The 288,358-nt window shown below is 45.5% G+C and overlaps 1 protein-coding gene across 3 annotated transcripts; it reads left to right on the top strand.

The window, feature by feature from the left end:
• Positions 1–58,278: 58,278 nt before the first annotated feature.
• RUSF1 (RUS family member 1) lies at positions 58,279–280,826 on the top strand. 3 transcript variants are annotated; one of them, XM_086931666.1, is made up of 15 exons: positions 58,279–58,305; positions 122,789–122,940; positions 149,744–149,821; positions 154,449–154,563; positions 188,644–188,689; positions 190,385–190,417; positions 193,768–193,873; positions 198,971–199,072; positions 218,705–218,775; positions 218,933–219,117; positions 239,950–240,007; positions 240,684–240,754; positions 241,047–241,205; positions 250,040–250,117; positions 272,169–274,392. In XM_086931666.1, exons 2-15 carry the CDS (start codon positions 122,794–122,796, stop codon positions 272,261–272,263), a joined length of 1,344 nt encoding a protein of 447 aa, XP_086787792.1. In that variant the 5' UTR covers positions 58,279–58,305; positions 122,789–122,793; the 3' UTR covers positions 272,264–274,392. The 3 variants fall into 3 exon arrangements, with proteins under 3 accessions (XP_086787792.1, XP_086787791.1, XP_086787790.1); XM_086931665.1 differs by lacking the exon at positions 58,279–58,305 and adding an exon at positions 58,371–58,516 and having other exon boundaries at positions 272,169–276,780; XM_086931664.1 differs by lacking the exon at positions 58,279–58,305 and adding an exon at positions 59,158–59,304 and having other exon boundaries at positions 272,169–280,826.
• Positions 280,827–288,358: the final 7,532 nt, after the last annotated feature.

The following is a 288,358-nucleotide window of genomic DNA, read 5'->3' as shown; positions in this document are numbered from 1 at the left end:
AGAAACAAATAGTCACTGTTTACCCAAAAGAAAACAAACAAACCGTGCCCTAGTGACCTTTACACACAGGCCAAGAGAGAAACGCCGAATCCTTCCCACCAAGGTTTGGTCAATGTTGCTATAATCCTTCGAACGTGAAATACGTGTACCTGCATAGCGCCTTGAATGGCCCACTGAATCCAATAAGAAACAGTGCACAGAATTTACATTGCACGCAAGACAGTCTTAATAACTTGAGTTTTAGAATAGGCTTCCCTTCCCCCACAAAATCCATTGTACCCTGTTTTCCTTCAGAGAATGCTGGTTAAATTGAATACGTGCCAGATGTGGGCACACAGAAAGGCCTCTTTGTTGAGGCCACAGCGTTAGATGGCTGCCATGATACAGTTTCATTGCCTCAGGTGCTGGCCTCGCGCTGACAAAGTGTGACCACGACTAAGGCTCACTGTGCCGTATGCTCGCCTCTCTAATTGGATTACTGGTGATGGTTTTAGCAAAGTACAGTCTGGATTATTCTGACGAAGCTTTTTCGCTCGCAATAGCTGCAGGTCAAGTGATCCACATTAGCCAACCGCGATTAGACATTGTAGGCCATTCAATAAACTACAAGTACCAGAATGCACAATATTTGACAAGAAGTTCAGACCTGTTGAACGTGTCCAACATGTATTGTGCGCTCAGCAGCTTTGACCTCTTCTTTGAGTTGAGAAGGCGAAGCAGTGGCTAGCTAGCAGCGGGGCAACATGTACAGGCATAGCATACCAGGGTAGGAGGGTACCCCAATTGCTGCTTTTTTAAGATCCATACAGGGGTGTGGCTGGGGCGTCTGCTCTGCTTGCGTTAGGGCCCATGGCAGCCGTGCCACTCCACTGAGTAGAATGTGGTGATACCTAGAGCTGAATATGCTATTTCAGAGGGGGGTATTAAAAATTGCCCAATTCAGAACCGATATATAAAGCATTGTTAGAAGGACTATATATAGCACAGAATGCAAAGGAAACACATTCAATTTGTATAGGGATATAATAGGCGAGCCCTATTGGGGTGAAACCAAGAGCTAAACTAAGCTCTCAAAAGCAAAGCGGATTTCCAGAAGTCCACGTCCTCGTGCACGAGCTTGCCCGAGCCTTCCAGCAGCATTTCTCCTCCCCTTACCATTTGCTCCTGCCTCCGAGAGCTTCAAAGGGATCTGCTTCCCCGCCCACTGCTTCACACTTCACGGCTGCCAGGCCGTGACTCGCATTTCTCCTTCCTTCGTGCCCAGCCCCCCTCCCAGCGCTGCCTTGTTCTAAAGTCCATCGGTGGCTCCTCTTAATCTCGTCCATCTTCCCTTTCTTTCCCTTGCCTTCGATCCCTTCATGCCTCTCTTTTCTTCCCGCCACTTTGCCTCCCCTCTTTTCTTCTCTCCTCTCTCCTCCTTTCTCGCCTCCTTTTACACCCCTGCCATTCAGCTTGTTTGAAAAATGTTTCTATCCTGTGTTATTTTGGAGGCGCTGTGAATATGCTGTGGTTTGGTTAATTTGAGGGCAGCGCAGAAACAAATAGTCACTGTTTACCCAAAAGAAAACAAACAAACCGTGCCCTAGTGACCTTTACACGTAGGCCAAGAGAAAAACTCCGACTCCTTCCCACCAAGGTTTGGTCAATGTTGCTATAATCCTTCGAACGTGAAATACGTGTACTTGCATAGCGCCTTGAATGGCCCACTGAATCCAATAAGAAACAGTGCACAGAATTTACATTGCACGCAAGACAGTCTTTATAACTTGAGTTTTAGAATGGGCGTCCCTTCCCCCACAAAATCAATTGTACCTTGGTTTCCTTCACAGAATGCTGGTTAAATTGAATGCGTGCGCAGATGTGGGCACACAGAAAGGCCTCTTTGTTGAGGCCACAGCGTTAGATGGCTGCCATGATACAGTTTCATTGCCTCAGGTGCTGGCCTCGCGCTGACAAAGTGTGACCACGGCTAAGGCTCACTGTGCCGTATGCTCGCCTCTCTAATTGGATTACTGGTGATGGTTTTAGCGAAGTACAGTCTGGATTATTCTGACGAAGCTTTTTCGCTCGCAATAGCTGCAGGTCAGGTGATCCACATTGCCAACCGCGATTAGACATTGTAGGCCATTCAATAAACTACAAGTATCAGAATGCACAATATTTGACAAGAAGTTCAGACCTGTTGAACGTGTCCAACATGTATTGTGCGCTCGGCAGTTTTGACCTCTTCTTTGAGTTGAGAAAGGCGAAGCGGTGGCTAGCTAGCAGCGGGGCAACGTGTACAGGCATAGCATACCAGGGTGGGAGGGTACCCCAATTGCTGGGGTGTGGCTGGGGCATTACCTCTGCTTGCGTTAGGGCCCATGGCAGCCGTGCCACTCCACTGAGTAGAATGTGGTGATTCCTAGAGCTGAATATGCTATTTCAGAGGGGGTATTAAAAATTGCCCAATTCAGAACCGATATATAAAGCATTGTTAGAAGGACTATATATAGCACAGAATGCAAAGGAAACACATTCAATTTGTATGCCAGCAACAGGACAGCCGCGATCTGGCAAACTCAAAAAAATCTGCCAAATAAAATACACAACAGACGCCCCTCCCCCGCCCTCACTGGAAGAATAATAGCACCAAGCTTCCAAATCACCCATGTGGTGTGTGACACCACCAACTGGTCCGGCATTGTCAGTTATTACAGCTCAGCTATTTGTGATTTTTTAGTGCCCCTTTTAGTTTCGTAGTCTCCCGCAGATTCCAGCATGCAGCGTGTTTGCCTGAATATACCAACCTTGCATGGGGCCCACTGGCAATCTTGTTAGACCTTCAAGCCTGCTACAGGCCCTGCTTGAACGTTCCCTCTTCATTGTAAATTTGTATTTGTTCCTGTACATTCCTCACCCCTGCGTGCTGTGTTGGATTTTATATTTGTGTACCCTTCATTTTTAGTCTTTGTAATGTTCTATTGTGTACCACTTTTCTCTTGTAACGTAACTAGCTCTATTGTACAGCGCTCTGACACCTTCAGATAATGTCCGACGTGCAGGTTTGTCTTAGGATGCAAAACATGCCTATCTCTCCTGTGGTACACACACACAACAGATTACACCTACAAGCACACAATAGTTACGAATACAGTATATTCAGACGTCTCTACGATCGCACAACGTGTAGATCTTCTACTGCAGTGTTCTTCAATCTGTGGGGCACGCCCCACTGGGGGGGCGCGACACCTTCCATGGGGGGGGCGCGCACTCCACTTCAATTTGACCTTTGTGCCCTGCAGTCGTCTGTCTGTCCGTGCAAGTCTTCTTGAAGCACTCCGGACTCCGGTATGTGGAAGGGGGAGGGAGGGGAGATCGATAGCGCAGGAGGTTCCCGTTCTTTTGTTATGTTAACTCTCCCAGGAGGGGGTTAATCACAGAGCTGACAGCTTCAGCTGCAGTGGGACACGCTTTTGATTTTTAGCAGAGGAGACCCCTCGCCAACCACTGCACCTGAAGCATGTCAGCTCTGTGAATTAACCCCCTCCTGGGAGAGTTAGCTCTTCCCAGAACAGAGACAAAGTTTCCAGGGACATAATGCTCCGTTTACTTTCTCTTGTATTTGTTTGCTCATGATTGTCACTTTTGCCTCATGTAATTTAGCGTTTGCTTTTGTAATTTGTTCACTTGTAATGTTCTCTCATGTATCAGTTCTGTTCCTATTGTGAAGCACTCTGACCCCTTCGGGTAAAGTCTGCGCTATATAAAAACGCATAAATAAATAAAGGGGTTGGGTGGGGGGACTGAAAGTGCCAGCTCTATTCTACAGTCTTGCCTCATGACCTTGAATCATTTTAAAACACAATGTTGTAAATATCGTTTTTCAACCATTCATTTTTAATGTGTAAAAGTCTATTACATACATTTTACAGACAAAATGTGTTTATGCGTCATGCGACTTCCATATAAAAAGTTTATTTTAGATCAATACATGACCTCACATATGAGAAATAGAAGGTGGTGACATATTATTTACAGTAATATTAGTGAACTGCTGTTGTGTCACATACTGAAAACACACATCACTATCCCTGAATATCCGATGTACACACATTTAGTATTTGACCAAAGAAGGCATGAAAGAGCAGAGACTTGATCATAAAATCAAAGCTGGTCCGAACAGGGGCCCCAAAAATACATTTGGCCCACAGGCCCCAAAATCATTAAAATGTCCCTGAAAGTTTATTTTAAAATTACACAGGCAGGCTTATAAATAAGAATTATGTATTCATTTGAGCTGTGTAATAAGCCTCTGTCATTTCACCACACCCACCTACTCACAAACCTGCAGTTTACTAAGTACTCTTATTGTATTGAATGTTATTCGCTGAATATGCCCGGAATGTGCGCGTGGCGGTCGAGTACAGACATTTCTGTCAGGTGGTGGGGGGGCCCAACATCTAAAAAAAATCAGCTGGGGGGGCTCAACCTACAAAAGTTTGAAGACCTCTGTTCTACGGAGATTACACTATGTGCAGCTGTCCCCTGGGGGTACGCAATGTGCGGGCTTCTCCCAGGTATACACACAAAACTTATGAGGCGAGGGTATCCACAACATGATGCACGGCACACAATACACATTTCTTTACAGGGGCACACAATGAGCAGGTTTCTGAAGATACACAGCATAGGTGCAGAAGTTCGTTCTGCAAGAATTGGTCTCTCCCGGGGGCTCACCCTCACACCCACTCACCCTCACACCCCCTCACCCTCACACCCTCACCATCACCCCCTCACACCCCCTCACCCTCACACCCCCTCACCCTCACACCCCCTCACTCACCCTCACTCACCCTCCCTCACCCTCACCCCCTCACCCCCTCACACCTTCACCCTCACCCCCCTCACCCTCACACCCCCTTACTCTCACACACTCACCCCCCTCACCCTCACACACACCCACACCCCTCACCCTCACACACCCTCACACCCTGTCACCCTCACACACCCTCAATCAGCCTCACACAAATCAAAGCATAGGATAGCAAATCATAGCATAGCATAACAAAACAAAACATAGGATGGCAAAACAAAACATAGCATAGCATACAGCATCACTCAGCACCACCACAACATCACTATGTGCTACTACAGCATCACTGAACGCCACAGCATCACTCGTTCGCCATCACATCACTCAGCGCCACCACAGCATCAATCTGTGCAACCATTCAACAACAACTGGTTCAAATATGTTCTCTCAATGTTTCAAGCTTTATTACAAATGTAACAAAAATATGTTAATATTTCACCTCTGTTCTTGGATTTTCGTCACAATAAAATACACTAAACATAATCTTCACAAAAGTTATTTACCAAAGTTTAAGCTATTGCCATTATAAATTCCAATAACTTTTTTAAGTATTCAATTTAAAAAAAAAATAAAAGCCATTGTTATTTGTAATATCAATACATGTAAGTCAGGTAAATACAACACATCTTGCATTACAAATGCTATAGGTGTCACATTTGCGAAAGTTATAACTCTTGCCATTGTAAATGACAAAGCTATTACTTTTGCTATTTTCAAAAACAAAACATAAATACAAGATTTGTCATTCACAATACCAATAGCTCAAACTTTCCTAATGCGAGACCTATTGCATTGCAAATGCTTGTTTACAGTGTGAAAGTGTAGTGAATTGGTGAGTTTAAAAATTGTCTTTGTAGTACTCCCTAGTATTTATTCTGGAGTCACAAGACAAAGATTAAAAACCAAGTGAGATACTTATGCTGGCTTTACTGGCCAAAACGTATCATTGTATTTGTGAAAAGAATTGTGGTCAACATGTTTCAACCTTAGAATAACATTGTAAGGTTTTCGACAGGACCAAAAGCGTGAAACGGGGGTCTATGCACGCTAAGGTGCACCCTACCCTGATTCAACAAAATCGTGTCAGAAGACCAGATGGTCCCTGCTGAAGTCCACGGCAGTATCGTGGCCGGACAGCCGTGAAAACGGACCTCCTGCCAGCTGGAATACCAAGTAGGCTACACCCTCCTATTTAGCTAGAGACTCGGTCTCCTAACTGTAGCCTTATCGGCAGAATAGTACAACACCATTTTACTCACTCACCTGCTCAAGGGCCACTGGAAACCACATCCTCCTCCCTCCCCCTGGCCTGCAGCACATCTAACATTAGCCCCATAATCATCGGCTTGCTCAGCACATTGATGAGAGAGGGATGCGTTCTGTGCCCCCTCCACTGTGCCCCCTTTCCGGAGGCCTGGGACCTTCACCTAGGCCCAGAGTACCGTGCTGGGCCTGTGGAGACTAGGGAAGGGGGCGAGGAGGGAGGATCCTAGCCAGGGCCGGACTGGCCGTTGCGCCGCATGGGTGTTTGACTTACTACGTCTAAAATGGCAGTCAACAAAGGGAAAAAAGTTTGCTCCGTATAATATCTACTTCTGAAGACACCCGGCTCTGGTAGCGCAATTTTGCAAAACTATCTGAAAAGATCCCAAATTAAGTGCCATAGAAAAAGGGCTCTGAAAACAGGGCAGAGAGCAACAGACAAAAACTTTCATCCATGTATACTGTTTTGCCCAATAAACATTGTACAAAACAAATTGTGATATTTTTAAATACATAACATTCTGTCAGCAATGGATTTAGGAAGTGAGATGTTACACAATAATATAAATATTTGTCTTGCTTTCCGTCTGGACACTGGTATTGTTAAAATACAAATACTAAAATATTCTAAAAGCATTCATTATTATTGTTTTTTTGCACCACAATTAAAATAACAACTTTAAAATATATTGTATAAATTCATCCTTTAGCACATCGTTCTTCCTGCTTGCATCCGCTGGAAGAATCTTTGTATAGTAATGAAAACATGTGCTTCTGCCAACAGACTGCAGTCTTCCCCTTGAGGTGTTATAGCCTATTAACTAAGGAAAACTACAGAGACCAACAATGGCCAGGCCGATGAAAACTATTTAACTATATTTTTCTATTTTACAGGGAAAGAAAGTTTTTCACACATTTATTTGCCATGCATGTTTTCAAGGCCTTTTGTTAGCAACACAAAAATTATGTTGAGTACATTTTTAATTCGTTAATTAGCTTTCTCAACACTGCACCTTTTGCACCATTTATAGTTATATCCCAGGGCAACAGTTTTGTCCAATTGATTATACCAGGAAGGGGGTGATCACTCCCCCCCCCCCCCTTGTTAAAAAGCGTTTCCTACCCTCTCAGTTGCCAAATGGTTTCCTCAAGTGTGTTTGAACGTATTTACATTCTTCTGATCTTGTGTTGTTTACTTCATTCCAAATGTCTTTACCTACAATGGATGATCCACACTGTTTAGACTTTAGAGAATGCCCACATGAAATTTATATAAAATATATCATGTTTAATTTCCTTAATTTATAAACACAAAATCTTAACAGTCTCTGCTTTTGAATGCCAGGATGCTTCTACTGAAGCAGCAGAGCACTTCAAATGGCATTGCTTGATTGATTACAAAAAATCATAAACCTTTTTTTATTGTTTTTTTTGTTAGTCAACATCTCACAAACGTTCCTGCTTGAACATGCCTTATTACCATTTCATATCATCCTATTATTTTTTATCATCACGCTATATTACAAGTTCTTCCGTTGTTCCTATATTGTATAATGTAAAAAGCAGTGATGGTTTTCTAAATGATTGCTGATGCAGCACTTTATTGTCTCTTTTGGTTAACTCTGCCTTCTTCAGGACACAATATACAATCACATTTGTCTTAAAATGGGTAAATAATCTTGTGTTGCCCGTATTATCGTATAGTCACCATAAAGCTGTCTTAGATCAAGCTTGGTGCAATTCCAGATTTTAAATGCCCAAGGTAACTTTTGCAGGTACAGATAAAGATTCTGCCCATTTAAAAACTTGAGGTCAGATATCCTAAGGCTTTTCATGATCACAAAGGGTCTAATTGGCATAATCGGGCTGTTTGTGACCTTGAAAAGGCCATTTGGTATGTAACAAGCAGAAATTCAGATTTCGTAACACATTACCTAATTGAATTTTGTTTTGTGTCTACAAACCGATTTGGTATTTGAAAGGGGCATTTTTAGGGCGTCCATTCCAAAAACTGATTTGGAATCGACAGTCTTAACATTTTGGGACTGAAATCCAGTAACAAAATAATAATATATTACAAACAAGAAACAAAAATAGTGGTAACCATTCACAAATGGGAAGAAGTCCACAAGGGACCCCTTCCCCTTTGTGAATGTTGACAAAATATTTTAAGATTACAACACGGCCGCCCTGGCCGTGGGGAGTTGCACCATTTCAGCAGACTTGAAAGGCTTTGAAGTGGAACGGTTCCACTACGTCTAGCACGGAGTTCTTCAGCAAACAAAAACTTGCCTTCTAAATGCCTACCTTACTCAAAGGACATAATATATGCTTGAAACAACAAACTCGACACTGAACCTACTAAAGGACATAACAAAAATCACTCACCTCCATGAACTCGACTTCCCAGAATGCCGTTTTATGAATGAAGTGAACGCCCATTGGGAAGCGAGTAATAAAAAGAACCATGAAATCGAGGTGAGCCCTCAGTGTGATTTTGTCATAGCCCAGGAAGAAGAGGCGGAGAGCCTCGAAACGCGTCGGCTTGCTGCAACCATGATGGCATTGAAAAGGCAAGCAGCTTGAGGCAAAGAAACCGGATGGTAGGGAGCTCCGTAGTGTGCACTCCTGCTGCTTCAGGGCATTTGAGATGAAAAATATTTTAAGAGTAGGCAGTGGTCCACTCTTAAAAAGTGTTAAACTTTTCTTTTTTTTATGCATCCTGTTTCCCTCTAAGGAAAACAGGCTGCTTAAAAAAATGGTTGTATGACATTACAACGCGGGCTTTTACCCCGTGTGCCATTACGACACTGTTTTTACAACGCAAATCGTTACAACGACTTGCGCTATAAGCGCTGGATAGTGGAATAGTTTAATTTTCTATTCCAACTCCAGCCCATGTTACAGTAGGGAAGGTGCTGGAATAGAAAATTAAACTATTCCTTTTCCAACAGCGCCCTCCAGCGCAAGTCGTCTTGCGTTGTTAAACCAGCGTCCTAATGGCAGCGCGTGGTAATGCCGCGTTGTGATGGCTGCTCACCTTTAAAAACACAATAGCAGACATGGTGGTCTGCTGACAATCCCTGCGATGGCTGCAAGTTGTACTGGGTCACAATTTGTGATCGATCTCATTGATATTCATGAGATAGGTTGAATTGCGACCCACTACGATTCAGTATTTTGGAAGTTGACCTATTTGTACAACGGACAGTTTGCAAAAGGCCACACTGGTCACAAAAATACTGGTCGCAAATTGCGACCAGTTTTTTCCAACCAGTGCTTGAGTAACTTGCCCTTGATTCCATTACTGTGCAGATATATTATGAATCCACATACACACTGATGCACTATTCCTGTGCAAGAAGATTCCACCAATCTCTCAATTTGAAAAGTGTTTAAATTACATGCATCTAATATATGCCTTCAACATCTCCAATTATTCCACATGCCTTTTGTAACGCTGTCACAGATATGTGTTACGTATGTCACTAAACTATATAAAAAGTCACCTGACATATGATTGTATTTTGGTCCTGAAAAGGGTGGGGTTAACCAACACAGCGATAAACATGATATATTTGTATATAAGTTTCACATTAATTGGAATGGGGGAACATCCTTTACAACGCGACTTTTACCACGCAGTGCTGTTACAACGCAGGTTTTACTACGTATACCATTACAACGCATTACACTGGGGGGCGCTCTAGGATAAGGAATACGTTTAAATTACTATCCAACACCTTCCCTAGTGTCCACGGGGACTGGAGTTGGAATAGTAAATTAAACTATTCACTATCCAGCACCCTAAAGTGTAATGCTTTGTAATGGTATGCGTAGCAAAACCTGCGTTGTAACAGCATGCGTGGTAAAAGCATGCGTTGTAACGTCATACATCCATTGGAATGATGTTACACTTCAATACACAGGTTTAATAAAGTATTAGTGTGCTCCCTCAATTTTGACGATATAGCAAATAGTCTAAGAATAAATATATTGTAATGGTTTCGACTATAATCAACAAGAGTTCTTTTTGTTGTTCTTTGTATTGAGTTAGTCCAATAGTGTTCCATTTTTCCTTTTAAAAGTCTCCTTTGACTCTTTCTTTCATCTCCTTTTTTGTTTGTATTGAGTGTTGCAGCTCCCTAGTCAGTCCTACCGGGCTGCCTGCTATCCAACCATTTCATCTGCTATGTGTATATTCTAGGGTATAGAACGGGGGGGTTACCCAAACATAGTCACTGGGACCTGGGTACAATATGTACTGAGAGGGAGGGGTCCCAGTGTCAGTGTAAGTTAATGTAGAACAATCAAAACAAATAATTAACAACACATTAAATGAGTCCACATTGTTTTAATCACAACGAGACTGGGTATATTGAATATACACAAGAACAAATCAATAAGTACAATTGGTTGTACAGTGCCCCAAGGAAGGATAGGGATAGGTGGTGGTAGGTGATCAGGTGAGGATAAGGTAGTGAAGAAGAATAAGTGACAGTAAAATCAATGAATCAAGGACGCTGTATTTGTGAATCATATACAGTATGGTGGACCAGTGGTTCATGACAATTAAGTTGGGGGATCATACTTCACATAGAACAGTAAATGAAACAATTGGTGGCGTGAAGTTGATAGACCAATGGGCAGTTGTCGACGTTTCGACCCTCTAAGTAATGCAGGGGTTAGTTGAGCCCTTGCTGTGGGGTCTTCATCAGGACAGAAAAGAGGAGCAGGCAACCTATTTAAGTATATAAAATACAGAATTATGATTCAAAGTAGTGGGATATACCTCATGATAACTGATTAACGCACACTTATTAAAGCTAATTGGATGGAGTTAATCTCAGGATATCAACAAACTAATATTTAAAGCCCTAAACAAAAACTTAAATAGTTAAAACAGGTTAAGGGAAAAGTGAATCTAATATGAAGGAGTCAAGATCACATTGGTATGAACGAGCTTAAAGAGCCAAAAACCAGCCAGGAGGTTAGCATCGGCTTATTCGTTAGTACGATAATGCAAGGAGGAATACCTTAATATGCAATATAGAATGGCGTGGTCTCAAGCCATCACTCGGTTGGGTCCTATCATGCAGGTAGTATCTACAATAGAACATGTAGATCGAGGCTATATTGGTCACAATGAACCATGAGTTAGCATTAAAACAATCACGGTAGAAATGAATTACAAACTAACTTACCCTGTGGTAATTATCAAAGTCGTAACTGAGTTGCGGCGAGGGGTTAATAGGGTGACTTTGGTTCCTGTGGGCACAAGGGGGGGGAGACAGTCACTCTCTATCCATACAGTAATGAGTGAGAAGAGGTGCCGAACAGAGGGACTGACTGCTTACCCGAGAATGGGAAGACGCTTCAGGGACCGGCCGTGAATCAGGAATCCGGAAGTTCTGAAACGGAGATTGAACGGGTATTACTATCACAGATATCAGATATCAGTGGCGGGATAGTCACCTTGAAAGGCGGAGGTGCCACGAGATCGTAAACTTACTTCAAAAATGCCGACTGAATCGTGCAACGGACGCCGCTCGCTATCGCAATGGCGAACCCGCTGTTCCTGTTTATCATATCACCATGGTAAACGTACCACGTGGTGTATGCACAGCTAAACGAGATAGAAAAAAGACTGCGCATTACCGCGGTAAGACGGGGAAAGTATTAAAATTAAAGATTGGGTGCAAATAGGGTTGACATTTAGGAGATTCAAGGTATCCGGCTACAAACTAAATTGTCATCATTGCAATACGAATAATTATAAAATATTTGGAGACTGTGAGACCTGTCTGGCTTTTTGCGTAGTCCCTCCAATTTATAATTTATTTTGTCCCCTTTTTGCCCCTCATACCTTTATTAATTTTTGTGTCCACTAGCTTTTTCTAGGTGTTGCTCAAGGGGATAGGTGTTCTTTCCCCCCTCATAGTTTTTCACCTCAGGCCTAGAGGCCTTTTCTGACAGGGAATAGCTGGAGTCACAAAATGGTGGCTACCAACTGCCCTAACTGCCAAACCCAGAACCTGTCCCATAGAGTAGAATAGGGCGTTCCAGAACCTTCTGGTCCCTTCTGGACTCCTGAGGGTCAGCCTATAAAAGGCGGAATGCTGGATAGCCATTTTGTCTAACCAGAGAGAGTCAGCTGGAGGACAGGCTGTAGCAAAAGGTGGGGTAGGATAGTCAGAGGGTTGCCTTACTGATTCACCACCCTTCCTCCCTTGGGTTATTTGTCCTGACCCTGCTGTTTTGGATGCCTGGGCGCCTGACCAACCCCTAGCTTAGAAATACCGGGGTGTAAAGAGGAGAAGGAGACTGCAGCACTGCGGAGCGCAGTCCTCTGCCCAGTGGGAGAGACTTTTGAAAGGGTGCTCTTCATCCCCAACCCCTGCCCAGCACCGAGGGTTAAGAAGTCTCTGAAAAGGATAGAGATCAGGAGATGACACGTGAAGAGATTTAGTTCTATTCCCCCTCGCCCTGGGTGTACAGCAGGCTATTGGCCAAGTGACTCTGTGGGTCCTTACCCGTCACGCAGTCGACAGAACTCCACTTCCACTCAAGAACCAGAGGAAGGACAGGGGTGCCGGTTTCTAGGAGGCAGCGCTGTTTTCGCTGTGTGCAGGACCCGGGGGCACCGGCCGCGTTGTGGTGGTGCCATTGACCTAGAGTGCGAGGGCTGGCTGAGGGAAGTTGAGCGCTATCGCTCATGCCCCAGGCAGTCCCACTACTCGTTATTAGGAGGGGCCTTGGAGTGAGCAGGCCCGAGGAGAAGCCACTGATAGCGGTAGTGTGGCTGGGGCAGACTCCGGACTAGAAACACTGATCATCCGCGCATGCGCGGAGACACTACCGCAGGAGACGCGACGTGAAGCGCCTGAGGAGAACTCTTCGAGGGAGTGGGCGGGAAGCGAGCCCCGTCGCTTCTCCTCTCGGGAAGCCTTTTCCTCTGCCAAAGCTCCAACGGGGAGGAGCGGAGCTGAGCTGGGGAGGAGGGGCGAAGGTCTTCAATGAGCGCTGGTTCAGGCTGGTGATTCCCACGCTGGCCGGATAAAACTGCAGGCCTGTGAGAAGGGGCCCAACCAAAGAGAAGTAAGGAGGTGGTGAAGGGGGTCGTTGGAGGCCTTAGATACCTCCAGGGGAATCCAAACTTACAGTTGGCCAAGCCAGGATTGGGTTGGCACTGGGGAGTGCTAACCAGCTTTTCACAAGGGATCCTTAAGACAAGTTTCATAAAGCTGGTTGTTCCCCCTTTTTGATGACTAAAACGACTCCTGGTCAATTCTTCCCCTCTTACTTTTGTCAGCTCTGAGGAGGAGCTTATTCAGAAACCACTAAAGGGTGAAAGGCTCACCAATTCTTCTGGTTCTGTGGTGAAGAGGGTAAAGGAGTCAACTGTTCCTAGTGAAGAATATAAACTTCTTCCTTTGGGGCTACTGTACTGTGATGTGCTCTTTTGAAGCCAAATAGAGTGGTGAAGCTGATAATTTTTGAGGAGGTTACAGATCCTATGTCTGAATGTAAAAATATAGTGAATTGGAAAACTGATTAATGTAAAGAATGGGCAACTGTTAAAGTGTCTCTATTTTTCATGACAAACTGTAATGTGTTGAATTGAAATTTCAAAGGACAAAAGAGCAGAGATATATTTTTATAAAGCAGCTCATATTTTTCCATACTTTGGTGTAGTGTCATTTTTGTGTGTTATTGCGTGGATTTACTGCTGGGTGGTTTGCAACCTTCACACTTGTGCCTCTAGTATTTGTGTCTTACCCTAGGCCAGGCTACCCTAGGTGACCTGACATACCAGGTTCCAACAAATTGGTGTCTAGCGGTGGGATCCTGACTGTGGTTGCAGCTACTCAGTAGTAATTAAACGCAATACACTGGCCTACACCAGGAGTTTTCTCCTTGCGGCCCTCCTAATTTGACTTTTGTTTTTCCAAATTTGTTCCTGGTGGTGGGTGGAGGTTATCCTCAGATCACGCTTCTTAGTTCTCTCCTGAGTGCTCATTTAATCCCATATTTGAAAAATGGAATTAAACCTTGAAGAGCTAGAGTCCTACACTGTGACCCAACTTAAAGAGTGGTGTCAACGAAAGGGGGTATTCTTCAAAAAAGGTGCCAAGAAAAGCGAGTTACTGACAAGCATAAGGGCATGGGTGGAAGCTCATATAGAGGAGGAACAGGACGCAGAAGAGAGTGATAGGGACACTGTCCTTGAGACTGCAATGCTGTACCAAGCTGAAAGGGGGAATCTGCTGACAGGTCCCAGGACACTTTCAAGGGAGGGCAACAGCGTCTCGGTGAGGAGCTTAACTGACGCCGAGTTGGAAGACAGGAGGGAGGAGAGGAGACTGAAATTGGATTTAGCTAGAATGGAAATGGAGAGGGAGGATAGGAGGTTGGCCCACGAACGAACCATAAAGGAGCTAGACCTTCAAGCCTTAACCCTAAGGTCTCCTAATCCAAACAATGGTGGCAGCGAAAACAAAGTAAATACCAGGGAACCCAGACCCTATCTACCCAAGGATGTTATTGCTAGTTACACCACAGGCGATGACATTGCCAAATGGTTAGCCGCATATGAAGTCTCTTTAAGGGCTCACGGGATCTCAGAAACTCACTGGGGGGGTGGGCTGTATAAGTATATGCCACCTGCTGGCAGGGATACCTTGTTGGCTCTGGAGCAGGATGAGCAAACCCACTACCCTACAATGAAAGTGGCACTGGTGAAAAAGTTTGGACTTACCCCTGAAAAATACAGACAAAGATTTAGGGGAAGTCACAAACTGAGTACCCAGAATTGGGTGGATTTCTTAGATTACGCCAAGAAAGCCTTGGAGGGTTGGGTCAAGGGCAGTGAGGTGAAGGATTATGAGGGGCTGTATGATCTATTTTTGAAAGAGCACCTCCTCGAGAAATGTTTTCCCGAGCTGCGCCAACACCTGGTGGACAGCAAGCTGACCAATCCCCGGAAGCTTGCAGAGGAGGCGGACATCTGGGCAAGTACCCGGGTGTCCTCAAAGGGGACTGGAGGGGATTCCCAAAAGGCCGGACAGGGCGCCCCCCAGAAGAAGGAGGGGGGAGATAAAAAGAGGGAGTTCTCTAAAGGTCCCCAAAACAATTTCCAAGGGAAGGGAACAGGTTTCACCCCTAAGGCAAACCCGCCCAGAAACCCTAATCCTGGCCAAAGCCAGCAGCCAAGGGTTCTCCACTGTTTCGATTGTGGTGGTGTTGGACAATATAAGGGAGATGTCAGATGCCCAAAGAGACCACCCCCTCCCACCGGAGGAAAACCACCGGGAGTAGCTAGTGTAGCGCTCGGGGAGGAGTTGCCCTTAGATAAGGGGGGTGAGTGGGCGGGTGTCACCTTAGTGTCCCTGGGAGAGCGGGAGATGGTTCCAAAGATCCAGGTGCCCCCAAATACTACAAAGTATGGGCAATGGGTCACCATCAATGGCCAGAGAGGGGAGGCTCTGAGAGATACAGGAGCCAGTATGACTATGGTGAGAAATCAACTGGTGTCTCCAGAGCAGGTGGTTCCCAATGTACTCCACCCCGCCGCGATGGCTGATGGCAGAATGGGCCAATATCCAGTGGCTGAGGTTCCCTTTGAGTGGGAGGGGGTTGCAGGTTCACTTCGAGTTGCCGTAAACCCTGCCGTGCCAGATGATTGTCTGCTGGGGAATGACATGGAGCACAACACTTGGAGAGAGGTGGAATACCGGACGCACTCTGCGATGCTGGGTACACTTGACTGGGCCTGTGCGAGCACACGGTCTGCGACTGCCCGGAGAGGGAGTTCGCCTGGGTTGGAGCCTGGAACAATGGCCCAACCCGCTGCCAAAAAGGGACAGACCCGGAGACAGGAAGAGCCTGCTTCGGCTTCCACACCCCATGTGACAGATCGGCCACCTGCCGTGGTGGACCAGGAGTCCGTGGAGGGGGAAGTAGACTCTCTGGAGGATTTACGAAGAAATCAAGCGTGACCGCTTGCCCTCTGCGCACTGTTGCGGTTCCACAATAGGAAATTATTTACTGCATTCATCAAATTCTAACACATATTGACACATTATATACGAAAAACACTACAAATTTTATGTGTTATCAACTTCATATCTTTACTAACATGTCATAGTTTATCCACATGACATACACTTTATGTACATAAATACCATTGGTACATAGATTATTTCAAGCAACTTTCTGTCAACATAAAAGTTTGTTTTACAACAAGAAACTGGTAATTTTTCCCTGCCCAATGCATTTCGGGCCGCCTGGCCCTTCGTCAGGGGCGGTACCTAAAAAACAGAAAAATGGTTTCTATCACTCAAATGAATGTGGTTCTTCAAAAATGCATAGTTCATAGCATGTCAATATGTACGTTGGTTGTAATTACTAACTGATGGTTTAGAAAAAAACTCTGAATTGATCAACATCATCTTTGCATCATACTCACTTAAAACCAAGGGAGTAATGTGAAAGAACAGTCGTGTTCAGGTGTGCCAGTGTGGAGGACTTTAATCCGTCGTTCTATAAAAGAAATAGTCTGCCTAAGTCTTGTGTGTAACACTATCTTGACAAAGACAAGAAACAAAACGTTTAACCATCACAATTTACTGGACACGTGTAGACGCCGCTAGAAGGTGCAATCCTAATGTTAACAACTTGGCTGACTGTTAGTGGCTAATCACACGAGAGCTGTTAAATACTTCACCGCGACCGGAGAGTACGCTAGGGGAAAACCATCTAAAAAACAAACAAAACAGACGCAGACTGTAATCACCACTTGTATCCCTATACCAGGCATTATTGATAGACCGCTGATGCTTTCATAACCGAGAAGAAAATAAATAGAGACGGTTCCAAAAGTAAAAAAATGCGGGACACACCTCTTTAAATGCTACTGCAAGCAATGGCGGTTGACAAGATCACTATATGACTGTACCAAACCGGGTGGTGAAGAAAACTGCAACGGACAACAAAACGCAACATCAGTCTATCTGAGCGTCGTAAATCAAAACGATATCTAGTCGGTCATATCTCTGGTGATATTTACCTTTCTCTGCCATAGGCAAAGCTTTGAATTCTTTGGTCGACCCTCTCTCCTTCCTCGCAGACCCAAGCGCTTGGTGTGCAACAAAATCGGAACGCCACATCAAATACAACCGCTCATGATGATGACGTGTAACTGCGCGCAACGGGGATAAAAATCAACAACGGACTATTGGGCAAGACGTGTCATTACGTGTGTACACGGTGGAAACGCCATATTAGTGTGGTGAAATGTGCGAATAAATTATACACAAAAATGGTCATGGGTAAAACACAATACAATGTGATGCTATGAATTCAGAATATTTTCATAAAAATAAAATTGACAAATGGCAATTGGCCTCGAGCGTTCTCATCTGTGCTAATATCAAAGGAAACAAATAAGGTCTACTCGATCGTTGATCCCTTTGGGATCTTGTGTCTGTAACTTCCTAATCCAGTGGATTTCTCTCTGTAATAATGTCTTGGTAAGACACTTTCCGGGTGTTGGGGTAACCATTTCAAGTATCTGGAATTTTAACTGGGCAATAGTATGTCTATTCTTGTCCCAATGTACTGCCAAACTGCTGTTTACATTCTTGTTACGAATAGTGCTCTTGTGTTCTGATATTCGTGGTTTTATTTTTCTCTCTGTTTTCCCCACGTACAACAGTCCGCAAGGACATTTGATGGCATATATCACGTTCATAGAGTTGCAGTCTGCATTGATCTTGATGGGGATGGTTTCCCCAGTATGTGGGTGTTTTACTGTGTCAGTTACCATCACATTGTTGCAATGAATGCAGTTTTGACATTTTTTCATTCCTTTGAAGTTTCCTGGAGTTTTCATGGTATTGAATTTCAGTAATTCTTTGATGTTGCGAGACCTTATATAGGCAAAAATTGGTTTGTGTATGAACAACTCCTTGAAGTCTGTCTCATTACTTAACAGTTCCCAATGAGAATTGATACTCTTCTTAATTTCTTGTGAACAAGTTGAATATTTAGACACAAAAACCTGGCGGTGTGGTTGATCTCTAGTTTTTTTGAGCAACAACGTTTCCCTTGGTAATTTGTCAACCTTTTCCTTAGCTGTCTGCAATACAGTGACCGGGTACTTTTTTGATACATATTTGCTGTAAATGGTGTTTATGTTCGTATGAAGGGTCTCCTCCTGAGAACATATTCTTTTCGCTCTTAACATCAACGAAAATGGCAAGTTATCAATCAAATTCTTGGAGTGGAAACTGTTATATGCAAGAGCAGTGTTTTTATCTGTGGCCTTGTGGTATACCTCAGTTTCCAAAGTGTCATCACTCAATTTCACTAATACATCCAAGTATGGGATGGCCTTGTTGTCAATGTTATGCGTGAATTGGATGTTCTCATCATATGAGTTCAACTCTAATATCTTCTGTTCCAACAATGTTTTGGAGTTCTGCCAAATCAAAAAGATGTCGTCTATGTAACGGCAATAAAGGACTGTGTTGTCAGTCCAGTCTCTGTCAGTCATCAGAAATTGATCTTCAAACCTTGCCATATAAGTGTTCGCATAGGCTGGGGCCCCAGAAAAGCCCATTGAGGTACCTTTGTTTTGCAGATAAAATGCATTGTTCCATTTAAAATAGCTATGGTGGAGGCTGAAATGCAAAAGTTCCAATAGAAAAACTTTGTTCATAGGTAAGTTCTCTTGTTTCAACAAAGCCCATTCAAGTGCCTCTATTCCCTCAGAATGTGGAATAGAGGTGTAGAGGGCTTTGACATCCAAAGTACATAAAAACATCCCTGGTTTGATGACAACTTTCGTTAATTTTTGTAAGAAATGTGTTGTGTCTTTGGTGTAGGAATACCACGCCTGTACAAAAGGTTGCAAACATCGGTCAATAAACTGCCCCAGAGGTTCGAAAATGGTGCCACACCCAGTTACAATTGGACGAAATGGTGGATTGAAAAGATTTTTATGGACTTTAGGCAGCATGTAGAGACCCGGTTGTTTTGGAAAAGGAACTGTAAGAAATTGTCTAGTTTTGGTGTTAATCCATTTCATCTCCTCAGCTACATCCAAAATGTTTTCAAGTGTTTCTCTCAATTCCTTAATGGGATCTTTGTCAAGTTTCAAATAGGTATGAATATCAGATATATGTTCATTGACTTTAGTCTCATAAAATGTCTGATCCATCACAACTATGGCGCCGCCTTTATCGGCTTGTTGAATATGTATCTTGGGATTTTCTGAGAGTTCTTTTAGTGTATCCCTCTCATATTTGGATAGATTCCAGTGACATTTTTTGTTGGTTTTAATGTTTTTCAAGTCTTTCAACACAAGATTCTCAAAAGCATCCAAAATCTTGTGTGATGTCGGTGCCTGGAAGGTGGATTTTGGTCTAAACTCCAAAAACTCTGGTGGATCTGACTCTATTCCTTGGTCTGGAAGATTAGAAAAAAAATATCTTAAATGCAAAATTCTCATGAACTTAAAAAAATCAATTTCGATTTCAAGTGGGTTTGTTTGATAAGTCGGTACAAAGTTCAATCCTTTATTAAGAACTTTGGTCTGTTGCACTGTAAGATCCTGTGTGGAGATATTAATCACTAGGTTGGTCGGGTACTCCTCAGGTTGGGTTTTGTTACCTCCTTTGCCTCTCCTGGTTTTCCTTTGGTTTTTCCCGGTGGTTGGGTGGTCTCCGCATCCTGGGCGGAAAAAGACGTTTTAGAGGAGGCAGCTCCTTCACTGTCTGTGGCGTTTGATACACTTGGTGCTGTTGTTACTATTGTTGGAGGTGCCCTGTTGGTATTGGTGTCTCCTTCTGTGGCTACACTTTCTTGGGAAGACGTATTAGGTGTGCGTTTTATGAAAGTTCTCCTCTGAGCGTACACCTCCGCCCACGTGTACACCTCATTCAACTTGTAATCAAGTGTATCTCGCTTATATTTCCTAAGTTTACCCTCTTAAATCTCTTTGGAATGTTTCTCCATCCTAGCATTCATTTCTTCCAAAAATTTAGACCAATCTTGAGAATCCATTCTGGCTTGTAAGTCTGATTCAATAAGTGTTATTTCATCTGTGATTTCCTTGATTACTACTGCTAGTTCCTCCAATAGTAAAAGGATCAAGTCCAAAGAACATTTATTCAGCACTGCATACCAGCGGTCCATAAAATCTTTTTTCATATGAAAACGAAAAAGCATAGGTTTAATGGGCATTCTGAGACCTCTTGGAATCCTCTTTGCGCGATGATATTGCACAAGGGTGGACGCATGGAGGCGCTGGTTTAATTGTCTCTTTGTCAAAAATTCCAACTGTTTCAGTTGCTGTGACAGGCTACTCCCCTGCACGTTGAAGGACCTTACATCATGGATCAGGGAATATATTTCCGATGCTTGTTCATTAGTATATGCTAAAATATTAGCTCGATTGTCCGTCAAACTGGTTATAGCATCAGACGACATTCTTTTTTAGGGGTGGGTGCTCAATCCCTATGGACAGGGTACAAAACAACAATTAGTGATGGGAAAGGCACTCCTTGGTTTAAATACCAATGCTCAAAATTAATTTTTTAAACACAATCTACTACGCGTGCTGCAGAAGGAGGGAGGTCCTACCAGAGAGGAATTCTGTAAGGGGTAGAGGGAGTGCCCTACCCTTGAGGGACTGAGGCGACAGGCTGAAGCCCAGGCAGCAGGTGATGTTACGGGACACTACCATATTTACTGGGAGGATGGACTCCTCTACAGTGAACCCAAGGTACCCTTACCTGGTTCATCAAGGGCCTTGGTAGTCCCGCAACAATACCGAGCCTTTCTGCTGGAATTGGCTCATGCTATACCCTTGGCAGGACACTTAGGCCAGGACAAGACCTTTGCTCGGCTTGTCCTCCACTTTTACTGGCCTCAGATGAAAGTGGCGTCCAACACTTACTGTCGGACATGTGTATCCTGCCAGGCCAGTGGGAAAACAGGGGTGAAGCTGAAGGCTCCCCTGGAACCACTTCCAGTCGTTAGCACACCCTTTGAGAGGGTGGGCATCGACATTGTAGGGCCTTTAGATCCACCAACAACAGCTGGTCACAGGTTCATCCTGGTTCTGGTGGATCATGCCACACGGTACCCAGAGGCAATTCCTCTGAGGACAGTCACTGCACCTGTGGTGGCTAGAGCCCTAATGGGGATCTTTACCCGAGTGGGATTCCCCAAGGAAGTTGTGTCTGACAGGGGAACCAACTTCATGTCAGCTTACATGCGGGCGATGTGGAAGGAGTGTGGAGTGACCTACCGGTTCACCACTCCTTATCACCCCCAGTCGAATGGACTGGTTGAGAGGTTCAATAAGACCTTGAAGGGCATGATCAGAAGTCTGCCCGAAAGCCTGCGGAGGAAATGGGACGTCCTCCTACCCTGTTTGCTCTTTTCTTACAGGGAAGTGCCACAGAAGGGAGTGGGCTTCAGCCCCTTTGAACTTCTGTATGGGCACCCTGTACGCGGTCCTCTCAGCCTGGTGAAGGATGGTTGGGAGAAGTCTCCCAGGAAACCCCCCCAGGATGTGGTGAGCTACATGCTGGCCTTCAGGAGCCAAATGGCAAAGTTGTGGAAGCAAGCTTCTGACAACTTGGAGGCCAGCCAGGCAGTCATGAAAGAGTGGTATGACCACAATGCTCACCAGGTGGAATTGGAGCCTGGCCAGAAAGTGTGGGTGATGGAGCCTGGAGACCTTAGTGCCCTTCAGGATCGCTGGACAGGCCCATTTGAAGTGTTGGAGAAGAAGGGTAAGGCCACATACCTGGTGGACCTTAAGACCCCTCGACAGCCCCTACGGGTGCTGCATGCCAACAGACTCAAACCCCACCATGAGAGGCCCGAGGTCATGTTGATGATGGTGACTGATGGGGAAGAGGAAGCGGAAAGCGAACCTCTCCCAGACTTATTCTCGTCTCAAGAGAAGGATGGGTCAGTGGAGGTAGTGATTCTCTCTCCCACTCTAACTCCTGAGCAGCGGGAGGACTGCCGCCAGATACTGGAGCAGTACTCTACGTTGTTCTCCCTTGTCCCGGGAAGGACTCACCTGTGTACTCATGATGTGGACACAGGGGACAGCCCACCAATGAAGTCGAAGACCTACCGGCTGTCCGACAAGGTGAAGGCTAGCATCCATGGAGAGGTTGCCAAGATGCTAGTTCTGGGAGTTATCGAACCTTCCAACAGTCCTTGGTCCAGTCCGGTGGTGCTCGTGCCAAAAGCCGCGCCACCAGGCACCACACCAGAACTGAGGTTCTGTGTGGATTACCGGGGACTGAACTCAGTGACAAAGACTGATGCTCATCCGATCCCTAGGGCGGATGAATTAATTGACCGGTTGGGAGCTGCCCAACACCTTGTAGCAGGGTTTCCGTTCTCCCACAGAACTGTGCACAGAGATCTAGAACCTGGGTGAGTTAGGATGACCCAAAACTCACCTTTGTTTCAGAAATCCCCTTACCAAGCTAGCTACAGTGTCTCATCGGTAGTAATTACTTCCCGATGACTTAGACAATCCAGAACATGAACTTAGGGTACCTCAGGTATCGTGGAACACTCTTTCGTTATATAATCATTCGAAACCGAAACTGGGAGGCAAAGAACACACGTGCAAGTTTGAAATGTTTATTTTTCCATGCAGCATTCTCAAACGCAGTATCTTGTATAATATCAACATACATATTATAAAAATCAGAGTTAGCAGCATAGTCACTAATCCATAATAAGCAAAAGGTGATAGCATGTTATGATGCAAAAATCTATAGAATTCTGTATCACCTATATTTCGCGCACCCTAATTAGCATATTGTATTATATCTAAGAAGGTCTCGTTTGGGTTCTAGCAGGGCGGGCCCATACCTCTGATTCTCAGTAGGAGCAGATCACATCAACAGCTACCAGCTCTCTGTATGCGAAGCATCAAGTGTGTTGTTTCATTCCCTGTAACTCTATCTTAAACCCACGTAGAGCCCAATGTTGGCAGCAACATTATTTGTGTTATGTCTAACGTGGTGCGAGGATCAGGCCTTCAGCAACCTTGTGTTAGGTTATTCTTAGAGTGTGCAGTTCTCGGTGTGCAGACAGTTGTACCAAGTGTACCAAGCACGACTGATACCAGAGCAATAACATATTATTCTCAAATAAATCACATCTTTCGTCTAGGTTGAAAGCTACAATAACAATTAGGTGTCGTGTGCAAACTGAAGCAGAAAGAAAATATGGCGTTTAAACATTTAATAAGCTCATGCTAACTTAACACAATATATAGAAACGTAGTAACCATATGACAACCTAAGTACCTTTGACCTCACTTCAGGGTACTGGCAGATCTCCTTGACAGATGGAGCAAAGGAAAGGTCAGCCTTCTCCACGCCTGAGGGACACTTCCAATTTTGTGTGATGCCCTTTGGGCTCAAAAATGCCCCTGCCACATTTCAGCGACTGGTGAACCAGGTCCTCTCTGGAATGGAGAGTTTCTCTGCTGCTTACCTGGATGACATTGCTGTCTTCAGTAGCAGTTGGGAGGACCATTTGCAACATTTGCAAGCCGTTCTCCAGGCCCTGAAACAAGCTGGATTGACAATCAAGGCCAGCAAATGCCAGATTGGGCAGGGGTCGGTTGTGTACCTTGGACACTTGGTGGGTAGGGGGACAGTGCAGCCCCTGCAGGCAAAGATTGAGGCAATCAGGGCCTGGGAACCCCCCAAGACACAGACTGAGGTCCGAGCTTTCCTGAGCCTCACAGGCTACTACCGTCGCTTTGTGAAGGGGTATGGCACTATTGTAGCGCCTCTCACAGAGCTCACCTCTAAGAAACAACCTCGACGGGTAGTTTGGACAAACACTTGTCAGCAAGCTTTTGAGAAACTGAAGCAGGCAATGTGTGCAGCACCGGTCCTGAGGGCCCCAGACTTCTCCAAGGAGTACATTGTCCAGACAGATGCATCAGAACATGGCATTGGGGCAGTGTTATAGCAACTAAATGAAGAGGGCCTGGATCAGCCTGTAGTCTTCTTATCCAGGAGACTGCTTCCCCGGGAACAGAAGTGGAGTGCAATTGAGAGGGAAGCTTTTGCGGTGGTGTGGGCTCTGAAGAAGCTGCGGCCATACCTGTTTGGCTCGCACTTCCTGGTTCAGACTGACCACCGACCCCTTCGTTGGCTGATGGAAATGAAGGGGGAAAATCCCAAGCTGTTGAGGTGGTCCATCTCCCTACAGGGAATGGACTTCCGGGTGGAACATCGGCCTGGAGTGGACCACGCCAATGCAGACGGTCTCTCCAGGTATTTCCGCCTTAGTGATGAGGACTCCCAAGGGGTTGGGTAGTTCTCCCCACTTTCAGCCGGGGGGACGCGTGTTAGACCTGTCTGGCTTTTTGCGTAGTCCCTCCAATTTATCATTTATTTTGTCCCCTTTTTGCCCCTCATACCTTTATTAATTTTTGTGTCCACTAGCTTTTTCTAGGTGTTGGTCAAGGGGATATGTGTTCTTTCCCCCCTCATAGTTTTTCACCTCAGGCCTAGAGGCCTTTTCTGACAGGGAATAGCTGGAGTCACAAAATGGTGGCTACCAACTGCCCTAACTGCCAAACCCAGAACCTGTCCCATAGAGTAGAATAGGGCGTTCCAGAACCTTCTGGTCCCTTCTGGACTCCTGAGGGTCAGCCTATAAAAGGCGGAATGCTGGACAGCCATTTTGTCTAACCAGAGAGAGTCAGCTGGAGGACAGGCTGTAGCAAAAGGTGGGGGTAGGATAGTCAGAGGGTTGCCTTACTGATTCACCACCCTTCCTCCCTTGGGTTATTTGTCCTGACCCTGCTGTTTTGGATGCCTGGGCGCCTGGGCACCTGACCAACCCCTAGCTTAGAAATACCGGGGTGTAAAGAGGAGAAGGAGACTGCAGCGCTGCGGAGCGCAGTCCTCTGCCCAGTGGGAGAGACTTTTGAAAGGGTGCTCTTCATCCCCAACCCCTGCCCAGCACCGAGGGTTAAGAAGTCTCTGAAAAGGATAGCGATCAGGAGCTGACACGTGAAGAGATTTAGTTCTATTCCCCCTCGCCCTGGGTGTACAGCAGGCTATTGGACAAGTGACGCTGTGGGTCCTTACCCGTCATGCAGTCGACAGAACCCCACTTCCACTCAAGAACCAGAGGAAGGACAGGGGTGCCGGTTTCTAGGAGGCAGCGCTGTTTTCGCTGTGTGCAGGACCCCGGGGGCACCGGCCGCGTTGTTGTGGTGGTGCCATTGACCTAGAGTGCGAGGGTTCATAGGCCTAGAACATATGAAAGTCGAATGTTTGTATTGAAAAAGGCACCATTCAGAATTACTAAAAAGTCACGTGCCATAATAATGAAAGTCTTCAAAGTCACTCATGGGTTGAATGAATATGCAAAATAGGTAGCTACAGCTTCCAAAATGAAATCACTGTCATCATCCGAAAACAGTTCAGCCATCCAATTAAGCAATGGGAAAGAACATACGTGCTCCTCCAACACCGATTCCTCTAGCAACATCAGAGGACAACTCAGTGGGTTCTCGAGAACGCTATGTGCCAGAAAGTCATGCGCCGCTGCGAATATGTCCCACTGACCCATTAGTCCATGCATCGCTGCCACAGCCATAACCCTTTCGCCAGAACAAACCAACTCGTGAGCAACTACGGGGCTCATCAGCTGATCAAAATTGACGTCAGGAGAAGTCGGTAAGCATAGACACAAATCAATGGCCCAGTCGAAATCACAGCTCAGGCAATGAAACACAGGCTGGACACATGTGAAATAGGAAAATCTGAACGATAATCCAAAAGCCGTGCTTAAAGTCGCAAGCGGCAAGGAGCCATAGTAATCAAGCATCCGGTTGCGAAACTGCATTAGTAGGGGCTGAGCGTTTCCTTTCGCAGGATGGGCATCCATGTTTTAGAAAGCAAAATATCACCAGAACGCCTGCAGCCAAAGCCAGCAAAACAGGGAATCCGCCAAACAGGCTTGCGAATATAGAATGAAAGAACGCAGGGATAATACCAAATACTTTTTCAAATGTAGTCACAAGACCACTGCTAACCAATTTAAAAAAATGTGCTAGGCCGGTTGTGGAGGAGGCATTGAAGATTTGATGAACCAGCTCGGAGAAATGAAACGGCAAATCAGTATTTAAAAGTGCCTGCACCTCTGTGCGTGTGTTAGCTATGTGAAGGACATAAGTTTCGCGGGCAGAGCTCAGGGCCACTTGCTTCTGAGACAATAGGGCTCTTACACGGCTCAAACCACTGAACTCCATTCTCAAGGTTGGTATTCGTGGCCAAATTGAAACATCTGAATTCCCATGCGTGGGTGGATATAACACATTCTTGCAACAAACCACCCGTTCTGATACAGTAACCACATATGCGATACCGACCATTAACCCACAACACATTTCGTTATTTAAAAGTAAATAACTACCGTTGGATAATAAAGTGAACGTGGGAACTATTGCAGGAACCGGTGTCCCCTTCAAAACACAGGCCAAATTAGGCTTGTCCTGATTACAAGAACCATGTAACTGGATGTGTCTGCATATTAGTGAGCGGTCAGGCGACTGTGTACATTCTTCACCATTCAGATTCACTTCATTCCCCTCCTTTAGGCATCTGTAAGTGTATGGTAAAGACCATGTCTCATGGAGGAAAGCACTGCCTAATGGTTCATATCTCCCTATAGCTATATATTTCATACAATTTGTAAATTTATACAGAGCAAAAGGTAAGGTAATAATACCATGGATAAGCCATGTAGCAGCAGTCACCTCAGCCACAGAAAAGGGCAAGGATTCTAATTTTTCAATGTGTAACATAGAAAATGATGCATCTCTCATTGAAAGCATGCGATGTTTTTCAGTCAAATTAAATGGGGCAAATAGTGATGAGATGTTCATATAACTCCAAGGCACTCGACCAGACTTCAGAGTCTGCAGTGTCCAAGCAAACTGCATTACAGAACGCAATTGATTTTGACCATGATATAACACGGACACTTCATCATGTACAATGTCAACAACAGAAGACACAATATTGTTCAACGTGTAAATTCGGGAAGAAAGCGTGTTAATACTGTTATCGACAACTGCAAGTACTTTTTCTAAATTTGCTTGATCAATAGCTCTCAGGCGCTTAGCCGCCTCAATTTGAGAAACTTTCCAAATTTCATTGTAAATCGCATAAAGCCACCGTTTAGATCTACCTTTAGCTGGGCCTTTTATAAAATCGTTCAAATCCACATTATCATTCAATTGAGACAGATGTAGTTTAACTGCAGCTAATGTGGAATGTTGCAACCAATTCTGACACAGCTTTCCCACAGAATAAGTCGTGACAGTATAATCAGTTTCAAAACGGGGATCAGGTCTGACTTGTGTGAACCCTTCAGCCAAACCCAGAAAACAACGTTGGCAAGAATCAGAACTCTTTTGCCACAATAGCCACCCTTTTGGATCCAAGCTGGATACATTAAAGGACGAATTGTATATTAGAGATTGTATCTCATGAATAGACAATTCGGAAAAATTACCCCAACCTGAATATTCTTCTAATTCGGGGATAGTTGGTGTATTTAACTTTTTAGAAGTAGCCAATCCAAAGCATGTTGTTTGGGAAATAGTAGAATTTAAAAACAACATGTGATTCGGGATGAGACATGCGCGGTGCAAAGCCTCAGAGCCTTGTACCTGCCAATCTTTGGTACCCCAAACCGATTTAAGGTCAATTATTCCCTTCCAGAACTCGTAGCCATCTACAGCCAACTTGTCTAGAAAGGACTTTGAATACAGCAACTTTGTATCGGTAAGTCTAACTTTGGACAAGGATTTTTCTGTCATTCTGAAGTAAAATGACTCAGGATTTGATTGATTAAAATCTGTAAAATAACTGTATTTTTTCAGAAATGTACTGGAGCTTCCTATGAAAGGATCTGGGCAGTGCTCCCACTGCGTGTAATTCACAGCAACCCTCCTGGAGTTCGTCTTATGGAGAAAATGATTACCATAATGTTGAAAACAAAACAAATCACCATAATTAATAGAATCTAAATACAGATCCTCAGCATCGAAGGCTGCATAGTATTTCAAATCAGAGAATAATGCTTCTACGGCCTGAATATCCCAATCATCAGAACGTATATTTTGTTTAATCACATCTCCCATGTTTACTCTAAGCACATTTGGAACATTAATCACTTCAGTGGGCCCATGTATCTGAAACCTAACCGCATCCCACACAATCCCATCAAGGACAGGCCAAGCTGTAATGTTGACTGTATTTAAGTTTCGTTTCAGTCTGTGCGCTGAATGTAAAGAGGAAAGAGGGGCCAATGTTCCATTAAGGTACCGAATTCCTGTTCTTTCTTTAACGTAATGACCATCGATCAGGCGGAAAAAATAAAACACAAAACCAATTGACATAAAAAGGTAAAATGAAAATAAGATCAACCAAATGTATGTCCAAGGGGGAATTAAAAAATGTTTTTTAAACAACGTGGCATATTTTGCAATAGTTGAGGGTTTCTTTGAAAGTTCCGAAACAGAGTCAAAAGAGAATCTGGACTGGTCAGCCAAACGAGTTTGTAAATCAGGCATCGATAAATCAGCAGGATAGGTGTAGTTTAGCTCATCAATGTTAGTATCAGGAATAGTATTTAATAAAGGACTGGATATGGCAGGCATCTCGAGGGACACCTCCTGTTCTGCACCAGATGTAATAGCCAGCACAGAGTGCCTCACCATGGAAGGACAGGATACAGCCGGTGTCATGCTATGAAGAATCGGCCACCCTGTGTGTCTTGACATTGTCAATAGAAATAAATCTGTTTTCCTTACGACCAGAAAGTGGTGGTAAAATGACTGTTCTTGTGCCCTTCACTCCAAGAACTCGAACCGGTGCTCGATATGAGGGACCAAACTCTTTCTTGTTATCGATCTTCTCTCGAACCAGTTCTCCAACTTGGGGTAGCCAGCCAACTACCGGGATCTGCAGCGCATCATCCGATGTGGAGGGCAAATGTTCCTTTGCAAGACTGTCTCTGGTCTTTTGTAGATTCTGTAAAACATTGCAATGTTCATCTACGTCAAAGGCCGTGGCCTGGGCCTTGCAGTCTAGCCCATCGAGGTCAGGGACATACATCTTGATACCAAAGAGCATTTCGTACGGGGTCCGCCCACCCAGAGACCTTCTAGGGAGATTATTAAGCGCACGCTGCACGCCCATGAGGTGGGCTAACCAGTTTCTGCCAGTGCCTATAACTCGAGCTGTCAAAGATTGCTTTAAGTCGCGGTTCATTCATTCAACTACACTATTGCCCTCGGGCCTGTAGGGACTCGAAAACTTGACTTGGACCCCCATCGAAACCATAGCATCCTTATACGCCTTAGAGGCGAAAGCCGGACCCTGATCCGAATGGAAGGTACCACAGGCAAAAATTCCCACAAAGACTCGCAAATCCTTAATGACAGTACGTGAATCAGCGCTCCGATGTGGCCATACCCACACAAAGCGTGTGCATGAATCAACTGCTACTAAGATGTACTTGTATGCAGTATCAGAAGAAAATGGACCGCAGTGATCCAAATAAACGCATCCAAGCGGTTTATTCGAGATGTACAACTGTGTCTGAGGCGGACGCGCAGCAGTTGAAGGCTTAATCTGCTGGCAAATGTCACATTGAAGAACATAATCGCGCGTCTGTTTGTACAGTCCCCGCCACCAGAACCTTTGTTGTAGCTAAGTTACAGTGGCTGAGACGCCCGAATGCGCAGACGCCACACCTTCATGAGCCGCTGTAATCAAAGTAGCCCTGCGATCCGAGTTGGGAACTAGACGTTCGCCAACATCAGGGATTTTCACATAAGGAACCTTATCGGTACTTAAGTGGTATGTGTATTTAGAAGGGAACCCGCAGGATATTTATTTCCCTTCTCTGTTGCAGCAACAGCTGCCAAGATGTCATCATCTATTTTGCTTTTGGACCTCGTGACTGCTGCAACTAAGTATTTTGATACCGCTGACTTCGCTGCTTCATCAGCAAGCGAATTGCCAACAGCGTGGACCCCCACGCGCTGATGACCGAGAGTATGAATCACAAACACGAGTGGCAGCTTCTCTTTAAGTTCCGCCACTCGGACCCAGATCATTTTATGTTTTATTGTGCTACCTTTGGAGTCACGAAATTCATTCTGAATCCAAAAGAACAAGTTCTCATTGTAAGACTGGACACAGTAGTAAGAATCACTTACGATTAAAGTCGTCACACCAGGATCTGCGTACTCCAATGCAAGCATCAGAGCACGAAGCTCTGCTAATTGTGCGGTGCAGTCCCCAAGCGTCTGCATGTGCACGACACTGGACTTGAACTCATCGTTCACCATGGCACCGACCACAATGGCGCAAGCGGAAACGTAGGCATGTTTAGAGCCATGCGCAACCTGCGCCGAACCATCAGTGTAAATGATGCAATGGAAATCCTCCAACGGCCGCATTGCTAATGGAGCAGGATGAACAAATTCATACTGTAAATACTCCTGCGACCGTAAAGTGGCGTCAAAAATAAACGTGACATCCTGGGACGTCAAGGACGCAGCCCATTGAATCCACCGAGGGTGCAAAGCTTTGGAATTAGGTACACTGGCTTTCGTAACCGCCTCTAAGGCAGGACACGGGGTAACAACCAACATGCGTTTTCCTTGTGACAGGGCACGTTCCTTAAGAATCGCCATCTGCACAGCCGTTAAAACTTTTTCCACAGTGGAAAAGCGCAGTTCAGCCGAAGTGTACAAGTGTGACTTGTAAGCAATAGGTACTGTATCTCCTTCATTGAAAGTCAGGTACGTGAAACCTACCGCCCCAGGGATAATTCTTATCACCAGGTTGGTCTGGTTATCACGAGTCTGTAAGTATTCAGAAGCGAGCAAATCAGCCTGCAAAGACTGCAGAATGGCTGAATGCTCAGGCAGCCAGCATGATTTGGAAAAAGATGGTTGTATCAAAGCATACAAAGGCTTGATACGCTGGGCATATTCCGGAATGTAAGTCCTCCCGAAATTCAAAAAGCCCAGTAGAGATTGTAATTTTTTCAGTGTTGTCGGAGAGCGCAACTGTGCGCACTTCTCCAGGAAGTGGGGTGCTAAACCCTTCCCTTCGTTGTTAAGCTCGTAACCTAGAATCAACACTGTGTACTCTGCAATGTGCGACTTTGCAAAGTTAAACTTGTAACCTATGTCAGCAAAGTTACAAATTATGCTATTTACTCGACACAGATGCTCCCAAAGATCGTCGTCTGTGAGATAAATGTCATCCACATACGAACAAGCAACTGGGTCGATGCCCTCCAGAAGAGAGACAATGCGGGCGGAGAATACTCCAGGACTGTTCTTATAGCCCATTGGGAGACGCCGAAACATTTTTTATACACCGCCGCATGTAAAACTGGTCCATTGGGAACTTAGACCATCTAATCTATGGGCATAAAAACCATTGGAAATGTCAAGCGTGGTTTTGAACCGTTTACGCTCAAGACTATTCACTAACGCAGAGCCATGAGTATTCTGTACTGCGCAGTTACGGCAATGCGAGTTCAAATGCCTATAATCCAAAACCAAACGATATGAGCCGTCCGGCTTGTTTACAGTAAAAAGGGGGTTATTCATCGGTGACACACACGTTTCAATTACACCTTGATATTCCAATTGTTCAAGGATAGCCGCGACTGAAGCTTTGGCTTCACGCCGTATGGGATATTGAGGTTGAGGCTGCGGCTGAGACCGTAAAGGAATCTCGTGGCTTGGTGACAATTTATCCTAGCCACACTGATTGCGGTACACAGCCGGCGCAAGCGCCAGAGCCCACTCTTCTGCAAAATGCAGCGCTTCCACTCGGTACAGTGTGCGCGAAACTGGGTAGGATTACCTCCTCCCCTCGCGGAGCTGCGAGAACAAAAGGTGGGGGCCAGTCAGCCTCCGAAAGCAAAATGTCATACGTAGACGAGAGATTTTCCCAAAAATACCCCTTTTACAGTTCGCTGCATGTCACCTTCAATTAACAGGACAATTTCAAAAAGACGTTCAGGGGGAGCAACATGCATATCAGCAGTTTCAATCACAACATAAGTATCAGTCGCTGTCACCTTCAACAGTGGACGGAGGGCCTCTCTCACTATGGTAATCTCTGCCGCGCTGTCCAGCAAGGTCAGAGCCCACGTCAGATTCCGAAGCCGCGTTCTCACTATCTGGGGCATAACGATGCGCTGTCAGGGCGGCGACTTTCTTCGTGGCAAACTGTGGTCTCTTGGGCGTAGAGCCTTCCTGCTGCTCTCCACTGTTACGCGGGCGGGGCTGACCACGTCCTTGCTGGCCACCCCGGCCCCTGCCGCTCCCTCCACCACCGGTTGACGGAGCCGATGAGTCCTGAAAGGAAGGAGGAGAGCGTTGGTCAGAAGCCTGAAACCTCTCAGGCGATTTAATCATCGCGCGGTCGCGCAAATCATAAACACGATCCGACTGCACAGGCAACGGAGACGCAGGAGCAGAAACCTGTGTTTGTTGTTGTTGTTGCTTACCCTGATTCTGCTTTTTAGGCCAATTTTGTTTCTTGGACTTTTGTTGACCACTAGTTTCCGATGTCTGACCCTGGGGCTGCTTTTTCTCTTTATCAGAAAAAGCCTTAAGCCCCTTTGCATTGCGGCCAACCGTTTTATAAGCAGCCACAATTATCCTTGCCAACCGTCGGGGTCTCTCAGCCTCGGGAACTAACGCCAATGCGTTAGCAACCTGAAAGTTCACTGCATCCCCCTTGACATTCGCAAGGATCAGATCGCAAACTACATCAAAGGTGCCACACAGGCGCATACCCAATTCAACGGCCGACTCCGGTCCGTGTTCGTCTTGAACACGTTTAAGGACCGCACCCAGATTGGTCACAGACGGGGTGCCATAGCACCTCGAATAGACCGCTGCAAAAGTCTTACCCCAGGTCTCACAGTCAACAAGTTCAGGTGCCAAATCTTTCGGTAAACTTAGTGTAAGAATCCGGTGTTTATCACCCGGACTCGTGTTGGGAAACACAGCTTCCAGCTGGCCGAATTTCTCAGCAAGCCAGAACGGAAAATCATCCTTGTCCTGGGGCTTTTTACCCATCACGGAATTCACCATGACCGGATTGATTTTCAGACCAGCATGTTCTGCACGAAGCTGTGCACCCCTAGGGGCCGCGTCCTGAACATTACAGCTAGTGTAATGAACAAGCGCTCTAATCACTTCCACCGCGACTTCATGAAGCCGCCGCAGATCTCCCACGTTACAAGTGGCGCGATGAGGGTGAGGAGTGAATCCATCCAAAGCGGGCCAAGGTGTGCCCGGAATGGACAAAGGACCTAACCTCGGAGCGGTTAAAGCGTGCGGTAGGGCGCCACCAAACCAAACTCCATGCTGCCAAGCATCAATACGAACCTCCAGTGCTCTGTATGGAGCATACGCAGCCGGTACAGCTGAAGCAGTGTATGAATGGAACACTCCAGAATTAGCGTCCACTGGCGGAAATGTCACCCACGAATAAAACAGTTCGTACGGGTAAGCATGTTCCGCACTCACCACCAGAACGACAGCCAAGCCTTCCACAGGAACATCATAAGCCCGCAAATGGTCACGCACCGCAATGCGACTATGCTGCGGGATGTCCACAGCTTGTGCCATGTCAGCACAGGAAAGCGAAGAAACAAAGAGTACTTTGTAGCACAACTGGGTAGTAATTCAAAGAAACCGTTTACAGATAGATTCAAGCTTGAAAAAGACCTATTTCGAAAATAGGTAGGTTTTTCCGACACTGCCGTTTTCCGGAAACGGGAATGAAGGCGTTAAGGTTTAAATTATATACTACTCGAGTGTCATGATGTAAGGCCAACAACGTATGGGCGCCATGTAGCAGGGTTTCCGTTCTCCCACAGAACTGTGCACAGAGATCTAGAACCTGGGTGAGTTAGGATGACCCAAAACTCACCTTTGTTTCAGAAATCCCCTTACCAAGCTAGCTACAGTGTCTCATCGGTAGAAATTACTTCCCGATGACTTAGACAATCCAGAACATGAACTTAGGGTACCTCAGGTATCGTGGAACACATGAACACTCTTTCGTTATATAATCATTCCAAACCGAAACTGGGAGGCAAAGAACACACGTGCAAGTTTGAAATGTTTATTTTTCAATGCAGCATTCTCAAACGCAGTATCTTGTATAATATCAACATACATATTATAAAAATCAGAGTTAGCAGCATAGTCACTAATCTATAATAAGCAAAAGGTGATAGCATGTTATGATGCAAAAATCTATAGAATTCTGTATCACCTATATTTCGCGCACCCTAATTAGCATATTGTATTATATCTAAGAAGGTCTCGTTTGGGTTCTAGCAGGGCGGGCCCATACCTCTGATTCTCAGTAGGAGCAGATCACATCAACAGCTACCAGCTCTCTGCATGCGAAGCATCAAGTGTGTTGTTTCATTCCCTGTAACTCTATCTTAAACCCACGTAGAGCCCAATGTTGGCAGCAACATTATTTGTGTTATGTCTAACGTGGTGCGAGGATCAGGCCTTCAGCAACCTTGTCTTAGGTTATTCTTAGAGTGTGCAGTTCTCTGTGTGCAGACAGTTGTACCAAGTGTACCAAGCACGACTGATACCAGAGCAATAACATATTATTCTCAAATAAATCACATCTTTCGTCTAGGTTGAAAGCTACAATAACAATTAGGTGTCGTGTGCAAACTGAAGCAGAAAGAAAATATGGCGTTTAAACATTTAATAAGCTCATGCTAACTTAACACAATATATAGAAACGTAGTAACCATATGACAACCTAAGTACCTTTGACCTCACTTCAGGGTACTGGCAGATCTCCTTGACAGATGGAGCAAAGGAAAGGTCAGCCTTCTCCACGCCTGAGGGACACTTCCAATTTTGTGTGATGCCCTTTGGGCTCAAAAATGCCCCTGCCACATTTCAGCGACTGGTGAACCAGGTCCTCTCTGGAATGGAGAGTTTCTCTGCTGCTTACCTGGATGACATTGCTGTCTTCAGTAGCAGTTGGGAGGACCATTTGCAACATTTGCAAGCCGTTCTCCAGGCCCTGAAACAAGCTGGATTGACAATCAAGGCCAGCAAATGCCAGATTGGGCAGGGGTCGGTTGTGTACCTTGGACACTTGGTGGGTATGGGGACAATGCAGCCCCTGCAGGCAAAGATTGAGGCAATCATGGCCTCGGAACCCCCCAAGACACAGACTGAGGTCCGAGCTTTCCTGGGCCTCACAGGCTACTACCGTCGCTTTGTGAAGGGGTATGGCACTATTGTAGCGCCTCTCACAGAGCTCACCTCTAAGAAACAACCTCGACGGGTAGTTTGGACAAACACTTGTCAGCAAGCTTTTGAGAAACTGAAGCAGGCAATGTGTGCAGCACCGGTCCTGAGGGCCCCAGACTTCTCCAAGGAGTACATTGTCCAGACAGATGCATCAGAACATGGCATTGGGGCAGTGTTATAGCAACTAAATGAAGAGGGCCTGGATCAGCCTGTAGTCTTCTTATCCAGGAGACTGCTTCCCCGGGAACAGAAGTGGAGTGCAATTGAGAGGGAAGCTTTTGCGGTGGTGTGGGCTCTGAAGAAGCTGCGGCCATACCTGTTTGGCTCGCACTTCCTGGTTCAGACTGACCACCGACCCCTTCGTTGGCTGATGCAAATGAAGGGGGAAAATCCCAAGCTGTTGAGGTGGTCCATCTCCCTACAGGGAATGGACTTCCGGGTGGAACATCGGCCTGGAGTGGACCACGCCAATGCAGACGGTCTCTCCAGGTATTTCCGCCTTAGTGATGAGGACTCCCAAGGGGTTGGGTAGTTCTCCCCACTTTCAGCTGGGGGGGACGCGTGTTAGACCTGTCTGGCTTTTTGCGTAGTCCCTCCAATTTATCATTTATTTTGTCCCCTTTTTGCCCCTCATACCTTTATTAATTTTTGTGTCCACTAGCTTTTTCTAGGTGTTGGTCAAGGGGATAGGTGTTCTTTCCCCCCTCATAGTTTTTCACCTCAGGCCTAGAGGCCTTTTCTGACAGGGAATAGCTGGAGTCACAAAATGGTGGCTACCAACTGCCCTAACTGCCAAACCCAGAACCTGTCCCATAGAGTAGAATAGGGCATTCCAGAACCTTCTGGTCCCTTCTGGACTCCTGAGGGTCAGCCTATAAAAGGCGGAATGCTGGACAGCCATTTTGTCTAACCAGAGAGAGTCAGCTGGAGGACAGGCTGTAGCAAAAGGTGGGGGTAGGATAGTCAGAGGGTTGCCTTACTGATTCACCACCCTTCCTCCCTTGGGTTATTTGTCCTGGCCCTGCTGTTTTGGATGCCTGGGCGCCTGACCAACCCCTAGCTTAGAAATACCGGGGTGTAAAGAGGAGAAGGAGACTGCAGCGCTGCGGAGCGCAGTCCTCTGCCCAGTGGGAGAGACTTTTGAAAGGGTGCTCTTCATCCCCAACCCCTGCCCAGCACCGAGGGTTAAGAAGTCTCTGAAAAGGATAGCGATCAGGAGCTGACACGTGAAGAGATTTAGTTCTATTCCCCCTCACCCTGGGTGTACAGCAGGCTATTGGCCAAGTGACTCTGTGGGTCCTTACCCGTCACGCAGTCGACAGAACTCCACTTCCACTCAAGAACCAGAGGAAGGACAGGGGTGCCGGTTTCTAGGAGGCAGCGCTGTTTTCGCTGTGTGCAGGACCCCGGGGGCACCGGCCGCGTTGTTGTGGTGGTGCCATTGACCTAGAGTGCGAGGGCTGGCTGAGGGAAGATGAGCGCTATCGCGCATGCCCCAGGCGGTCCCATTACTCGTTATTAGGAGGGGCCTTGGAGTGAGCAGGCCCGAGGAGAAGCCACTGATAGCGGTAGTGTGGCTGGGGCAGACTACGGACTAGGAACACTGATCATCCGCGCATGCGCGGAGACACTACCGCAGGAGACGCGACGTGAAGCGCCTGAGGAGAACTCTTCGAGGGAGTGGGCGGGAAGCGAGCCCCGTCGCTTCTCCTCTCGGGAAGCCTTTTCCTCTGCCAAAGCTCCAACGAGGAGGAGCGGAGCTGAGCAGGGGAGGAGGGGCGAAGGTCTTCAATGAGCGCTGGTGCAGGCTGGTGATTCCCACGCTGGCCGGATAAAACTGCAGGCCTGTGAGAAGGGGCCCAACCAAAGAGAAGTAAGGAGGTGGTGAAGGGGGTCGTTGGAGGCCTTAGATACCTCCAGGGGAATCCAAACTTACAGTTGGCCAAGCCAGCATTGGGTTGGCACTGGGGAGTGCTAACCAGCTTTTCACAAGGGATCCTTAAGACAAGTTTCATAAAGCTGGTTGTTCCCCCTTTTTGATGACTAAAACGACTCCTGGTCAATTCGTCCCCTCTTACTTTTGTCAGCTCTGAGGAGGAGCTTATTCAGAAACCACTAAAGGGTGAAAGGCTCACCAATTCTTCTGGTTCTGTGGTGAAGAGGGTAAAGGAGTCAACTGTTCCTAGTGAAGAATAGAAACTTCTTCCTTTGGGGCTACTGTACTGTGATGTGCTCTTTTGAAGCCAAATAGAGTGGTGAAGCTGATAATTTTTGAGGAGGTTACAGATCCTATGTCTGAATGTAAAAATATAGTGAATTGGAAAACTGATTAATGTAAAGAATGGGCAACTGTTAAAGTGTCTCTATTTTTCATGACAAACTGTAATGTGTTGAATTGAAATTTCAAAGGACAAAAGAGCAGAGATATATTTTTATAAAGCAGCTCATATTTTTCCATACTTTGGTGTAGTGTCATTTTTGTGTGTTATTGTGTGTATTTACTGCTGGGTGGTTTGCAACCTTCACACTTGTGCCTCTAGTATTTGTGTCTTACCCTAGGCCAGGCTACCCTAGGTGACCTGACATCCCAGGTTCCAACAGAGACCATGAATATTGAACGCACCGCGAGAAAGCCAAGGGTGCTAGTATCCAAATGATGAACATATCGTCATTTACAGGTTGGCACAAGTTAGTAAACAGTTATAAAATGATAACATGCATCATTACTGACCCATACTACTGTCACATGCACGGTCAGAGTGAGGAATTAAAGTGAACAATTAATTAATTAATTACTACTTGTGAGGTTGGTGTACCTCCAACAATGGGGTAAAGACCATACCAGAAAAACAGAGAAACGGACAGTCTTATTTACTATGGCGCACCTCTCACATGAGGGTGTAGGCCAGCACATTTCAAGATGGTATTCGAACATAATGTGATGAAAGTTTGGCATGTGCATATTTACGCGGAGACCTAGATTTAAGTTAGCGTTGCCAGTTGTGAAAAAGAACTGTCATGCTCATTCAGACCTGTATCAATTGAGTCAAAGAAGTATATCCATTTAAGTTCATGTGTATTTAGGATGCCTGTGATATTACCACCCCGTGAACCCAAAGTGGCTTTCTCTATTACCACCCATTTAAGGCTGTCCGGGGAATGTCCTGCACCCTTAAAGTGGTCTACATAGGGAGCCCCCTGTACGTCGCATCTAATCCTGCTCATGTGCTGAAGAATCCTAGCCTTCACTTTCTGCTGTGTTTGCCCAATGTAGATTTTATCGCACGGGCAGATTATTGCGTAGATTACATTAGCCGAATTGCAGTTGCTATGTGTCTTGAGCCTGATTCTATGTTGGGAATATTGAAATTCCTTGGTCTGGATGGTAGTGTCACAGGCTTTACAGTGTCCACATCTGGTGTGTCCAACCACAGGGGGTAAATCCCATAGTGAAGTGATAGTCGGCTCTTCAGGTGTTGGAAGTAGTGACTGTACTACAAAGTTCTTGATACTTTTGGCTTTCTTGAAAGCATGTAGGGTAATTTGAGATTGGTTGATATCATCCGATATAAGTTGCCAGTGCTGATTGATTATGCGCTTGATCTTGTTGCTTTTCGTGTTAAAGGTGGTAACACAGACAATCCTTTTATCTGATTGATCATGTTTGTCTTTGACAACAAGACACTGTAAAGCCTGTGACACTACCATCCAGACCAAGGAATTTCAATATTCCCAACATAGAATCAGGCTCAAGACACATAGCAACTGCAGTTCGGCTAATGTAATCTACGGAATAATCTGCCTGTGCGATAAAATCTACATTGGGCAAACACAGCAGAAAGTGAAGGCTAGGATTCTTCAGCACATGAGCAGGATTAGATGCGACGTACAGGGGGCTCCCTTAGTAGACCACTTTAATGGTGCAGGACATTCCCCGGACAGCCTTAAATGGGTGGTAATAGGGAAAGCCACTTTGGGTTCACGGGGTGGTAATATCACAGGCATCCTAAATACACGTGAACTTAAATGGATATACTTCTTTGACTCAATTGATACAGGTCTGAATGAGCATGACAGTTCTTTTTCACAACGGCAACGCTAACTTAAATCTAGGTCTCCGCGTAAATATGCACATGCCAGACTTTCATCACATTATGTTCGAATACCATCTTGAAATGTGCTGGCCTACACCCTCATGTGAGAGGTGCGCCATAGTAAATAAGACTGTCCGTTTCTCTGTTTTTCTGGTATGGTCTTTACCCTATTGTTAGAGGTACACCAACCTCACAAGTAGTAATTAATTAATTAATTGTTCGCTTTAATTCCTCACTCTGACCGTGCATGTGACAGTAGTATGGGTCAGTAATGATGCATGTTATCATTTTATAACTGTTTACTAACTTGTGCCAACCTGTAAATGACGATATGTTCATCATTTGTATACTAGCACCCTTGGCTTTCTCGCGGTGCGTTCAATATTCATGGTCTCCAAATATTTTATAATTATTCGTATTGCAATGATGACAATTTAGTTTGTAGCCGGATACCTTGAATCTCCTAAATGTCAACCCTATTTGCACCCAATCTTTAATTTTAATACTTTCCCCCGTCTGACCGCGGTAATGCGCAGTCTTTTTTCTATCTCGTTTAGCTGTGCATACACCACGTGGTACGTTTACCATGGTGATATGATAAACAGGAACAGCGGGTTCGCCATTGCGATAACGCGCGGCGTCCGTTGCACGATTCAGTTGGCATTTTTGATGTAAGTTTACGATCTCGTGGCACCTCCGCCTTTCAAGGTGACTATCCCGCCACTGATATCTGATATCTGTGATAGTAATACCCATTCAATCTCCCTTTCAGAACTTCCGGATTCCTGATTCACGGCCGGTCCCTGACGGGTCTTCCCATTCTCGGGTAAGCAGTCAGTCCCTCTGTTCGGCACCTCTTCTCACTCATTACTGTATGGATAGAGAGTGACTGTCCCACCCCCCCCCCCCCCCCCTGTGCCCACAGGAACCAAAGTCACCCTATTAACCCCTCGCCGCAACTCAGTTACGACTTTGATAATTACCACAGGGTAAGTTAGTTTGTCATTCATTTCTACCGTGATTGTTTTAATGCTAACTCATGGTTCATTGTGACCAATATAGCCTCGATCTACATGTTCTATTGTAGATACTACCTGCATGATAGGACCCAACCGAGTGATGGCTTGAGACCACGCCATTCTATATTGCATATTAAGGTATTCCTCCTTGCATTATCGTACTAACGAATAAGCCGATGCTAACCTCCTGGCCGGTTTTCGGCTCTTTAAGCTCGTTCATACCAATGTGATCTTGACTCCTTCATATTAGATTCACTTTTCCCTTAACCTGTTTTAACTATTTAAGTTTTTGTTTAGGGCTTTAAATATTAGTTTGTTGATATCCTGAGATTAACTCCATCCAATTAGCTTTAATAAGTGTGCGTTAATCAGTTATCATGAGGTATATCCCACTACTTTGAATCATAATTCTGTATTTTATATACTTAAATAGGTTGCCTGCCCCTCTTTTCTGTCCTGATGAAGACCCCACAGCAAGGGCTCAACTAACCCCTGCATTACTTAGAGGGTCGAAACGTCGACAACTGCCCATTGGTCTATCAACTTCACGCCACCAATTGTTTCATTTACTGTTCTATGTGAAGTATGATCCCCCAACTTAATTGTCATGAACCACTGGTCCACCATACTGTATATGATTCACAAATACAGTGTCCTTGATTCATTGATTTTACTGTCACTTATTCTTCTTCACTACCTTATCCTCACCTGATCACCTACCACCACCTAACCCTATCCTTCCTTGGGGCACTGTACAACCAATTGTACTTATTGATTTGTTCTTGTGTATATTCAATATACCCAGTCTCGTTGTGATTAAAACAATGTGGACTCATTTAATGTGTTGTTAATTATTTGTTTTGATTGTTCTACATTAACTTACACTGACACTGGGACCCCTCCCTCTCAGTACATGTGTATATTCTATGCAGCCACTATTTCTAAACCGGGCGGCTACCTTGGAATGGTATTATCCATTGAATATTATTGTTTTCCTGTTCCAAGATGGCCATCTTGTTTAGAAGCATTATGTTGGCCACCTTGGAGCCGTACAACAGTGATGCCCTATACACTTGGCATTAGAAGGTGGCCACAATGTTTACTGAGTAGCCATCTAGTAATAGTATAGAGTTTAGTGTACTGTTGTCACCACTCCAAGATGGCTTACACATTGCTGCAAAACGTAGCAGCTAAGATGGAACTTTAAAACAACAATACAGTTAAACGATGGTTGCTCGCTATCATGTTAACTTCATTTTTGTGTGGCAAGCATATGCTCACCAAGTTTAGGTGACATCATGTTTTCTTTTTTTCTACTTTTATTCTTTTTCTTCAATATGTCTGAGTTTGTGTGGCAGTTTTGTTGCAGATGGGAAGATGAATGGATGTATGAGTGCAAGGATGAGTGACAGAGTGCATGTATGATGACTTATTAAGATCTTAAACTCGTCAATGACTGAAAAGGCACTTTCAATTGAAGCCTGACCTATTGGAATTGCCAGGTTTTTTTTCAGGCATGGATAATGGGCCCCAGGGGGACTGGGCATGAGCCGGTGTCCCCCTGAGGTATTTCGCGCGAGGGATGTCCTCACGGGACCTGTTTGGGGGATCGGGAGGGTGGGAGGGGCTGTCCTGGCCCGGGGAGGGAGAGGGAGGGCGACGTCACTGGTTGCGAGTGAAGGAGCGGTGGTGTCGTTTTTTGAGGCAGCTGTGAGGAATTTCTGTCAGCGTCTGAAATTGTGTTTATCGAGTGGCTTTTCGACTGTGTTTTCTCTGTGCAGGCGAGTCATGGCAGCAGAAGAGATTGCCAGAGAAGCAATTAGAGCATTGTTGGCTGTTGGGCGTGGAGATTTATTACGGCCCGGCGCTATAGTTGACACTTCTGTTGAAGTGAAGCGTCCTCATCCCCTAGCAGCGGAAGGAGTGGGTCGTGCTGTTGCCGCCTGCAGGTCTGTAACAGGTACTTCCTCAAAGACTATGTGTGTGGAGAAAGTCCCAGCTGTTCGAGCAAGGAGGGGGAGATCTTCGAGTAGGGGCAGCCGAGGGATGAAGCCCCCACCCCTGCGTTCTGCTTCTGCTCCGTGTGTGGTGAGGGGAGGTCAGCTTGTATTTACACCGCAAGCCAGGAAGCGGGCTGGGAGGCGAGGAGGTAGAGTCAGTGGTACATTTGATACCCGAATGAGCCATATCCAGTTAAATGAAGAAGCTTCTTGGAGTGGGATCGGTGCTGGTTTTGGAGAAACGTCACAGACGCCAGATGTGTCAGTCTTGCATGGTGATAAGGCGTTGTCAGGAGAAATGCCTCAAAGGTCCTATGCAGTATCTAAAGTAAGCAATAGAGTGGACATTGCACCTCAGGTTTGCTTTATTGGGCAGAAGAATAATTTAGTAGACTATTCAATAGACAGTGAGGATGAAGACTATGGGCAATTGGATGTGGTGGAATGTGAAGGCTCCATGGGGGGAGAGCGAGCGTCGGCTGAACTAATGCAGCAGAGTGATTTTGCTGACTGCCAAGAGGTAGTAGCGCCTCAGCCTAGAGGCCCCCCGAAGGCTTTTAATGACACAGACTTTAGTTATGAAGAACCCTATTCTTCTGGTGTTATGTATGACTGACAAGAGGTTGGTGGAGCCTTGAGGGATCAGCAAGTTGGGGCAAATCAAGGTTGGGGGGGGCCGGGGTGGGAGTGGTGTTAGCGGTCAAGACATTGAAAGTTTTGAGGTGTTTCCAGAATCTAGGCCTCGGCATCCGCAAATGGATTTTGAGTCTGGTTTGGGTCCACAGCAAGGTCAATGGGTTTGGGTAAATCATGCTGAGATACGCAAGAAACAATTGTCTGGTACCCCAGCAAAGCAGGTAAAAGGTAGGTATGGAGCGGTTCCTCGCTGGAGCGGCGGGGACTTTATGGCGGACTCTGGGCTTAATTCTGAAGTTCAGAGTTCTTTTCCTAACACAGCAAAGCAAAGTGCTGCTTTGGGGGTGGGGTTAGTTTCTCGCAACGGATCTGGTGCGGATTTTAGGCCAGCGACTAGGCTTTTTACACAGAGGCCTGAGTCTGAGGTAATATATCAGGATGTTGACATTGCGTCTGGCGCTAGACCAGGTATGAGTTTTGAAATTACTGACTTCAGAAATGTGCATGATGATGATTATGAGGATTGTGATAAAGAAAATGACATGTGCCCAAGAGTTGGGGTGTCTTCAGAGGTGGCGACTGGTTTTGGCGGCCAGGTGTCGGGAGGGAGGGGGGAAGGCCAATTCACCTCTGCTAGTGTATTTCAGAGATCTGGAGTGGTTCTCTCAACGGAACGTAGGCAACATGGCGGACATCATCAGCGTGATGGTCTGGAAGAATTTCATCAACGGGCTTCACAGCTACCAGCAGGTAAGACAGACTGGTGGGCTGCGTGGACACTGCCGTTGGCAGGCGGACCAGGTGTTGCGCCTGTGGAGGGTGGAAATGGGGTGTTGGCAAAAGGTCAAGAGTTGGGTGCAGGGGCACTGGAGAGGCCGCAGTCAACTTCGGGGCCTGGGGAGCAGAAAGACAAGGAGGGAGGGGGGGGGGAGCTTAGTGTCATCAGTAGCTAGTTCAGTGCACAGTGAGAATCCAAGGATTAGCCGTACTAAATTGCCATATATGGGGGTGGCTATGCCCTTGGGCACCCATTTGTCTCAGAGAACGAGGCAGAGAATTTGGAGCCACGATTATGTGGATATTTTCCAACTTTTGCATAGAGATTTACAAACCAGGGAAGGGTCTAAGGAGGAGGAGTTGGAATTGTCCTGCTGCCCCAAAGTGCCGAAAACGATTGAGAATTGGACGGCTGCCTTCATTATTTATGCCAGTGTTTATTGTGAACGTTATCCTGAAAGGGCAGTTTCACTTTTTAAATACATAGATATCATCAGAAGGGCACATTTACAGGCAAGGGGCTATGCTTGGTTGAATTATGATGAAGAGTTTCGGGCTAGGGTGAGTCTCTTTAATGATAAACCGTGGGGGGAAGTAGACCAGGAGTTGTGGTTGCAATGGTTGTCGGGGCACTCGGCTTCTAACACGATTCATACGGCCAGTGGTTTACCAATAACTTATCGGCCCTTTCTGCAGCGTCCTGCCACAATGGGGGCGGGGGGATTGGGGAGAGGACAGTTGCCTACCACGGGAGCTTGTTGGAGTTTCAATAGAGGTTCCTGTGTGCGCCAATATTGTAAGTTCAAAAACGAATGCGCACAGTGTGGGGCTAGACATGCCATCTTCCAGTGCTTTCCTAATCAACAACACGGAGACCATGGGAGGGGACAGAGGGGACGTGGTGCACTACCGCCTCTTATACCAAAAGGCTCCAACCCCAATTAAGTTGCAAGCGATGATGCAGTACTTGGAGATGTACACGGATACTGAGGCGGCAGTTAAATTGATTTGGGGTTTCAGGCTGGGCTTTCGAATTGGGTATCAAGGTCCTAGAGTGTTGCGCTGGGCTGATAACCTCAAATCAGCGAAGGAATTGCCTAAGGTGGTACAGTGCAAGTTGCAAAAAGAGCTGGAATTAGGTAGAATAGTTGGACCTTTTTCACACTGACCCTTGCCAAATTTGATGGTGTCGCCTCTTGGAGTTATTCCTAAGAAGGCCCAAGGTGAGTTTCGGCTTATTCATCATCTGTCTTGGCCAGAAGGCCAGTCAGTAAATGACTTTATCTCAACGGATGACTCGGCGGTGTCTTATTCGTCAGTTGACGATGCTTTGCAGATGGCTCGCAAGGCTGGTGCAGGAGCGGAACTAGCAAAATGCGATGTTCAGGCAGCTTTTCGCCTGTTACCCATACATCCCATGGATTTTGAATTGTTGGGTATGTACTTTGAAGAGGCATACTATGTGAACCGTGTGTTACCAATGGGATGTTCTATTTCTAGTTCCTTGTTTGAAACCTTTAGCAAATTTTTGGAATGGTGTGTCATTCGTCGTTCCGGGCATTCAGCAGTCTGCCACTATTTGGACGATTTTTTGTTTGTTGGGGAAGCTGGTACTGAACAATGTTCTAAGGTTTTGGCCTGCTTCCAGGATATGGCAAGCGAATTTGGAGTGCCATTGGCGGAGGACAAGACGGAAGGTCCGACATCAACATTGATATTTTTGGGTATAGAGATTGATACCACAGCAATGGTGGCTTGCTTGCCTTTGGCTAAAGTGCAGGAGATCAGGTCTTTTCTACAAGAATTCATTGGTGCAAAGAAAGTCCAACTGCGTCAGGTCCAAAGGCTTTTGGGTTACCTTACGTTTGCATGCAGAGTAGTTAGAGCAGGGAGGACCTTTTGCAGGCGCTTGGGTTTTGCAATGGGGGGGGCTTTATTGCCTCATCATCATATACGCTTGACAAACAAAATCAAGGAGGACTTGCTTATATGGTTGAGATTTTTGGATGACTTTAATGGAGTATCTGTCAATTTTGTGGATGAAGACACGGTGTGGCAAGTTCAAATTTTCTCAGACGCCTCTGGAGCCTTGGGTTTTGGGTTGTTCTGGGAAGGACGGTGGTTTGCGGAGCTTTGGCCGACACACTGGTTAGAACAAGGTCGTAGCATCGCCTTCTTAGAATTCTTTCCACTCTTGGTTGCACTGCATGTCTGGGGTGAGGAATTTAAGGATCGCTGTGTTTTGTTTCATATAGATAACATGGCAGTGGTGAGTCTGGTCAATGGGCAACGGGCAAAGGATGTGAAGGTTCTGCAATTGTTGAGGGCGATCATGTTGCGAATCCTTCAGTTGAATATTGTTTTTAAGGCAAAGCATATTCCTGGGGTGATCAACTGACGCTTTATCTCGTTGCCAGTGGCAGAGGTTCCGGGAGTTGGCACCCAGAGCAGACAGACACAAGACAGCGATCCCTTCGAGCATTTGGGACCTGGGGGACTGAGGATTACAGAGCTGGTTGAGCAGTCATTAGCGGAATCCACAAGACGAAGTTACCAGCTGGCATGGTCTGGTTTTTTATGCTATGCTTTGCAGCGCGAGAGGGACGGTACAGCAGTTGAAAGCGAACAGTTTATGTTAGAGTTTGTTTTATATTTGATAGACAAAGGTTTGTCCCATATGACGATTTCAGGCAAGCTGGCAGGTATTTCATTTTATAGCCAGCTCTTGTTGGGGAAAGTGGTTCGGATAGGTTTCCTTTTGAGAAAAATGTTGAAAGGCTTTGGGAAAAACAAATTGCATACAAAACAGTTGAGGGATCCCATTACCTTTGAGTTGTTACAACGGATTTTAGGTGTCCTGCCCGTTTGTTGTTATAATGAATGGGAATTGTTTCGTTTTAGGTTATGTATGGTGTGGCTGTTCTTTGGAGCGTTCCGCATCTCGGAATTATTGGGGTTGCGGAACCAAGTTGGGATTCAGACAGCGGATATTCACATTCTGGGGGGTGAGATTTTGCAGATCAAGTTGAGACAGTCAAAGACAGACCAAATGGGGAGTGGGATGTGGGTGAGATTGGGAAGGAGTGGGGTGGGGGGTTGTTGCCCTGTGGAAGAATGGGAATCTTTTCTAAAGTCGTCAGTGTTTCGGGAGGGAACAATATTTTGTCATAAGAAAAAAGATCAGTTGACTTGTTTTCAATTTTTAGCAGTCCTGAGAAAAACTTTGTCATTGGTGGGGGAGAATCCAAAACGTTTTGGTACGCACTCTTTTAGAATAGGCACAGCTACGGAAGCTGCTAGGTTGGGTTGGGGGAAGAAGATTTACAACACATAGGGAGATGGAAATCTAATTGTTGCTACAGATATGTGAGATTGTAATGTCAATTGTCACTGTTTTATCGTAGTAATGTTAGTTTTTGTATCATAGGTCGAGTTCTGGATTTCCCTCGCAAAAAGAGGACTTGGATTGTTGGACATTCCATAGTTAAATGGGCAGCAATTTTTGCTGAACAGCAAATTTGTGGACGAGGTTTAGGTTTGTATAGCAAAGAACATGAGGTGTTATGGAAAGGTGTGGGGGGCATGAAATGGAAGGATTTATTTCCCTCACTATCCAAACTAGCTGCGGCTTGGGGAATTCCAGATTTGTTAATAATACACCTGGGTGAAAACGATCTGGTGGACTTGTCTGGATTAACGCTCATTAAAGAAATGAAGCTGGATTTAGCGGTAATTAAATACAATTGGGTGGGTACTCTGGTGGTTTGGATGGAATTTTTGTACAGAAATCAATGGAGAGGTGCCTGTGTGCATGCGGCTGTTGAGAAAGCTCGCCGCAAGTTGAATAGAGCGCTAAAAAACTTCTGCACAGCTATGGGTATCACGGTACTGGCTCATGAGCATTTTACCAGCGAAATGCTTCATTTATTGCGAAGTGATGGCGTACACCTGTCACAGATGGGCCAAGCATACTATCTCATGGAACTGCGGGATGCATTGGCTAACTTGTGGTGCGTGGATTTATGGTGCTCACAGAAAGAAATATTTTTTTAAAAAATTTTTTTTAAAAGGCTTTGCTTAAAAGATGTGCAATGGAAACACATTGGTGCCAATTGGGTTATGATAAGTGTTTGGGTGGGGCAGGAAAACTCTGAAGGTTTTCCTGGGTGGCGTGTTTTAAGGGATAGGATAATCTAGAGCGGATTCGTCCTTTCTCTAGGGGGAGGGGTTGGGAGGGTAGGTGGGAAACAAAAGGAAAGATGGAAATAATACTGCTGGATATGGAAAACAAGTTATGGATTGTTGCAAAGAATAAAGCATTGGGGAAAGGAAATGTATACAATTGGAAAAAGGTTTTGCGGAAAATAGTTCAAGGTATTGTTGAATAAAGTTAATGTTGCGGGTCTGTCTTTGGCTGTCCTAGTAATAAAAGTGACCTTTTAAGCTCCTAAAGCAGAGTCGTGGGAGAGTCCTTATTTGCGCGATGGGCCCCAGGGGGACTGGGCATGAGCCGGTGTCCCCCTGGGGTATTTCGCGCGAGGGATGTCCTCACGGGACCTGATTGGGGGATCGGGAGGGTGGGAGGGGCTGTCCTGGCGCGGGGAGGGAGAGGGAGGGCGACGTCACTCATTGCGAGTGAAGGAGCGGTGGTGTCGTTTTTTGACCCACCCACCCACCCTGGCTTTGAAAGAAGTCGGAGAAGGTGTTTTTTGCTCTATGTTGGCTGTATTTTGGTCCTGTTTGTAGACAATCAGAGAAAAGATGTCACTTTAGGGCACTATGGGCAGACCTCCTTTTATTATGTGTTGTTGGCGTGTTTTAAGGGATAGGATAATCTAGAGCGGATTCATCCTTTCTCTAGGGGGAGGGGTTGGGAGGGTAGGTGGGAAAGAAAAGGAAAGATGGAAATAATACTGCTGGATATGGAAAACAAGTTATGGATTGTTGCAAAGAATAAAGCATTGGGAAAGGAAATGTATACAATTGGAAAAAGGTTTTGGGGAAAATAGTACAAGGTATTGTTGAATAAAGTTAATGTTGCGGGTCTGTCTTTGGCTGTCCTAGTAATAAAAGTGACCTTTTATGCTACTAAAGCAGAGTCGTGTGAGAGTCCTTATTTGCGCGAGTTACTTAACTTTGTGAAGCCATTTTCATAGTAGTACTCTATTGATCCATTGCCTCTGCTTCTACACTCATTTGTTGGCTGTAAACTATTTGTGAACATGTAGTCTGGCGATAAACATTTCAGAGTTCAGGTGTGGGGCATGGGAGGAAAGGAGGTTGGCGGATTTGTGACCACTATGAAGCATGTTACCACCAAACACCATTGAGTTAAAAGGTATGGTTACTATTATTACTACCACCACCATGCCCAGTCCTGTCAAGTTCCCCAAGTCCGTGTGTGATATGCTGCTCCAATCCAGGTTTTTTCTTTGATTTCTGTGACCTGTAGTCTTGTTTATTCCAGTATCAAACTGCACTACAGTATAAAAAAGCATTACAAGTCCCAGAATTCAGAGAAAAACACATTAACTAGAGCAGCACATCACTTATGGTATACATGCCAACCCTCCCGATTCAGACGGGAGACTACAGATGTCAAGGCTAGTCTCCCGCCTGCCGAGTCCTACATGCAAAAATCTGATTCCTCTGCAGGCTTCTGGTGACAGGGACTTGTCTTGTGTGACTCGGAGTGTTCCCTGTCAGTTACCTGCTCCTTTGTCACACTCTATTTGCCTGCCATAGTGCTTTATCCCTGCTCCTAACAGGCAAGGGAAAAAATGTTTATTTGCATTTCTAATATGCGATCTTGCAGCAGCACACTTGCAAGTCCCATACATGACAATGGGTCCCCAGGGGCACTTGGCAAAGCCAATGTCCCCCTGGGGTATTTCGCGCGAGGGACGACCTCACGCGGCCTGATTGGGTGGTGGGAGGGGCTAGGTCCAAGTGAAGGGAGGGGAGGGAGGGTGTCGTGTTTGACAGGAGCAGCTGTGAGGTAATCCTGTCAGCGCTCTCACACGTTCTGTGAGCTGTTTGTTCGACGATTTTCTGTCAGAAAGTGAAGAATGGCGGCTGAGGATATTGCTTTAGAGGCAGTGCGAGCATTGATGGCTGTAGGACGGAGTGATTTGCTGAGACCTGGAGCTGTGGTAGATACCTCAGTGGCGGTGAAGCGTCCTCGTCGCCTAGCAGCGGAGGGAGTGTCGAGAGCTGTGGCCGCCTGCCAGCCGGTTCACAGTAATGTTTCTGAGGAGGAAAGAGGTGTGAAGATGCCGGCAGCAAGGGCCAGGAGAGCGCGTTCTGTGAGCAGAGGGAGTCGGGGTAAGAAACTTCCACCCCTGCGCTCGTCTTCGGCCCCAAGTGTGTTGCGGGAGGGCCGCAAGTTGGTCACTACACCGACCAGACGAGGGGCCGGCAGGCGCGGAGGCAGTGCCGGTAGCGCTTTTGACGTGCGTGTGTCGCATTTCCAGCTGGCTGAGGGAGGTGCTGACAGGGAGTACGAGGAGCATCTGGCAACTGCGTCACAGAAGTCTAGAGGTGCCAGGTCACGACCCGGCATGAAAGTTGTGTCAGAAGTGCTCACGAGGTCGGACGGACCGTCGGCGAGCGGCAAGAGAATTGAAATAGCACCAGACTTAGATGCTGACAGGCAGAGACAGACTTTGGTGGACTATTCCAGCGATAGCGAGTCTGAAGAATATGCTCTGTCAGGAGTTGATGAAGGCGACGATGACAGGGGTGATTCGCCTGACGCCGAGGACCAGCTCCAACGGGACAAGTTTATGGACTGCCAAGACATTCTTGTCCCCCAGTCTAGAGGCCCCCCTACACAATTTCTTGATGAAAATGTTCATGTCAATGTAACATATGATTCTCATTTTCCACAGGAACAGCAGCTGAGGGGGGGTGTGATGTGGCAGCCTCAAGTTAGGCAATTCAGGAGCGGGAGGTGGGGGGACGTGGGTGGCAGGGGTGGGGGTAGGCAACTGAAGGAGGCCGCGGCATTGTTTCCAGACGCCAGGCCTCCGCCTGGGCGTCCTGAGGTATCTTTTGACGATGGGTCTGCGACACCGCAAGGCCAATGGGTGTGGGTTGAGCACACGGAGCTGCCAGTGCCAAAAAGGGCTGGCACCTCTGCTTCAAGAACAGTGGGTAAGTATGTCACAGGTCCTCGCTCGAGCGGCGAGTACCTCACGGGGGCTGCTGATCTAGTGACGGATGAGCAGTTCTTTATCTCTCAGTCAGAGCCGCAGAGCGCGATACTTGGAGGAGGGGTTAGTTCAAAACACGGATCTGGTACGGATTTCATACCTGCGACTGGGCGCTTTTCACGGAGGCCTGAGTCAGAGGTTCGAAGCCGTTTTCTTAACTTAGCGTCTGGCACTAGGCCAGGTACAAGTTTTGCTATATCGGAAAATGACAAACAGTTTGGTGGTGATGATGGTGAATCGGATAAAGAAAATGAGTATTATTCAAGAGGTGGATTGTCTCATGGAGGCAAGGAGGGGACTGGGAGGGGGGTGAGGTGAATAACTTCTGCCAGTGTGTTTCAGAGTTCTGGAGCGGTTCTCTCACCGGCACGTGGGCAGATTGGACATCATCAGCGTGATGGTCTGGAAGACTTTCGTCAACGGGCTGCGCAGTTACCAGCAGGTAAGACAGACTGGTGGGCTGCTTTGACACGGCCGTTGGCAGGTGGTACAGGTGTGGCGCCTGCTGAGGGTGGGCATGAGTTGGCGGTTGGGGTTGAAGGTTTGGGGTCGAATCATGGGGAATGCCCGCAGGCTACATCAGGGCAAGGGGGGAGGATGGATAAGGAAGGGGGAGGGAGCCCCAGGTCGTCGGTGACTAGTTCAGGTCAGAGTGAGACTCCGAGAGCAAGCGGCGCGAGACTGCCTTATATGGGGGTGTCGATGCCTTTGGGTATACATTTGTCCAATAGAACCAGGCAGCGTATCTGGAATCATGAGTATGTGGATGTGTTCCGGCTACTACATAGGGAGTTACAGGCAAAGGAAGGTTCCAAAGAGGAGGAAGCTGAATTGTCCCGTAGGCCCAAGGTGCCGAAAACAATTGAAAATTGGACAGCGGCGTTCCTTATTTATGCCAGCGTGTATTGCGAACGTTATCCTGAGAGGGCGGTTTCGCTGTTCAAATACATAGATGTAATTAGAAGGGCGCATTTGCAGGCAGGGGGATATGCGTGGCTAAACTACGATGAGGAGTTTCGGGCGAGAATGAGTTTATTTAACGATAAGCCGTGGGGGGAGGTCGACCAGGAGTTGTGGTTACAGTGGTTGTCGGGTCATTCCTCTGCTAACACGATCCATACGGCTAGTGGGTTGCCGATTCCTTACCGGCCCTTTTCTCAGCGTCCCGCCACAACGGGGGCGGGTAGTGTCGGACGGGGTCAGTTGCCCACAACTGGAGCTTGTTGGAGCTTTAACCGGGGTTCCTGTGTGCGCCAGTATTGTAAATTCAAGCACGAATGCGCTCAGTGCGGCGGCAGACATGCCATCTTTCAGTGCTTTCCCAACCAGCATCCCGGAGAGCATGGTAGAGGTCAGAGGGGGGGGGCGAGGATCAGTGCCGCCTCTTATGCCAAAAGGCGCCTACCCCAATTAGATTGCAGGCCATGTTGAGTTCGTTGGAGAAGTACCCGGATGGGGAAGGAGCGGACAAATTATTTTGGGGGTTTCGGCTCGGATTTAGGATCGGCTACCAAGGCCCCAGAGCCTTGCGGTGGGCTGATAATCTCAGGTCTGCAAAAGAGCTGGCCCCAGTGGTGAGGGCGAGGTTGAAGAAGGAATTGGATTTGGGGAGAATCGTTGGCCCTTTCGCGGTTTGCCCTTTGCCCAATTTAATTGTGTCGCCCCTTGGTGTGATCCCAAAGAAAGCGCAAGGCGAGTTCCGCCTGATACATCATTTGTCTTGGCCCGAAGGGCAGTCAGTGAACGACTTCATCTCCACCACTGACTCTGCAGTGTCATATTCGTCAGTGGATGACGCGTTGGAATTGGTACGTAAGGCCGGGGTGGGGGCTGACCTTGCTAAATGTGACATTCAGGCTGCCTTCCGCTTGTTGCCTATTCATCCGGTGGATTTCGAGTTGCTGGGCATGTATTTTGACGGAGAGTACTACGTGGATCGTGTGTTACCCATGGGCTGTGCTATCTCTTGCTCACTTTTTGAAACCTTTAGTACATTTCTGGAGTGGTGTGTAGTCCAGCGCTCAGAGCACGTGGCGGTATGTCACTACTTGGACGATTTTTTGTTTGTGGGCAAAGCGGGTACGGAACAGTGTGCCAGGGTTTTGGCCTGTTTCCAGGCAGGAGTTTGGTGTGCCTTTGGCTGAAGACAAGACGGAGGGTCCAACATCCACGTTGACCTTTTTGGGTATAGAAATAGACACAAACGACATGGTGGCTCGTTTACCTCGAGCGAAAGTGCAGGAGATCAGGCTTTTTCTTCAGGAAGTTTTGGGTGCTAAAAGAGTGCAGTTGCTGCAAGTCCAGAGGCTTCTGGGCTACTTGACTTTTGCATGTAGAGTTGTCAGGGCAGGCAGGACCTTTTGTAGGTGTCTGGGTTTTGCTATGGCGGGGGCGTCCTTGCCCCACCATCACATCCGTTTGACAATGAAAATTAAGGAAGACTTAAGCATCTGGTTGCGCTTTTTGGATGAGTTCAATGGCGTGTCCGTCAATTTTGTGATGGAGGACACTGTCTGGCCGGTGCAAATATTCTCGGATGCGGCCGGAGCCATGGGTTTCGGCTTGTTTTGGGAAGGCAGGTGGTGCGCGGAGCGGTGGCCGGCAGGGTGGTTACAACAAGGTCGCAGCATCGCTTTTTTGGAATTCTTCCCCTTGTTAGTAGCGCTGCAAGTTTGGGGTGAGGAGTTCAAGGACCGCTGCGTGCTGTTTCATATCGATAACATGGCAGTGGTTAGCCTGGTTAATGGGCAGCGGGCCAAAGATGCACGGGTGCTGCAATTGTTGCGGGCTTTCATGTTACGTGTTCTGAAGTTGAATATTGTTTTTAGAGCTCAACACATCCCTGGTGTCAACAATTCAATTGCCGACGCTTTGTCTCGTTGTCAGTGGCAGAGGTTTCGGGACTTGGCACCTGGAGCGGACCGATGCAGGACACCGATTCCGTCGAGCATGTGGGACCTGGGGAACTGAGAATGGCAGAGTTTGCTGAACAGTCCTTAGCTGTCTCCACGCGACGCAGTTATCAGCTGGCATGGTCTGGGTTTTTGGGATATGCGGCACAGCGCGGCAGAAACGGTACAGCGGTGCAAAATGAAAAGTTTATGTGGGAGTTTGTGTTATATCTGATAGACAAAGGTTTGTCGCCATCCACCATTTCAGGCAATTTGGCGGGAATTTCGTTTTATAGTCAATTGTTCTTGGGGTGTGAGGTTCGAATGGGTTTCCATTTACAAAAAATGTTAAAAGGTTTTGGGAGGTCGGTTTTGCAGGAGAAAAAGTTGAGAAATCCCATTACATTTACATTGTTACAAAAACTGTTGGGCGTTCTGCCAGTTTGCTGTTATGATGAATGGGAATGGACTAGATTCAGGTTATGTATGGTATGGTTGTTCTTTGGTGCATTTAGGATATCAGAACTACTGGGGTTGCGTAATCAAGTGGGGATCCAGTCATCGGATATCGAAATCCTGGGTAATGGAGTGTTGCAAATTGCATTGAGGCAGTCAAAGACAGACCAGGCAGGGAAGGGGATGTTGGTGCGTCTGGGTAGGAGCGGGGTTCGGGGTTGTTGTCCGGTGGGGGAGTGGGAGTCATTTGTTGAGTCCGATGTCTTTCAAGAGGGCGGGATATTTTGCCATAAAAATAAAACTCAATTGAATTGTTTCCAATTTTTAGCTGTTGTACGGAAGGCCTTGGTGTTGGTGGGGGAGAATCCACAATGTTTTGGGACACATTCTTTCAGAATCGGTGCAGCTACAGAAGCAGCGAGGTTGGGTTGGGGGAAAGAGGAGTTGCAGCGAATAGGGCGGTGGAAATCCAATTGTTGTTTTAAATATGTCAGGTTGTAACTGCTTTCAAAAAAAAAAAAAGAGAAGGGTTTCGAGTTGGTTACTGTTCCTTTTTCCATCACAGGTCGAGTGGCGGATTTTCCTCGGAAAAAGAGGACCTGGATTGTCGGCCATTCGATAGTGAAATGGGCAGCGAACTTTGCTGAACAGCAGCTGTGTGGGAGAGGTCTGGGCTTGTATGGTAATGATCATGAGGTGATTTGGAAAGGTTTAGGGGGGATGAAATGGGGGGAGTTGTTCCCGGTTCTCAATAAAATGGCTGAGGTTTGGGGCATTCCAGACTTACTGATCCTACATTTAGGCGAAAATGATCTGGTTGACTGTTCGGGATTGGCTTTAATCAAGCAAATGAAGCTTGATTTGGCAGTGATAAAAGACAGGTGGGAAGGGACCCGGGTAGTGTGGACGGAATTTTTGTACAGGAGTCAGTGGAAAGGAGCCAGGGTTCATGCGGCAGTGGAAAGGGCTCGCCGAAAAGTTAACAAGGCTTTGAAATCGTACTGTGTGGCGATGGGCATCACGGTCATTGCACACGAGCATTTTAACCATGAAATGTTGCATTTGTTGAGGAATGATGGGGTTCATCTCTCGCAGATGGGGCAGTCCTATTACTTGATGGAACTTAGAGACACTTTGGCCAATCTATGGTGTGTGGACTTGTGGTGTTCCAAACCAAAAAATTGAGTGGACAAACAATAAAGGCAGTGTTTTCCTTCACTGGGAATTCTTACATGACTTGAGCGGTCCATTTACGACTTGGGAGGAAGGTTTTTTTGGGTGGGGCAGGAAAACTCAGAGGTTTTCCTGGGTGGCGTGTGTTATGGGGATTGGATAATCTAGAGCGGATTCATCCTTTCTCTAAGGGGGAGGGCTTGGGAGGGTAGGTTGGGGAAGAGATGGAAAGAAGAAGGAAAACATATGGATGGTATAAAAACAAGTCATGGTATTGGGAAATAAAGCATTGGAAATGGAAATGGTTTATATGGAAAAGGTTGAAAATAAAGCAAAAGGTTTGTTTGGAAAAGTTTATGTTGCGGGTCTGTCTTTGGCTGTCCTGGTAATAAAGGTGACCTTTTATGCTATATTCAGAGTTGTGTGAGAGTCCTTATTTGCGCGATGGGTCCCCAGGGGCACTTGGCAAAGCCAATGTCCCCCTGGGGTATTTCGCGCGAGGGACGACCTCACGCGGCCTGATTGGGTGGTGGGAGGGGCTAGGTCCAAGTGAAGGGAGGGGAGGGAGGGTTTGACGTCACTCTGAGCGAGTGAGAGGAGCGGTGGTGTCGTGTTTGACCCACCCACCCACCCACCCTGGGTGCACAAATCGTGGGTAGGGTGTTCTTGTTTACTGTTGCGTGTCACTGTTTGTTATGTGTATAAAAAAAAAAAAAAAAGAGAATAAGATAAGAAATAACAGACATGCCAACCCTCCCGATTCAGACGTGAGACTACCGATTTGAAGGCTAGTCTCCCGCCTCCCGATTCGTACAAGCAAAAACCCGATTTGTCTGGGGTTCCAGCTGACAGGGATTGGTAATGTGTAAAGTGCTAATACTTCCAACAAAGAGTGGCGATGCAGGGGCTCTCGAAGGGGTGAAAAACCAACAAAGCGTCATTAACTTGGGAATCGTCTTTCAAAAACCTGCAAAGTACTTGGGGGGGGGGGGGGGAGCTGTTTCAGCCAGAGCTGCCAGAGGGGGGGGGGATGCATGCACTACCAACAACCTGCCAGGCCAGTGCCCAACACTTGCATTACCCTCTCTGCCTGCCATTATGCTCCATGATTCCGAAAGGTAAGACAAAAACGTGCATTTACGTTTCAAATGTCCGATCCTGCAGCAGCCACTTCCAAAACCCATACAGGCCAGTAACCCGATTCAAAGCCCCATTCTCCCGATTTATTTTTTTTAATCTCCCACTTTGCTCTCCTGAAATGTTGGCATGTATGAAATAAATATATAAATAAGTACATGCATAAATATCTCTGATATGACAAATTGTCAGGATGTCACCTCAGGACACTACAGGCAGACTCTTTTTGTTGTGTTGTCGGCGTGTGTTATGGGGATTGGATAATCTAGAGCGGATTCATCCTTTCTCTAAGGGGGAGGGCTTGGGAGGGTAGGTTGGGGAAGAGATGGAAAGAAGAAGGAAAATATACGGATGGTATAAAAACAAGTCATGGTATTAGGAAATAAAGCATTGGAAATGGAAATGGTTTATATGGAAAAGGTTGAAAATAAAGCAAAAGGTTTGTTTGGAAAAGTTTATGTTGCGGGTCTGTCTTTGGCTGTCCTGGTAATAAAGGTGACCTTTTATGCTATATTCAGAGTTGTGTGAGAGTCCTTATTTGCGCGATGTACCCCATTCTGGCCTCAACAGTCAATGGGAGGAATACAGGTTCCAGATTATTTTTTGTTTATCTCTCACTTTCCTCTTCTAAAATGTTGGGACATGGACCTGGGAAATTTAGCAGCTTTGCATGACTGGGGAAGGAAAGGGGGGCTTTTAGACACTGCGAGTGTGCTAGCGGCAAGCTTTGGGAAAGCCAAAATGTCTGCTTTTAATGTGGTAAAACCATGCAAATACCAGTTCTTCGTAGCAGTTTGTATGTATTATCACGTTACATATAGAGATGGTGGCATAGCTTATCATAAAACCTAAGAAAAAGAGAGGCAACAAAAAAGCAGTTAAGTAGTCAAAGAAATGTTCTTGGATCTTCAGTAAAAAGAATTAATATTTTATTGTTTCAACCAAGTGCAAGAAGCATTGGTTTTCATACTTGCATGTATGCTAGCCTTATTTCACGAATCATTCCATTCTGTACTCAGACGTGGGACTGTTATTCTGGTTTGCTATTTATTTCGCTCAGATTTTACAGAATATTATTTATTTTGATGACTAAACATATACTTTGAAGTGTTTTTTCTAATCTATAGGCTGTTTTCACTTCCTATAGCCCTTAGTCTTGTCACCGTGATTCATTGTCCTTCATCTATGTCAGTTGTTCTCGGTACCGCTCTTCTGTTAATCCACACAGAAGCCAATGGTTGCTGGCCGCTACACCTCTGCCCAATTAAAATGTTGTAAAGCAGCAGCAGCCAATCATAGAGCGGAGTAATGGGCGGTGCATAATACCACGGGGCCGCCAGCCATTCCTAAGAGCAACTGGTGAGTGCCACGTAGGCGGGGGTCGATTTGTTGTGCTGTGTTTATCTCTTGAGGTGGGGACCTTCGCAGGTCCCAGCAGGGTCACACCATGGCCTTACATCTAATCGAAGTCGAGAAATGTTGTATGCCTAAATTAGCTAAGTACACCTATTATTTACAGCTCTGAAAAAGGAGAAAGTTTGATGTTGAATCGCTGTTTAACAGCAAACAGGTATTCGGAGTAGTATACATCCTCGAATGTTGTATGCCTAAATTAGCTAAGTACACCTATTATTTACAGCTCTTAAAAAGGAGAAAGTTTGATGTTGAAGCGCTGTTTAACAGCAAACGGGTATTCGGAGCAGTATACATCTTCGAGGCTCGTTCGCACATTGCCGGCCGTGTCTCTGTGCCGAAGTCTCCTAATTCAATGTTTCGCTATGATTTGCTTATAGCCAGGCAGAACGGTAGCGCACTTTTATTCTAAATATCGTAAATACTGTTGTTACAGAGAGCGCCTTTATTTGTAGTATCTACCTCAGACTGGAAATGTTGAAATCTGCTTGTGATGCAGCAGGTGAGTGTAGGCTGATACCAAATGCATAACATCTTACTCTGTCTTTAATATCTCCCACTGCGGAAGTTGCAGTTTGCTCGTACCGCAGTCCGGTCATTTACAGCCTGCTTTTGATTTCCCGGGCAGAGAATGTTAGTTTGCATGCGTTCCCCCTCCTGCAATGCAAGCCGCTCTCTATTCTCAACCCCGGATTCCCCAGACAGCTCAGGTGCCCTCACAACCAGGACACTCCCCTTCCCAGGTGTCCCTAGACCAGGAGCTGCAGCTAACCCCGGCGCCCCTCCCCTCGCTCTGACAGGTGTTCATAGCTCGGCGAGGGCGGATCTAAAAAGCTTACACTATGTGCCTGGTGTGCGAGGAGCAGAGTGTGGCTCCGGCTGGAAACCGGGATTACTGAGGGCTCAGTCTGGCCAGGATCTCAAGCTGGGACGACATCACCACAGGTATGTTTATGGCATTTCGTTCATGCCAACTCGCCAGCATTTGGCGAATGCAATGACGTGACAAAATAATGGGGCTTCCTTTAGAATGTGAGACTGATTAGAGGTCATTGAGCCTTCTATTTCTCACAGATTTTCATTGTTCTTGGTCTGCATTGGTGCCCTCTTAAGGTTGGGACCCCTGAAAGCTCCCCCTTCACCGCAGGGGTCTGCATTTTGTTTAATCCCCTGTTTGTATTCTCACGCTACAGAAGAATAACATTTCTCTCTAGTGGTGTCACGTCACCCGCTAAATTATTTATCCCGCATTCACCTCACTGGGATCACCCTGTTAAACGCTTAACTTCATCTGCATTTTTGGTCTATATGGTCTCATTCCAGCATAGAGACCATATGGGTTTAGCGAGGCCACTTAGTGACTATAAGCGATCACAAACCGTGATCCCTTTAAGATGCTGCTGCGTGGACAGGGCGACTTTCTCCCTGTTTGTGCTTCATGGTGTGGTGGGGCTAGTTGTACGTTCAGGGAGGCTGCCTGCTTGTCCTCGGTGGCTAGCTATCTTTTCAGTATCTTTAGGGTTAAGGCTATGACATGACATCTCTCACCTGCGATCATCATGCTATCAAGTATCCACTCCCTCCCTGCCTTCCTTCATATCCGGCTCACCACAAACCAAGGGTCGAAGATAAAAGGACTACCTTCTAATTAATATTCGCACTTTTCTTGAAATTTGCCTGCCATACTTTTCAAACGGTACGCTGGGAGAGCGTCTGACTTGTCTGTAACATAGCTGGCAAGTTAACCACCTGCTTTTGCTCTCTGCCTACCGCTTAGATTACCGGTTCAAATCCCAGAAGTAGGATACGCTGAGCCATTCGTGTTTTGTCGACCAAGAAATGCAGTCCTTTAACCGTTCTTCGCTGACATCTGCGGTTATCTACAGGTGCTGAGTTCGAATCGCGCAAGACCGTCTCATCCATCTTCATTAGGTCAGGCAATTGGGCACCCTAAATCAGGGAAATACTAACTAATACCTGGTGTGTGTGTTGTATTTACAAGGAATAAAGTGACACTTTCAGAAATACCGTGTGCTTACTTTACAGTACAGTGCTCAGAAGTGGTCTATTAAACGCTATATTCAGAAGATTTTTTGCAGTTGATAACATGGGTGTAAGTAACAGAGATGATTATTACGGCTGTGATGCGCGTCTCCTAAGGGAAGACGGTCCGTTGGGAAGGAAGTATGCCCCGATGCTGAGTTTTACTCTGTATAGCTCTGTTTCCTATATTCCGTTTTACGTTTTCTGCATTCACCTAGCCCAAACCTGTATCTTGCGAGCTTGCCTGCCTGAGCATTCTTTTGTTCTAACCCCATGCACTGTAGATTGGACGGATGCTTGCACACCATGATGGTGCCTACCAATCTACTGCAAATATCCTGGGAGACTTCCAGGTGCGCAACTAGACTTGAACTTTGGGGTGGGGAAGGGGGGCTAAGACTCCCAGTCAGGGCCGGCTGGTGGCGACAGTTCGACAGTCTTTTTTTGGCACTCTCCTCCCCCATATCCTCTTTCTCCATCACTACCCCTCTCCAACAGTGTACCTCATCTATCCGTAGCCTCTCTCTGTCGTCACCTTTCCTTGTGCCGTCCCACATTCTCAGTCCACTCTCCCCTCTTGCACCAGCCCCTTTGTTGCAGATGGAATTAAGTAGGCATCTAGTACTGCAGAAAGAGCAGGTATTCTGTGGGTGCCTTTGTAGAAATGTGTATATTCACGAGAGTTGTGTAATTTCTATATGTGCAGAGTAAGAGGTGTGCTCATGTAACTGCTGGGTGATGGTTAATAGTGCCAGTGAGTGCAGCATGAGTGGTGCGAGTGCAGGGTGAAAAAAGTGCGGATGTGTCGGGTGAGCTGCATCAATACAATGTGAGAGGGCCCATGTGAGTGTTTGGTGAGATAAGTGCGTGCAGAGCGGAATGAGTGGAGGCTGGTGTGAGCAGTGTAAACGAGGGTGAGTGGTGTGCCTGTGTGTGGTGCAGGGTGATCTGTGAGAGTGACTGGTAAGCGCATGGTGAGAGGAGTTAGTGCATAGTGGTGTGTGCTTATGAATTGTGGCAGACTATTGTCCCTGTGTGCAGTTAGATGAACAGAGTGCCTGTATAAATGCAGGCTGGTTTGTCTGTGAGTGCAGGGTGAGAGGAGGAAGTGCAAGGTGAGTGCTGTGACTCCAAGGTGAGTGCTGTGCTTGTTTGCGTGGTGTGGGAGCAGGAGGAGTGCAGTCTGTGTGGATGAAGGGTGAGCAGTGTGAGTTACTGGAGTGCCTATGTGAGTGCACAGTTAGTGATGTGACATGAGTTTGGGTGCAGGGGACAGTGCAGAGTGAGCGGAATGAATGCATGCTGAGTGATGTGCTTGTTGGATTGAGATTGCAGAGTGAGCAGTGAGTGACAGGTGAGTGAAGCGTCACATGAGTGCAGGGTGAGTAGTGTCCTTGTGTAAGTGCAGGGTGAAAATTGCAAGTGCATGGCGAGTGGTATGAGTGCAGTGTGGTCACTGCGAGTGCAGGGTGAGCGGTGTGCTCATGTGACCGAAGAGTAAGTGGAGGGATAAAGGCATGCGTTCATAGCTAGGGGCATGAGTGCAGTGTGTTCGCTGTGAGTGCAAGGTGAATGGTGTGCTTGTGTGAGCGCAGGGTAAGAGTAGGAGGAACGGTGTGAGTGCAGTGTGATCGCTATGAGCGTAGTGTGAAAGTGAGTGGAGTGCATGCAGGGTGAGTGATGTGCCAGTGTGAGTGCAGGGAGGGAGGAGGGTGGATGGTGTTAGTGCATGGTGAGCAGTGTTATCGCTGTGAGTGCAGGGTGAGCGTGAAGGGTGAACAGTGAGAATGAGGAGTGAGCTGTCTGAATGCAAGATGAATTCTCAAGACACCTGGAGTAACTTAGCATTGTATTGACGGCTGGTGCAGAGTTTGAGGTATAAGTTAAACTATTGCTATTATGGCAATAATCAGGAATGGAGGAAATAAATAATTGCTGATCCTGCAACACACTTTCAGTCTCCTGATTAGGGTTGCCAGCTGATCGTGTGTGTGTGTGTATGTATGTATGTGTGTGTATGTATATATATATATATATATATATATATATATATATAATTTTTTGTGAGAGAGAGATTGAGAGGGAGAGAGAGATTGAGTGAGAGAGATTGGGAGGGAGAGAGAGATTGAGAGAGAGAGAGAGATTGAGAGATTGAGAGAGAGAGAGAGATTGAGAGAGAGAGAGAGATTGAGAGAGAGAGAGATTGAAAGAGAGAGAGAGATTGAAAGAGAGAGAGAGAGATTGAGAGAGAGAGAGATTGAGAGAGAGAGAGATTGAGAGAGAGAGAGATTGAGAGAGAGAGAGATTGAGAGAGAGAGAGATTGAGAGAGAGAGATTGAGTGAGAGAGATTGAGTGAGAGAGAGACAGATTGAGTTTTATCAAGGCCTACCCACAGTGAGAGTATATTTGTAATGGCTAGTTTCATTCGGTTAGGCGCCTTGACGCCCATTGGGCTTAGTAGCGCTATATAAATTTGTTTTCATTTCATTTCAGATTGAGAGAGAGAGAGTGAGTGAGAGAGAGATTGAGTGAGTGAGAGAGAGATTGAGTGAGTGAGAGAGAGATTGAGTGAGTGAGAGAGAGATTGAGTGAGTGAGAGAGAGATTGAGTGAGTGAGTGAGAGAGAGATTGAGTGAGTGAGAGAGAGATTGAGTGAGTGAGAGAGAGATTGAGTGAGTGAGAGAGAGATTGAGTGAGTGAGAGAGAGAGAGATTGAGTGAGTGAGAGAGAGATTGAGTGAGTGAGAGAGAGATTGAGTGAGTGAGTGAGAGAGAGATTGAGTGAGAGAGAGATTGAGTGAGAGAGAGATTGAGTGAGTGAGAGATTGAGTGAGAGAGAGAGATTGAGTGAGTGAGAGAGAGAGATTGAGTGAGTGAGAGAGAGAGATTGAGTGAGTGAGAGAGAGAGATTGAGTGAGAGAGAGAGTGAGTGAGAGAGATTGAGTGAGTGAGAGAGAGAGATTGAGTGAGTGAGAGAGAGAGATTGAGTGAGTGAGAGAGAGAGATTGAGTGAGAGAGAGAGATTGAGTGAGAGAGAGAGATTGAGTGAGAGAGAGAGATTGAGTGAGAGAGAGAGATTGAGTGAGAGAGAGAGATTGAGTGAGAGAGAGATTGAGTGAGTGAGTGAGAGAGAGAGATTGAGAGAGAGAGAGATTGATTGATTGAGTGAGAGAGAGAGATTGAGTGAGTGAGTGAGAGAGAGATTGAGTGAGAGAGAGAGATTGAGTGAGTGAGAGAGAGAGATTGAGTGAGTGAGAGAGAGAGATTGAGTGAGAGAGAGAGAGAGATTGAGTGAGAGAGATTGAGTGAGAGAGATAGTGAGCGATTGAGTGAGAGATAGTGAGCGATTGAGTGAGAGATAGTGAGAGATTGAGTGAGAGAGAGATAGTGAGAGATTGAGTGAGAGAGATAGTGAGAGATTGAGTGAGAGAGAGTGAGTGAGTGAGAGAGAGATTGAGTGAGAGAGAGAGATTGAGTGAGTGAGAGAGAGAGATTGAGTGAGAGAGAGAGATTGAGTGAGAGAGAGAGATTGAGTGAGTGAGAGAGAGATTGAGTGAGAGAGAGAGATTGAGTGAGTGAGAGAGAGTGAGTGAGAGAGAGAGATTGAGTGAGTGAGAGCGAGAGATTGAGTGAGAGAGAGAGATTGAATGAGAGAGAGAGATTGAATGAGAGAGAGAGATTGAATGAGAGAGAGTGATTGAGTGAGTGAGAGTGATTGAGTGAGTGAGAGAGAGAGTGAGTGAGAGAGAGAGTGAGTGTGAGAGAGAGAGTGAGTGAAAGAGAGATTGAGTGAGATAGTGAGAGATTGAGTGAGAGAGAGATAGTGAGAGATTGAGTGAGAGAGATAGTGAGGGATTGAGTGAGAGAGATAGTGAGGGATTGAGTGAGAGATAGTGAGAGATTGAGTGAGTGAGAGAGACAGTGAGTGAGAGAGACAGTGAGTGAAAGAGAGATTGAGTGAAAGAGAGATTGATTGAGAGAGAGAGAGATTGATTGAGCGAGAGAGAGACAGATTGAGCGAGATTGATTGAGTGAGAGATTGAGTGAGAGAGAGATTGAGTGAGAGAGAGATTGAGAGAGAGATTGAGTGAGAGATTGAGTGAGAGAGAGATAGTGAGAGATTGAGTGAGAGAGAGAGATTGAGTGAGAGAGAGAGATTGAGTGAGAGAGAGAGATTGAGTGAGAGATTGAGTGAGAGTGAGAGATTGAGTGAGAGATTGAGTGAGAGTGAGATAGTGAGATTGAGTGAGAGAGAGATTGAGTGAGAGAGAGATTGAGAGAGAGAGAGATTGAGTGAGAGATTGAGTGAGAGGGAGAGATTGAGTGAGAGGGATTGATTGATTGAGCGAGAGAGAGATTGATTGATTGAGAGACAGATTGAGAGAGACAGATTGAGAGAGACAGATTGAGAGAGAGACAGATTGAGAGAGAGACAGATTGAGAGAGAGACAGATTGAGAGAGAGACAGATTGAGAGAGAGACAGATTGAGAGAGAGACAGATTGAGAGAGAGACAGATTGAGAGAGAGACAGATTGAGAGAGAGACAGATTGAGAGAGAGACAGATTGAGAGAGAGAGAGATTGAGTGAGAGAGAGATTGAGTGAGAGAGAGATTGAGTGAGAGAGAGATTGAATGAGAGAGAGATTGAGTGAGAGAGAGAGAGAGAGATTGAGTGAGAGAGAGAGAGAGAGATTGAGCGAGAGAGAGAGAGAGAGATTGAGCGAGAGAGAGAGAGAGAGATTGAGCGAGAGAGAGAGAGAGAGATTGAGCGAGAGAGAGAGAGAGAGATTGAGCGAGAAAGAGAGAGATTGAGCGAGAAAGAGAGAGAGAGATTGAGCGAGAGAGAGAGAGAGAGAGATTGAGCGAGAGAGAGAGAGAGATTGAGCGAGAGAGAGAGAGAGAGATTGAGAGAGAGAGAGAGAGATTGAGAGAGAGAGAGAGAGATTGAGAGAGAGAGAGAGAGATTGAGAGAGAGAGAGAGAGATTGAGCGAGAGAGAGAGATTGAGAGAGAGAGATTGATTGATTGAGCGAGAGAGAGAGAGATTGAGCGAGAGAGAGAGAGATTGAGCGAGAGAGAGAGAGATTGAGCGAGAGAGAGAGATTGAGAGAGAGAGAGAGAGATTGAGAGAGAGAGAGAGATTGATTGATTGATAGAGAGATTGATTGATTGATTGAGAGAGAGATTGATTGATTGAGAGAGATTGATTGATTGAGAGAGAGATTGATTGAGTGAGAGAGAGATTGATTGAGTGAGAGAGAGAGAGATTGAGCGAGAGAGAGAGAGAGAGAGAGATTGAGCGAGAGAGAGAGATTGAGAGAGATTGAGCGAGAGAGAGAGATTGAGCGAGAGAGAGAGATTGAGCGAGAGAGAGAGATTGAGCGAGAGAGAGAGATTGATTGATTGATAGAGAGATTGATTGATTGAGAGAGAGATTGATTGATTGAGAGAGAGATTGATTGAGTGAGAGAGAGAGATTGATTGAGTGAGAGAGATTGATTGAGCGAGAGAGATTGATTGAGCGAGCGAGAGAGATTGATTGAGCGAGAGAGAGAGATTGATTGAGCGAGAGAGAGATTGATTGAGCGAGAGATTGATTGAGCGAGAGAGAGATTGATTGAGCGAGAGAGAGACAGATTGAGCGAGAGAGAGACAGATTGAGCGAGATTGATTGAGTGAGAGAGAGAGAGATTTAGCGAGAGAGAGTTATAGAGAGAGAGAGAGAGATTGATTGAGTGAGAGAGAGAGATTGATTGAGTGAGAGATAGTGAGAGATTGAGTGAGAGAGAGATAGTGAGAGATTGAGTGAGAGAGAGATAGTGAGAGATTGAGTGAGATAGTGAGAGATTGAGTGAGAGATTGAGAGAGAGATAGTGAGCGATTGAGTGAGAGAGAGATAGAGAGAGATTGAGTGAGAGAGAGATTGAGCGAGAGAGAGAGAGAGAGAGATTGAGCGAGAGAGAGAGAGAGAGAGATTGAGCGAGAGAGAGAGATTGAGAGAGATTGAGCGAGAGAGAGAGATTGAGCGAGAGAGAGAGAGAGATTGAGCGAGAGAGAGAGATTGAGCGAGAGAGATTGAGCGAGAGAGATTGATTGAGCGAGAGAGAGACAGATTGAGCGAGACTGAGTGAGAGAGAGACTGAGTGAGAGAGAGACTGAGTGAGAGAGAGACTGAGTGAGAGAGAGACTGAGTGAGAGAGATTGAGTGAGATAGTGAGAGATTGAGTGAGAGAGAGATTGAGTGAGAGAGAGATAGTGAGAGATTGAGTGAGAGAGAGAGATTGAGAGATTGAGTGAGAGAGAGAGATTGAGAGATAGATTGAGTGATTCTTGCCTCAAGGGCACTAATAGCATATGAATGAGATGTGTTACATACTGCAGGCCCTGACATGCTTCTTTTAAGACACCATCATTGACTGTGGCAATTCAATCGATTTTAAGAAAAAAGCCAGTACAAAAATAAGGAAAATCACTTAAAGCTCGTATTTTGTAGCACGTATTTCTGCATAATTCCAAAAGCAAATTTAAATTGAAAGCACTTTTAAATGTGTTCTAGGGCTGCATTCATGATCCATGTCTAATAATTTAAAGGAAACAAAGACCGAAAAGTCATGTTTCAGATGAATACATACCATTTTATTTACAGCCCTATTTAGTGTTAAGGTGAGGCCTTTGCACATTCTTTAAACAACAACAAAGGCCGGTATTTTTCTTTTGGAAAGGTGGCATCCCTACTTGAAAGATGCCTTTTCACTAAATGTATTCTCCCACCGTGTCAGTAAAATAAAATACAAATGTAAGGAATAGGGAGAGTGGTGACCAAGGGGATACTGGAAACAGTGGGGAAAAAAAACCCAAGCCTCGTTAACCAGTTCACAAAAGGCATATACATGGTCTTTTAAAGACCTGTAAAAAACTCGGGTGTGGGGGAGATAAGACTCCAGACACTGCCCAGCCGATGCCTCGGCAGCTCAGGCTGAGACGCGCATTGAGGACTGAGGTGGGGCTAAAGCCCTTTAGCCCCATGGGCATTGCGTGCCTAGAGATTTCCTATGTGGTTATTTGAATACACCCGCTTCTAGATGCCTTTTGATCATTGGCGAATAGTGCTCAAGGAATGGTAGATTGAATGAACTGAACATCTTCTTCAAGGCGCGTGCAGGTGAGGGGCCATGGGCAACTTTCCCCTGTTAAGTTGAAGGTGCCTTCCTGATAGTTATTTGTAGGTGCCGAGCAACCGCTAAGGATTTTGTAAAGGTGTGGAGCAATGTTCGAGATTTCATTCGCCAGAAACAATGAATAGCTACAGTGAAACCCATCTCCGATTTTTAGAATTGGGCCCCCTTGACAAAAGAAAGGCGAGCCAAGAATAAGGAAAGGTGGTCTCTAGATTACATTTACACATCCATAATGTTCCAATATAAGCTTGTTGCCTCACCCATCTATCGTTTTGGTGTAAGATCCGGTGGTATAATTATCCACAAAGACTTAAATCATTTGATAGAACACCTTTTATGGCACATTAAAATTTGGGATAACCATAGGATATGTAATATTGGTGTGGTGAATACACAAAACAATACAAAAACATAGACAAAATGAAATACTCATAATACGAGATACAGTGACACGATCAATCTTTGTCCAAAAAACGCAAAAACAATTAGATTCTCGCTAATACCATGTAATGATGTTACACGGACAAACCATACCAACAAAAACGTATTTTTGTGTTGGCCTGCACCATGAAGAAGAAATGGTTACTAAATTTTCTTGAAAAAAAGTTGTTGCTTTTTTCGTTCTTCTAACATAACTCTAAGCATACCTTCCAGGGGACCGAATATGCAGTGCTTAACTGATTAATTTAGAAGTGCAAGCTCTTCCCAGTGTGCACAGGGTCATGCCAAAGTAAAAACGTAGTGCTGTTTTCTCCCTGGATAAAATTGAACGGAACATTGCGATTGGTGGAATAGATAGTGTAGACTGGGGCATGCAGGTCAGATCTCCGGCCCTTGGAGTCAAGTGTGCCAATCCTTGCAGAACATATTTCTGGTTTAGAAAACCTGGTAAAAGCTCTGCATGAATGACCTTGCATCGTCATGATTCATTAGTCTTTGATTTTTGAAATTTCAACAGCTAGGCCTAATCGTGATTTTAATTTGTGTGTGCGGAGGGAGACCCTTATGTGCTGAGCTTGACTGTGGCAGTGGGGATGCTGAGTGCATATACTTTGCCCTTTCAGGAGGGCAACTTGCAACAGGGAGTTTTACGCATAAAGTGCTACCTTTGGTTTACATGCGCAGCCTCGCTCCATGCCTTGTGTGTGCACTGAAACCCCTCCAGCGCCTCTCCTGCTAAGACCGTGGTGAAAGAGACGCACTGCCTACTCCTGCATATGGGCGCAGCAACATTTCTGTGGCCACAGCAGGAGTGTTTATTTATTCATGCATTTTTATATAGTGCGAACTTTACCCAAAGATGTCGGAGCGATTTACAGTACAACCAGTTACTTTACATAAGGACTTCCGAGTGAATAAATGAATAATGTAATTTATAAAGCGCTGGCTATCACTCCAATGGAGCTTCTTGGCGCTGAGAGTGGGTGTCAAGGGGGTGTGGTCTCTAGTGTCGCTGTAATCAGATGAAGGAAAGAGCCAGAATGTCTGGAACTGTGAAGATCCAAGTTTTCAATTTTTTCTTAAAGATGGCCTTCGTCTGAATAAGTCTCAATTGGGTATAATTCCAGGCTTTTGTCCGTATTATAGCCATAGATTTTCCTCCTCTGGACTTCAGACGAAAATAGGCGGGGTGCTAATAGATTTTCCTTAAAGGATCTCAAGTTACAAACCGGTATGTAGGCTTTTAATCTGGCCCTCAGGTATTTGGGACCACTTTGTTTTACAGCTCTGAAGTTATCACAAGGATTTTAAAGAGAATACTCTTGTGTATGGGTAGCCAATGGAGGATTTGAAGAGCCTTGGAGGCAGAGGACCCTTTTGGTAAATTTAATACCATTCGGGCTGCTGCGTTTTGTACAGTCTGCAGCTTTTTTAGAGTACTTCTTTTTAAAATTTTAATTTTTATACCTGCATAGAGACTATTACAGCAATCAAGCCGTGATAAGATCATTGCTACTGCCACAGACTTGCGAGCTATGGCTGGCAGGAGATCAAATAATTTTTTTCACAGTTTTGATCCAATGAAAACAGGTTCCTGCTACCGACAGGGCCTGCTGATGAAAAGAGAAAGAGAGGTATCCAATCGTACTCCTAGATTTTTTTGCAGTGTCAATAGTATTAGGGGGTGGGGCTGGGTCGGTTGGCCACCACATTTTGGGTGAAAAGATATGACATTTTCCCAGGAGCAGAATCTGTCTTTTGGCTGTTACATTTAAGGTGGTGGGTCTTCATCCATTCGAAGACCGCCGAGAGACATTGGTGGAAATTTTCTTCAGCTGCTGTGGTTTCTTTACCCAGGGTAAGGATGAGCTGTGTATCATCAGCGTAAGACACAGTCTCATTATCAAAGGATGATATTAGATCTAGCAGGGGCACCATATAAATGTAAAGAGTGTGTGACTCAAAATTTAGCCCTGAGGCACACCTGAGCGCAACTGCTTCTCAGTTGAAGTAAAGTTGCAGAGTGTTACTGATTGTCTTCTGTTTCCCAGAATCATGTCAACCAAGTCAGTGCCTTCTGTGAAATTCCTTCACTTCTTAACCGCTTACCCAGAGCAACATGGGAAACAGTATCGAATCCGGCTGATAGGTCCAACAGAATCAGCACTGCCATCTTTCCTTGATCCAAAGCAAATGTTAGCGTCTCCGCAGTGTGTAGGAGCACTGATTCTGATGAATACCTAGCCCTGAAACCTGATTGCCTGGGGTGTAACACGTTGTTTAATAGGAGAAAGTCATTTAATTGATTATTTACAAGTTTCTCTGTTATCTTGCTTAAGCAGGGCGGTAAAGAAATAGGTTTGAGATTGGTCAAAGTGGTTGGATCTGAGAGATGTTTCTTTTGAAGAGGTTTAACAGATGTGACTTTCCAGCTATCTGGTACCTCTGCCTGTCTGAGTGAAGAATTGATAATCTGATTAATAATGGGATTAACAGTATCAATCAAAGCATGTAGAATTTTTGAGGGGCAAGAATCACCTGGAGAGCCCGATTTACATGTCAAGATAGCCTTTCTGGACTGTTCAAGGGTGATCTCATTAAAATGATGCAGCAGTGATCTATTTTCTGAATTCTGATTTGGATCTTCAGTAGGTGTTGAATCTATTGAAAAATCCTTTCTGAGGTCACTGACCTTGTCATTGAAATAATCTGCTATCGGATCACAAAGTTGTTGTGATGGGGGGATTTCCTGGTTGAATATCTTAGGGTGGGTAAAAGATTTTACAATTTTGAAAATCATTTTTTGATCCAACGCTGCCTGCTTAATGAGCTTGGTGTAGTGAACTTTCTTTTCGTGTTTAATCAGCCTATGATAATCTTCCAGTGCTGTTCTGAAGATAGTGAGATCATTGTTGTTATATTGCATCCTCCATTTACGCTCAAGTTTCCTGCATTTGCCTTGTAGCTCTTTGAGCTGAGGGGTAAACCAAGGGGCAGAGGTTTCCCCCAGGATCGTCTACTAAGTGTGGCCACCGGGCCATTTTGTTGGCTAACACGATCAGCCAGTCATTGAAGATGCTTGTGTTAATCTCCTGTTAGTGTGGGCTTACTTAATTCTGCCAACATATGCAAGTTAGGATTTGTTAACATTTTGTTCCATTTCCTATTAATAATTTTGCCGAGTTGATCAAGATTTTGTTTGGCTGCATATAGAGTACTGTCTGCAATCCCAAAAGGGATATACTTATGTTCAGACCACGTTAATGTGGTTGGTGTATCCATTGTAAGTTTGGTAAAGTTCGTACAAATTCCATCTAAGGTATGTCCAGCCTCATGTGTAGGGTCAGTTATCAACTGCTTGAGTCCTAGCGTTTCTAAGGTTTCCCCCCAACATTATGAAATTGGGGAGTTATCTGTTTCTAAGTAAAGGTTAAAATCCCCTTATATGGTAAAATTAGAGTGTCTGACAATCGGGGCACTAAGACTATCAGCAACGGTGTCTGCAAAGTCAGAACTTGCCCCTGGGGGCCGGTAGATCAGGGCTCCTGCAAAAACCATTGAGCTAGATAATTGGAGGCAGAACCCCAGACTTTCAGCTCCCTTGATCTCTGGAATATCGAATGTTGAGCATTTTAGGGAGTCTTTTTGTAAATGATTGCTTGCCCTCCCCCCCCCCCCCCCCCCGCCTCCCCCTCCGTACAGGTCTGTCTCTTCTGGACATGGTATAACCTGGGGGGAGAGACTGAACAATATCCGGGTTAGGTATGTAAAGACAGGGGTACCCCTGACACAAATTCCTAAATCAGGGAAAGTATCTGGTTTGTAAATATCACAATTTAGGAACTGTGAAAATACTTGTGGACCTAAACATCAATTATCAACAACGTGTACATGCAACCTTAGTTGAATGGTATCAAAAATATTTTTATTTATATTATTTTTATAGATAAATAAACTAGATACAAAAAGGGTGAATAAAACATTTAAATCCTCTATATTTATACTAGATTCAAATAGTCACATTGCCCAAGACACAGATTCCCAAGAGCCATGCCAGAAATTACTGTCCTCTGTATAAATGATATGATGATTCTGCCTGTATATTTTTGATGTAATTTGAACCTTTGTGAACAGGTCTTCATATATCTATGATTGATACTGTATATACTTGATTTAATATTAGGTCGACAAAAAAATAGCAATTCTGCAATGTGACAATCACTCGGTCATGTTGATGCTCTTCTTGCGGCTGCTTATGATGCTCATCTGCTGGGCTGGCAGCGAATGGCTTAGGTGCGGGAAGGTGCTGCCAGGAAAGAGGTCTGCGCGGGTAGAACAGAGACGTACCAGTCCTTACTAGAGCATGATTAGCGAGTACAGTTGGCATCTTCCTCTCAATATTGCCTACAGCCTGCTCCAGACGCTCAGCATCTGCCAAGTGGATGGTGTCCTAGTGTCAACATAATGAGTGACAGTGACCTGGACAAATAAAGTGCCCACTCCCCGGTGGTCCCTGCTCCTCAGCCAGCTCATCCACTAGTGGGCCATGGCATATAACCATTCAATTCCTCCTTGTGCACCTGGTGGACGGCAACACCAAAACACATGCACCATTTACCGATCTGAGTGACCTGACTGCGCTCCATTCAGAGGGTTGCTGAGCTTATTTTTACGAATTCAAGGCCATGAAGGGGATGATTGAAACAACCCCTGCTACTGCTCTGTGCTGGGGAAGAGCTTTTCAACCTATTCCTCAAGCACAGGTGGTGAACACAATATAAGAATGCGATCGGGCCCTTATTCCACACTTTCATCTCCAGCTGAACCCAGACTTTGAGAGTTTCAAAATAAGACAAACCTGTAAAGGAAGGGTGAGTTTGATGTCTTCTTTGTCCACGGCGGAAGGTTTACAGCTTGACACAAACTCATCTGGCATTTCACTGGACAAGTTACCCAGACAAAGTCCCACAAACTGCCGAACACATGGACGGAGCAGGTGGAATCTGCCATAACGAAGGTGATGGGCAAAAATTAGTGATGATCCCCGACCAATGAAGATGGTGGTGGTGGTGGATGCTGTCAGGAAGTGGTGCACCGGAAAGGGTGAACAAACCCTGTATAGATGGAAAGGATAAATAAACAAGCATTTACAATGCAATGGTCTCGGCATCATTAAAGGTAGAGCTATTGGCATTGCTCATGACATTTCTTTTTTTTTCTTTAAATCATAAATAAATGTCATTGTCATTTACATTGCCAATACACAGCACTCTGCACCTGCACTCACTACTCTGCACATGCACTCACTACTCTGCACATGCACTCACTACTCTGCACCTGCATTCACTACTCTGCACTCACTACTCTGCACCTGCACTCACTACTCTGCACCTGCACTCACTACTCTGCACCTGCACTCACTACTCTGCACTCACTACTCTGCACCTGCACTCACACTTTGCACTCAACAGCACACACCACTCTTCACACACTCGCACTCTGCACTCAACAGCACACACCACTCTGCACACACTACCACACTGCACTCAACAGCACACACCACTCTGCACCTGCACTCGCAGCTCTGCACCTGCACAGCATAATAGGTGATCTCAGGTGCAGCGTTAACTTTACACATACAGTCCTAGGATTAGTGTTAGAGTGCTGGGGTGGGAGACCTGCCAATCTAAGTAATTGCATTCACTTTTACCACGTCTTACCTTATTTTGTTATTATGTAAGCACATATCACCTCAACCTGGCACACATCTAGCCAGCTACAAAGCTCTGATAGTTAATGAATATTTATTGGCTGGATAACTGCCATGAGTCTGTTTAATCTGCCAAAAACACACATTATTTGCAATGCTATACAAAAGCTCAAAGTTCAAACGTAAATAATAATGCAGGAACAAATTAGCATGGAATTTGTCTAAAGAAAAGTGCAGAGGCTCAAAGTTTTCTTAGAGGCGTGTTGTTGCCAAATGCCGGGGTTGCCGATTAAGTTGATTCCACTTCAAGCAAGCCTTTTTTTACACCACCCTACACTCCCTGTCTCTTTATCTTAATCTTGCAGTATTTTCGCCAATGTGTCTCCCTTTGTCACCTTTTGCTTATCTTTCTCTTCATCCTTGTCTTCCACCTTTTCTGCCTTTCCAGCTTAGACCAACCAAAGTCTGACTATAAAAAATGCCCTGGTCTACAAAAATGAGCGTCTCTAGCCACCGGCTAAAATTAAGCACTGGGCGTCATGGTGTACAGTTCACAGAATACAGCAGCCAGCAAAAGAGTTTAAAACGCTGCATGTAACTTTTGAGAGCAGGAGAGCTGCGGGCAGAAGGAAGGGGGGCAGAGGAGAGACGAAGGGGGGCGGGGGTGCGACGAGAGACGGAGAGCTGCGGGCAGAGGGAAAGGGGGGGGGGGGGGGGGGAGACAGAAACTCGGGATCAGGCTGTAATACCGGGCTGCACATGTGGGCCGGGTGCTGTGGACTAAAACGGCAACTTAGGCAGGCAGCGAGTGTATTGGGAAGGAAAATCAAAGCTGCCTGCTAGTTTTCCATCTGTCTGCCTCTGGCCAATAAAGGCACCGCACGCGTGGTCAGCAGGGCGAAGGCCTTTCCGGAAAAAACAGCAGGCAGGGCGCGGATCCACGAGGGGGTGCTGGGCACGCACTGTCTGCTAGGTCGCATTAATTTGTTTGACAACAACAGAACACTGAGACACATATCACGTGGAAGGCTCCTGATCTTTTGGATATCTGAATTCAGCTATCGGGCACCGGAGCAGAGTGTGACAATTAGCAACAGCGCACTAAATGGCAAGCAGGCTGCCTCAGTACTTACTGTGTCTAAGTGTCAGAGTCCAGGCTGGCGAGGTAAAGTTGCGGCCCGCGACAACGCCGCGTGAGGGCATGAGGTGCTGTCCTCTACTCTGCGCAAATTCAAAATGGGGGCTCGGGGGGCTTCTCTGCGTCCTGGGGCTGAGGTGTGTACTCCACGGCGTCGTGACTGCTGGAGTGAACTAAGTAGGCGAGAGAGATGGGAGCTCCGTGGGGGGAGAGTGGGGGGAGGTGAGCAGCGGAAACGGGGGTGCGAGGAGAGACGAAGGGGGGGGCAGTGTGCGACGAGAGACGAAGGAGGGAAGGGGGGGTTGGGGGAGATAGACAGAAACTCGGGATCAGGCTGGATGCACATGATAAGAAACAGCGAGAAGCAGCATGGAAACAGGGACGTCTGGATCAAAAGTCGGGAGCAGCAGCAAGGGAACAGTGTCATGTGGGCCTCGGATAGACCGATCTAGCAGGATGAAGCTGTGGCATATTTTCCGGCATGATCAAAGACCTGCTCCATGACTATGCTTTAGTGGAGGTGTGGAGGCTCCTCAACCCTCGCAATAAATATCGTACTTTTGTCTCTTGTATGACTACTCGTAAAGAATTTCAGTTTTGGTCCCATAAACCGGAGCAGGGCCTGTGCAGTCACGTGCGAGCTGGCCACCGCACACAGCAGCAATTACACTTGCACCAGAGGTTATGAAGCAGCTCAAATACATTTACAATGTCGCATGAGAGCGGGGGACGAAGGAGAGCTGCGGGCGGAGGGAGGGGGTTAATGAGTATGCTTAGCAGGGCTGACCCGGCCTTTCCTTCTTCTCTGGAACAGAAACTGGGAACAGAAGAGGAAGTGCTGGGAAGACGGGCAACGAAATAAAAGGGAAAGTTTGGGTGGTAAAATTGGAGACATTACTGAAGCAAATGAGAAGGTGTGCACTTGTATGTCGTGGATAGTACTGACAGTTGTCTTGCTGCATACTCCAAACCAAGGAAAAGAGGATACATTTACTCAACTGACTCTGAGGAAAGTACACGGATGTGCAGATGGAAACGTTATTATGTGGTTATAAATGCAGAGTTGGCCAGAAACCGGTTAGATAATAACTGAAATACTGGCCCTGTAAGAAACCAATAATGCTATAAGATTGTCGGTGAGCAGAAGATGCTCCCAACTTTCCAAGAAGGTCGGTTGCTTTGAGGGATGTAGTATGGAAAAATGGCTGAAAGCTCCACCTTGTATCTGCAGGTAGGCATTATACTTGGCATTGCTCTTGTGGGTAAAGTACAGGTCATAGCGCTGCTGGGAGGATGGGAATGTCGTTGATGGGGGTACCCTGACTGTGCTACACATGGCTTTCTGTGGTGTCCATTGGCTGGCTGCGTGGAGTACCTTGAGGCTTTCTAGGTGTCAGACCATCTGCATGCGGGGTGGGGTTTGGGGGGGGGGGAGGGGGGCTTGCCACCAGAGTGCCATGTGCGGCTTGATGGGTTCCATTCACAGACGAGGCTGTGACTGCGTTTTTACGTAAAACATGTGTGCTTTCGCCATGCTAGCTTCTGACACGACTTCCAGTTTAGTGTGATCCATAGTTCACTTTGTATACAAGTAAACGAAAGCCACTTAATTCACAGAGTTTTGCAGATGCACTTTCATAGCGTGAAGTTGCATCACATCGGGTTAGTCATTCATTCAGCGCTGGTACAGTGTCAGAGCTTCACGGAGGCGCTACAACGGCGTGTCTGTTTGGGAAAAGAGCCCTTTATTAGGAGTGCGCGGTTGGTCGATCGAGCATTGAGTCACGCTGGCTACCACAGGCGGCTTTCAGCAAGTGGGCGTCTTTAGTGGACGTGCACTGAAGAAACCCCAGGAAGTAGCTCTGTTTCAGTGAGCATGCAAGGGAAATTCCGACCCTGTGGGTGGGGGGGATGTGGTTTGAACAAAACCAAGGGGGGCGGTGAGGAGTGCGCCGAGTAAGAGGTGGCATATGATGCGCACACACAACACATCTGGAAGGAAAGCCGAGGCCTACAAATTAAGGTTAAACTATGGACCCCTGAATGTCCGAACAGTTATAAAAATCTAGAGGTCCGCAAGGGTGGATTGCACACGTGCTGCAAAGGAAGATATTCTTCCTTGTAAGGAGCAGAACCAATGGAACGTGGGTGCTTGAGTTTTAGGGACACAGAACCTCAGATCTCGAATGTCACAGGGTGCAAGGGCCTCAGCATCTGAGTACTCTAGTGCACAGACCCTCAGATCTCGCCTGTCACGGTGCAAAGGCCTCAGCATCTGAGTACTCCAGGGCACAGAACCTCAGATCTGGACTGTCACAGGGTGCACGGATCAACCGTGGGGCAGAGCAGGACGACGGAGCTGCGGGGGGAGGGAAGGGGGAGGGCAGAGCAGGACGACGGAGCTGCGGGCGGAGGGAAGGGGGGGGCAGAGCAGGACGACGGAGCTGCGGAGGGAAGGGGGGCAGAGCAGGACAACGGAGCTGCGGGCGGAGGGAAGGGGGGCAGAGCAGGACAACGGAGCTGCGGGCGGAGGGAAGGGGGGGCAGAGCAGGACGACGGAGCTGCGGGCGGAGGGAAGGGGGGGGGCAGAGCAGGACGAAGGAGCTGCGGGCGGAGGGAGGGGGGGAGCGGGACCGGGACGAAGAAGGGCTGCGGGCGGAGGGATGGGGGAGGGGGACGGAGCTGCGTGCGGATGGAAGGACAGAGCTGGACGAAGGAAAGCGGAGGGAAGGGGGGACGAGCAGAGCAGCTCAGAGCAGCTCTGGAAACAACCACCGTCTTTCTCCGAGGCAAAGCAGAAATGCCTCGGAGAAAGCATGGTCATTTTCGCATTTGGGGGCGTGTTTTGCTGTTCTGAGTGACGGACAACGTCACTGTCTAAAGAACGCAAAAAATCACGCCCCCAAATCCGAAAAGGACGGGGCTACATGGGAGTGACTGATCTCTCCTCCAATGGCTGGCCTCCGTTTAGGAAGCCAGCCAATTGAGGAGAGGTCAAGTACAGAGGCGGATTCAAGCTCCGTACTCAAAATCATTAATTCTCTGACCGGAAGCTGGCAAGCCAGCTTTTCCGGTCCGAGACCTAATGACCGGAAGCTGGCAAGCCAGCTTTTCCGGTCCGAGACCTAAAAAGAATGTGGATACTCTGGGGTGTTTCGAACCCTGAAAATGAGTGCCCCGTCTGTGGGAAGAGGATGTCCAAGCTTTTGCCGTTACATTCATTATGCCCGCTTATTGTAACTTGTCTTCAATAGAAAATGCATGAGCACTGTGAGGTGTATCTAAAAGGCACAACAATGGTACATTTGGCTGTGTGGGTTAGTTTGGTGTCCACTATTTGGTGACATGTCAGTAGCATGAAATGCATGGGTGCAGTCATATGCCTGGATACAATAAGGTTGCCATTGAGGGTATTTTGCGAACAGTCTTGTGGTCTCCCTTACACTATTGCAAGGGTACAGTAGACCTCTCCATAGAGTCTGCATGAGTTCTGTAGGGTGTTCTTGCAGAAGTTGCAAGAGTGTTGCACGGCTTTCCCTATGGAGATTACATGCATGTAATCGGGTATCCATTGTTCCTGATCTGTGATTAGAGTAGGGTGTTTCCCCGTAGAGGCTGCATTGATTTAATAAGGCACTCCTTCAAGTCTACATTGCAGCAGGGAGGCAACACAATTAGCACCTTCATAAGTACAGTAAATGATCATTCAGTGTGCATGGTTACAGCAATGTTTGACCTACGGGAATCGCAGACTGGCAGTATGGCTTCCCCTATAGGAACTCCAAAGATACGGTAGTTACAGGCCACTGGCTTAGCCCAATTGTGCTGTTGCCATGTTTATGGAATTACCATACTTGCCACATGTTTCACTCTCCGCTTCATGACTTGGTGATTTCTGCAAGAATACATTTTATTTCTAGCTCAAACGGGCAAAGAGCTAAAAAAATATGTGATGTGGAAAAATGGTAGGTACTTTCCAAAAGTTAACCAGTTACATTTCTCTTGCTGATTGCTGCTCTCAAGTATTCAATTCGTAGCACACAGGTGATCCTTGTCGAGCAAATGTCCCCAAATTAGTGTACTGGGGAAAGGAATTTGTCTGCAGCATAAACAACTCAGTATATTTAAAGGTAATTCACACAGTGAAATATTGATAATTTCTTAGTCATTAAAATGTTTTGGTTATTATTCATGTAAATTCATGTTTTACCACCAATTCTGTGATCAAAACGGAAGTTATTTCAAGAGGGCACTTTGTACAGAAACATTTCCCTTTTCTTGTTAAAGTCTGATGTGAATATCGTGCCTTCAAATGAGATGCTTACATTATGAATCTGTAACGTATAACCTTGTCCTGCAAGGCTAATTCCTACTAGAAAGCCCTGCTTCAGAAGTTCATGGTGAAGGCAGAGTAAAACTAAAACCGAAGACCTGTTGTAAAGCATACCTGGGATAGGCAGGATAACAAGGTTGCCTTTTATTATACGATATGTGCCCATATAGGGTTGTGCGTGCAAAGCTGTATATTTCATGTAAATGATTATTTTCTGGGAGTTAGAATATCCAGTGTTATATTGGTGTTCGTGGGCTTCCTTGTCAGACAGAATTATTTTCCAATAGTGAATGTTTACTTTTATATCTTAAGAAACCGTTTGGTTTTACATATCATTGGGATCTATTTTGTATCAATGATTATTAAAAGGACCAAACGGCGAGTTAATCCTGGCATATAATGTGATTCAAAATGCTTCTAATTGGCCTCGCCCCAAAATGTAATCGGTGGTGCTGCATCATTTTGTCGTCTACTGCCACGTAATTAATTCCAGTAGCCTCCCTACAGAGGATTACTTGGCATCAATTTAGCACTGTTGTCTATCTAAATACTTCATATGGGTGGATCGTTTATAATATATACTGCTTAATTTAAACAGGTGTAAGTAAAGGCGTCATAACCACTGAACACTTGAGCCATATTCAATTGAAAAAAACATTTGTGAATTAGTTAATCTAAGAATGATATTTTAACAGCAGGTTCTCGTCCAACCTCTGTATACAATGGTATGAAGACTCAAGAGGCTTATAACTGGCATTATTCATTACGTCACCTGCCTGTGGGAAGATATTTAACGATCTGCCCAGGAAGATGAATAATCCCACCAAGTCTGACGAGGGTAAACTTTATAGTTCCTGCAGAAAGTACGCTGGTTCATAATTGCTCTAGAGTTTCATGATTGATCGTAAACACAGAATAGCTTTCTGTTATAGTTGTACAGTGGGTCACTGCATTGTAAAGTTCATCAATCTTTTTGGCTAATTTTGTTTATGGCACCTTCATCAGGGCAGGCATATTTTAAATCACTTGGGATGTCACCATCTTCAATCGTTGTAGGTAAAGTCAATGGAGTCAACTTGGGGACAGAAGTGATAATAGTTCAATACTTTTTCACAGGTCCATGACCTCTTACTTTGACATAGTGTATGACTTAGATGGTAAGAGAAATTGACAACATCAGTAACTTGTCCTTGTGCCATGAGCTTTTTAAGAAGAAGGCTGTATGCAAGGACCCGCAAGGATACCAACCATCACTACAATGGCCAACTATGCTACAGAATAAGTAGGATCTCAAACCATCTATAACTGCAGAGACAGATTTGTGCTCATCAGTCCATAACAAACCTCTATGCTCTCTCGTTTTGATTATGGTATTGACAATTGTATCAATCCTTAGATATGTAGAGCGCTACTTGTCACCTGTGAGGGTGTACAGGTGCTGCCAGGGTCCAGTTGATTAGCCGAATAGCCAGGTCTTTTGGAACTTTGGGAGACGTGGGGCGGTCTGTAGATGAAAAGGTAGCTTATTCCATGTCTTTGCTGCTAGGTAGGAGAAGGAGCGACTGCCGAATCTGCTATTTTGGATGTTGGGGGGGGGGGGGGGGGGGGGAGATGAGGGTTATAGAAAGCGACCCATAGTGGAGGTGTGTGGTGGGCTGATGAAAATTAAGGTTGTGCTTCAAATAGGCGGGTCCGCAGTTGTATCGGGCCTTGTATGCATGGGTCAGGAGCTTGAACTGGCATCTCTTCTGTACAGGGAGCCAGTGAGCTCCCCGAAATAGGGCGTGATGTGGGCTTGTCTAGGGCTGTGGCGTTCTGTATGGTCTGTAGTTGTCAGAGGTGAGCTGTGATCGCTGCGTAGAGAGCATTGCTGTAGTCCAGTCTGCTGGAAATGAGCCTGGGTGATGGTGCATCTTGAACTTTAGGATAGCCATTTGAATATCTTATGAAGCATGCAGAGGATGAATAAGTAGGAGACAGAGTTGACCTGAGTCATCATGGTTAGCTTGTTGCCCAGAATAATGCCTAGGTTTCTAGCGTGGTTATTAGTGGTAGTATTCGGCCTGAGTTCTGGGGGCCACCAGGATGCATTCCATGGGGAGCTTTTGTTTATGAAAATCAGTATCCTGGTCTTGTCCATTTTAAGCCTCAGGCAGTTGGTGACGTCGGTCATGCAGTGGTGATAGTTTGTGTTGGTGGTGTCTTCGAAGAGGATGAGTTGTGTGTTGTCCGATATAATGTTGAGCCTGTGGGGTTTGGCGAGGCTGGACAGAGGTTTCATATGAGTCATGAAGACGTGGGGCTGAGTGAGGATCCTGGGGGTATTCCACAGATGATTTCTTTGGGTCGGAGGTGAAGGGGGGGGGTAGGCGGACCTTTTGCGTTCTTCTGTTGAGGAAAGAGGCGATCCATCTGAGGGCAGCTCTTTGGATCCCTATGTTGTGCAGTCTTATGAGGAGTGTGTGATGGGAGATGGTATCAAAGGCTGCCAAGAGATCTAGAAGAGTCTGAACCGCAGTCACTTCTCAGTAGAGTAGGGCTCAGATGTAATTAGGAGCTGCAATGAGGTCTATCTCAGTGCTCTGGTTGCTGCACAATTTGATTGGGAGGAGTGTTGTAGGAGGTTCTGTTCCAGATGTGAGGAGAGTTGTTGGTTGATGGCTTTTTCTAATATTTTGAACTAGAGCAGTGAGGTCAGTCATTGGTTGTTGAGTCAGCTAAGGGCCCATCATGGGTTTCTTTAGTAGGGCATTGACCTCTGCATGTTTCTAGACACCGGGGAAGGTGACCAAGGCAATAGAGGTGTTGAACAAGGTGGCGAGTATGTGACTGATTCTGGCTTCACCTAGGTTGAAGATGTGGTGATCGCGTGACTCGTTTGGGGCCCCTGAGTGGACCTAGTTCATGATGAAGGTGGTGTCCTGTGGGACGAGCTGGCTTCATTCTGTTATTCAGATGTCTGTGGTGGTAGCTGGGTAATTGCATTGCTTAAAGAAGTCTGTGGCCTTGGCTGGAGTTTGAAGTTGTGGAAGATGTTTCCAAGGTTGTTGCAATTTCTGTGCGGGGGGGGGGGGTTAATGTTGTTTGTTGCAGATGAGGGGTTAGAGAATTCTTTGATGTTGAAGAGTTCTTTGCTGTTTATTGGAGCTTGATTCAGTGCGTGAGGCTGATGCCTTTTTCTTCGATTCTCTCATCTGTTTGTGGTAGAGGTTGAGGGCTGTCTTGAAGGCTATCTTGTTGATCGTGTCCTTACTGATGTGCCGTCTCCTTTTCAGTTGTTTACAGTGTTTAGCAGTTCTGAGGTCTTCAATGTACCAACTAGCCTGCTTGGTGGACCTTCTGTGTTTTTATTTTGCTGATGTGGGCGACGCTGTTGGCGCAGTTGGTGATCCAATTGTTGAAGTGTAGGAAGCTGGATTTTTGTTGCAGTACGCCCCCACACACGCCTGCTAAATAATTGTATTCCTAAGAAGTCGCATCAAAACCTGGTGGACCTGGGGCCAGTCTCTCCCCAAGATTTGGGGAGGAAGTGTGATCATTAGGTAAGAACAAGAATGTTCAAACTTGGCCTGGTCGGTGTGACCAAAAGAAAAAGGCAAAAATACCCCCCAGGAGAAGGTGGATCACTCTGAAGACAAAGATAAAAGTAAGGAGACCTCTGTAAGCCCCAAAAATCTGACCAAGAGAGAAGGAACCAAGACATCTCATAAAACAAAAATGGATACAAGGTTAAGATCTGGGACCCCAAGAAGGCTTGTTTCCTTAACTGTATACAGACAGGGCACCTAGCCAAGGACCCTAACTATCCTAAAAACAAGCATTGGTAAATGCATTAGGTTTCGCCTATAATGTGATTAATAATAATAATTCGATTTTTTGTTGTAAGTTGTACTTCGGTGAATAGTTGTGCAATATACGTTATTGAAAGTCTGTTGAAGTGTTATGAATAGTTTAAGAAAGGCAATATATTGGGTTACTCGTTTTATTATGAAGTCGATAGATTAGGTAAATGGGGTGGTACTATGATAAAAATACATGTACCCAATAAATAGGCTTGAAATTGGTACGGCTATGGAGAGAATAGGTAAAAGGTGGATGAAAAGCCAAGTATTAGTTCACCCATAACTAGGATCATTACCAATATGTTTTTGGCAAGTTAAACAAACACTTCATACCTTTCTAAAAGAAATAGGTCTCTGGAGCCACAAAGCGTTGTTTTAAGAGGCTAAACACACGAAGAGAGAAAGGGCAGGAGGTTGGGAAGAATCAAGAAAGTGAGGGACAATTGGGGTTGGAGAGCAGGAGCATTAGAAAGAATAAAAGTGAAGTAGAGGAAGTATTAAAGAGAGTTGGGGGAAGAAAGAAAGGGTGAAAAAAAAATAGAGAGAAAAGGGAGCAAGAGAATGAGGAGTGAGAGAAAGAATGGGAGAAGGGCACGGTCTTAGTACTGTAGATATCTGTTTTACATCACAGGTTCGAATCCTGGCAAATCCAGTCGGCCGTTTGTCCTTTTGAAGTTGATAAAATTCCTAGAAGGGTTGAGCAAATGTTTGCCCTGGTCCTCACTCAAGCCCTTGACAACAATGCTTGCACTTAATTATAATCACGTGAACAGAGTCGCGTGCCCCCAGCCTTAGCCACTCGCAGTTTGAACCAACCTCAGAAAATGAAGTTATCTCGGTTTCCATATGCCTGGCCCTGGGGTTCAGTTTCAGTTGGAGCAATTCATTGTTATTTCGTTTTTAATGTTGGCAAATTAAAGCTGAAAAGGTCACCCTAAGCAACCATCTGTGTAAGTTAGTAATTGGATATACATTAAATTAACCATAGCACTCTATGGAAAGCTAACCGCCGGGGAGGCTGCAAACACTAATGTCTTCTAAGGATGCAGAGACAGGCAAAAACTGTGCAGGCGAAACCTAAAAACAGAAGTAAACAAGTCAGGTCCCGGGCCGGCCAGCCAATCACAGCGCGGCCCGGGAATGACGTTACGGGGGTGTCCCGGGCCGGCAGCCAATCACATCGCGGCCCAGGACAAAGGGGCGGGGCTTAAAAAAAGTCAGAGAAACGCCCCCGAATCGCGTTTTCAGGGGAAAGCGTGATTCACAGCCTCTGTCTCCCAATGGCTAGCGTCCATTTATGGAGCTAGCCAATGGGAAACAGAGGCGGTCCGAACATCCATACTGTTAACAAAAGTTTTCGATCTGGGCGGGGCACTACGTGCCCTCGCCAGGTCGAAACCTAACAAACCCACTAGTGTACCTCCATGGGTTGCCAGTGTAGCCTACGAGGGTGATTCCTCAAACGAGGAAGTCCTCTTAGCGTTTAACTGGATAGTGGGCCCAAAAGGTGAGTTGGAGATTCCGAAGGAGAGTAGATGCTTCCACCATGTACTAGTGAAAGGAAATCCAGCCACTGTTCTGACCGAGAGCTGTGCAAGTCGCAATGTTTTACATGACAGGTTGGTGCTCTCAAACAGTATTTTCCCAGGTGGGACTAAAAGAGTAAGGGTTGTCGCAGGGGAGGTTACTGTCAGGCCTGTGGCTTTTGTACCCCTAGAATTAGCTAGGTCTCTTAGTTGGAGAAGGTTGGTAGTTTGTACAGAATTCCCCATGGCTGTCACCTTGAAAATGACCACCCAGAGGTTGGTCTGAGCCAAAGTTGAGGTACTGGTTTAGTGCCAGTCCTCACCCAAAGATTTTGGAAGTACTGACCCTGTAGTTAGTGCAAGTCAGTCCCAGCAGAAGAAGGAAAAAGCGGAAGTGTAGGAAAGGTGGGCATCTTTTAGCCAAAGTTCCAGTAAGCCAATGAGATCCTGCTCCTGCTGGGGTGGGCTCCCTAAGTGGTCCTGGTGAAGCCCTACCTAACCCACAAGAAGTCCTGATGAGCCAGTTGTGTCAAGAAGACAAAGAACCTATCTGACAGACATATCTGGGTATTTAACGCATTAATGATGTACTGAGTGGCAAACATTACTCATTGTAAGGTAATATGTAGGTCTATATTAGTATCTAGAGATTATATCGTAAAGCCATTCTGATAAGGCTCTAATGTATAATCCGAAATGTATGGACTTGCAGAAGAAATGTGTAATAAAATCAGTAAAACACAAAAAGTGCTGATGAGCCAGGTAGCTGTTAAGCATGAGATGGTGGCTCCTCAGCTAACCTAAAAGAAGAGAGAGTGGAAGGAGGGTGTTTGCTACAAGATGTCTGCGAACTAATACGCCGCTAGCAGTGGACAACTCCAAGCAATGTGGAGAAAGGTTGCTGGGCTGAAACTACACCTCCAGCAACTGTCCTCTACGCGCAGTCCCATGCGATGTAAGCTGACCAGCGTCCTGTAAAAATGGCGTAGGAACTTAGAGTGTATTAGTCTGAGTTTGTAATTAGGGGATAATTCAGCGAGTTGTCGACAACAGTACAGCCAGTGTTCCTCGGTTAGCGGGGTGGGAGTTCGTCATTCCACACTTGGAGTGCCCGCGGCCTTAACCGGGGAGCCGAGGTTTGCATGTGGGTGTAGAGCTGTCTGATTAGTCTACGAGGCGTTGCCACTTTCAACAGGTTCTCCAATGCTGGCATGGTGGGCGGAGGACTCTGGAACATTTTGTGCAACGAGCGACAAGCTGCCCTCAGTTTGTAATAGAGGAACAAGTCGGAAAAGGGTACAACCTGACCCTCGTCTGCAATCGGAGGGGAATGAAATGTGCCCCTGGGGTAGAGGTCTGCGAAAGAGCGTAGATTCATCCGCTGTGCTGCAGCGTTACTTATCCCCTCACCTATGTTAGGCAGCATAGGGTTGTGCGCCAGCGGAACATTCGGGGCATAACGAATAGGAGCACCAAACCTCTTCCGCAGCTCGTTCCACGCCCATCTCAATGTCTCTACAGTATCAATGCCATCCAGAGGACGCTGATACGGCTGATACAGAGCCACCTGTAGTGGGACAAGGGCTGCCGCATCGGTTTCCACGGCCACATGGGGTTGGAAAGGGGTCGGATGGAGAAATTGAGCCTGAGCGCACCAGGTATATAGTCTCATATCCAGTGCACCCAAGCCGCCCTGGCAGAGTGGAAGTGTTAGTAGATCCCAGGACACCCTGGCCTGCCGGCCCATACCAGTGATACCAACAGGGATCTGAGGGATTTAAAAAAGGTGTTTGTGAGAGATCGGAATGTTTACAAATAAATAAAGACATTTTGGCACGACTACCATTTTTGTAAGTGCAATCTTCCCGGCTAGAGAAAGAGGGAGCGTTGTCCGCGCCGTGACTCCCTCCGTCAGCCAGGTAATGGCACAACCATAGTTCATGTTCCAAATATCTTGCAGATTTCTGCCAACCCAAATGCCCAGGTACTTTACAGGCTCATCTGCTCATTTTAAAGGTTACTCGGAGATTACTGGGGTAGTCCGTCAAAGGAAGTACAACCGATTTAGCGATTTAGATATTCCGGAAAGGCCACCGAATTTCATAAACTTTGTAGAAGGTGATCCAGGTTGCTGGCAGGGTCGGTCACATAAAGTGTGACATCAGCATATAACGATCTAAGGAGGCTTCTGGTACAGAATCCAATACCTCTGGCCATGTGATGCTGCCGATTTCACTCCGCAAGTGGCTCCATCGCGAAGAGCAGCGGGAAAAGGGGCATCCCTGCCTCGTGCCCCGCGAGATAGAAAAGGGCGCCGACATGAGGCCATTTCCTCAGATTCAAACCGTTGGCCTAGTACAGAGGAGACGTATTAAGTTAATAAATAGCGGGCTGAACCCATGCGGCAGAGGATGGCAAACTAATATGGCCATTCTAGTGTATCGAACGCTTTTGTAGCGTCGAGAAATACTGCAGCTGCCTTCACATTTGGGTAAAAATCATGTAAGACCGAGAACAAATACTGAAGGTTATATGAAGTGAACCGCCCTGGGAAAAAACTCGATTGATCCGGGTGGGCGATTTAAGGGAAGTAAAGGCTGTAGCCGGCTGGCAATCAGCTTTGCCAAAAATTTTGCATCTACATTTATTCGTCCAATATGCTAGTTTGGCCTCTGATAACAGCCCGGGTTGTACTGAGCAACTCTGAGATATAAGCCATAGAGCGCTTAGCATTGCTGCTAGAGTTCTCCCTGGCCTGTCGCCCTCCTCGTACCGCAGCACCTCAGCATATTTACTTAGCAACTTAACATCCCGCTGTGCTTCCTCCTCGAATGCCAATAATTTTTCTTTTAAGAGGGCCAATATCTGGGGATCGTCAGGGGAGTAATACTGTATTTACAAATTCCTGGTTTGAACCTCCAGCGAGGCGTATTTTTCCAGTTTCGAGGTCTGCTGACCCCTCGTACCCCTGCCACTCATTGCCGCCGACGTCGTTTGGGGTGTGCAAGAAGTTGTTTGGGGTGCACCGCGGAGTGAATCCCAAATTGGTTCTGGCAGGCTATTGTGCTGTCTGCCTCGTTGTGCGGTCGTCTCGCAGCCTCTGCCTGCTTGTAGTTGCAGTCCCCCAACTCGATCAGCGCTTCGATGGTCGTGAATACCCGGGGCGAGCGAGGGCCGCTGTGGATGTTTTGAAAACCAGACCCCTGCCTCGCCACTGCCAGCGGGGACCCTAGGATCTGCCTGCCGGCGTGGGCCAGCCGAGTTGTATTTGGGGGACACTTTTACCCCTGCTCCTGTCGTTGTGTTCTGCCTCGGATAGTCTGTGCAAGCGGCCCGCGAAAAGCGTGAGTTTTGGCAGGCAATCGGTCGGATAGTCTGTGCAAGCGGCCCGCAAAATGCGTGAGCTTTGGCAGGCAGTCGGGCGCGAGCCGCTTTAGTCCCAGCGAGTCTCCGGAGCAGGAGCTTACCGCGGCTGGACAGTGGGGCCTTCACGCTGCGCTGTGGCGGTGGGGCTCAGTGAGGTTCCTTCACTCCCCAGTCCTTCCTGTCAGCATCAGTCACCGCCTGCAGCCCGGCTGAGCCCTCGAACCAGCGCGGGGGTCAGGTGTCACACGGAGACGTTGGCAGGTCCCGTAGGTGGAGCGGGAGTGCGTCTGGTCCGCCGATGGCGGTGTGGTGTGCACGCAGGGTGCGGCAGGCGGCGCAGGGTGCGGGGCACCCCGTGTCCAGTCTTTACGCCAGACCCCTGCTCTTGGCGCCAGAACAGGCCGCAGTCCTCCTAACGACGTAGCTGCTCCGGGGAACCTCGGATTTGGACGCTGGTAGGATTCGCCTGCACCGAAGGACAAGGGGGCCACAATCCCTTCGTGCAGCAACTGCTTAAGGTACGGATAGGTGAGCGGATTTCAAGAGGAGGGCTCGTCAGTCACAGAGCTCTCTCAGAGTGCGGCCATCTTGGCTCTGGAAATACATTCTTGACCACCACCTAGACATAGTGGGCTTGCAGGAGACTCACCTAGCACGTTCAGAAGAATCACGCCTCAAACACAAGCAATTTCCCCTTGTATACAAGTCATCAGCTATTACAAAACACAAAGGAGTTGCCCTTCTTCTATTCCGATCAACCCTACAATTCCAACCTCTGGCGGTACGGGGGGACAAAGAGGGGCGTTGGCTTCTGGTTAAAGGCAAGCTAAGGGGCAAGGTATGCACCTTCCTGGTGTTATATGCCCCCAATGTGGGTCAAAATAAATTTCTCCAGGACCTGTGGAGGACGGTGTTAGACACTGTTGAAGGGCCACTGATAGCGATGGGAGACTTCAACCTGGTTTGGGATAAGGATATCGATTGTACTCGTCATCAGAGATCCGACACAGGGGTGTTCTCCGCTGATACACGGCAAATAATGTCAGATATGGGGCCAATAGATGGGTGGCGCTCCCTCTACCCACACTCGCGGGACTATACTTTTTTCTCCCACGTGCACCACTCCTATTCGCGCCTAGATCATTTTTTTCTGAATCAAGCTCTTAGAGGAGACCTGCACGAAGCCAAGATCTTCCCCTTATCGGTATTTGACCACAGTTTGCTTGCTATCGGCCTACGATGGGAGATGGCCCCTACAACCCACCGTAAATGGTACTTTCCGCCCCCCTTGGTCCGAGACAAGGCTTCCTGTGTCGGGCTCCGGAAGGCCATTAACGACTTTTTTGACCTAAACCCCACCAGCGATACTTCGGTTCTCAACACATGGGATGCCTTTAAGGCTTTCATACGCGGTAGCTGTATAGTGCTTAATGCAGCTCTTAACGAACTTCGGAGAGAAGACAGGAAAAAATTGGAAGAGGAGCTTTCCTCTCTTGAATTGGTTCATAAACAAACTCCCTCCAGACTGACCTTGCAACAGCTGAAGGCAGTGAGGGGCAAGCTCAAGGCTCATTATAACAATAGAGCGGAATACACACTACTGAAATTATGGCGCCTCCCAAGGGAACAAGGTGGGGAAACACCTGACCCGGCAGCTTCGAGAAAAAAGAGAGAAAGAATACATCAGGGGTATAAAGGACGCACATGGGGCCCTAACGCACAATGACGAAATCAAAGCAGGTCTCTTTGGCGGTTTCTAATAGGCACTGTACGCGGGAGACACCCTAAGTTACGAACTGCAAGGAGACTACTTGTCAACGCTACCACTGCCCCAGGTATCAAAGGAGTGGAACGAGACACTCACTGCCCCCTTCACAAGAGAGGAGATCCTTGCTGCCATCAAGGCCTTGAAACCCCACAAAGCCCCCGGGTCGGATGGCTATACAGCCCTATTTTACAAGACTTTCGCCTCTGAGCTGGTTGGCTTTATGACAAAACTATTTATTAGCATGGCGGAGGAGGGATCGACCTCGGTTTCCATGGCGGAGGCTACCATATCGGTCATTCCCAAACCCGGGAAAGACCCCTCTAAATACTCTTCGTACAGGCCGATTGCCCTCCTCAATCTAGACGCCAAACTCTACTCGTCTATCCTCGCAATTTGGCTCCAGGATTTAATGCAGGCGCTTATACATCCGGACCAATCCGGTTTTATAAAGGGCAGACAGACACACGACAACACCAGAAGAATAGTACACCTGATTGAGAAAGCCAACAAATTCAAAATTCCGGCGGTACTTGTGGGCCTAGATGCCGAGAAGGCATTCGACAGGGTGAACTGGGGGTTCCTGTTCCAAACCCTGACTGCATTCGGCTTCTCCGCCAAATATTTGACGATGCTCAGAGCCAACTACAACTCCCCCCGATCCAGAGTGGCGGTCAATGGTCACTTTTCGGCCGCCTTTCCACATTCCCGGGGTACGCGCCAGGGCTGCCCCCTCTCCCCTTTGTTATTCGCCCTGAGCATCGAGACCCTGGCAGTGGCAATACGAGAGGACCAGGCTATTACGGGGATTCCCTTCACGGGAGAGGAGCACAAAGTCACCTTGTTTGCGGACGACGTCCTACTTTCGCTTGCGGACCCTGCTCACTCTCTTCCTCAAGTACAGACGGTCCTGGACCGCTTCAAGAAGGTGGCGGGCTTTAAGGTCAATTTTGAGAAATCGTTTATCCTGAACCTTACTCTTCCCTTGGCTGAAGTTGCCTGTCTCCAACCGCTCACCCCCCTTCAGTGGTCCACCTCTTCGATAACATACCTGGGAATCCAGTTGACTCCCACGGTGGGTAAGCTTTACTCGGCAAACTTCCCCCCACTCCTCGCCGACATTCAGCGGTCCCTGGCCTGATGGAAGCCTATGCTCATCTCGTGGCTGGGTCGGATCCACGCAATTAAGATGACTCTTCTACCCAAGCTACTGTACCTTTTTCAGGCTTTGCCCATCGCCCTTCAAGGGGATTTTTTCCGGCGAACTAAAACAATGATGCTCCAATTCATTTGGCAAGGGGGTCGAGCGAGATTCTCCTTTGCCACACTGCGACGCCCGAGCAGGGAAGGCGGAGTGGGTTTACCCGACCTGCATCTATATTATAAAGCAGCCCAACTCCGTGTTCTGGTGGAATGCTCCCAGCCCACCTCAGAAAAGCATTGGCTACACATGGAAAGAAGCGTGACAGGGAGAACAATATGGGACTTAATTTGGAAACCCAAGGGAGACAGGCCCAAGAACACCTATATTAGTACCCCCCCTAGCACTACACTGAGAGTCTGGGACTCGGTCTCTGGGGATGACCGATGGACAACATTCCCTTCCCCCGTTAAACCTATACACTTTAACCCTGCTTTCACACTGGCGGCGCTCGAGGGCCCCTTCGATGCCTGGAGGGAGGGAGGTTGCCTAGCGCTTACGCACTTATTCCATGGTTCTGCCATACTCACCTTTGATAATTGTATGAGGGACTTTGGGGTGCAGAAGACGGAACAATACCACCATACCCAGCTCCTACGCTGGGCCTTGTCCCCGTTGGTGAGGGACTTAGCCACTAGCCCCCCCACGCCTTTTGAAACTTTTTTATCAAAGACCTCTGCGATGCGAGGAGTCATCTCCTTTATCTATGGTCTCCTTTTGACTACTACCATATTCCCTAGACCCCGCTACATGTCCCACTGGGAGGAGCTACTGGGCAGGGATATCACTGACTCTGAATGGTCCCACTTATGGTCTGATATAGCAAAACATAACCACTCGGTGGAACTCCGGGAGGCCCATCTGAAAACGATGATGGACTGGTACATGTACCCAGCCAAGCTACGGCGGATCTTCACGGGTTCTACTGACAGGTGCTGGAGGGGATGCGGCCTGCTGGGGGACTTCCGCCATATCTGGTGGGACTGCCCGGTTATCCGTCCATACTGGACTGAGATACTTTCACACATCAAAGAGATCTTGGGCTACCCGATAGCAGATTCAATGGCCCATGTCCTGCTGGACCTTAGAGACTTACTCCTTGAATTCCAGACAAAAGCGGATAAGAAGATATTGTGGCTATGCATAGGAGCGGCCTAGACAACCCTGGCTGTGGCTTGGAAGCGCACGGAGGCCCCGGCGATCTCCCTTTGGTATGTGAGACTCTGGAGCTTGTTAAGTATGGAGAGAATGGCTGACATCTTTCTAGATGATTTTAAAAACTTTGAATTTCGCTGGGGCCCTCTGGTCCGGTTTCTTTCCTCCGGGCTGCCATCTGCGGTGCGTCCATCCAGTGTTCGATCCCTCCATCTGTTTCAAGTGTGATTTAACGCTCTATTCAGACGAATTACTACCCTTCGGAATGCTACCACCACTGGGAGGGGGGAGGAGGGGGGGAGGTAATTTAGGGGTGAGGAGGGAGGAGGGAGGGGGGAGGGTTTTTTCTTCTAACATATGGGTTCTGTTGTTCCTTTACTTTGCTGCGATAATTCTATGGTGACATGGGGGCAGGATAGACTGGGCCTCAAGGGACTTCTGCTCAGAGACGATCCATGTTCTAAGGGGTCTTAAACTCTTCTGAATGCCTGTTCGGAGATGGTCCTAACCATGCTCCGTGAATCCTGCTATGACCCGACTGCCTCTGGCCTTGTTTTGCATTCACCCCCGGAGGCCCCGGACTATACATACTTTGGTTTTCTAAATTGCCCCCTGCGTGGGGAACTTGGCGGGATTGTCGCATGTTTCTATGGTTATAAATTGCCAATAAACACACCTTTGCCCAAAAAATGGCTGCCACTACGTAGGCACGTAGAGTCCTACAACTCTTTTTCTCGTAGAAGGAGATTATCGGTTGTCCTACAACTATATCTACCCCCTTTTTTAAATGTTTGAGAAAGAGAGAGAAAAAAAAATTATATGGGCTTTGCAATGTGAGGGGAAGCGGTCGAAAAAGTTCCTCTCAGACGGAGAAGGAAAAGGGGAGTAGAAGCTGCATGGCGGCGCAGCCCGGCCGGGCAGGAGGCAGGCGATCATACGTCTGCCTTCGGAGCATTATTGTAGCTCCTAGCAACGCGGGAGTGTGGTGCAAGGGGTAACCTATGAGGTTACCATGGTGCGCCAGTCACATTGTTACTCCGGTAAGCAATTTAAAGCGGGTTTAAGAGTCGCGTTGCTACGGGGAGTGAAACAATGAGTGGAGGGGGGGGGGGGGGGGGGGAAAGAGTACAAAATAACATAGAAAGCGAGTTAAGGGGTACTTAAGCAAAAAATAAGGGAAACAGTTTGTGAGTGTCTCCATGGAGACGGTAGTTAACAACAAGGGCGATAGTAAGCAACAAAAAGGATAATAAGGTACAATAAGAGCAAGAGACGCTCACAATTAGAAGGCAATAGTATGCCTCATTGCAGAAAGCGGAAAGATAAAGTTAAGCTTGTGTAAGGCAAGGAAAAGCATTGTAAAACAGAGTTTAATAGGTTACTAATCTCAGCTGCGGCAGCCAAAAAAAGGATGAGTTACTAGTGTGCTGACCTTTTATTGGGTTAGAATTTCTTTGTGTCACAATTCTCTGTTTTTTAAAGTGGCTGTGGTATGCTAATTAAAAGAAGATTGCAATAAGATTAGCCTCAGGTCTTGCCATAAAATTATCAAGTTAGGTAGGCGTACCACCTCCAGGCTAGTATCAACCTTAAGGTGGGCTACTGTGAGGTGGACACAATTTTTCAGAAGTAGTCACCCCATGGGCCATAAGCCCATTGGCTACTACCCTACACTCTGCTAAATTCAGTATTTTGGGGAGTCCCTGGCACCATATAAGCAGATCCTGATGACCTAGGAAGAGAGAGGACACCAAAGAGGTGCAAAAGCCAGAAGAAAGAAGCAGCTGATCTGGTATTAACCCTGCAGGTCTGTCTGCATCCCTCGTAGAAAACAGCACCAAAGTCGACTCATCCTGCAGCTGTGACTCCAGAACCCTGGGAGGACTGCCTGCCTTTGAAAAAGACTCAAGACCTCCAATAAACAGTGGAACTGTTCTAAAGAATCCCCAAAAGAAAAGACTCTGAGACCTCTGGAACTACCAAAACCTGATAACCGAAGCCACCCTGCACCCTTCACCTCCTGCCCGAGTTGAAGTGGGCCACCGGTGCTAACCAGGTTTCTCAGCCCTCCAGAGCATGAATCCATCATGGTTTCACCCCTCCTGAACTCCCCGTCACCTGCAGCCTCTGCACGCAGACACCCTATCAACCGCATCTGCTCTGGTAAGGAAAAACCAAACTTCTAAGGACACCCCTGCACCCGAGATGTCCCCCACCCCGAGCATAGCCAGGCCTGAGCCGACTTGCTGGTTCAGCCTGACTTGCTTACCTTTCAGAGCCTGCAGCCTCTTTTTGCAGCTACTGATCCCCATTGAAACACATTAGATTTCCGACACTGATTTGCACCCTGCACCCAGCCGCCCTCATGCCGATGGTGGTGTACTGCTGGTGCTGCCTTAGACCTTGCCCACCCTTCACCTTAACTCATGTAGATTGCTCCTGTAAGTCGATGTACTGTACCTGTAAGCAGAACTTGTTATTCCTTCCATATAATAACATTGCAAAACTCTGAAATTGCACTGTGCCCACTTTTTAAAGTGCCAAGAATTTATATTTCAAAATGTACTTACCTGAACAATTTTACTCTGATGCCTAAACATGTATGTGAGGAGGATCCCGGGGTAGAACCCCTAAGTAAAGTCCGACCCACTGCAGAAGCCCCCTGGACACCTTACCGACTAGAAGACGAAGACGCTGTGCCTGAAATAAACAGACTTCTCCCTCCTACAGGACGCGTCCAGTAACCCGGAAGAGGAAGCTAGGAGAGGAGGCGGACCGGAACCTCCCCTCAACCAATCCACGGCGGAGCCCAGAGGTCATGAGTAGCAGAAAAGCGGGACAGAACGTCGTTGGTGTGTTAGGTCGGAAAAGGAATCCAGAAGGTGGAGACTTCAGGAGAGACGCCAAGACGCTGCCGAACACCGCGGGAACCAGCAAAGAAGGAACCGTCGACTGGGAAGACTACGAGGCTCCTGAGATGTGGATAGAGGATTGGTGGATCCCAGAGGACGCGAAAGCCACCACAACTCTGGAGAGTTGTGGCTTTTAGCGGTACGTGACGGGGCTAGGGGGAGGGAGGGGGTTGACATGACGGGGAAAATTAAGGCACAAGAGACGTTTTTTTGGTGAAGGATAAGCCTATGTGATTCTGCCCTGCTCTTTCCTCTAACCGTCTTGAGCACAAGACCTGTTACCTCTCTTGGTTAATAACCCTACCTTGTAACGCACTGCTGACAAATTCAAAGACTAAGGAATGGACCATCCTACGGTTGGAGCTCTAATCCCTATACTTGGTTTTTACTTTTCACAAAGTGGTGTGGTGACGGTAAAAGCATCCGTGTACACACTGCTGACCACTCTTTTGTCTCATTTGTTTTCTTTTGAGCATTCCGGGACCCCATTCACGTTCCTTCACCAACCTGGACGCCTGGACCCTCAACCCAGAGAAGATTACCCACGACTTCATATTGGACTGGACATTATCTACTTCATTTGCCCCAATCTTTACCTCCAGAGTTTTTTTTCTCTTCCAATAAAACACATTATTCACCCTATACGGCCTCCTCACTTCTGTTTCCGGCCGTCCCTCCGACATTTGGTGTCAGAAGTGGGATCGGAGGAAATGGAGGCCGTAGTAAAAAAGATGGCGGAAGGACAGGACCGCCTAGAGAAAATAATGGCCAGATTTCTAGAGACAGCAGAATCTGAGCGAGAAGCTCTGCATAAGACTCTCACTGGACAAAGTCAAGAATCTACAATGGGAAAATTAGCGAATGCTTTGGGACAACCTCGGGGATACACTGCCCCTCCTTCTTTGGTGGTACAGAAATATGTACAAGGAGAAGATCCTGACTTCTTTCTCTCTAATTTTGAGATACTGGCAAGAGCAGCCCAATGGCCGGAAGATCGCTGGGGTCAATATCTTGGCCCTCTTCTCAGCGGCGAACTCCAATCTGCATACCAGGCCGCCAATCCCCTAGGGACCACACCTTATCCTGAGGTAAAAAGATATATCCTAGAACGCCTGGGGATTGATGAAGAGTCTTATAGAATGACAATGCGTCTTTGTAGCATGGACCCCAAGAAAATCCCCGGGCTCTCTGTTACCGTATTCGAGACACAGCAGATCGTTGGTTAAAACCTCTTACTGCCTCCAAAGAGACTATCTTGGAAAAAATATATTTGGAACAGTTCTTGTCTTCCTTACACCCCCCATTCACTGGTGGGTCCATCAACACACCAATCTATCATTGGACAAAGCGGTAGAGGTGGGCTCAGCCTATTTCAGAGCCCAAGAGTCACAGAAGGGCAGAGAAGAAAGCCCATGGAAACAACCCAGTAGTCACTCTGTAAGACAACCCCGACCACAACCCAACCCCCGCAAACCTGAGACCATAACCATAGTACCTAGTCCTTTACCTTCCCTCACCTTCCCTCCCCTTCCCTTCCCTTCCCTTCCTAGACCTTCGGCCCCTGTAGGTCCCCAGTGCTACCATTGTGGGACATTTGGTCATATCGCCCGTTCCTGCTCACAGAAAGAGGAACCCATGGAAGTAGGTTACACTCAAGCCCTCATGTGTTCCATAGACGGTGAACCCCATCCTTTCCACCGGCAAATAGCCATTAATGGGGAACATCAAGAAGCTCTTATAGACACAGGGAGCTGGCAAACTCTACTGCGACCCCAGGTCATTCCAGGCGGACCCCCAGCTCCTACGGAAGTAGTGAATATTCAGTGTATTCATGGGGGTAGTAAATTATATCCCATGACTAATGTTGAGATACAACACCAGCCCACTCAACCTATTTGTAAGAAAGGGTTTTTAGTGAAAGGAATGGGCGCTCTGCTAACGTGGACTCAAAAGTTGTAAAAGGATATTGGTAGTGAGTGTTGGTGCACACAGGTGGGGGGATAAGCTCTCTAACCCCTGGAATGCGTGTGTTCAGAGAGCACACATATATATAACAGAGTGCAAAGGCCTAATGCACACAACCAAAGAGTATCAAAATTGAGTAGTAGTCTCTTGCACTATTCTGTGTCGAGTGGACACAATTTATACATAGTAATACATATGTTGCCAACAGAGAAACCACAGTGTCTTTAGAAACAAGTCTTCTTTAATGTTCTTATAGCCAGCCTGGCAACATATGTATTACTATGTATAAATTGTGTCCACTCGACACAGAATAGTGCAAGAGACTACTACTCAATTTTGATACTCTTTGGTTGTGTGCATTAGGCCTTTGCATTCCAGCCCACTCAACCCCCTGTAAATATGAAAGTTGGACTCCTCCCTCTCTTACCTGAACCAGTCATCTTGGGTACCGATTATCCCCATATTCATACCTTACTGAAAGAAGCGAAAACCGAAGGGGCTGACTGGAGAGAAGAAGCACCCTTCTTTAATGAGTTAGATCCTGGGTGTGTCCCCGGGAAGATAGAAAGACCAGACACCAAAAAAGGAGAGAAAGAGGAGTAGAAACCCGGCCCTCCTGACTAATACTGCTTCTCCTCTTTGGGAACACGTTAGGAACTTTTGTGCCGCCCAGAGGGAAGACAACACCCTTCAAGAAGCCTGGAAACAAGCAAAGGAAGAGGGGGGGACCGGAGGGGGGCGACTGAGAAGTCCATACTGGAGAGGTTTTATTGGCCCGGTATTTATCAACCGGTTAGGAAATTCTGTAGAGAGTGTAGCATATGTCAATAAACTAGTCAACACATTCCCCCTCTGGTTCCCCTGAAATCTTTACCTGTGATTGACGTCCCCTTTTCAAGAGTAGGGATGGATATAATCGGACCCCTACTTCCTCCCGTAATGGTTATCGTTATGTTCTTGTCCTTGTGGACTATGCAACAAGATTCCCCGAAGCTGTGGCTCTTCGACAACCTAATACCACACAAGTGGCTAAAGCCATGATTAACAATTTTTCCAGCGTAGGATTTCCCAAATAAATACTTGCAGATCAAGGCACTCCCTTCACTTCCAGGCTGATGAAACAAGTATGCCAGCAACTACATATTAAGCAGATACGTACTGCTGCCTACTACCCACAGACGGACGGCCTGGTCGAACGTTACAATGCCACACTAAAAAACACCTTGCGGAAGTTGTTAAACATAGAAGCCCGAAAGTGGGAAGACATGCTTCCGTTGGCTTTGTTTGCCATAAGATGTGGACATCAAAAAAGGATTCTCCCCATTTGAGTTATTATACGGGAGACCTCCCCGAACTCTTATGGATATGGCCCGAGAAGAGTGGGAAATAGAGAGTAACACCACAAAACCCTTACTGGATAATGTGATAGGGTTGAAAACCCACTTAAATCAGATCAGGGCGATAGTAAGAAACAATCTGAACTCTCCCAGACAGCTCAATAGACAATATGACAAGTCCACTAAAGAACGGACCCTACAAATAGGTGATCGGGTTTTACTGTTATGCCCCACATCTGAACACAAACTTTTACGGCAATGGCAAGGTCCTTTTGAAATAATCGATAAGGTAACCCCTGTCACATACAAATTAGAAATGGACCCTACAACTCATGCCACCCAAATCTTTCATATCAATCTGTTAAGAAATGGGAAGGCCCCACTCCTGTCTTATTCTCAGACTCCCCGAGTCCCCTATACGAGTAAAGTATAGATGGTGAATTAGCGGAGGCCCTTAAACAAGAGTTACGGGAAACACAGACTCCTTTTCAGAAAGTGTTTTTGCCATAAATAACGAAATTCTCCAAATTATACAATTAGATATCATTGAGGCCTCAAAAAGTGAATGGTGTTCTCCTATTGTACTCGTGCCTAAACCCGATGGGTCCATACATTTTCGTATCGACTTTAGGGAGGTAAAGAAGATATCACAATTCGATGCTTATCCCCTCCCTAGAGTCAATTAGATGGGAGAAAGGCTCGGGAAGGCCCAGTACATTAGCACTTTAGATCTGTGTAAATGTTATTGGCAGGTACCATTAAGGCCCCAAGATATAGAAGACCGCTTTTTATACAACCCAGGGATTGTTCCATTTTAAAGTATTGCCCTTCGGGCTACATGGAGCCCTTGCAATGTTTTAAAGGATCATGAACATCATTTTACAATCTCACTATGATTATTCTGCAGCCTAGTTAAACTATATATTTATCCACAGCAATTCATGGGAAGAACATCTCCATCACCTAACCCAGGTAATCCAAGCACTTCAAAGTGCTGGATTAACCATCAATGCTGCCAAAAGTCGTTTAGCTGCCCGGTCAGTGAAATATTTAGTATTTTTGTTAGGAAATGGGTGTATCCGACCCCAAGAAGAGAAAGTTGCAGCAATTGTCCAGTTTCCCTTTCCTGAAACCAAGAAAGACCTCAGAGCCTTCTTGGGGTTGTTGGGTTATTACAGATACTTCATTCCTTGTTTTTCACAAATAGCGACCCCCCTCACAGATCTCTTGAAAAAACCTGTCCACACAGAGAAGTGTTTAAGAAATCTATCCCCTTCTGCTCTGTGAGCATTCCAACAGTTAAAGCTGATTCTTACCTCTAAACCTCTTCTCGCTAATCCTGATTATGGAAAACCTTTCATACTTCAAACTGATGCGTCCGTCCAAGGTCTCGGAGCCGTGTTGTCCCAGCATGATGAAAACCAAGAAGAACGACCTATGCTCTATATAAGCCATAAACTGTTCCCCAGGGAAACCAGATACGCCGTAATTGAAAAGGTGGCATTGGCCATCAAGTGGGCTGTGGAAGCCCTACGTTATTATCTTGAAGGGAGGGTATTCCTGCTCTACACTGACCATGCCCCACTTGAATAGCTTTCCAGGAACAAAGGACACAACCCTAGGATATTACGTTGGTTCTTGGCCCTTCAACCCTTTAGATATACGGTACATCACAGAAAAGGGAAAGAACAGGCCAATGTTGACTTTTTGTCTAGATATCCCATAACCCCTTTTCTTGTAAACAAGCAAGTTAGAGAAGGGGGATGTGAGGAGGATCCCGGGGTAGAACCCCTAAGTAAAACCCGACCCACTGAAGAAGCCCCCTGGACCCCTTACCGGCTAGAAGACGACGCTGTGCCGGAAATAAACAGACTTCTTCCTCCTACAGGACTCGTCCAGTTACCCCGAAAGAGGAAGCTCGGAGAGGAGGCGGATCGGAACCTCCCCTCAACCAATTCACGGTAGAGCCCAGAGGTCATGAGGAGCAGAAAAGCGGGACACAGAACGTTGTTGGTGTGTTAGGCCGGAAAAGGAATCCAGAAGGTGGAGACTTCATGAGAGACGCTGCCGAGCACCGGGGGAACCAGTGAAGAAGGAACCGTCGACGAGGAAGACTACGAGGCTCCTGAGACGTGGACAGAGGATTGGTGGATCCCGGAGGACGCGAAAGCCGGCACAACTCTGGAGAGTTGTGGCTTTTAGCAGTACGTGATGGGGGAGGGAGGGGGTTGACCTGACGGGGAAAATTAAGGCACGAGAGCCATTTCTTTGGTGAAGGGTAAGCCTATGTGATTCCGCTCTGCTCTTTCCTCTAACCCTCGTGAGCACAAGAACTGTTACCTCTCTTGGTTAATAACCCTACCTTGTAACGCATTGCTGACACATTCAAAGACCAAAGAAGGGACCGTCCTACGGTTGGCGCTCTAATCCCTATACTTGGTTTTTACTTTTCACGAAGTGGTGGGGTGACTTTAAAAGCATCCATGAACACCCTGCTGACCGCTCTTTTGTCTCATTTGTTTTCTTTTGAGCATTCCTGGACCCCATTCACATTCCATCACCAACCTGGACGCCTGGACCCAAAACCCGGAGAAGATTACCCACGAACGTCATATTGGACTGAACATTATCTACTTAATTTGCCCCAATCTTTACCTCCTGAGTTTTTTTTCTCCTCGAATAAAACACACTATTCACCCTATACGGCCTCCTCGCTTCTGTTTCTGACTGTCCCCCTGACAATGTATAAAGGTACTTGGTGTTTTCATAATTTGGTGTTAATCTCCTTCTTGAGTGATGTGTGCCATTTATTAATCATTGTGTGTATTTGCAAATGTCTTGCACAACTCTGTGTTAGACCTGAGGCTGCTCGACTACACTATCCCCTAATAGAGCACCCTGGAATTGCATAGCAAGCCCCTGTCCACTAATAAGGGAACCTCTGGACTCTTTACATGGTATATCATCTTATTGATGTATCACATAAAGAGCCAGCTTCTACATGAAGTTTCTGATGTTCTAGTATAGGATCTTGGAGGAGATGTGGTGGGTGGTGTTGAGGGCGTTGATCCATGTGTCTTTTGAGACTTTGCTCCAACTTCTGTGGGGGCATTGGGCAGACTGGGGGTGGAAGTCCATGAGCTAGTGAAATTTAAGTGGAGGATGGAATGGTCGTTCCAAGTGTGTTTTGTGGTGTAGCTGTACCTGATGCAGTCCCTTGAGGTGAAGATGGGGTCTAGCATATGGTCAGCTGTGTGCGTGGTGTCATGGATGAGTTGGGTGAGCCCAATGTTGTTGGTGTTGATATCCTTGTGTTTGTCTGTCCTAGGTTGCATGGTTCCCTGTTGCTCTGCCAGAGTGTACAGTTATCTATTGACCTGCCTCCAGACTGTCCTGTGGTTCACGTTTGTCTTTGTCCTGCCTCCAGAGACTGTCCCATTAAACAGCATTGTTAACCAATGTTATACCTTCAACCTGATGTTGTGTGCATGCGAGTACTGAACTGTAGTAGAATTTATGTATCACATCGTCCTCATTAGGCTTCAAAGTACTCCAATTTAAGCTCTTTTGTCAACAAAGAAGATGTGTGGTGGTACTGTTTGGGTCCTGCTGCAATGCTTTTCCACCTGTATGAATTTAATTTCCTGTTTTGTGCTTGATAGCGTCAGGATGTCTGTCGAACATGGTTCAGATAAGTAACTTGGAATGCTGGTGCATGATGCACAGTTTCAAAGTAAATGCTGTTAGGTATTCACTGATATCCACCTGTGTGACCTAGCGGAACCGTGTTGGATGTGTGCTGGAAGATCTGTGTAATGTGTACCGCTAGATGATTGTGCGCATTTTCTTTGGTTAGGGGAATTGTTGGAAGCATTCTGGTATCCCTTTATAGGCAAACCAGTGCCATGTTATATGTTCTCTTTAAAGTTATATTTGGAGTTGGAATAACCTGTTGGAAACCAGGCAAGAAGATTAAACTAAGCAAGTATTACTTATATCATGTGGATATATAGATTTCATTGTAATCAGATTAGTGAAGACAGTTCATTAGACGGGCATAGATTATTCAATGTTATCAGCGCAAGACCTATATCTAACCTAGTAATTCAATGTATTGCTGCATTCAGAGGCATTTATTGAAACATTTATTTAAATTATTTTAATGAACTAGAAACGTTCATGCCTTCCACCTCCAGCAACAATGTTATTAGTGAGCTAAAAGGCTAGTCATTTGCTATGTTTCCCTAATTGTGGCACATATATGTGTGTATGTATGTATGTATGTGTATATATAATATGTATTTTTTTGTCTTACGTGGAGGAACATTGTAATCTATTAACTCAATGTAGCGTGGGTTGGGGGTCAGGAATAGACCGGAGACCTTTTCTGGGTAAACTGGGTTTTATTTTTAACAATGCTCTTCTGCTGCGTGAGGTTAGTCTTTCCCGGGCGAATCCAGATTGGTCTGTGGCCGCAGTGGATGAAGCCTGTTCCGCCTTGCGGAACCCTTGCTGGCCGTAGGCGGTCTTCGGGAGTCTTCTCCTCACCTCCCCTCGTCAGCCAGCCGAAAGAGAACCAACAAGAGGGACCGCCGTTAGTGCAGTTGTTTAATACTGAATTCCCTGGGGTGGGGGGTGGAACCGGAGTGACAGAGACACCTCTGATATGTGCTTTACAAGCTGTCTACAGTGACGTGGCAGCGTGAGGGAGGAGTGAAGGTAAAGTCAAGGGAAGGATGGCAGGTATGGTAGGGTAGGAACGCGGGAAGGAAGGAACACCGGAATGGGATGCGGGAAGAATATCTACACTATTTACACAGGAGGGCCGCCTCTCTTCCCCACCCAGGCTGACAAACGCCTCCGTACCTGCTGAAGCCACACTCCTCCCTCAGGAGTGTGGCATGGCGATTCGAGGGGATATTGGCCTCCTGGCTGTCTCTCGCCGTCTTCGCCTTCCCTTCTCTGCTCACGGGTCTCCTCTTCTCTCCACACGATTTCCGGACTCCGAACTCCTCTCTCCCCTTTCCGACCGTCTTCTTCCTGCGGGGTGACGTTGCACACCGCGTAGAGGACTTCCTCGCTCTTGTCCACTCCGGACTCCGGGACGTCATCAGTGGGCGTGTTCTCGTCTTCGTCGGTGAACGCTCAATTAAAGGCTCCTTCCTCCTTTTCGGTGTCGGTGTCTCTCTGCCAGGGCTCCCAGTCTCTCTGGAGGGAAGGAGGGGATTCATCATCAGCGACCCAGTCCTCAGGGATAGGCTCCCTCCTCCCTTGCTACACTCAAACACCAGGTTTTTGGACAACGCACATCCTCACATGTTTAAAGTTGCTCTCCTATCTGATAACCAATGAAAAGGTCGCTTGGTGAAATAAAATATTGCCTAAGAGAAATAAAATATTTGCCTAGGATTTCAGTTTGGATCAGCAGGAAAGCCAGGATTGATCCCAGGTTTTCTAGTTTCACATTGTGCAATTCAGCAACCAGATGGTATCTCTTGCTCTCAACTTTTTTTACATCAAAGTTTTTATATTACAGTTTACACATTTTGCTTCTGGTCCACACAGGAAACCCCCTAACCAAGAACCATATAAATCTCTGTGCACCGCTGATCCCTTCCCACCCATATTGCGTACAGTCCCCACTCAGTCCATAGTAGGACCTCAATTTCCCCACACCTTGGTGTGGTTTTTGGGGACCCTCTTTACAGCAAAGCTAAAGACATGAACTTTAATTCTTGATGCGTGAGGATAGAGCATTGGTGGCACGCGGAAGCCACAAGAAAGCTTGACTCATTTTGGGGGTCCAAGAGTTCCTTCTAGCTAAGCCAAAACCAGCTATCTGGCTCAAACTGGAAGTAGCTTGCCCACCTCGAACTTCAAGGTACATCTTTCCACATTGCCTATGCTGATTAGTGTATGATGGCCCCATTCTTATGTAACCTATATATAAATGATTTGGACAAAGTCTTAAGTAACCTTGAGGCAGATTTCCCATACGTAGGGCGTCGTGGACTACCTGTTCTACTTTATGCGGACGATGCAGTCCTCATAGCGGGACGGCATTAGGCCTCCAAACTTCATTGGAGTCTTTTTCTAGCTTTATGTCCGATCGGGATCTGGCTATCAACCACTCGAAATCATATGTTATGCAAGTGGGACGGCGCCCGAAAAAAAGCTTTCAATTTAGGGTTGGCTCATCCCCCATCCCCTGTACGAATGTTTTCTCATACCTATGGGCTCTCCTGGATGATCAGTTACAATGGGGGCCCCAAATTACTAAGAACAGGGAGGCTCTGATCAGGGCTAATGTTGCAATTTTTAATTTTTCCACAAAGATAGGGAGGAAACCAATAGGCGCTATGTTAAATGCATATCAGGCTAAAAGCCTGGCTATAGCCAGTTATGGGAGTGAAATCTGGGGTCCCACTATGGTGAGCACCTTACAGCCGGCAGAGAAAACATTTTTAAAGAGCCTGATGTACGCCCGACAAAGTCTTTCTAATTTGTCAGCCCACGAAGAACTTGGGGTTCCGTTCCTGTGTGATACTCTAGCCTCGCGCTCTATTGTATTTTGGTTAAAATGCTGGCTGAATCCAGAGTTAAATCTTACTCATACTATAATGAGGGAGTGTTTGACCTTGGATAAAGCACTCCAAATTCCATGGCTTAATTACATTAAAAGTAGCCTGGAAGAGTTAGGACGGGTAGAGCTATTTTATAAGCCTGAAACAATCACCAAGAGTTATGTGGAGTCAGTAAAGTTAGCCTATTTGTCTTTAAAGAAACTGGATAGGGACGAGCAGGAACTAAAGAAAGTAAGGGTCCGCAGGTTTATAATGCTCAAAACAACCCCACTTACGAGCCCTACCTCCTGGGGTCCCTGTCGAACCAGAAGTTTCTTCTAACCAGGTTCAGGATGAATCTGTTCCATTTTTTGCTGGCTAGAGCCAAGGGCTGTTACAGAGGTCCAGTGTTAGCGTCCTTTAGCTACGACTTTGTTCTTCTGCAAATTTTACTCTGTCCCACGGAAACGTTTCCTGGTCCCTCTCTTGAAAAAGTTGAATTTTAGACAAGTTCGCCAAGCCTTCTTGTACTTAAAACTGTTGAACAATGATTGTTTGTTCTGTGTTGTGGGGTTTCTAAAATCTACAATGAAATCAAGGGCTTGTATGAATGTATAATGCGGGGCTGTTGGTCCACGGGCATTTCACCGTATGTTGACCTAGCTTTTTTTTAAGGTGTAAAGGGAAAGCTGGCCCATTTTTTACTTTTTTAACTTTAATGATGTTTTATGGGGCGTTTGCTCTTTATGAATTAGTAGCTGTGTACACTTCGATATTTTTTTGGCACCTCGCACTTTATATCTAGTAGTATCTTGGATTGGGTTTGTTTTTTTTATGCAGTTTTTTTTAATATGTCTGATTTTTTTCTATGTATTGTTAATTCTTAACTTTTATGGTTGCCTTTGTGTAACCGAATAAAGTTTATTTGATTGATTGAGTCCTCATCCCACAATATTTCTAGGCTTGTGCCGTGCTTAAAAGGCACAAGAACAACTAGCTGCAACAAGGGGGAACCATGGCGCCCGCTAGCTGAGCGAAGGCACGTGCTCTAGCTCTGTGCTCACCCTTCCCTGCTAACATTCTTTCGAGGGTGCTACGAGTGTGCTAAATGGAGCACTGAGTGAGTTCATACCTCTGTGGACCTCCGTAGACTTTTGGGGATTGCCGAAGGTTGTCAGATGTGCCTGGAGGTCGCGCAGACTTCTCCGCCCCCTCCAAGCCTTCCAGGCTCCTCACTTCTGCCGCGTTGGGCCACCGCCGCCCTGGAGTTGAGACGCGGTCGCAGAGCGGCGGCGCACGGTCTCCTCCGGGGCATTTCGGGCAGGGGCAGAACAAGCGACATCAGTGAATTCTTCTTGCAGAAAGCAGCTGTAAACAGAAGCTTGGACACAACTGCTGAATGTTCCCCAAGTAAACTAGGAGAGAGAGCGGCTAAAGACAGGAGAGGAGTCAGAAGTGGAGAAGCAGAGGCTGAAGTAGAAAGCGAAGGTGGTAAGAGCGAGCTCTCTCCATTAAGGAGGAGTCCTCGCGTTTCTATTTTTGTTTCTGAGTCTGAGAGCGACCTTGAGATTAAGCCTGCCACACGAAAGAGAGGTGGTAAAGGAGGTAGAAGCAAAGGGAAATCCGATAGGAAATCGGGGGGGGAAAGTGCTTGACGGCCTGGTAGGTGCTTTGGAGCAGAGTAAGGGAGCACAAGGTGATCTAGCTGTTACAGAACTCACAGCAGTAAAAGGAGTACTGCATCAGGAAAAGCTCCGGGTGGTACATGATACTGAATTTCAAAGCTATCAATTAAAGGGAAGGTTAGTTAAGGGGGTCAGAAGTAAAGGTGCTGTTAAAGCCCCCTTGAAGGACCCCTCGAAGGTTAAGGTTACCCCTTCCTTACGCTCCTTTTTTAGAGTGCAACCCCAGATTTTCACAGTTACAAGCCAAAAGCCACCTTTGGAACAGCACCGTCTTCCATCTCTTGTGACAAGTCCTGTATCCTCTTCATCCTCTTCCTGTCCGATGCCTAATTTGGTAAACTCTAACATGCCTGAGCCTATTATATCACACCCTCCTGCAACCGCTATGGCACTACCTGTGCCCCCCTCCTTAGTCCCTTTAAGTGAGGCAAATACCTCAAAAATTTCAGCAATATCTGACCCACTTACTGCTTGTTCTTCGGAAGAGGATATATTAACGGCACATGGAAGGGGGGATGGCCAAAGCACAATTGGAAACTCGATAGAGGCCCTCTTTCTGTCATTAAAAAATGATATAAAACAGGGGTTCGCAGTCTCCGAGGAGAATCAGTCTGAGATTAGGGCAGTGTGTGACTCACTGGAAAAGAAAGTGGACCTACTGAATGTAAGGACTGAGACTCTGGAGGGCTCAGTTGAGCACCTTAAAGCTAATCTTGGGTCAGCAGAGGCAAAAATACAAGCACTACGCAGAGACTGGGACGTCTTGCAGGAGAGAGTGGAGTCACTAGAGAACAACTCACGCAGAAATAATCTTCGCCTCTTGAAGATTCCGGAGGGGAAAGAAGGAAGTGATATAAAGTTGTTCATAGTGACTTTGCTTAAGGACTCTCTGAACCTTGAGGAGTCAGTGGACTTCTTAGAACAGGATATCAAGAGGATCCATAGAGATCCATTTCGACTGAACCCCGGTAGGGCTAAACCAAGAAAGATTCTAATCAACTTTCTCACCTACACTGTCAAAGAAAAGATCTTGAACTTGGCACTCAAAGCTAAAACATTAAAGGGTTCAGATTTCCTGTTTGAGGTGCGGTCAGATTTGTCTAAAGTAACCCTAGAACGCCAGTGCGAATTGGCCCAGAAGATGGATAAGTTTAGATCTTTGGGGGCCACAGTGCAGTTGAGATTCCCGGCTTTTCTTAAAATCATGCACAACAACAAGATTTATAACGTCAGATCCCAGTATGAGGCGGATGAGCTGCTGGAATCTTTAAGGGATATTTCCCGTGGTAAAGATTGATTCCATCGATTGATAATAGGAGTACATTAGCTCATCCTATTCTGCCTCTTAGTTCCCTCACAAGTATGAGCCTAAATCTAAAACTTTAAAACAAACAGGGAAAAAAAAGCATATAAAAACATAATCGCAATTTAAAAGGAAGAGGATGGTGGGATTGAAATATACAGCCAGATCTGGTATACACTTAATATTCAGTGTTTTGTTAGCACTTAGTACAAATTAACCTCACGTTTTAGCACTCCATAATATAGTTTAATGGGTGGGGGGTAGGGGAGTAGTAGCAGAGTAGGGCGCAAATTTGACCATACATCAGGTCAAAGAGATAAGGGATGGGTTTCCCAAGGGGTGGGGCGGGGGCACGGGGGGTACTAGAGCAAAAATTCCTCATTTGTTGATATCCCACTATGTTTTAATATGCATATTATGCATGAAGCTTAAGCTCTACGGGGATATAATCCTAGGATTTCATGGGTTTGGGCAGATGTTAGTTAAGGCTAAATGGAGCCTAGAAGCAGAGTGCGCCTGTCGGATGACAGTGAAAGTGGCGAGTGTGGTTCCTCCATGACCCAGTTACAGTTTTTGTCCAGGATTGTTAATAGTCTGCGCACGAAGAGCAGAAGAGTTAGAATCTTGCAATATTTAAGGGACTCTCCGGCGCAGATCATAGCTATCCAGGAATCACACCTTCTAAAGACAGAGACAGTAGAACTATTAAAAAAACAGAAATGGGTAGATCTCTTTTTCTGTACAGACCAATCTGCAAACATTAGAGGAGTCCTATTTTTTTTTTTTTTTTTAAATGCAAAGGTGCAATTATTGGAAAGTAGGTAGGATTCTAGTGGTAGATGGATCATACTAAAGATGCTATTAGGGGAGATGCGAATTACTTTAGTGGCCTATTATGGCCCTAATCAGGATGACCCATCATGCCTAGAAATCTTTCATAGCCACTTGATAGATTTCCCTGATCCTATTATTTGGGTAGGGGATTTTAAAATCCTTCTAGATCCTGTGGTAGACAAATCTCCAAAATCAAAAGCTACTGTCTCTTCAAAATCACGACAGACCCTCATAAATATAATGAAGCAGATTGGGCTCTCAGATTTATGGAGGGAACGTGCAGGGGACCAACCAGGGGTCTCGTTTATCAATCTAAAATATAACCGTAAATCAAGAATCGACTAAGCACTCCTCAGCTATAGCATTAAGGATTTGGTTAAACATATTGAATATCTGCCATCACATCTATCGGATCACTCTGCTATAGCTTTCAGTTTATTACCTATTCAGCAACAACAGTCCAGATCATGGTCATTTGACCGTACTATTTTATTAGTGGAGGATGTGATTGAGTTCCTTATAACTGAGACCAAACAGTTTCTTGAGCTGAACTTATGTACAGCACATATCTCAGTGGTCTGGGATACACTGAAGGCTTTTTGGAGAGGCTGTATCACAAACAGGGCCTCTTACAGAAAAAAGAAATTTAATGAGATTAAGAGGCTAGAAGATGAAATGAATAAAATACAACTTAACTTAAGCTTCCAAACCGGTATAGACCCGACGGCTGACTTGGAAAAGTTGGGTTCCCTCAAAAAACAATTGTAGGATATTCTCCTGGAGAGAATTGCATGTAAATGGGAAGTTAGTAAAATCTCCCATTTTGAATTCGGGTAAAATGCCGGTAAGCTGCTTGCTTGGAAAGCGAAATCAGATCAAGCACGTAACCACATAAAACAGATCATGGTGGAAGGCGAATCATCACCCCGGCTATCTAAACAAGAAATAGGGAAGGCTTTTTGTAACTTTTTCCAGTCTATTTATAGCAACGACACAAGGGAAGACTCGGTATAAAGGAAAGAATGGCTTGATAAGGTTTACCTCCCCTACCTTACGATCGATCAACAATCTGGTCTGGATAGAGAAATCAGTGAAGAAGAAGTCAGGCAGATAATTGACCTCTCTAAAAGAGGTAAGGCAGCCGGGCCAGATGGCCTCCCAGGAGAGTTATATTGTTCACTTAAAGATCTAGTTATTCCTGTCTTGGTGAAACTCTTCAACTCTATATTCTTGAAGGGAGAAAATCCTCCAGGATCGTGGAGTGATTCCACAATCGTGCTAATTTTAAAACCTGGCAAATCTCCCACTGATTGCGGCTCTTATCGCCCCATTTCTCTCCTAAATAATGATTAGAAACTCTTCACCGCCATTCTTTCCAAAAGGTTGGGGGGAGTCATGGATAACATCATTCATACAGATCAAAAAGGTTTTATTAAGGGGCGACAACTAGCAGATCTTACTTATGATCCGTAGGAGCAATTGACATTGCATCCACATTTACCCTCCCACTGGCGGTTTTAACATAAGACGCAACCAAAGCCTTTGATAAGGTTAACTGGACCTATCTGTCTGATGTAATGAAGAAGTTTAATCTAGGAAGAGGATTTTGTCGGGTGATTGAACTGCTGTATAAATCCCGACGGCTAGACTACTTGTTAACGGGTCACTGACAGATTCTTTTATCATTACCAGGGGTACCTGGCAGGGCTGCCCCCTCTCCCCACTCCAGTTTAACATATACATAGAGCCGTTTGCATAGGTTCTTAGAGAAGACCATACCATTCTTTCTTTTAAATTTGGAAAGTGGGAGAGGAGACTGGCCCTGTATGCGGACGATATCCTACTATTTATAGCTGACTTAGACTCCGCTTTCTCTGCGGTCATTTCACGTGCGGATGAATTTGGCAACATTTCGGGATACAAAATAAATGCCAATAAGACTGAGGTAATGGCATGGAATATGAATACCACACATCACCATATCACTTCCACTATGAGATATTTAGGAATCACAATAACTCAGGACGTTGGGAAGATCCCTGAACTTAATCTTGATCGTATTTTCAGAATCTGCCAAAAACAAATGAAATCCTGGGCTCACCTGCCTTTATCCATCTTGGGCAGGATAAACCTAATTAAAATGTCAATTTTGCCCAAGATAACATTCTTTTTAATTCCATCCCACTTATGTTTGATATGAAACAACTAGCGAAATGTCAAGGGGAATTAAATTCATTTGTATGGAAATATAGAACTTCCAGGTTAGCTTGGAAAAAGCTTAGGCGGAAGAGGGAGAAAGGAGGATTGGCATTGCCTGACCTGCAATATCATGCTTGGGCATTCCAATTGTCCCACTCCAGAATGCTGCTCAAAATGCCCAACACTACATCTGTGGGGAAAAATGTTTAGGGCCATGCTAAGAGGAGTGGGATTGTCAGAAGCGGGCTATAAGTTTAAGTTTGGGGACCAGAAATTCTTTTAAAAAGTTAAACTGAAGGTCCTCCAGTCGATAGCCGAAGTTGGTCAGCAATAAGAAGAGTAGGGTTGGGATACTTCTCAAAGGGTGCACCTTTATGGGATTCTCCGGGCACTCCTGCATGTCTCCAGGATAGTTTGAGTACCCCTCTGAAGGATGCTGGGATCCTAACATGGGGGACCTGTTGGAGGGGGCCACTTTGCCCTCATGGGAAGTTCTCCGAGATAAAGTGGGGCCCAGTGTCTCCAAGTTCAAGTACTATCAAATGAACAGCTGGCTACAATCACAGGCCAAGCGAGATACATCATTAGGGAAGGTGAGCCACTTAGAAGAACAACTAGTGGCAAAACCGGCAGGCAAAAAGGAGATCTCAAATTGGTATTGGGAGATTGAGGAGAAAGCAGATGGAGAATTCAGTCTTGCCGATGAACTGTGGGGAGAGCAGATGAATAAGCAATGCGAGTCAATCTGGATGGACTCTTTCAACACACTCTACAGAATAGTTAAACCTGCCTGGCTTAGGCGTAACCACATCTTTACAGCTCATAGAGCATATCTCTCCCCGCTTAAGTTATCGAAATATCAGATGGGTAGAGTATGTAATAAATGTGGTGTTCCAGAAGCATCGGACATACATATGTTCAAAGACTGCCCCCCCCCATTAGTCACTTTTGGGACTCTGTTTTTACAACCTTGGAATCTATTCTGAAGGTCTCACTGTCTATCAGTTTGTCATTAATTATCTTCGGACTTGATGATAACATCATGGGCTCCTCAAGATCTTTACTCTTTTATGCAATATTGCTTGCAAGAAGGCAAATTTGTATACACTGGGTTGATTCAATCGCACAGACCCACTCAGAATGGCTGACCTCTTTGTATGAAGTATCTAAGGTCGATCTGGCTAGATCCTGTAATAATAACAAACTTGCATTTTGGAATCTATTGAGGCAGTGGAGATAGGTGTCCGGGTTTAAAAAAAAAAATGTATTCCCCCGGGTCCTATGATTATGCCTTCGATGCTCCACGGACTATCGAATTAGGTCTCCCACTATATTGTATTGGTCCGGCAGGTTGGCAAAAAACTTCTCCCCCACTTTTTGTTTTTTCTTTCTCTTCAGTGGGGTTAAGGCAAATGAGGACAAAAAAAAAGAACTAGCAAATTCAGACCTTTACTGAGAACAGAGTTTTTATCACACTCTTTAAAAATATGAAAGAACAGGTTGATTTATTTTTAGCGTAGGTGTGTTGCAAATTTCTAATTCTGTACAGAAGCAACATCGTTGTGTTTGGTGTCATCTGTAGGTTTGAAAAAGGTTCTACATTAGGGGTATGCCGAATCAAATTAGTTTTTTTGACATTCTGTAACATTTTATGAAAGCTACTCAAAATTATGCGTTTCCTTCAAACTTTGCGTTGCTGTTGTCTCGGTGGTGAAATTGACCTGCGTAGGCTTACCTCATATTAAAAAGTCACCTCACTTACCGAGAGGAGAATTGTTCGAGCAGCAACTCTTGGCAGGATCGAATCGGTCTCCATGGGTAAAATATTTCACAGGATTGCATAATGCAAATTTCATCAAGTTCTCAAGTGTCTTTAAAATGTCACCCGGGCCAAGTTTGTATTATGTGCATTAATTAAGGGTTGTGCCACCCTTTTTAGAAAAATGTATTTCTAATTTGAGCCCCCCGGTCTCCATTGGTTGCTGTCACTCGAGCCTAGTGGCTCAGACAAGGTAACACATTTTTAACGATATTGACAGATGCATTTTTTTTTTTACTACGTTTAGTCTTTTTTGTTTCATAAACATTGTCTTAAAATCTGGCTAGACGGATTCCTTAGTATAATTGAAATATATTACTTTTGTGACTTGTTTGTTGATTGACATCTTTGAATAGTGCAGTTGACTCATTAATTTCCTCTGATTTCAGTTTGGCTTAAATGTACGAGTAATTACCCGAGATACTCTTTTCTTAGTGTGCAAACAGCTGGTTGATATTTCTGTTTTCAGTTAGTGCTGTTTGGATCATTAAGTTCATGCAGTCCCGAGAGCATTGTTGCCAACACAGCAAAAACTCGCTTTGAAGGTTGTGCTGTCAACAAATTACCCAGCGTTGTTTTTAACCTGCAACCCCCCCCATGGGGCGATCTTTGCCTTAAATATAAAAAACATTATTGCCCGAGAGACTCCGTGCCGAGCGGTTTATTTTTATTCTTCTTGTCAGATCACTTTGTCTTAGCAGAAATCCGCACCCCGATGGGGAAAGTGCACCCTAATACAGGGGCCCTGATCAGGTTTTTAAAATGATCCAATCTGTAGAAAATGAGCCCATGTTGCTTTTTCCTGGCCATCTTTGATTTATAGTGCAAGGTGAATACGTGCAGGCTTACAACCGCTCTCTCATCCTTCATGCAGACGTGGACACGAACAGTCAAGAGTGGCTTTCATCAGTCCGGGTAAAATCTACATGTCAATGATAAATATGCGTTTTCAAGTAAAAGGTTTTGTAGGCACGCACGTATTTTCTCATGCTCTTAATTCATTAATTTATTTTTACAATGGATAATGAGCAGAGGTGACCACGCGCTGAACTTGATATATACCAAAGGCTTTCCGTTTTATTGGATTTGTGGGCTGACCTATTATAGTCCACATGGGTGTCGACAGTGCTTTAAATGGGCCGGTACGGAATAACGGCACTTTTTTATTTTTATTTTGAGAGGGAGAGTACTGACACTTCTCAAAAGAGACGTAGCGCTTTTAATTGGAGAGTACCAGCACTTCTTAGAAACAACCAGGTATACGGCACTTCTTAGAAACAATCAGGTACTCTGGTACAGAGCACCTGAACATCTATTTTTCCATTTCAAGCACTGGGTGTTGATACATCGCTTTCAATGGGGAGGATGTGGCCCAACGCCAGATCTGATGACTGTGGAGCTGGGGATTCAGGTTTGAGTCTCTGCGTTAGCTCAACATCAGCTGATTCTGGGCAAATCGCTTCATCTCCCGTGCCTTGCTAAATAAATGTGTCCTTGTGTAATGTAACTGGTGCTCATGTAAAGTGTTCTAAGACTGGGTCCAGTTCGCACCATATAAAACTGCAAAAAAAAAAAAAGTTTGATAGAAGGGCAATTGTATACCTGTAATGCTTCCCCATACGGTAATACACCGACAGGCGCTCTTGCACATCGACAAACCGGCATTCAGTAATCTAAGCTTGCAAACATAGATATAGCCATTGAACAAGTATCACCGGTCATGCAGTCATCTATGCACTTAGACCACCAGAAACACAAGTACCAAAGCACACAGACTAGCTCATGTCAAGCATACACAAAGAACAACGGGACTGACTGATCGATCAAAGAGTATGCAAAATAATACTTGCCTAGTACATTTTTACATAATTGTTATGCAATGATATCATATATATTTAGTTCAAATACAAAGGACTGTTTCTTATTTGGACATATACTAATAAGGAGTTGGACGTCTCTGGCTGTTTCACAAAGTCTTGTAAGAGTGCTCTTGTAGCACTATTTCCCATACTCATAAATGCTTTTGTGAATTCACCCCATACTGCCCAGTAGCACACGACCTTACATACAAAGATGTATGGATGGACAGACGGAGTGAAGGCCCGGTGGAGCCAGTGGCAATAGTTCCTGGACAGATGGATGTAGGCTCCATGTCAACTTCATCTTTAGCTCCTCTTCAGAGGAGATCACATATGAGGTGGAAAACAGAGTAGTGTTAGTTACCCATTCAGTCATTTCTATCTCTACCAGATGATTGAACAATCACAATCACAAATGACTTCGCAGCCGAGTTTGGGTAGGTCGTCCGGTGGAGTGTTCACTCCAACCTTTACACCGAATTAGCGTACTCTCTGCTCCCACTCAAGGAGTCAGAATTGCTACCCTAATTGGGTCCGCTTTTCCTTTCAAAAGGAAACAATACCAAGGTATCAAAACATACCACATCTAGGTCATTTGTGATTGGATAGTCTTTCATATAACCCCAGATTTCAACCACAGTGTAGATTATGGTTAAATTGGTCCTGACGAATTGCCAACTGATCATTATTTACTCACCAATGGCAAGAAACATGTTGACCTTTTTAAAGCTAACGTAGATTATTGTTTGGTGATAGCCACCACGTTTTTAACCAGACAAGTAGACTCTCCTATTAAAATCTTATTTAAAGGACTACCTAGTCTATTTTAATATGCACTTTTTAATACACATATTTACTCCCACACTTCAATCTACACAACAGGCCCTACATCCACACTTCACATACAGCATTGGGACAAAAGATCTCCAATAAAGAGCCCCTTGTGGGTGGCCATCAGGCATTGCAGCCCGGCCAGATGAGAAGCACGCCCTATGATGAAGCACGACACCCATCTGGGTGTGTGAAGACTCTTATTCCTAAGGGAGCTTACCCCCCGTCTGTTCCCTTAAATTCTGCCCAACCTCCCATTCTCTCCTCTTTTTTGGAAGGAACTTCATACCCTAGGTGTAAATAGTTGACCTATAAGCTCTCCCGGTCCCCCCTTCTTTTGTGAAATGCTGGCATGTATCATTTAGTATTAATGATCTTGACAGTTTAACATATCTTTTTTTTCCTGCTTTTAAAAGAAATGCGCGCTTTAAAATGGAACCTGAGGCAGTAATACGCTGTGTCTCTTTAAAATTCATGACTTGTTAGCATCAGGCAACGGAGTGATATCTATGCACACAGGCTTCTAGATCAAATGTATGGCTTCAAAGTAGTTTCTGGAGAGACCGAATGTTATTTTGAACAGGTCCAGGTCTGAAAACAGCTCATGTCACATTATTGTGATGCCTGAACGTCGTTTCTGTATCATGATGCTCTTAATCCTATCTTACTCACCTAATTACGAAGCTGACAAATTCCAGACATTAGCCCCATAGTCCTGTATCATGAAAAAAAACGATATGATATGAATGCCACATGCGGCATTAAGTCGAACTTGAAAATAAACAACTATAAAGTTAGTGGAAATTCATTGTTAGTTCCTATGGAATGAACTTAGACTGACTGTATATCGGCATATATAATTATTTTGACCCCATAAAAAAATAATATTAGTTACACCCTGCCCCTGCAGGCTTTTGAACATAATTAATACTTTTCCAGTAACTGACTTCTGTACCAAATCCCTGAATGAAAAAAGAAAGGTTTGGTGATCCCTCTCCTGTTATTTAAAACAAAAAAACTACTGCTGTCCCCACCGTACATACAGTCTTTTCCCATCTCTCCTTATCTTCTTTCTTTTGCTAAGTGCCATGAGTGATTCTGCATGCTCTCTCTCTGTCCCTCGACGAGATCTACTTATTCATCGTTTTTCACAGCGCTTTTATGGAGTTGGAGTGAGAGACCAGGTGCTTGCTTAGCTGCTTCCTTTTGTTGTGACCCAATATAGGCGATATATCTCCTTTTTCTTAAAATCTTTGTTTGAGACCCTTGGCCTTCAGACCCTCCCTCTCTCTCGCTCTCTCTCCCAGTCTCACTGTTAAGTCCTTATGGCTTCCCATTGTTTTCTTGTATGGCTGACAAACTTGTCAACCTCCATGATGAAGGAAGGGATGACGTGTTGTGTTCTATCTAGGACCCCGATCAATATTGTGACCTTATGCCCCTATACAGCTATAATCAATACATATCCCTATGATGGCATAAACGATCAGAGCCATATTTCAGTAACTCGTCTCTGAAGCTCATTACAGTACATGACACAGCAGAAGCCACTTCCTTAGATTCCTAGATAACACTCGGAGTTCTTTCAACAGATAAAACCCCCAGCAACCTGGGAAAGCCCCGCTTGCTTTGTTTTGATTAGTAATAGAACTCTTGCAAGCACTGTAAGAACGACCAGTTCTTAGTGACATCTTTATTGACGTCTTATGTCCAAAAACTTACGTCAAACAAGGCACCTTTCAGGTATAAATAATACCAACGTTGCCTTAAGCAAACGCGATGGTGGTGGTGAATACAGGAGCAGAACAGCTGTCCCTTGCAGAGCCCAGCAGATGCCAGAAGCCCACGGACGCTGCCCCTCCTCCTCCTTGACGTGCTGAGAAAGACGCTGTCTTTTCTCCTGCCGAGAAAATCCATCTCCGGCGTTTCCAGCCTACCCTTGCGGGTAACTGGAATATTGAGTCCTGAGAGGAGATACCAGACCTCCAACATTCTATTCCAGAGGTACGGTGTTGACTAAACCCTTAGAGAGAATTCTTGAAGCAAACCCTTGGCAAAACCAACTTAACTTAAACTGCTACTCACTTACTCCCTCCCAGGTATTAGGCTTAGGTCAGGTACACCGGGGTAGTTAGAAGCACCAGTTGAGGACGTTAGCCAAATGTATATATGAATGTATATATTTTATTCATTTTAACTATCGTATGGCTAAGAAACCATATCCATGCTTTTACAGTATGATTTCGCAATACTCCTTTTACTGTACGCACTTTTTATAATAACAAGTCTTGCAATTGTGGCAATTCATTTCTCCTGCATGAGAAGAAAGACTGTTCAATAAATAATACCTTTTATTGAAAACGCTATTTCTCTCTATTCTCTGCATACTGGTGAAAGTAAATCTGCACAACTGACTGATGAAATAGCTGTCTATTGTTTCACACGACTCTAGAGATTGACTCTTGTTCTGAGGAGCAAAGTTGTCATGTTAATGCGGTTGTTGGAAAACTGAATCCCTTCTTGTCTGAGCCAGGGAAACTGATCACTTCCTATTCAGTCAAGAAAGTTTCCAGTGACTTCTGAGCTAGCTGGTACAAACCCAATTAGGTCTAACATAGTCAGTAGAGACCTAGAAGACCGCACTCCTACGTCTACACTGCTGTTTATGTTATTCCAATGCGCAGGGCCTATAGGGAAAATAGGAACTGCACTACAGACGGTCATCCAGAAGAACTTTAAGGATTGTCTCTGTCATTGCCAGGTGGATGCGCTAAAAACCACCTAAGGTTGAGCTCCATCTAACAAGATGGAGGCCATTGTCCTTTGTGTCCCTTAGATTTTCTAAAAAGACTATTAGTGGCCCCGTGGCTTGGACTCTCTCAAATCAGTTTGGTCTGCCTAGAATTTCTGCATTTTGTTTCACTTTTGGATGTCCTCCTAAAGTATATCAACAAGATTCTGTCCATCTACTTCTACTTTCTCAGGGTCCTATAAAAACCCTTGTTTGACTTCCTGCCTCCTTTTATAGAGCCTGTGTCGACGCAGCACTAGGGCACCTGTATAGGTAGCAACGATCTTAATAAAACTGATAACATTTCTTCCTTGCTGGTCTATTGCATCCTCTGTCCCTAAGCCTTCCACAGTATTTCTTTTGCAGATTTTGCTGGGTACAGAGTGCAGCATTCTATTCTCTGAAGATACTCTTGACATTACTTCTCATCTTCCCTTTTTGTATTTGCTACATAGAAACAATATCTCTTTAAATTCCCCTCTGTCTATTAATACTCAGTCTGCCTTCATCTGCCTTGTGTTTACCAGGCAAAAGACCTGACATGTTGTGCTGTCTTTCATGGCGAACCTCCTTGTATTACCCCATGTGCAATGTGCTTGCATTGTAGAGCATGCTTTTTCTTTCCTGACTACCAAAGCGTGGATTTTTCTTCCGTCTTCTTTAAGATCAATTGCCAACTAGTATTGCTTTGGTAAGACACTCAAAATGTGTGTAATCCAGTTTTTCTAATTCCCCTATCTCTTGTTCTCATTTGCCCTCATCCCTTAATTTGTCTAGGAGCCAGTTCGAGGACCCTTGTACCAGTTGGACTCTATAAATAGTATTCATTCAATCTTCATTCACTCACCTTGGGCTTGTGTTGAACGACAAATGGAATGATGAATGCCTTCTCAGACTTCTTGTCCTCTGACTATTTTATCCTGTATTGCCTCTGCCCCACTTCCCAGTCCTGGACATTGGCCTTGCTTCCTTGATATATTCTGGAGCCTTTCACAACGTCAACAGTGATTGAGCTTCTCACATGAGCCTGGAGCTTTGTGACAAATCTCACCAGCAGTACCCACTCTCTATACGTTTACTCTTGACTACTACTTGGTAGTTGGACTTTTTTTAGCTCCCAATATCACACATGGGCTTGGAATTTTGGCTTGTACTTGGTCCACTGCTCCAACATTCTCTCGTTTGAATGTGCCACTAAATGTTTCCATGTTGGGTGCTCTTGTATTTGCAGATTCATGCACCATCAAACTGTCCAGTTTGGTGGTCAAAGTTATAGGAGGTTTCCAAATCCTTTGCCTTTGGAGTTTGGTGGACTTGATGCATCACTACACTACTCGTTTCATTGCCTTGTCTTTGGCCTTTACCAATGTGGACATGCGTGTGTTGGCTTGCTTTCTAATACCGTCATGAAATGCGCCAATGTACTTGCTTGGATTTTGTTTCTGTCTTAGTAGAAATCTCTTGCAGTCCTCGTTCTCTTATGGGCTTCAACCAGCAGGAAAGGTGATGCATGCAACATTGCATCTGCTCCATCGCCTAGATAGAGCAGCATACGGATATTTTGTGTGCACCCTGTGTTTAGGGTGCTTACAAAGCTGCTGAAGCTTGCCCACATGTGGCTGTCTACTGTCTTGTAATGCTTACTCTTTAAACTTCTTCATTTTTACCTTTCGGGTTAGTAAACTCTCTTTTACCAAAGCCTGTTTCATAGAGATGAGCAGCATTTGCTGACATCACCTAGGATCTTTCCAAAGCCCTGTTCAGGGATGTGAAGCTATCCAAGGGGAGATTAGGTCTTTGTCAATCCTAGGTCTCAAGTTGACTTTCATTGCTGAGAGAAGAGAGCCCAAGTGGCACCATGGCTTTGCATAGATATAATAGAGGGCAAGCAAAGGTTTTAATGTGCTTAATTGTGTCGCAGTCCTGGAAATTCTGCAGTTGGTCATATCTAAATCTGAAATGCGACCTGAAAATGATTCTAAAATCCAGGGAAAAGAATATACATGGTTGTGACAAGCTGATTTTAAATACTGATTTGAGCAATTAGGTGGCATTGATCTTGGGAGTAAACCTTGCCAAAACGCTGGCTTTGTACGTCTTTTTTCTCCCCCGTTTGGATGCAATGAAAAGGGCCATTATCTAGGCCAAGCTGGGGGTGGGTAGAAATTCCATCTATATAGACGTCCGTCTACAGCTTTTCTTAAGGGTTCTTTCTTCACCAAACCAGGACACACAGGATGTACATTCCAAGACGCAGAAAATATACTGGTAAGAAGGTGACATCCCAGCAACCTATAGTGAAGTCAATATTTACACTTCCATGAGACCTCAGGATGACCTCAAAGTATTCAGCAGTTTTTCTTTTATCCAATCATCACACTGTATAGGTGTCAAAAGAATGATATTAGAAGAGCTATAATCAAGTCTCCTCAAAAAATCTTCTGCTTTAAACATATATTAACAGCAACAAAGTACAACAATTGTGGCTACATATGCCCATCATGCCTAAATCTATGGGCAAGGTCGACGAAAGTCCATAGCTTTGTATGAGATTTCTGCAGACCACGCATTCCATAAAATCTTCGGGCTATTCTACATAGATGATATTCTTCTGACCTGTAAGATCCAAAAACGTTCTCCAGGTTTTTATACATGCATTTGTATAACCCCTGCAATATTTCACATTTCTGCTACACATGTGTAATTGCTTGACTTGGAAATATAAGCACAAGCAAACAGACTTCAGTCCTACCAGACTATTCAGAAAACCCATAACTATTCACTCTGCCTTGCATTCAATAAGCTGTCATCCAAAACATCAATTACAAATGTATTAAAAGAATGGCCGTGAATTGAAATAAATTGCAGCAATAAGAGTTTTAAAATCAAGACCTGAAAATGTACCAACAAATTTCTTCAATTGGGTTTTTCTCAGTCATTGATGCTGCATTTACGTCTGTTTGACAGGAAGATGGAACAAAATTGTGTGTGCTTCAAAGAAGACCCAAGGCGATAAATAGTTTTTCTGACTGATTTGCAGAATGGACAACATTACATACGCCAGGCCCTTGTAAAATCTGGCACCTGAGAAATAATCCGAATTTTTTAGATATTGTGTTGGACAATCGGTAGCTTTCAAGAGGTTAGCTAACTTAAGGTGCAAACGTTTCTCATCTGAGTTAAAGACAAACTCATTAATCCTATCCAATAGTTGTGAAACAAAAAGGTTTTTAAATATGCTGTAATTTTTCTTCTTGTATGGGTAGCACCATATAAAAATAAACAAATGTAATTACCACAGTAGCACCTTTTTGATTGCTAACTTGTATAAAAAAAATCATCTTTAGGATCCGTCATTAAGCCAAGCAAAATCTAGGTTCAGGAGCACTACTGCATTATTTAGAAGACGGACAGTCAAACACTATATGGTCAAAAATATGACCTTTGTCACCGTAGATAAAATTCCATAGATTTCTTGGAGAGGAAATACAGATTTTTACTACGCCAACCAGAAAATAAGTGGATCACCGGACTTGACACATGATTTAAAAATGACCATGTACTACTCGATTGGCTCGTGTAGAGTATCTTGAAATACAGGTTTCTACAGTTTTATTTTGTTTATTGCAGTAAGCTCTGTCGGACCCGATGAAGAATGTCTATTTGAACCTACCAAAGAATGTGTCTGGTCTTTCTTATCAGTTTCTAATTGTTTGAACGTATTACTAAATATCTGTAATCTGATTTCTGTCTGCTTGCTGCTTTAAATGTGTATAAATATACTTTCTAGTGCCAGAATGCGCATCTTTTCAAATGATAACATGTACATATGCTGTGAATTACTCCTGCCCTCTGTGATTTGTCTGCAAAGTATTTTTATGCATTATTATTATTAATCTTACTATACATTCTACCACTCCTGGTCAGAATTGCTGGACTTGCGAGCAGCACCTTCGATTTTGTGGACTTCGCTGTTAAAATCCCATTAAATTATACTGTGCACATTCATTACTAAAAACACTTAAGATGGCTGATTTAGTGGCCCCTGTCACTTTCCCTTCACTAGTCTTTTGATGTTACTTGGATCATCCTCTCTTCAAAGGCACTTATTAGAATTTCCAAGACATCTGGTGGTGGGGAGGTAAGGCACAATACTTAGATTATAATCCTAACTAGAAACCTAATCTTCTGGTTGCATCTGTATCCCTTCTGTTACATTTATTTATTAATTTAAATTAATCTTTGTGACTGGTATTTCAGAGTTTGTCTGTCTGTTCTCTCCCTACCTGTTTCTTCCATCCTAACTTTTATTGGACTGGAAAAGAAAGTAATAAATTGTGGTGAGGCAGTTTCAATGTTTAGATATAAAAATAGGTGACTGCAAAGTGGGTCCTGAATTTGAGAGAGCACCGCATATAGTGATACATTAAAAGTTGAATAAAAAGCTAGATAAAAATAGAGGCCATCATTCACAGAGTGGTGGCATGATTCCTATTGGTATCTATTACTCCCTATGAACTTCTGTACTTTGCTGTCACTGATGAACTCATAGATTACTGCCTCTGCATTAATCCTCTTCACTGATGATTCCTTCCTTTTTTGGTCATTGGCGCCTCTTTACTGCCCTATGTAGGAGCAATGATGGAGTTTGGAGAGGATCTCATCTGCACTGAGCGGTATGGCACCCGTTTTATGCAAGGATACATTGAGGATCCGAATGGGCAGCTGCGGTGTGTTAAAGAGCGGACGGATGACCGCTACCGGTCTCTTCGAGATTTCTTCACAGTGAGTAATATTAAGAAGTAATGTATTCATGTTTAACAATGTATTGTAGCCGGGTATTATATAACCAGTGTTATTACTCCTGAATTATTAGTAGTCATTTTACCTTTCATAGATGAAAAGGGTTGGGGAAGACACCACCTTATTTAAACATCTGACTGCAGATTAAACCGAGATCTCTACAACATATGCTAAATGATGAGATTTTCAAACAGCTTAGTTAATGTCTAACATGTGGTAGAGGCTGGCCTTGCATCTCTTAATGACTATGTGGGATCACAAAGGAATTCCATTGCTGTAATGATCTGAACTGGTGTGCTCGAGCCACAAAACACTCCAAGTCTCCTTTCATCATTCCCTCATCACTGGATTTGACATACTAAGGTTTTCTCTCGAAGAGACCTGTCTGGGCAAATCAAATGTATTATTTTAGTTCTTAAATATGTGGATAGGAATTAACTGAAGGGGGTGTAAATAGGTCGGGGAATGTTGCGAGAAATTGTGATTTGTTTTTCCAAAAACAAGGGGGACCCACTAGGTGGCTATGGACCATGGGTATCAGTTACTTTATGAAAACAAAGGTCCTAAGCCTAGGACAATATTTCATACCAATGTTATATAGACCACAATAGGCTGCTATATACTTTCCCTGAGGAACCAGTGGACCCGCATCGCGGCCAACTGCATTGGATACTAATCCTCTAATCGGTAAGAAGCCCATTTATAGTTTAGACGAGGCCCGCCTGCCCCCCAGAGAGCCTTCAACTTAAAACTACTCTCCCTCTTTACAGCGGATTGTGTACCTTACCGACCGCGGCAATAACCTAATTAGACGGGGCCGCCACACGGACCTGCCTCGATACCCTACACCGATCCCTAATCGGTAAGTTACCGGCCCATAGACGTCTGGCCCCCCCCCTCTTTTATCGCTCCTCTAATACCATCCTCTCTTTTTTAGCGGATCACAACCGATACGCCGCCCACCCTGCTTCCTCAACTAACCATACCAGCGTGCCATTCAGGACAACTCCTGCACATAGGGTACGCTCCTGATCGAAACTCACGTCTGGTTTCCACAAAACCAAACAACCTTTTAATCCTTGGTTTATTTTCCATATCTAGCACGACGTTCATCTATGCCCAGCGCCGGCTCCAACCTTCCTCTGCTCGTAAACTTATTTTCCCGTATCATTGCAGAGGTAAGCGGCAACCCACTCGCCCCAGAGGCGATCATGTGTCCACCCCAGGCCACCTTAGTTCGCCTGATTCTAACATCTGATAAGCGCACACGCTGCTGCCTTCTCAGTCCCACGGAGGTGGCAGCCTCTCACAATCGCCCTCACCTTGGCACAATGCTCCCCCATATCAGGCACCAGCACCTCTGGCAACTCGTATAATCTGAAACTGAGTGCCCATACAACCGACGGCACCGAGCATGAGTACTGCACTCTAGTACAACCTTTTAAATAACACACCTGCTGGCACCATCTGAAAGAGACACGTTAGTGATAGATTCCTTACCTTAGAATATCCCCAGGCGTCAGACTGGATTCGGAAACTTTTGCGTAGCAATACCCCTGCGTGTCGGTAGGCGTCGTCTGCGGCTCCGCGTCCGTCATCGGTGTCGTTGGCGCCGGAATGACATCGTCGGAGTACTTAGACGCCGCCCATGCTCGCTGACGTCAGTTCTTCTTTTTTCCGCGCCAGCTAGCGCAGATCCGGAGAAGCTCTACCCCCAGTCACTTTTTGACTGAACTTTTGATCTTTTTGATCTCTCTTTTCTGTCGAGTCTTCGACTCTATCGGTGCCGGTAGGGATGCCCGGGTTCAAGCCCTGTTCGAAGTGCGACCGACTGTCGGTCACGGACCCCCATCGCCGGTGCCTGAAGTGCTTAGGCCTCGACCATGACGATCGAACCTGCCCCGACTGCCGGGCCCTGACGTCGAAGGCTAGGCGGGAGCGGTCCCGCAAGTGACTCGAGCTGAGGCAGTCAGCCCCGCGCCGCTCCAGGTCGAGGTCCCACGGGAGGTCGAGGGACAGGTCGCGAGTTCGGAGTCATCGAAGCTCCGGGAGTGGACACCGGTCGTCAGGCTCCAAGTCCTCAGGTAAGAGGCATGAGAGGTCGGAGCGACGTCATCGTTCCTCCGACCCGCCCGACGCTCGCACGATGCGGCCGGGGGTTCGGGCGACACCGCCCACTCGGCTCCGCGAGAGTCGCAAGCATCGCCGCCTGCCCCACACCTTCGGGTCCCTGGGCACGGCACGGCGCTACGCCGGAGGAGATCGAGCGGTACCTCATGGCCATGAGGTCCCTCCCTCCTCAGTCGGGTTCCGTGGCGCCTTCGGGCCAAACGGCCCCGACCGGAGGTTCTAGCGGGTCGGTACTTTGGCTCCGACGCCGCCGGGTGCTTCGGGCCTGACGCCCTCGGCGACTTCGGTCTCGGCTCCGCCGGACCTCACCGGATCCGCTTCCGCATCCGGGTCGTCGCCGGTCGACCTTACGACCTCACCGGCGCCGGCCCCACGGGTATCGCCCCCGGCGCCCATTGTGGACACCGTCCCCAACGTCTCCTTCGGTCCAACTCAGGCGCCGGATCGGCGCCGCTGGGCGCCGCATCCGACGGCCTTTGGAGATTTTTATTTCCACGAGGAGGCCCCGTCTACTGATCCTGTTTTGCAGGGTACGGGTGACGAGGAGGAGGATTGGGAGGGGTCTGAGGAACCTCTGGCACTAGATTGCCAGTCTCAACAGGACTGGACATATGAGCTTGGGGAGGCCAGTGGTCTTGACACTTCGCCAGACACTGGATTTAGCTCCCCTCCGACTGTGGCTTCGGAGACAGGCTCTACATATAGTGTAGTGTTGACGAAGGCAGCTAAGGCCTTAAACCTTAAGCTCCCCGTCGCGGCCGTGAGGACTAACCTCCTCACTGAGGTCCTCAAACCGCAGTCAAGCTCCAGTGAGCCTCTGCTGCCGTTCAATGAGGCCTTGTGTGACGTTCTTGTGGGCACTTGGTCCAAGCCCGCCACAGGTCCGCCTGTGGATAGGAACGTGGCCAGACGCTACCGCCCGGCCCCAGGCGACCCATGCTTTTTGTCCACCCACCCCACCCCCGAGAGTCTGGTTATCCAGGCCTCCAACTCCCAGACCGCGTTCCCGTCGGCCCCGACCGACAGGGAATCCAAGAGGTATGAACAGTTCGGGAAGAAGGTGTTCTCATCTGTTAGCCTAGGGCTGCGGTCTGTGAATACCGCCTGCCTCCTGGGCCGCTACACCTACACTCTGTGGGACACGGTTGCGAAGGTGCTGCCACAATGCCCGGAGGAGGTCCAGGCTAAACTCGCCCAAACCCTTGCGGAGGGCTGAGACGCAGCACGCTTTTCTATCTGGTGTGGACTGGATACAACGGACTCACTGGGCAGGGCGATGGCAACGACGGTGGCGGTTCGACGCCACGCATGGTTGCGGTCCGCCAACTTCTCGGCCGATGTCCAGGCCACACTCCTGGACATGCTGTTTGATGGCCGTCGCCTCTTCGGCGACAAGGCAGACCATGCGCTGGAACGTTTTAAGGACTCCAGGGCTACGGCCAAGTCCTTGAGTCTCACGGCCCCACGCCAGCAATCGGGTGCCTTTCGCTCCTTTCATGGCCACGGAAGGGGCGCCCCCCCACGTACTACCAGCCACGCGCCGCAAAATGTTAAACAGCGCGGTGGCGGACGTGGAAACCGCCGTGGTGGCGGTCGGGGACAACGGCGACGCCAGTCCACACCTCCCGCAGCAGCACCCGCCTCCAAACCTTCCTAGTCCGAGTTTTCAGGCCCATGTGACTCCTGTGGGAGGCAGGGTTCACCATCACCTCTCCCACTGGCGCACAGTCACTTCGGACAGGTGGGTGCTGCAGATCGTCCGAAGGGGCTACTCCCTCCCCTTCGAGGCGACCCCTCCATCCATGCCACCGCAATGCCACCGCGTGTCGGGGGATCACTTGCAACTTCTGCAAGAGGAAGTCACGGCCCTCTTGGCCAAGGGGGCCATCGAGCGCGTTCCTGGGCCAGAAGTAGGGTGTGGATGTTACTCCCGCTACTTCCTGGTACCCAAGAAGGACAAAGGGGGCCTACGCCCTATCTTGGACCTGCAGAACGTCAACGGCTTCCTCCGGAAGGAGAAGTTCAAGATGCTGACTTTAGCTCAGGTCCTAGCTGCCCTGGACCCAGGAGACTGGATGGTAGCGTTGGACTTGCAGGACGCTTATTTTCACATCCCCGTCCTGCCGGCCCACCGGCGTTACCTGCGGTTCACGGTAGGCCAAGAGCACTTTCAGTTTACCGTGCTCCCCTTCGGCCTTACCAGCACCCCGCGGGTGTTCACGAAGGTGATGGCGGTGGTCGCAGCTCATCTGCGCAGGTTAGGGGTTTCAGTCTTCCCCTACCTCGACGAACGGTTGTTGAAGGCAGGCTCGCCCCAGAAAGTCGTCAGCCACCTCCAGACTACGGCCGACCTCCTGCATTTGCTGGGGTTCTCCATCAATGTGCCGAAGTCGCATCTGTGTCCCTCTCAGAAGCTCCTCTTCATCGGAGCAGTTCTCGGCAAAGTTTCGGGCTTACCCTCCCGAACAGCGGGTTCGGGATATACATGCTATGATTCCAATCTTCCAGCCGTTATCCCGAGTCTCGGTCAGGTTGACGCTGCGGCTTCTGGGGCTGATGGCCTCCTGCATCCTTCTGGTGCATCACGCCCGGTGGCGGATGCGGGCTCTGCAGTGGGACCTGAAGTTTCAGTGGGCTCAGCATCAGGGCAACCTGTCCGATCATGTCTTGATCTTGGAGGGCACTGCGAGACAACTGCAGTGGTGGCTCACGGACCGCGATTGGGTCAGTGGCAGATCCCTCTCCCTACCCCACCCGGAGCACGTAGTTGTGACGGATGCGTCCCTCCAGGGCTGGGGAGGCCACATGGGAGAGGCCGAGATCAGAGGCCTCTGGCCTCCGGCGGAGTCCCGGCTCCATATCAACCTTTTGGAGCTGCGGGTGATTCGTCTAGCACTGAAAGCATTCCTCCCTTCGGTCCGAGGGAGTGTAGTGCAAGTGTTCAACGACAACACCACCGCCATGTGGTACTGCAACAAACAGGGTGGGGTGGGGTCATGGACCCTATGCCAGGAGGCTCTGCGCCTCTGGCAGTGGCTGGAACATCAGGGCGTCACCCTGGTGGTTCAACACCTGGCAGGCTCACTGAATGCCAGGGCGGACGAACTCAGCCATCGGTGCATGATGGATCACGAATGGCGTCTGAACTCGGACGTGGCGCAAGGTCTCTTTCAGCAATGGGGAGAGCCTTGGTTAGATCTATTCGCCACAGAAGAGAACGCGCAATGTCATCAATTCTGCGCGTTGGAATTTCCAAGGCGGCACTCGCTCGGAGACGCTTTTCGTCGCGAGTGGAGTTGCGGTCTATTGTACGCCTTTCCGCCTATACCACTTCTGCCCAGAGTGCTGAAGAAGATCAGGCGCGACCGGGCCCAGGTCATCCTTGTGGCTCTGGACTGGGCACGAAGATACTGGTATCCCGAGCTACTCAGCATGTCAGTCCATCTCCCGATTCGTCTGCCTCTTTGGGAGGACCTTCTGTCGCAGCAGCAGGGGACGGTCCTGCACCCGAACCTGTCCAGTCTCCACCTACAAGCTTGGAGATTGAGCGGCGGCAGTTGAGGCCATTTGACTTGCCTCCTGAAGTCTGTTATATCATTCTGGCAGCCAGGCGTCCCTCCACAAAGTCGGTATACGCCTGCAGATGGAACAGATTTGTGGCATGGTGCACAGCAAAGGCTGTGGATCCTCTCTCTGCACCCCTTTCTGAAGTTCTGCTCTTCCTTCTTTCCCTTGCCCAGCAGGGCTCTGCTCTAGGCACTCTTAAGGGGTACCTTTCTGCTCTTTCCGCCTTCTTACGGCTTCCTGATCAGCCCTCCTTATTCAAGTCCCCCATTGTAAATAGATTTCTGAAGGGCATCACACACATGTTCCCTCCTGTTCCCTTCGTGATGCCCCAGTGGGACTTGAATCTTGTACTCACTTATCTAATGTGTGCTCCCTTTGAGCCGCTCCACAACTGTCCTCTCCGTCTTCTTACACTGAAGACTGCTTTCCTGGTTGCCATCACCTCTGCCAGGAGAGTGAGTGAGCTCCAGGCTCTTTCTTCTACTCCACCTTTCTTATCTGTTCATCCAGACAAGGTGGTGCTGCGTACACGACCTTCCTTCCTGCCCAAGGTTGTCACAGCCTTCCACAACGGGCAGTCCATTACTTTGCCCACCTTCTTTCTGCCTCCGCATCCCTCGAAAGAGGAAGAGAGGCTTCACCGTCTGGATCCAAAACGTGCGCTCTCCTATTATCTAGATCGCGCATGCCAATTCCGGGTGGATGACCAACTCTTTGTTGGTTACGTGGGCGTGAAGACGGGAAAGACAGTACACAAGAGGACCATTTCGCGGTGGATCATCTTGTGTATTCAGGCATGTTACTACATGGCAAAAAAGGAGCCCCCTGCTGGTTTGCGGGCTCATTCCACTCTGGCCACGGCAACAACAACTGCCCTGGGCCGAAGAGTCCCCTTACAGGACATTTGCCAGGCAGCCACGTGGGCCTCGCTGCGCACGTTTGCTAGACACTACTCCCTGGACAGTCCAGTCTGGAGGGATGGCTTCTTTGGCCGTTCCGTCCTCCAGGACTTTCTGGTGTGATTATTGGTTCGCAGACCCACCACCGGGGTTGGTATTGCGGGGGTATCTATTCTAAGGTAAGGAGTCTATCACTAACGTGTCTCTTTCAGATGCACAAGTTACTACTTGTGTAACGATATATCTGTAAGAGACATTAGTTAGTGATAGATTCCTTACCGCCCCACCCATCCTCCCCGTTCTGCGAACCGATATCTAGGGTTAAGGTCATCCCCTTTTAGGGCCCTAGTTTCATGGCACCAGTGTTGGTTCTATCTTGGCTCTGCATATCTGGCGCGGAAAAGCTGTGTATCAGAATTGACGTCAGCGCGCATGGGCGGCGTCTAAGTACTCCGACGTCATTCCGGCGCTAACGACGCCGACGACTGACGCGGAGCCGCAGACGAGTCCTACCGACGCGCAGGGGTATTGCTACACAAAAGTTTCCGGATCCAGTCTGACACCTGGGGATATTCTAAGGTAAGGAATCTATCACTAACTAATGTCTCTTACAGATATATCGTTACACAAGTAGTAACTTGTGCTTCACTGCACTGCGATTCCGAATTATGTAAGTATTGAATGTGACTCAGTTGACCTCTAATCTCTGCAGCAGAATAGCAATCTAAATTTCTATTGCTTCTCTGTTTTTCCCTGTTTTCTTCCCCAACAGGCGTACATTTTTGTTTTACCAGGCAATATAATTACTAAGTCCTGAAGATGATCCCTTTATAATTTGAGCCCGGGATCGAAACGCCGTCTACTTTCTTTAGTAGACATATAGTTAATTTGTGTATATCATTGTGTGTATGTACTACTCTGGGAATCTCTGTCAATTTTGATGTAAAACAGTACCCAGTTTGCTCACCTCTCCTTGCCTGAAGTAAACTTTTCTTTCTACTATACCTTTCCTTTAATCTTTTCTCACTTTCAAGTACGGCACAGGATTGTGCTTTGCTGCAGACAAAAATGTTTGTTGTGAAAATGCATTTCAAGTTCTAAACACTTGTTATATTTTATAAATAAACTCTGTGCCCGACTGGGCAAAGGAAAAGTATATAGCAGCCTATTGTGGTCTATGTAACATTGGTATGAAATATTGTTCTAGGCTTAGGACCTTTGTTTTCATAAAGCGAGAAATTGTGATGCATCGGAGGAAATTTACATTTCAGGGCACCAAAAGATGCCAGTGCATGGGTGCTATTCAGGTCTTTGTCCAGAGCAGTCAATGTTGTGTCCTGCCATGTCTTACATATTTTAGATCAGTGACCCAGAAGAAAGCAGCTGTGTCAAAAATCCTGAACCAAGTTGGTTATTCCAAAGTGATCTAAATAATTAATTGAGCAGTGGTCTGCTAGAAGAATTCTATTTCTTTGCTATTAAACACCTTTGATTTGACATTGTTCCATTTTCACCAACAATAACATACGTATACATTCCACTGAGAAGTCCACATTCTTTGACAACATCACAAAACGGCTTTATGGAGTCCCGAGGAAGCACAAAAAAGCTACTCAGAACAGATCACAACTGTCCCATTGAGAAAACCTCATACCGACATGGAGACTGATTTTAAATGTCCGGATTTCAGTTGCTGTCTAAAATTTATTTGCTCTCTAGGGTTAATACATCTGATTAGTCCATCCACTGAGTCTCTGTTGCGTAGGTGACTTATGCCTGGTTCTGTGCAGGGCATGCAGGCTCTGACTGTGTTTTTTTTCTGTTGTACAACACGTCTGTCTCATTTATTGCATTGTTGATAAGCTCAACTCATACGCAGTCCGACTCACTGCATCCAAGGGACCTTCACCTCATTCTTTATAGTATAATTGACCATGGCTCCCAGAGGGCCTTTAGGTTCTAGAAGCACAGATGTAGGAATCGGATGTCGATCATATTTGTGGGTGACTTGCTGCATAGATACCTTGGCCATTGTCTAGGCCATTGCCTAGGCCTTAATTTAGGCACTGGTGACTGGTTAACAAGTACCCAAATTTTAGACTGATTTTGTACACTAATGCACACCCCAGTATGGACAGCTACCTGTATCTTTAGTAAGTTACTTTGGATTATTGGCACATCATGCATAAATCTGGTCTGTACAGTACACGAGTCTGTGATGTTGGCAAAAGCCAAAAAGTATGTCTCCTCCAGTAATTCACACAGAGGAGCAACGTGTCAATATCTTAAGGAATGATTCACCTGGAGTAGAAGCAGTCCTGTGTGTTAAACCCATCCTGCTACCTAATTAATACTCACAACAAACCATCCTCTTGTTAAGTCAGCTTCTGAGAGTTAAGGGGAAGGATGAGGAATCAGTGGATCAGGTAGTGGGGTTAGCCCAGGAGTTTTTGAATTTTGGAAATGCTCACCTTACAAGGAAGGTTTTAATCTGCATTTAAATTTTGAATGGGATGTGTAACTGAGGCATGTTCTCTTGTTAAACATTCCATTGTGTAGGCACAGACGTAGAGGGGGAATGGCCACCAAGTAACTGTTTTATTGGGTGTTGTAAGGCCAAGGAGTTGCCATGCCAAAATGTATGCGTTCTTGCTGATTGAAATGTAAGTACACTAGGTATGCTTACTATGCCACCCCATTGACTTACAGGCAGCAAGCTTCTTATGGTTCTTGTAGTTAATCTGATCACTTTTTTATGCACCCCCATTACTGTTTAGTAATGTGCGGGGCAGGCGAGGGTAACAGATATTACAGTGATCAGTTTGTAATAATTCAGGGCTCTGACAAGAGAGCTGCCATGAACTTGTCACTCCTGAGCTGAAGTCTGTCTTCACCATATGAGTGATCATGAGTTTAACTGAGAGACTTTGATTTAAAATAATATCCAGGTTGCATATTTCAGTATCTGGTTAAGTAACTCACCCACTTGGATTGGCCTGGAGAATGCCATAGCTGTGATGCCTGAGGTTTCCACTGCTGAAAGTTGTAAGACCGCTTCAAGGGTTTGGTCAATAAGAATATGGCTTGCATTTAATGTGATTCACCACTGTCTGTTCTAAATGGTGTCAAGAGGCCTTCAATGTACAGTTCTTTGCACTGTTTGAACAGACAGTTGTGAATCGCATTAAATGCAGGCCAGATTCTCACTGACCGTAACCCTTGAAGCAGTTTTCCTCTTCCACCGGGCGTTTCCCAAGATGCGTGTCTTCAGCCTACTTCTGAAAATGAAGAATATGTGTGTGTCTCTGTAGGCAAATTAACAAAGAGGAGAGGAAAAATCCTTCTTGGACACCAGTTGTTAATAGTCCACAAGGGAGCAATTATCTCCGAGTTTCACCTGTTGCATTTGGTCTGTTGCAACAATTGCCTGGTCAAAGACACCGAACCAAGACAATAATTTATCCAACCAGATCCGTGCTTTACCTGGCCTGATGCAGCCAACAAGTCCATCTGCGCCTGCCCATTGTCTTTTTACTGCGTCTTATGCTCCTGGATGGCCCGATATGCTAATTCGGTGCCACAAAAAGGTCAGAGTTTCAAATAACTGGAGTTCAGTGATGCACATCACTCTGTATATAACCTGACGGCAACTTTTTAATCTCTCCACCAAGGAACTATAGATAGAATAACAACCAATAGTTCCCCATTCCTTTGAGTCCAATTTAGTTTTCTTTCAAACAAGGGTTACTACTACATATTCTATATCACTTTGAACTACTCTTTGTGCTGGCAATTGACCTGTTGTGTGAATGATGAAGGGAATTAAGAGATGGGGCAGTTCTGGATGATGGACATTGGGGGCGTATCTACTGGACCTGAGTCCATAGCGCGAACTATCTTCAAAACTACTGAAACCGATCGGAAAGCGATGACTGAGCATGAAACAATAGGCTGTACAGTGTACAATATAGTGCTGGGATTTGAGAGGATTGCTATGGCAAGTATGATGCCACACTGAGTGAACGTCTAAACATCTCTGCTTCCGTTTACAAAGTAATCACTTCTAGGCGACTCACATCTAGGCTCACAGACCGATCTTCTGGGACTGGCAACGTAAATAAGGAGGTTGTGAGTAACTTTCATCTCCTACATAGAAGATTCCATGTCTCATTGTATAGGTGTAGGATATTGAACCTGTGTGCCATCTTAGTCATTATGTCCACTAGCTTTGTGTGGAGTAGCTCAGTGATGGAAGCCATCAGATTCCTATTCTGAAGGATGAAAGTTGTAGTATTCTAGCACATTGCGATGAGCCCTCTGGATGAGCACTTTTAGCTACACCAGTAGCTCCAATTTATGTAGCCGGTCTCTTGGGTAATTTACTAAAGTACCTCCTGGGCTGTCACCCGAGTACCTTGCTTCCAAGCCACAAAATTGGGCGACTGTCAGGTTCTTAGAAATGTTGCAAACACAATCATTCTGTGTCTACAAACTTGTGGAGCAGTCTCAGCCCCCTACTGGTGCCACCCCTGTGTACCTCTGCAACTATCTACCCTATGTTACCATATATCCTGGCAACTGGAAGGGTAATTGGTTCATGTCCGCACCATCTATGGTCACTAGCCACACATGAAGACTATTCGCATGGGGTGGCATATGAGTTGTTTAAACTGGAGCTCTAAAGGAGAAATGTGAAGTTTTGCTGGGCAGGAACATGGTTTTCCAGCGTTGTCCTTGACATGTCATGGGCTATATGTGGTCATTTCTGGAAATGCTGCATTTCACTCCAGAAACTTTTATAATCACATGTTTACTTATTAGAACTTCCCCAGAATCCAGATAGCACCTCGCCCTTCACCTTCAATCTAGATAAATTTACTAGTTAGGGAACTGAAGATTGCATTCACGATTTTGAGCACTGTAGAATTAGAGTTAGAATGAATTAAAACAAAACTAAATGTATTTTAAATCCACACAATATAAATTGGTAGATTAAAATATACTCGTACAACGATTAAGTAGGATGGCTTGACTTCCAAGATAATTGTAAAATTTCTTTTTTAGTTTTCTTAGCACGTGCTGAAAATGGTAAATGTAGGTGAAAACTGGTAAAGTAATCCCTAAGTAGCCTGAATTAGCTTTGGTAATCAACTGAAATTCCCTCATTTGTATAAGAAGTGTATTCTGCTGTGGTGTAGATTCCACTGGCGGAATGATCTCCAGATTAGAATCCGATGATAGAATTACTTCAATTCATATAGCTGAGATGATTTTATCGGAAGACAGGAGGCCAGCATTATGCATTAAAACTTTTATTCACTCCTTCTGAGCAGCAACCATAAAAGCTTCCAAAACAGAACGTTCGAGCATTACAATATAATTTAGACCTTTCAGTCCCATAAGTACTCTATGACCGCCATGTTTTTCCTCTCGTGTTTGCTGCTTCTGAGCAGATAAGTATATAGAGCTTTGCTTATAGATTTTTTATAAGATTGTTATATGTTTGTGGCTTTACCCAATTTATGGGTAGCTGTTAGGGAGATTGTGTATGTGGTATTTTTCTATTTCAAATGTTTTATCTGTGTTTCTAGTGAAGCCAATATTGGTATGGAATAGGTATATTTATGCCTATTTTTTTTTTTTAAACAGCTATTCGTTAGAGTAGTTTCACAATGTTTAGTGAGAAACAGGTTTTCAAAGTACTTACTCGTACTTTATTTAAAAAATGCGCTAAGTAGGCTACAATCAGCTCGAGTGTGGAAGCCTGTTTGTCTTGGGAGCTTGAGGCGAGTTGTCTGATCTCTATGCGAATGTAGGAGTGCATGAGGGATGAAGCGCAGGAGGCCGTAAAGAGAAAAACCTCTGAGCGGTGTGTGCATTATTTTGTACTCTCTCAACAACGTTTATAAAGCATAGGCCATTTTCCGAAGGAATTGGGGTCCAAAGAAACATTGAGGCCTATTTCTGAGGAAAGTAGACATGCAAGTCTGTAACTAAGGCAATGTATCGCTTGGCAGGTGCGTTGTTGTCAGAAACGGCCAACTGCGCTTCGTTGCAATTGAAGAGTGGATATTCAGCTAGCAATATATAAAAGAACATTAATTCTAACAAACTAATGGAAATAGGTAGCAAAAAGTTGAGGTCATTTAAATAGTTGTGACACGGGAAAAATGACATGACGGAAAATCAAAATAAAAACTTCAGTCAGGAGGAAGTAATAAGGAGAATGTTGACAAGGAAGTACAGACAGTTGCACAGGAGATGGTAAAAAAGGTTTTGGGCAAAAGAGAAAGGCATAAAATGGATGAGGAGGTATAGTTTTCGATATCAGGATGAAGACCAAAAAAGAACGGCCTGGGGGAAAGTGCCTCAGAGAAAAGAGACCTACCGATGGTTGGTTATCTACTTATAGGGGAGCCAAAAGAGGCTTGCAGGGAAAGGGTGTCCGAGGCGGCACACATGTGGGTCCGTGTTATAACTGCAACTCAGCCAATGTGACTGTGGTGGTGGAATGCTGGTGTGTGAGGTGGCTGTGGAATGTTGGTGATTTTAAAACATTTTGGCGACGATTTTGAAGAAGAACTACATGTGCAAGTGGACTGAGAGCGGGAACAATCAAAACTGAACCTACATGAAACTAAGCTGAGAAATCTACTGAAAGAAGAAACTATGGAAACAAAATCTACTGTGGAAACAAACCCGATGAAATTACAACCTGAAAGTAAGAAGAAACCAATATTATTCTGTCCAAAGGAATGGAGAAAAGAAATAATGAAACAAATGACTTCTTGAAAACTGGTTTCTAACGAACAAACAATTGAAAGAACATTTCATGAAACAAAGAGTACGGAGTATTACATTATAGTTCTTCAGCCCTGTGCCTCACCAGTGACCCCTAGAACGGTTGGCCCCGACCAGGGCGTTCCTAAACTATGTGCACCATTAACAAGACTCTAGGAGACCGATTTTGGCTCTTGTGTAAAATTGCTGATGTGGACCTGGCTGCTTCAACAGAGCCATCTCGCTTATGCAAATTTGACTGGACAGAATTGCCTCATCGTGTGTGCTTCTATGGTGTGACAGTTTTCTTGGGTTTAACTCTATTTTGGGCAGTCAGAGGCATTTGGAGGGGGACTCGAAGGAACTGGTGAGAAATCTGTTGCTGCTGTTGTATGCGGCATTTGCAGGGGCACCCGCAGGAAATTGTGAATAAATTTAAGCCGTTACTTGTGGCAGTATTTGAAAGGGGCCCGAGACCGTTTTTACTTGTCTAAGCACACCTTACCTTGTCACCATTGTCGCGTGGAACTGCAGCGGAGATCTCTGCAGTATCTACAGTGCTTTCTTGTACGTGAGCTGCGCAAGGACCTTTGCACCTTTGTAACTGGAGCCACCCTGCATTCCTTACGTCGGAGTGCTGCCATTTTGAGGTTGGTCTGTACTCCCCGAGCAAGGTAGAGTTGGCGCCAGTGATAACAAGGAACTCCGATTTGTGTGGAGCAAGTCGGTTGTGCACGTTTGCGCCTGGAGCCATTCTGTGCAGCGTTAGAAGATGATGTAGAAAACTACAAGGCGGTAATGTGACTTTGTGTTGCCATGGATAAAATGCATGGAAAGCAAACAAGTTTTAGTTCGAGGTTTTTCGGAAAGGCAGTGATTTGACTTGGGGGGTGGTGGGGGGGGCATGGAAGCGGTGTTCTAGTTCACTTTTAGATGAATCGATGGTGACTTCTGGAGGAATATCCACTTCTGCAATATTGGTGGTGTAAGAGCTCTTCCTTTGAACCTGGGAGTAATGTAGTCTATTCACACATCTGAAGACTTTGTTAGCAAGTCGAGGAATGGATCATCTAAGATTTTCTACTTCAGCAGATTTTGGACATTATAGACAGTGTGTTCTAATTGATCTCCCTATAGTGTGGTACTAACTATCGATTGTAATGTACATGTGCAATACACATTTGTTTTACTCTATCACTACAGTATTTGTGTTGGTAGAGTGCAACTGGATAGAGTATACGTTTTTGGGTATGCAGCCATGGGGTTTGGGTTGTTTATTTTGAAGAGGGAATTTCTAGCACTATGTTTTATGATGTGGTGCACTGTGTTGTCTGTTGAATCCCTTGTTGTATCCCAGTGTGTTTGTATTTTTGTGCAGTGGGATGAGTTGCAGTTGTGGGATGGTGCAGTTATATCGCCCACTGTTGCGGTTGTGTTGTTGTCTACCACTTTCTTGTGGTTGCGGGATGTTGCAGTAAAACCACCCACTGTGGGGTTTGTGGGATGATGCTGTAATGTCACCCACTTTTTGTTTTTATGGTACGTTTGTGATGATTTGGGTTGAAGGAGTTATTTGCAGCCCTACTATGGGGTGAAGGGCAGAGAAGAAGCCAAATTATGAAGTGTAGTGAAGCCTCATTACTGGTGTTTGCAGTATACACCCTTACTTTGGGTTTGGGTGGAGGGGCAGTTTAGATGCCACATGGTTGGTGTGGAGTGGTGCTCCACACTTTCCACCCTTACTACGGGTTTGGGTGAAGGACAGTGTAGATACCATATGGTTGGTGTGGAGTGGTGTTACACACTTACTAAGTTTATTTTTGCAGTTGTTTGGATGGTTCCCTACCACACCGTGTAGTCATTGCCCTATGTACCATTTTTATGTTAGCCTGGCCAGCTGGCATGTTTGTAATATCAGGGTTTGGATTGCGGTTTTGTGGTGTGGTAGAGTAGGTGTTCTGTTTGTTTAGTAAGGGAGATGATGTATTTGAGTGTATTCTTTTTACTTTTTATCTGTTTTTCTTTGCATGTATTATTTTATGTACTATCAAGAATTAGACTAGGACACTTGTAACTACGTTACATGGAGTGGTATAGAAAACCCTCATAAACGCTATGATTTTTCGTGAGTGCGGTATGTTCTGGTTCTCCGCCCCTCATAGACGTTTGGCATTCGTCATTGGGTAATCTATTCGTGCAGCATGCCAGCCTCAAACCATGAGGACCACTCTAGAGCAGCGTAGCAGTGTCCAGAAATGAAATTGGCCGTTACCACTTTTGGTGAATGTAGAGGGTTGAGTTATATTAAAAAACAAACCTTCACCCAAGTGACCATTTTATTCAAAAAAGAGGGGTGTGATTTGTAATAAAAAAGGTTAGATGTATACTTTCAGATCGAGTTACTGGATCTAGGTATATCTTTTAGAACATACAGTCGACATGTTTCAGCTCCGTGTTACCCAGCCGGGTCTGTGGAGCTTTTGTCAGGACAAAACAACAGTAAGAATACTTACACTAGTTGTGTAGTATATGGTTGTGGATTTTGTTATATCCACTGATTTAGTTGAGCAAGAAATAGTTTCCCTGCAACAGAAATTACAATGTATCATAATCTATGACATTCGTGTTAGGCATGCTTATTTACCACAATAGAGTAACATTTTTACTTCTGTTCAAGAAACATTGTTCTTGATATATCAAACACATTGAGGAGGACATTTTTGGCGAATTACACAAGGAGGGGGTTCGAACAATGAGAAATGGCGTTGATTGAATCGTTATTAAACATATTTTATAGATGTTTTTCAGTTCTAAGGAGTTAAATTTATCTCTTGAACAATGGGCATATTTAAACACGAAATAACGGTGCTATCGCATTTAAGTGGATTACCTTGCTGTTCTCTAGGTCGAGTTTCCTCGGGGTTTAAAGCAGGCTAAAGTAAAAGAGAAGGCGAGTTCTATTTAGCTGGCAAGTATTAGATTTAGTTAGAAGGAAATCTCTCGAGCTCTGCCTCGGCGTTCTCTTACCCGCAGTTCGGAGATTCTCCGTCGTCTTGTGCTGGTGCTGCCCCCGGACAAGGAAGTGTGTCTGGTTTCCGGTATTTCTATGTTAAACGGGGGCATAAAAATAAACAAAGGACTACAAACTTCTCATGGAGTGTTGCGGAATTTACAATACGTCCCTAGACACTAAAGAGGGACTGCTTTAACTTTTGTTCATTTTAGTCTTGGAAAAGAGGGTTTTATTTAGTAATTAACCAAAATATTTTCTCTTTTAGTGGACGTTTCGGGATTCCTGGTGGATATTGCGCCCGTTTTCGTGATTCTCATTGTCTATTTTATTGGAAGCCTATTTGCGAAGGGCTTGTCTGAATGTTGTAACAATTACTCTGTAGGAGCCTTATTCTTCGATATGGCTTCCTGGATGGTGGTGTTCAGGTGAGATGCAGGAATACTCATTTCATGCAAAATGGTGCCAAGGAACAGTATCATTAAGCCTTGTAAGGTGGGTTTGAAGGCGGTTGACCCATCGTTGTTCTCTTTCATATAGGATCTTCTCCGCATTCCCTGTTTTATCCTTCAACATTTCGAGGATGGTCCATTTTATATCTTCAACTGTGTGGCCCGTTTCAACAAAGTGCGTGCAAAGTTTGGTGGTATTTTTCTTTAGTCTGATGTTGCTTTTATGCTCACCTATTCTTAATTTTATTTTTCTGCAGGTCATTCCTATCTATTTTTTGTTACAAGGGCACATGATCATATAGATCACATGTGACGAGTTGCAGTTGGTATGTTGTTTTTGGGTCCAGAGTAGTCTTTCTGTTAGTTGTAATGTTTTGGTGGCGGTTGTCGAGTTGCACACTTGGCAGGATCCATATGGGTAGTGTCCAGTAACCGCAATCATGTCTGTGTTTCTCTGATTTCCACTTAAGATTGATTTTCGTGGACGGGTATGGACCAATAGGTTTTTCAGGTTTCTGGTGCGCCGGTTTGCAAACCTCGGCTTAGGCCAGTTGAAGTTGCCTGTAGATAAGATTCGCCAATTTTTGTTTATTATTTTCTGAACCTTGTATGTGGCTGGGCAGTATGTTGTTACACAAGTGATCAGATCAGGAGTTGGTTCTTTTTCTCTGGTTTCTAGTAGAGAAGACCTCGGTTGGTTATTGGCTCTTTTTCGGCATTTGGAGATTATTTGTGGTTGGTAGTTTCGATGTAGAAGTTTTTGACTCAGTTCTTGGGCCTGTTCTTTGTAATCATTTTTTTGACTGCAATTTCTTTTCAATCTTAAAAACTGGCTGTAGGGAAGATTATCACGAAGGGGCTTGGGGTGGAAACTGTTATATGACAGCAGACTGTTTTTGGCTGTCGGTTTGGTAAAGGTTTTTGTTTCTATCTGCCCGTTCTTTATGAAAATAGTAAGATCTAAAAAATCGATGCTATTCTCATCTGCAGTAAATGTAAATTTGAGGCATTCTTCCCTTGTATTGAGCCAGTCTATGAACTGATTCAGATCTTTGTCTTTCTTCCAGATCATTAGGACGTCATCAATATAGCGCTTCCAGTAGATGATACTGGAAGCGAAGGGATTGTCAACAGTGAAAAGGTTGATTGTTTCAAAATTGCTTACATATAAACCTGCCACTGAGGGAGCAAAAGCACTTCCCATGGAAGTTCCATGCTTCTGTAAATACAATTGTCCCTCAAATTCAAAATAGTTTTCTGTTAATGCCATCCGACAACATTCCAAGACAAAGTGGCGTGGTGTGTGGTAGGACCATTCTGCCATGAAGAGTATGTCTTCTAGTACTTGTAGTGTTTTTTTCTTTGAGGTAGGCTTGTATATATGGATTCAATATCTAAGCCCACCAGAAGCATAGTAGTTGAGTCGAATGGCATTTCTTGTATTTGGTTCAAAAGGTCTCTTGTAGCCTTTAAGTAAGTAGATGTGTTTTGTACCAGAGGTTTTAAGAATTGGTCTGCAAATTGAGATAGGGGCTCCAATACTGAGCCTATCCCCGACACAATCGGGCGTCCTGGTGGAGGCGATTTATTTTTGTGTGTTTTTAGCAGGGAGTAAAAATAGGGTGTTTTTGGTTCCCTGTTGATGAGATAATCTGCCTCTTTTTTAGATATCCAGGCATTGCATTCTGCTTCATACACCATTGCTGCGATTGAGTTTTGTAGTCTTGTTGTAGGGTCTGAGATGATTTTCGTGTAATATCTTTCATCAGCTAATATCAGGCATTGTTGTTTGTATCCTTCCTTTTTCAAAATGACGATTCCTCCGCCCTTATCCACAGGTTTTATGACTATTTCGTCATTCCTGCGTAAACTTTCAAGGGCTTGGCGTTCATTTTTCGTTAGGTTTTGGAAGATCTGGGTTTTATTGATCTGTATTTCATCTACTTCTTTCATGATAGCCTGCTCAAAGGTTTGAATCTCTATAGGTACCAGTGCATTGGGAGGGTTGAAGGTGGGTTTCCTTTTTAAGTCTGTGTCACCTTCTTTCGGTCTTTGTTCCGTTCCTGAGAAATAGGCTTTCAGTTTTAGTAGTCTGCAAAATTCCGCTAACTCGCATTTCACTTTAAAGGTGTCGAGGTTTAGGAGTAGGCACAAATCCTAGTCCTTTGTTTAGGATTTTCTGTTGTTCTTCTGTCAGGGTTAGGTCTGTAAGATTCACAATTAGTGACTTGGTTTGCTTGTCCCCGGTTTTTCTGTTGTCATACTGCGGGTCATGATGTTTCTCTGTTGGTCTTGCCAAGTGATGGTTTTGCGGCGCCCTCTTTGTTGTTGGCCCCTTCCTAAAAAAGGCTGCTGGTTTGGTGTGTCTGGGCCTGGCATTCGTAGATTCATCATGTGGGACATAACATGGTTAAAAGGATTCATCCAAGCTCCATAGGGTGGCATGTATGGCTGGAAGAAGGGAAACTGGTTCCCACCATAACCTCTGCCCGCATAATTGCGTCTAGGCCATCTGTTCCCTCTTTTGTTGTTAAATTGTCGGAAGCTGTTTCTGCCTCTCCTAGTGGTTGAGTATTCTGAACCATCCTCGGATCCATCTGTGGAATTTCTTCCCTCTGAGTCATTATCGGAATTATGGTCCGATGGCGTGTATTCTTCTTTCGTGTAGGGGTGCATTTTTTCTCGACTAAATTTCTGCAATTTATTCTGCATTAGATATTCTTGTGTATCATTCATTTCTTGATTTATTTCATCCAATCTTTTTTTGAATGCTGCTGGTGATACACCTTTTTTTAGTTCATTTTCACAAGTCTGTATTTGGGCAAGCAGTGCTTCTGAGAGTCTTTTGGCTGTTTTGACTATAAGTACTAGATAGTCCAAAGTTACACGAAAATCATCTCAGACCCTACACCAAGACTACAAAACTCAATCGCAGCAATGGTGTATGAAGCAGAATGCAATGGCTGGATATCTAAAAAAGAGGCAGATTATCTCATCAACAGGGAACCAAAAACACCCTATTTTTACTCCCTGCCAAAAACACACAAAAATAAATCGCCTCCACCAGGACGCCCGATTGTTTCGGGGATAGGCTCAGTATTGGAGCCCCTATCTCAATTTGCGGACCAATTCTTAAAACCTCTGGTACAAAACACATCTACTTACTTAAAGGATACAAGAGACCTTTTGAACCAAATACAAGAAATGCCATTCGACTCAACTACTATGCTTCTGGTGGGCTTAGATATTGAATCCCTATATACAAGCCTACCTCAAAGAAAAACACTACAAGTACTAGAAGACATACTCTTCATGGCAGAATGGTCCTACCACACACCACGCCACTTTGTCTTGGAATGTTGTCGGATGGCATTAACAGAAAACTATTTTGAATTTGAGGGACAATTGTATTTACAGAAGCATGGAACTTCCATGGGAAGTGCTTTTGCTCCCTCAGTGGCAGGTTTATATGTAAGCAATTTTGAAACAATCAACCTTTTCACTGTTGACAATCCCTTCGCTTCCAGTATCATCTACTGGAAGCGCTATATTGATGACGTCCTAATGATCTGGAAGAAAGACAAAGATCTGAATCAGTTCATAGACTGGCTCAATACAAGGGAAGAATGCCTCAAATTTACATTTACTGCAGATGAGAATAGCATCGATTTTTTTTAGATCTTACTATTTTCATAAAGAACGGGCAGATAGAAACAAAAACATTTACCAAACCGACAGCCAAAAACAGTCTGCTGTCATATAACAGTTTCCACCCCAAACCCCTTTGTGATAATCTTCCCTACAGCCAGTTTTTAAGATTGAAAAGAAATTGCAGTCAAAAAAATGATTACAAAGAACAGGCCCAAGAACTGAGTCAAAAACTTCTACATCGAAACTACCAACCACAAATAATCTCCAAATGCCGAAAAAGAGCCAATAACCAACCAAGGTCTTCTCTACTAGAAACCAGAGAAAAAGAACCAACTCCTGATCTGATCACTTGTGTAACAACATACTGCCCAGCCACATACAAGGTTCAGAAAATAATAAACAAAAATTGGCGAATCTTATCTACAGGCAACTTCAACTGGCCTAAGCCGAGGTTTGCAAACCGGGGCACCAGAAACCTGAAAGACCTACTGGTCCATACCTGTCCACGAAAATCAATCTTAAGTGGAAATCAGAGAAACACAGACATGATTGCGGTTACTGGACACTACCCATGTGGATCCTGCCAAGTGTGCAACTCGACAACCGCCACCAAAACATTACAACTAACAGAAAGACTACTCTGGACCCAAAAACAACATACCAACTGCAACTCGTCACATGTGATCTATATGATCATGTGCCCTTGTAACAAAAAATACATAGGAATGACCTGCAGAAAAATAAAATTAAGAATAGGTGAGCATAAAAGCAACATCAGACTAAAGAAAAATACTACCAAACTTTGCACGCACTTTGTTGAAACGGGCCACACAGTTGAAGATATAAAATGGACCATCCTCGAAATGTTGAAGGATAAAACGGGGAATGCGGAGAAGATCCTAGAAGAAAGAGAACAACGATGGGTCAACCGCCTTCAAACCCACCTTACAGGGCTTAATGATACTGTTCCTTGGCACCATTTTGCATGAAATGAGTATTCCTGCATCTCAGCTGAACACCACCATCCAGGAAGCCATATCGAAGAATAAGGCTTCTACAGAGTAATTGTTACAACATTCAGACAAGCCCTTCGCAAATAGGCTTCCAATAAAATAGACAATGGGAATCACGAAAACGGGCGCAATATCCATCAGGAATCCCGAAACGTCCACTAAAAGAGAAAATATTTTGGTTAATTACTAAATAAAACCCTCTTTTCCAAGACTAAAATGAACAAAAGTTAAAGCAGTCCCTCTTTAGTCTCTAGGGACGTATTGTAAATTCCGCAACACTCCATGAGAAGTTTGTAGTCCTTTGTTTATTTTTATGCCCCCGTTTAACATAGAAATACCGGAAACCAGACACACTTCCTTGTCCGGGGGCAGCGCCAGCACAAGACGTCGGAGAATCTCCGAACTGCGGGTAAGAGAACGCCGAGGCAGAGCTCTTGAGAGATTTCCTTCTAACTAAATCTAATACTTGCCAGCTAAATAGAACTCGCCTTCTCTTTTACTTTAGCCTGCTTTAAACCCCGAGGAAACTCGACCTAGAGAACAGCAAGGTGATCCACTTAAATGCGATAGCACCGTTATTTCGTGTTTAAATATGCCCATTGGTCAAGAGATAAATTTAACTCCTTAGAACTGAAAAACATCTATAAAATATGTTTAATAACGATTCAATCAACGCCATTTCTCATTGTTCGAACCCCCTCCTTGTGTAATTCGCCAAAAATGTCCTCCTCAATGTGTTTGATATATCAAGAACAATGTTTCTTGAACAGAAGTAAAAATGTTACTCTATTGTGGTAAATAAGCATGCCTAACACGAATGTCATAGATTATGATACATTGTAATTTCTGTTGCAGGGAAACTATTTCTTGCTCAACTAAATCAGTGGATATAACAAAATCCACAACCATATACTACACAACTAGTGTAAGTATTCTTACTGTTGTTTTGTCCTGACGAAAGCTCCACAGACCCGGCTGGGTAACACGGAGCTGAAACATGTCGACTGTATGTTCTAAAAGATATACCTAGATCCAGTAACTCGATCTGAAAGTATACATCTAACCTTTTTTATTACAAATCACACCCCTCTTTTTTGAATAAAATGGTCACTTGGGTGAAGGTTTGTTTTTTAATATAACTCAACCCTCTACATTCACCAAAAGTGGTAACAGCCAATTTCATTTCTGGACACTGCTACGCTGCTCCAGAGTGGTCCTCATGGTTTGAGGCTGGCATGCTGCACGAATAGATTACCCAATGACGAATGCCAAACGTCTATGAGGGGAGGAGAACCAGAACATACCGCACTCACGAAAAATCATAGCGTTTATGAGGGTTTTCTATACCACTCCATGTAACGTAGTTACAAGTGTCCTAGTCTTATTCTTGATAGTACATGTCAAAATTGGGGAAACGACTGGACACATATTCCTCCTCCCTAACCTTGATAGAGATGTATTATTTTATGACCTGTTGTGCAATTTGCATTCTATGTTTTTCAATCTGCCTTCGTATGCATATTTGCAATTATTGTCTTACGACATATTGTGTGTGAAATGTTTCCACCTATTATGTTTATGCATTCACATTAATTCTTTGCTACATTGTTTATATGCGTGCAGTGGTTCTATTGTCATTCTTTCAAGAGTTCCAATTGTATTTTGTGTAAAGAAAGGAGATGTATTATACCTGCTGCTCAGCCAGTTTGACTGTGGTGGTGGAATGTTGGTGAGTGAGAGAGTCAGTTGGAGAATGGACTGAGCAGCAGGGAGGCTGCTCCTGATGGGGCTCTAGATGATAACATCCATCTTAAATAATCAAACCTAAAATCTACATGGACTAGGCGTCTTATATTCACAGCAGTTTTACACTGAGAGAGACATGAGTCTCAAAGAGGAGTTACAGATGAAAGGAGAGATATTGAATGAAGATCTGGGTGAATATACGCTAGACTTAGAAATAAGGATGACTTAGATGAGGAAAGTGAGATATGCAGTGGACCGAAGGTAAAAGGTATGTCAACAGTGGTTGACCCTTTCATTAGTCATCCAAGTGGCAAAGACTGTTGGCCTCTGGTCGTCATTTCAGAGTATATGAAGACTAGATTGAGAGAGTCCTTAGAAAAAGAGCAAAGTAATATCCTGCAGGCCCATGATTTATGAAAAGGTTACTCGTACACCAAATGTGGATCCCCGTATTATTCACCTATATGTTCAAAATGGGAAGGGATCCCAGAAAGGGGCTTGAGAAATCATGTAAATTTGCAGGGTAAAGTGCTAGACATCCTGGGCCAGTTATGAGGGTAGTGTCAGCGTGCGGTTTGCTTTTTAGGCAACGCAAATGGAGGACTATTGGCAAAGAGGCGTAAGGCACTTCTTATGCATATCAATCCAAAGTTAAGTGATCTGGCTAAGGAGTGAAGCGAGGATGCAAAAGGTCTTCTGTTTTTGGGGATGGAATGGTTAAGCCCCTAACCAAATATGTGAAAACATTCACCAGTTTAGACAAAGCGCAGTACACATATGCGCAGAGTATTCTCAATCAGTAGTTTTTATGGTAGGGCTGGTGGGAGAGGGCACTCTTCCAGCTGTTCAAATTACAGAGCCCAGTACCAACATACAGCAAACTAAGGATATGGATCCTAAAGAGGAAACCAAGGAGAAAGTCAGTTTTACCCCCAGAGGGGCAGAGGACAAGATCGCAGTAATAAAGTAAGGTGATAAATCCCAGACAAGGACAGGGTGAGTATGAGGGATGTTTCTGGTTTTATCCCATCAAACTTGGGAGGAAGGTTATGGTATTTAAAGGACCAATGGGAGTCAATAACTCCAAATACATGGGTTTTCCAAAGAAGAGGCTGTTGAATAGAGTTTGATTCTGAGTTAACCAAACTAGTTATTGTTTCAGAGGGATCTAGAGAATGTAGTTTAAGAGGAGGTGTTGCAAATGTTAGAGAAGAATTCGATAGTAAAGGTAGGGGAGTAAGTACAGTTTGTAAGTACCATATTAATAGTGGGAAACAAGGGATATGGGATGTTATGGTTACATTGGTGCATGGAAAGGGATGTGGATCCCGTGGAGGCAGATAATCTAGTCTTAGCAAATTTCTTGGAAGAATTATTTGAGAAAGGGATGTCATACAGGTCTGTGAATTGTTCTAGATCAGCTGTAGCAGCAGGTCATTGTTGTGGCAAGGATTGTCTGTGAGTAGAAGTCTTTTGGTCTGTAGAGTGATGAAGTCAATTCGATTGAAGAGACCTCCTAATACAAAGTTTCAGATACTGTGGGATGTAGATCTGATATTTCAGTTATTTGAAAACTGTATGAGCAACATATTTGGAGGTAATGGTATTAACTTGGAAGACAGCAACATTGTTATGTCTCATTTCATTCAGAAGAATTTCAGAAGCAAGAGCATTGGAAGTATCTCGTAGATTTTTCCAACCGGATGGAGTTGTTTTTGAATTATGTAAGAGGACAAAAACTATGTTGGCGTCTATTATTATCCTAGATTTGACGATTCGCAAAATTTGTGTGTGCTACAATGCTTAAAGGAATATGAGTCTAGAATGTAGGAGAAGGCATATCAAGGAGTAGATCTGATGTTAATATCTTATGTTAAACTGTTTAAAGCTGTTTCGAGTGCAATAATAGCCAGATGGATAAAGGCTGTAATGAAGGAGGCAGATGTGGATATGTCAAATATTACAGCTCCTTCTGCCAGGGGTGCTATGGCAAGTAAAGCTTGTATGATGGGAGGACGATTGGAGGATATTCTGAAGGTGTTAGATTGGTCTACTGCAGAAACATTTAGGAGGTTCGAACATGTTTCAAAATGTGTTCTGAAAAACTTTTACCATTCATAAAGTTACCCACCTGTCTTGCTATAAAATGACTATTTTTAAAGTTTTCTAAATAAAGAATAGCAATTGTATTAAAGACAAGGAGGCTAGCATTATCCTACCCACCCTTCCCTTGTGTAGAAGTTGTGGGTGTGGGAAATCTTCTAAGATTTACTGCCATTTTATTTGTTAAATATTTAAGGGAATGAAAATTGTTTTAGGAAATTCTTGAATGTTATAGGTTGGGATTTGGATATATGTGTGTGATTTATTTGCAGATATTTAGGAGTAGTTGAATGGTTGAAGATGGTGATGAAGGTTTAATGCATAAAGCTAGCCTCCTTGTTTTTAATAAAATCATGATTCTTTATTCAGTAAACCTTTAAGAATTGTCATTCCATTGAGAAGTTCTTCACCACTGGAAAATCCTTCAATGAAGAATTAATACTTCGGCCACCAAATAAACAATTTTTATGTTACACGTCAATTCTAAATCAAACACTTCTGGGGAACATTTATATCTGCGTGTAAATGTATTTGGCGCAAGTAAAAATTATTTGTGCTCCAGTTACACTTAGGAATTAAGTAATGAAAAATAATAACTTGCAAACAGTGCAGCCCATTTAGCACATTGTATTACTCCTAGCATCGGGAGTTGCATGAGCCATTACCACCAGACACGACCTGTTTGTATTTACCCACCCGAACACAGAAGTAAGCACTGCACTGACAGATGAAAAACTGGCATATTTTACATTTGAGCACATTTTCTACCATGGTCCTGTTAGAGGTGTTAACCTGGCTGCAAAGCCAAGCTAATTACTGCTATTAAGTTATGTTTCTGCTATTAAGGTCTGTCAAATACCCTAGTCCAAACTCTGTCGCTGGGCAGCAGGAACTCTGCTGGAAGTATCGTCGGACCAGGCACTCCGTTTTGTCTCGCTAGCCTGTCACTTGTTTCATTGGTGCCACCACCATTCTGCAGTGCAATAGCCTGCAAATGTGCATGAACTGATGAGAGAAAACTGTTTGTCTGGGACACTTTTAACGTGGCAAGTGGCAATGAGCCCTTGCTTTGGGTTAAACTTCCAGTAAGTACTTTATCTAATGGCAGTTCATTGTGGTGCCAGGTCTTGGTTGATTTGACATCGGAGTTTTTCTCCATGAGGCAGCTGATCCTTGGGTAACCGCCTCTTGAAGTACAAGCTTCATTGCAACGGCCATCTTTTAAAATGTTTGGACTCTTTGTGAGAGTGTTTCAAAGGTATTTCCTCTGCTACAACTGGATGGTACATCCACCATTCTCACTATAAGGCTCCTAGGGTCTCTGAAATACAGTTCTCTTGAACATACATATACAGCTTCCAGATTACAGGTGTTACCTTTAAATCATCTCCCCAATCGCACTTAAACTAAACCTATTGCCTTTTCTTTTCACAGTCTGTTTTTTTGCCTCAGGGTTACCCTGAGAGTGTGAGTGAAGATTACCTTTCCTACCAGATCTGGGACACCGTGCAGGTGAGTGGAAAGTATATCCCTGATTGGATGCAGTCACTGACTTGGGCGGGAACTTTGATGCTGTTGAGGGTCACTGAGGAGTGGGGGCCACTGTGGGCCAAGGATGTGGTTAATGGAAAAGACAAGCCTACTATTGGGGTGAGGGCACTGTGGTAGATGTATGGTCATGGGGGGGGGGGGGTGCACTCGCTGAGTATGCATGTATACTGAGGGTGGCAAGGCAATAAGGAGGTTAAGGGCTCTGAGAAGGGTTCGAATTTAGACGTGACATTTAGGGAGGTGCGGACACCAAGGGGGCCTTAAACACTAGCGATGTGGTCCCAGAAGATGAGGGGAGATGTGTTCACAGGGATGCAGTCACTGAGTGGATACTTAACATGGGCTGCAACAACTGTACTGGGTACTGTGTGAGTTTGAGGACTAGAATACTGAGGAAAGGGAGGGGGCACTGTGGTGGGAAAGGCACTAAGCAGAGTAATGGGAAACTAATCATGAGGAAAACGAAGGTCCTAAAGAGGGAGACCATGAGAAGGGAGCACTGGCTTAAGGTGGAAGTGAAGGGTAGGAGGAACTGTAAATGCCTTTGTACTGGTCAGGATGTGATTGGGAAGAAATGTGAAATATGGCAGCCCTATACGATAAAGGTTTTTAATCCTTCCTACAAGGGCAAATCTGTGTCTCTTCCCCCGGAGTGTTAATACAGGGAGCATGTTGTTGATTCCAGGCCCTATATTACAAGTCTCTATTACAATAGTGGCCCGCTCCTCATTGGCTCAAAGGCTAAACAAGTGGAAAAAAGGTTAGTTTATGCGATAGAGAAATTATTTAGCTTCTATCCATAGTTTTACACTCCGTTGTAATGTTCAATCTGGCAATGTTGCCAGCATGTGTGTGTGTATGTCAGTGTCACCACTATGCTACATGTGTATCCTCCCTTCCAAATGTGAAAAAAGGGGAGGGGAGATTGACAGTGTCTCACGGAAGCAACACCAAGGGGAGGATTGTATCAGACTGGTACTCGCCTGATTCCTCACTTCTCATCATCGACTACTGTCAACCTTTTAAAGAAAAATGGGAGAAAAACCAACATAAAGAAAGTGCATATAGGTCCAACAACCCTGTGGTGTTGTAAGTGCTAGAAACCCAATGTGATATTTTTGTGCCCAATTGCGTGAAAAAACAACAAAATACCACGCTAAAAAGAGTGCAACTAACTGGCAACTCACAATTTTATTCTGTGCTGTTAGTTCACTCTGATTAAAAGTCAACCGACATGTTTAGCATGCACCTTTCACAAGTCTTCCCTTATTGTACCAGGTGGCTCACCCCTCGTGACACGAGGGGTGAGCCAGAGACGAGATCAGCACACCTATGCGATACCGACCACCTGGCGGTTCAAAGCATCCCAGTACGTAGACAGGGACCACACTCGTGACGCAGTCTTTCACGGGGGCCGGGTAGGCTCATCACGGCAGGCCACCTGGTACAATAAGGGAAGACTTGTGAAAGGTGCATGCTAAACGCTGACCCATCAACTAAACCCTGAAGAAATCACTAAAAACAAAGTGATGAAACATGTCGGTTGACTTTTAATCAGAGTGAACTAACAGCACAGAATAAAATTGTGAGTTGCCAGTTAGTTGCACTCTTTTTAGCGTGGTATTTTGTTGTTTTTTCACGCAATTGGGCACAAAAATATCACATTGGGTTTCTAGCACTTACAACACCACAGGGTTGTTGGACCTATATGCACTTTCTTTATGTTGGTTTTTCTCCCATTTTTCTTTAAAAGGTTGACAGTAGTCGATGATGAGAAGTGAGGAATCAGGCGAGTACCAGTCTGATACAATCCTCCCCTTGGTGTTGCTTCCGTGAGACACTGTCAATCTCCCCTCCCCTTTTTTCACATTTGGAAGGGAGGATACACATGTAGCATAGTGGTGACACTGACATACATACACACATGCTGGCAACATTGCCAGATTGAACATTACAACGGAGTGTAAAACTATGGATAGAAGCTAAATAATTTCTCTATCGCATAAACTAACCTTTTTTCCACTTGTTTAGCCTTTGAGCCAATGAGGAGCGGGCCACTATTGTAATAGAGACTTTTGAGTGGGGGGCGGCCTGTCTCTGTTTCCCCCTTGGCTCCTGTTTTTGTGAGACCTATATTACAAGTCCCAAATCAAGGGGCTGGTTTCTCTGGGTACAGACGCGAAACTATTGAAACTGCTGCAGTGATAGGGGTAAGGCTGCAGTTATGGGCACATCTTGGCACTGTCTGACCCCTGCAGTGACCCATGCATGCGCCACTTGCCTACGGTTACATTGCTCCGAACCCCAAACTCGCCCAACTCTACTCTCTCAAGCTGTTTCCCTGAAAATGTCTGCCTGCTCTGAGCAGGGAGGACATTTTAGCAGATGTGTTCTACGAATTAGAGAAAACAACAGTAAAAGAGGACGTGGTTTTTCCTGGCTTGTATGGTTATCCTTTGTTCCATGGAAAATTCTTGCAATTACTCAATATTTCTGTGGGGTTACAGACTAAAACTAAAGACTTCTGTCCCCCAACTTGCCTGCACCAAAATACGACACACTCATAAAGGGGCATTCTTGTGGGTGGGACACAAGTGACCACTGGGATCTGTCGTGTGGGAAAGCTGGGGACCATTGAGACTGCTTAGCAGTGGGGGGTTGGGGGGAGGGGGGGAGAGAGAGAGATTATATATATATATATATATATATATATATATATATATATATATATGATATGATATATATTTGCTTTTAAGTTGGAAGAAGGCTTTGTGGTTTATTTTTATGAGCGGCTTAATCCCACAGAGTGCTGGGACCTCTCTGCAAACAGAATGGAGAAGACACATTAAAGAAGCAGGATCAATGATTTAAGTTTTGAAATGTAAGATTTAAGTTTAAGGAACCATTGAGTCACCTGTGCATGGTAAATGGTGCAAACTCTTCAATCTTCCTAAGCGGTATGAGAGACACATTTAGGGGCTTTCTTGGGCCGACATGGGAGAAGTTGTTAGGGGGATTGCTGTAAGGGAAGGGAATGTCCATTGTTGTACCCTTAATAGAAGAAGTGTATGAAGAACCATGAGGTCATGGGATTGGAGTAGCCATTGAGGCTCTTCTAGAAGTTAGGGGAAAGGCGAAATAAAGTATTGTGCCTCTTCGAATGTGGATGTAGGAAACCTCTTGCTTCTCTCAATATTGTGATGGGCCCAATTATTGCATATCTATATTGGAGAAGAATTGTTGCATCCTGGAGTAGTTGTGGGGGTACTGTTGAGGTGGATCTAGAAGGGTTATATAGGAAATCGTTGAACAGTTTTGAATGTTTGGTGGCTGAAAGCTATGGGATCGTTTTCGGGAGGGCATATGAGAATCTATAGTGGCTTTCTGTGAAAGTGAGATGAGAAAACATTTAGGTCTTTCCTAGGGGTATGGGAAAAACCAGTGAGGGATTTCTGGAGGGAAGCTGAAAAACTATGTAGAGCTCCATTATGGAATGGAAGAACCTATTGATACATTGGAGCATGCTTAAATGTACGTGTTTACTCATTTATGGGGGACATTGAAGGAACTAGTAAGGCCACTGTACATGGGCAAAGGAATCATCAAGGCCTACTGGGTGGGGTAACTTAGAAACCATTGCAGCCTGCCTCAGAGGAACCTTGAAATCCTCTTTATTTAAGGGTATGTGAAACCATTAAAACTTAGTCACACAACAAGGAACCATTGAGCCTACTTTGGAGGGTTGGAAGATAACTTTGAGGCCTCTATGTATGAGTGAGAGGAGCAACTATTCCGCTTTTGGTAGGAAGTGCTGAGGGATATTGGTAAAGCACATGGGAGAAACCATTAAGAGCGATCAGGAAGGGCATAGTTGAAGCCATCCAGGCTAGCCCAAATATGCAATCTGTTCTTCTGAGGTCAATAGATTGAGCACCATTAAATTGGGTAACAGTCTTACCTGCTATTTACAGCACCTAGAAACATCTGAAGTTCATAAGAAGACTACATAATAAACAAATTAGCATTGTGAATAATGATGTTGATGTTATTATTGTCAAAGACCTCACTCTCGGGGTCAGATAGTTGAAATGATAGAGACATCTATGTATTGGTTCTGGGGAAAAACACAGATCCTTCTCAATAGGGCATATGAAAAAAACTATTGAGGTATCCTTGGAGGGCATATTGGAGAACTAGAATAAGTATCAATTGTGTGTCTAAAGGAATTGCAAAAACCATTGGCACTTATGTAGTGCAGAATAATGGAACTATTAAGCCTCTCCAGAAGGTAAAAGAAGACATTAAAGACTGGGATAAACAATGGAAGTATCTTTATAAGGAGATGTGGAGCACAATAGGGACTCAATTTGGAGTAGGGGTTGTAGAGGAATCCATTCAAGCCTCTCTGAAGGGGCAGATGAGAAATCATTGAGATCTTACTTAGGGTGGGGACATAGAGGGTTTGTGGGAGGCCTCTCAGGAGTTCAGGAAAGAAACCATTAAGGCCTTTCTCTTACTTTCTTACGCTTGAATCGTTCAGAGACAGTCTGATTTTCTGCTGATCCATCTTATTTTTCCCCTCCTGCAGGCCTTTGCGAGCAGCGTCACAGGGACTTTGGCAACTCAGGCAATGCTCCGTGGGGTTGGTGTTGGTAATGAGTCAGCCACAGTGGCAGCAGCCACAATTACCTGGATCCTTAAAGGTGATGTCCCATCCTAGCACTGCAAATAACACCAAGTGTTCATACATTCCTACACGTCATCCTTCATAAGTGAAATATGCCTTCCGTCACTTGTCAATGCACAATATGTTTCATGTATTTCTCAATGCTTATAACCTCCTTCACACATTCTTGAATGTTCTGGGCTCTTTCTCTATTATCTCTGTTGTCCAGTACTTGCGCCTATATAGTGATTCTCTGTGCCCCTTCGCCTCTTTACCCGTTGGTCTGGTGTTCCTGCATTAGATGCCTTACCCTTTCTTTCATGCCCTCTTTTACTATCTCTTGTATGGTCCAGTTCACATGTTTTGTTTGAATTCTACACATGTTTATGTATGTTCTTCATTTATTCCAGTTTGGTCGGGATATTTTTTATTATGTATGGCTTCTAATGGAAGCCAGTAACATGAATAACCTGCTTGAAATTCACTGTAATGATGTAACCGTGGGAAGGCTGGCAGGTCTACAGCTTTCAACACAGCGACGTCTGCACCGGTATAGTGCCTATTGGACACCCTGCATCTGTTTCAACACTGCAAATGAGCGCAAAAACGTGTTCCCTTACTTCTGAGAGTGGCATACCACTGCTATCGCAGATCTCTCCACCTAATGCGTACAGTGACTCCTGCAGTAGCCTTACTTGGCAAGTCCAGGCGGCACATCATTACACTGTCGGCGGAACTAACTGCCTGCCTCGCAGCGGGCCTTCACACTATAGGAGACCTCTACCGCAACTGTTTTAAGAGTCTTTGATGGAGGAGGATGTTCTACCACTGGGCCCTTTCCTCCTATACAACTCTCTGGTGGCAGCGTTTGGGAATAGATGGGGTGATATGGCACAGGTGCACCTGACTCACCTCACCCTGCAGTACCTCCACATGATGGGGCCGGGCAGACACCTGATCCATTGGTATGTTGATACGCTATCCTGCAATGCTGCTCTAAAGCTCACACCCCTCCATCGCAGATGGGAAGAGGATCAGACTCGTCCCTGTACGGACAAGGAATGGACAAACCTGTTGAAAGTCCGGTCTACATCCCCCAAAATGCCCATTTCCTTCTTATTCAACTTTATATTGTGCACAGAGTGTATCTCACCCCTGCCAAGATAAACACTATTTCTAGAAGGCAAATGCTGCCTGTCACCGTTGTCGTCTGGTGGACGCAGACATCCTCCATATTCTATGGGTGTGCCCATCCCTACAGTGTTACTGGCAGGGTGTCACGTGTTGCCTGTACGGGACGCCCATCACCGCATACATGGGAGGTATGCCTTCTAGGCCTATACCGTAAGAACAAAAAAAACAAGGTCACATGTCTCCTCCTTAACCTAGGGCTTTTAACAGCCATAGATTTAATTACTCAATGCTGGAAATCGCAAGAAGCCCCTGTGCACGCAGTCTGAGCGCAATCCCTCACAGCTTAGGCGGAAAAGTGTCACCTTACACTTGGAAGTCCGTTTAGGGCTACACAAATACGCTATAGGAACCAGCTGGGACACCATCATGGTTGCTTTGCAAACTGCTGTTCAACAAGCCTCAGATACCCTCACCGGCTCGCTAACGGACTGGGAAGAGGAAGTAGTAAACTGAAGTGTTGACTGATCATTAGACCTACTTAGGGAGTGCATTGCTTTCCGCACACCATGATCCAGGACTCTACATGGCTATTTCACCCTGTTGTGTGACGTCTTCTGCTTAATTCAAGGAGTGTGGCTGTGTGAGAGGAGGGCAAGGTTGGGCTGAGGTTACTTTGATTGGTTATTGTTTCTGTTAGATTAATCTATTTATCACTAGATGCACAAGCGGCCTCCTCATTGAGCTGCAATGGCTGCATTACATCCTTTTTCCTAAATAGGGCAATGTACTTAGGTGTACTTTTGCAGACTGCTGTATGCTGATGGATGTGGAAAGCATTTCTTGTGCATACCTCGCTGTACGCCATGAACCTGAGCTCTCTGAGTATCTTACTAACAGTTTACATGTAATGTAAGTTACTATTTGTAAACATTGCTCATAAACTACTAACAAGTAAAACTAATTGTGAGAAGTTGGCCTGGTATATGACATCCGTTAATTAAAGTGGGCACCCTGCACCAGTCCAAACAACCCTTATGGTGATTTAAGAGGTCAAAGATAACCTTAGAAAGCTATCCTAGTGGTAGCTGTGGAGAGCAGCCTTCATGCTTAGTCTTGAAGGAATGTTAACCCCTTCTGTGCTGCGCGAATTTTGCCCCGGTGCTGAACGTTCCATTGGGCCTATGGAACCATGACGGAACGGTTCCGTCATAAGCACAGGCCACCTTACGCTCGTGACGGAACCGTTCCGTCATGAGCATGGAAGGGGTTAAGCAGCTTGTTTTACCAGAATACAATCTTGTATTGGTTAAATGAAAGAACCACACAATAGTTATAAAAATATGTAGTTATTATTGTAACACACCTTAAGTACCACACACCTTAAGTAACTCACAGTATCTGCTACACATAGATAAACACAAAGCACACAATACTATAGCACAGAAACAATCGTAAGTAGCACTAATACATTTTGGGCTCCAGGGGTAGATCTACTAAAATAATGGTATAAGAACCACGACTCGAGTCAAGACGTGTCTAGAGGATGTAGAATCGCTGGGACACCAAGGAACCACCCAAGGTGAGTAAGTAGAGACCCCACGGAGGACTGGTGCAGTGTGAGAACACTACCACGTACTAAGTACAATTTAATGGGAGAGTCGCAGTTGTAGTTTTAAAGATTAAGGACCCTTCCCAGTGGATTGCGAAGAAACCCATTGGAACCTAGAAGGTTGGAGAGCCACCCCACCCGTGGATACCGAAGTGCCAGAGTTACCTATCCCAGGTAAGCCGGGTATGTAGGGTAGAAGTGGTGTCAAAAACGCTGTTGTTCTCAATGGGAGTCTTCAAAGAAATGCTACTGCTGTAAAGAAGAAAAGTGTCAGGTGGAACCCACAGGTGGATTCTTGACGGAAGGAACCTGAAAGCAGAGGGGACAGAGTCTGGGTCACTCGGGAGTGACCAGGGTTTCGGTAGACTAATGCCCACAGATGTCGGGTGCTTCAGGTGTGATGACTCTACAGCTGCAGGGACCAGGAGACGTCGAGGATGACCAGGAGCTGGATGTGAGCTGTCCCACATAGGATGTCGAGTGCTGACGGGTCGTGTCCGGTGGGGGCCCCAACAAGCCTTAGCAGCGGCAACCCACTAAGAAGGTCAAAGTTGGTTACTGTCTGGCCCAGCAAGGACCAGGGGACTCCCCACAGCAAGGGAAGCCAGGGTAGGCCTGGAGCAACCAGGGTAGCCCAAGAAAAGCAGCGTTGTCCGACAAGTGGACCCACAGGCTGAAGGCACCGGAGTTACGAGGGGACCTCGAGCAGTTTCACAAAGTAACAGCTTGCAGGGCACAGAGTGCGAGGAGGCTGAAGTCCTTTGTAAAAAATGTGCACAGAGGTTGGGTCTATCGATAGCCGAATGCACTTAGTTGGGGAACGTCAACAAGCACATACACTTGCAAAAGTACGCGGTGCACAGGGATTCTGGTTTGCGGTCCTCACTAGGGATACTGGACTCCAACTTGGCGAGAGGGCAGCTCAACCTCAACCTCAAGGAACGTATGAACCCACCTCCTGTGTTGCTGGAACCTCCTGAGTCCGCAAGAGCTCAGGATCAGCAGACCAGTCAGTTGCGTTACCTTGCCTGCGCATGAAGGGGCGTGACTCCTTCACCCCAAGGGAGATAACTTCAGTTGTCCTTGATGCTCCACAGGTCCTGCACGGAGCCTGTATGGTGCACAGACGATGCTTTGGACTGAGAGAGAGACAAAGTCTGGCCCAGTCGAAGTCCAGAGTGTCCAGACGGTCAGAGGTCAGTGGTTTCTTGATCAGAATCTTGTCCACGTCGAATCTAGGGTCCTACAGCTAGGTAAGCCCTTTTGTATCCACGAGGAGAGGGGTGGACAGATTCAGGGGACCCTCCCAGGGGAGGGTCAGGACAGGGGGGAGGTTACTCCCATGTCATTTCTCCAGTTTCGTGCCAGAGCTGCAGCCAGCGTTTCCCAGGACTGCTTTGAACTGGACTTTGCACAGGGACAGCAAATGTGCCCCTCCTGCAGACTTTCCTACACTTTGGTAGGGCACCCACCCAGCCCCAATACACTAAATCCTGTCTGGGAGGTGGTCAACCCTCCCTGTGACAGGATCCCTATTGTGCTCCCTTCCTCTGCTAGAGCATGGCTCGGCAGCAGGAGGGCTGAAATGTCTCTCTGGTCGGCAGCAACGATTTTGTGCTGTCTGGGTTGAGAAGGCTGGTACCAGGAAGACCAGGGACCCCCACGAAGCTCACTTCAGAAGGGCAGAATCATACCTCCCACACTGGTTACCAGTGTGGAGGTATGATTCCAAGGTGTTTGTACCAAACACAACTTGATTTTTGCAACCGTTTTCGAGATCGCATTTTACGCTAGCATATAATGCACCTCTACCTATATGTCTGGCTCCGTCACCCACAACCCGGGTTCAATGGTCTCCGAAGGCTGCAGGGGTGCTCTTCTTATGCAGGGGCCCCCTCTCATGTAAAACTCAGCACCCTGCCTTCAGGATTGTCAAGACCTGCTAGAGGGGTGACTGATAGGTTTCTAGTATAGTGCCCTAGAGATATAGTAAACCTATATCTAAAATACGTGGTGGAAGCACCAGCTTACACAAGCTGCAATGGCAGACCTCTTGATCCATTTTGCATGGTCTCTCATGGGTGGCATCACATGCTTCGCCTGATGGAAGGCCTCTTTGGTACCTATGCCCTGGTTACATGTGTACCATATTCTAGGGACTAACAAGGGTACATAACATTTTAGGGAGAAAGCAGATAGACGGGGATCCTGATTAGGAGGATCCCAGTTAGACTAGTCAAAAACAGTGTAACATCCAGCAAAAAGTTGGGTAACCATAAGAAGCAGATCCTACTTTCCTACACTAATAGATTGAAATAAGACAAGCATTTGTAATGCAATAGGTCTAGCATTTGCCAGAGTTTAAACTATTGGCATTGTAAATGACAATGGCTTTTATTTATGTTTTAAAAACCAACACGTAAATAAAACGCATTGCCGTTTACAATGCCAATAGCTCAAACTCTCACAACTGCGAAACCTATTGCATTGCAAATGCTTGTTATATTTGCGCCCTCCTTTCTTTCTTTTGATCTTCTTTCTGTTTTCGAGCTTTCTTGCTTCCTGTAGTTGCACGCTTTCCCCGGATCCTCCAGGAAAGAGGTCAACCATGGGCCAAGATGTTCTTGCACTACAGCCCTTGCCAGATCCACACTTGATTTTATCATCCATTATTTCTGCCCAGAAAATTTGGGGCAGGGTACCCACACAGGGATGCCACTGTGCAGGACCTGCACTGGGGCCCAAGATTGTTCTGCACAAGCAGTATCGATAGCTTGCTGCTGGACTCTGCACACTTGCGGGATCCAGTCCGTTAAACAGTTCCAGAGTTGGACATCAGACTGATAGTCGAGCAATGCTGTGGGGGTAACCAGGGCTTTAAGTGGGCCGGATCTTGCCGGTGCTCAGCACCCGTAGTTCTTAAAAGCAGGTGCTGCGACGAGTACCTATTGGGCTCTTTTTTCACTCACCCTCAGGGTGGAAAAAACACCTTTAACTCCGCAATTGTACCGACCGCCACTGCTTTTGATGTAACTTTAAAGAGGCTCCTTTTTTTAAATTGTATATAGCGCAAACTCGGCCGAAGGTATCGAACGGAGCGCTTTACACGAGCACCAGTCACATTAAACAAGTACATATTACTTTTTTGAATCTCAGGATGGTGAGCTGATGGCAGGCTCGAACCTGCTTTTTTAGCTAGGAAGTTTGTAGCTCTAGCCTTACGCCACAACCTCACTCACAAGAATTTAAGCATTTTCAATATTATATAGCGAATTCATAGTTGCTCCTTATTTTTCTTACGCAACTTACAACCATTAACCAAGCCAAAAGTCCTGGCTTGTTGTAGGTGTAATTTCACTTGTTGTTGTGTTACACATCTGAAAGTATGGACAGAAGCAGAAAAATACCAGTGGGGAGACACACTATGCAAAGTACAGATGTTTTAAGCCACACTCTTAGTTACATCGGCCACACCCCTATGAAAAACCTCCCTTTCTCCCCAGTTTTGTCATCCCACTTAAAGCCCTGCGGAGTCAACCAGCTCTAAGGATTCCCCTCATCAGGCTATGAACGATAGTAGCGGGTGAGTGGTAGTTTTCTCGCACACACACATACACAGCTGTCCCTCGGTGTGTTTGGGATTCCACAGAAACCCTTGGTGTGTCGTTGGAATGTGCCCCAAGAAAATAGCCAGGAAAATGAAGCAGACCACCAGCAGCCCGTCCATGCTCACTGGATTCTAGCGTCTGGAGCGTGCAGTGCTCTGCCACCGCAGGCTGCAATCAGTGAATAGGTGTTAAGTGGCAAGAAGTGAATCTGCGGTGTCAGGTTCAGTTTATGGACTCGGATGAGTGCTTAGACGCTACCTGCATGGTTAGCGCCTCCTCCTCTTCAGGTTCCTTGGCCGCAGCAGCAGATCTTCCTTGTCCTATACCCTTGATTTTAGCGTGTTCAGATCTGCCTCCTTTTCTACCCTCGCTCTCTGTTCGTGTGCTCACCCTAAGAAGCAGACCCACCCCTTACTTTGCTTTTTCCAATCCAATCCAAAATAGCTTTATTCAAGATATACTCATAAAAGCACAAAACAAACAACATTTAGATATACACATTTAAAACATTTCTTGGCTGGATTATACATATTTAAAAGACTTGATTAAGAACTAGAATCTAAACAAATGGAAGAGATAAAAATTTCATTTCAACACTCTACATTACATTAAAAAGTACAGAAACAATAAACAGTTTTTAATTAATCAGTCACACTCTATGGCCAGAGTAGGGTGGTTAAAGTTGTTATTCACAGAGAATTACCCAGAGTTTGAGCTTAGCCTTATCACCCACACCCACCCTAGGTATTTGGCTACCGCTGTTGAAATAAATGGCAAAGTACTGGTGCACATAAGCCTTTCAGCTTCAGCACTCCTGTTTGTGCCCAGTAGTTTGCACATTGGGGTCAGCCAAACTCGCCTAGGGGTTTCATAGGCAGGAAAGGCGAAAAGCAAGTGGGCAACTGTTTCGTTATGACTCCCACAAGCCGGGCAGATGTTGTCACTTGTGTCAGTCCACCTAGAGGTAAGAGACTTCAAAGGTAATGATCCTGCCCTAAGTTGAAAATACAGCTTCCTATCCCCTGGCCTGGTGATAATATCCCAGTAGGATTCAAGTCTGGGGGTAAGTTTTGTTTCTAAAAAAATCCCCGCCATAGTAGATGAATCGGTGCTACTCCAAGCATTATAAGCAGCCTGTTCCCAGTACTACTACTTCTAAATGTTTTTAGAGGGAAAAGAGGTTTCTGTTGGGTTCTCCCATAACATTTTCATACCCAAGTCTACCCGGCTATTTCTAACACCCCTTAGCCAGCCGTATTTGTGAAAGCCATCAGATATTATTACATCAAGAAATCCTGCGGCATATGATGAGAGTTCATGTGTCGTCCACAACCTGCGCCAATATAATATCGGATGCAGCTTGGCGACATCTGTAATGGCTTTTCTGCCCAAGTCATATGTAAGCGGCTTTAGGGGAGTGCTTTGTGGGAGATTAGTAATACTACGGAGGAACTTATTTTTGGAAAGAGTTAAAGAAGCTGCTTTCTCGAACCCCCATAATTCAGCGGAGCTAACAGCTTTTGACTCATAAACTTGGAGGACAGGCCGATTCGGTTTTGTTAACGGCCTTTTGTGCTCCAGACTTAAAGCTCCCGTAGATTGTCGTTTTTTTAGAGCAGCTATATCTATATGACAGTCCCACTTGAGGTCCTTCTCTAGGTGAATGCCTAAATAAGTAAAAACCTTGACTAGTTCAAGTGGTTGACTATTCATTTGCTTTTACCATCAGGATGTTCACCAGCAGAAATTCCTCCTGTCCCTGATGTCAGCCTTAATTTGCCTTTAGTGTGCTCAAGCGTGCAAGCTAGATTCTCTCCTACCCTGATATTTTCTGTATGTACCCGGGACAGCATTCTCTTTCCCCTCTCGTCTGTCCGACGCTCCTTACGCGTTTGTCTGTGTGATCAGGACTGCAGTATCCCCCCTGCGCTTTCCTGGCTGCCCAGTCACTATTCTCGAGGATGCCGGACCCCTCCCTGGGCTGTCAAAGAGCTCACAGCTGTAGCGCCTGCCTTTCTCTGGCTGTCAGTGAGCTCGGGATTGCCCTCCCTGGTGCCGGCCTCTCTACTTTGGAGACTCCGACCTGTGTGCTCTCGGATCGCGAGTCTGACTCATGAGGTACTCAAGCCCTGCTGCTGCTCCTCGCAAAGATTCCCTTTTCCTTCCATGTTGCACTTCATGCCCCTAGCGACAGATACAGCCCAACTAGCGCAGCTTCCTCTGAAGACGTGCATAGGAAGAAGAACAAGCACTCTGCATATGTTTTCACTCAGCCGCTTGTTTATATTTGCATTGCGCTTTTACTTTCACTTTAAATGAAAGCGCCATGCAAAAATAAACACAGGGCTGATTGAAAACAGATGGCCCCCATAAAGATAAGAAATTGCTTTGCGACAGCAGCAAAGCAGGCGAACCAGTCCGGATCAGAGGCGAAAGGGCTTCAACAAAAAACCCTCATTTCCAATGGCAGGCCACTGTTTAGCATAAACGGTGACGCCAGCCAATGAAAATGAGGGGTGGGGCTTTAATTCCCCTTCTCAAATCTACTCTCCTCCAAAATCTCTCGCCCAGCGAGCAGTGATTTGTACTGCAAAGCCAGGCGAAACCTAAAAATGATGTAACAGTGGGAAATAATAGTTGTTTCCCATTGTTGTTATGTTCCCAAGATAACTGCTTGCTTCCTCTGTTTCTTCACCTCACATGTTCTGTTGCGATCTAAGCGTAGCAGCGGAATGGCGGTTTCATCTGGCTTCTATCACTTCTCCCAGTCTTCACAAACCCAAGGGAAGCAGGAGAACGTGGAACGCGCTGTTCTGTGCTAACTGCCTCATTCCCTGTACAAGTGGGTCTATGTGGCAAGGGTCAAGCTGGCTGACCAGCGACAATTAAAGAGCTGCCGTCAGCTCTTATGTGGCGCAGAGCACAGCTTTGAATGGGCACAATTGGCGCACAGCTGGCAGCGTCCTAGTGCTTTTTTTTTTACCTTCTCCCCAACTGACTCCACCCCCTCCCGTGTTGTGCTGCTTTCCCCCGTGTTATGTTGCGTGTTCGCTCTTCGTGCCAGACACAAAAGTGCTATGACACAGCCAGAGATAGCTGCGTCATAGCTCTTTTTTCCATGATATTTAGCTGTTCTGAAAAGCAACCGTGCTTCTATTCAATATGGATAAAAAACATTGACAAAACCAATAGCTCTCGCATTGCACAGAGATATTGACTTTACCAATGCTTGTTTCTTTGTTTGCTTCTTAGTCGGGTTGCCCCTCTCCTTCCTTGCCCCTCTCCTTTTTTTTTGTTATCTCCTCTTTTTTAGGTCTCGCCTCGGCAGTGCAAATGCGCTGCTACAGGAGGGCCTTTAGCCCTCGGTCTTCACTTTTCAAGCACTGCACTCGTGCTTGTGGTGGCATCCACCTTGCGGGAGCGAGCAGCGTTGCGCCACAAGAATGAGTGCAGTGCTTGAAAAGTGAAGACTGCTCTCCCAAGTGCGTGCGCGTGCACCACTCGCAGGCTCACCTCCTGCTCCCCTCGCTCCCAGAACCTCTTCCCAAATCACTCGCTCCTCCTGGCACCCGACTTATTTTGCGGTGTTCAGAGGGCAGTCTGCCTTCCCCTTTGCAAACACGTTGGATTCTGGGAGATCTGGAGTAAAGCCTGCATAATTATGGCGTTATTGTGCTGAAGTCAGGCAGGATTATACTGATCCGAGTAAACAATTGTTTAAAAAGGGGCATTTCCTGGCAATTCGATATGAGTTGCATAAACAGACCTTCAAAAGCAGAGAGACCGCTTTGTATACAAAATGAAGGGCATTTATCCTGGTGCATCTTAGGTGGATGTCTTTGGAGTCTTTCAAAATTGTTTTTAAATGACATTAGCAATATTTTACGTAGCTGGTGACTGTAGTCTGCTGAGAGGACCACGCTCTCTCTGCTTTAGTGCACCTGTAATGATGAAATCACGAGGCCAGGCGCATGCTTCTCATTAAACGTGGCCTAGCCTGCATGGTCATTCAAGCCTTCCCATGCATGAGGCAGTAATATAGCATTGAGGTCAAGTCCTAAGGTGATTCCAGATCCTCAAGAGGTGCATTGCTTATCCCACTGGAGGTAACTTGTAGTCTGCCATTGGGCTGGTGGACGCTGCCATGGCTGCACTTGTGAGTTTCTGTTAAAATTGCCATGCCTATAATTGGGAGCTTCCTCCACGAAAGTAATGGGCCCTTGTGCCATTATCTGGTCCACGCATGAGTCATTTAGTGGAGGATGAAGTTTTGTCACGATCAACCTGTTACCCAGAATGGCACACATATGTCCTGTATAGGAGGCAGTCCTCTGAGAGTTACACCTTCTGAAGGAGCTCTGAGGCCTTATTCAGTCACCTCACAGTCACAGAACGGAGGAGGTGATACCTTTTTTCATTCTCTGACCCTGCTTCTGACATCATGTGTTTGTCCCCCCACCCCCAAAGGGCTGGAGGGCACCAAAGTTCTTAAACACTGTACTTGTACACATTGTATGAATTCTGATTTCAGTTCAAGTAAGCCCTAATATATAGGAGTTCTGCACTTCAGTTGTTAAATGTGTTTACAATCTCAAAAACACAAGGTCATAAAAGCATTTGAGGCATCCAAATGATTCCATTGGCTGTAAATGCCTTTCTTTCGAATCTGTTCCGAGTGCTCTTTTTGAAAAAAGAAATGTTTGAATGGGGATGTGAGTGAAGTAGGGGTGAGTTGACTAAGCACCGCTTGTAATTTAATTGACTTCATTTTACAAATGCTCTCTTTGGCTTATCCAGACAGATTACGGTTGGTTTGTAATGGCACACATGCGACAGTGCCAACTTGTAAAATAAGTCCAAATTGTATTGGGTGGGGCTGGGTGAGCGGATGCAAGCTACTGCTCACTTGGGCTCCTAGGGATGACTGTTGACATGGTACTGTCTCGATGTGGAAATTGATAAGGTGATCATCCTTGTTTTAGTTCCCTGTCTAATTACAAGCAGACCTACCAGGCAGCGTTTTAAGAGTGTTACCTGTCACAACCTGGGTTAATGAAACTCAGTTATGCATCTTTACTGTGAAATCATGCAGACCAAATAACTGTGGATTTGTAAATGCCCACCAGAGAGTGATTGGATTTTAACTTCATATATGGTACACAAAGTCCCAGAATGCCACCATCTGGCGTAAACCCAGAGACAAAACAAATCTTTGTGAAAAACAAACCGAACGTCCATACTCACCCCCCCCCGCTTCTCCCCCCCCTCCTTTGCATTTGCCTCTTAACTGTAACGTGGTTGGCTTGATCTGCCACCGTCTCGTCCACACAGGCCTCCCTGTAATGATGGTGAGCTGTGCAGACCCGTTCACTTTGAACGTTGAATGTTCGCAGTCACTAGGGGCTGCAGCAGCATCCGGCGCAAGCTGGAAACAAGCTGCAAGAAAGCAGGATTGGGCACCATATGCTAATCAAATCAAGTTCTCCTGTTCCAACAGGTGACAGCTGCACCACAAGACCCCGTATTCTCAGTACATGCCGCGCAGGTAATTGCATGGCACCCATTACTTAAATGCCACGACGCAGTCAGTTTGTGAAACTGCGCATCATAATTCATAAATTACCAATGTTACTTAGTAAGCAGCCGTCTATTACATCTCATAACCTGTGTTTTTAGGTCGAGGACCGCTGGCTGCGCTTGCGCAGTTCGGTCCGGAGATTTAATGTTTCTTAGAATGGGGGCTTGAACCCGCCCCTCTTCTCCATTGGCTGGCTTCCTAAATGGAGGCCAGCCATTGGAGGAGAGGGGGGTCACTCCGTTCAAGCCCCGTCTTTTTCCGATTCGGGGGTGCCTTTTTTTCCGCTTCTTTCTTGTTTTCTTTCTTTCCTCTTCCCATTGGCTGGAATTTTACCTTCCAGCCAATGGGAAGAGGAGAGAAAGAAAACCACGCCCCCGAATCAGAAAATTACGCTCCTTTCTCCGAGGCATTTCTGCATCGCCTCGGAGAAAGATGGTGATGTCATGGCGTTGTGCAGGTAAGTGTTTGCCGTCTGTTCCCTTGTTGTGCGTCTGTTCCCTCGTGCTTCCCCCCCCCCCCCTCGTTGTGCGTCTGTTCCCTTGTGCCGACCCCTCGTTGCTTGTTTTTTTTTTGGGGGGGAAAGTGATTTGAGTGTCCTGGAAGAGGAGGGGAGCGTGGAGTGCACTTGTCCGGGAAAGTGTGACGTTTCTGCCTGAAAACAATCCTTTTCTTTCTGACCGTGGTGGGGAGGGCTGGGAACAGGCTGAACACAAAATAGCAAAATGTCCTGTCCTTGCGATTCTGGAGAGGAAAGAGGCACTGGTCCTGGTAATCGTGAAAGTTTTAAATCCGGGGGAGGGAGATGGGGAAATTGTCCGTCCGCTGCGCCTCGCTCTCACCCGTACCGGGCCCCTCACCGAGTGTTTTTATTGATTCCAATCACCGAGGGCCAGCTGGCTCTCAGCAGAAACACTGTGTAATGTGTTCGGTGCTGGCTTTCATTATATGTGCTGAATGCGGCGCGGTCATGCTGCCGAGCACGCCTGGCAACCGGCCGGGGCTCTGTGGTGCGGCTCCCCCCCTTCTCTGCTCTTAGCTCTTGTTTTCCCCTTTACCAAGGACTTGAAAACATCTTATCCTCATCCCTTTCTATCTGGAAAGGCTCAGCCTGTTCCACATTCTGTGTGTTTTTGGCAAACTCTTGAAAACAGAGCACTTCAGAAAGTAAAGGCCCCCCGGGATGCTGCCCTTCTGCACACGATGCAGGGGCAATTAAGACACAAAGCAATGTTAAGTTTGTTTTCGTCACCTAAATCAACAAACAACTCTTGTTATCTCCTGCATTCCGACAAACTCGCTCAGATTTATATCTTTGCAGCGCTGCAGCAGCCCCTGGAGAAAACCACAGAGTTGTGTTTGGCAGCCGTGCCTATGGCAGGCCAACACGGGTGGACGGAGCCCGTTCCCACCCGCTCCCTTTACAGAGGGGCCTCCGCGCTCTCCGCCCGAGCCAGAATGAGGCTGAGGGGTCACCCCCGGCCCTGCACGGCAGATGCCTGCATTGCGTTTACAAACATTGTAAAGCGTGGCCTCGGGACGTTTAAAGCCCACTCCCACCTGTAGCATTCCCTTTCTGTGCGAGAGCGGCCCAGGGGCTGGTGTTGGGGCACACTGCGGACCCCTTAGAGCGCCTTGTTTACTCTCCTCGCGCAGTTTGAGGATCTATTTCAAAGTTCCTCAGGTCTCTCCACAGCAGGGCCTCTTTACGCTCTTTCCGAGCTGCATCACAAACTGATACAGTCAACCTACCTGTGAGTTACAACAAAGTAAAGCAAACCAAATGTGTCCTTTCCTCATTTCTTTGTGAGTTTGCACAATGGTTGTTTTCGGAAAATAGTCTGGTTCAATTTTAAATGGGGACAATTATAAAGGCTTACCATTACTTATTGTGACGTCACGGGCTGTGCTGTCAATGTGAATTAAAAACACTAATCACCCCACGACAATGGAAAGCATATGTTAAAGCCAGTAGGGCTTTTCGAATGTATTGTCCTTATATTGAGTTTGAGCATGTAGTCAGGAATTTTCTAGCACTGATTTCCACAGATTATTTTAGTAGACAAGGCCCTGACAGACTATGTTTTTTTAATTTCCTTTATTGATAGAGCTGCTCTGTGCGAGAGTGTATATAATCACTAGACATTGCGCTGTAAGCGGAGGGTAATAAGAGAGAGGCTGTGGCTCAGCCCACATGTTGATCTTCAGTGCAGGCATTTTATTGAAACGTAGACATGTTAGTCTGCAGAAGAAGTAGTTCTATTGCTCATAACTGATAGGGACAATGTTATTTCAGACTTCAAGTGCAAGACTATAGGAAAGGGCTTTGTATAGTGTAACCCTGTCACAAATACAGCAGAAAGAGGTATCACATTGTGAAAATTATGACAAGTATTATAGGGAGGGCCACCGAAATTATGCCTCCGGGGGGGGGGGCAAATTATTCTCTAGGTTGAATAAATTATGCAGCACGAAAAGGCATATTATGTGGTGTGATGCGGCACATTTTGCGATAGCATTACTTCATTATTTTGTCACCTTTCACACTTGTTTATCCTGTCTGGGCATACGTTGTACATCATTGGTAGCAGTTTTATCACTCCAGCTTAGCAATAAGCAACAGAAAAGTGAGTAGTCCATCTTTGCGCAGGGTCCTCCACTGGGCAGCAGCATGTGTCACTGCATTATTAGTAACCTTTGAACTGTTTAAGCTAAAAACAAACGTTTTTTTGTTTAAATCTGCAGAATATGCAGTAGATGATAGGTTACATGGCCAAGCAATAAATATGCACAAAAAAAAATATGCAACCTCCCAATGCCATAATTTCAGTATCTGTGGTTATAGGGAAGGTTTTACATGAACCATATGAAGTGACTTTACATAGTAAACCTGGTAAACTCTCAGACATATGCAATAGATACGGGTAATGTGACCCCCATGAGAACTGCAATAGGATGGGGTTTTACATTGTGAACTCCATGACAAACACCCCCAGGAAAAGGTTTTACATTTTGCACTGTTTGCAATTAGAATTGGTTTTACATTATGAACTCTCTAACAAATGCAGTAGAAAGGGGTTTATTACACAAATCCCTTTTTAAGGTCTGGCCTAAAAATATGTTTGGTGTTTTCAAGGATAACTTAATGTTCATTTTAACATATAATGTGGATCTGCTAAATTATTTAATGATTTCCTCTTAGCATAGAATAGATAGCATAGTACATTTTATGTTCAAGTGAAAGTCAACAGGCTTGCTTTATTGATAATTAAATGTGGTGTCAAGCAAAATAGGCCTCTCATTTTACATAGTGAATGCCTTGACAAAATCTGTAGATTTCACATTTTGGATTGTGAAAAGCCTCATTTTCCAGCAGGCCAAATACATCTGCATTGCTGGTTTATGATTAGAGCCTGCTAATGCACACATTGTAACATGGCAACACACAGATATGGTAGCAGACTATATTTACAGGGTTAGTTACCTCCTGCAATATTTGGCATGTATGTGAATTTTGCACCATGGTTAGCTTGCAATGTGTCAGTAGCAGTGGTTCCAATTTGTATTTTCACCTGAAATCTTGAAATATTTGTAATGTTTAGGTCTGGGCCTAGCGTACACTGCGCAGCAGTGTCGCGCAGCCGAGAATTTTTGTTTACCAGTATGGAGGCTTGACCCGCTCCTCTTCTCCATTGGCTGGCTTCCTAAACGGAGGCCAGTCATTGGAGAACTGGGTTGTCCGTCAATTTAGGACCGGATTGAGTGGTGTGTTTTTTAGTTTCGTTCTGTTTTCTTTCTCTCCTCTTCCCATTGGCTGGAATTTTACATTCCAGCCAATGGGAAGAGGAGAGAACGAAAACACGCCCTCCAATCCCGAAAATGGCGGTGGTTTCTCCGAGGCATGTCTGCTTTGCCTCAGAGAAACGTGGTGGTGTGGAGCGCTCCTCGGGGAGACCAGCGTGCTGGACCTGCTTCTATAATGCAGGTGAGAGGCCCTTTTCTGTCCCCCCTTCACTCGTTGTGTGCCCCCTCGTTGTGTGCCCGCTTTCCTGCCCCCTCGTTGTGTGCCCGCTTTCCTGCCCCCTCGTTGTGTCCCCGCTTTCCTGCCCCCTCGTTGTGTCCCCGCTTTCCTGCCCCCTCATTGTGCTTGCTTTCCGGCCCCCTCGTTGCCGCGCCGAGGAAAGCGCCAGCCCACCCTGAACAACAGACAAGAAGCACATGCACAATGGGAGGTGCAGCGGGGGAGTGTGGGGGCTGCGCCAACAACACAGCACATCATGAAGCTTTTTATTTTAATTTTTTCGCGTCCCACTCCGGAACAGACCGCGGCCGACCCCCGCCCTCCGAGCGCCCGCTGAACTGCACCCCAACCCAAATGGCCCCAGAAGGACGAAAGGCCCCTGCACGTGACCACCCCCCAAGGTCTCTCCTGCAAGCACCCCCCCCCCCCCCCAGAGCACCGCCGCCCCCCGCCCATGGAAGCGCAAGTGCCCTCCCACGACCATCGAAGTGCCTTCCCAGTGTGTTCCTGTCGTTGGAGTGTCTGCCATTCACCGCGTCATTATCCTTCTACCTGTATTTGGTACTTGTTTGTAACATGCATACATCACTTTTCTCTTGTAACACATTGCCTTCTACCTCCTACACTCCGTTTGCTTAAGATACCTGCACAAGTGCCACCACTGCCCACGCAACATTTGTTCCTGTGCTCGAGTGTCTGCCATCCATTGCAGCACTATACCTCTACTTGTACTCTGTTCGCCCCTGTAACCTGCACACATGTCACACCCACCTCCTGCAATGCACCGTTTGCTAACTCCCGTATCTTTCCAGTTGCTCACCATTGTCACTTCTGCGCATGCAAATCAACTTTTGCTTTTGCAATCTGCCAACACACAAGAAGCACATGCACAACGGGAGGTGCAGCGGGGGAGGGGGGCTGCGCCAACAACACAGCACATCATGAAGCTTTTTATTTTATTTTTTTTGCGTCCCACTCCTTAACAGACCGTGCCCGACCCCCGCCCTCCGAGCGCCCACTGAACTGCACCCCAACCCAAACGGCCCCAAAAGGACGAAAGGCCCCTGCACAACGACCCCCCCCCCCCCATTGCAAGGTCTCTACTGCAATCACCCCCCCCCCAGCGCACTGCCGACCCCCCCCCCCCCGCCCATGGAAGCGCAAGTGCCCTCCCACGACCATGGAAGTGCCTTCCCAGTGTGTTCCTGTCGTTGGAGTGTCTGCCGTTCACCGCAGCATTATCCTTCTACCTCTGTTTGGTACTTGTTTGTAACATGCACACATCACTTTTCTCTTGTGACACACTGCCTGCTACCTCCTTCACTCTGTTTGCTTCAGATATCTGCACGAGTGCCACCACTGCCCATGCAACGTTTGTTCCTGTGCTCGAGTGTCTGCCATCCATAGCAGCACTATACCTCTACTTGTACTCTGTTCGCCCCTGTAACCTGCACACATGTCACTCCCTCCTCCTGCAATGCATCATTTGCTACCTCCTACATCTTTCCAGTTGCTCACCATGGTCACTTCTGCGTCATGCAAATCAACTTTTGCTTTTGCAATCTGCTCACTGGCAACCCTCTCCTCATGCATCAGTTCTGCTCCCACTGTGAAGCGCTCCGACACCCTCGCGCAAAGTCAGCACCACATAAAACGCACAAATAAACAATGTACCCGGCGCCGCACGCATCCGCGCCACCCCTCTCCTGCTCCAACATCCCCCACCCACAGGGGTGCATCAGCCTCCCAGTGCGTCCCCCACAACACCCGCGGGCCCCCGGCACAACCCGAAGGCGGCTATCCCTGCACAGCGCCCCCTCTTCCCCCCCCCCCCCCCCCCCCCCTGACAGCGCCCTAGGCCCAGCCACCTGGGGCCCATCCGTGGGTGCAGCTCCCACCAGTGCCCGGCACTGCAACCCCCCACACTCCTCCACCTCCAGATGTGGCAAGAACACCGAGGCACTCCTCGGAAGCCCACCTCGCCCCCTCAACCCGAGGCTATCCTTGCTCCCCTGCCCCCTCGTTGGTTGTGCTTGCTCTCCTGACCCCCCTCGTTGGTTGTGCTTGCTCTCCTTGCCCCCCCCTCGTTGGTTGTGCTTGCTCTCCTTGCCCCCCCTCGTTGGTTGTGCTTGCTCTCCTGCCCCCCCCTCGTTGGTTGTGCTTGCTCTCCTGCCACCCCTCTCGTTGGTTGTGCTTGCTCTCCTGCCCCCCCCTCGTTGGTTGTGCTTGCTCTCCTGCCCCCCCTCGTTGGTTGTGCTTGCTCTCCTGACCCCCCTAGTTGGTTGTGCTTGCTGTCCTGCCCCCTCGTTGGTTGTGCTTGCTTTCCTGCCCCCACCCCTTTGTTGGTTGTGCTTGCTTTCCTGCCCCCCCTTCGTTGGCTGTGCTTTCTCTCTTGCCCCCCCCTCGTTGGTTGTGCTTGCTTGTGATCCGGTTTTTTGAGGCTCTGTGCCCTGCTTGTGATCTGGTTTTCGTGCCTCTGTGCCCTGTTCGTGCCTCTGTGTCCTGCTTGTGATTCGGTTTTCGTGCCTCTGTGCCCTGTTCGTGCCTATGTGCCCTGCTTATGATCTGGTTTTTGTGTGCCTCTGTGCCCTGCTTGTGATCCGGTTTTTGTGTTGCTCTCCTGCTTGCTTTCCTGCCCCCCCTTCGTTGGCTGTGCTTGCTCTCTTGGCCCCCCTCGTTGGTTGTGCTTGCTTGTGATCCGTTTTTTTGTGCCTCTGTGCCCTGCTTGTGATCCGGTTTTCGTGCCTATGTGCCCTGTTTGGCCTCTGTGCCCTGGTTGTGATCTGGTTTTTTTGTGCCTCTGTGCCCTGCTTGTGATCCGGTTTTCGTGCCTATGTGCCCTGTTTGGCCTCTGTGCCCTGGTTGTGATCTGGTTTTTTCGTGCCTCTGTGCCCTGCTTGTGCCTCTGTGCCCTGCTTGTGATCGGGTTTTCGTGCCTCTGTGCCCTGTTTGTGCCTCTGTACCCTGCTTGTGATCTGGTTTTTATGCCTCTGTGCCCTGTTCGTGCCTCTGTGCCCTGCTTGTGCCTCTGTGTCCTGCTTGTGATCGGGTTTTTGTGCCTCTGTGCCCTGCCTGTGCCTCTGTGCCCTGCTTGTGCCTCTGTGCCCTGCTTGTGATCGGGTTTTTGTGCCTCTGTGCCCTGTTTGTGCCTCTGTGCTCTGCTTGTGCCTCTGTGCCCTGCTTGTGCCTCTGTGCCCTGCTTGTGATCCGGTTTTTCGTGCCTCTGTTCCCTAGGGCGTGTGTGGCTCTCTGTGTGTGTGGCTCTCTGTGTGTGTGGCTCTCTGTGTGTGTGGCTCTCTGTGTGTGTGGCTCTCTGTGTGTGTGGCTCTCTGTGTGTGTGGCTCTCTGTGTGTGTGGCTCTCTGTGTGTGTGTGTGTGGCTCTCTGTGTGTGTGTGTGGCTCTCTGTGTGTGTGTGTGGCTCTCTGTGTGTGTGTGTGTGTGTGTGTGGCTCTGTGTGTGTGTGTGTGTGTGTGTGGCTCTCTGTGTGTGTGTGTGTGTGGCTCTCTGTGTGTGTGTGTGTGTGTGTGGCTCTCTGTGTGTGTGTGTGTGTGGCCCTGTGTGTGTGTGTGGCTCTGTGTGTGTGTGTGTGGCTCTGTGTGTGTGTGTGGCTGTGTGTGTGTGTGTGTGGCTCTGTGTGTGTGTGTGGCTCTGTGTGTGTGTGTGGCTCTGTGTGTGTGTGTGGCTCTGTGTGTGTGTGTGGCTCTGTGTGTGTGTGTGTGTGTGTGGCTCTGTGTGTGTGTGTGTGGCTCTGTGTGTGTGTGTGTGGCTCTGTGTGTGTGTGGCTCTGTGTGTGTGTGTGGCTGTGTGTGTGGCATTGTGTGTGTGGCTCTCTGTGTGTGTGGCTCTCTGTGTGTGTGGCTCTCTGTGTGTGTGTGGCTCTCTGTGTGTGTGTGGCTCTCTGTGTGTGTGTGTGGCTCTCTGTGTGTGTGGCTCTGTGTGTGTGTGTGTGTGTGGCTCTGTGTGTGTGTGTGTGTGTGGCTCTCTGTGTGTGTGCGTTGGTCTCTATGTGTGTGTGTGTGTGGGTCTGTGTGTGTGTGTGTGTGTGGGTCTGTGTGGGTCTCTGTATGTGTGTGTGTGGGTCTCTGGGTGTGTGTGTGTGGGTCTCTCTGTGTGTGTGTGTGGGTCTCTGTGTGTGTGGGGGTCTCTGTGTGTGTGTGTGGGTCTCTGTGTGTGTGTGGCTCTGTGTGTGTGTGTGGCTCTGTGTGTGTGTGTGTGGCTCTGTGTGTGTGTGTGTGGCTCTCTGTGTGTGTGTGTGGCTCTCTGTGTGTGTGTGTGGCTCTCTGTGTGTGTGGGTGGCTCTGTGTGTGTTTGTGGCTCTCTGTGTGTGTTTGTGGCTCTCTGTGTGTGTTTGTGGCTCTCTGTGTGTGTTTGTGGCTCTGTGTGTGTGTTTGTGGCTCTCTGTGTGTGTTTGTGGCTCTCTGTGTGTGTTTGTGGCTCTCTGTGTGTGTTTGTGGCTCTCTGTGTGTGTGTGTGTGTGTGTGGCTCTGTGTGTGTGTGTGTGGCTCGCTGTGTGTGTGTGTGGCTCTGTGTGTGTGTGTGGCTCTCTGTGTGTGTGTGTGTGTGTGTGTGTGTCTGTGTGTGTGTGTGTGTGTGTGTGTGGCTCTCTGTGTGTGTGTGTGTGTGTGGCTCTGTGTGTGTGTGGCTCTCTGTGTGTGTGTGTGTGTGTGTGTGTGTGGCTCTGTGTGTGTTTGGCTCTGTGTGTGTGTGGCTCTCTGTGTGTGTGTGTGGCTCTGTGTGTGTGTGGCTCTCTGTGTGTGTGTGGCTCTGTGTGTGTGTGGCTCTGTGTGTGTGTGGCTCTGTGTGTGTGTGGCTCTGTGTGTGTGTGGCTCTGTGTGTGTGTGGCTCTGTGTGTGTGTGGGTGGCTCTGTGTGTGTTTGTGGGTGTGTGTGGCTGTGTGTGGGTGGGTGGCTCTATGTGAATGACTGTGTGGGTGGCTCTGTGTGTGTGTGGGTGGCTTTGTGTGTTTGGCTCTGTGTGGGTGCAAATGCAATAGGTCTCGCATTTGCGAGCGATTAAGCTATTGGCATTGTAAACGACAATGACATTTATTTATGTTTTAAAAACATAAATAAAAATAATTTCATGAGCAATGCCAATAGCTCTAACTTTAACAATGCCGAGACCATTGCATTGTAAATGCTTGTTAAATCCATGTTGTGCTTTTGGTAGCAGTGCTTTTTCTGCGAGCGTAGTTTGCTGCAATGTATAATCTTTTGCGCGCTCCTTTGGCACACACCTGCAGGCACCCTTCTGTATTTGAAGCGATTAAACGCCAATTAATGCAACCACAGCGCTTCTGAGGGGTTGGGCTCTTCCAGAGTGCTCACAATTTTTGACTAAGAAGTTATTTTGGAAAACGCATTGCAGTTCATTGCCCACGGTCGCACGATAGAATTGAGTGAGGAAACACAAGATTAAAACTCAAGTCTTTATTTTGAGCAGGCAAGAACTGTGAAGTCCAATCACACAATTGATTTTATCATCTATGCAAAGGCAACAGAAGCGTACTGCAGCATTATACCTGCCCCAACCTCCATTGTTAACAAGCATTGGCGTAGCCAATAGGTCGCGCCTTTGGGACCTATAAGTGTTTAGCCATGCAACAGTTGATGTTGTCGCACCAGGGATATTGTGCTGGATAACTAAACACTTATAAGGTCCCAAAGGCAAAACCTATTGGCTATGCCAATGCTTGTTTTCCTTTACCAATCTTCTTTTTTTCTTTCACCTCATACTCTTCACGCATTTAACACAGTGCAGGAGTGGAACATGCAATATCGACTGGCTGGCGTATGGAAAAATATCCAGCCTCCTCACCAACAATGAAAACTGATTCAGTACTTGTTTTGTAAAAACAACCAAAAAAATCATGCTGAAGAAGTTCAGGGGGCTGAAATGTTTCTTAGGAGCCAGCCACTGATGCTGCCTAGCCGTGGTTGTCGAATACCAGGCTGCCTAGTCTTGATTCCACCTCATCGCTCCTTCTCTCATCTCCATACATTTTCTTTCTGTTTATCTCACTCTTACATGTTGTCCATCCCTGCTTTCTCCCTTTGTCACCGTCTTCCTATGTTTTTTCTTGCTTATTCTCTGACCTTTTTCGGCCTTATCTCTTGCTTTCGGTCAAAATCTGATGATGAAAATTAAGTCAGCGTTAGCATAAGATATCACATGGTAAACATATCGTGACAATACCAAACAAGCATTTGCAATGCAATAGGTCTCGCATTTGCGAGAGTTTGAGCTATTGGGATTGTAAATACCAGTGCCTTTTATTTATGTGTTTTGAGAAGCTGCAAGCAGTGCATAAAACACACTTTTTTACTTGCAGTCCTTGCTTACGAAAAGCAAGGCTGGCAGTAAAAGAGATGTAGTTACTGCCAGCGTTGCTTACCGTAAGCAGCAACTGTAAGTACAAAGTGCATGTTTACGCACTTCTTGCAGCTTTTTAAAATACGTAAATAAAAGGCATTGGTCTTTACAATGCCAATAGCTCAAATGTGAGACCTATTGCATTGCAAATGCTCGTTTGTGGAGTCATTGAGGCTTCCTCACACATCTAACTTCTCCACACAAAACATTATGGCCAAGGCATGCTTCAGACTTGCAAATCTATCCATGGGGCCATTTGCACCATATCTGTGAACTCTGCCTGCCAGATCCTGGTCCTACAGTCCACGCAGTTACATGTACTTGTTGGTAGGAATACCCAGTTATCACACCTACCTAAGGGCGACAATAGTAGCATGCATACGTGCCATTTACCCTCTAAATAAGGGCATTCCTCATATGCCTAGTCGCTGTGCTAGCTAGTCCTTTCAGTCTGTAAGAGTATAACAATCATTTATGAATGCATGGATCTGACCCTGTATAGTATTTAATTTAATATGGTTCTGAAATATTTGGTAACAGTTTGTTAAAGTCAGTTGCTATTTACCTCGATTATAGAAGGCTGGGAGGTAAGCTAAAATGATAATGTAGCATTTGGTAATGGAAGATGGTGTGCCTTAGTAAAGCAGACCTTGAGTCGAGGTTATGTCTGTAATGGAAGACATCTGTTGAGAAAGATGAAGAAAGGTCTGTGAACCTAACTGAGTGATGTGGGCTTCTTATCCCCTTTCCTGCGGCCTGAATTCCGCTGTGGTGCTGGGATTTAATTAGGGGGCTTAATGAAACAGCCTGCTGATCGGATGATTCCCGTAGTGTACTCTCACAGGTCCACTAAAACAGCAATTACTTACCTGCTCCTCCATATTAGGAAGCCTTTCTCTCTGTACAGGTTTCTTTGGTCGATGAGGGAGTGCCCTGCTAAGGTGTTCTCTTCAAGAGTGATTTTCTTATTGCACTTCCTTTAGAGTGCCTTTCTGTGCTTAAGCCTCACCAGGGGGGCGAGGGGCTGTAAACTATTGCAAGATACTGATAAACTAATGTTCAAACGTTACTATAACATATCAGTTCCCCTAAAACTATATATTACAACAGAGCTTGATTTCTGAAACAGCACATAAATCCACTGCACCACAGTGATGCGAAAACAGATGCACGCTCTCTATATACAAGTGCATTCTCAAGGAAAATGTGGGTTCATTTAACGAACAGCTATAGGATAGCTGAGTGTTCACAATGATATAAATCACATGGGTAATTCTGTAACTCAATGCCTGAAAAAGAAAAGAATCGTGATACTGGAATCGCAGTTTTATGGGGAGGAGTGGGCCAGAACTACTCCCAGACAATGTGAGCGACTTATAAACTATTGCAGGGAATTCTTTCTTCAAGTTATTGCTACTAAACTGGGCCCCATACGAGGTGCATTTTTTTCACACAAAGCTAATGAATGTTGGCAGATTTTTCAGTTTAGTAAATGACAAAGTAGCATTTATGTGTTTTATCCCCAGACGTGAGATTTACTTACTGATTTTGGTATGGACCGATAGAAGGACATATATGTTTTAATATGAAAAAACATAGAATCTTAAGAGGACGTACTGTCTTTTTCACATATGTACATTATCTACATGCTGTTTGTTTACATCCTTGTTTATCCAGCAACAAACCTACATGTATAATGCATTGCCTTATTATATGCAATAAGAATGACTCCTCTTTATTTATTTGTCTATTTCCGAGTGCTACAAATGAGAGCTGGCACTATTATGCATTTTAGTAGGACTCAGTTTACCGACCTCAATCAATTTCAAGACTTAGTTGACCTGGCTAAGATTGTCACTGTTAGCCTGCAAGGTACCACATGTTATATGGAGTGAGTTTTTGAAGAGAGGCCTGGCTATGCATGTACATATTGTGTAAAATCAGTAGCACCTATCCGTTTCGTCTGTAAATCTCTGAGCCTTTCTCACAAATGGAAGCGATGGAGGCAGAGCCTGATGAGTGTGCTTAATGTGTATGACTGAGTACATACTTTTCTAGTCTTCTTTCCGAAACACAAGACGCACAGAAAGAGGAATGGGTAAGCATGTCCATTATTGTACACATGCTACATGCACTGGCCCCTGTCTCCATTGGGTCCTCTGAGCCCTACCCTACTGAAAGACTGGGGTGCTTGCCTACACAGCATCTGTACAAAAGTATGCATCCTCATACGACCCCAGCTCTAAAGATTTGGAGGAACATCTGTCCAGTCTTCATAAGAGAGACAGGAGAGCATGCACACTTTCATGCAATTCTCGGCATGCCCTGGCCTGTGCGCCTTAGATAGAGCATGTGAGGCATTGGCTTAGGAGGGAGGTGCGAGTGCATAGACAGCATGTGTAACAGCTCCTCTTTCCTTTATGGTATGCATTCTCTGTATGCACTGGCCCGTCCATTTTTAAAAACTATTTTTTGTCTGGTTTTTATATAGCATAAACTCGACCCCGAAGGTATTGGAGTGCTTTATGTAAGCACTGGTTACGTTCCACACGGACACATACATTATTTGGTAGGCACGTAGAGATTGTGATTTCTCCAGATTCACAGGATGTTGAGCCTGATTCAAGTTAAAGCAGCAGGTGTACTAACACCGGGGTCAAGTTAATGCAGCAGGTGCAGTAAAACCGGGGTCAGGAGCGTAAGGAGCAGTTAAAGAAATATATTGAGGTGAGCTAAACAGGTATATGGATAGACAGGGCACTGGGCAATCTCCATGAGTAAACTCACTTTTGCCCACCACTGCCTTCAGCCCGGATGGCGCAATCTTCTTTAAGCCATAGAATACACAAAAATGCCTAAACCACACTTACTTCAAACGAAAGCCTTTCAAGGGATGGAAAAATATTTATTCAATCCAAACCTGGCAACTTTAATTATTGCCAATTATTTTGTACTTCATCAAAAACTACTTATGCTTTAAACAACAGAAAAAAACACTGCACATTGAAATATTCACTGGAATTATCTTGATTGGAATTCCAAGTAATCCAGTGCAGAGAAAGTGCCTGTAGAGAAGGTGCGGGTGTGCGGAGGAATCACCGAGTTTACGGGCAAACGAAGCATTAAAAAGGAAACTGGTTGATGGTCACTCTTTCCCCGATATTTAGCCGCTAGACGGCAAACTGAAGATTGCCCAAAATATTACGATTGAATCCCTCGGTGCCCCAGAACCGACCAGCATACCCCCTCCTCCTTACAAAAAGAGCCTGATGCAAAGATTAAAAGCCCTGATGAGAGACCAGGGACATTCGTCCTGGCCTTGAAACGCATCAGCATTTTTTTGGGTGGAATACATTTTTATTAGTAAAGACAACTAGGACTCATGAGTCCAGTGAATATTGAATTACTGTCATTTATTTGACAATATTCCCCATGCACTAGATTTTTCTTAGTCACTGATTGTTTATGTATTTATTTGTGTTTTTGGTGTAATGTATTTATTTCTTTGTATGATGTTTGATGTTGGTACATTTGTTCAAATATTGGTTAGCTCTCTATGTACAAAAGTGTAAAATATTTCAATGTACAGTGTTTTTTTCTGTTGTTTAAAGCATAAGTAGTTTTTGATGAAGTACAAAATAATTGGCAATAAATAAAGTTGCCAGGTTTGGATTGAATAAATATTTTTCCATCCCTTGAAAGGCTTTCTTTTGAAGTAAGTGTGGTTTAGGCATTTTTGTGTATTCGATATTTAAATAAGGTCTAGCTTCAACCACGTATATAGACCTATCTCCTTAGGGACACAATCTTCTTCAAGCCAGCTTTTCACTTCCTGGTTTTTGGGCATGGCCAAGGCTAATCGTCGCAGAGTTATCAAAGGTTGTTTCAAAGAAAGCCCAGGCACGGCCCCCTCTTTAAGTTTGAGTGAATACAAAATATATATATATTTTTTTAAACTGTACAAGATAATGCTGTAGTTTATTATTTAATTTTATATCACGCGAATTGGGAAGAATAACCCTCCTGTGTGGTCGTGGACTTGTCCCGGAGGCATCGTCGCTCGTAACAAAGGGAATACTGCCATAGTTGGAGTGAGCATCATGAAGATAGAATTGGAGGAAAGTGGCAGGCGGAAAAGCGATGGGCAGACAACAACTTACTGCGCAGACCGTCTCCTCCTGTTATCTAACAGGACCTACAGACTTCTGCAGCCTGTTCTCCCTGCCGCTGTGCCACACGTAGAAGCACACAGAACAGTACTCGTCATTGTCCAGACAGCCTTAGATTTCACAGAAAAAAAAACACATTTGCACGATTTGTCACGCCTGCCTTTCGGGAATTGTCGGATTGCCCTGCGGGCCAGTGCAGGGCAAGCGCCACAGTGCGAAGAATCCAGGGAAAGCACGTTGGATGACGCAGATACGGATCACCGGTAGGGTACTGGCATACGGGGGCGCACCCAAAATCGGGATCTCGTTTTGTCACCTTCGATATTATTACAATTCTCAGCCTCCAGGATAAAGTCTCTTTTCTCCTCATTCCCATCGCATCGGCTTAATCTTCCTTCACATCTCTTGAAGGTACTTACGGTGAGAGGGAGGAGACGGAGCTTTGAAATTGAAAGAGCTGCGCGGAATAGTTGAAAGTTATTTAAACAAGGGGCCGCGCGGAACGAGGGAGAAGAGGGGGCCACGCCCCCAACCAGATGGCTGCAGGCAATTAAGTGCGAGTGGAGCGAAACTGTAGTTAGGCGCCGCAGCCTCGGGACTACACGGAAGTTACCATAGGTCCAAGAGCAATCAAGTAAACAACAGCAATGTCAAACTTAAACCAATCACAAACTGTATAACAAATTACACAGAGTTTCACCCAACAAATGAATTACTTTAGGTCTGGCTGAGACAGCGCATGCGCTGCCAAACACGAGACCTAAATAGGCGGACATTTCCAAAAATAATTGCAGGCTTGCAGCTTTATTCACCTACGGTTAACTGCTCTGTTTTTTTAAACAGTCCGGTTCTCCTGGGCGCCAACCGAAAAGCACTTTCTCAGCTGTCCTTTTTTTCTCAATATTTTTCCTAGTTGTCTGCAAACGGCTAACCACACATCAACAACCAGCCGACATTCTTGCTGCTTCAACCACAGAGCGCTTAATGCACCGCCAAACTTTGTTGGATTCGAGTATTTGTGTTTATGCTGGTTACCAGGGAGACCGTTCTCATCTGTTTTCTCATATATCAACGGCTCGAGCCACATTTAACGCATGCGCAGTTATTGGTATTGTGATGTTAGCTGTACTGTTCGCATATGGTCCAATTCATCTATCTTTCTACCCAGAACATTGCTAAAGGAATGGCGAGCCATTTTTTCAGCGGGGCAGGGCTGGTTTTGCAAAGCTGAGTCTGTGGTTTTATTTGGTATTTTTTGAAGGTAGTCCGTGTTTTATATAAATTTTTTTTTATTCTGTGGATGTATTGCCGTAGGTCTCACAGGGCTACAATACCGCTGCACTCCAATACCCATTGATGCCCTTTAGGCATTGACACTCTATATAGAGAGGGTGAGTGGTCAAGCATTTCTTCAAGAGGTGGACTGGGTTTGAAACTGAGATTCCGTGTGACACGGTAAATAACAATCAGTAACATCAATGTCTATTCTGATCTCAACTTGGGAAAAAACACTTTATTTAATAGGCCAGTACAATTGGAATATAAGCAAAAAACGGAAGGTGCCAGCGATTTCAGGGACTGCGATACCACTAAACCATTATTACAGCATCTGAGAGCAAGGTGTGAGATTGCCGATAACTGTTGTACGAGAGCACACAGTTCCTTTGTCTTTAACAAGAGAAGTTAAAAAGTTCTGAAAGCTGAGAGAGGGATGCAGATACTTGGACCGAGCTCTAGTTCTGGACCATCATGGGTACCACACTGGTACCAAAGCTAGAATAAAAGGTATCGCCCCTTAAAGTAAGAATCCTGACAAAAGCCACCACCTAAACAAATAGGGATCTATCCAGCAACATCTCTTGTGTGCCTGCAATACCTTGGTGGTAAAATCCTGATTGCTCCAGAATCTGGTTAGGGGCACAGTGTCAGTGGAGCTAAGCAACTGCTTGGAGACTTCACTGGTTGTCCTATTTTATGTAAAGCCTAGATGTACGAGCTAGCCAGTACTCGCTAACAGGTTGACAAGGTTCATCATTGCTTACGTGGCCTGTGTCGTACAATTCAATGGTTCTGTTCACGTTTTTCTGATGGCAGAGGCAACCAACCATGGGAGTCCCTAGTCCATCAGGACATTAAGGGTTGCGTCTTAAACATGACTATACATGTCAATAGGTGCAAAAGATAATTTGATTGGTGGTGTGAAGTCCATCTAATTTTGGGTCTTTTGGAGCTGAAGTTGGGGAGTGCAGGGTACTCTATTGGTCAAAGATGGTTCAGGGCACCCTTCGTGTCAATGACTAGGAATGTCACAGCTCCTTTGCTCAGATAATATTCTGGCCTGGTTCTTGGCAGCTCAAAGAGCAGTTGAGTTGTGCCAACCTTGTGGTTCAAGTTAAGCCAAACAGATGTCCTCATGAAGGTTCAGTTGGTCGGTGACTTGTACAAATCTTCTCATTAATCAGTCGGCTCCACATGGTAGGTGCTGTCCAATCTCTCATGCAGGCAGGCAGGAAAGCTTCTTCTATCACAGGTTACCACAGCAAGGCTCATCTGTAGACACAGGCCATTTGGATGGACAGCCGAACCCAAACACAGACTGTACAACTGGTCTGTTGTTTACTGTAACACTGTGTACAGGCCTACTCTGTATTCAGGTGATGAAGAGGAATAGCCCCATATATTGGTTGATGAGTCCAGTACTTGCATTATTTTGATGCCCAAAGCAGGATGCTAGAGTGAAGCAGGGGCTTCCATCATTCAAAAGCTATCTAGGGCTTCCATTTCTGGAGGACAATTTTCGGTTCTTACTTTCCACATTCAGTGGCCTTGTGAGCTTAGCGTCCTCAGTGAGACTAGTTTTGATTGGTCCTACCTGTGATGCGATTTGGGCTTAAACACAGCCTGGCATCTTCTCCCTTTGCTAAGTGTAATGGCTGCAACGACAGGAATGAGGAACAAATGAGTTTCACACAGGGCAGGGGAAACCCACTCAGCGTAGGACGGGTTGGAGATCTACCCTTCCAATAAAGTGCAACACGAAACAATTAACTAGGAATTGGAATAGTGTTTGCCTACCAGAGTTCTTCAACTCCTTGAATTCTACTATCCCACCAATAACGGACTATGTTAATGCGCTGGAAAGAGCTATCTCCAACTGGCAACTACGTGCATGCGAGATGCATGCCCCGCTAGAATGGAAAGAGCGGGGCGCCAGGCGGCATGAAAACTTTATCTGGTTCATCGCAGAGTTAAAACTAGTAAATCTTAAAACCCACCAGGCAGAAAGAAAATGGAGGAGAAGTTATTCCCCAACGGAAAGGAAAGGTTACGATAAAGCACTCACTGAGTACAAGGCAGCCATTGTGGAGGCAACAAAGGCCTTCTATACTAACAGGGTACTAAGCTTGGAAAATAAATCTAAGGACACTTTACAAAATAGTTAGAGAACTATCCAGTGCAGACTGTGTCACCCTGACCATTTCCCTCACAGGTCCTGTGTGACAACTTGAGCACCTACTTTGTCGATAAAATTAAGAACATCCAAAATTCCTGGTTCCTTGCCCATTGGCTAGTGAGCCCCATGAAGAGTATTCTTTACAACAAACTTGCTTTCCTGGTTGCTCCAGGCTTGCTCCAGCTTCCCTGCAAAGGAGAAGCGCCACAGACCTTGCTGGTCTGCAACAGCGCCAATCTCGTGGGTTGCGGTTGCCAAGGCTTGTTGGGTCCAATCCGGATACCGACACCGCAGTCAACTAGATCCTTCGTGGGACAGCTCGAATCCAGCGCCTGGTCATCGTCGATGCCTCGTGGACCTAGTCGCTGAAGAGACAAGCTAGACTTTTTCACCTGAAATCACCCGACATTGCCTGGTACCTTTCTGGTCACTGGCTAGTGACCCAGACTCTGTCCTTTCTGATTTCAGGTTCTTCAGATCTTCGATCTACCCTTGCATCCACCCGGACACTTTTCCTCTGGTCGCCTGCAGCACTTCTTTGCAGCTCTCCATTGAAAACGACGACGAAACCCGACCTGAAAAGATACCTAAGCACCCGGCTTCCCTGGGTGAGGTAACACGAGTACTCCGGTGCTCCTGTGGGTCTTGACTCTCGAAGTGTCCTAGTTTAAAAGGGTTCCATCGTAGTCCATCCAGAAGTGTCCTTAACTTGTATATTTGTAACTTTTACGATCTCCATAGAAAGTCAATGGTAACCCGCGTCTGTTTAGACACTGCACGCGTCTCCTGTGGGCCTCCTACTTCCTAACCTTTGGTTGTTTAGAGTAGCCCCAGCGATTCCACAGGTCCCAGGCCTGCTTTCTAATTCTCTCGTGGTTCTTATACCACTATTTTAGTATATGGTTTGTGAGGCCCCTAGGGCATAACGTATAGTGTGCAACTTATCGTATATTAACTCAGTGACTTGTATTGTATTTTTACCTCTGACCTCGTAAAGAGTGCAGAGGGGTTGTGTTTAGAATAAATACATATATATTTGATATATACCTTGTGTGGTGTCCTGTCATTTGGTACTCCAGGGATTATAATTGGTAAAACAACTTGCTTAATACGCTCTATGAAGTCTTAGCCTGATGACTGCTGGTCCATGCTACCACTAGGATAGCTTTCTATAAGGTTGACTTTACAATCACCATCAATAAGGGTCGATTAAACTGGTGCAAGGTGCCCACTAGAGCTAGTGGACATCATATGCCAGGCTAAGTTCTCACAACATGTTGCTAAACTTCTTTGTACCTTCAATGGAGACACCAATTTCCTACACCCCGATCAGGCAGGCTTCAGACCAGCACACTCCATAGAAGCAGTCATTGTGAGTGTAGTGGATGATCTGAAAGAGGGTGCAGATAGGGGGTGCACACAAGCCCTGGTCATATTAGACCTATCCACTGCATTCGATACCGTTGATCACACCATACTAGCAGATAGAATGGAAGCAGAATGCTTGAGGGATAAGACACTGGAATGGATGCTCTCATTTTTAGGGGGACGTACCCGTTAGGTTGCCCCCTTTCGCCTTGGCTTGGGTCAACACCACATGTGGTGTCCCACAAGGCTCATCTCCTTCACCACACCTGTTTAACATCTATATCAGCCCCCTGATTCATGCCCTACCATCCAGGAGAGTGAAGGTATATAATTACACTGACGACATGTAGCTGATTTTTCCAATTGACGAGACAGAGGAATCTAAGGTATTCTTCCAACGTACCATGCTCTTTATTAAAGACTGGATGAGCCGTAACTATCTCAAACTAAACTTGGATAACATCGAGATAGTTGTCTCTAACAATAGACTTGATAAGTGGTCGCCAGCTCAATGGCCAGCTGCACTGGGCCTACCTACCTATCCCTAAAAATTTGGTTAAAAGTTTAGGGATTAAAATCGATGCCAAGCTATCCATGCACGAACAGATGAACCTGATCACCTCCTCTTGCATGTACTATTTAAGGACATTCAAGAAAATCAGGAAATATTTCAGCAGGGAAGCAAGCACGATGGTCATGCTTGCCATGATCATGTCCAGGCTGGATTACGCTAACGCCATCTACTTAGGGCTTCCTGCAATTCAGACCCATAGACTGCAGCTAATACAAAATCAAGCAGCCAGGCTGGTCCTTTAGGAACCTAGACATTGTCATATTAAACCACGTCTGAAGCAATTGCATTGGCTCCTGGTGACTCAGCGGTACACGTTCAAGACAGGTTTCTTGGTCCTCAGTGCCCTCTGTGAGAAAGGCTCTTAATTCATCTCTGCTAAGATTTCAAGTATGTACCCAAATGTAATCTCAGATCTGCAACAATGGCTATGCTAATGATTCCAAGATTCAAGCGCAAGAGAATGGGTGGTTCCAGTTTCGCTGTCCTTGGCCCCACTCTTTGGAATTCCCTGCCAATAGATATTAGACTTATACCCGAGTACACCAATTTCAGAAAAAAACTGAAAACCAGGTTATTCCCTCTAGCTTATTGCTAGTAGCCCTCAGTAAACCTCTCCCTCCCCCTCAGCGCCAAGAGACCTTTTGGTATACGTGCGCTTAACAAATTCCCCAAACATAAATAAAGTAGTACAGGTTTCAAAGAGAAGTAAAATAATCATGTATGGATCTTTCTATGTTCCGAAATGGGCATAGCCAACTTGTACAGCTTGTTTGATGTACAGTACTAGGTTCAAATGAGCTCTAGAATTCACCAGTCCAAGCATGAACCACACATCCCATGCACACATGCATCCTTCATACGTATTCCAGACTTTAGGAAGTCCAAGGACTCCATTTAGGTGGGAAAGAAGGACTTTTGTTGCTGTGAAGAGCTCATTGACAGTCTCTCAATAGAAGTATATTTGAAAAGAAATACCCCTGGGTTATAATCATGCAGGCACTGCTATCAGTCACTGCACAGACCGGGTTCAGATGAATAAACTCTCCTATAGAAAGGAGGTGCACTTGGAGTGTTCCCTTGACAAAGCCTGCATGGAGCATTTCCAATGAGTTTATACAATTGTCAAGCTCACCAGAGGAAAACCGAAGGTAAATGATAAAAATGCTGCAGAGCAGGACAGCACAGCCTTACAAAGCTAGGTGACTGTAGTACCAATAGTACTTAGCAAATACAAAAGGATGATGGGCAGAGTGCTGAAGACTTGGCTTGGCCGTTCGGACTAGACTGTTTCCATGAGGAACAGGATCATGACTGATTTGCATATGGCTGGGTCTGAAATAGGTTGGTGAAGTGAGCTAAAGAACGATGATGGATTCAACCCAGATCTGTGACTGGGGGAGAGTGTATGAAAAGTTTCAGCGCTCCGTCCATCATCTCCTTGGGTTTGCTTTGTTCTCCCTAAGTTCGCCGGGTAAGACGTGGGTCCCTTGCTCACTTTACCACTGGATTCAAGCTAGCCTGGCTGATGAAGGGTGTTACCCCGAAACCGGTCCCAGGATGACCTGCCAGTTTGGGCTGGACTGTTCCCATGGGGAGCACGACAAAGACTGGTTTGCATATGGCTGGGACCAAACTGAGGTGAATTAGTAAGCAAAAACCGATGGATTAAACCCATATCCGTGACTGGGGATGAATGTTTGATTTGTTAAACATTCCGTCCATCATCTGTTCTTTTTGCGCCTGTTTCAATAAAGACAGAAATTCTGCCTTGCGCAAATCCCAGATCCAGAAGACACGGTTATTTTCATGCAGAAAATCATTGCCACACACTGGGACAACTCCTGCTATCATCAGTTCACATGTCGTTCCACTTTCATTTCCCCTGTCCCATTTTCAACTGTCTGCTTAACCTCTGCATGTCCTCTATTCCTCTTCACAGAAACACTCGGACGTGTCCCCATTATGGCACTGTCTCACATCAACTGTTCCCCATAACCTGTCTCACTCATCTGTCCTCCTCTTTTAGGCTTTTCTCGCTGTTTGCCTTCTCTTGCTCCCCTCTGTACTGTTCTGCTCACAACTCTTCCCATCATTGTTCTCCCTTCACTGATCTCCTTTGTTATTACCCCTGCATTCAAACACCCCTCGCCTATTTGTCCTGCTTCCATCCTTTACATGTCGCCAGCATTGTGTTGTGTGGTTGCTCTGACTCGTGTCTTTCTTTTTCTGCAGATGGTACTGGCATGCTGGGCCGCATCTTCTTTGCATGGATGAAGGGGTAGGTAATATTCTCACTGTCAGGGAGGAGTGACGGCTCCTTACTAGGTGACTTCTACTTTACTTTTCTTCCCTGATCCACTGTACAGTATAGTATTTTTCAAAGAGTTTTGTGGACGCCAAAATGCCACCTTCTGGGCACCTCTAAGCACTAGTACAGAAGGCGGTGCATTGTATTTGGAAGTGGAGGCTGAGGGTAGAGATGAGGAAGACACCTCGCAGTACACTGACCTGTCTGGGAAAGTTGTATTGTATGAATTCATGGTCAACACTTGGAGTGAGAAGCATACGATTGGGTTGGAACACTCTGCTTCCCAAAACAATATTATAATCACTTGAGCGGGTCACCCTTGCTTTGTAAATCCCATTTTAATCCGCTAGGTGAGCGAGGTGTGGGTCCGATGATGAGGCAAGCCACAGGTGGTACCTGTGAGAGAGGACCCAACAATATATCCTATAAGATGTATCGATCTACAGATTCACCTGGGTGATGATCTCACACTTTGATGCGATATACATTGGGCTACGCAACAATCTCGCGGATGAAAAAAGGAATTTAGAAAGCAAGGGAGACCCTCTCTAGTGATTGTAATGTTGTATGAATACACTGCATATCCTCAAGACCTGGTGATGAAAGTGTTGACATGAGTGTGGTTTGTAAAATTCCCTGCACAGGATCAGGCACTGTTGTGCAGTGTGAGAATCCCGCTTAGTCTGCACGAGTTGTTGTACATAAAATCACTTGGGAGAATTAGCTTTATTGCACTTTGCACATATTCTCCACCAGCTTTTTTACTCCCCCCCCCCCCCCCCCTACCATCGCGAGTTTTCTGGGCCAGAATATGGAGTTGTACATGACTGTGGTTTTACAGTTCTTGCATTAATGAGGATTGTAACTAAACCACTCGCCGCCTTTTGTTTGGTCCTGCTGCCTCTGTAGTGAAGGAGAGGAACTTATCTTTTTGGACTTTTCGGTAAAATATCATTTGGCAGTGGTTTGGTAAAGGTTCTTAAAATGTTCCAATACAATGTTCTAAAAGTGAAGTGCCCGGTCTCGTCCTGGCAGCACCTTTCAACTGAAAATTAGAGAACATTTTGGGGGAAGGTGCTGGAGGGATACATCGTGAAGTCTACCTCTAAAAACACTATTGGTTAAAATGTGAATAGAGTTGGGAAACCCAAGACTGAAGATGTATTTGGATAAAAACTATGCAGTGGCAGCCAACCCGAGAACAGGCAGTATTCTTAGCCTTTGGCACTGAGGAGTGCAAACATGTTGTGGCCACACCGCACTGCATGATGGCGACAGACACCTTCTAGTATTTGGGTGCATAGCATAGGTCCAAGGGGCCCAAACCCATGCCGGATTGTCAGCACAAACACTGATCATTCAAAAGAGTTAATATAAGCTTCATTTTTTTTTAATTTCTGTAATTTTTTATTGTATATAAAAAAATATATATTTACATGGAGCATACATGAGTAGCGGAAAGAAAGAGGAGGAAAAGAAAAAAGGAAAAGAAGGCGCCGGGTGGGGGGGGGGGGGGGGTGGAGCAATATTGTCCTGCAATAGTTCGTTCCTTGCCATGGTGCGTGGAATTTGAGCATATTTATATAATGGACATTTGTATTGGCTCTGTAAGATGATACAGCCCGATTCCTCATAGCTATTACTAACCTATTTCTTCTCTTGCAGGAGCAAGCTGGACTGTGATGCCAAGAAGTGGAGGTGAGCGGCATGGGGTAAATGGGGTAGGGTGAATTCGGGTAGGTTGGTTGGTAGTTGCAGACCTACTGAACTCGGAATTGTACCAGGTAAACATAAGTCATTACAAATGCGTGGTGTTCTGGCTCACTGTGGTTCCTGCAGGGGGTGGAGTGAGAGAGTAGTTTCCCTGGGATAAGTACTTGTCAGTCGGAGAGGCGCTGTAAGAGGTCTGTGCAGATTAATAGCTTGTTGGGGCTCATTATGCAATTTGGAAACAGACGGTTCGAGGCATATGAACAGCAGATCACAAACTAGCATTAGATCGCCACCTGGTGTTGGGTTCGGATCCTTGCACCTTGTTGTTGTCATGGAAGAAAACCACGGAATGGAACTACGATACAGTAGGGTCTCCATGAGATCAGTTCATGCTAAGCTCACAAACACGTCCTCTCCAGAGATTTGTTGTTGTGCCTACATTTATCCAAAGAGCAGCTCTAAAAATGTAAATCGAGTGACAAAATATCATCCTGCAATAATGTATCCAGGACAGTGACTAGATTTGATATTTTAAATACATCCAGGTCACTTGAAGCTGGGTGTTTGAAGTTGTGGGTTAAGAATGATAAATCTATACTTACCTATTTATACATACTTCAGGATATTGTGACAGTCGATATTCTGCATATGATGTTTAAAATGAGATGATGTGGTAGTACAGTAAATTTTGTATCAGATTGTTTTTCCACGTAGTCAGTCTGTGGCATGTGTGACAGTGTTTGGCGTGATTCATTTCGATCGTGCAGCTGATTAATACACAGAATATAAGGGTTCGTTTCCATGAGATGTTATTCAGGCTGTAATGCAGCATCCTAGCAGCTTCGGGTCTGAAGGTAAGACCTTGGATACCTCTGTACAAGCCTGACTTTATTTTTGTAAGTTTCTAACTCCTTTTTAGCTTGCGTTCCCTTCAAGGGTGTTGGTATGGATTTGATTCACTGCTCCCCTTTGACCTCAGTCCCAGGAATATTGTGTTACAACATGGAAGATCTTGCCAAGCCTTTGGGTTGCATCCATTCGTGAGAGAGGGTGACTTCTCTGGCACCTGTAGAGCTGCCTTACACCTGTACCATGACAACTGGAGAAAACAAAATAAAAATATCGTAGAGGGCTGCACATGGTGCTGCCTGATTCAAACAGTTAATGGGCTACTAGGGAGGCGCTCAAAGGGGTGTAGCTATCATTACTGCAGCAGGTGCAGTGGTGCAGGGACCTGGGGCTGTGAGGGGCCTACTGTACCTCCGTTCTGGGTGTCTTTTGCTATCCAGCTGGTGGTTGGAGGGGCCGCTGTACTTGCTAGCATTAGGACTCATGGCATCCTTGCCATGCCACTTCATAATTAAAGTGTTGCGAAAACACAAATGAAACAAAAGCCATAGTACAGTTGCTGTGCAGTACTATCCCTGAAGCAATCAATGGGGCTGCAGGTAATAGAGTGCACGTTTAATAGTGTTGCAAGGATCTGCAGCAAAACGGTGTACATCTGGGAAGCAAGTCAGTAGGACACTGAGATTTACACAACTTGAAAGGAGTTGTAGTCCACAACATGGACACGAGGAAGACTCTAAACCCGGACTATAATGGCAGAATTCTGGATAATGCAACAGAGAATGTCTTCAATAAGCAGAAACCAAACCCCCTCACAGGCATGGTGAAGTAAGGCGTTATCTAGCAGAGAAAAAGAAGGGAAGCTGAAACTGGATGGCGTTGGCAAAGACTAAAGTCACCATGGTGCTACATGGAACAAATTAACAATGTGGCTTCAGGCAAAACCTTTGAACCAGAGTTTATCAGGATGCCAAAGATAAAATACCCTGCCCAGGAACACGCACCAAATGAAGACCATTCCTCGTCCTGTTTACAAGTGATGCACGTTGCCAAACTTGTGTTCTGCAAGCATGCTGCGGCTGTCTGGTAGGAACACACATCTAGTATTGTTCAGAAATTTGTCAGAATTAAACTGTAGGAGGGATTTATTTTCTGGAGCAAATCTTTGTGTGTTTTGTGAATAGTTTGGCATTTCTTAACTCAGACCAAGATTCTGTTACCACAAGAAGTTACATTTAACATGTAACGCACTCTGAAAGACAGTACATGAATAGTGATCACTTTGGACAGGCAGCGGAAACTGCCAGGTAGTGACACTTAGTCACCAAAAAGCCACATCAGTTCAGTTTATTTAATATTGATTGCTTATATGTTAACACCTGATACAACAATAGGTAACAACATTTTAAAACCAGAATCAAATGCGTACATCTTAGTAAGAGAATAGTTGAAATTCAATTACCAAAACCAATAAAAATTAAATGGCATATTTATTCCCACATCCTGTAGCATTCATTAAACTCATTTAGTAAGTATCGTACCATACTGATGGATTCCATAGGGGCCCTATAAACACATCTGAACTGCACTCCAGCATAGCAACAGCTTTTAAGGATGTTTGGCAGTGTTTGTCCTGTTAATAGCCAATTGTAGAAGACAACCACGCATGCTTGCTGCCGATTGGTCATTGTATTGTCAAAATGTGATTGTTGGGTTTTGCTTATTTTTTACGTTCCTCAATAAAGAACTTGATGTTTTAACTTCCAAACTCCAAACTGGCAGTTACCCACACATGGGCGCCAGCCCTTGTAAGCGACTGAGAATCTTGTAGTTCCAACATTTACACCAATGAGCTACCGACTCCAAAATGTCAAAAGTGTCTTAATCTGAACTGTTGAAAGCTCCGACACACCTTGGGTGCCATAGCTAGAATAAAGATCATGGCCAACCTGCTTAGTGCAATGGATGCAAATATCATCTGAAAAATTACACTCTCTTTTTGAAGCCTTCATGATAGATTTTCTAGTCCACAACTAAGCAGATTAACCCCCAAGATTCTTTTTGCTCTTATTTCCATGGATTAGTTACCAGGTAGGTTGCAAGATCAAGGCTACTCTTAATAGTTATGGATTCTGTATTCAAACGTTCTGAAACCTGGGCTATAACCGTATTATGCAATGACATTGCTAATTTAGGACCATGTTGTCAACCATCTTATTTATTTTGCTAATCATTTCTTGCAATTTCAATCTCATGACCTGTCTCAACCTCTAAAATCTTTCCAAAGGTGTCCTGTCTTAACCTTTTAACTCTTCTGCCCACAAGATCTCCCGCCTTCCTCCAATCCCTCCTGTACCGACCTTTTTGATCACTGCTGTTCCTTAACCATTTATTTCCTTTAATCTGTCCTGTCCTCCTGATCATTCCTGACTGCTTCTGTGTAGTGACCTTTCCACCCTCTCACCTGTCTCATTCTGTAACCGTAGGCTTTTCGCTGATATCCTCAACGACCTTGCTATCTTCATGGAGATTGTGGCTCCAGCTTTTCCAGAATTCTTCACTCTTATAGTCTGCGTCGCTGGGCTGTGCAAGGTAAGAGCTAACACCACTGGGTTCGGGCTCCCAACAGTAAAGCCAAGCCTCCGACCTATATTTAAACTGAACAAGTGCCAATACTGTTTCTTATGTTTTATGATCCAATCTATACAATTATATTGCAAACCAAGACCATATGTGCACCAGCCTGCTAGTTCTGTCTGAATTAATTCAGACATTAATTCAATCATAAAACATAAGAAACAGTATTGGCACTTGTTGAGTTTAAATATAGTGCTAGGTAAGAGGCATTGGGAACTGATCCAAGGGTACAAAAAAACCAAACCCACTGCATTTGTTGTAACGTTTCACGATAAACAAATCGGATCTATGGCATCTGAAATATCTTTTTTTTCCTAGTGATCCAATAAAGCTATCAGTCAAGCAATCAATGTTATCATTGGCTTTCCACCATAAATAACTTGGGCCTGCTGATTGAACATAAGCTTTCTTGCTAGAAAGCCATTGGGCATACAGTCCTAAAATTACAAAAGTATACAAACCTATCGTTGGAAAAGCAAATACTATCTCTCTTAAGAGAGTCTAACATGGATTGTCAGTGTGCAAATCTTCTATGTCCATGGCTTGTCAGAGGGGATAATCAACACGAGATCCCTTGCCTCCAACGATAATTGGTGAGATTCCATATAACGAAATACTTTTCTGTAGACTTTAATTGAGAGTATTAAAAATCTACCCTTAATCCCTATTGACTTTAACATAGACGTTTTGCAATCAATATGTCAGACCTGCTGCCTTTATTGTAACTTTTCATTTTAACACCTTCGATGCTCATGACGAGCTCAGCTCGTCATGAGGTACACCTCTCGTACACTCATGACGAGCTGAGCTCGTCATGAACAATGGGAATACATCAAATGTCAGCACAGGAGGGGAATACCATCAGCATTGATGGTGATAAACAACCTGGCCTATAACATTTACCATTGGTTTGCTACCATACCCAAATAAGACCAAATGTGTTAGCCATGTGTTTTCCCACTAGGAAATAATCCGGTATACCATAATAAAATTACAAATATGTACTAGGTTAAACTTTCCAAAACAATTTAAAATCTCACCCACCAGAGCTTAGTAAGGGTTACCATAGTGGGTCACCAACACCGTTGCCCACCACTGTACTCTGAGACTCAAGGTAACAAAATGCCTGCCTACAGGGTTTGCCACAGAGTAATAACACTCTAAATATATCAGGCCTTCTGCCTTTATCATAAATTTCATACCAAACCATCAGGCCTTTAACCTTAATCAACTGCTTGTCACTACAACTTGCTCAGTCTGTCTGTATTCAGCATAAGATGTCCTTCAAAGCACCCATCGGTATGCCACAATAAAATTGTAATTAGTACAAAATTAGAACTGGCAAAACTATATCAGAACCCCTCCAAGAGGGCACACATCTATCGATTGCCTACTACAGTAATCTGCAAAACTCTGTGTAACAAAATACCTGCCAACAGGCTTTAACTTGGTGTAATAACTATCCTTAAAAGCCTATTGCTTTTAACACTTTTAACATGGAGTAAGTAAATCAGGCCTACCTGCTTTGTTTGAACCTTTCATTGTAAACCGATCACACCTAAGGAATCTGACATAACTTTTCGCAGTTAACCTTTAAGGTCTATAGCCTTTATCATTGGCAACACCATAACCAACACGGGCCTATTCAAGGGCACATAAACTGGCAACCACCAGGGTGCTGGGACTGGAAAATGGCAATGCATTCCTTACCCCATCTATGTTGCTGCAAGAGAAAAAGAAACACTGTAAATTATCCACTTATCTAACAGTGTTACAGTGCAGCGTGTTCCCCTGAAAGGAGGTCAAGCTAAATCGATTCCATTTAAACTCAGTACTTTGTGCATATTAATGCGAATTCTCTACGCAGCCACAATGCTACTGGCTCCGGCAGCGTGATAAACAAAGTAATCACAGCTGTGTGGAGGGGAAACAGTTTTTCTGTGGAAGCATGCAATTACTGCCTAGTAAAAAACTGTACTCCTGTTCTCCAACATGTGGGTTGAGCCATAGCTCCTATCTGTAGTACTCTGAAAGCTCTTTTTTAGGTTGAACACACAAGGTCTACCAACAGCAGTGCTGTCAAGGCAGATCCAAAAAGGAAAAACGCTTAGGTGTGGTACACCTGACTGTCTTGGAAATGGGACCTGAAATTAAAATTTTGCAATGATGGGGAAAATAGTTTTATTAGTACTTTTTTCTCACAAGATTAAAAACAGGATCCACGTTGATTATGACCTTATCTGTGTCTAGAAGTCAACACATTTCTTCTCTCAATATGGTCCCAACAGTAGGGCCTGGGTCATTCATCAAGATGAAAGGCCCCTTCAATCTGGCACCGTCTTTTGTTGATTAATATTATGACCCTATTTGCGTGAATGTAAAAGGGTACAAATAACCCACCCCTGTGATTGTTTTTTTTTTTTTTTTAATTTTTTATTACCCTTTAGTTGGACAGGCTCCTGATAAATTTTGGTAAAATAAAGAAAGTCAAACCATGCAGTTGGTGAAAAACAACCACTTCCTGTTAACATTCGAGGCGGGCAGTTATGTTAGCAAAAAAACCCGTTTAAAGGGCATTCTGACCAACAAATGATGGGGTGAAGTTGCACATTGACATTACACAGTCTATCCCTACATCACTAACACATACACACACAGTTTAATCAACATGCCTTGAATAAAAACTTGTCAAAACTATGTTAGTCATTCTTAAATTCTCCGGATTGGCTTGTCTATTATGAATTCATTGGTAGCGGTGACGGAGACGGGAATGTTATAACGCAGGTGAAGTGCTGGTCAAGTTGAAAGATTTATAGAAAATAAAGTTTTGACCTGGTGGAGCACCATAACATTCAAGTACATTTTAAGAAACTCGTAGTTCTTTCACTAATTCATATTCATACCTCAAACAGATCCAACTACTTAGGGCCTGGCTCCCTACACACTGTCTTGTGTGCGAGTCTTAATGAGTGCAAGCTTTTAAGCTTTTCTAGTCTTATACAGTGATGGTCCAATAACAGTGCTATTGGCATTAGCAAAACAAAGCAGAGCGCCACTGTGTATAATAACGTTAGCATGTGGAAGTGCATGTTGATCCTTCCAGGCAAGTGATCCTGGTTTACGAAGCCCAATTATATGTAACCTAATGTGGCGAGATGTGCAATAGTGCACTGCAGCGCACAAGGACCTCCAACTCAAAGTGGTGTATAACTTCTTCATTGTAAATTGCCATTGTGTGATATATTGGTGGGAGGCAATGTACCTAATATTATATACCTTATTACAATAGAATTTTTTTGATATTGAGTTAGAGTAAATGATAATAGACGATACTGCCATACTGGGTATTATAAATGTAACAGGAGGCGGGACTTTGCACATATTATGAGTTTGGGGTTCCATTTGATCTCATTTGCTCTTGGGTTCTAGACTGGGTCTTCTTCCTTCACTTTGGAGCTGCCCACTTTATGAACCCCGCTATATACATAGCAAAACAATGTGTGCTAATCAGGAGCCCTCAAAGTTGCAAGTCAGGAAAAGCCCTGATGGCAAAAAGCCTCCAAAGATAGATGGAAGAAGGTGTTTGGATAAAAAGATCAAAAAGCTTAGGTCGTGTGTGCGCAGTACATAATCCCTTAAATACTCTATGTTTATTCACTATTCATTTCACCCGGTCTAAAAAGGGTCTAAATGTAGGTACACTTGTGAGTCTAGGAGTGTTATACTTAGCGTGAGATTTGAGATACACATCTTGATTATTATTTCTGGCTCTGCAGATAATAATTATTGTTTTTTCTCCCTTTATTTGGTTTCTTAGGCATCTGCTTTTCTCTCAAAACTTCTGAATAGTACTTCAGTTTTTCAGAAATTGGTAGAAAGGTAGATTTCTTGTAGGGCTCCAAAATGATGTCTACCAAACATTAGTAAACTGTCTCGATCTGTAAGTTTGTGGAAAACTGCAATCTGGAACTAGCTGTCCTTTGCTATGAATAAGAGATCCAGGACTTGAATACTGTGCTTGTCCACGGTTGGTGGAAACAGAAAGTTGACCTGCACATCCTGTTTGTTATTATAATGATCCTCCCTTCGTCACTGCATCTAATTAATTTACAGCAGATGGCTGTCAGATGACTTTAAGAATGACTAAATTGGCATCCCACGCATGATGTGTGGAGGTCACTAAACATAGTATGTGTTAGTAAGGTACTAATAGATTGTATAGTGTTGATATCTGGTAGTCCACCACATCATTTTGTTTACCTGACCAAAAAGTTGGGTCAGGATTTTCTAATAATGAAAAAAAAAATGTTTCAGGTAGTACAACTTGCCTCCCTTGAAAGCTTAAAGGACACGGTCTATTTAACCAACTGCATGACTTTATTTCCCAGCAGGTATTAAGAACCTGCCCAATTAAGAGCAACAAAACACAAATTGCATGTGTCAGTAATTTACCCCCATTTATAGTCGCACAAATACAGATATAACGGCCCTGTGATGAAGCATGACCCATTTGGTAGGTGAGGGCACCCCATCCTTTTAAACAAAAGCCAGCCTAATGAACCACACCTGGGTGTTTGATTTTTTTTTTCCCTTGGTTGTGATAGTCACTTTATTTTAGCACTTTGTAGTGAGGTGATAGATCCCAGCCTCTATTCATTATAGGTTAGTTTCCTCTTACCCCTTTGTGATGAATATTTTTTACCTTCTGGAATACAATAAATGTCATGCTGCGACTGCACACTTGTTTCTGTGCAGCAATGGAGGCTGCTTCCTTAACTATTGCTGCTAATGCCCTAGTGTACTGGTGACTATGTGCTCCTCCAAGGTAACTGTCCTAAGCTATTTTCTGACTGACCAATAGTTGTAGCTGCTGCACTCTCTTTTAATTTAAGGAAGTCATACTTTAACAACTCTAATTTGCTGCTTAATTAATGTCTGCCTTCACTGTCCCAGACTTCAGCCAATGCAGTGTACTCCCTCCAGGCAGGAAAAACCCTCCTCATCCAGTACCTGTTAGTATTTTACATATTATTTACATCTCTTTTACTCCAGTGCATCGTGGGAGTGGCTGGTGGTGCCACACGAGCAGCGCTCACCATGCACCAGGCACGGCGGGACAACATGGCAGATGTATCAGCTAAAGATGGCAGCCAGGTGAGCTTTTCAAACTGCAACGTGATATAACATAACTAAGCAAGTTAGTCCGCTTGCATTAGAGGTCTGTGAATAATCAGCACATAACAGGTTTAGATCCTTTCTTCGTCAATTTAGGTGTCATTTAGAGGATGGCAAATGTCATGTCTGTCAACATCACAGTTCCTCAGCCCTATTTAGTGCTGGGGAATGGCTGGGTTTCTGTGGGTGGGTCTTCAGCCCGCTCTGCTGGTGGAAACCCTTGAACTCACAGCCCATCCGTAACTGGACAGGCAGGTCAAGGAACAGATGCCTTGCCCTATTTAAGGCAATTTAGCACTCACTGGCTTTCCTTGCCTGTGTCCACCAAGTGAGGCATGGCCGAACCAGGTAAAGAAGACCATTGGTTGCCCCAATGGAGAACATTCCTTGCACATTAGGCCACTGCCTTTTTTCTTTTTCAGATCCTATTCCCTGAATTGGGGGGAGATTGTTTCTGAAAAAGTATAAAGAAAGCTGGACCAGCTGAAAAAAACATGGAGGGCTGTTCACCATAAATAGTGTGGGGATCTCTATATATGATGGGTTTTAATTCATTAGGGGAGTGGACACAGAGCCCCTGCTGACCTGGCGGCCACCTACCAAACTATACATGAACGCCTTAGTCTTTTACCCTTTAGAAGTCAGTAAAGGAGGACTATGAAGTTGTGTGATATTGGCACCGTTTATTGAAGGAGAAAGAAGATATTCAGTTTGAAGTTTTGAGTTGCACATTTTTAAAACCCCGAGCAATTCAACACAAGTGTTTAGAAAGACGCAAAACCTCTAGGGAAAATACAGCAAGAGTGGAAGAAATTAAATTAGTCCATTGTGAACAGCCTCCGTAGGACAAATCTAATACTAGATATACTATGCATGTACACAAAAGATTTATAACAAAATACACTATATAGAGGAAAAATGTTTGCTCTATTTTACAAACACACTGGGATATCCTGAAATTGTATAAGTATTTGGAAAAACATTTAGCTACAAATGTTCTGTTACATACTGTAGATCAACTGTACTTAAGAATGTACTTAGCAAAAGTGATACACTTTTGTGTGAAATGAAGTGCAATGAAGAGATTTTACTCTTCCTCAGAAAAAACTTTTATCCCCTCTTTGAAATTTATTGTGGTAAGATCTCCACCCCCCTATTCTAACCTATGCGTTAGAATATATTTCTATAAAAAGTGGTATTTTCAAAATCGTCAAAAAACAAGGTTGGTGGAGGGTCTAAGGGGGAAATTATTTAAAGACCAAAGGACAGACACACCCCTTATTCACAGTATAACAATACAAAAGGACTGTCAATGGTCTGTACAACTAATGGGGGCAAAGAAAAATGTGACGGACTCTGTGTCTACCTATAAAGTGTGTACAACAAAAAGGAAATGAATCCCATCAGCCCACCCATATGGTAGAGCTTCATCATCTGGGATAGAACCAACGATGGTCCGGTTAAGGAGCCACACACCTGTTGGAATTATGTGCTTCTCCAAACCCAAGTAACCACCAGTGATGGATCGTACCAAAAGTCAAATCAGTTTGGAATGGTGTGGGATGTTAAATTGCAGTGAGAAAAAAGTGTGCAAAAAGAATCAAAAAGTGAGATGTAAAATTGGCTACCATGATTTAAGGAAAACTTTATTAGGGAAAATCATGGTGTCAAGATTAAAATGTGTGAGACAGTTTGACACAATAACTGTCTATTAACCCCTTCTGTGCTGCGCAAATTTTGCTGCAGTGCTGAACGTTCCATTGGGCCTATGGAACCATGACGGAACGGTTCCGTTATAAGCACAGGCCAACCGACGCTCATGACGGAACCGTTCCGTCATGAGCACGGAAGGGGTTAAGGATGGTATTTGGTCAACATGTTTCAGCCATTGTAGGAAAGTGTACCCGGCTTTCGTCAGGACCTCTTGAACACTACTGCAATTAAGCTTGACCTAAGCTTAGTGAAAAAAGCAAAAATTAACACAAATTAATGATACAAAACATCCTACCGTACATAGCATTTTCCAGACGGGGGATGTTTGTTTCATAAGGTATTTAGGATTCTTTCCTAAAAAGGAAGATACACAACAAGAGACAACAAATAGGTAGAACACAGACACACATTTCTATTATTTTTGCGCCATATGTTTCTTTGTGCCAATAGGTCATTCTCCAAAACGATAGACATGTTTTTTTATTTATTTTTACTCACCCAAAAATGCTTTGGAGAAAGCCTCACCTCTTCCTGGCCACTGCTCAGGGTTGGAGGCCCACTCTAATTTGTTAAATAGAATAGTGGGTGTCTGGTTAGATCACATCCATACTAATGATTCACTGGCACAAAGTGCTAAAAACCTAGGCATTGTTTCTGAGTACATGACAGACCGCAACTGCAAGGGCTGCCGTGAGAGTGAGACACAGTTAGTAACAAATCTCTGATTCTAACAATATATCCATGTAAGAGCAGTGAAAAAAGCTCTTCAAGGCTGGCTGATAGCGAACCTAGTTCATTTAGTAACAATAATGCATAAGGAGCTCATCAAACTCCGCTTTGTAATTGTAATCCAACAGCCTATATGCTGATATCCAGAGCGCTCTCCTGAGAATGAAAATAGAGAAACGCTTCGCTGTGTAAATCTGGAAAATGAGCGCTCTCCTAAGTATGAAGTAGGAAACCGCTTCGCTTTAGAGAGCTGCATGAGCTTGGCTGGCATCGCTTCCTCACCTGTCAGTCGGTGCCCCTGGACTGATCCTGAGCCGAGGGGGGGGTACCAACTGGAACAGGGAGGAAGTTAATAAGTGTTACATGGGCCAATGAGGATGCTCCATAGCTGTAGGACCAGAGTGGAAACTGCAGTATCAGCCAATGGAATCGTTTTTACTAAAACAGGAAATGGAAACTGCATTATCAGCCAACGGAAACGTTTTTACTTGCCTGGAACAGGGAGGAAGTCGATATGTGTTACATGGGCCAATAGGGATGCTCCATAGCTGTAGGACCAGAGTGAAAACTGTATTATCAGGCAATGGAATCGTTTTTACTTGACTGGAACAGGGAGGAAGTTAATAAGTGTTACATGGGCCAATGAGGGTGCTCCATAGCTGTAGGACAAGAGTGGAAACTGCAGTATCAGCCAATGGAATCGTTTTTACTAGAACAGGAAGTGGCTGCTTCTCAAAGGAAGTGTGCCACGGTGCTTGGACCAGCCCGCACACAGGGTAGCTGTAGGACCGTAGTGGAAACTGCAGTATTAGCCAATTGTAAAATATTTATAAGTAGTTTCGTAGGAAGACCTGCACACACTAAAAGGGATGACCCATGTTAGTGGGTACAAACCCAAGTCCTCTATTAAGAACTTGTTCCTTAAGGTAACTGAGGGTACAAGAGCTAATATTCACTATGAGACTCTCCCCTCTGTGCTGCGTCCTGCTTGTTGTTGTTGTTGTTGCTGCAGATGGCCCTTCCTGCTTCGGGTGTAGGGAAAGGATAGTTCGTCTTCCCAATGAACCTGGGGCTGGCCTCTCCTTCTGCCTCTGCTCCGTCCACGGCCCTGTCCTGAAACCGCCTGGTCATTAAACCATTGTGGTGGAGGCTGTAAATTGGGCACTGGTTGTGGGAATTGTGGCTGATGATATCCTTATGTATTATTGTTACTAAATGAACTAGGTTGGCTATCAGCCAGCCTTGAAGAGCTTTTTTCACTGCTCTTACATTGATATATTGTTAGAATCAGAGATTTGTTACTAACTGTGTCTCACTCTCACGGCAGCCCTTGCAGTTGCTGTCTGTCATGTACTCAGAAACAATGCCTAGGTTTTTAGCACTTTGTGCCAGTGAATCATTAGTATGGATGTGATCTAACCAGACACCCACTATTCTATTTCACAAATTAGAGCGGGCCTCCAACCCTGAGCAATGGCCAGGAAGAGGTGAGGCTTTCTCCCAAGCATTTTTGGGTGAGTAAAAATAAATAAAAAAACATATCTCTATCGTTTTGGAGAATGACCTATTGGCATAAAGAAACATATGGCGCAAAAATAATAGAAATGTGTGTCTGTGTTCTACCTATTTGTTGTCCCTTGTTGTGTATCTTCCTTTTTAGGAAAGAATCCTAAATACCTTATGAAACAGACCTCCCCCGTCTGGAAAATCCAATGTACGGTAGGATGTTTTGTATCATTAATTTGTGTTAATTTTTGCTTTTTTCACTAAGCTTGGGTCAAGCTTAATTGCAGTAGTGTTCAAGAGGTCCTGACGAAAGCCGGGTACACTTTCCTACAATGGCTAAAACATGTTGACCAAATACCATCCTTAATAGACAGTTATTGTGTCAAACTGTCTCACACTCATTTTAATCTTGACACCATGATTTTCCCTAATAAAGTTTTCCTTAAATCATGGTAGCCAATTTTACATCTCACTTTTTTTTTTTTAAACCTTTATTTCAAAGCAGTTCACACAGCTATTTAGCCTTACATCCCTGAGGTGAGGCAGCAGAACGGAGCAAAATAAATCAAAGTGCAACAATCATTACAGCAGAACAAATGAAGGTTAATTTTTAAAAACTTTTTTTGAAGCAAATGAGAAAAAGGGAAGGAAGAAGCGCCGAAACTGGCGCAAAGAAGAAGGCAATGGAATTCAAAGTACAGTGAGGCGTAGTGGAGGGGCCGGGAAGCACAGTGAACACAGCAGGAATCAGTACAGTAAAAACACTAGGAATGTAGGGGGAGAGAGACACAGGATAGCAGAGTAGTAAATCTCCAGTTGGAGTCACAGGCTACAGTGATAAGTGTTCTTCCCGTGGGGCGGAATCCGGAGGCACGCAAATGTCCCCTCTGTACTCGTTCCAAGCCCCCCATATTTTCTGCCACTTTTTAGGTTTACCCCTGGCAACATACACAGTCTTTTCCCGGAACATACACCAATCCGTGTTGGCCTTCCACTGTACAACCTTCGGAGCCGTTGTAGCCCCCCACATCTGTGCAATGTCCCGTTTCGCGACCATATTACCCAGGGTCACCCATTGGGTCTGGGCCACGGTATGGTCCGTCGGACCCCATATGTTCAGAAGGTATCTCCTGGCTTCGGCATGTACCTCCACTCCAGTTACCTCTCTCATAATCGAGTGTACACGCCGCCAGTAGGAAGCTATTGCAGGACACTCCCAAATAATGTGCATAAATGTGGTGAGGGCACCACAGCCGCGCCTACAGAAGCCATCAACAGAGTGTCCCATACGCACGAGTCTGGGGCCAGTGACATAGACTCTGTGCAAAATTTTAAGCTGCACTAGTCGAAGACGGGAAGAAATAGCGACCTCCTTTGGAGAAGATACCGCACTCTGCCAATCTTCGTCGTCAATCTCTATCCCGTCTCGCAGCCACTGGTCCCTCACTCCTAGGAGGAGGTCTGTACGGACGTTGATGAGCTTCTTATATACCAAGGAAATGGCACTGTCTGGCATATGGCCATCTAGCACCCTATCTTCTAAGGGAGAACTTTCAGGAACCGCCCCATCCTCCGGCATGGCAGAAAGTAGTGCATGCTTCAGCTGAGCGTACCGGAAAAATTCCGTTCCACCCAGCTGATACTCTGACTGTAACTGGGAAAAAGATTTTACCTCGCCACGCAACATGTCCTCCACCCTGGAGATGCCAATCAGATCCCACTTATCAAAGCCCTTGGTGTGCCACAGTCTACCCAATATGTCCGAGTCGTAAAGTGGGGTCATCTTCGTTAGCCTATCTTTCCATCCCTGTGCCTTTGTAACCGCCCTCCAAATATGAACGGCGGTTTTCGTTGGACCAGACATCTGCTTGTCGAGCGACCTTGAGTAGGGTGCCCTATGGTACTTCCCCCCACCCAGCAACCACCGATCCATGGCATATCCCGGATTGTCCACTGGACCATATAAACCATGATTAATGGCCGCCAGCTGGGAGGCCCAATAGTACCTACGCACGTCAGGCAAAGCTATCCCCCCATCGTACCACGGTAGCGTGAGCTTCGTGATAGCGATGCGAGGGCGACCATCCCAAAGCGGAGCGCGTTGTAGGCTCTCGATCTCACCGAAGTAGCGCGCTGGGACCGGATCCTGAGTGTTTTGGAGGGCGTAAAGAAACCTGGGCAAGGACATCATTTTAAACAACGCCGCGCGCCCAAGCGGAGAAAGCGGGAGTTTACGCCACCCCTCCACATCTCGCCGAAGGCGGAGAAGAGGGGGAAGCAAGTTATACTCATAGCGCGCTTTGGGGTTAGTGGAAATGTAGATCCCTAGATATTTAAAGCCCTGGCTCGCCACCTGTATGCCGCAGCCTCTCGGGAGGCGAGGCGTTCCCCCTTTCAGGACGTACAAATGTGACTTAGACCAGTTGATAACTAAACCGGAGTACTGACCAAAAAGTCGCAGGACGTCACAGGCCACAATAAGGGACTTGCAGGGGGAAGTGAGGTAGAGAAGAATATCATCTGCATACAGTGATACTCGGTCCTCGAAGTCCGGAGACCACCGAATGCCATGCAGGTCGGGGTGGCTGTGTAACCAGGCCGCCAACGGCTCTAGTGCAAGAGCGAACAGGAGGGGTGACAGGGGGCAGCCCTGCCTGGTGCCCCTCTGAAGGAGAAAGGATGCTGATACGCGACCGTTGACCGCTACATTAGCCAACGGATCAGCATATAGGAGTTTGACCCACCCTACAAATTCCGGGCCAAAGCCGAGCTTCGCCAACACTGCCCACAGGTAATTCCACTCAAGGGAGTTGAAAGCCATCGTGGCATCCAACAATGCCAGGACCGCCGGCTCCTCAAGCTTATGGGCCCTGGCCAGGACACCGTGAAGTCTACGTAGGTTAAGAGCAGTGTTGTGGTGTGGAATAAAGCCCGACTGGTCCGGGTGCACTAAGTCACCGATGACGCCAATCAAACGGTTGGCGAGCATTTTGGCTAGAATCTTAGGCTCCGCGTTCAACAGAGAAATGGGGCGATATGATCGGCAAAAATCTCTTGGCTTCCCTTCCTTATGGATAACCACAATGGTGGCCAAGCTCTGGTCATGGGGAAGTAAGCCAGTCTCCCGCGCCTCCAGGAACATGTTCCGCAAGTGTGGGGAAACCACATCCGGCTTGATTTTATAAAGCTCCACCGGAATACCGTTAGGGCCAGGCGCCTTGCCAGATCTCAGGGAGCGAATTGCAAGTGCAACCTCGTCTGCGGTTATGTCCCTGTCTAGATCGTCGCGATCCGCTTCCGACAAGCATGGGAGGTCGATGTCCGATAGGAGAGCGCCCGAGTCGGCCTCAGATCGGTCCGAAACCGAAGAGTAAACGCCCCGAAAGTAGTCCGAGAAGGACTCAGCGATTGCGCTCGGGTCAGTAACCGACAAACCGTCGTCACCCATTATCTCCGGGACGACGCGGTTGGCCCTCTTTCTTATCGAGCCAAGCTAGTAGCTTGCCCGCCTTGTCACCAACGTCGTAAATCCGACCCTGTTGTTCCCTGCCCATAACAAGAGCAGCGTCGGTGGCCAGGTCTCGATACTCCGATTGCTTAAGGGAGAGGCTACGGAGCAGCCCGGGCTCAGGGCCCTCCTCCAATCGGGAGTCTAACTCCATTATCTCCGCCTCAATGTGCACCATGTCGGCGTCCCTGTTCCTACGAGCTTCAGCTATGAGGGCAAATGCCTCACTCCGCAACACCGTTTTAAACGCCTCCCATAAGATGGCAACCGATGCAACCGATCCCACATTCTCGGTAAAGTAACGTTCAATAGCCTTGGCCAAAAGACCACGCGTCTTTGGGTTACGGAAGTACCACGGATTGACCACCACTGGTCGCTTCGTTACAACAATATTGAAATCAAATGAGACCCACAACGGGGAGTGGTCTGATATACCCCTCGCCAAATATCGGGCCTCAGAAATCGCCGTTGCGTGAGCGGCCAAGGCGAGAACGCATTCTATCCTTGAGAGGCTACCATGCGCGCCAGAATGAAAGGAGTATTGGGTCTGGGTGGGATGGGGAAGTCTCTAGCAGTCGACCAACCCCATAGTATCTAGGAAAGTGGGCAACCACAGTTGCGAGCTACGGAGGTCTCGAGGCGGATGTCTGTCCAAGGAGCCAGAACAAACAGAATTAAAATCACCCCCCACAACAAGCAACCCAGCTGGCAGATTCAAAATGGCGCTTCCAAGGTCCTGAAAGGTGTTATTTTGCAAACCCGGAGGAACATAAACCAAAACCAGAGTCAAGACATGCCCTTCCCACCGTCCTGCGACGGCAGCGTACCGCCCCCTCTCGTCCACAATAGGGGAATCAATCTCAAAAGGAAGGGACGTGCGCACCATAACTCCCGCCCCCCGGGACCCCGAAGAGAACCCCGAATGAGCCACCATCTTGTAACCCTTTCTGTTGAGAGCACGGCACGTATTCCCCACCAAGTGTGTCTCCTGCAAAAGAACAATATCAGGCATATGTCTCCTTAAACAGTTGCATTACCACCCCTCTCTTAATACGAACACCCAAGCCATTGACATTCCAACAAAGAACTTTCAATGTCCTACCCCCCATCATCGTGTCCCAAGCCTTCACCAGCCCTCAGAGGCCCCACCGATACATGAAACAAAGCATAGCCTACGAACCATTGCCTAAGAGAAAGAAAAAAGAAACAAAGAAAGCACACAACACCAACCCCAACACCACCCCCCACCCTGCACCCCTGCAGCAGACTAAAAAGCCCCCCCAACCAGCAGTGTGCCTGTCCCCCCATAAACTAAGCTACAGAAAGACCCTAGAGGAGTAAGGAATCTCCGCAGTCCCCCCTGCCACCCTCCATGTGAGAGAAGGATAGTCCCACTAAAGTGCAACAGCATTGACTTAATCGGTCATAGTCAACGGGCACACCAACCGACAAAGGTAGTGCTAGAAGTATTATTCCTGACGATCGGGCCACCAGATGCACCTTCAGAATGTTCCACCTGCTCCTCCCGCCGGTTCCGCAAAGTGTCCAGCCAGTCGCTCGCAGACTCAGGCATATCAAAAAACATGGCTCGGCCATCGCGTTCAATGCGAAGTTTAGCGGGGAACAACATAGAGTATTTCAGTCCCATGTCTCTGAGGCGCCGCTTTACCCCCGCAAAACTTTGACGCTGTCTCTGAACAGCCCTGGTGAAGTCCGGGTAAAAGTTCACATCAGCATTTTGGAAATTAAGAGGCCCATGTCGCCTATAGCCTGGAGGATTGCATCTCGATCTCTGAAGTTAAATAATCTGGCGATGATGGGTCTCGGTGCAACACCCGTCTTCGGAGGGCCGCCCGGTATTCTGTGGGCTCGCTCAACCGAGAAGAAGTGACTAAGGCCCGCTGGAGCGAGATGGGTCTTCACCAAGTCCTCGACAAAGAGGTCAACAGCCGCTTCCTCCGCTCTCTCCTGCACCCCAATAATGCGAACATTCTGCCGCCTGGCACGTCCTTCGAAATCCTCCAGCCGCCTCGAAAACTGGTCATTAACCGACCGCAAGGTACGGACCTCCGCTTGTAGGTCCGAGACATCGGTAGTGAGGCTGGAGGTTTTAATATCGAGAGACTTCACTCGATCATTCGTTTTGCCCAGGTCGGCCCTGATCAAATTGAGATCGATAGCCAGGGTGTCCACCTTGTGTGTCAGGACCTCGTGTTGTTTATGCATCTCAGTCCTGATGCCTGCGATCGCCCCCAAGATGTCGTGGAGAGTGGGTTCCGGCTCCTCGTGCGAGCCTGCTCGTAAGGAGTCCTTGGATTGAGCGACCACAGTGGGCGAGGTCCTTTGCTGGGCGTACCGGTCGATTTTGTTGGTCTGAGGCTAGATCGTCTTCCTACTGACCCGGTTCGCCGTCCTGTCTGGATCACCTCTGCCAGTCATGTTTGGTCCGGGCAGAACAAAGGGCGTCGGGGCGATGTCGCTGTGAGCCCGGAGTTAGACGCGGAGTGCAGCCTCACTGAATGCAAGTCGACAGTAGGCAACTCCGCGGCTACGTTCACTCCGCCAACAGAAGCGAGAGGAGCTCACCCAGCATTTCAGTCATGCTATGCGTCGTCGCGATCGTCGGCCATCTCCGGGACAATGGCGCAGCCCTGGCATAAAGTTCAACACGGCATAACTTCGCCAAGAAATGTCGGATTTGAAAACGGAAAGCGGGTCCCGTGTCCACAACCACTCGCCAAATGAAATCCACCACCGTGGATCAGGATTTCTTACAGGATATTTGCGGAGGGTCGGAGGGTCTGCGGAGCTCCGAGCTTACGCGGCCATCTTGCTTGCCCGCGAAGCTCCTCCCCCTACATCTCACTTTTTGATTCTTTTTGCACACTTTTTTCTCACTGCAATTTAGCATCCCACACCATTCCAAACTGATTTGACTTTTGGTATGATCCATCACTGGTGGTTCCTCGGGTTTGGAGAAGCACATAATTCCAACAGGTGTGTGGCTCCTTAACCGGACCATCTTTGGTTCTATCCCAGATGATGAAGCTCTGCCATATGGGTGGGCTGATGGGATTTATTTCCTTTTTGTTGTACACACTTTATAGGTAGACACAGAGTCCGTCACATTTTTCTTTGCCCCCATTAGTTGTACAGACCATTGACAGTCCTTTTGTATTGTTGTATTTTTAAAATCACCAGGAAGGGAAGTTTATTTGTAGGATCACCACCATGAGCCAAACCACGCCTGTTGAAGTGCTACGCCTCGAACTATCAGTAGCTAGCTCCTATTCTAGAGCCTTGGCAAATGTAATTAGATGGGCATAAAGCCTGCTACATGCTTCCGACGGCTCCTTAAGAGCTCTGTTCTACCAGGAAACATTTAAGGATATCACAAGTCAGTTCACTTTTAAAAGAAATCTTAAGACAGCTCTGGGGCTCTTTCAATGCTCCAATCTCTTGCAGTCATGGTCACCAGCCCTTTTGAAGTTCTTTAAAAAAGAAATCAACACAGAGAATAGTCTTTGGACTTGATAAGGAACACTGCTCATTACAGGCTATATACGCAGCCAAAATAGAATATAAAGTCAGTCAGAAATATCTCCGATTTACACTAAACCATTGAGTTTTATGGTGCATACTTATATTACGACTTGGAAATCTCCCACTTAATGCTTTTACTAAACACTGAGCTAAACACCTGACAAACTAGGCTCCTGTGACCTTTGTTATGGAGGTGTACAAGATTTAGCACGTTTCATTTATTTGTCTAAGTCTATGATTGATGGAGGCTCAACATCATTTTATAAAACCAATATGTTTTAGCTCTAATGTCTCGAGAATTAAGGATCTGTTTGACCTAATACAATACCATCTAATTAACTTTTGATATAACCTGTTTACATTTTTAAAAGTGTTTTTATTACTGTTTTAACCCCTTCCCTGCTGGGTACATTCCCCCGCTGTGCTGGGCGGAGGGGGGGCGCGCGCAGCACTCCCATGCTCATGACAAGCTCAGCTCGTCATGAGCTACAGTGCTCATGACGAGCTGAGCTCGTCACGGCCGCACCCGTTTCTTTAGAACGCTCAGCACAGCAGGGGAATTAGCCCAGCGTGCGAGCGTTCTAAAGGCCATGACGTGCTCAGCTCATCATGAGCACCGGAGCACTGTAGCTCATGACGAGCTGAGCTCATCATGAGCATGCAAGGGGTTAAGGACTCCTTTTGACAATGATACTTGTTGTTTATGCTGATACTGTTGATCTCAGATGAGGTCTTCAACAATAAAAAAAAGGTATATGTGTGAAATGAGAAACGCTGCTCAAAAATCGATGCCTATTGTACATTTGCGATGTGGACTTTTAAAGTGTTGAAAACATGTTTTTACAAAGTGGTTGAATTTGAAAATTGCAATGTTTCTGAAAGATTAAACATCTAATAATTCATACATTGTAGAACAACTTATTGTGTTTACATAATGAGATGTTTATATATAATAAAGAAAATGAAGGTACTGCTAAGCAAGACCCTTGGGAAATTGTGATCAGGAATATCAATGTATTGGGTATGACACACGTTCTATTAAGATGAAGAGGAGGAGACCGAGAATGTCATTAGGGAGAAAGAAGCATTCTAGATTCAGGTCCTTCACTGTGGTTCACATGGTTTGAATTACGACAAAAACGTTACATACCTTCTTATAAACAAATGGTGTTGAGGATAGTTGATATGATTCTTTGTTACATTGGCTTATTTTAGTATTCTTTGTGCATCACTTCATATCATCTTTAATTGTGATATTTGATATTAATTTCATATCACAGCATGTGAGTTTATTGGAAGGATGATACATATGAGATGGCATCACATACTGAGCTGAAAGTTCAAGGTTCAATTCCTGGCTAACTGTGTTTTTCTGTTTGGTGGGGGGTGGGGTGTTGGGGGGCTGGTTTAGAATAAGCAAAGGAAGGCTTTAACCAAACAGTAATGAAGTTGGTTTCAGAAATGGATAGCTTTCTTAGTACAATAATAATTATTGGCGAACATACAGCTTGATCATAAGTGTGAAGGGTTTTACTCACTTTGCACTCAAGCCTGATACAATGTATATAAACTATTATATTTAGTAAAAAGCTAAAAAAAAAGGGAAGGATCAATGATGTGGATCCTGCACCAGTCAAGATACCCTATCTAGGCAATATTTGTTGTTTTATAAATTGGTGCAAAGGGCATGGGACATGACCTTCATATGTCCCAAAGAAATGGCACACATTCCACGTGGACAAATTGAACAAGGGTTGGCCCTGCACTCAAGCAAGTACATTACATATAAGTGGAGCTTACCTATTATCCACAATCACAATATGAAAGGAAAACGCAATAAGTCAAGATCTTCCCAATTGAAGAAAACACTGATACATTTTGATTGTAGGTAAATAAATTCTTTTTACATTGACAAACTCTTAAAATTCGAGATAGCCGACGCATTTCGTCCTCATGCGGACTTCTTCAGGACTAAAATATATACAAAGAAACAGAACACTATTTACAACAGATAGACATGTGCTAGACATAAATACATATGAGGCAGACAAAACAGTGAGCTAGGGCACATTTGATAAAATAAGTGTTTAAAACATAAATAGTCTTATAATATCATTGGGCAGAGCACATTATAACAGATACATATCATGACAGCAGAAATGGACACAAATATATGTATACATAGACAACTCCAAAATGGAGATGTTAATAAAGTCAATATTAATACATTTGATATTGTATTCAAGGCGATTAAATCCAGTGTTCTCAATATTTATATCCACAGTTCTGTTCACTGTTGTCTCAATAAAGTTTCATTCAAACTTTAGTACAATCATGGAGTTTTTTATTCTTGCAATTTCATTGAAGATATTCCCTAAATGTTGTAAATAACATATACAATGATTATTCCACTTATATAGTTCCTTTCTCTGGAACTATTCACAATATATCATGATCCCAATGCATTTCGTTCCTTGTGGGCACTTCATCAGGGGAATCTATAAAGGAGAATACGATTTGTAAGCGAGGACCCACATTCATAGTGCATTTCATCAGATAAACATTTCAAGCTAGCACGTTGTTACATTAATCAAAAACATAATCCTATCATTTAGAGGTTAACTGTCTTTGTAAGTACATTTGGAAACATTCAAATAAAGATTTAGTACCAGTAGCAAACTCTGTTATCTTGTCACCGGCGTGCAGTTCATGTTATCAACGGGTGAAAGTATTCGGCGTTGTCTGCCAAGATAAACCCATTAAACTAAAGTGACTCTGTGTATATCCTGTGTGTCCAATGTCGTATTAAATAGTATCGATGAGCCTAGAAACAAAAAATAAAGCACTGTGCTTACCGATTCTCTCGTGATGCAATATTTAATACGTCATTGGACACACGGGATATACAGAGAGTCACTTTAGTTTAATGGGTTTATCTTGGCGGACAACTCCGAATACTTTATTGAGACAACAGTAAACAGAACTGTGGATATAAAAATTGAGAACACTGGATTTAATCACCTAGACGATTCCCCCAAACACTGCGCCTAGAGGACTGTATTCTAAGTCTAGAATACACATTGATCCGATACAAATTTGGAACACCTATAGTACGACTAGGTGATCCCTTCGTGGCACGCAACAAACGAATATCATTAGAAAAGAAGCCTGTGTGCTATCATCCTTTTTTTCATTTCTCATATTGTATTCAAGAACATGTCGAGCAAATTTAATCCCAAAATGTGAGAAAAACATAGCAAATAGTTTTGAATACATCAACTAATTGCCATGGCTTCACATACAAACCTTTTAAGAACACAACAAAAATATTTATATGACAAATGATCAGAGAAAGGAGACCACACAAAACCCCAAAAGTAATACAATCTCTATATCTCCGATTAGGTTATACTAGCGTACCTTTGCTGTAGACAAAAATGTATTGTATTGGCGAAACGCGTCCACAATCATGAATTTGACAATGGAAAAAGAAAAAACAATTTAATTTACCTACAATTGTTTTCCTTTCATATTGTAATTGTGGATAATAAGTAAGCTCCACTTGTATATAATTTACTTGCTTGAGTGCAGTGCCACCCCTTGTTCTATTATATTTAGTAATATATACTTAGTCTATTCAGTAAGGAAAGAAAAAACATAGGACATGGCATGAAGACCTGAATTTTAAGGGACATAAGAACTTTGTGGGATATTGCATTTTTTATATGGAATGGTATTAATCAATATTGAAGGTGGTCTAAGGAAAGGATTGTTCTTTTTGTTGAGTATCCACGGATGTAATATATATTTGAATACTAATGTGATCCTTTTGAATCTCTCTACAACAAAATAGATATTGCTATCATTGGTTGTAGTGCATTAATGAGCCTAATCAGAAGTTAAATTTTTTCAATAAAACTTAGATTTTCATTAGTGTGAAATTAAACACACCAAAAACGGCTACTAATGTGTTGAAAAAAGGTATCAGTTTTAATGTAAATCATATTAAAAACACAGTAACTCAGAATCAGTAGAATGATTCTGTCTTTCTTTTAATGACATATAGTGCAGAACATAAACATGTTATAATAATCTTGTTGAACACTTCATTTTATGAAAAGTCAGCTATTTTTTTCTTTGTTAACTAAAACAGCAGTTGTGCTCTGCGACTCATTTTTCACCTTGGCTACTAGTTTAGCAGGATGCATTATGACTCCACAACAGAAATCTTTAATACCTTAGTACAATTGAGTAGCTATGTCATATCGTTATTACAGATGACTAGAAGCTTCTCAACTTGTCTGTAATAAGGAAATCAGAGGGTGGCTTCTATACAGAGATGGCAGGTTTCCATATATTATAATGCTTTAGTGCAGCTTTTAAAACCATTAAAATTCTGATTACACCCTCTGATGTCACCATTATGAAGGGCTATTACAGTTTAATGAATTTTTAAGAAATTCAAATACAAGCTTTCTTTGCACCTTTCCGAGGTGCATGGCTTCCTAGCTCGCATAACGCGACCAGCGCATAGGGCAATATTCTCTGTACTCCTTTCCAGGGCCTGAATGTTGTCGATGTCCATGCACACATCATACATCAGCATCCACACACCTTTTTTTTTGTAATATGTTTTCTTTCTCTCAACTGAGCCTATGTAGTCTTTTATCTGTTTTCAGCAATGAGGTTCTATTTCAAACCTCCACATCTCCTCCCTTACACCTGTCCACTACCTCACCGTATAGCATCCTATGTTGCATCATTAAATAATCCCCTCTGTACATTTTGTTGCATTTTTGGCTCTTCCTGTTTAGTATTGTTCTAGTACTTTCCGCAAGGGACATCATCCCACAGCTTACTAATCTACTTCCTCCTGTAGTTTGTCTTCCGTCTATGGTCAAGTAGTGTTGGCTAGTTGCATAGATCTCCTGTCTTCATAAATGTTCAACCACCTTTTACATTTTGACAACTCCAACTTCTCCTTGCCCATTTCTATTGTTTTAATTTCCAGAGCTTGTGCTCTCCTTTATTCTACAGCGCTCAGTTACTTTGCATCTAGCTTTGTGCTAAACATACTTTTAATTACTCCAAACACATTGTTTGTTATTGCAGTTTCTCTTTTCATCTCTCCCACTCTTTCTTTTACACTCTCTCTCTCTCTGAACGTCCCTTCAACTGCTGCAGTTCATTTCTCCTCTTTCTCTGTTTCACTGCTTCTCTCTTCCTTGATCTCTCTATCTCTCTTGATCTTAGTCCTTCCCATCACTTTTCCCCATATCTTGCACTTTCTCTTTCTCTACTGTGAGCCATTTTTAGGTCTCGCACCTGGCGATACAGCGCGAAGCGCTGTCTCCAGCGAGACCTATAGCCATTGACTATGCTGTCGAAGGCTTGCAAGGGAGACAGGAAATGGGAACGCGCAGGCTGCAGGTGGGACTGTATATGTGAACGGGCACGGTCACCACGTACAGTTACGCGCTGTGCCCTTCTCCTGTACGAACGGCTCTCAGGGCGTCACAGTGCCGCGGGCCTCCTCTGCCTTGATAGATAGGTGACCGAGGATCGGGCGATGGGGCTTCCATGATGGCTGAGACTCTTTCCCGCACATCCCCTGGGGCGCGTCCTTTAATTGTACTTATATGCTTGCCCAGGATCAACTAGTACTGCCTCGATCCCGCTGGCCTGTGGAGGGTGATTGCTCGACTGGCACTTGCCCGGGAACCGCTAACTGGTGCGACCGCCGTACTGGAGGCCCATACTGCCCCCTTGTCTGTCTGTCCGGGGCCCACTCCAGCTTACCAATTTGGGCTTTGCTCAGAAGGCGTATGCCCCCCTTCATATCCTAAGAGGCGACTAATACCTTAATGTGCATTTCTTATCCCGGACTACAGCCTCTGTCACACCCATACACCCCCTGCATTTGGACCTGCCTGCCAGGCCTTACTAATCTGATAATGCTCCGAGCTCAGCGGCTGTCACAGACTGTAACTTAAGACCGCACGTGTCGGCTGCCCTCCACTCTGGCCTTCCCCTACTCTCTCCTAGAATAAGTCCTTTGTACCATACACTTCTCTTTGAGCACATATACTCCTGCACATGCTTGCCATCATGGGGAAAGGGGATCCCAAGCAGTGGAAGCTCCGATTCGAATGTGCCAAGGTGATGAGAAGACCATAATCTCTGTCGGATGTGGACGATGTAGCATTTAACACCAATACCACTGAACAACTTGGCGACTCTGCTGCCACCATAGCTGAGCTCCATGCCGGTTATGCAGCATATTTACACTACACTCAATGCAACCTACACTCCAAATACCACTCAGGGCCACATAATTACACGCCACATAATTACACTGCACTCCATGCAACATACCCTCCAAATACCACTCAGTGCCACATAATTACATGCCACATAATTACTCTACTGAATGCAACACACTCCACACATTACCTCTGTGTTACATAAATATATGCTACATAATTACAATGCACTCAATGCAGCATACACTCCAAACAATACCACTCAGTGCCACATAATTACACGCCACACAATTACACTCTACTGAATACAACATACACTCCACACAATACCACTCAGTGCCATATAATTATATGCTACGTAATTACACTGCTCTCAACGCAACATACACTCCAAATACCACTCAGTGCCACATCATTACACGCCACATAATTACACTGCACTCAATGCAACATACACTCCAAACACCACTCAGTGCCATATAATTATATGCTACGTAATTACACTGCACTCAATGCAACATACACTCCAAATACCACTCAGTGCCACATAAGTATATGCTACATATTTACACTGCGCTCAACGCAACATACACTCCAAACACCACTCAGTGCCACATAATTGCACGCCACATAATTACACGGCATTCAATGGAACTGTTAGATTCGGGGGCCTCTGGTTGGCACAGGTATGCACTTGTGACAAACAGGGACCCCTCCTCTAGTCAGGGTAAGAGAACTACTCCTTAGAAATAACCCTTGCTCACCCTCTAGGTAGTGTGGCGCGAGCAGAGGGCGATAGTTAGTTAAGCATTTATGATCACACACTGTAAATATAATGACCCACCACAAATGGACACCAGTCGTAAGGTTGTATCAAAAATACGTAGACTTTATATAAAAATACTCAGTTGCAGATTTATCACAAGACTATATAACATTTAGCAAATGGGACCACCAGATTTAAATAGGCAAAACGTTCTTAAGTGTTCTTTGTCAGCAAGGTGCGCTGTGGGTCGATGTGCGCTTCGCGCTGGTGAAGAGACCCGTTAATAAATGATGGATGACAGGGAAAACAAACGTTGCGGACCCTGGATCCAATGTGAACTCTGGATCGAGTTCAAGTGACACGCACATCAGGGCTTGTCCTACCTTATGCTTACAATGCACCCTGCCCGTGGGCCTACCAAAGGGGTGACTGATATGAAGTAAAGGGAAGGGTTAGAGGCTGGTAAGTGTGTGCACTTACCCAGCCAGCATGACAGTACGAGTCTGCACGCAGGTTCTGCAATGGCAGACCTTAGACACATTTTACAAGGCAGCTTCTGTGGGTGGCGCAACCCGCGCTGCAGGCCCACGAGCCTTATCGGTATTTACACTCCCTGACATCCCTGGTGCACTTTATTGGGGAATGACAGTAAATCCAATAAGCCAATCATGGAAATCAATTACACATATACACTTTACATTGGGAGCACTTGCACTGCAGCACGGATTGGCCGTGGCGTAGTGCCGTGAGCAGCGAATACCAGCAAAACATCTGAGGCACATCAGCAAAAAGTGGAAGGGAGACTCACGCCAAGGTGCCAGGTCTAACAGGAACATATACTCCAAATACCACTCAGGGCCACATAGTTACACACCACATAATAACATTCTATCTATTACATCACCACAGCATCACTCAGCACCACTACAGCATCACTCTGGGGCATTACAACATCACTATGCGCTACCACAGCATCCCTGAACACCACAGCATCATTCGTCCCCACCACAACATCACTCAGCGCCACCACAGCATCAATCTGTGCAACCATTCAACAACAACTGGTTCAAATATGTTCTCTCAATGTTTCAAGCTTTATTACAAATGTCACAAAAAGATGTTGATATTTCACTTCTTGGATTTTCGTCACAATAAAATACACTGAACATAATCTTCACAAAAGTTATTTACAAAAGTTTAAGCTATTTCCATTATAAATTACAATAACTTTTATTTAAGTATTAATTATTTAAAAAAAATTAAAAGCAATTGTTATTTGTAATATCAATACATCTAAGTCACGTAAATACAACACATATTGCATTACAAATGCTATAGGTGTCACATTTGCAAAAGTTAAAAGTAATGGCATTGTAAATGACAAAGCTATTAATTTTGCTATTTTCAAAACCAACACAAATAAAAAATTTGTCATTTACAATACCAATAGCTCAAACTTTCCTAATGCGAGACCTATTGCATTGCCAATGCTTGTTCTTCTGTGTCGTCTTATCTTTCTGCCTTCATCTTGTACTGTCTTGTGCTTTCTCCGTTCTCACACTCTCTATTACTTGTCTTTGTAGGAGACCCTTGTCAATCTCGCCGGTCTGCTTGTGAGCCTCCTCCTGATCCCTTTGGTCACAGATAATCTCTTGTGAGTGAAGGGAATAATGTGTGCCGGTTTCTGTGGGGGATGGTGAGCCACTGATTGTGGGACTGATCTGTGTTGGCATTGGTTGTTTGTTGATGTATGCTTGGCTTTGGCTTGATTAGCTGTTTATTCATTATCCTCTTTTCTCTCGCCCCTTCAGTCTTGTTTACGTCCTCTTCTTCTTCTTCACTGGCCTTCATCTCTACGCCAATTACCGAGCAGTCCGGGGCATTGTCATGGATACATTGAACCAAGCGCGCCTTACCATTCTGGTGCATCACTTCCTGGAGGATGGATGTGTCTTAACACCGTCCGCTGCCAATCCTGAGGAGCCACTGTTTCCAGGTGAGGCAGCTGGTGTCTGCGGGAGCTAGTGATCTTCTGGGGACTCCAAGGTTTTGGACAGAAAGTTACTTTTTATTACAGGCAAGATAGGTATTTACCTTGTTGTACATGCAGGACACTAAGTTACTTCTTAGTGGAGGCAGAGCACCACTTGCATTCGGATTGAAGCAGAACTAGATTTCTTGAAGAGCCTGGGTGTTGTCTCTTCATTACAATGTTTACCTTTACCTCCCAGGTTGCTGTTATTCTCTGAAGGACATTATTTATTTTACAGATGTCACAGCTACCATTGATTGTAAGTTTGAAAGAGATGTTACTGAGATGAACTGAAGATCTGGATCTTGCATTATACATACAAGAAGGTCACTCATGAGCTATTCAACATATATAATATTCAATAATAGCCCATGCTAATTTCAGCAAATTGGAGGATTGACAGAACACTGGAAAACATTGAGGAAGTAAAGCTTTCACCTCGGTGGGAGTTGAGTTGAGTTGAGTTGTTGATGCAGTTATTAGGATGAATAGTTGGTAGGTTAGTTGCAAACCTCAAAACGTATCTGCCAACTTTCCTCTATAAAGTGCTTATTGGTCTGTCGCTAGCCAAGACCTTTTGATTTGACAAAAATTATATGTATAATATACTTATGAGGGCTTTCAGCTAATCTTCTTCATCCTTTGGTATCGTATTGTTATTGACATTTTTCTTCTGCCCACTATAGCTTAGGTGAGTGGAACATTGATCTTCAACCACTGGCTGACTTCACTGTGAATAACGGCATTCTGCTGTTTCATGAGGAGCACGTATACACAAAATAGTTTTGTCAGGGTTACCTATGGCAATATGTGCTTCTAGAGAACAAAAAGTATATTTTTGCATTTACATATTTTTTTAATTGATGAAGGCACAGCAAATTCCCGAACAATAAAATAAATATAAAAAAAAAAGGACACAAAAAACAAGCATTGACAAAGCCAAAAAGCTGGTGGCTAACACCAGACCTTTGGCTTCGCCAGTGCTTTAAAGAAAAAAAAATATATATATGCTACATGTTAAAGTTGAACATAGTTGGCAAGAATCAGCTCATATGCATGCCGAAAGCAAATATTTGATTCATTTAAAATCCAAAGGACTTGGTTAAATAGGTAAGAGTGGCAATGGAGTGTACAAGTTGCTCAGAGTTAATCCTAAAAGTGTCTCCATTTGTAAAAGATTCTGCTGTAAGAGGGTTCAGCTTCAGTTAGATTTCTGACCTCTGGGAGTGTGTTTTATCAAGGCAGAACCTCAGGCAATGGATGACAAATGCTGATCAGACAATAAGATTCCGTTGAGTATCAACCGAGTACTGACACACTACAATGTCATGGTCTGGTTCTAGAACCCCAGGGAGTCACATTTAGAGATTAAATAGCATTGGTTAAGGGACGGGAACGTGGTGGCTCCATCTGTAATTGGGAGAGGAGGGGATGTGTAATAGTCTGTTTGTGACCGCTAAGGATTTTCTTTAGGCCCCATCGAATAATGTGCTTTTGTTATTTGCTTCAGATATTGTTTTGGTGTAAAACTCGGATTTCTTTTTGAAGATGAGTTTTTGTTGGATGAGCAAGCTTTCTTAAAGGGCTTGTAAGTCAACAGAGGGCTTTCAAGAGTTCCATGCGTTGCCAAGTTTCCTAATAGTGTGTTTGGGGGGCATTAAGATTTTCCTAATACTGGGTGCCCTTGGCTTTATTTTGATTTCCTTGGCATGGAGGGGAACGCAAGTATCCACAAGAGGTGTATGTGGATACTGAGAGGAGAACTTAGTGTAGGTATCTTCTGAGGGATGGAGGTTGTTAGTTTTGGGGGTCTGTAGTTGGCACAGGTAGGTACTTGTGACAAATAGAGACCCATGCCACTAGTCAGGATGAGGAGATTACACTCCTAAATAACCCCTGCTCACCCCCTTGGTAGCTTGGCACAAGCAGACAGGCTTATCTCAGAGGCAGTGTGTAAAGCATTTGTGACCACATACAGTAACCCAGTGACAACATTACAGATGGACACCACACAAGGTTTTTATATCAAAAATAAGTATAGTTTATATAGATTTACCACAAGACCATAAACGACAAAAATACACAATACTGTTACTTTAAGATGGTAGTTTTAGCTTAGTTCAGTTCAGGTCTTAAGATGCAAGACTTAGCGTCAATGTACCTTACGATGCGTTGTGCTTCCACGACAAGCAATGTCTCCGCAAGGGAAATGCAGCAAAATTCCGGTGCAAAGAAATAACGACGTGAAGATCTTCCATATGCAGCACGCTTCTCCGGGGATGCGAGAAGTTCTCGGTTCGATGCGTGGGCTGCAGCGGCGACACCCTTGTTTAGAAGTGCGATGACAACAGCTTCAGCTGCGACACTCTTCTCACACGTTTGCGTGAAGCTTCGCACAATGCGACAACTACAGAGGCGACATCCTTGTTCAGAAATGCGACGGCAGCAGCTCCGACGGCGGCGCGATTCTCGGGGGATGCAAGGCGCTTTCCTCGATGCGGTGCAATGCGACAGTTCCAGCGGCGACACCCTTGTTCAGAAGTGCAACGGCAGCAACAGCGACAAGCTTCTTCCTCGTTGCGAGACTCTTCTCACGATGCAGTGCAGTGCGACAACTCCAGCGCCAACATCCTTATTCAGAAGTGCGACGGCAGGCAGCAGCGACGGCGACATGCTTCCTCTTTGTTGTGAGACGCTTGGCTCAATGCGGTGCAGTCGACAACTCCAACGGTGACACCCTTGTTCAGAATTGCGACGGCAGCAGCAGCGACACGCTTCCTCTTTGTTGTGAGACGATGCGGTGCAGTGCGACAACTCCAATGGCGACACCCTTGTTCAGAAGTGCGACGGCAGCGAGGGCGACAAACTTCCTCTTCGTTGAGTCGCGCTTCCAGGTCCTAGCGACACGCAGTCCCTCAGAAGGCTCAAAACAGCAGCAGGCACTTCCAAAGAACTCTGGTGAACTGGGGGTTGAAGTCTGTTGTCCATGAGACTTCAGCAGGAGGCAAGCTCTTTTCCAAGCCCTCGGAGATCCTTCACAAGTTGAAAGCAAAGTACACAAAGTTCCTTTCTCCTCTCTTTGGCAGTAAGGCAACCACTGCAGGCCAATCCCGTAAGCAGCACTTCAGCTTAGGAATAGTCTCTCCTCAGTTTTTTTCACGTTCCTCTCCTCGGCAGAGGTTTCTTCTGGTTTGTCCAAAAGTGATCTAATTTCATGGGATCTGGGTCCCAATATTTATACCCCAAAATATTTTGTTCTCTGAGGGGAGAGGAGCCTTTGCCCAGTCCAAACCAGTTCTGAAGCACTCTGTTACCAGACTTCTCCTTTCATTTCACAGTGCAAGGCAGAAACATCAGATGCCCCACAGGAGGTGGAGCCAGCATTGTGGAAGGGAGGCAAAGCCCTATTCAATGTGCAGGTGCAACTCCTCCCTCCCATCTAGATGCAGATCTCTCTATTCACCACTGGGCTGACCCATCCTGTCTCTTTGAATCCCCAGCCCTGTCACTCACAAACTCCAGACAAGGAATACACAACCTAACAGAGGCAGGCTTGTAAGGTTTAGGCAAGAAAATACCTACTTTCTAAAGTGGTATTTTCAAACACAGAATTTTAAAACCAACTTTACTAAAAGATGCATTTTATCGTTCTGAGTCCAGGCATACTAAACTCTAATTTCTCCCATGTTCTCTGAATCAGTTAGGATTATAAAATGTAATAATTCTAACAGCCCATTTTGGCCTTTGGAAAACAGGTAGCCTTGCAATAGTGAAAAACGAAAATGGCTGTAATTCACTATTAGGACATGCCACACACATCAGGGCTTGTCCTACCTTATACTTACAATGCACCCTGCCCTTGGGCCTACCATAGGGGTGTCTGATATAAAGAAAAGTGAAGGTTTAGAGACTGGCAAGTGGGTGCACTTGCCCAGTCAGCGTGACAGTACCAGACTGCACACAGGCTCTGCAATGGCAGACCTTAGACACATTTTACAAGGCTGCTTCTGTGGGTGGTACAACCAGTGCTGCTAGCCCACCAGCAGCATTTGGATTTACAAGCCCTGGGCACACTCAGTTCACTGTACTAGGGTCTGACAAGTAAACCAAATAGCCAAACATGGAACTACTGATTAATACATCAAATTACAACAAGGAGCACTTGCACTGTGGCACTGGACAGCAGTGGCACAGTGCCCAAAGCATCTAACACCAGCAAAAATACAAGAGGCAACAGAAAAAATGGAAGGGAGACCCACGCCAATGGTGGCAGGTCTAACAGAGGTGAATGGAGGATAGAGTGTGAAGGCCAGTCCTATTGAAGAGGTTCTGAAGGACTGAGAATGCAACGGATATCTGCATGCATTAGCTTCAGGCATTTGTCTGAAAGTTCTAAGTGCATCCCATTTCCGGAGCTGTCACTCAGTGTTGTCCAGAAATTGCATGCTCTCGAAGGGGGACTTGAGTTCAAAAGAGAGTGTACCCAAACAGTCACATGGTCAGTGGTATACAATGATCAGTGTTTCTAATTCCTAATGAAAAGCTTATCTCGAGGTGAGCAATCTCGCCCTAAAAGCCCGATAATGGTGCAGAATTTAGCCAATTATGACTATTCACCGGAAACAACACCAACCTACCGTGGAGATACAAAGTTAAAAGTGAAATGTTTCCCGCACCTGTAGGTTCCAACAATCTGGGTAATCGAAAGCACACTGAAGATTCTGCCCAAACATGAACCAGTAGATTCCTTTATCATATGAACATGGCATAAAATCAAACTGCACTCCAGTCTGACCTGATACTGCGTAGATCCAAGACACTTCAACATGGTAACCTTTATTTTAAGTTCCACATCCAACATTCTCACTCACATATGTAGGCTCACAAACACTTGGCAAAAAGAGCAGGAATCTCCCTCTTTGTTGGACTTTGTTCAAATGTCACCATACAGGGGCCCCATTGAGCTTTTGGTTTTTTGAGTTCTCTGCAGCGTGAATGATTTCTAGCCTAAGATTGTTTCAGTAGTCTGCAGCCCAAGATTTTCAGCTCATTCTTCGGGCAGCAAATGGGTGCTAGTAACTCACCATATACATACCTGCTGCTTCCAAAACCCTGAAAGATAGATTCTGTGCTTTTGACCAATGGGTAAATGTGTAAATGTGCTGGACTTGTAAAGCGCACAGCTGCCCGTAAGCGTCCCGGCGCTTGCTTAGGGAACCCGTCCTGGTATTCCCCTGTGAGAAACCACGGCAGGGTGTCCACAAGGTGAAAGCCAGGCATCCCGCCGCGAGGGGCCGTAGTGGAGATTAAGCAAGCTATTGCCCAGAGTCGCAGAGTGTGACCCCGTGAGTTGAGTAGGCACCAGAGCGAGAATTGTCGAGTCCGTGGAATTTTGAGCCCGAGACCCGCCGAGGCGGGGAATTGAACCCTGGTCCACAGTCGATCTCAGCTTCCGGGTCTGCCGCTCTAACCACTGAGCCACGCTTTTCCACTAACTGTTCTGATGCTGCTCACCCTCCTCTTTCATCAGGCTTAAATTCATGAGAACCTTTCAGCAGAGGCGATGAAGGTTGCATGGTACATATAGATGTATACCGTGAGTCTGTTATTTGTAGAAGCATTAGCCAGGAAGAAAACCTATTAAAAATCGTTATTAGTGACCAAAATGTGTCATGCTTCCACAGGTTGGGAGTCATACCAAGAGCCATCATGAGTAGCTCGCCTATAGGTGTAAAGTAAGCATTAATGGTTCACAATGTGCTACATATTACTTATTGTTGAATATATCACCAGTGGTTTTCAAAATACTAATATATCCTTGATTTCCCAAATGGTGCACTATGAATCCCGGCTCCTCGGGTAACACTCTGCATGTGTGAATCTTGATGGTGCTAACCTCTACAGTCAAGTCAGAATAAAGTTTATTTAGACCATTGATCTTTAAACCACAAAGAATACACATTTTTTAAATTCTTAACCCCTTCCATGCTCATGACAAGGTCAGCTCGTCATGGGTGTTACCTTCGCTGTGCATTTGACGAGTTGACCTTGTCATGAACAATGGGGATCATGCATATCCAGCGCAGGAGGGGAAAACCCCCTAGCAGCCAAGGTGTTAACCCTTTCCATGCTCATGACGAGCTCAGCTCGTCATGAGGCACAGTGGAGCTGTGCTGATGACGAGCTCAGCTCGTCATGAAGTGATGTAAATCTGAATTCTTCAGCACTGGAGGGGAAAATGTGCAGCAGCGATGTGGTTAAAATAGTTACAAAAGCAGTATCTCATTCCATAAAAACTATGAATTTTCATAGCCTCTACCATAGTTAAATTAAGACAATTTCTTACAACAGCTAAAAGACATTCAAAAATTCCCATAAGAAAATAAACTGCACTAAAACCTGTTTTAAAACGTTGAAAGGGATAAAACTTAAATCTCTGTTCCTCATTGCTCAATCTAACTCTCCATTCCCTATTCCATGAAGAACCCTTTAACAGCTTGGATAAACTTTGCCACAGCTATGACAATATCAAGGTGATGCATATCCGGAAGGAGCTCGATTGCTTGCAGACGGGACCTAGTACTGTATTTCATGAAAATAGGTCGTAAAAACAGTTTTCGCTGGATTACTAATTTATGACAATCCATTAATACATGCAAATAATTACATTTCATACCGATCCTGCATGTGCATTTACCATTTGGACCCATCAATTCCTTTTTTATTTTGTCGTTTGACCGAGCTGGATTGATCCCAATTCCCACCCCTAAAAGTTCCATTCTAAGCCCCTGATTTGGTAGGGTGTGTAAGTAGGGATACCAATTTTATTTCCTCCAGCTATTTATCATGGGTTGCACAGACTCTGTTTTTTAATAGATATTCCATATCATTCAGTCTAGCACAGTTCCTTCCCTAGGATTTTAAGCTCACTTTTTGATTCAGCAATAAGCAGGGACTGGGGGGTCCATTTCCACTTTTAACTTATCACAAATGGAATACAGTTTCTTTCTTATTTCTTTTGCCCACCTAAGTTCACTCTGCTGAATCTCCTCCATACACCATTGTGACATTTTCATCTCTTCTCCTGTTCCTAATCGTTTCCAGAATCTTAGCAAACCCACTTGTACCTGGACATCCCACAATGTCACATCTAGCTCTAATCTAATTGACTGTAACATTAATGAGCTAGGTAATGACAGGAGTGCTTTTAAACATTTCCCTTCCTCGCTGTTCCAAGTACTTTTCCCTCCTAAGCACTGTACTGCATTGGTGGGGGGATCATTGCATTGAAGGCCTTCAGCAGTGGTCTATGGGACATGTCACCATAGCTACGATTGAAGTTTTTTTTTAATTTTTATTTTATAAAAACCTTTATTGAAAAACATGAAAATACAATAGCAGTCATACAGCCACTTTGGGTCGGCTGGCAACGATTCCAAAATCATATCAGGATGAAAGAATACACAGCCCTTCAGCCGACAACCCTAGGGCCCGGCGGCGTTTAGCCAATCATGCTATGCCATGCTTCAGTGTACAGGAGGAATAAGGTTTTGATTTTATCTTTTAAAAACACCCCCCCCACCAACAAGTATGAGAAAACTTCTGCAAGGGCTAAACAAAAAAGGAACAACCATGAGTAAACCTTCTGGAGCGAGGGTACCACATCTACGGCTATACATAGGTAACACAAAGCATATCCGGGAGGGGGAGAAAGAGGGAACAAGAGGTAGCCAGCAGCACATAGACAAAATCTGGACAAGAAGGAACGCCATGCTAAGGGGACTGTAACAGTTCCGGTGGGGGCTCAAAAGGAGGGGTACAAATCTCACCACGGTATTGATTCCACAGACTCCATATCTTCCCCCATTTCTTGGGTCTGCCCGAGCAATGTACACTGTTTTTTCACGGAACATGCACCAGTCCATGTTCCTGGACCAGGCCGACAGACTCGGTGGCCTAGCCGACCCCCACAATTGCGCAATGTCACGCTTGGCAATCATGTTACCCAAGGTGGCCCACTGCGTTTGGGCCACATTATAGTCGTTGGGCTCCCATACATTTAAGAGACATCTTCGGGCCTCAGGCAGAAGAGACACCCGTTACCTCAGACATAACACCATGCACACGAGTCCAGAAGGACGCTTCCAGCATGATATGAAGGAACGTACCCACCATACCACAGCCACGTTTACACAAATCCTCCGAAACAAACCCCATCCGCAACAATCGAGGACCCGTCATGTACACTCGGTGTAGGATTTTTAGCTGCACCAATCTCAGACGGGCCGAGATTGCCACCTCCTTCGGGGAGGATATCGCCGCCTGCCAGTCTTCATCGTCAAGTTCCAGTCCATCACCGGTCCAGGACATGCGAAGCTGTAAAAGAAGGTCTGCTCTGTGGTTTATCAATTTTTTGTTTATGAGAGAAATCGTACTGTCCGGGACTTGCCCATCAAGTACTCTGTCCTCCAGGGGCGAGGAATCTGGGACGGGCGTACCAGCCGGCAACGCAGAGGAAAGGGCGTGTCGAACTTGCAGGTATCGAAAGTATTTACGAGGGCCGAGCTTAAATTCTAGCTGCAACTCCTCAAAGGATTTAATCTTGTCCTTCCGCAAAAGATCACCCACCGCACTAATTCCAATAAGGTCCCATTTGTCGAACCCCTTGGTCGTCCACGGATTACCCAACTTTTCAGAAGCATAAAGTGGAGTTGCCCGAGTAAGGGTATCCGACCAACCCATGGCAGCGTTAGCATTGTACCAGACCCGAACCGCGACTCTGGTAGGCCCGGTCAGTACCACGTCGGACCGTTTTGAATAAAGTGCCCTATTATAATCTCCGCCCGGAAGCAGCCATTTATCCATCGCAAAGGCCGGGTTAGAAGCCGAATCGTACATCGCATGGTTAACCGAGCTCAGTTGAGAGGCCCAGTAGTACCGTCGGATATCTGGTAACGCAATTCCGCCATCATACCATGGCAGCGTAAGCTTGGCCAAGGCAATCCGGGGACGACCGGCCCACACCAGTTTCCTTTGTAGGCATTCTATATCGTGAAAATTGCTGGAGGGCACTAGATCTAAAGTGTTCTGGAGGGCATACAAGAATCTGGGAAGGGACATCATTTTGAATAAGGTCGCCCTACCCACCAGGGACAGAGGCAGCCTGCTCCATGCCTTCACGTCCGCTTTTAAATGAGTGAGCGGGGGGAGTAAGTTGAGTCAATATCTGACAGCCGAATCACGTGAAATATGAATTCCTAAATATTTGAATCCGGTGGACGAGATTTGTATAGGAGAGATGCGTGGTACAAGTGGTACATCGTCCGTAAGCGAGTACACACAAGACATGGCCCAATTGATGACCAGTCCCGAGTTCCTGCCGAAGGAATTAAGGACGTCCCACAGTACTCCCAAGGATTTCTGGGGGGAGGTGAGGTAAAGGAGAATGTCGTCCGCATAGAGCGAAATGCGATCTTCAAAACCGGGGGCCCACCTAATGCCCTTGAGGGATGGCTCCCATCGCAACCAGGCCGCCAAGGGCTCGAGAGCCAAGGCAAAGAGCAGCGGAGAAAGGGGGCATCCCTACCGTGTACCTCTCCACAGAGCAAAGGGAGCCGACACTCGACCGTTGACGACCACCTGGGCAAGGGGCTCCTCATACAACAGTCGGACCCAGCCAATGAACACCGGTCCAAAGCCAAACTTCGCCAGAGCCGCCCATAAGTATGGCCATTCCACTGTATCAAACGCCATGGTGACATCTAACGAAACCAAAATGGCCGGCTCACGCAACGTATCCGCCCTCGCCATCACGCCATGAAGACGACGTAGATTCAGCGCGGTGTTCAGGGCAGGAATAAAGCCGGATTGGTCCGGGTGCACCAAATCTCCTATTACTGTTATCAGTCGGTTGGCTAATACTTTCGCCAAAACCTTAGGTTCAACATTCAGAAGCGAAATAGGTCTATATGAGGTACAGAATTCACTGGGTTTACCCTCCTTAGGAATCACCACAATAGATGCTAGTCTCTGATCACGAGGAAGCAAGCCTCTCTCTCTAGATTCCAGAAACATCGAGCGGAGATACGACGGCATTTTGTCCGGACACAACTTGTACAGCTCGATGGGTAGACCATTCGGACCCGTAGCTTTACCCGAGCGAATGGAGCAAATAGCGAGCGCTACTTCATCAGCGGAAAAATACGCCTCCATTAGCTCTCTATCAGAATCAGACAGGCAAGGCAAGGCGATATCCCTAAGCAAAAGACGGGCGTCTTCCTCTGGCCGGTCTGAGACCGGCGCATACACCGTTTGAAAGTGAGAAGCAAACTCCTCCACAATCTCCAGCGGATCCGTCACACGTACACCATCCACTCGCTCGATCACAGGCACCACACGATTCAGTCTCTCCCTTTTGTCCAACCACGCTATCAACTTCCCCGTCTTGTCGCCCACATCATACAGACGGCCCATTTGCTCCCGACTCATAGCTTTCGCTGCATTCGTGACCAAGGCCTTATAATCAGACTGCTTTAATTGCAGAACATGCAATTTTTCACGCGTGACCCCATTCTCAAGATCTCTCTCTAAAGCTACCACATCGGCCTCCAACCGCTCAACCTCCTCATTGTGGCGCTTCTTAGAGCTAGCGATAAGCGATAGCGCCTGGCCCGTATCACCGTTTTAAAAGCTTCCCAGAGGGACACAGATGACGACACGGATCCCACATTCTCAGCAAAGTAGTGATCTACAGCTTTAATCATCCCCGCCCTAGTCTCTGGGACCCGGAGATGCCAGGGATTAACTGGGGCGACCCGGCCCCCTGCATTCAAATGGAGATCTATATGGACCCACAGCGGGAGTGGTCCGAAATCCCTCTGGGCAAATGTCGGGCCTCTCGCACCGTCGTGGCCTGGGCTGCGGGCACAAGAAGATAGTCAAGCCTAGCCAAGCTCCCGTGGGCCCCGGAATGGAAGGTATACTGGGCCTGTCCCGGGTGAAGCATCCACCAGCTGTCTACCATACCAAACGTATCCAAGAACTCAATAAGACAGGACTGTGATAGTGTGAGAGCCCTGGGAGGATGTCGATCCACCAGGCCATCAATCACCGAGTTGAAGTCCCCTCCCACCACTAGAAGCCCCTCGGGAACCCCCAGTATCCATTTACCCAGGTCGACAAATGTGGTGGCCTGCAAACCGGGGGAGACATACACCGAAAGGACGACTACCGTTCTTCCTTCCCACCTCCCAACAATCGCTGCATATCTACCCCTGTCATCCAAGATCGTGTCATCAATCTCCAAGGGAAGGGAACTACGGAGCATAATACCAGCCCCTCTGGAGCCCGAAGTTAACCCCGAATGTGCCACCAACCTGTAGCCCCTCCGATTCATTGCATGGAACGTATTCCCCACCAGGTGTGTTTCTTGCAGGAGTACAATGTCAGGAGAGTGGCGTTTCACATATTGGAGTACAATCCCCCGCTTTATTTTGTCCCCCAAGCCGTTGACATTCCAACTTAAGACCCTTAACCCCCTACCCCCCATCCGGAAGTGAGTAGTCGGGTCCCCCGAACCCCACAAAGGAAATGTAGAATAAGCAGCAATACGTAGCCCCAAATGCAGTACAAACAGAAAAAGGAAAACCCAACCCCCCTCCCCCAACACCAAAACAACCACCCCCCACCCTGCACCCCTGCAATAACTCAGAAAACCACCCCATTCAGCAGTGTGCCTGTCGCCCTACCCCAGAAACTAAACTACAGCTAGAAAAGGAAAATACCCCTGGAGGAGGAAAAGCCCCCGAACTCCCCGCCGCCCCAAGGCCCATTTTGAAAAGTCATCGACCCAAACAAGGAGAACAACCCATCGTAACACAGTACAATGGAAGCACACACCGGCGCCTCTACTCCTCGTGGTCCCGTTGGCCGCCTGCAGCACCTCTAGATTGGTCCGCATTGTCCCGTGGCATGGATAGTGTGTCCAACCAGTCACTGACCACCTCAGGCATATCAAAGAAGAGCACCCGCTCATTATGTTCGATGAGCAATCGGGCGGGGAAAAGCATAGCATACTTCATGCCCAGATCTCGTAGTCTTCGTTTCACCCCAGAGAACGCCAGTCTCTGTTTTTGCACCAAGGGGGTAAAGTCAGGGTAAAAGTTGATAGAGGCATTCTCAAACCTTGTGGGACTGCTGGTCCTCGAAGCCTGCAAAATGGCGTCTCTGTCTCTGTAATTGAAGATCCGTGCAATTATGGGCCGCGGGCCGCCCGGAATTCTATGGGCGCGTTCCACCGCAAATAGCTTACTCAAGCCTTTAGGGGCAAGGTGGTTAATGATCAAGTCTTCAACGAGAAGGTCTGTCGATTGATCGGCTGATGTCTCCGGAACTCCGACTATGCGTATATTATTACGCCTAGCGCGACTTTCGAAATCCTCAAGCCGGCGGGCAAACTGGTCGCTAGAGGATCGAAGAGTACGAATCTCAGTTTGGAGCTCGGAGACATCCGTGGTGAGACTGGCCGTCTTGATATCCAACGACTTCACCCTCTCGTTGGTTTTAGCCAGATCCGCCCTGATCAGGCCCACGTCCACCGCCACTGTGTCGATCTTGGCTGCCAAGGTTTCATACTGTTGGCCCATCGACGATTGTATGCTGGCGTTGGCGCCCATTACATCTCGAAGAGTCGGCTCCTCCGATTCCGGGGGGCCACCACCAAGGTCCTCCGGGGTTTTACCAGTCCCACTTGGCGAGCCCTTATTGCGTGCAAATCTGTCCATAATGGTGGTTTGGGTCCCACCGACACGAGTTGCAGTTTTGAGAGACCGCTTATCACGCTCAGGCTTGGCCGCCATGGTGGGTTGCGCGCCCCTCCGGGGCTTTTGGGACCTGGTGTAAATGGCTCCCCCGAAGGAAAAACCACAAGATGTCGAAACACAGGGCGTCAATGAAGATCAATCAGGGGACTGCAGTAACCAGCCGGCTCGAGCACCAAACAGCCACCTCCAGTCCTCGCGGCCAGGGAAAAACGAACCCGAAAGTAGACCCCGGGTAGCTGTCCCCTACCACAGGCCGTTGTTGTTCAACTACTTTCGGGGTGCTCCTGATGCCCAAGACCCGGGACGAGCCACGGTGTAGGCCTCTAGGCTCCGGGAAGGAGCAAGTCTGGCATCCGGCGTCCGAGTCAAATCCTGAAAAGGGCCTTTCAGATCAGGAGAGTCGTAGCTAGAAGAACCCGTCGTCAAAAACAGGATTAATGCCAGGATAGTCGGTGGAGGCGGCGAGGGTCTCAGGAGCTCACAGCTCACGCGACCATCTTGGATGGGCGCTAGGCTCCTCCCGATTGTAGTTTTTCAACCCGCTGAAGCTAGGGCTGTAACTTTCTGGGCCTCCAGATGCGTAGTCCATTTTAGAGACTTGGCAAACCATATTCCAAGGTATGTACACTTGTTAACAATCTCTAACTTTGTTTGCCCCAAAGACCAACTATACTTTTGATTTCTCTTCCCGAAGCACAGAATTTTTGTTTTATCCATATTCACTGTAAGGAGTTTAGATACACAATATGTGTCGAACGCATTTAGCTTTCTTTGCAGTCCCAACTCAGTTTGGTCAAGTATTACTAAGTCATCCGTGTACAATAAACAGGATAAATGCTTCCCATTTACTTTTGGACTTGCGCTTCTATCGGTCATCAGGGAAGATGGTAGGTCTGCGAGAAATTTTGAAAAAAGAAGTGGGGCTAATACGCAACTCTGTCTGAGGCCATTGTTTATGGCTACTTCTGTAGTCAAACCCCCTATTGTATCTTTAATGACCTGTGCCCAGTTCGGTCTATGCAACTCTTGAATTATTGCCATGAGATCCTCTGGAATATTATAACTTCTCAGCGTCTTCCAAAGGCACTCCCTATCCACAAGGTCGAATGCTGCATGGAAATGAACAAAACCGCACTATAGTCTGCCCTGCTGTTCCATGGATTTACGTGCTAATGCCCATAAAGCAAAACAAAGATCCATTGTTGAGTGCCCCTCTTTGAAGCCTCCTTGTTCGACCGGTATGATCGAATGTGTATCCACCCATTCTTTTAATCTGCCCAGTATTATTTTCGAGAATACTTTCACTACAATATCTAGCAGATTAATTAATGTATAACTCTTAGGATAATTCCTATCGCCTTTCTGGTGCAGAGGCCTAATAACGGCCCCCCCTCCAGGATTTTGGGATAATTCCTAAATCTAAAACAGTAAAAAACCTCTGAGAGAGAAATTGTGCCCACCAGTCTAGCTGAGCTTTAATTATTACAGCAGGTAGATTATCTGGCCCGGCGGCTCAAGTTAAATTTAACTTCCTGATAGTTTCCTTCACTTTTTCTACCGAGAAGGATGGAATTAGCTCTTTTGACTCCCTTCCTTTAAGGGCACTTCCCTTACTTATTTCTGACACATGACCAGCCATATATAATTGGCCTAGATACTCCTCCCAGGCTGCCTCATCAACCACACAGCTCAGGGTTCCGCGCTTAGGCGTCCTGGATCAGCTTCCTCAACCCTTTCACATTTTTTGTTTCTATTGTTTCCAGTAAATTCTCCCAACATTTTTCTTTTAAAATTCTCTTTTTAGTCCTTACAAATATTTTATATTCTTTCTTTAATTTATTTAGTTTAGTTTGACCCTCCTGGTCATACCTAAGTCATAGGGACCTTTCTACTCTCCTTATTATTATTATTATAATTTTTTTTTTTCTACACAAGATCGAACCAACTTACTTGTTTTCTGAGAGGTGATCTTATCTTTTTAGCAACCATTTCCTTCCTTTTCAGGTCAACTGTAAGGCATTGTACAATCTGGTTGATTTTATCCTCAAACCATGAAACCTTACGATCAATAACTTCCTCCAAAGTTACATTCTGTTGGAAGCTCGCTAATGTCGCTAGACATTCATCTGTTAATTTTGTAGTCAGATTTTTTGTATATGATATAGTCTCCGGAAGGACTCTTTCACAAGATTTTAAGGGCCCCCTCGTTAGTTCATAATATAGGGCATTATGGTCACTTTCCTCTCGCTGCATTACCCAGAATTTTTTTTACCCTATCAAAGTTCCGTGCGTTCACAAACACATAATCTATAGGGCAGTGTTGATTACCTTTTCTAAATGTCTGCTTTTCTGGACGATCAGATTCTACCCTACTATTTAAACTAATTAACCCCTATGAACTCAAGAATTTCCCTAAGGCTTCATCTTGTTTAGTCATAGTACAAGTAGGGAACAGTGCTGGCATTAAATCAAATGCTTTTTTACGATTTCTTTTAGCCTGGGATCTGGTTTTTTTAGGGTTTAATTTATGGTTAAAATTCCCGGTAATAATTTACAGAGCATTTCCATATTTATCACACACAGAGTTAATTTCCTCCTTAAACAGACCCATTTCCCTTTCATACTCCTCTTGAGAGCCCCATTGTATGTAAATATTCACTAAAATCCAACGTTCATTTGGCCTTTCAGAGACTAGAAGGGTTATCTCACTAATCAACACCCATTTGCAAGCTGTAGTTATACACTTCCTTTTTTTTTGCCTTTCTTGTCGAAATAAGCGTCATAATCCCCCCTGAAGGACGACCAAATCTTTTTTTACTAGCTGGTTTATGTTGTACAAATCCTTTGATTGGCGGGGTGTTGTCGCATAGCCAGGTTTCCTGCAGACAGATAATATCTGCCTACTCAGAGGCGTATTTTATGCACTCAATCTTTGTTTGTCCTATCAGTCCATTTATATTTCATGAAATTATTTTTGTGCTATGCGACAACCCACTTCCCTAATCAATCTCACTACGACTGCCAGACTCATTCATGCCCCATACGGGTGGAATGGAATGGAATGGAAGTGAATTTATAGAGCGCAAATTGCTGCCCAGGGGCGTCCAAGCGCTGGAAATAACAGAGGAGACCTCGTAGAGTGGCTAGCAGAGGATCAGTGGGGAAGGTTGAAAAGAAATGTTTTTAACTGCTTGCGGAATGAGGAAAGGTTGGGGTTGCTTCTAAGCTGGAGGGGAAGAGTGTTCCAAGTCTTGGAGGCATTGTAGGAGAGCGTCCTGCTGCCAGACCTAGACTTTTTATTCTTGGGACCGTGGCCATAAAGGTCTGGCTTGAGCGGAGGTTCCTGCTAGGTTGGTAGTGGGTGACTAAGTCACGGGTAATGATAGGACCTGTGTCCCAGAAGGCCTGATGGGCAAAGCACATGGCTTTGAAGAGAATTCTCTGGCGCACTGGTAGCCAGTGGATGCTAGCCAGGCCGGCTCTCACTGATTGCCTGCGAGGAAGCTCGGGCAGTGTGCGGGCTGCACAGTTCTGAACTGTCTGGAGTCTGCGTAAAGTGTAGTCAGGGGCGCTGAGATATAGAACGTTGTTAAAATCAAGGCGGGACTGTATTAAGCCCTGGATGGCTACCTGCTTAGCCTCCACGGGTAAAAGGGGGAGGATTTTCTTTAACATCTTGAGGAGGCCAAAACAGGTAGCCGAGAGTTTTTTGGCCTGGGTGTTGAAGGAGAGAGATCTATCCAGCCACACTCCCAGACTCTTGATGTTGTCCTTGGGTGCTGGGGGGGGTGCCTAGACAGGGGGGCCACAAAGAATTGAAAAAGCTGGGGTCATAGGGGCCCAGGAGCATCAGCTCCGTTTTGTTGCCGTTTAGTTTGAGGGATGAGGACGACATCCAGCTCTTTACTTCCTGTAAGCACTCTCTAAGTCCGCCAGACTTTGGCGTGCTGGCCTCCTGTGCCAGTGAGACCACCAGCTGCGTGTCGTCCGCGTAAGAGATGATCTTAACCCCAAACGGACGGACGACCTCAGGCAGTGGCCTCATATAGATGTTGAAAAGGGCAGGGCTTAGAGAGGAGCCTTGAGGGTCTCCGCACCTTAGTGGTCTACTGGTGAACACGGACTCGCCATCGAATACTCGAAAGGATCTGTCCTCCAAAAAAGATTTGAACCAGAGCCAGGCTTTGTCCTTGATTCCGACATTTACCAGACGGTGCAGCAGGGTGTCGAGGCTGACCGTGTCAAATGCCGCGCTGAGGTCGAGGAGGATCACTGCCACTGATCCAGGATTTTTCTGGATTCCTCAGTGACCATAAGGAGGGCGGACTCGGTTCCGAATTTAGGTCTGAAGCCCGTCTGAGTGGGGTCAAGCAGTTGGTAGTTTTCTAGGAAATTCACCAGATGTAAGTTGATGTATCTTTCCAAGATTTTGCTTACCCACGGGAGCAGGGAAATAGGCCGGTAGTTACTAAAGTCAGAGGGGCCCAGATTAGGTTTCTTTAGTAATGCTCGAACCTGTTTCCAGACAGGAGGGACAGTACCGGAGGTAATGGATGCGTTTAGAACATCCTTGATGGTTGGCAGGAGTACGGGGAGAGGTGTGGCGCCGCGGCCAGGGCGACTGACACTGGACGCTGGGGATCACGGTTCGATCCCCCGCTCTGGCGGCAGGGGTCTGCCCAGCACCATGCGACTCTGGGCAATAGCTTGCTTAATCTTCCCAACGGCCCCCAGCGCCGAGATACCCCTTCGGGGGTGATTCGTGCGCTATACTAGTACTGAATTTACATTTACTTGTGGGGCTTTCTACAGAGCTCCAATTACCCCAGCTATTTCTTAGCCCGGGTTTCTCTGCAACTATATTAATATTAGCTCTTTCCCCACATGCCCCTACTATCATTCTTGCCTGCCTTTTCCCCAGCCCCGCGTGTCTGGTTGGCTTTCTCTATTGAATTCGGTTTCTGTTATTAGTCTTATTTCTTCCTTCAATATTTCTTTTTCGGCTTTTAAAATTGCCGTTTTAATCAGCCCTGAGTAAACTTCAACTTTTGTAATTTCCATGCCTTTATTATTCAAGTAGAATCCTACCTGTCTCAAGTCTTTTGTCTCAATTTCTTTCAGACTAGGACATTTTGAAAAAGCTAAGATAAGTTTTGAATGATTAAGTGGTACAATCTTTCCGAGCTTTTTCCTCCCCTTCTCTACTTCTGAGGGCTCAAAATAAATCAATTTTTCCACTTGATTCTATTCCTGTTGCACCCAAATTTTTCTTTTCTCTTAAATCTTTCTTTACAGTTAGATTTAAAGGGCTTTTTGGGGTTTTCCTCCCCCTCCCTGATCTCTTAAGGGAAACCTTCTCCTTCTGCGTGTGTTCCCACTTTCCCATCTTTTTCACTTCACTTTCCACTTCAGAAGAGAATGTTTGATGGACCCATTTCCCCCTAGTTGCCACCTGACTCTTACTTTGGGGACTCTCTATCACCCTTTTTAACCTACTGTTGAGTAGGGGAGTCCCTTTTTCAGGAGATTTTTCATAGGGATTCACTCCCTTTTTCCCACCTTTTGTTTTCCCTTTGGTAAACTTGGCTTTTTAAATGAAACTTTGTGCTAGATCCCCTATACCAGGGGTGTTCCCCCCCGTCTCCTGATTAACATTGGGCATCTGGAGATATACACATCATGACAATTGTTCATTTGCCCTGTTTCCCCATCACTTTCTTGAGTAGGAATGTCAGGTACTCGTCTAACCACAGATGGCATTAAACCACTAATGCCTTGTAGTTCTCTTACAATTTGTTTTAAGTAAGCTTCCTGGGAGTTTAATGTTTTATTATTAGATAATGTAACTTCTGCCAGGCCTTGCAGGGTTTTTTGCATCAATACCATTATATCCAGGATTGAAGCTGAAGATGATGGTGAGATGTCCAGGCCCAACATACTATTACGCTCAAATTCGTTTGTGCCTTTGGGACCTTGGACTAACGATTGTCCCATGCTTTCCTCTAGTCTAGACCTTAATTCCAAGTCCATAATATCTTTCTGGGCTTGCAGGGCTCTTGAGGTATTGACTTTGTATTCTTCTTTAGCGGCACCAGACGTAGAGAATATCCTTGGGGACGAGGACAGTCTTGGCTCTAGATTCATGTGAATTTGGCTAACACAACTTTGTTCCACCAGAGATTCCTCTATACTTGAAACACAATGTACGCCAAATTCTTGAGTCATAGACCGAACCATATCCTGAGCTTGTATTTTTTCGGGTGTTGGAATCTTCTTAAAATGCTTACCTACAAAGTCTTTGACCGATTTTGACACAAAACTACCCCCTTTTCCACTACCTTGCAATTTATCAAGTGTAAATTTCTTCTTAGAAGTCTCACTTTGCACATTCTCATCCCGGCCGACCATACTTTCTACAGGTGACATGATTTGTTCCCTCACTTCATTGTTCAAAATAGGGAGGTGTTTTCTCACTTTACTTGTTTTTGCCTTCTTTGGAGCCATTTGGCGTTCACTTCTACTGTATCAAGAACATACACCGTAGAGGTAAAACAGGTGTAAATGCGTGGATCAAAAGATGATTATGAACAGGGTAAGTATATTAGTCAAATTAAGTCCAGCCTATTAATACTCTGCCACTTTATTCACATTAATTCCTTAGTTCCTGCAGTGATTATGGGCAGAGATTACCCCCTCCGCTATGTCACAGTCCGAAACAATTCACCAGTGATTAATTCAGTGTTGATAAATTCACATCAGTGAGGCATTTATCTCTCCAAAGTCTGCTCTGTGTGGTCAGTCAGTTTTTCCGTGCTAGCAATTTTCAGGGGTTATTCCTTGCTATCCGTACTTTGAAGTATCCAGCCTCCTTAATGCTGGCTCATTCCTTTCCCCCCTCTGGAGGTACCAGTGACCAGGCGCTCCCCCATCCCTCCCCCCAACCCCCCCCCCGGGCTTCACCCGGCCAAGTACTCACTCCACCGCTTCTCAAGGGAGCACTCCTCCGTTATTTTCACTATCCTCCCCCTAAAGCAATAGATTCCGACGCTGCAGCCTCCCAGCGTTTTCCTCTTTGCGACTTCCGCGTCCAGGCCCGGAAGTTAATGCGTGTGACCTTGAGCGTTGAACGTTGTACGGCAGCCGACGGCACAACACCAGTAGAGTACTCGCACTTAATTGTCTAACACAACAAGGTTGTTTTTGGCTCATTCGCTCGTACTAGTGACTACCTGGGCATTTGTTAGCCCTATGACTTTAATTGGAATGGAGTAGCAGTTTGAATCCATTTTGCATATTTCTGGATTTTGCGCTTGAGCCTTGAAAGTCGTTTAACAACGAAACACGTGTCTGCTGTTCATTTTGCTCCATCTACGTGTCCACAATTTGTAAAATGATCCACCTATGATCAAGTTTGTGCTATACCTACTGCTCTCCATTTGGAAATAAACGGTTTACTGACTGTTTGCCAGTCAGTTTGAACTTTTAATAAACTGTGCTCTGCTGTTTGTATTTCTACTATACAAATGCCATCTACATACATACAAATCCTCTGCTATCCTCTTGGAGTGCAGGCAAGCACTGTGATCTTTGAGTACAAGGCAAAGCATAGGTTGGCTTCCTGGGCTTCGTCCTTACTTTGTATTACATACCACTCTTCCCTCTACTGCAACCAAAGGAGAATACCACAGTTCTCCATGTTCTCCCTCACATAATCCCTAACACACATCAATTTCTGTTACACTGTATGTCATGTTTGCCATTGCTTTGAAATAGCATTAACATTTTAGAACACATTCATTGCCCATTGCTTCAGACTTGTCCACTCAGAATAGAAGAACTCAATTGAATCCCCTGACAAAAGGCGGGTTAATGTTTTGGAAATGTTTACTCCATTGTGGGGTCCAATCTGCTGCAGTATTTGTATCCAGTGATTGGTTGCTGCTAAACTACACTCCTTTTCTTTGTTCTCATTTAGTGTTGTACCGAAGGCTCAGTGTAAAACTGGGGGCTCCGCTACACATGCTTGTGACAAGGTGAGTGAGCTGTGTGTTGCTGTATTCTAGAAGAGTAGACCTAGTTGTAGATCCTTTGGCATAGGGCACTGGATGGAGTGAGTGCTGTGACAATGTGTTCTGCATTATTTGGTAAACTTCCCAGTTTGGCTTATGAAGAGTAGTGAGAGATTTCTTCTGCAACCCTTCAATTAAGGTTTTTAAGCACTCTTTAGTCTAGTGTCTATCATCAAACGGTTAGAATAGATCTATGATAAGTTATTTTATTGTTTGTAATTCGCTTTTGGATATTTGTAAATCACCTTCCATTGCTGCAATTTTAAGGTCTGCAGTCTTTGGTTATCACTGATTAGCATTCTGCTTGGTGAACCCTTTTAGTCTCTGTGAGTTCAGTAGGACGGGACCATAAGTGTGGATTGGCAATTCCAAAATGCCCTTCATTGTCACAGCTCAGAAGTGTAAACCATTGAGAGGGTCTTTCTAAGATTTTGGTATGGGGCGGTTGATGGTGATTTCGGATTTGGTTGCTCACACCTCTCCACGATGCACTTAATTATGAAAAAGGATTCTGTAACACTTGTAAACGTTTTTCGGGGGCTTGTCTAAAATGTCATTGAAATACTGTAGAGCGGAGTGGGTTTATCCTTGTGACTCCGTAACATCTGTCCACCCACATCCCTCTTTCTCTTTGTACTAGAACATCAGACTTGGAAAGGGCTCAAGATAGGAACAAGAAAAATTATCTTCTGACCTGGAATCGAGATGCAGGTAAGATTCTAAGTTAAAACTTCAAAAGAGTGCGGTGAGACCGTGTGGATGCAATTCTGGGGTTACATTTGATTGTGTATGTGAATTTCTGGGTGTTTGGTGTGAAATTGGGGTCTGGCTGCAGTTGGCCATGTGGTCCGTGCCAGTAGTAGTTAGATGTGGGAGGCTTGCCTGGGGGGAATGGATGAGATCATTACTAGAGCATGCATCAAGCTGGAAGAGACGAGCATGCTGTAAGAATGACAGGCTGCCCACTCTTTGCACTGGCTTTTTTCTCCTTTTATCTTTCCAGAGACTGCCGCTGTTGCCCTCCATGAAGTGGCAGGGACTCTGGATATGATCCAGGCGTGTGTGCATGTGGAGCTTCTGAACACAGTTCTCCACAGTGAACTTGGGCAGTACAGAGTGCAAGTCAGCACACTCAAAGCAATACAAAATAAAGCCTTTGAAGGTAAGTCAGGGCATTATATGTGTAAGAAAAGAGGGCGACAGAGGAAGGTTCTAGTATGTGGGACAAGACATTCGGCTAGACAGAAGAAATACAATTAAGATGTAATCTAGTTGTGTCACTGAGAGACAAATACGTACATGCACCATAACACCCTCAACAAATACACCCATTAAGCACCACACAATTCACTCATAACCCTCAACCACAATGCACACTACATTTAATGTACACTCTGCACGCATTTCCCTGCTCAAGCCTGTGATAGGTAAGCGTCTTGCTGCACTTTTGCTTCTTCAGAACATAGGTCTATTATAATTATAATTGGAAGTGGTCTTAATAGTATTACTATTTTTAGTTTTTCACTTAGCTGTTTAGGACTTGCATACCGAAGAAACTCGCAGTTGCTGTTTGTCTATTGCAGGCTGTCTGATGCTCAGGCGTGCGCTCATGCCTCTGCGGCTCTCTGTACATTCTTGTCAGCAACAATTGGCCTATGGTTGATACACTCTTTCTCATGTAACCTCGAACCTAAGGCCTATAAGGCAGGTCTTCTAAACTGATTGGCCAAAGCTTATGGTACAAGCTCTGAACCATCCAGTGTCATTTTTTAAATACAAATGTGGTTTCAAGCACATGTAACCAAGATCATATAGTTGTATTAATTATATTTATAAATTGAGTGCCTTGATAAATGTAGTCCAGTTGTCTTTAGTTTAACTAATAGGCAAATAATTTGTGTAATGCCCAGGTTTGAATGGTTTTTTTTTTAGTCGGAGTTGACGAAGGTAGTCAAGCACCCATAATATTTTTGAAGCTGCCTGCAAACCAACCTTTTTGTAACCATTAAGGTCTAGAGTACAACGATTGGTGTCGCACAGACACTACAATACAGCTTTTTTATTTGTGCTGTGCTGATAAGATAATATATTACGGCGTTGTAGGATTGTTGCATTTTTGTTTTGAACAAAGTAGTGACAATTTACACTTGTTAGAAGAATGATTTTTTTGCATAATAGCCTTCATGAAATCCACATGATAACTGGAACCGCTCCATCCATTTATTACTTGTATTATTCAGCTCTCGAAAGTGTGCTCTCATATCCTTAAGGAACCACAAGAGTAATTGACCACAATGCATCATCATTTCTGTTATATCAGCTTGTCTTTAGCTTTATCTGTTGCAGGAAACTCTTGAGCGTCTGTCGTGCCTCTAAAGTATACAGAGAGCCTTAGTGCCAGGAACCACCCGAGCTATCAATTGTGACTCTCACCTCTATGCTGCTGCACTGTGGTGATCTAACGTTATCCCTCCCTAAATGTAACCCCTGCACCCCCCAACCCCCTCGATCTAACACAGTCTACTTTTTGCTATGTATAATGTGTCACTTACCTGCCTTCCTTTAACATAAATTGTGTCCCATAGCGTGACTTGTTAATGGACATCGAAATGTACTGTGTGTCTATGGGACTTTGCTCATGGCACAATGATTTGAAAACTTCTATCCACTTCTTCTCAGAAAATAGTTTTGGTTACTCAGTTACTCTATTTCTGTCGACAACCATGATTTACACCACACAGTCCGAGGTCTTTGTTCCAGTATTTCATTTCTTTTGATATGCAATACAAGGTTACACCCTTTGCTATTCTTTCCTACACTCCATACTTCCATGTATTATTTCATTTTTTATGCATACATGCAAAAAGGTCCATGATCTGGTAATTACTCCATTAACAGCAGTGTCTTACAGAATGCTTCTTTACCTTTCCTCTTTTACACACACTTCTTATTTTTCAATAACTAGTGGTTTCATTCCAATCGTTTTTCTCACTCGATGGGCAACATCAGAACAAACCAGATTCCCTCACTTTTCTCCCTTACTGCTGACATGTATTCCATTTAATTCTGGGTTCATTGCAAAAGCTGGGGCTCCTGTAATTTGCACCATGTTTAGCCGACAGCCCTTTTTTTACTGCCTCGATCTGTGTGCATCATCATCTATTCTCTGGTTCACTCTTTCTGAAAATCTTTAGCCAGTTCCTTCACCCTTTCTCAGGAATACGTGTCCGTGTAATATGTACTATGACACTACACCCTTCTCAAAACCATTTACTTCATTTGCTCCTTCAAATTACATTCTATCTCAGTGTGTCATGAATTATCAGGATTCAAGGAATACGGCTTTTTGTATGCATCACATATTCATCCTTAGCAATAGATATCATGTATTAAGTAATCATTAGTTTGACTCCATTTCAACACTGGCTCTCATAGCCTGGAAAGAAATAGTTGAGCAGGTTTTAGCGATAATCCTGGAATGTCCCTTGACAGAGAAGTTTGGAAATACACAAAGTTTTTTTTTGCTTCACCCTTATAGGAAGTTGTTCAGTGTTCTTGTCTCATTCAAATCAGAAGTGGTGGGAGGAAGAAGCAGAGGTTCATTCAGCTTCTTACTTTCGGTAATCAATAATTGGATAAATGAACCACATTAGTACGTGTACCAATATCTCATGGATGATATTACTGGAGACCCTCAACCACAATTTCACTGGTCGCGATGCATATTATCGCCACTCGTGTGATTTGGTAGATAGCATCATCGTCCGGTCTCTCATATTCTCCAATTGATTTACCTCCCTCCACCAGAAGGGAGACTGTCTGGGTATTGACAGTGGTATATCACTTAAAATTATCTCATATCCAGTGAGGGAAGTTTTAATATGAAGAAACTGGATAGGGATAAGGTTAAAAACGTCTCGGTGTATATGTGGGTTAGTTACTGGTCCACTACACCTTTGGATCAGGTCGGTATGTTTCAGCCAGTTTGTGCCCTATTGGATCTAATGGCCTTCACCAAGATTGGATTGTGGAAGACCTAGATTTATAGGATACTTCACTGGTAATGTGGATGAGTATATTTAGCCACCAGTCTTCGTATCGGAGCTCACTTTGCTCGCGACGAGATGGTGTTTTAGGCGCTCCTTTTGGCCCTTAACTTAAAGGAAATCAAAAAGGAAAAGAACACATTAATGTAATACAATGCGTCTTCTCATAGTATAAATCATCCCCCGATGTAACTCTCTTGAATGTCCCCTCAGACAATTTCTAGTGGCATTTATTTAGCAGTGAGTTATAGTGACACGGTGGGGAGCAATACACGCAGCAAAGCACAACTAGCGGGCACAAGTGCAAAGGGAGTCTAATTACAAACCTCTCTGACAAAGTTCTATCCCCTGCTGAAACTAAAGTACTCAAAGGGTCTTGGTTTTCATCCCACAGCCCGACCAGACAAATTCAAGCTGCACTGTGAGCTATCAGAGTTCTTCAGAAAGTTGAAACTGAAAGCCTTTTTTACCCCCCCCCCCCCCCTCCCCTTACTCAGTGCCAGCGGAGATCACAGCCCTTGAACAGGCAGTTTTTCACAAAATTGAGTCCTACCAAGAACCCCTCATCTTTAAAAACTTGAGTGCACTCGAATACCAAGCCCTCCAGGGCCTCCAAACCAACAAGGAGATAACCATAAAGCCAGCAGATAAAGGTGGGGGCATAGTCATTCAAAACACTGTGGACTATGAAAAAGTATGCCAAGATCTCCTAGATGACAAGAAGAACTACACCTTACTCAGGAAGGACCCATCTCCAAAGCTTAAAACGCGAAATTGTCAACTTGGTAAAAGAAGCAGAAGAGAATGGCCACATAACCAAACACGAAGCAGACTTTCTGACCACAGGGGACACTGTGATACTATACTTCTATACACTACCAAAGACCCATAAAACAAAAGCTCTCCGCCTGGACGACCCATCGTGTCAGGGATTGGTTCATTATTGGAACCACTGGCACGCTTTTGTGACCCCTTTCCAAAAACGATAATTCAAAACACATCTACATATCTGAAAGATACTAAGAGCTTGTTACAGCTTCTACAGGCAGGAATTAACCTATGAGAAAGGGTCCATCATACTAGTGACCCTTGACATTGATAGTCTGTATACGATCATCCCTCAGAATGACACCATCGGGGTCCTGGGGACTGCTCTAGACTCCACCAATTGGGAGTATCAGACACCAAAGGAATTTATTCTGGATTGCCCCACCTTGGCCCTCAAAGAAAATTTCTTTTAATACAAGGAAAATCGATTTGTCCAACGCACGGGCACTTCAATGGGCAGCACTTTTGCCCTAGTGTGGCCGGACTGTACGTCCATGACTTTGAAGTGAAATGTATTCTACCCACGGACAGCCAGTATGCCTCTTCCATAGGCTTATGGAGGAGGTATATTGACAATGTCCTTATCTGAAGGGGCAGCAAAGAACTTTTGATTGAATTCCTTAACTGGATCAACATCCTAGAGGTGAATTTGATATTCACACACACCAGTAGCAAACAGGAAATGGTTTTCTTAGATGTGGTAATCACAATAACCAATACCAGCTTTACCACCAGAACACACTATAAACCCACTGCCAAAAACAATCTACTTAATTTCTAAAGTTTCCACCTGCGGCAACTCAGGGAAAATCTACCATATGGCCAATACCTCAGGGCAGGAGAAACTGCAGCAAGCTGATAGACTTCCGTGACCAAGCTACAGACCGCACCTCTAGATTAAAAGCACGAGGTTACCCAGATAAAGTTTTGAATAAAAGTTACAAAAGAACCTGAAACCAACCAGAGTAGGCTCTTTTAGAAGATAGCACTAGAGAGCCCCAAGAGACTCTACTCACCTGTGTCACGACCTATAGAAGCATGTCCAATGTACTAAAGAAGTCTATCAATAAAAACTGGAAGATAATCACCAGTAACAAGAGGACCTGGACGAAACCATTGTTCTCCTTCAAAAAAGGACGGAGCCTGAAAGACTCACTAGTACACACGTCCGAAAAACAAGCCAATAAGGGACGAGAGATCAGTCACTGACACTTGGGGCCTCCCAAAAGTGGTGGGCCATTTTCCATGTTCCAATTGCAGCGTTTGCCACCTAACATCACACACAAAGGTCTTGAACCTTGAGCCTGGGAAAACATGGACACAACGTGTTCACACAAATTGTAACTCTACAAACGTAGTTTACCTTATTACATGCCCGTGCCAGTTGCAGTACGTGGGAATGACCACACGCAAAATCAAGCAAAGAGTATGTGAACATAGAAGTAATATCAGGTGCCGTAAAGTTACCACAAAGATGAGCGAACACTTCCTACAGAAAAACCACACCACTAACGACCTTAAATGGACTATCATCGAGCAGGTCTGTACTGGAAAAAATATACCTCTGATATTGTTCGAAAAGGACCAAAGGTGGGTTTACCACTTAGGGACTCACAAGGCTTAAATGATGATATACCCTGGGGCACAGTATTAAGACACTAGTATTGCCTAGGTGAAGGAACAAGAGCATGAACCTAATTAATATACTGGATTTGCTCCTTCTGCTGGTGCACTTACGCTAACAAGCTCAAAACAGAGGCAGGCTTAAAGCTGGCTTTTAATAGGAATGATTTTGACAGTCTATATTAAAAATAGAAATAAAAATGTTCTCAACCCCAAAAAAAATTTCTCACCCTTCTTTGAACACTACAAACATCCTTGTCAGCACGATTTACTACCAACAATAGGTCGTGACATTCCTGAAAGCACAGCAGACGCCCATGTGATTTAGGTTTTCATAGGTTTTTTGATCGGAAACCTCAATGCTCTAATGGCCCTAATGTCCTACATCATCTGACATTCCGCTCCATCTAACCGGAACCTTTAGCCTCCACACATTCGAGGCATTACATCGTGTACCTTACGAAAGTACTCTTATTTATTTACCAGCACATAGCATGATACTCTGTTTTTCTACAAACGTTGTGCTTTTTATCCTAATCTGATTAAAGTTTTCCTTGTTCCTTGTGGCACACAAGTCAGCGGTCTAGTCTAGAGCGCCACGAGTGCTCACTTCACTATGGACACTTCCTGTGATAGGCGGGACCGGCACGCCCCAATGCTGTGACATATGCGGCCGCGCCCCCTGCCTCCACGAGGACGTGCCAGACTGCCCGGTTTCCCTACCTTCCTTAAATACCGTGGCTGCAACCGGACCTCGCATCGAGAGGGTCTGGTTTAGAGGGACAAACGCAGGTACCAAGCGGGTGCCTGGCGACGCGGGCGTGAGTTTCCGTTGGAATTTTGAGATAAGTAACAACACGCTCGTAACGAGTCCTAAACTCACTGTTAGTTCTTTCCTTTTTTCTCTCGTAGGGTGTGCCATTCTCGCCACCACCCCGCTCCTGAGACCCATGGTGTGAAGATTTCTCACACCAAACGTGAGACCCTTTTTTGTAAATTTGTAGATGACTTTTGAATATTTGCATGTGTTTGTGTGGGTTTTCTCTTGTCCTGCCGTCGAGGCTCACTGGCCATTTTGGCATCTTGATTTCCCACCAAACACGATTTATCGCTAAACGCCCTAGCTGGCGTGAAGGTGTAATAGTACTATTTGTAAAAGGACCGGTCAAGTCATTGTTGCTGGCTATGTTGGCTAATGAGGCTGGTTGTATCGTCACTCAGATTTAATGAGTAGAGGTCGATTAATCTCAGGTGACTGATTCACCTTGAGTACAAGTGTACTTTTGAGAGAGCATGGTATACCTGTAACAAACTGCGCAAGATGGAAATTAATTGTTTGTCTTGTCTTTTCTCGTTATATGTTTGTTACTGTCGTTTTTATCAACCGGTGCAATCTGGTTTCTCTAAATCAAAGGGCGACCACCCATTTTTCATTGATTGCACATTTTTACACTTAATTTTCACTTACACGTCCTCAGGTCAGGGTGGGCCTTAGCATTCCCATACTGCCAAGGTACAGTTCGTAGGTCCTGATGAATGCCAGGTAATTTACACTACAATGGCAGAAACATGTTGACCCCACTGAATGGGAAATAGCTGAACAATTTATTTAGCTCCTTTCCAACACTTTGTTTTTAATGTGTCTGATTGGCCACTTAATAAAGTTATTTTTGACACAATCTAGACATTTTCAAACCACTCTACCACACCTTCACCTATCACTACCCAAAACACTAGCCCTGCAGTAGTTCTGGCATTCGGCCTCTCCCGGTGGGGCCCGATGATGAAGCATGTCACCAACTGGGTTGGTGAGTGAGGGCTTTCTGTAAGAATCTAGTAAGATTCTCCATGCTCCCTCCATTTCTTCTTAAAAAGAAGTTACTCTTTTGTTATTTATACTACCATGCCTGGGGGACCAAGAGTGTTTCCATCATACATTCCCTCACTCTCTTGTTGATAACCAGTATTTCTACCAACTCCATTACTCTTGTGTGATAGTAAGTAATTTGATTTATCACATTATTTACACAAAATTGAACACTCATAACAAATCAGTTTTCAATAGCTATAACATTGGATTTTAACAATGAAGTATCCTATAAGTCTAGTTCTTCCACAATACAGTCTTGATGAAGGCTATTTGACCAATTTATGGCACAAAGTGGACGAAACATGTCTACCTGATCCAAAGGTGTAGTGGACCAGTAACTTACCCACATATACATCAACCCATGTTTAACCTGATCCCTATCCAGTTTCATTCATATTATAACTTCCCTCACTGGATATGAGATTATTTTAAGCAATATACCACTATCAATACAGTCTCCCTCCTGGTGGAGGTTGGTGAGTCACCTTGAGAACAGGACACTCAAGTGATAGACCTGATGATGATAATATCCACCAAACCACATGAGCTGAGATAATCTACACTGTGACGCATGAAAGTGTGGTTGAGGGTCTGCAGAACTATCGTCCTTTAAACTCTGGTACACAGACTAATGTAGTTAATCCACCCCCCCCCCCTATTGATTTATAATCGGTGTTCTTGTCTCACCAGACTGTACTCCACTGCATGGGAGACTTTGGACTGATGCACATCTTTTTCATTACATGGTTCCCTTCTTCAGGCTAATCTGCATTTTCTTTAGACCTTGCGTGTTACAGTACATGTGCTCGAGACCGTGTGAGCCATCATTGCCAATTTTCATGCTGATTGCCATAAAGGCTCTTGGTTCTTTGCCAAGGGAGCAAATATTAGGACCACAATGATTCCTGTAAAAATTACATGTGCTCATGAACATAATGTCAATTGCAGGTCCAGTCCTTAAGGAGTACCCTTTCAGGGAAGCAACACTTCACCCTCTTAACTCCTATTACAATCTAGATCAGTCACCCACCATATTTTATGCAAGGTATGAAGCTTCTCTTTGTTGCCAATCTGAAGTATGCTCTTGAGGCACAAAATGTAAGTACAGAACATTTATTGAGAACAAACCCTTGTGCCTTCAGCATCAGTTTAACACCGCTGGTGCAGCAATAATGCAGTGGTTTCCTTTATATTTCGGCACTCCAAAGCCTAAGACTTTTCAAAGGGGGTTTTCAGAACACGCTGCACTTCCACATTGCCCTGACCATTAAGATCCTTCACATCCTGAAAACAGGTTTGTTTCTGTGTCAACAGAGGCTTTGTACCTTAGTGGATAGAATTCGTTAGAGTTTGAAAGCTTTCAGTTATTCTTTGCATCTTATTTCCGGTCAGTTGTTCAAAGTCATAATTGCAACGTTATGTCCTGGTGGTGCAATATCTGAAAGAGAAGACTGAAGACCTAGGTGTGCACTACCTGGGATGTGCATGTTTCTCTGTTAGCTAAGTTTCTTGAGGATGTGGATTATGGAGTGAATGCTGCATGACCAATGGTGATGCCAAGATGCTGGTCATTCCCTTCTCTGATGTGCTTTACCTACTTTCAAAGACCTTTTTTCCTTTGCTCCTCAGTTCCAATTGATCGGGTGTGGGAGACGGTGAAACAGACACACCTCCTTATGGATCTGATATTCCCAGAGTTTCTGAAAGGTAAGAATATTTCACTCCAGTCCCAAGCTGCCACATGATTGAATGTCTTATTAGCTGCTTCTCAGCCAGTTGCAGCCACTGTCATCTGGGGACATACAGATTCAGCTCACAGATGGTTATTCAAGTGCCCCCAGGGACAACCTAAGGAGCACTGATATTAGGAGTGCGAAAATTAGAGGTAGCACCAGTTCCACTGAAGTAAGCTCTGGGGACATTGTGTCATGCTGGGAACTCTGCAGGCTGCCATCTGAAAACAGGATATGTTTGTGAAAACCTGAGCAGTCCCAGGAATGTTGGGGCTTGTGGTTATTATTTAAAGCACAATTAAACTCAGTGTTTATTACTTGGTACACTGGTATTATTTTCAGGTTTGCCAAGAGCATCACTAAGCACAGTACATTTGTTATTGGAAATCCTTGGGACTGTACTGTCCACCGTGGTTCAGTGTCATGAGAGGTCTCCCTGTCTGACCAGAAGTCCCCATTTCCCCCATTTCTAGAGACACTGTCCTCAATACCTCTCCAACACATCAGAAAGTCATACAGTTGCAATATATTGATTTCCCACAGCCAGGATATTGTATTCTTCCACCCTCCTGGACCACCACTCCTTGCAAAAATGTTAATGTAAAAAAATCTTTGATATCCTCTCCTATCTTTTCTCTCTGCCTCATAGCAGGGAAAGACCGAATTAGCGGAGTGATTGGCAAGAAAGAAAAACAAGCATACCCTCCTGTTCTCTGACTAAATTGCCCCTGTGGTTAAATACTCCCTCAACCATGGCGATCTTGATTGTGACGTGAAAAATGTCCCTGCACATGATCTGCTCAAGCATGACATACCTGCTGCCCTGTATCCTAGTTTTAACTCTGTATTTCTGGTGTCTTTAAATGACGCTGTGAACAAGGTGCACAGAAAAATGCAAGAAGTCGTATAGTTTACAACAGCACTCAAAAAAAGACATATTATAACGCAAGGTTAGAAATAATATCCTATTGTGATTTAGTAATCTGCAACTCAGTTGTCTACCTTGCACTTTGTTCACTGTCTCTTCTGCATTTTTTATATCTGCCACATAGTAAGTTATTTTGATCAGCAATACATATTCCATTTTTGATTTCAAGTACTTTACTACTCTGTGAACAATTTATACATTAATTGACTTGTGTCCATGCCATTACTTGTAGAAGTGTTATCAGTAAATGAGTCTGGAGGGGACATTGTTATTAATATTTAGTAACACCAAATTCCCATCTGGCATACTTGGCTACCCTCTTCATTTGTTCCTCCACCTCTCCATGCCGTGCACACTAGAATCCCCCTCAGGCACACTGAGTCTAGTAGAGGGCATATTGCTATCAGTGCTGAGTGCACTTGGTTTAGTACTGAAGAAACTGGGTTCAGCGGGTGGGCACTCTAGTATCAGTAGTGGACACAAAGCAATAGGTATTTTAAGATCTGCATTGACCATGTACAGATCAGCACTATGTGGTTTAGGAGCACAAAAAGTACTTGTCACATTTTTTAAACCAGTAGTGTGTGAGAAGCTTCTTTTCTTTAAGTTAGTCTCATGTTCAGGTGAGATACCCACCCCAAAGGTGAATCTCCTTACTCATGCTCCTGCATTTAGAAACTCTTGCTGCTTTACTATGATGTTTTTTCTGGTACAGGCTCACTTGCCTCTTCTAGTACGTCATCCCTTTCAGTTTCCCCTTCCCCTGTACATTGGCTAGTAAATATACAAAGAGAGAACAGTGGAGAATGTATACCAGCGGTGGCCCATCTTCTAAGGTGGAGGGGCGTCGCACCACTGCCCCACTTCGCATGTTCTCCACCTGGCTGTATTGCACTGCCAGTGTGGAGAATATGACAGACTCCCACTTGCTGTATGAGCGCCGAACCAGAAAACTCGGATCATTTAAGATGCTGCTGTCATGCCAGTGACAGCTGTGTGGTGATTGGCTAGGGGATTCTGGTAGCCTGGGGGCTGCCGGGAGCCAGGAAAACCGGGAGGACGGAAGAGAGGCGGTGGCTAGCGATTGACGACCAGCAGGCTAGTTTTCTTTTTTTTCTTCTTTTTTCTAAACCCCCCTCACAACCAGCCCCCACCATCTTTCCCTACCAGCTGCCACTGATGTATACTCACCTACCTTATCTTCGACCACAAGTAAAACAACATAATGTTCTTGTTACAACCCTAGAATGCCTGCTAGCTGATCAGTACGATGGCACTAGAGATTGATCTATCAAAACTGACATCCCTCTTTTGCCTCCAACACTCATTTTGAAACTTTTTGTATAAAGAATGACTTACTCTGCCATTCTATTGGGAAAGAAACGAATAACCAACATATTTGACAGCCAAACATGTGATCTGCACTTCAATATCTTTAACAAAAGGAAGATCCTTCTCAAGTCCAATAGTACAAATTTCCATATTCCTCCTCTTCAGCTGTCTGTATGACATTGAGTAATATGCTTCATATTAACACACCGTTGGCATAAGGAGCTCCAGTAGGAGATTCCAGCCCTGTGGGGCAGTAGTTTTGTTAGCCACACTTGCCTATGGCTCCTCCTACACCCTGCTTCTAGAATCACCAATGACGTGAATGATTATCTTGAAGAACATATAGTGAGCCTCCATCTCCCTTCTTTCATTTTTTCCAATTACATTTTATTTATTTTCAAAAAGAAAACAAGAACCTATCTGTGGTTCCACCAAGTGATTATTCACAGTTACACACCATCATTAGTATAAAATGTAGAGGCTGTTTGTATCCAACTTCCTCCCCTCCAACTCCCTCAGGTTACAGCACAAATGTAACCTATTCACTACGTGTACCTCCCTTGATGGAACAATCTACACAACATCTTACACTTGAATGGCCAGTAAAATGCCAATAACCAGCCCTGTGATCTAGTCCGCAAGTTAGGGGGACTTTAGGATTTTGGGACAGACATATACAAAGTTCTTGTCTTTCAAATAGCCCTTCAAAGGATGCCACATGCTGTCATATTAAATGCCCATTTAATTGAGTTTCCATGGTTGGCAACACCCAAAGTTTGCTAGCTCACTCTTGCATTGTAGGGATGATTGGTGATTTCCATTTGAGTGCTTTCAGTTGTTTCACTGTCAAAGTCATATTAGTCGACTGTCTCCAGTCTGCCTTGTGCAGATGCATGATCTCCATTGGTCTGAGGTTGAGTATGATAGTTGCTGGGTTTGGTTCCAGCGAGTACCCCAGCACTCCCTTGATCCAAAAGTGGGTTAACTTTGGGCATGTCCACAAGACATTCAACATGTCTCTCGATTGACCACATCCCCTCCAGCATAGATCATTGTTTTTACTGTACATCTGTTTAAGCATTAAGAGTATTAAATACCATCCCATCATAATTGTATACACCCATTTCCTATTCTGCCCACTTTTACAGCTGGAGGTAGATGTCAGCCACAAGTATTTGCCATTGATCTATGGAGATGTGTCACTCCAAATAGCCCTGCTATTTTCTCATAAATGACCACTCTGGGGTAGTACCCAGGTCAACATTAATATTGGACAAGAGCCCCTTAGGGCCAGAGTAGGTTGTAAAACATTTTCCCAATGCTGTCAAAGATCTAGTTGCATTAAGAGGAACAATGGTCCTTAGCAGACTGAAGAATGAAAAACGAAAATACAGGATAGGCCACAATAGGTTACTATATGAATCCACACGAGGAGTTTTATTCAACAATAGTTAAGAATATAGTCAATAATTCTGAAACAACGGTTTCTATGATAGGGCACAAGCCATTACCCTATATAGGAAAAGAAGTGTGTAGAACATTACAGATTAATTAAACAAAACATATAAACATAAATACAGGCAAAAACTTTGAGCTGTAGTCACTCGCATGTATTATATTCTGCAGCGAGTTTAACCAGAAATAGAAACCACACAAGTTAGGCACAATGGAAAACTGTGGTGCTATTTACAAGTGTCGACGTTTCGATCCCATCGCACATTAATTCTCTGGATCATCATCAGGACCAAATAAATTACATTTACCTGGTAAAAGTAATAATAGCCCGAAACAATTTTGGGCGCTTGTTGCAGCCAAGGAAAACGGCGCCGTAGCCGCCAGATGGTTGCCGCTTTTAAGAACCAGCCCAAGTGCAGCAGGCAGGTAGAAAACCTCGCGGTCGAGGGGATTTAATCTCCCGTATTATCCAGATAGTTATGAGCTCCCGGGGATCAGGATTGCTGGTCTCTAAGGCGAGTCCTGTAGCATCCTTCACCCTCCATCTGCCCAGTTCTCAAGATCACCCCTCACAGATTCTGGTGAAAAATATACGTCAATTATAAGTTATGAAATAACTCCAGACTCCAGGGTCTCAGGAGCAACGCATCACTTGTTTTCCACCGCACCAGCTTCTGCTGTTGGAACTTTGTTGCCCGCCGCTACGAAGGTCGAGATAGTCGCAGCGCCTGATGCCGCCACCAGAGCCTTCTCATCCTTCGTTTGCGGGACGCACCCGAACGGTGCGGGAAGCCGAACATCGCTGGGAGTGTCGTTGCAGAGCCTGTCATCGCTGGGTGAGATCGCTGCACCGCTTGCTTGTGGACCGCATCACGTCGCTGCGAGCATCGTCGCAGAACCATTGCATCGAGGAGCTGCGAGAGAGAGGATCCCCGCTGGACCGTGCATCGTCGCCCCGGAGATCGTCGCAGCCCCTACGAGATCATCGCATCGTGCCTTTGCGAGAACAAACTTCCTACGCACCGGAATCCATACAAGTGGCCTTCCTCCCCATACAGACCGGATTTGTCGCAACATGCCCGCTGCTGCAGCGGGGCTGTCGCATCGCCTCCCCAGGGTCTCAGGAGCAACGCATCGCTTGTTTTGCACCGCACCAGCTTCTGCTTTTGGAACTTTGTTGCAACTAAAAGGTACTGTGAGTAAACGTGACGCAACTGTGAACTTTTCACGCATCTGTGGATTATTTTATCGCAACTTAAAGAACTTTGATTACAACCTTAAGAACTCTTTTGAAACCATATTCTTGAACTGTGTATGTTGGATTTGTGTCGTTTTGGTCTTGTGTAGTTTATAATAAATATCTTTATTTTCCTAAACTGTTGTGGAATCAGTTTGTGGTGTTTTCACTGTGTTACTGTGAGTGTTGGTACAAATACTTTACGCATTGCCTCTGGTTAGCCTAGACTGCTCGTGCCAAGCTACCCAGAGGGTGAGCAGGGGTTATCTCAGAGGGTTATCTCCTTGCCCTGACTAGAAGCAAGGGTCCCTATTTGGACAGTGGTACCTACCTCTGCCAACTAGAGACCCCCAGTTCTAACGTTGGTGGTCAGGCGGTGGGATTTGAACTTGTATTTGTACTTGACCCACAGTAATTGGTGTACATCACTAGTGAGTGCAGACCACTACGCCACCGCATACTACGGGTTTTTGAGTTTTGATTCTATTTTTGAGTAATTCTTCAGAGCATCATGTCTGCGAAAGGAAAGGCACTCAGTGAGGGGGCACAAGTAGAATTGGAGTTTGTATGAATACAAATCTCCAATGGCAAAGTTGAGCATCTGAGGAAATTCTGCCTTGAGTTTGAGTGCCCCATAAAGAACAACTACAGAAAGGAGGAGCTGCAGAGAATCTTGAAGGCCCATTGGGAGGAACAAGAGGGAAATGATGATGTGAATGGAGAGAATGGTTTTCAAGTCACAGATCTGCAAGTGGGCAGAGTAGGCTCAGGAGCTGGCAGTAACCATTCCAGCAGGGGCCTCACCCCAGAAGAGTTACAAGAAAATCAGAGAGTAAGAGGATATGAGTTGAAAGTTCTGAAAATGAAAATGAAGCAATTGGAAATGGATAAAGAGAGAGAGAAGGCGGCGGAGGAGAGCAAAAGTGCCCGCGCCTTGGAAGAAAAGAAATTGCTTTTGGCTCATGAGTTGAGCATGAGAGAACTGGATCTTAAAGCCAAGGAGGTGGATGCCAGTTCAAATGGTGGCAGCGCGCAGCCAGTGCATGGGGGTAAAGTATATATACCGAAAGACCTGGTGCAGAATTACCATAGGAGTGAGGATATTTATGCCTGGTTCACTTCGTATGAGATTGCATTGAGAATGAATGGTGTGCCTGAACAGCATTGGGGGGCGGGCCTGTGGAAACATTTTGAGGCTTCTGGGAGGAGTGCTCTAGAGCCCTTAGAGATGGCAGGTGCCATGACCTACCCCAATATGAAGGAGGCCTTATGCCTCCGGTATGGCTTTACTCCAGAGCAGTATAGACTGCAGTTTAGAAACTCCAAGAAGAGAGAGTCTGAGACTTGGATGGAGTGTGTGAATCAGTATTCACGTGCACTGGAAGGTTGGATGAAGGGCAGTAAAGTAACTGATTTTAAGGGGTTGTTGCATTTAATCAGTTGGGAGCACTTGAGTAGTCTTTGTGTTCCAGAGCTGCGCCAGCATCTTTTAGACAGCAAGCTGACAGACCCCATTGAGCTTGCTAAGGAGGCGGACCGCTGGACCAGTACCAGGGTCCACAGAGGAATTGTGGGTACCAGAGCCAAAGGTGGGCAGGGTACCCAGCAGAAGAGTGGGGGGGGGGACAAGGGTAACCAAAAGGAGTTCTCAGAAGGGCCCCAAAATAGTTCCATGGGAAAGGAATCCCAACCCCCAAAAATAGACAGCCATGGCCCCCTAAGGGCAGGCGGGACAATAGAGACAGAAGAAATAACCAGGGTCCCCCTACCTGCGATCACTGCAATGAGGTGGGCCACATTGCTCCACAATGTCCCAAGAAGAAGCCTGCACCCACTGGTGCTCCCACCCCAGCGTTAGCTAGTGTAGCTTTGGGTGGGGATTTGGTTTCTAGTGACTGGGGGGAGCTAGCAGTTATGACCCTTGTCTCGCTAGGAGACCGAGAGATGGTCTCGGAAACCTTACTGCCCTCTAACACTAAGAAATATGGGCAGAAGGTGACCATCAATGGGAGGGAGGTTGAGGCTCTGAGAGACACAGGAGCCAGCGTGACATCCGTGAGGTGTCGGTGGGTGTCTGAAGAGCAAATCATCCCTGATGTACTCCGCCCTGTAGTGGCAGCTGACAGCTCAGTGCGCCTCTGCAAGCTGGCGCGTGTTCCCTTTGAATGGGGGGGGGGGGGGGAGTCTCTGGTCTGTTGGAAGTAGTTGTCAGTGATGCCTTGCCTGTAGACTGATTGTTAGGTAACGACCTGGAGAGTTCTCCATGGAAGCATGTGGAGCACAGAACTCATTTGGAAATGTTGGGTCTGCCTGCGTGGATCTGTGTGACCACGCATGCTATGGCAGCCAGTAGGGGTGATTCAGCAGACCTGGATCCTGAAACAGTGGCCCAGAGACCTGCCAGGAGAGGAAGAGGCAAGGGGCGCGGGAAACCCGCTCCAGTAGTTTCCACGGTCCAGGAAGGAGCAGAACCTGAGGGGGATGCCCTGGAACCTACAGGGGAACAGGTGGCCGAACTGGGAGACCTACCTGAGCTGACCCATTGGCAGCAGGAAGGTGGTCCCTCCAGGGAGAAGTTCTGCCCGGCGCAGAAGGAATGCCCTTCCCTCAATGGTCTGCGGCAACAGGCTGTGGATCAGGCAGCAGGTGGAGCAGTCAGAGACCACTTTATCTACTGGGAAGATGACCTACTATATAGTGAGCCTAAGTTTTCTGAGCCCGGTGCAGCCCATGTGCTGGTGGTACCCGAGCGCTTCAGAAACTTCCTAATGGGTCTGGCTCATGCCGTGCCTCTTGCAGGACATCTGGGGCAAGACAAGACCCTGAACTGGCTTGTCACCCACTTCAACTGGCCCCAGATGAGAAAGCACATTGGTTCCTTTTGCAGATCTTGCCAAACCTGTCAAGCTAGTGGCAAGACTGGAATGAAGTTGAAGGCACCCCTTCAACCCTTCCCAGTGATGAGCACCCCTTTCGAGCGGGTGGGCATAGACCTAGTAGGGCCCCTGGACCCCAAGACAGCCTTAGGCAACAGGTTCATCCTGGTCTTGGTGGACCATGCCACCTGCTACCCGGAAGCAGTCCCTCTCAGGACAATCACAGCACCCGTGGCGGGCCGTGCATTGATGAAGATCTTTTTCCGTGTGGGGTTCCCCAGAGAGGTGGTCTCCGACCGGGGTACCAACTTCATCTCTAGGTACATGAAGTCTCTGTGGGAGGAGTGTGGGATAACTTATAAGTTCACCACTCCTTACCACCCTCAAGGGAATGGGCTGGTTGAAATGTTCAACCGGACCCTGAAAGGTATGATTATGGGCCTAGCGGAGCCCATGAGACGGAAGTGGGACGTCTTCTTACCATGCTTGTTGTTTGCCTACAGGGAGGTGGCTCAGAAGTCCTTAGGGTTCAGTCCCTTTGAACTCCTGTATGGCCACCCTGTTAGAGGACCTCTCTCACTGGTGAAGGAGGGTTGGGAAAAGTCCTGTGGGAAAACCCCCCTGGATGTGTTCAGCTATGTGCTGGCCATCCGCAACCAGACACAACGCTTCAGGAAGCTCGCTCAAGCGAACCTGGAAGCAAGCCTGGAAGAAATGAAAAGATGGTACAACCAGAATACCACTCTGGTTGAATTTCAACCTGGGCAGAAAGTGTGGGTGATGGCGCCAGTGGAGCCCTGCGCGCTCCAAGACAAGTGGACTGGGCCATATGAGGTGGTGGAAAGAAAGAGTGAGGTAACCTACCTGGTTAACCTGAGGACTCCCCGGCAGCCCCTGAGAGTCTTGCATGTGAACCGCCTCAAACCACACTTTGAAGATCTGAAGTAACCATGCTCATGGCTACAGATGCAGGAATGGAAGAGGATAGTGATCCTCTCCCTGACCTCCTGGCAGTTAAGGAGCAAGATGAGTCAGTCGATGCTGTGGTCCTCTCGCCCACCCTGACAGCAGAGGGACTGTCGCCAAGTGTTGGGTCAGTTCTCCTCCCTGTTCTCCCTGACCCCAGGAGTCACCAACTGGTGCGTCCATGATGTGGACGCTGGAGACAGTCTGCCTGTGAAACAAAAATTTTACAGGGTAGCTGACAAGGTCAGGGCCAGCATCAAGGAAGAGGTTTCCAAGATGTTGGCGCTAGGGGTGATTGAGCCTTCCAGCAGCCCCTGGGCTAGCCCAGTGGTCTTGGTGCCCAAGAATGCTGCTACGCCCGGTGGCCCTCCAGAACTCAGGTTTTGCGTGGGCTCAATGCGGTCACGAAAACTGACGCACACCCCATCCCCAGAGCTGATGAGCTCGTGGATCGGTTGGGAGCTGACCAGTACCTCAGTAAATTCGATTTGACTTCTGGGTACTGGCAGATTGCCTTAACTGATGGGGCCAAAGAGAGGTCAGCATTTTCAACGCCAGAGGGGCACTTCCGGTTCCGAGTCATGCCCTTTGGGTTAAAGAATGCCCCTGCCACGTTCCAGAGACTGGTTAACCAGGTACTGTCCGGGCTGGAGGAATTCAGCGCCGCATACCTGGATGCTCCACGTGGGAGGAACACTTGCAACACCTCTGCGAAGTGTTGAAGGCTCTGCAAAGGGCAGGCTTCACTATCCAGGCCAGCAAGTGCCAGATAGGGCAGGCATCTGTGGTGTATTTGGGACATCAGGTGGGGAGCGGCCAGGTGGCACCCCTACAGGCGAAGATTGATACCATTCTGGCTTGGGAGCCCCCCCAAGACCCAGACGGAGGTGAGAGCCTTTTTAGGACTCACCGGGTATTACAGACGGTTTGTCAAGGGATATGGCACCATTGTCACCCTCTTGACAGAACTCACTTCTAAGAAGTTGCCCAAAAGAGTGGACTGGACTGAAGCCTGCCAAACTGCTTTTTATGCCCTAAAAACGGCCATGTGCACAGCACCGGTGCTCAAAGCACCCGACTTTTCTAGTGAGTTCATAGTACAGGGTGTGTCAGGGCGGGTGATGACAAATGCTACTAGTGGGCCTGCGAGTAGCTCTAAAATGGTGTCTCAGGCCTGCCACTGCATTGCCTATGGGCAGTTTTGAAACTGCCATGTCCTCCTGGTCAGTGTCCCCACTGACCAGGCCTAACCCTTCCCTTTTCATGCACATCAGTCACCCCTATGGAAGGCCCAAGGTACCCCCTGGGCAGGGTGCAGTGTATGTGAAAGGTTATGTTATGTTATGTTATTTATACTTTTGTATAGCGCAACGGTTACTCAAAAAGAGTGTCCCGGCGCTTTGGGTAAGGAGAACTGATTCAGAGCAAGTACTAGTGCAGGTGATATGCTCTGGTAGTGAATTACAGCCATTTTCGTTTTTCACTATTGTAAGGCTATCTTGCTCCATTGGTTAACATGAGGGATGCTGGCTACAGTGGCTTCCAGCATTTCTTCTCATAGGAACAAGATAGGACATTAGTATCTAGTATGCCTGAACTCAGAATTTAATAACACATCCTTTAGCAAAGGTTGTTTTTAAATCCTGTGTTTGAGAACAGCACTTTTAGAAAGTTGCTGTTCTCTTGTCTGACCCTTCTGTGTGCCTTGGCCTGTTTGTGTATTGACTGTCTGGTTTGAGAGTGACAGGGGCTGGGGATTCCCCAGGAGGCTGGCTGAGTCAGCCCTAGGCTGAATGACTGCAGTTTTAACCTGAGTGGTGGGAGGAGTTAGCACCTGGGCCTGAATAGGGCTGTGCCTGCCTGCCACAATGCTGGCTTCTACCTCCTGCTGGGCGGCTGACGACCCTGCCCCTCACTCTGAAAGGAAAGAAGAAGCCAGCAAAACAAAGTACTCAGGATCCACCCATAACTGGTTCAGACCGGGCTCAGGGCCCACATGCACTAAGAGAACAAAGACTTTAGGGGTATAAGTACAGGACCCCTGACAGCAGAAGATTAGATCATCCTGGAATCAAGAAGGAACCACTGCCAAGGAGAAAGCTGACTCTGAAGAAGGAAGACTGTCCTGCTGTTGCTCTGCTGGACTGACCTGCTGTTGCTTTGCTGCCAAGGAGAGGGGAAGGACTTTGCTGTGTGCTGTGCCCCCTGTCCTGAAGGAATCTCCAAGGGCCTGAGAAGAGCTGGCTCCCTGTTCTGAAGTCCCAGGAACAAAAGGTCTTCACCCCCAGCTTCCCTGAAATCTGCTGAGAGAGTTCTGTCCTTCCTAGAGTGCTTGATCCAGTTGTGGGGCCTCTGGAAGTTGTACCTGTGCTGGGAAGCTTGAAACTAAACTTGAGAGGTTTTTGCATTTGAAAAGTATTGCGTCGCTCGCTTGCGGAGCGCATCCCCGACAGTGCGAGAAGTTTCCCGTCGCTACGAAGGTCGAGATCGTCGCAGTGCCTGATGCCGCTGCCAGAACCTTCGCATCCTTCGTTTGCGGGACGCACCCGATCGGTGCGGGAAGCCGAACATCGCTGCGAGTGTCGTCGCAGAGCCTGTCATCGCTGGGTGAGATCGCCGCACCGCTTGCTTGCGGACCGCATCACGTCGCTGCGAGCATCGTCGCAGAACCATCACATCGAGGAGCTGCGAGAGAGAGGATCCCCCCTGGACCGCGCATCGTCGCCCCGGAAATCGTCGCAGCCCCTACGAGATCATTGCATCGTGCCTTTGCGAGAACAAACTTCCTACGGAACCTACGCACCGGAATCCATACAAGTGGCCTTCCTCCCCATACAGACCGGATTCGTCGCAACACGCCCGCTGCTGCAGCGGGGCTGTCTCATCGCCTCCCCAGGGTCTCAGGAGCAATGCATCGCTTGTTTTCCACCGCACCAGCTTCTGCTTTTGGAACTTTGTTGCAACTAAAAGGTACTGTGAGTAAACGTGACACAACTGGGAACTTTTCATGCATCTGTGGATTATTTTATCGCAACTTAAAGAACTTTGATTACAACCGTAAGAACTCTTTTGAAACCATATTCTTGAACTGTGTATGTTGGATTTTTGTCGTTTTGGTCTTGTGTAGTTTAGAATAAATATTTTTAATTTCCTAAACAGTTGTGGAATTAGTTTGTGGTGTTTTCACTGTGTTACTGTGAGTGTTGGTACAAATACTTTACGCATTGCCTCTGGTTAGCCTAGACTGCTCGTGCCAAGCTACCTAGAGGATGAGCAGAGGTTATCTCAGAGGGTTATCTCCTTGCCCTGACTAGAAGCAAGGGTCCCTATTTGGACAGTGGTACCTACCTCTGCCAACTAGAGACCCCCAGTTCTAACAGCGTCTACATGGCTCTGCTCGTCCCCATCGTCAGAACCTACGGACTCAACATTGTGTCATACGCAGACAACACCCAACTCATCCTCTCCCTGTCCAATGAACCCAACACCGCCAGACACAACTTTCGAGAAGGCATGGAAGCCGTCGCCAAATGAATGAAAAACAGCTGCCTACAACTAAACACCAACAAAACGGTAATACTCATCAGGGGCCCAAACCCAGACGTCTGGAACGACACCTGGTGGCACCCGCTTCGGAAGCCCGCCCACCCCCACGGACCATGAACACAACTGGGAATCATCCTGGACTCAGAGCTCAAAATGGACTGCCAGATCAACCTGCCAAGACATTGCCACAACTCCCAGCACCTGTGCACACTCCACTGGCTCCCCATCGAAGCTAGAGTCACCTTCAAGATGCTAACCCACGCTCACAAGGCCCTCCACGACACTGGAACAGCATACCTGGTCAGCCGACTCAAATTCCACGCACCCCAAAGGACCCTGCGATCAGCCCAGCTCTCCTACGCCGTGGTCCCCGCACCAGAAAGACCAGATCAGGAGGCCACTCCTTCTCCTTCTGCGCGGCCATGGCCTGGAACAACCTTCCGCTCCACCTCAGACAGATACCATTGCTCCCCATCTACGTAAGAAACCTCAAAACCTGGCTCTTCGACAGACCCCCAACTTGGACAGTAATCTGCGACCCCTGCCCCCACCCCCTAGCGCCTTGAGTAGTCATGCTTAACAAACACCTGATTTGATTTGATTTAGAATAACCAACTATTACCTGATGCCTCATACCTTTTGAAGGGCAATACTGATGCCCTCATGCCTATATTACCGAAAAGCAAAAATGTCTCTCTTGCACAGGCCCCAGTTTCTGATGTACTAAAAACGAGCCCTTATGTCCTCCGTTAACAGTTGACCTCAATTCATTTGACAACTACAGTCCCATTTTATGGCTACACTTTATGACAACAATTCTAGAATTTGTTTTTGCTACCCACCTGGAAAAGCTTACTTCTTAAAATTAGTTACTGGTTCTGCACCAGTCTAGTCCTAACACAGAAACGACCATGCTAAAGTTCATACAAGGGCCCCTAAGAACATATGAGAAGAGAACCTTACATGGTGATACTCTTGGTCCTATCCACAGTCTTTAATACCAATGAACACAACATCCTTGAACACAACATCCTTGAACACACCTTATGCCCAATAAAGGGCATCAAGGAATCGTCAACTTGTTCAAAGAATATCTACCCAATAGAGGACATTGAACAATTGTATCAAATGTGTGCACACATATCCTGTATTGCTGTAGGGTTCTGTCCTTACCCCTTTTCTTTTCACTGTGTTCATGGAACCTTCAAATGGGTTGGTCTCCAACCCTGGTATCAACATTTGCCAGTACACATATGCTACACAGCAGAACCTTAGGCGTGAATGTATAGACAACATTGACCCTCAAGCCAGTGGATATCTGACATGAGCTTATGGCTATACAGGATGAAACCTAAACTTAACACACAAAGCACTAAGCTCCTCCTACTATCATAACAAATCTTTCCCAAGATTGTATTACTAAACTATAGGCTTTCAACATTGGTGATATTGTGCTTAGAGTAATGGAGTGCTCTGCTAACCAGGTTGCCCAAGGCCTGCCTAACTCCACTCCAATATATCCCCTACTCTCCAGCCAGGTTGATCATTCATACCAGAGCAGTTCACATAATCAGTTTTAACCTGTTAACAGTGGGAGTGTGTTCCATTTATAATACAACCACTTTCACATTCAAAGACATCAGGTAAACTCCACCTCTAACTTGCATGCAGCCTGTAACTATCAGTTAAAGCAGGACAAAAAAAAGAAAGTTCATAGTCCTTCTATAAACCGTGTCTGGTGGCTCAGTGGACTAATGCGTCCATTGCAGGGGCCTGTGTTTGACCTCATTGTCACAGGTTTAATTCCTGACGAGTCCACTCAGCCTTTCATACATCTGAGGTCGATAAAATGAGTACCATTGAGTTGGGTAACAATAAACATCTGCTATTCAGCGCCAAGAAACCTACGGCTAAACGTGCGCTTTACAAATACACCTGTTATGTTATAAACACTTCACCCGCAAACGTTTCTTCTCAGGGAATGCCTCCTGATATTGGATGCCTTTCCCATACACATAATATCTGCCCATTCAGTTCATATCTTCAAACACAAGTGAAAGTATCCTCTTACGAACTACCCCAGAAGCTCTGGTGCCAAAGTTACTCTACAGATGCCCTTCGTCTCATTGCGGTCTGCATCTTTTTACTGAAATATCATTAATGCATTTTGTCACGTGTAACCAGTCTTAAGAGACTGCTACCAGCCTTTGGTATCCTCCATATGTGCTTAACTCCTACCTCTGTCCTCTTTATTATTGATACAGTAGCTGCTAACCATTGCTTTGTTTATTCTTAACGAGTCCTAATATTGGACAACTGATGACCAAATACATAGTTCTCTTCCAGGGGATCCTCATCAAAGTCATAAGCATTAGAATATTCCCGCCCATGTGCGGGACCCCGGAAACACTATATTATATGTGCCCCACATATAAATACACATATATATATAAATAATATATATATAAAAAAACAAGCAATAGCAGCCAAATCACATTAGAGCTGAAATATGCTGTGAAGAATTTCCACCATACATGAATAATAAGCATTAGAAACAGGAGAAAACAACACCAAAGTTTGTTTAGGAATTGTTTTAATGCTCAGAAAGCAGTAGAAATTCTCAGAGATCACTGGAAGCATAGGAAGCTCCCAGGCTGCATTGCAAACACACAGTCTAACAAGACTGAAAAGCTAACCTGTAGCTAAATAACAAAAAACTGACACTGTGCCTTTAAGGCACTCATGACCCCCTGTATCCCATCATGCCTCAGGAGTGGCAGTTAGGTCAGTTGTTCTTTCCGGCTCCTTCAGTGAAGGACCCTGGTTACACAGCTCCACTATTTTTTCTGGTTTTTTACAGAAAAATTGCTTCTTTTTGACAATTTTTGCTCTTATTTCGCCGTCTTAGATCTAGTCAAGTAAGATACTGCTTGTTTTGAGCAGTTTGGAGTGCATTTTCCTCTAAAAATGCCTTCACTCTTTGATAAATGTCCCTCTTGTAACAGCAAGAAGGCAAAGACAGACAGCCACGAGGTCTGTATCGTTTGCCTGCCTGAAGACCATGATCCAGACACCTGTCCTCATTGTGAGAACCTGTCAGGAAGGACTCTCAAGGACAGGGAGAGAATTCGAATTTATGGCCTTGCTCACAGAGCTTCGAGAGGGAGATCTCCAGTGAAGAAGGGCTCCAAGAAGACCCATTCCTCTTCAAAGAAGAAGTCTTCACACCCTTCAACTTCAGCGTCGAGCTCGGCGCTGAGAAAAGATCCACAGGTGGAATTTTCCTCTTCGAAGCTGCCGTCGATGGCGGGCTCGCCGTCAGGAGGAAGACTTGGTACGTCGACGACATCGAAGGCACAGGCACCGTCGTCGAAATCCCCTCCGCCATAGTCAACCGGGCAGCGATCGGCGTCTAGGAAGGCTACTCCGCCGCCGTCAACCGGGCGACGGTCGGCGTCGAGATCCATTACTCCTCCGCCGTCGTCAACCAGGCGACGACCTGCGTCGAGGGACGTCACCTCGCCGTCGTCAACCAGGCGACGACCGGCGTCGAGAAGGGTGACTCCTCCGCCGTCGACAGTGGCTCGTCGATCGGCGTCGAGGACGCGGTCTCCGTCGGTGCGGCAGCAGCGCTCGGCGTCGAGGGTGCCCAATACCCCTCCGCCGTCGTCGCACAGGCATTCGACGTCGAGACATGGCTCTACGTCGGCGACTGACCATCGTCGTTCGACGTCGAGGCAGAAAGCTCCGTCGACGGCAGGGCGAGGCCGTTCGACGTCGAGAGAGGAGCCTCCGTCGGCGACAGGTCATCGTCGTTCGACTTCAAGGCTGAGGTCCCCGTCGACGACCGGACACCACCGCTCGACCACTCTCATGGACATTCGAGGTCGAGATTGTTTGATCCTCCGACTCCTCGGAAGCGGTCGGCTGCGAGAAGTGAGCGCTCGACGTCGAGGCACTCGGATACGATCATGGTGACAGAATCTGCTTCTCACCATTCATCTTATCGGTCCTCGGGCTCCTCTACTGCGCATTCAAGATCCAGAAGCCCTATACACAGGACTCCTGAACGTCGTCCAGATCCTTCAGCGGGGCGCATCAGACTGTCACCTAGATGGTACAGGTCCTTGGACCATTGGAGGGACAATGGGCCTACCAAGCGTATGCAGGAGTATGCCAACCCACACCACAGGTCACCTCTCCAAAACCTGGTGGAGGAGATGGACAAGCGGAGCCCTCCCAGGCGCTCGACGCCTGTGACGCTGCCCACCAAAGCGCCAAGGAGGTCCCGTTCGCCTACAAGGGAAGCTAGACGGGATGGTCGGGGAAGATCTAGATCGCCTGCAAAGGATCCTAGACTGGAAGGTCGGAAGAAATCTGTCCCTCCCCGGGGCAGATCTCCTGTGCGGTCGCCGACCAAATCCCCCAGGGCGTCCCGATCCCCTAGAAGAGAACATCGGACAAGAGATCGGGTCAGGTCTCGCTCTCCTAGACGGGAGGAGCGCTCCAGGAGGTCGCGGGAGCGGAGACGCAGTTCTCACCATCGACATAGACGTACTCCGTCTACCTCCTCCACTTCATCTACCAGATCGTCCAAGAGGGACTACTCACCGACTTTGACGGACAGTCCAACGTCCAGGTCCTCCCCAGTGGATGATATTGGCACGTACCTGGACGTTCTGCAGAGAGGTGCGCTTAAACTGAACATCGAAATGTCTGTCCCTCAAGTGACGACGACAGTCATTTTCGAAACCTTGCACAAAAAGGCCATCTCCAGACCTCTGCTGCCTTTGGTTCCGGGGATTATGGACCCTGTCAAGGAAGTTTTCCTAACCCCAGCAGCAATCAGAGCAGTGCCAGCACGCATTACCAAGAAGTACAAACCGGCGGCTTCCGACCCGGTGTTTGTGAAGTCTGACCCTCCGGCGGACTCTGTCATCGTGGCAGCGGCGAGGAAGACACATGCGGTTGCTGGTTCATCTTCAGTCCCACCAGATAAAGACAGCAAGACCCAAGACTCCTGGGGTCGGAAGGTTTGCAACTCTGCTGCTTCCACTCTTAAGGTCGCCAGTGCAGCTGCGCTCCTGGGTCGGTATGACAGAGCCTTATGGGACTCGATGGAAAGATTCAAAGCCAAGCTGCCGAAAGAGGACCAGCAGGACTTTGAGGAAACTGTTACGGAGGGGTGTCTGGTGGCTAACCAGATGATCAGCACGGCCGCGGATGGGGCGGTGCTTTCCGCTCATTCCTATTCCCATGGAGTTTGTGCCAGAAGATCAGCCTGGTTGCGCCTTACAGGTCTAAAGCCGGATGCTCAGCATCGGATTCTAAATCTCCCCTTTTCGGGTTCCGCTCTCTTCGAGGAACACGCGGACGAAGAGATGACCCGAATGAAGACTGAGCTGGACACGGTGAAGGCGGTGGGCTTGGAGAAGAAAAAGGAATTCAAGCGCCGCTTCAAGTCCAACAGGGGGAGAGGGGCCCAACAGAGGGTTCAAACCCCTCAGTGGTCCCAGAACAAAGCTCAGGGAAAACCCCAGTTTCGTGGTAAGCCCAGCAGGGGCAGAGGGGGCCACCAGCAGTCCTCCAACACCACGAGAGGAGGAAAGGCCTAAACAGTGGCTTCCTCTGACGCCGTTGCCCACTCCAGTGGGAGGAAGTGCTTCACAACACCTGGCAGAGTGGGTCAGCATCACAAGAGATCAGTGGGTGCTGAATATACTGCGAAATGGATACAGGATACGTTTCCGTGCTCTTCCAAAGAGCATCCCTCCGAAGAGCTCTTGCCCTCACCAACTGAGCTTGCTCCGACGAGAGGTAACAATCCTGATGCAGAAAAGAGCGATAGAAGAAGTTCCTCGCGCTCTAAGAGGCAAAGGAGTTTACTCCAGATATTTCCTTGTCCCCAAAAAAGATCAGGAGGACAAGTTCAGACCCATACTCGACCTACGACTCCTAAACAAGGTTATCGTCAAGGAAAAGTTCTGCATGTTGGCGCTTCACCAAATATGTCCTCATCTACAAGCCGGAGATTGGATGTGTTCGGTGGATCTACAAGATGCGTACTTTCACATCCCGATTGCGCAGCAACATCGAAAGTACCTGAGGTTTGTCGTGGGACACAAACACTACCAGTACAAGGTGTTACCCTTCGGTCTCAAGTCCGCGCCACGAGTCTTCACCAAATGCATGGCAGTGGTGGCGGCTTTTCTTCACAAGAAGGGTCTCTTCGTTTATCCATATCTGGACGACTGGCTCCTGAAGGGTCCATCTCCGGTACGGGTAACGCAAGATCTGCATCTGTGCCTGCAATATCTTCACAGGCTCGGCCTTCATGTGAACCTGGAGAAGTCAGTCCTGCGGCCTACGCTATCCATCCACTACCTAGGCTCCGTTCTGGACACAAGCGTGGGAAGAGCGTTTCCTTCGGAGGAGAGACTTTCTTCCATGAACCTGAAATGCGAGATTCTGCTAGAGTCTCGACATCCAACGGCGTGACAGGTGGCGTCTCTGCTGGGTTCCATGGCGTCCTGCATTTTTCTCATCCCACACGCCAGGCTGAGAATGCGTCCTCAGCAACAGACCCTGGAGGATCAGTGGGACCAGGCAACAGGTCGTTGGGAGGACTGTATTCATCTTTCCCAGGCGACAAAAGAGTCCATCAGATGGTGGACTCGGAGACACAATGTGATGGTAGGAGTGCCGTTTCATCAGCCCATTCCGTCCCAATCTATAGTGACAGATGCCTCCCTGCACGGCTGGGGAGCACACATGGGTCCGCTTCAGATTCAAGGCCGGTGGTCTGCACAGGAGCAGACATACCACATCAACATGCTGGAACTCAGAGCGGTATTCCAGGCTCTCAAAGCCTTCCTGCCAGCGATCACCTCCAACTCAGTCCTGGTTCAGACGGACAATACAACAACCATGTTCTATCTGAACAAACAAGGAGGCACAAAATCTCGCCCACTGTCTCGGGAGGCTCAGACAAAATGGCATTGGCTCCTCGCTCGAGGTCTCACAGTGGTGGCGGTGCATCTTCCGGGCGAGTTGAACGTCAAAGCAGACGCACTCAGCAGGCACTTCGAAGATCAGCCAGACTGGGTGCTAAATGACGAAGTGGTGGAAGAGCTTTTTCGTTGCTGGGGACGTCCGTCCATAGACTTGTTTGCAGATGACAAACTCCAAGTGCCACGCCTTCGCGACCAGGTTCCACAGGCCGGGGACGCAGGGGAACGCTTTTCTGTTGGATTGGGCGGGGATGTTCGCGTACGTGTTTACTCTCCTAGCTCTGATACCGAGGGTGGTTTCCAAGCTCCTCAAGACGAACATGGAGATGATCCTGATTGCTCCAGACTGGCCTCGGCAGTGGTGGTATCCGGACCTTCTACATCTGTCTGTGTGTCCACACAAACGACTCCCTTGCAGACCAGACCTGTTGAGCAAAATGAACGGGAGGATAATGCATCCCAACCTCCCATCATTGAACCTAACAGCATGGCTCCTGAGGTCCTTCAATACGGACATTTGAACCTGCCTCCAGACTGCATGAGCATTTTGAGGGAGGCTAAGAGGCCGTCCACAAGAGCATCCTATGCCTTCAAGTGGAAAAGGTTTTACTTGTGGTGTAGGGATCATCATTTGGATCCTATTAAAGGGCAGGAGGACGTCATCTTACCATACCTCCTTTCACTCGCAACAGCTGGTTTGAAGTACGCTTCCATTAGAGTACATTTGTCAGCTATTGTGGCCTATAGGAAGTCCCCTGACCAGGTGTCTTTCTTTCAGGTTCCAGTGGTCAAGGATTTCCTTCAGGGTTTGAAGAAAGTGTATCCCCCTGTGCGAAATCCTTCTCCTCCATGGGAATTAAACCTGGTTCTATCTCTGTTAATGTCTCCACCTTTCGAGCCCATTCACAAGGCTTCCTTGCAACATCTCTCTTGGAAGGCAGCTTTTTCGGTGGCAATTACCTCTGCACGCAGAGTCAGTGAGATACAGGCGCTCTGTGCAAAGGAACCTTATACGGTATTCCACCATAACAGGGTAGTTCTAAGGGCTCACCCATCTTTCTTGCCTGAGGTCATCTCTGATTTTCATATAAATCAGTCTATTTCCCTCCCTTCTTTTTTTCCAAATCCGACGACCCCGGCCGAGCGGTCACTTCACTCCTTAGATCTTAAAAGAGTGCTGAAGTTTTATTTGGAAAAGACTAAAGGGATTAGGAAAACGGACCAACTGTTTGTGAACTATGGTGCAATGAGAACTGGCTTTCCAGCGGCAAAGAGGTCCATTTCCAGGTGGATTGTCTCTTGCATTAAGTTGGCCTATCAACTAGCAGGAAAACCTTTGTTGATGTCTCCAAAAGCGCATTCCACTAGAGGGAAGGCGGCTACAGTGGCTTTCTTGCATGACGTTCCCATGTCAGAAATATGCAAGGCCGCGACCTGGAAATCAGTGCATACCTTTACGAGGCATTACTGCCTCGACTCTGATTCCAGGACTGACACTCAAGTGGGGCAAGCCTCCTTGAGGAATCTGTTTGGGTAGTCTGTTTTTTGTCTACTCAAGCTTATTGATGAGATTTCTGTCTTATCTTTCCTTTGCCCGCAGGGATGGGGAGAGGCTCGCTATTCTATTCTAATGCTTATGACTATTGATGAGGATCCCCTGGAAGAGAAGGATTAGTTACTTACCTGTAATCCTAGTTCTCTTCCAGGGGTATCCTCATCAAAGTTATAAGCAACCCTCCGCCTCCCCGGGCAAAGGATACTCTTTACTAAGGAGATATTGTTAACCTATGTGTTATTGGGTTTGGTTTTCAGTCTCCGAAAAGAACAACTGACCTAACTGCCACTCCTGAGGCATGATGGGATACAGGGGGTCATGAGTGCCTTAAAGGCACAGTGTCAGTTTTTTGCTATTTAGCTACAGGTTAGCTTTTCAGTCTTGTTAGACTGTGTGTTTGCAATGCAGCCTGGGAGCTTCCTAAGCTTCCAGTGATTTCTGAAAATTTCTACTGCTTTCTGAGCATTAAAACAATTCCTAAACAAACTTTGGTGTTGTTTTCTCCTGTTTCTAATGCTTATTATTCATGTATGGTGGAAATTCTTCACAGCATATTTCAGCTCTAATGTGATTTGGCTGCTATTGCTTGTTTTTTTTATATATATATTATTTATATATATATGTGTATTTATATGTGGGGCACATATAATATAGTGTTTCCGGGGTCCCGCACATGGGCGGGAATATTCTAATGCTTATGACTTTGATGAGGATACCCCTGGAAGAGAACTAGGATTACAGGTAAGTAACTAATCCATCTTTCGTGTACCTTACTGATATACTGATGTTGACTTCAAATATCTCTAATTACTGTTTTTTTTCTATTGCTATGTATTAATTATATATAGGCTGCATGCTGTTTTATTGTGTTGCTGCTCACTTCAATTTGATTTATCATTGTATCCATCCTACATATCCATATGTACTGCATATGTTGTGCAGATGTTCCATTCATCTGAAAGAACTTTTGTTGCACAGCACTCTGCCACCCTACAGGGTTTAGCAGCATGATATTAGGCCTGGTGGTGTGTTATAACTTTAGCTCACACTTTCTCCGTTCTTTTCTCCTCTTCTTCTTCTATATCTCATTCCTTTCGTCCCTCCCTCTCCTCTGTCACAGGACTGACCGCAGCGGGGTGGGTGACGGATCGACACCTTCTGGACTTTGATGAATGGAGAACAGATTGGCATCTACTAGCCAAGAAATCGGATTAACACCTGAACACTCAACTAATAGTGGGACCAACCAACTAATACAAGGACCAGTAGCAGACCGGAGACTCATTGTTACAAGAACAAAGCATCTGAAAACAGTATAGAAAACAAATTCACTAATAGCAGAACTTTTTAAGCCGACCAGTACCGGAATCGGAAATCGGAGTGTGGTGGCTTGTCTCTGCCCATCCACGCTCTTGTTTCTGAATCCAAGGATCATACTTTCTTTCTAAGCCAAGAGTCCCTCTGGCGAGATGAGTAGCTCTGCCAGTCTAGTGCCCCTTTTCAGGTTGAACTTAAACCTATGTAACAACAGCATGAATAATATATTGTTGGTCACCAGGTATATTATTTATTTACATTGGCGCAGTAAGAAAAGTCTGAGATCTGTTGGGATACTAGTGTGAGAGCCAGTCCCCAGCTCCTGGCGTGCTGTTACTCCAGAATTCTAAAAGATGACCTCCTGCTTGAAGCAAGTAGCCCACGTCCCTCACCAAGCCTTGGATTTGTCCACAATAATGCAGCCTTGTTTCCCAGATGAATATTAATTGGGTAACGCGAGTGGACTCCAAGAACAATATCAAGAGATACTGACCTTGTATTGTAAAAAAGGTGATAATTATATTCACACAGACCAAATAGGAAAATGCTAAGATTGTCAAGATTACAAAAAGCGGTCATAAACACCATATATGGTAAATAACACCTAAAATATATTGGATGAAAGGGCAGCTGCAATTGTAGCTTTAGTTTCAAGTGATTGTAGTGTGCAAAGTTTTGTAAGTGTTTCTTCAACAAGGTGTGTCATGAACATAGATGCTCATGTGCATCCTGCTGTGATGTGCTAGTCCTCCACAGTTTTTGCAAGGGAGCTCGTGTAGCCATCCCTGTGATCCGTAGGATGCATGCCTGTCCTTAGACACTGGAACAGACACCCCAAACTATCTATTCACCTCCTCCTTCTTCATCTGGGTGCTGAATAGCTCTGTATTATGGAGAAGGCTTCCCTGCAGACCTCAGCTTGATGTATGGATAATCACATCACATGCATTCCTGGATTGGGGATGGAGGACATATTCCATTTCATACAAATTATCTCTGTATCCCCCTAATCAGCTAGTGGTTCAGGACCACTGCACACCCACTACAGACAAAAGTCTTGAAGGGAATGTTTGGCTAGAGCACCCACCTGAATTCCACTGGGTTCGTAGGTGCACTTTAGGCCTCATCAAGATGAAGACCTCAAATATTCAGCATGAACACACATAGCAGCAACGTTTTCAAATTTTAACAACGGTTTTAAAGTTAAAAGGTTCAATATGGCTGTCTCATTTGTTCTTTCTCTAGTCGTTTGCCCTGGCAGGGAGTCAGACCTTGGATTTCCTATGTATGTGTAGTGAGGGTACCTCTCCAGCTCCTGGTGCTTAGATGTGAATAATAAGGTTGTGTGATATGCCATCCTTCAGTCAGAAGGAAGCCTGATCTGGGCTTATCAAGCACAAAGTTGCGTCTCTTAAAGAGGCTTGCCTAACTGTGCTCAAAAATGGAGGGAAAATATTGAAAGCAAAAGGGCTAATTGCCTGCTTTATTGGGGCAGCTGGAGGGGGGGTGGTCAAAGGATTTCCTCTGTAAGCCAGTAGGAGGCTCTGCTAAATAGGCCGCACAATGAAGAAACAATAAGCAAGCTTCCTTCTACCCAATGCAATAGTAAAGTCTAGTCTAGAAAAATTAACACTCTAAAATGTTTAAGAATCAAGCTCTAATAAACAGGGAATAAAAACATATCTAGTTGTTGGATCAATAATTTTCAGTTCTATTAAGGACATAAAGGCAAGGATTATGGTTCTGTTACTTTAGTAAAGTTTTACAGCTGCCAATCAAAACGTATTAAACTCAAAACTTCATTTCCCATGATCCACATTACATTATTACAGACCACAAATCACCACCTACATATTCCCTCAAATAGGATCTGAACTATTCTAACTGCCTCTTCCTTCCTCTCTGAATGGTAACATTTTCAGCTGTCAAATCAACTGTACTTGGCCTTAAGCACATCCAGCAGGACAGCCACTCTGGTCTTATGGATAGGCCTCAATCCTCAGAAAACCTTGAGGAGGTCTAACTCACTCCCATTTCTGATCTCCTCCTGAAGAAAAGAAACATTGCTTAAACCATGCCTCTAGAACAGTGAAGAATTCACAATGTTAGCACAACATAAAATCGAAACAGAACAATTATAATGTCACAGGCAGAAAACCACGCAATACAAAAGCAAACAGGCCCATACCACAATAAACCTTCTCCATGATAATCCGTTCTGTCAACCAAGGGATAATCCTTGTCTTCATGTCCTTAATACAATTGAAGATGCTTGATCCAATAGCTAGAATATATTTTGTAGTCTGTGTTCAGATCCGAGGCTCAGATTATGTTTGTATGAAACCATTTCACAACTACATAAGCCACATCAACCATCTGTTTTAAATACATAGTCTGAGACCAGTCTGTGGCCATCATAATATCCTCCAGTCAAAACCTCAGAGCATGGCTCTTGGATGCCAACACACTCCAAACTGAGTGTGCCCTGAATACAGAAACATCAACTCGTGCCTCAGCTAACAGCCAACTGTCTGGTTAATTTAGCTGCTGCCTCGAGTTCAAAAGGCTTTTGAAGGCAAACAGTAACTGCACTGTGGAATCTTATCAGAACTCTCTTGTAACAGCTTGATATTGGTTTAGGCAACCCACCACACACAATTTGATTATTTGGGAGCGCAGGATACTGGACACAGTAATATAATTTTCATACGTTTAGAATATGAAACCAAACTCCATCAGGAAAATATACCCTACCTGTAAGATCGAGGGCTTGCACATCCAACACTCTTTTACAAGTGATCAAACATAATAACATAGTCAATTTATCAGACAGTTGATTCTAGAAATAGTAAAATATTGTTCACATCCCACAATTGGAAATAGCTCAGTCGTAGAGGATTTGAAAACCATATCTCCCCCATGACTTACTGACCGGAGAATGTTCGCCGAAGGGCTTACCATCCACAGGAATGTGTCCTGATGAAATTGTGGAACGAAAATTGACTGACCTGTATGCTGAATCCCTGTTGGTGGTCACATGCTCTACCTTTGAACAGGTATACAGAGTAAGATGGTCTTTGAAAGGAGAGAGGGATGAAACTAGGCCCCCAGATATGCAGAGTGAATAGGGCTCTCTCTAGAGCTTTCAGGAGGTGGGGTGGCATGACCATAATCCTTCATGGTGTAGGTCACCAAAGTGTGGAACCAACTCTCTGTGCATCTCTGATTTACACATACAGGAGCCTCTGACACTCTCTGTCATGCCCTTATTTAAATTGTTCCTTTCAGGCCTTGAACAAGGTTTACGCTGCTGCTTAGCAAGGCGCCGGGATGCTTATTTCTGAGTGACCGTGCACTTTAGAAATACACCATTCATTTATTCATGGCTGATGGTCCCTGAAGCCGATGGTTCACTCAAGTGCATGTTTGGGAACCTCAACATTGATCTATTTAACACACAGTTGTGAATCTCAACATAGATTGCTTTTGCAAGCTTCCCCCTGTGGTTGTGGTCTGGATTCTCATAGGAACACTATGTAAAGAAAAGAACAAAATGTACTCCTTTTACCTTACCTAATCTATATAGAGTAACTTAAAGGGAATTATTGAAACATTGCCTATAACGTTTTCAGGGAATTGCATTACTTTGATTTCTCTGTGAAGTTCAATTGGCATTGACTGGCAGTTGACTTTTAAATATACTTCCCTTGTGGAATTCAAAAGTTGCATTTAAGATGAGTTCCTGAAGACGTTTGTTGTCTGGGGAGACTCCAGAGCATCTAAACCAACAGCCCAGCTCCATAGGGAGCACAAACCGGGCTAGCAATCATCAGCTCAACAATCATGTGAAATACACCATATAAGGTCAAACATAGGAAGCCAGGCCATCCCCTTTCATAGTCCATACCCTGAAAGTATATTTTCCCAGATCAACCATCATTCACTAGGAGTTATGAAACCTTTACTTTCCAGGGTGAATGCTTATTAACACAGTACTTGTCTAGTACACACACCAAGTGTGGGCATCTTTTAGCCTAGAAACTTTTACAAGGCTTCTTACGTTTCATTAGCGGCATCACCTTGCATGTGCAGTGTTGTAAATATGTTAGGTAGGCAGCAGGACAGGTCTTCAGGTTACAAGATAGATTTATTAAGATAGCACAGTAGAGCAGTACACCTCGCCAGCTGACCAGACCATCAACGGACTAGACTGGAACTTTCACATACAAGTTAGAACACTCAGAGGTACTATGGGAGGCTGGGAAGGTGGTAACACATAGGAAGGCATACTGACACCAAGTAGCCACATTGAAGGAAGCACAAATATACAACATATCTTCTTCCTTTACAGAGAAAACAAAATGAAAGACTCAAATACACAATAAAAACTTAAAGCATGGAAAACAACAAAAAAAGGAAACCTAAAACACGTAGGAGGTCATCGACCTCTTGGACTTCCAGATCACGAAGGCAAAGGAACAGGATCATGATGAGGATCGATCATGATGACCACCTTCTCCCCTTCAATTGACCAAAAAAAACCAGGAAGAGACAGTCTACTCTCTACAATCCGTCGTTGTGGCCAGCAAAAACAGGAAGAGACAGTTTACTTTCTCCGATCAGTCTTTGTCCGTCGCAGCTTCCTGCTCATAGTTGAAGATAGAACAGTTCAACAACTACCTCCAATGTTCAAAACGTTCTGGAAGGATGTTCCCGAAGAAAAATTTAGAGCCAGTTCTCTTACAGTCCAAGATGAAGTTCTGGACCAGGTGTCTCAGTTCTGGTTCTTTTTCTCGGGTTATGGGCCTCTAGTTGTGGTTCGGGCCTCTAAGTTACCTTTAAATTGTACTTTTGTGGACAAACTGTCTTGATTTTCTGTCGTGGTACTGGAACTCTTGTCCGTTACGAATCTTGGTCGTGAACTCTCCCAGTCCTGGGACACCCTTTGTCCACTCCTGGTACTGATTCTGGGACATCCGTTGTCCCCTTCTAGTTCTGCCGGTCCTGGGACATCCTTTGTCCACTCCTGGTTCCTGGTTCTGCCGGTCCTGGGACAAGCTTTGTCCTCTCTCGGTCCTGGTCCAATGCTCCCTCTCTCAGTCCTTAGTTTTCCCTGAAAGGGTTTGAGTTGCAATAGTTCACACCAAGTCAATAATGAAATAGGAATTGCCAATTTCAAATTTTTCCATTTGAATTACATCTCTTTAAATCTACAGTCTTTCAATACTTTTGAACGGTAGCATCTCTTCATATAACTTTGTCATATATACTTTTTTTTATCTGCCTTATTGCTTTAGAGCTGCTCTCTGTCATGGTTCTAGACTCTGTCGTTGTATTTGTATATTTTTGCACAGTATTGTACTCTGCTATTTCTGAGCTTATAGTCACTGTCTCTGGGAGTAATTCTATTGAGTAATTCTAATAATAACTATTGGTATACTCCATTTGATGCTTCATTTTCATGTGCACTTCAACCTCTTAAGGTATATACTCGTAAAGATTTTAGTTATGAGTGTCATGACTGTTTTACCACTGCACAATTACTCCACAATTATTTTAATTAAGTGACAGTATATTTTCAGATTGAACAAGCTTTTAGACGTGTTATTGTTTTTACATGGAATAATTAACAGCTCCACTAGATGGCAGTATTGTAAAATACTTAACGCTGTAACAGACTTTCAATACAATTATGGTTGAAATGTATCTTAAATTCAATAAGGATCGGTTCTGGCATTACGTTAAGTGTGTTGCGATCTCCTAGGCAACACAACCTTGACAGAAAGCACTCTGTTTACTCTCTCTTTCCGTACGACACAAACGCATGGAATTCCTTTGGAGCACAGCATTAATGCAGAAAGCAAAGACACGACAGTCACACAGCAATTACTCACAGATTACGTTCCTCTCATTTAACTGCTTGTGGCAGCCGCTGGTTTTATCTTCTTGTCATCCTTAAATTGCGCACCATGGCGTTGTGTTCCTGTGACCTTGGGAACCAAGTAACAAAATGGGTGCTCGACGTTGCGCTCTATTGCGCAGTGACGCTCTCAATGTCCTTCTCGGGTCTGAGGTTGTAAGCTAGGATAATACAAAGGCGCTGGATGCTGCTGTCATAGCATTGTGAAAGCTCTTGTTCTCCGCTAAGACATATGGAGATTCCACAACGTCATCAGTGTAAAGATGACAGCGTCGAAGAAGGATCTCTCAGCTAGCAAACGGTAAGTGAAGACACGCGCACACAAGTACAGGCACACTAGCAGTTGACTCACGATTAATAAGGATGACATCAAGAGTACCAGAAATAAGTTTGTTCTTATTGCCGATTTTCTTCAAAACAGGAAATCTGAACCACTGGATGGCAACAGCTGGGCTAATTGTGATGGGTTACTTGTCTCTGGCAGCAGTGCCCTTCAATTTTCTGCGATGGTTTCTTAGAGTTTCACTCATTCGTGGCATCTGCTTGCTTAGTGACATGCATCTCCTCATCATGGTATTGGCTAGCAGGTTTCTTCTGTCATAAGTTGATGGCCATTTTACCTTGGATGCAGCTTCCTTTACCCTGTAGTATCACGGCAAATCCTCGGTTTTCTTACGTGGATGAAAATACTTAAGTCATGATGTAGAGCTGTTTCTTGTTGATTAATATTTAGTTTTTTCCATGAGAAGCATTTGAGGCTGATAGGATTTGATCTTCTTGATCTTAAGGATTAAGTTTCCTTACATCGAGTTTGGCTTCTCGTAATTCTTCTTAGTTTGGTATATGTATTATTCATTTTTACTTGCGGCTAATTTCTTCTGGATTGCTTGCGTTTCAAAGGTTAATAGTTGTTTTCTTCTTGTTTCAGTCCACAGTTAGGTGGGTTCTTCGTGCGAGGTGCTGCTCGTGCTGGGTAGTTCTTCTAGAGGTGCCTCTACTTGTCTGGTCAGCCAAGATAGTCGCCAAAAAATTTGTAAATAAGTTAAGTAGGCAGCAGGACATGTCTTCAGGTTACAAGATAGATTTATTAAGATAGCACAGCAGAGCAGTACACCTCACTAGCTGACCAGACCATCAACTGACCAGACTGAAACTTTCACATACAGGTTAGAACACTCAGGCTAGCAGGCTGGGAAGGTGGGAAACAAAAGAAGGCCTACTGACACCAAGTAGTTATATTGAAGGAAGCACAAATATACATCATGCAGCAGTATACATTCAGAACTGCCTCATTATGACAGCCTTTTGCTCCCTACTTTCAAATAAACTTACATGTCTCTGAAAATAGAAGTGGGATACTTCACAAAAGCAAACCTTCATGAATGTATGTAAGGGTACAAAACAAATGACATACTTCACCACCCACACTCCCAAAAATCCTTTGAATCCTTACCTCAGAGAAAAGGGGAGGGTTCTGTCGCTTGAGCTTTCTTCCAGTCAGTGTCCTGATTGTAGGCTTTCCCACCTTCTAAAAACATGCTTCCCCAATATAGTTTTACAAGTTTTGTATTGGAAGCATACATACAATAGTTCAATCTTTTAATTTTATAAGTTTCATAATTTTGTCCTCTTGTGGCTTCAGAGCGTGCTTTTCAGCATTGCATCCTTAACAATTTATCATAATGTACTTACCCATTATTGACCAGAGGCTTCTTACTCTCACATTCCAGAATATAATCTTGTTCTAGGTGCATTGTGGGTAGAAAGAATGACAGCTGTCAGACCTACCGGGCTTCAGCATTGAAATATGAAACATTTTATGAATGTCTTTGGTGAAGTAGCTTGTGCCGAATTAAGATACGATTAAATACGTTTACACTAAGAAATGGACCTGCACTTAGGGACTGCAATGTATATGCAGCAATAGATTGTCAGTTCTCAGTCACAATCTTCCACTTGATAAGCCTTAGCAGCCATCTTTTTAACAAATGCACAATTTTTATATAATTAGCATTGGCAATCTAAAAATGTTCCCTTTATACAATATATGTTGACTAGTTCAATACATGTCTTCCCACCAGTCCTGGGCAAGTATCAAGAATGAGAAGCTTGTAACCAGAAATTTACAAAACAGTTCTGTGGGTGCTTTTGATGTGTGGCACTAACTGGACTTCACAAGAGCTATCCTGAGAAGCAGTGGTAGAACGATGAAGACCATATTCTAAAGTCCTGTTAGTTTGTTCTGGTTACCTATCTGACTGTAGATGAAGAGTTGGTTAAATATGAAATTCTGTTTACCAGAAGTGCTGTTCAAACTGAATGTAAACTGTGTTTCCTGATTACTCACTAGACTATTTGGGATCAGAGTAATGCAAAGTAGTTCATTGAAAAATACCTCTGCATATATTAAAACAAATTATTATAAAATAGCCTTAGTAGTAAACCAGTGAGTAATCCCAGAAAATACATCCATTAGCACCAAAATGGAAATCTGATTATGAGGTACTGGGAGTTCGGTAATAAATGTTATAGAATACAGTGTGCCATGGCTCCTTTGTTGTTGCTAACAGCAATTGTAACATATTGTGTTTCTGCAGATAGATTTTTGTTTGTATTCACATGATTTCACCTGATCTTTAATTTCTTGATGCACAATGGAAGGTAACCATAACCAGCATTTTATTTGATTAGTAGTTCTGCTGTCTATGGGGACTACCTGGAAGGAAACTATCCTGGTCCACTGTAGTTCTTCTCCTTTCTGCAGGGTAGCAGCTGCATTTATCTGCATATATGTATGCTGCACATGTGCCCATGAACTGAAGAAAACAATGGAATGGCTGCTTCACTTCTTTAAGGTTTCAGGATGGTTAACCATGCTTTGGTGCCAAGAAGGGTGTAGCACCGATCTTCCTATGTGCCGAAGAGGGTATTGGGAGGGGGAAGAACATCATTTTCTGGGCTTGATATCGGCAGTGTGAACTTGGGGATCTAAGTTGAAAAACTTAAGCAAGGACTTCATGACTTGTAGACAATAATGTCAACCAACTTCAATCTAAATACCATATATTTTAAATGAGGAATCTAAAAAGAGTATTCATTCTGCAGAGGCATGTTTGTTGTCTTTTGAAGGGGTTGACCTTTGAAGGAGTTGAGTAGGCAGAGAATTTACCTGGGCAATGGAATGGTTGCTTTGAAACCTCATACCTCCAATCTGTGAAGCTAAGGTCTAAATTGCTGTTTAACCTGGCTGCATCCTGGAACATCATGCTACTAAGGGGTATCATCATTCTATACTGGATGATGACAACTTAGGAATGAATGTGGGTGAGGCTATAAGGATGTGAATGATGAAGGGGCAACTGAGTGATGAATAGAGCTGTTCATTAAGATACTAGAGAATTGGAGATGCTACAGGAACTTGCGCCATTGGAGCTACACGTTGATGAAGTAAGTCCTGGCTTCAGCGTGTGTTTGCAGATGTGTTAACGCATGATGTGTGGTAGATATATCTGTAAGTGTTGAAGAAGCAATAGTGTGATCAATTACTCAAACCGTTGAGAGACGGATAGCAGGGACTATAGCTGGACAATAGACTTGTCTAGTAAATACTGTGGCATCCTTTTAACTTCATAGGATGGGTCTGTAGAACATGGGATGGATCTGGAAAGTGTAGAGTGGGTCTGTAGAACATGGGATGGAACTGGAAAGCATAGGATGGGTCTGTAGAACATGGGATGGAACTGGAAGCATAGGATGGGTCTGTAGAACATGGGATGGAACTGGAAAGCTTAGGCTGGGTCTGTAGAACATGGGATGGACATGGAAAGCATAGGCTGAGTCTGTAGAACATGGGATTAAACTGGAAAGCATAGGCTTGGTCTGTAGAGCATGGGATGGACATGGAAAGTATAGGATAGGCCTGTTGAACATGGGATGGAACTGGAAGGCATAGGATGGGTCTGTAGAACATGGGATGGATCTGTTCAGCAAAACTTGGAATTTTTGCAGCACCTTGCTTTTGGGACCATGTTTGTGGAGAATGAAACAAGATAACAGGCTTAGCATGAATGATAGCAGCTCAGTTAAAAAATATATAAAACAACAGATAGCACAATACCATCAGAAGCTCCTGTATACAGTCTGTGGAGATCTTACATGGTGTCAGGTCACAGAGCTTGTATGCAGTGCTCAGAATTCCATGTGGAAAGGATGTACTTGACGAGCCTGCCTGCCTGCTTATATGGCAAAAAGAGTTGCTCCGACCCAGCTCCCCTTTATATGGTCTGGTTCTGTGATGAGGCTGCACATGGTGGCCCACACATCTCTAATATTCTTACATACTGCTGGGTGGGTGGGGTCTGACTGCAGTATTCATGGCATTGATACAGTATGTTCTAGCTCCATGAAGACGACTTAAGAGAAACAGTGTAAACAAACAGCCAAATAACCCCACCACAAACATGTTGAATGAAGTTCCTGGATATCCCCACCTGGACAAAAGCAGGTTCTCTGCAAAGCTGAGGTCACACAACAGAAAAGGCAGCTACCTAATTTGGGTACAATTAGGTGTCCCAATGGCACCCTGGTCAGGGTTTAAAGCCCCTGGGAATGTGCTATAAATGAGTTGTCTGGTTCTTCTGAAAGGATTTGTTCCTTGACCATGTTATTTGTACCTCCTGAGGAGCTTGGGTTTATGTGCTGTCACTCCTCTTTGTCATTCTTCTTGATATCGAACAGTTGAATTCCCACACATGGCATTAAACCCTAACCCTGTGTATGGGAAATTCCTTTATACAAGACCGCCTAACAGAACATCCACAGAACAAGTGTGCATACCTGCGAAAAAGGTAATGCACAGGTAAACTGCAAGGAGGCAGATAGGAAAATTAATGCGATGCACACAATCGCCTCACTACCCTGAAGCCACATCAAGGGTAAATACCAGACAGACACAGCTTAAAAAAGAGTCTCCATGACTCAAACCTGGCAAAAAACACTGGTCAGGAACTTGACATTCGAGGAACTAGGAATACATACAACTTGAGCAAGGAATGAGCCATTCTGGACAAAGGACAGTAAAGTAGGTGGCAGCAGCGCTGGGGTGATCGAGTTAAACATACCGCCAGAGAAGTTCAAAAGACGAGTTTTTTCATCAGTGGCTTTTTATAGCTGATTACAATTTACTGTATCATAACTGAACCATTCCTCCTGGAATCCGTTCCTAAGCCTGTTTCGGTTTGAGATTTTCCCTTTGGGTTTCATTCATGTGACCGCCATTCCTGGATTGGTCTTCTGCAGACATGGACCCTGTAAGCTTGTAGAGGACCAGGTGCTGAACATCCAAGTATCTTGGGAGAATGTTCTCAATCGTCCCCTTCTAAATATCCATTGGGCCACCCTCAGCCCTTTCCATTGACGTGCAGTAACAGTGACTGTTGTACGGTGAGTGTTTGGTCCTAAAAGCAGGTTCATTGACTTCTGAGGGACAAGAGAGCACTTTAACTTAAAGGCGAAACTTTACAACATCTTGTCAGTGGAAATGACAGAAGGAGCATCCCCTTCTTTAGGAAGGAGTCTCCTCGTCGGAGCCTCGCTGGATCCACGTGTTGCTGGAGTAGCCGTTGGAGCTCCCAGAGTCAGAGTAGGGACGCCACGAAACAGCAGAACCGCGGAGGCCGGGACCACCTGGGGTTTCCCCACAGATTACTCTAGTTCTCTGCTCTGCTACCCCCCGCAGCCCCTGCAAAGCACCACAGCTCCCTCCTCACAGTTTCCGCAAGCCTCCGCAAGTACTGGCATTCCCTCCCCCCCTGGAGGAATCTGAGTCGGAGTGGGGAACAATGGAACCACTGAAGCAGTAACTCCCTAGAAGCCTCCTTAATCTCGGCCTGTCACCCGCAAAGCCCCTTGTGACCCCCACAGAAAAAGCACAGTCAAAGCTGTCATTCCTCCCTTGTGGCTCCTGCAGGGAGCTGCTCTTTCCTCCCCACAGCCTCCTTTCATGGGCTGTCGTCACCTGAGGAATTTGGCACCGGCTTTTCTGAGGGCAATTGACTACGAGGACAAACACTTTGGGCTACACCTGAATTCAGCCGGCTAGCATTTAGGCGCCTTTTCTCCAACGTGAGTGGGAGTGCAGCCGCCGTTAGACGGCAGCTACAGAGAGCATGCCCCAAGCAGTCGCAGAATACAAATGAAGAGCAACCTGCATGCACTCAAATATCTACAATGTTCAAAGTTGATATCAATAGAGGTCCCTTTATCAATAATAGTCCTGCAAACCCTTTGTCGTTGAATGCAAGGAGATACTAGACGTGAGTCAGAGTAGCCTTGTGCACAGCGTAATCACTCAAAGGAGTGTAAATCAAAAAGCTTTTGGAATCTTGTTCAGTTCATTAATATATACACAAAAGATGTTCATAATGTAGAGATGAAAGAAACTGACAAAATAGAACATTGGTTGTAGTTCATTATCAGATTTGTATTGAAATCATGATGAAAAGGTTTATATCCAAGGACAATGTTGAAATTCACAGAATCCAGGACACATGAAAACAATCTTCAAATTCCATGAGATTACAAATCCCAATGCATTTCGGGCTTATGTAAAAAGCCCTTCATCAGGGGATCTAGAAAAAATGACATAAACCATGTTGTAAACCTATGTATATGACACAGCAACAGGCTTACTCAAGCAAGCTGGTGGTGAGGAAAATCATGCGCAAAAATTAACCCGAAAAAACATGAACACTTGATGCAAGGTGGAACCAAATGGTAAATACGGACCTGAGAACGTGACTGCCAAAATAAATCAAATGTGTGTGAAGACATCGGACCGGAAATGAAGTGTGAAGTTGAACTAGAAATGGAGATGGAGACTAGCACGAGTGAAATCAACACGAGTGCCCAAATGAACCAATGCTAACAATAAACCAACCACCAATGTGACCATGCTCGTGTGTGGAATAGAAAAAACATGCGAACAAATTAGAATCCAAGCAATAACAAGGAATGTGCTCGGCGGAGCTTACGAAGTGGGTCGAGTGTTAAACACTGTCGCGAATTGCTGCAATAAATGCGGAAACAAGACTTAGCCAGTGAAAGCAAGACAGTGGTGCTCAAATTAGGAAAAAGAAACGTGCTCGTGTCTTACCGAAAAGAGCTGAGAAGACGCGAAGCGTCCATCACCGGTGCCCTGAGCAGAGTGAGTGTCGGCGTCAAGACGGCGCCCAACATATACGTAGAGAGAAAGTCCCGAGAAGAAAAAGTAGAAAGTGTAGTATGACACAAGTGTGTGGGCCCGTGATCGGCCATGTATAAGTGGAGCGAAAAAATAAACCTTGAATGGCAAAGAAGTGACCCAAAGGTCCATATGAGCAACATGTCATAGTAATAACGAAGTGGCTACGTAGAAATGCATGCGTGATGGTGATATAACTGTCATGCTAAAATGAAAAATACAACATGACCTATATACATACAAAAAGAATGAAGAAGTGAAACCATTACAGAAATTTCAAGAGCATTACGGGGTACACATGTAATTGTCTGTTCAGAGAAAGCATGCGAGTTCAAATTTATCATTGAGACCCAAGGGGGTCAGAGTCTGCATAAACCAAATCCAGTGCATCTCGCGTTGAGACAAATATTTGTTGCAATCCCTATCTGGACGTACATCAATGACTTCGAGTACCCCACATCTCAGTTGTGCGATGTTATGTTTGAGGTTGCGCCAGTGCTCAGCAATAGGGGAACTCGTGGTTTGAGTCCTGATCCGACTTTTGTGTTCATTGATTCTTACCCGTAAGGGTCTCTCAGTTTTGCCAATGTAGTACAGACCACATGGACACTTGATGAAATACACTAGATGATGACTAGTGCAGGTAGCGTTGAATTTGAGATGGATAGATTTGCCAGATCTAGGATGGTGAATCATGTTGCCCTTTACCATGTTACTGCAGTTAGAGCAATTCATGCAGGTTGTCAAACCTTTATAAGTAACTTGAGGAGTCAGTTGAGTGTTCAAAATCTCCTTTAGATTTTTCGCTCTCCTATAGGCAAACATAGGTGTGTTTTGAAATAGATCTTTAAAATCCACTTCCGATTGTAGAAGAGACCATCTGTTAGTTATGATGCTTTTCAACTGTGGTGATTGTGTAGAATAAGTGGAAACAAATACTTCTCTCTTGGTAGTTGATGCCTTCATGGTTTTTTGTAAGAGCTGATCACGTGTGACTGCTCGAGTTCTAGTTTCAGCTTCTTGGATGACTGAAGGGGGATATCCTCTTGCACTGTATTTCTCTTTGTATTTTTCGATCGTTTGCATGCCTTTTTGCTCATCAGAGTGTATGCGCTTGATGCGCACAAATTGACTATATGGAAGATGGCGTTTTAATGACCATGGGTGAAAGCTCTGATATGCCAGAGCGTTGTTTCTGTCAGTTTTCTTGGTGAAAAGAGAGGTGGTGATATTAGAGTCTTGTATCGTGATTAACACATCTAGAAATGGGATACTCATGGCTTCAATTTGAGAGGTGAATTGGATCCTAGGATGTATAGTATTGAGCTCTTGTATCTTGGTTTCAAGTGTGTTGCGTGGGCCTCGCCAAATAATGAAGATGTCGTCGATGTACCTCTTGAAAAGAAGTAGATGATCAAACCAATCCTTATTCGATAGAATATGCTCAATTTCGAATTTCATCATAAAGATGTTGGCATAGCTGGGAGCCCCCGGAAAACCTATACTGGTTCCATTAGATTGCAAGAAAAAGGAACTCTTCCATTGGAAGTAACTGTGAAATAGGCAGAACTGTAAAATCTCCAGTAAAAACACTCTGTTTGCTCTAAGTTCATCAGTTTTTAGAAGTGCCCATTCGATGGCCTCAATGCCTTCAGAGTGAGGAATGGAGGTATACAAAGCTACCACATCAACAGTGCTTAGCCAGATTTCTTCTCCTGATGGAATATTAGTGGAAGAGAGAATGTTGAGCAAGTGTGTGGTATCTTGCACATAGGTGTCACTGGATTTAACAATGGGTTGCAAAAAAGTATCCAAGTATCTTCCCAGAGAGTCGTGTATAGAGTCACATCCAGAAACAATTGGTCTCAAAGGTGATTCACTCAAAGATTTGTGTATCTTTGGGAGCATGTATAGACGTGGTCTACGTGGAAACCTGTTAAAGAGATAGTCCTTGGTTTTAGCCGTGATCCATTTCATTTCTAAAGCTTTGTTCAGAATTCTATCGAGTACTCTCAAGAATTCGTTTGTAGGATCCGCAGGCAATGGGAGGTATGTGGATGTGTCAGATAACATCAGTTCAATTTTTTGTTCATAGTGCTGTTTGTCCATGATCACGAGAGCGCCACCTTTGTCAGCCTGCGTGAAGTGGAGATCAGTATTGTCTTTGAGTGAGCGTAAGGCATCCTTTTCTCTCTTGGATAAATTGTGTTTGGATCGAGTGGTAGGTGATAGATTGGCAATATCTTGTTTGGCTAAAGTCTCAAAAAGATCTATAGTCTTATGTGAGATCGGTGATATGAAGGAGCTCTTGGGTTTGAATTCAAGAAGTTCAGAAGTATCCTGGATGGAACCAGAAGATTCGATGGTGGAAAAAAAGTATCGCAATCTAAGTTTTCTCGTGAATCTGAACAGTTCAACCTGAGAATCTAGATTTCTTGCTTGGTTAGTTGGTACAAAAGAACACCCTCGATTTAATACCGTCATTTGAGTGTGAGTCAGTTCTTTTGATGATATGTTAACAACTAGTGTTTCTTCTTCCTGGATGGTTTTCCCGTGTCCGGACCCTCTGCGGGTTTTAGCGGACCAGTTTTTGTAGGTGGTTCGTTTGCGGCCGGACTGGTGGATAAAAAATCCTTTGTAGATGATGAAGTGCCTTGTACCGGATCACTAATGGATACTGTCGAGACAGAAGGTCTGGACATTTGGGTGTCGGTGATGGAAGCGACGCTCTCATCTGAAGACGCCGTGTCGGATTTCTTCTGCCATGTTCTTTTTTGTGCATAAACTTCAGCCCAGGAGTAGACCTCGTCTAATTTATAGTCGATTGTGTCTC

Source organism: Lissotriton vulgaris, chromosome 7 (genome assembly GCF_964263255.1).
Source record: "Lissotriton vulgaris chromosome 7, aLisVul1.2, whole genome shotgun sequence".
Lineage (NCBI taxonomy): Eukaryota > Metazoa > Chordata > Amphibia > Caudata > Salamandridae > Lissotriton > Lissotriton vulgaris.
This window is presented reverse-complemented; position numbering and strand designations above follow the sequence as displayed.

Excerpts from the sequence above, each read along its gene's own strand:
- RUSF1 (XM_086931664.1), top strand. The coding sequence starts at position 122,794 with ATGATGGAGTTTGGAGAGGATCTCATCTGCACTGAGCGGTATGGCACC. Across the intron at positions 190,418-193,767 it reads TGTGATGCCAAGAAGTGGAG|GCTTTTCGCTGATATCCTCA; the intron begins GTGAGCGGCATG and ends CTGTAACCGTAG. Across the intron at positions 193,874-198,970 it reads GCGTCGCTGGGCTGTGCAAG|TGCATCGTGGGAGTGGCTGG; the intron begins GTAAGAGCTAAC and ends CTTTTACTCCAG.